Raw genomic sequence first — 285,450 nt, forward strand, 5'->3', positions numbered from 1 at the left:
AAATTTTTAAAATATAATTTTATCAAATAACATTACGTCAATGTATATCTAAAATATATTTTTCATCTATTATCTGGCGTTTCACAATTGTACATTTACTCAAATCCTTTTCCTCACACTTATATTAAAAATGTAAATGTTAACCTTTATCCATATAGGTTATTATAGCGTATGTTTTCTAATTGATTTGGAAGGCTCATAACGATGCATTGTTTATTAGCAAAAAAAGTAATACCTTACTCAATTTTTTTGTAAGATGATGGCTTGTGTTGCTATTGATCCTTTCCAGACTTGAGAGAGAGAGAGAGAGAGAGAGAGAGAGAGAGGGGCTTCATCATCTACTTGTGGACTGACAGTTGCTGAAAACTCTCAATGGTTGCCTTTAACAGGATTAAAATATTTCATTGCTTCAGAATATTGTAGCAGCATAGTGCAACAGCTTGATCCCAATTTAGTATTTTCATCTGGAGGACTAATTTAAGTCACCTGTCACATCACTCTCTGTTGATGGTCACTCACAGAGCCTAATACAAGTGTCTTGCTTGTTTTGATGGCTATTTAGAGATCCAACAAGGAAGGTGCATTAGAGAGTCATGATTTGCCACACGTACCCTGAAATCTTATATATGCTCTCTCGTGTTACATATGGTGAAAGAGAGAGGTTATGAACACAGACAAAAGTAGCAAGCTTGAGAAATCCATACCACAGCTCACTTTCTCATTGTAGGACTCATGCTAATGCCTTGATTTGGAAGAACACCACTCCCATGGTCTCCAATCCCAATCCTCGGCGCAATTTCTCATCAGCTTTGACCGGATTACTTTGTACTATCTTCTGGTGGTGGGAAGCCGAATGATGGCGCAGGGACTACTTCCTCCGTAAGAAAGCTTAGTGTCATAACTACATCAGCCATCAACGGGCGAACTGAAGCCTCTTCTTGGAGACACATCGCAGCGACTGCAACTGCTTGGCTCAAGCCCTTCGCCGGATAGTCACCTTGTAGAAGTGGATCAACCAGCTCATGGAACCTCTTCTGGTCTCTAAACATGGGCAATGCCTGAGAAACAAGTGGGAGTTACACCAACATGAAGCTGAACTAATCAATGTTAGAAGAATGATCCTTAAAGGAAGCAGCTACTTTAAAGGATCCACGTTGGTCAGCTATAGTTGTTCCTGCAGGGAAAAGAAAAAGGCTTGATGATTTCGTACCCAAGCAACGAGGTTCTGTTCGTTCGTTGGCTTGCTTGTGTCAATCGCCCTCCTCCCCGTGATCAACTCGAGCATGACCACTCCGAAACTGTAGACATCCGACTTCAAAGAAAGGTGGCCTGTTCTTGCATACTCAGGTGCACAGTAGCCATATGTGCCCATCACCCTGGAAGAAACATGGACTTTATCCCCTATGGGACCGAGCTTGGCAAGCCCGAAATCCGAGAGTTTTGCGTTGAAATCTACATCAAGTAGAATGTTGGATGATTTAAGATCGCGGAAGATCACAGGTGGGTTGGCCTTCTCATGCAAGTACTCCAGACCTTGAGCGGCACCATATGCTATCTTCATCCTAGTGTACCAGCTTAGAGGTTTCTGATTAGCTGACACATCTGGAAACAGGAAAAATAAACAATTAAATTCCAAATATTGCAAAGCAGTTTGCTGGTGAGAAGGTTTGCTTGTCAAGTTATGGTCTAAGATAAACATTGCATAAATTCTAGGAGCCTACCGCACAATTTGCATCAAAGAAATCATGCAATAAGCAAATGCCACGAAGAAGAGTGTGGCAGGATGATGTGCATGGTAGAAAGACATAAACCAAGCTGTTCTTGTGACAGTACCTACAAGGTGGTCTTCCAAGGAGCCCATGGTCATATATTCATAGACCAAAAGCCTTTGATCACCGTCGGCGCAGTATCCAATAAGCTTGACCAGATTTTGATGATGCAGAAGACTGAGCATCAACACTTCAACAACAAATTCTTTGTTGCCTTGGAAGCCATTCCTGTCTAGCTGTTTAACAGCTACAATCTGACCATATCACACAAATTAAGAGGTATCTTAAAAATGTCAAAAGAAGTTAGAGATTGAAAAGTATATTTCACTTGATTTACCTGTCCGGTGTTCTCAAGGGAACCCTTGTAAACTCTACCGAATCCTCCTTCGCCCAAGAGGCATTCAGGTAGAAAATTATTGGTCGCCGAAGCAAGCTCACGGAATGTGAATGTCCGTGCTGCAATATTTCCATTTCCAACATCTTGAGTTTCTTTTTTGGAGGGTTTTTGTGCCTGAAAATCTGCACAAAGGAGAAGTTTGGCAGTAAATCTATAAGAAGGATGAGCAGTAACAGATGGCTTTTTACAAGTATGAAAATGGAGAAATATCTGACCAATGCCAGAATGCACGAATGGAGCCTAAACAAGACGATGCTAGAATAAAATTGCAACATATTTGGGCGCTCAAAGTTATCATGCCAAATAAATCCTGTAATCCTTCTGCTCTTCTCAAAAACATGTAACGGTTAAGAATGGAAGTGTCTTAATGTTGCATATAAAATACAATTATTTATGTAAATACAGAGAACTTTAGCAAGAAATTGAAGCAATTGAAGGCAAAGTTGGAAGAGGAAAAAGACAACTTCTGAATAGTTTCTGCAGTCCTAATTCAACCACATTCTACTCTAGTACTTTTTGATCCACATTGATTGCTATAATTACAGACATGATGTTATTCACCAAAAAGTTTCTTGTGCATACTGAGTTCTAGACTTAATCGTGCTCACTTGATTGATAGTTTAGATCTCTTGTAGGTTAAAACGAATCTATTTCCTTAAAAAAAGTAAACAAAAAGTTTGAAACCAATCTAAATTCCAATACCTTAGTCTCATTGTATGCTAGCTACAACTTCAAATTCGCTATAACAAATTCTGATTATGGAGTTGGAAATTTTAGTCCGTTTGGATGCAAATGATGTAGGTTGTAGTTCCATGATTGCAATATAATTTATTCTGATTTTTGTTGGAAAAAAACTTTACTACAACAAATTATCATACGAATCACATGATTCACTCATAGAAAGAAGAATCAGAAAAAAAATATATTTTTTGACTAGAGAATACCAACATAATTTTTGTCACAAGGCCTATCGAAGTCAAAGATTCAGCCCATGCATCGACTTGTAATTCCAAACCGCAGAGTATATCTTTGACATCCACCAATCATAAAAAATGACATAATTTTCCTAACTGGAGATGCTATTAAGTTGCAAGTTTATCCATGCAAGAGTAATAGATTACAGCCATTGGATGTAAGCAGGACAGTCAGTCATGAAGTAGTTAACACAGCTTTCCAATTTCTTGACCAGCCTTGATAAGCAATTGCTTGCCATCACCTACTCATAATCTAAGTCAATTCTTTGCAACCCTCACAGAGTTTTATCAAGCTATTTGGCCTTAAAAATGAATCTAGATAAACACAAGCACAGCTAATAAGGAGAGAAAAAAAATACCAAGATTGGAGTTGGCATGACATTTATACTGCTATGTAGCAATCCAACATAAAGAACATATTTAATTTTCACTTAAATGTACCAAGAGTTTGGACTTGGGAGCAAATAAGAAATTTGTTCCAAATACGACTTGCTTTCTAAAATGGTTCATGATTCCAGTTAAGTCAGAGATTGAGCTTTTAACTTCATCAGAAAATGTTTAATGAATCTCATTATAAAAGAAAGCCAAATAGACGACAGTTTCATGTTTGCAATTTGCATACTTTGACACACATGATGAAAGCTTGTTGTAGTTCTCACTTTGCCTATCCTTTGATCATTTAAAGCAGAGTATAACACAATTTGACTTGAGAATCATTTTCAACATTTGGAACAAAATAAAGCACCTCGAGAAATGTGCAATTAGCATCTTAAATTTCAGGAAGTTGAATCCTCAGCTGTTAGATAATTAAATTCGCAAAGGTATCTAAATAGATTATTGATGATTTGAGATTGGGTCATCTGTCAGGCAGTAATTTGGTTCTGTTTTCACTGAGAGCATGAAAAAGCGACAGCAAACACAAAATAGAAAAGAAGAAAAAGAACATGCAATCCTTAGTTCGAGACATAATTGCACGAACACAGGTTAACAAGGTTAGGCTATCAAGAACGTGGATGATGAAGAAGAAGAAGCTAGAACTCACCAGGCTTCAGCTCATTATCCTTGACGACACGTGCAACCGGAGAAAGATCCTCCTCAGCGACGTTCTTCTTCGAGAAACAAGGAAAGCAGCTCATTTCGCAGAACGCGACTTGGGTTGCCTCTCAATTCGCGTCGACTGCCCCCCAATCTGCAGGCAAAATCCAAGCTTTGTAAGCTACAAATCGGAAGAAACATTTCTCTGAGAAGGCGTAAAACCACATCCGATTTACCAAAAAGATGAAGGCTTTCCGGCACCGAAGCCCTAAAATCCCCAAAGATTCCAGAAAACTCAACACGGTTAGAAATTTTGGTCAATCCTAGCTCACAAAACACTACATCAACGTCACCCCAGGTTCGTCAAAACAAGATTCATCGCGCAACGCGCATGATATCTAGATTTCATTCAAGACGCCCCTGAAAGGCTTAGGAGCCCATCCGGGGATATCCAAGTCCCTCGCAGTTGGGGGGGGTGCGAGTCGGCCCAAAGCAGGATCTTTAATCAGGGAACAGAGGCGGAACAAGGGAAGAATGGAAGCAACTTTTTTGGGGGGAGGGGAGCAATGGGCAGCGGTGGCTCCTCCGGAAGTGGTGGGTGGGATTTGAGGACATATTTGAACCGCCCTCGGGACCAAACGTGGATCCAAATTCGCGGGACGGGGAGGGAGACGAGGGAGGCATCCCCGTTGGCATAACCGGTTTTAATTATGGGAACCATATCCGAGAACAAGAAACGGACGTGAGGGAACAAGTCTCGAGAAAACCGCCTTGCATCACAACCACCCCAGCCTCAAGATTCGTGCCACGACGTGAATGCTCGTCGTGCCTGCACCATGCTGGCGCGCAACGTGAGACACACGAGCGTGTCTCCGTGTACGATCTGTTCTCTTTTTCTTGGATACGCGTATACGAGCACTCTATTCACGCAGCCACCTAAACGCATTCTACAGCTCTCCGTTGTCACTATTTTTCAATCGTATATTATAATTATTAGATTACGTGATTCTTTATAATTAGATAAAATATATATTAATTAATAAAAAAATTATATATAATTTTTTATGAGATATTTTTGATGGAAGAAACTCTCATAATAATTTATTCTAGATTCTTTGTTTCGTTTATAAATAAAAAATAATTTCTAGAGATTAAAGAACTCATTATATCAAAAGGTACGTATTATAAAATCGATCTAATATTATTTGATTACAATCATAACAGTTTTAACTTACGCATGAAACTATGAATATAAAAATGATACGGTAAGCAACTCTTGTTGTCACATATAATAATCGTTGCTATATTGGACGCTTATGTGCTTCAGTGGGAAATTTTACTTCTTTTTAATATTTATAAAAATAAAATCAATTTTGTTACTGCTCTTGGTGAGACACCAAACATGATTTCGGTGACTGTGGCAGCGTTCCAAATGTAAAACAACGTGGAGCTCCGCGATTGGTCAGCTGGTGATGTTGCTGCTCTTGGTGAAACACCAAACATGATTTTGGTGGAGCTCCGCGATCGATCACCTCGTAATGTTTGTTCGGGCTTTTCGTCTCACCACGAGCCTCACCTTTTGCAGGCGTTATCCACGGATCGGCGTCAACGTGACCCAAACTTGGTCCCGACTGACTTCCTACTCTCATTAGAGACGTGGGTCCCATTGGCAATGCACGGGCCACCGACTTGGTGATTTCGCGGGGTCCATGTAATAAATTCTGGTAACGGAGAACTGACGATGATAAAAGCCACAAAGAACCCGAAGCATGGGAAATCGTGATATTTCTACCCGCTTGTTTTTTATCTCATTTTGTCGCCTCATCTCGGCTTCAGCGTCTCTCCGCCATTTCCATCGTCGCCTCGGCTCTCCTCCTCCGCCTCTTCCTTCACTCAAACCCTTGCTTCCCTGCGTCGGGTCTGATGCCTATTGGAGAAGCATCGTGCTTCTGTTTCGGGTCGCGTGAATCTAATCGGCCGCGCCGGAAACCCTAGTGTCAGTCCCGCCCTAAGTCCTTTTTTCTTTCCCTTTTTGTCTCCCGATGGTCTACGGCCAGGATCCGTCGGAAGCACTACTCCAGGCCGTCAGGGACGCACTCTCCCCGCTGGAGTCGGCGGTCCTGTGCGCCGCCAGGGATCTGGAGTCCCAGTGGCTGAATTCGAGGGGCGAGTGCAAGAATGCGGAGCCCCCGACGAGCTGCCATGGATTGGCGAAACCGAAGTTGAGACAAGCTGTGGCTGTGTCCGTCGTGGCTTCTGAGGATAGGAAAAAGGGCCCCATTAAGTCCTTTCTTGGTGCTTTGTTTCCGAATTGTTCCCGCGGGGATGGCGTCCGTGGTCGGACAGGGAATTCATCCAAGAAAGGAAGAGGAGAAGACGATAAGGATAAATCTCGCGTGAATTGCTCGCCCTTTGCGGCTACTTGGTCACTTGTTCTTAACAGCTTTCTTCAGGCGTGTCCGCGACCACTTAAATCAGTTAGGAAGTGTTTCGGGAATCAATGTCGAGAGGATGACTCCCTCTCTGAGCCTCGTCGTGGTAAAACTGCAAGGAGAGGATCATACAAGGTCGCTTATTGGGATAAAACCGATAAATCAGCTTCAGTTGACGGAGAAACGTTGTCACTTGAGTTAATTTTTTGCTTTGCATTGGACAGTTTAGTTCAGAATCTTCAGATGTTAAATTTGAGTCACCAGAGGAGCAGCGCTAAGAAATATGATCAGCCAGGGGCTTCTGATTCTTCCTGGCCTCCACAGTTTGATCACTTGAAGACAATCGAGGGGTTAATTAATGGAAAGAAAGCAGATTTTGATGGAGTTCTTTCAAATTTGGGTTTTGCAAGGGTTGGAGGGGCTCCAGCTAGCTTTGTGGGAGCCACTTCATCTGTGAATACTGAGGGTGCGAGTCATGCCAATTGTGATGATAAAGAAGAGCCTATGAGTAGATCACCGCAGAAGGTTGCCAGTGGGTTGCTGAACATTCCATTGTCAAATGTCGAACGCTTGAAATCAACACTCTCCACTGTTTCTTTGGCTGAGTTGGTTGAGTTCATGCCTCATTTAGGGAGGTCCTCGTCTGACTATCCTGACAAGAAGAAGTTGTTCTCAGTTCAAGACTTTTTCCGTTACACCGAGGCAGAAGGTAAACACTAAGATGTTTTTGTAGTTCTTTAACCATATAACCATCTTAATGGTCCCAACTGAGCTGTGTGTCTTTATTAATCCATGTCATAGCTTCAATTTTGTTATCTTATTTTTTCCTGTATTAATGGTTGTTTGCACACAAATCAACATGCACAACAATGGTGTTCTTCAAAGTTCTTCAATTCACAATCCATTAGCCTGGAATTGATTTTTTTTAACTAATCTCTAATAGCTAATAATATGATTATTTGGCATAAGGTGTCTTTTTAAAGAACTCATTGTTCAGTTGAGTTTACAGGACAATTCCTACAAACTATTGATGCTCACAGATGTGTACTTCTCTCTGCCTAACAAATGCCAACAATTACCTGGAAGTTTGAGCTTTGAGAGGCTATTTAGATAACTAATTTATGGTCTGAGTTCTGAAGTTAAAACATTGAGCACTGGCTATGAGATTAAACAAACAAGCTAGAAAACAGCAGGGTAAGTCTAACAGACTTGAAACTCACTGTTAATGTCTGTGTTGTGTATTCTCATTCGAGCTTCCATTTGTGCCGAACATGGAATATCAAATGTTGAATGTTTTATCTCAACATAGAACACACAAAATTAGTATGTACAGGTGGTACATTTAAAGGAAAAAAACATTAGGTTTCACATGTGGAAATATCCCTACATTTTCTTATGAATATCTGAAATATAAATATTTCTGAATATTATTTCCTTTTGCTAAATTTCTATGAATATTCGAAACATGTCACATGCCTCTTCACACACGCAATGATCAATTATGCCCTATACAGGTAAGATATCATCAAATTTGCCCATACTGTATCTATAGAGCATTCACACGGTATTTAGAGAGACACCGAGGCCAAGATGGGCCCATCACCATTTTCAAGTTCTGCAAGTTTTGGATCTTTTTATATGGCTTACATTTCATACTTCTTTACTACAGCAATATTTTTGGACGATATTAACTGATATATGTTAGTGCCCAACCTGTAAAAGAGTGTTTTTACTGATCATCTTCACAGGTTATCAATTGATGTATATGGTGCTTAAATGAAGAAGCATTTGAGTTTTATGTCTCTTGTTCTTTGCTACAGGAAGGCGGTTTTTTGAGGAGTTGGATAGAGATGGTGATGGCCAAGTTAACCTCGAAGACTTTGAAATTGCAATGAGAAAGAGAAAATTGCCAAGGAGGTATGCCAAAGATCTTTTGCGGCGTACTAGAAGCAACTTGTTTTCAAAATCAATTGGATGGAAACAATTCTTGTCCTTGATGGAGCAGAAGGAGCCAAAAATTCTTCGAGCTTACACAACCCTTTGTCTTAGCAAGTCTGGAACCCTTCAAAAAAATCAGATTTTGACATCATTGAGGAGTGCAGGACTTCCTGCCAGTGAAGATAATGCCATTGCTATGATGCGTTATCTCAATGTAGACAGTGAGGGATCAATTTCGTACAGTCATTTCCGCAACTTCATGCTTTTGCTTCCATCGGAGAGACTTGAAGATGATCCTCGGTATGTCACGATACATAAATTATCTGGAAACTCAACTTTATGCAAGTTTTTGGACATAATCTGGCTTCTAGATGGTACATCCATGTCATGTTCGTTGAGTCAATATGTTCTCTGATCATTGAATTTATTCTAATATTGTTTATGCAGCTACTTCATAGAGTTTGTATATCATTTCATGTACAATCTAAATAGTACCCAATATCAGTATTGTATTCCAATTAGAAAAGGTTAGTTTATGGGATTATAGTTAATCTTTATGCTTAATTTAATATATACAGGAACATCTGGTTTGAGGCAGCTACAGTGGTATCTGTTCCCCCACCAGTGGAGATATCCACTGGGAGTGTTTTAAAGTCAGCTTTGGCGGGAGGTCTTGCAAGTGCGCTTTCTACTTCTGTGTTGTATCCTGTCGATACAATGAAGGTAACCCTATTAACTTAAAAGCATGAATTTAGTATAATATAAGTCATGCCTTATGAATTCTTTCATAGTTTTAAATTAATACTAAGAGGTTATAGGCATTGATTAATTGAAGTTAGTTCACTTTATCATGTAGAATTACTTCAAATACTAGTTTACAAATTTAAATCCCTTTATAGGTTTGTACTTTTAATATATATCAGCTGGTATTTTGTTGACAAAACTGCTCTCTCTCTATATATATATCTATGCATCTGAAGCATACGGAGGAATAATACTTGCTTTGTCAATGTGTCGTTCATTAGGCAAGTTGAATTTTCCTTTTCTTATACAAGGTTGCACAACTTGATATTGATAAATAAATGTTTCTTCCTTTGGTTGAACTTTGGAATTTTCTTTTCTTGGGGACCTTTTGGAATCCGAGAGCATAGCGAGGTGCTCTCGGATATTAAAATTTTAAAATATATATTGTGGTTGATAAAAATAAATTAAAATAAAATTAATCCATCGAAAATATATTCATTTAAAGTATTAAATTACATTGTCCATATCTAATAACATAATTGATAAAAAACAATATTAACATCAAAGATCATTAAAATCTACTTCATTCTTAATCTTGTTATCATTTTCCTCTTCAACTGATTTACATTTCTCTTGTTCATCTTCATCATAATAAGTTTCTTCCTCTTCGACAATTATATATGATGAACTTAAGACTTTTTCATTCATCTTTATTCTTGCCGGTTGTCTTGTCTATGTTCTTATTTCTCCAACACCTGAATCTCTTATTATATCTTTCAATATCAAATTATCATCATTAAAGGCAGGCTCATCTTTAACATTTTCTAAGTTCGCAATCATTTCTCCTACTAACCATTCGTTTGAATCATCTATATTTTCTAACAAAATTGGATCAATGTTATCTCACAAATTATAATGCCTTTAATGCTTGACTATACTTTATGTAGAAAATATCATGTAAGTGTTGATGCTTCAACCAATTTGTCATATCATACGAAATAATGATCCATTTAGTTGTATTGATATCTAAAAAAATAAATTAGTTAAAACAAAATATTTTTATATACTTAAACTGTTGAAGACACTTTAATTTTGATCACAACATACAAACACTACAAGTCAAACTTAGAATTTTTATAGTTAATTGCTACAAGTTCAGTGTAAAATTTTCAAATAAGCCCTATCATCCGGTTGCAACTTTAAATTTAACTATTAACAATAATATAATTTAAAAATTTACATGATGTTAATTATATGAACTTAGAAATACTTGGGACTTAGTAGCCATTGATTAAATAGCCACATGAATTCTAACAAGACCCTCAACATGCTTATATAAATATATTTCATTGATGATCTTGTCTTGAACTTCAACCAATCTTATAATGCATTGATATAACTCAGATACAACTTTTGCATCAAACTCAATGAAAAAGTTTTTAACAAAAAAGTTCTAGGTTTAAATAGTTGCCCTACTGTATGTAATGGATGATGAAGTTTACATTCACATCTTCTATTTGATGGAAAGAATAGAATATAAGAACAATTATTGAAGAAGCTTTATTTTATTGAAGAAGCTTAAATGCATTAACATGCCCCTCTCCTATTTATACAGATTAGGAGGGAGGATTTTTTCCTCAACAGAATAGAGGATTTCCCTCAACAGAATAGAGAGATTTCCTCATATAGTTGAAGAAATCTTATCTGCTATCATGCCCCCGCAAGATGGTGCTCCTGTCAAGGATACCAATCTTGGATCGATGCAAAGTAAATAGTTTACGAGAGAGAGGCTTCGTGAGTAGGGCAAGAGCAGATCGTTGCTGCTGCTGCTGCTGCGGTTGCTGTTGATGTTGCTGCGGCTGCGACGGCGACGACTGCAGCAATGGAGAAAGCTATAACAATGCTGTAGCAGAGGAGGAAGTTGCAGTGATGCTATAGCAGAGGAGGAAGCTACAGCAGAGGTGCAGCAGAGGAGAAAGCTGCAGTAGAGGTGCAGCAGAGGAGGAAGCTGCAGCGATGCTACAATAGAGGAGAAAGCTATAGCAGAGGAGGAAAGGTGGGGCAGTGCTGGTGAGCACAGCACTAGAGACGCCACAGCGGAAGGGAATGGACGTTGGTGCAGAGTGGCAGTAGAGAAGACAGTTGTCATTCACCGAGAAGGAAAGATTTGTCGCACCGATGGCCTGACGACGAAAAAGCAGTGGTGGAATGCCTTTTCTTTTGCCGCCGGAGGTGGAGAAGCAACAGTGATGAGTCGGTAGCGAGAAGAGAGCTTGCTCTAGGCAAGTGGCTCTGATACCATGATGGAAAGAATAGAAGATAAGAACAATTATTGAAGAAGTTTTATTTTATTGAAGAAGCTTAAATGTATTAACATGCCCCTCTCCTATTTATACAGATTGGGAGGGAGGATTTTCCTCAATAGAATAGAGGATTTTCCTCAACAGAATAGAGAGATTTCCTCATATAATTGGGGAAATCTTATCTGCTATCACTATCGATGATTATAAAAATATTTATATATGTTTTTTATTTCAACCAAAAGATTTTTGAATTGTTTCTTTGACTCTATCGATAGTCTCATAAATATTATTTTATAAATATATTCTATGGCTGATTTTTTTTCATTATCTATGAGCCAAAAAACTCGACTGAGAGGGCCCATTACTTTTAATGCACGACCTATATGATTCCAAAATGATGGCATCAAAATAACATTACTTGTCCTTTTGCCTTTTACTTCTTTTGTCCATTTGCTTAACACCTATTTCTCCGAGGTAAACATATTTCTAAGATTGTGCTTTTGCCTGGGAACACTGGAATGTGAATGCCAGGAGTGAAATGACAAATTGTGTGATACCATATCTCATCAATTCTTCTCGATGTTTATAATATTTTCAATATCTTTAACATTAGATCATGACAATATGTTGCTCATGGAGTTTAATACAAGTGTGGCCTTTTGGCTTGTAGTAACTTACCTGACAAAGAGAAAAATAAAATTAATATTGTTTAAAAAATATAAAAATAACATAATCAAAATATTCAAAGGAAAAATCATACCAAATAAAACATAATTGTTTTCATTGTTTGATATCACTGGAACCACATTTTTGCTCTCCAGTTTTGCCAACAAACTTGTCAGGTAATTCAATTTTTTTTCTTCGGATTTTATAAAATATGATGCATAAATTGACTTAATATAGTTCCTAATGAACAATTGACCAAGAAATTAATTAATACTTCTTTGTCTCTTATTAGTCTAAGTATATGACATAACAGTATAGGCAATCATGCACCATTAACATCATGTAAAATTTTAAACTATATTATTTTTAATAGTTAAATTTAAATTTGTAGTTGAGAGGTGAAACTTATTTGAAAATTCTATATTGAACTTGCGGCAATTTGGTATAAAACTTCTGAGTTTAACTTGTAGGGCTGCGAGTTGTGATCAAAATTGGAGTGTTGGAGAATGTAAGTATAGAAGAATATTTTATTTTTAACTAATTTATTTTTTAGATATCGATGTAACTAAATATATCTTTAATTCGTATGATATGATCAATTCATACGAAGAAAAGAAATTGGTTGGAGCATCAACGCTTACATGATATAGTCTATATAAAGTATAATTAAGTACTAAAAGCTCATTATAATTTACGAGATACCATTGATATGATTTCGTTAGACGATATAGATGATTGAAACAAATGACTGATGAAAATAATGAGTGCTAACTTGGAAAATATTGAAGATGAGCTTGTCTTTGATGATAATAATTTGACATAGAGAGATATAGTATCATTTTCAGGTGTTGGAAAAATAAGAATATAAATAAACAAGAACAAGGATGAATAAAAAAGCCTCATGTTCATCACCTGCAATTGTCTAAGAGGGAATTTATTACGATGAATATGAACAAAAGAAATAAATATAAATCAACTAAAGAGGATAATGATGACAGGATTGAGGATGATGAAGTGGATTTTAATGACCTTTGATGCTAATATTGTTTTTTTGTCATTTTTATTATTAGATATGGTCAATGTAATTTTGATGTGTTATTTTTATTTTAATTTATTTTTTATCAATCATGATATATATTTTGTAAATTTTCATATTTGGAAGTGCCTCGCTATGCTCAGGCGAGCGCCTAGTGCCTCGGGTATTTTAGCACCTTTATGCACCTAGCAGCTTTGACTACACTGCCTTTTTAAAACTTGCTTGTTGTTGGTTGATACTTCCAAACTAAATAAAATTTAGATAGGTAGAATCTTTACTTTCAAAATGACCACTTTTATTTATATCCTTTTCCCTTACAACTAGTAAGCTGATTGTTATGGATAGAAAACAACTTTGAATTATATTTTGTCTGCAACTAACCTCATCCGACAAATTATTGAAAGATGAAGTTGAAATACCATATCAAATCAATGTAACATTTGATCCATATATAAGCTCTCTGTCATTTTGTTTCTGAATGCAAAGTTTTGCAAAGTTGTGTAGGTGGTCACCCTTTTTTAATGAATGTGGCCAAATATTAGCTTGTTGGAAGCCTTTTCTCATGAAGGGATCTTATTAGTTGTTTTGTGTAATAGTTTGATTTTTCACCTTCTATTACAGTCATTATTATTTATTTATACTTCATATTATTAGTTTGCTCAATACTGTACAGAAAGTAGAAACATACCACCATGTACAACAAACTTATGAAAAAATAAGAAAAAATAGTCTCTGGGGAGTTACAATTGTAGTAACTTGTGCAGTTTGACTTATGCCTTTTATGCTTATAATAGATACAATAAAATATAGCAAAAGATTTTGTATTGAATGTATATATAAATTAATATGGGATTTTATTTATATAATTAAAAATGTATCCATTTTGTTTGTTCACTTCTAGTAGTCATGTTGGCATGGACAAACCTGGAAAGATATAACTGATATTTTGGTTTCACGTTATGCACCAGAATGCTGATTGCTAAAATAAATCTCTCCTTGCGAATTGGAGAAACAATAGTATTTATTAGATTGATGTATTCCACAATGAATTTAGAAAGCGGTGGTTCTTAAAGTACCTTATAAAGTAATCATACTATAAGTGAAAACATCTTTGCAAGTATTTCCAATTCCACCACGATGCAGTCTCTTCAATACCATGCTTGTTGAATTCTGATTGAGAATCACTTTTTCATCTTGTATGCTCTGAAAGCTGGTTGTAATCATTTTATATTTGTACTTCATCAGACACGTGTACAAGCATCAACCCTTTCATTTCCAGAGCTTGTTGCGAAGCTACCAGAAATTGGGTTTCGTGGATTATACAGGGGTTCTATTCCAGCAATCCTTGGGCAGTTTTCAAGGTAAGAGTTCTTTTCTACAGTGCTAGTTTTGAGTTGAAGCAAGACTGATTTGTATTGCATTTTACAGCCATGGATTGAGAACTGGTATTTTTGAGGCAAGCAAGCTTGTGCTGATTAATGTTGCACCAACACTCCAAGAGCTTCAGGTAATATAGTTGTCTATGAATTTTTTCTTCTTTATGAAAATTGGTTTGGCTCAACAATTTATTTTCATATTTTGTTGAGGCTACTTGCAATGGATCTTTGTTTGTTCAGTCACAAACCTATGTATATTGTATAGTTAAATATTATCACAAATTGCATTAGAATCTCGTTCTTGTTCTTTGATTGAAACAACAAGACTTGTTTCTTTTAGAGAAACATCAAGGATAAAGTTGCTAAAGTGAAAAAGTTCATGTATCATTCAGATTTAAACAAAAAATATATTCCTCTATAGGTGCAATCTATGGCATCCTTTTGCAGCACGATCTTGGGAACAGCAGTTCGAATCCCTTGTGAGGTTTTGAAGCAGCGACTACAGGCAGGCATCTTTGACAATGTAGGAGAGGCAATTGTAGGTACTCTACATCAAGATGGCTTGAGAGGTTTCTTTCGCGGGACCGGTGCCACACTTTGCCGTGAAGTCCCTTTTTATGTTGCTGGAATGTGTCTATATGCAGAAGCCAAAAAGGTATCATTTGGACTTGTTGATTGCTATTTATTGCTCATCCTCGATTGAAGAGATTCTTTTAATATGAACATAATTGAGGTTGATTCAAGCTTTGTGATAAACTGTAATCTATAAGTTTCTATATTCCACTAATATCTTGTGAATTGGCTTCTTAATGTTTCATGTGTGCATTAATTTTACATCTAATTATCTTAGTTCTGTTCTAGAATATTTTTGGGCATTCTTTTGTGCATTATTAATTTTCAGAAACAGTAGTGAAAGAGAGCAACCTAAACCTATTGGATACTGTTTCCTCAGCTTGTTTGGAGTATCATCCATTAGTGCATGTGAATGCAAAGGTTTGTCATGTGTATCAACCTTCTCATGTGCAAAGAGGTCTGTCATTGCTCGATTTGTAGAAGATATAGCATTTTTCCTCTTCCAGCAAAGCTAAGGGTAAACACTGACCGACCTTCTCTGAGATAGACCCAGCATACATCATTCAGTAGTCTTTCTGTTTGAATGAGAATAATTTGAATTTTCATTTTATTAATGATTATCAATATCATCTGTCAACTAAATTATGACTCGACTACTGTATCTGGAAAAGCATTATTTGTTGTTTTGTAGGAAATTTCTTGTTGTTGGATTCATTAAATTCTTTTTTTTTTTTTGGTAAAATCCTCATGTTTGCTTTTTAAATGCACTATGATAGGCTGCACAGAACATTCTCGATCGAGATCTGACACCTTGGGAGACTGTTGCGGTGGGGGCTCTTTCAGGTGGGCTTGCTGCGGTTGTCACTACTCCGTTTGATGTGATGAAGACGAGAATGATGACTGCACCCCAGGGCTTGCCGGTATCGATGTCAACGGTGGCTTTCTCGATTCTTGGACAAGAGGGCCCTTTGGGGCTTTTCAAGGGAGCTGTTCCCAGGTTCTTCTGGATAGCACCACTGGGTGCCATGAATTTTGCTGGATACGAGCTAGCGAAGAAGGCAATGGTCAAGACAGAACCCATCTCCGGGTAAGGTACACCCACCCACCCGTTTAGGTTTTCTTGTTTTCGGTACACGTGAACCACCAGGCTGGGCAACTAACTAACTCCCTTTTTAAGCGGCCTTAAAATTCATGTACTACCCTCTCCTCTGCACGTTACTCGTCCACCTTCCTCTTTGCCTGTCTTCTTTTTTGCATTGATTTAAGTGAGGGTAAAGTTTTCGTTCTCTCTTTTCTTGGTAAAATCCATCATCGGCTTAGAAGAAGGATTAGCAAGACACTTTACAGCATCCAACATTTGTCATCTGTGTATAATTGCTGCCTCAAAGGGAATCTTTTTGATGTGCTCTGAATCAGTACACACTTGAGATTGTATGCTAACCACAGAAAATTTGGTAGATGATCCACAAGCAAAATTGGATGAATGAACCTTGTTTCTTGAGGTTCCATCTTTTATATACCTAACCGACCCTTCGTTGTCATGTCACTACTGTATGCTGGTTTCCGTTGACATCATTTTTTTGGCTATAGTTGATCAATAAATGTTAGTACTTTTGGTTCCCCTTTGATTCGATTATCGGTCACATTTGTTGTCACAGGGTTCTGATTCGCTCTTCGAACAAAATAGAATTATTTTTTCTTCAGCTTTTGAGATATTTATTCCAATTTCATTTATATTTTTTGTGCCTTGGCTTTACCATTTGTTTACAAACTGAACATGGGTAACAATTTTTAGAATAGAATGGCGAATCTTCCTCTAGTCTCTGGCAACTCTTTTTCTATTTCTCCCCACCGATCCACATCTCCCTTCCCTTCTCCAATAGAATGGCGAATGCCTACCTACGTCAACTCTTCGTCGGTCATTGATTTCACCCTTCGTTGTCATTTTGGAAAACCCCTTTCCACCAAGCCTCAAACCCCCTCCTCTTTTCCCAAGGAGCGCAAGGGTCCAGAATGTGTGGAAGCTAGATGCTATTTTAGAAGCTAAACTGTAGAAGATTCAAAGCTAATTCCTCCTTATTGGGTTTGAAATTTGACGCAACAGAGGCGAGTTGGGCTTGCAAGAATCGGAAAAGAGCCACTCGGTAAGTTTCTTAATAGGATTCCTCCTCAATTTTCTTCTCCCCAAGGTTAGAAATCTTCCCATGGATGTCGACTTTAGCTATAGGTTTCTTCTGCTTTCAATTCTCCTCTGAATATGGATATAATTGTTGTCTTAATGGATGGACCTTAACTTGTTAGAGGCCTTCTTTATCCTAATCACCTAAAATTCAATTTTCAACCTCTCCTCGAAAGGATTGATAAAACCTCAATTTGAGTCTAATTTCTTGGTGTTCCTCTTGAACTCCTTAACCTAATCTTCCAGTCAAATTGCCTCCATTAGTATCTAAAGATTGACATAGGGAAATAAGAAAGAAGGCATATCCCATCGAGTAGTGTCTTCCCCCTTCACTTTTGTTTGATATAGGGAAATAAGAAAAAAGGAATATAGTTTGACTTTTGTTTGACATCTTCCACTTAATGTTTCCGACCATTTTCCTCGTCATTAAACTTGGTCACATTCTCAAAAGGAAAAAACCCTAACCTCAACATCAAGATTGAGTGGTATTGGTTTGAGCTTGACTGACTTTGTGAACTTGATAAAAAATTATTACTCTACCTTACCCTCTCGATGGGGACTAGCCCCTTGTTTTTTAAACTGAATAAAATCATTTTTCTTTAGGCCAAATCTAACAAGAATACCAACTTGGATCTTAATATCAAATCAACTAATGATGCTATTGTTGCTCTTGAGGAAAAAGATGCGGCTAACCCACTCTCTGACTTTGAATTCACTTTTTTTTTTTCTAGAATTACAACAAAATTGCTATCTTCAATAGACAACTTAAATCTTATTTGATGGGTTGAGCTAAAATTCAATGAAATATAAAAAGGAGACAAAAACTCTAGTTTTTGGATATCATTATGAATATGATCCAATTTTGATTACTTTCATGACACTGCTACTCTTTCTCCTAGTTGGGGCAAGACTTGGCTGGTGTTCATTCTCAAAAAATTCAACGCCACACTTATCAAGGACTTTGACCCAATTGCCTCTTGCAATATTCTTTATAAGGGTGCATTTGGTAATATATTTAAAATATGCATTGAGAATCTAATATATATTTTAAATATGATTTGGTCTTTGATATATTTTTTAAAATCGTATACTTTGCAAATGCTTAAATGCTGATGCTATCTTATGATAGCATTAGCATTTCATCATTTGTGGGATGCTAATATAAGTTTTAAAATTTTAATATACACTGACATTATATAAAATCATAAAATAACCAACATGATATGGTAAGAAACCAACATGATCTATGTCTTCTATAATGTGAAATTTTATTTATTTATTTATTTATTTTAAAGATTATTTTATATTTATTTATATGATTGTATTATTTATTTATTATATATAGGTAATAAGACTTTTTCATAAGATTACATCCGCTCATTTATTTATTTATTAATTAAATTAACATAAAAAAAATATGTATTCACTTTTAAATAAAATATTTAAATTATTAAAAGCATAAATTTATCGTATAACATTCAATAGACATTTCCTATACAATGTTACTAAATAATACTCACTAAACATATTTAAAATATAATTTTTATCTATTGTTTACAAACACTTAAGACATTCTATAATTACACATTCACTCAAGCCCCCTTCTTTAAATGCACATTTAAAAGACAAATACGTTTTGAAATGTAGCTTAACATTCTTGCTAATCAAGAATAGTTCACCTTTATTAAAGGTAAAGGCAAGACCATTTACGATAGCATATGCATAGCCAACGAAGTGGTTCATTCCATGAGTAACTCTAGGAAAATATCTCTCATAATCCTCAAACTCGAAATGGAAAAGATCTTTGATTTGATATCTCGGTCTACCATTATGCACATATTACACAAAAAGAACTTTTCTCCCCAATTTCTTGACTGGATCATAGCCTCTCCCCTAACCTTCTCGTCCTTAATCAATAATGCACAATCTACTTGGTTCAAAAGTGAGAGGAATTACGTGTTCATCATTGTTCAACAAATTATATCCACTCTAGTATCTAATGTTGTGCATAGAGGCAAAGATCATCCCTTTCAACCTCAAAGGCATCAAAATTTTTCATCTTATATATTTACGGACCATCTACTTTTTGCCTTTAGAGCAAATCCCAAATTTTGCTCCCATGTCATGAATGTTTTTTGTATTTTGAAAACCTTACCAATCTCAAAGTCATCCTGAGTAAATCCAATATCTATTTCTCGAACACTACTATCCTCCTTCGTCCAAATATAGCATCTGCTCTACCTTTGGTATTAGTGAGGGAAATTACTCTATCAAGTACCTCGAAACCTTTCTTTCCCTTGATAGACTAGGAGTCCAATTTCAACACTCTAATGGATAAAATTATGATAAGAATTCAAGGTTAGTATAGAGATCTCTTGTCCTAAGTTGGCAAAACAATATTTATAAATTTTACCATCAAGTCTTTATCTAACCACAGGTCTTCGAAAGAATTCCAAATAGAATCTCTTCCTTCACCAAGGAATTTCTACAGAATGATAATCTTAATCACTATAATATGCATCTTATACATTGGAAAAATCTGACTAAACGTAAAGATTATAGAAAATTGAGCACCAAAGATCTTTTCCTAGCCAAAAATCCATCTGTGCCTAAAAATTAATACTCATTCTCAACAATGATGACTATCTATGAGTATAAATCTTCTCTAAATATGATCTATTCATTCTCAACAATGATGACTATGAGTAAAAATCTTCTCTAAATATGGTCCCATGTATTCTTGGGGAATGAGACTCCGAAAAACATAACCAAGACTTTTTATGCAATCTTCAATTGATTCCACTCTCAAAGGTGGTTAGAAACTTATTGACTTTGGTTTATCCATTAGATCGTTGGTATAACCTATGGCTCAAGAACACTCTTTTCTTTAGATGGCCCACCTACATTAATGTTAGTATCATGGACTATTTCCCTCGAGTGTCTAATCTAAATTACTCCAATTTTTTGTCACCTTACCTTGTTGCATGGCTAACTGATGGACAAATCCTACAGTATCCATCTCTCTCAAATGCCCAATGATGAGATATGAGTACTCTCAACTCATCTAGAAGCACCTAGGTGAGAAATGCCCATATCCGCTTAAGTAGAGGACCGGAAGAGAATTGGTCGTGGCTTGGCAACCTAAAAGTAGCACATAACGTTCAAATTTTATTATGGAAGTTTCATTGGTATTGTCTCTCCACTTCTTCATGATTGTCCAACATCTTACATTGCCAAATCAATCATTGTTTTCTTTGCAAATGGATTCTAATTCCCTTCTCCACATCTTCTCTTGTCACATTGTCTGATCTTTCTAGGACCTGCTCCAGTCTCTAGGATCTGATTCCCTTAACTATATCTTGAAGCTCTCTAATCGCATCAAGGGATTTGATGCTTGGCGCTAGGGAGCCTACTTGGAGGAAAGTATTGATCTCGACAAACCCTCCTTTGCTGCATCATTACCCTACTTTTTTGTTCTTATGGAATGGTAAGAACAATGCCCAGCATTAGCTTTACTATCTTGAGAGCCCTCTTAAGAGAGATAATAAGATAACCACCCATCCACCCGAGGTTTCACTTCAACTCTAGTTTTTGTAAGATGTCGCGGTGTCCTTTGTATGACCTCTCTTGCTGTTTCACAACCTCACCCATGTTGGCTAATGTTGTGCTCAAAAGACTTGATAGTGGCAAAGATAAAAGACTCCCAATTATTTGCATTAAAATTGACGCCCTTCAGTTATTTTTTTCTTCTTGTTTTTTTTTTTCATTTTAATGTAACAAATTTTGTTCAATGCAATTCTACTATTCTACTAAAACCTACTAAATCTTAACCATCAGAACCAATTTATCATTTTTTTCCGACCTCAAGTCTTTCACCGAAATTGTTTGCATTACATGTCACAATTTTATATCATCAAAACTATATTCAAGATATGAACCTTTGGGAGTATTCCCCCGTAGCACCTTTCTAGTTTTTATAATAGAAAAGCCTCTTTTTTTAGTCCATAACGAGCATTTCAGCTCTGGGTACGTATCTGTCCACTCCCCGAAAGCAAGAGATCAAAACCGCAAAACATAAACCGAAAGGTTGCTACAAGAAAATCTCGAGAAATTGCTGAAATGAACACCACCAGTGCACCTTCACAGAAGTTGATACTTGTTCGTGAAGGGATTTCAAGCACTCAGTAGCAAATGGTTGCTTTAGCTTATGATTTTGTTAAGCGCTGACGTACTCAGATCGAATCAGCGCTGGACCGTCAATAAGCATATAAGATCAATTGAGTTGCCATCGCAACTATTTGATCCATTAGAACCAGAGGAAAGCGATTTCCTACCACAGATCCCACATGATAACGTGGAAACCATAATCGTCAGAAGGAAATCATCACAAAAATTTACTCGTGTAGATCCCCAGTTTTAAGGACGAAATTAAAATCCTAACCTAAAGATTCAGAACGAAAACCAAGTAAATACACCGATTGGAAGAATCGTTTTAATCTTACTTGCAAACACCGAAAACAAAGAAAGTCATCCGAAATCGTAAAAAAAACAAAAGGGTAAAGAAAGCAAGAGGAAGGCATCGATCTACGAGCGTCGAAGCCTGCTTACCCTAATGTGGATCGAAGAGGCAGGTTGTCTCCACGGAAGGAGAGTCCAGCCGACTGGAGATGAAGTGGTGCGCAGAATAACGAGAGGAGGGGGGATTTAAAAGGGGGTGGGGGGATTAGGGCAACGCATCGAATGCGTGAGATGAAGCCAGCATCCGTGGGTCATCAGATGGATCCAACGGCCACGATCTCAGACGCTGTATAACGTTTTATGAACCCGTTACATAAAAACCAATTAAAAAAAGATACCGTATATAACGAATAATTTCGGCGCACGCTCTCACGAGCCACGAGCATATTTTCGAAATCGAAGGCACATATACATTCGTTTTATCGATATCGTCAATGGTTTAAAAGCTCTTGGTAAAACTTTTTCGAATTTTGATCTTGTTAGTAAAGTTTTACGTTCACTTTCTAAAACTTAGGATTCGAAAGTAACAGCTTTACAAGAATCAAAAGATTTGAACCATTTCCTTCTAGAAGAACTCATTGGATCATTGATGACCTATGAAATAACGTGCAATGCACGTAAAGAACTTGAGAACCACCTTCTAAAGAACATAAATGATTTCGAATGTAACAAAGCAAAGGATCATGTTGGTTACTTTTTTTATTTTATTTTTGAAGCACAAAAAAAAAATTTATTACTTGATAATTCAGAATGAGCAGATCTCAGATCTGCCCCAAAAAGAAAAATCAAAACATCTCGGAGCTGCTACTTAGTTGGTATTCCTATTGACATACTCAAAATCAAAATCACATTTAAGGATTTATAAAATCCTATTTAGAAGTTGATAATGTGTTCCATGCAAATTTCTAAAGAAAAAATTTTAATTTTTGAGGCCATCCTCAAATATCAGGTCAGCTTTTCTCATCACTAATTATTAGTTAGTCAAAGCCCGATAAATAATCTTGACCATCAGTTCTCCTACTGTATTATTTGTTTAGCATCATTTATTATCAATGGAGGGAGCCAAAAAGTGAATACCCAAGATCTTATCCACCACCAAAAAGAGTTAATACTCAAATATTAATGTTAACTCTATTCACTTTCCACTTACATTAAGAAATAAGATAATATACTTTACGAATATGCATCAATTCATTAACATTTACAAAATTGGGTTATAAGCTAAAATGGATATTCGGTAGCTAAGGATTATTCCAAATAAAAATGGTACACCCATTGCTAATATTAAATTGAAATCATTCCCAAACATCCAAAAATAATTTATGAACGTTATAGCCAATAGATACTTAACTCACAAATACTCTTTATTGAGAAGAGCAAAACTCTCATTATATAAATAGATCATTTAATAATTGAGAATTATCTTAAGCCTCCCTCCTTTTTATACCTATAAATAATATCCTAACTAATCAAATATATTTTTTTATTTTAAAATTTATTCAAAAATAAATTTCGATAGTCATTAACTTTTTGGTGAATGACCTTCTTCGAGATTTAACTATTCAAAAGAATATGAGTTGGGAGGGCATTAAGGATCCACCTTTTGAGTCACTGAATGGACCTCCCAATGAACCTAAATTAGTCTTAATTAAAGCTTAATTAACCTCTAATTGAGTTAACATGATTACATCATAACTCAATTAGTCCTCTAAACTATTTTGATCGTAAACAAATGATTACAAAGCATGAATCATTTATCCGGCATGTCATTGGTTCATCGACATCTCGTTTGATTCTTCCACGCAACATCCTCTCTTACGGCCTATTGCCCAATCGGTCAGTTGACATCTGCAACTCCGATTTCCTTGGCGTAATTTCTGCTCTTCTTGACCCGATGCCCGAACTCATAGCCCGAAGTCGTCTACCGATACGTCGACTGATCCTCCAGCTTGACATCCAATCTTCTAACATGTTCCACTCCGGTCCAACATGATTCTTTCTGCTTTAATCAATTTACCTCTTCTTGATCGAAGCTAGTCATGCATCACTCAAAACGTAGATTAGATCATAAACTCATCAATTGATTTCATTATCAAAATCTGAGATTCAACAATCTCCCCCTTTTTGATGATAATAACTAATTGATGACGAAGTTAACCTTAACTCCCCCTATTAATATGTCATATTGATAGAACCTTGAATTCAAATTGAATTCAAGTCAAAACAAATTTAATCATAAATATTTGCAACGCATTATATGCATATCATTGCATTGCATGCATCATTATCATAAGTTTTGCATACAGCATCATAAATATTTCAAATTATCATTGTATCAAATTATCAAAATATATTACATCCTACTACGTATGATTCTCGTATCATATCTTCTTCCCCTTTGTCATCAATAAAAAGAAGAAGTATAACTTTCAATATTTAGAGATTTAGCAAGCAAGATAAATCTTTCCATGATGACAACTTTCCAGATTTGTCATCATACATCATTCCATGTAAGCTTAGCTTAGCGATTTAGTAAAATTTTTATCATTTTAGAATATGCAAGCTAGTGAGTTCATTCTTCTCTTTTGAGAAGTATAAGCTAATTTTTGCTTCCTTTGCAATGTTCAAACTAGCAAATTTAATAATTTTTATATCATTTTCGAACATGTAAGCTAGTGAATTTTTCATCATTTTAGAATATACAAGCTAGCAATTTTATTTTTTTTTATGATAGAACATACAAGCTAGTAATTTTTTTAGATGTGAAGTTTAGCAAAGTTTTTGCTTCTCTCGAGATAACAACTTTTTGCTTCTCTTTATAATGTGCAAGTTAGTACTTTTTGATAATTTTTGTGATACACAAGCTAGCAAGACTATCTCCCTTGAGATGTGCAAGCTTGTGAGTTTTGCATTTCTTTGCAAGCTAACAATATGTTTTTCTTGATATGTGCACACTAGCAATTCTTTCTCCCCCTTTGTGATAGCCAAAAAGAGAGAAATAATAATATAATAGTATAATTCATTTTTATTTTTATCAATTTTTAAATCATCACATAAAGAATAACAAGAAAAATTAATTTGGTGATGAAATATACTTCATGAAAACAATAGAGTATCGAAACATGAAAGAAAAAATCAATTTATGTATATAATGTTCCAAACATAAAAGCACATTATCTCAAGTTGTGAGTATCACAAAAAAAAAAAAATCAAAGAAATATTATGATTCATTTGGATAATTATTCTCTTTAATAAAATGAGGGAATCATATGAGAATAAAGAGTAAGAGATCTTGATTCATATAAAGAAAAACTCATCAAATTGGATCAATTTGTGAATACCAAAAGACATGCAAATCTCATTTTTAGTAAATAACAAAAAGAATTCTTAGGAGAATAAAATGATAGAATATTTTGATTCATTTATAAGAAATCTCATGATTTATATAGAAAAGCTCCTCTTAAATATATAGCAAGTAGAATCATAGGAGAATAATGAAAAGTCTTGATTCATATAAAGAAAATCTCAATTTATCAAGATTTGATAAATATTCTCTTAAAAGAGCATCAAGAAAGATGTTTCATATTGAATATATCACAAGTCATAAATACGATAAATGATTATGTTAGATATATCATCTCATTAGTAAAATGAGTCATGTGAAAATAGATCCAAAATCATCATCAAAATCACTTTTCAAAAAATTCAATGAAAGTAACATAGATAGATTCCTATAAAAAATAGTTCAAGTTCTTTTAGTTACAACTTTTGTTATTGATTTCATGCAAGCATGTCTTTGCCTTTTTATGCTAAATCAAAAATATATATCATCATTTAAAACCAAAAAAGTAATTTTCATTACGACAAAGATCAATAAGCTATAAATCACAAAAATCACCATGCATGATTTCGAAATATAAACTAATTATGCATGATTTCAAATCATCATTACTTCAAATTATCATGCATAATTAAATCATTAAATCATCAAACATGATTTCATTAAACATAAAGCATTTTTAATAAAAAATATTTTGAAAATTATTTTTGACATAAAGTAAAATGATTTATAAATTCAAATCATCATAACTTAAATTTACAAATTGATCATTTTAAATTAAGTGAATCTAACTTGTCATGCAATTGTCATGTTTTATTTTTTTTCAAAATCACTAGAAAGAAGAGCATGATCTCTTTTTTTTATAATTTATTTTATTTTTTACTAACTAATTTAAAAAGAACTCATGAAAAGTATCAAGTAATTTCAAAATAAAGTAAAGAAGTTTCATTTGAGTTGTTTACCTCGTTGTCGAGAGTCACCAAAGTGAAGTTTGCCATTTTGTTTTTATTGGTTTGCTCCTTGTCTTCGAATGCATTCGTTTCGTCCCAAGTCATATTGAGTGCTTTCTTGTTCTTTGATTTTTTTTTTTTAAGTTCATTTTTATTCTTAGTTTCATATTTTATAAATTTTATAAATTTACTTGTGAGAAGTTCTATGTCATCATCACTTGAGCTTTCGCTCGAGTGGTCTTCTATTATTCGAAATGTCACATCTTTCCTGTTCTTTGGAAGGTAGTTCTCATATTCATCAAGTTCATCATGTGCCTTGCATATCATTTCATAGGTCATTAAAGACCCAATAAGTTCTTCAATCAAAAATTAGTTCAAGTTCTTTGATTATTGTATTATCGTTACTTTCGAATCTCAATTTTTAGAAAGAGATTGTAAAACTTTATTAACAAGTTCAAGATTCGAAAAACTTATACCAAGTGCTTTTAAACCATTGATGACATCCGTAAAACGGGTATATATATCTTTAATGGTTTCACTTGGTTTTATACGAAATAATTTAAAATCACGTATCAAAATATTTATCTTAGAATATTTTACTCTACTAGTGCCTTCGTGTGTGATTTCAAGTGTGTGTCAAATATCGAAAGTGGTTTCACAAATAGATACTCGATTGAACTCATTTTTATCTAAAACGCAAAATAAGACATTCATAACCTTGACATTTAAAGAGAAAGTCTTCTTCTCCAACTCATTTGACTCATTCATTGGAAGAGAAAACCTTTCAAATATGTTTTTAACAATATTCCATAAGTCAAGGTTCAAGGAAAGCAAGAAAACTCTCATCCGAGTTTTCAATAATAGAAAAACCCTCTTAAAAGCTGAAAAGAGTCATTTCTCTTGGGTGTAAACCAAACGAGAAAAAAACGTGGCTCTGATACCAACTATTAGGATCAAGAATGGCATTAAAAGGGGGGGGGTGGGGTTTGAATTAGTGCAGCGGAAAAATTACATCGGTTTGAAAATCTTCGTACGATAAAAATCGATTTCGACGAAAACCGTTTATTTGCCTCATTTTAGTTTGCAAGTGAATAGAGAAGAGGGGATTGGATAGTTTGCAATGAAGTAAAGTAGAATGCAGTAAAGAGAATAAGCAGTAAGGAAATAACACACTGGAATTTATAGTGGTTCAGTCGTAGTAACCTACATCCACTTTCGATTCCTCATTCGTTGAGGTCATCGACATCTACTAAAGGTCTTCCTTTAATAGGCGAAGATCAACCATCTCTTTACGGTACTTTCTTCTTTTCACGGGTTTAGGAGATAACCCTTACAAGTCACCCTTTTACAAGTATTCCCTCACACACCTTCCTTAGGACTAACTCTAAGCACTAGGAGAAGGGAACTCAAAGTTGTGGCAGAGTTTACTTAGTTTTTCCTCAAAAATTCTTGCTCCTTTCTTGCTGCCCAAATGAGGTATTTATAGGCCCCAAATAGTTTCAAAAATGGAGCCAAAAATTTAAATTTATGAGTCTTCCGGGTACGGGCGGTACCACTACCTGCAGCTTGACACTGGGTGATACCACTGCCCAATCTGGTGGTACCACCACATGACACACTGACACTATATGGTACAATCGCCTGACAGCCTCGGAGACCAAGTTTTTCAAGTTTTCCAACTCACAAGCGGTTCCACCGCTTGTTCTGGCGGTGCCATCGCCTGACCCACCTTTTGGGTCACTGAATGGGCCTCCCAATGAGCCCAATTCAGTCCTAATTAAGGCACAATTGACCCCTAATTGAGTTAGCATGATTACACTAAAAGCTAACTCAATTAGTCCCCTAAACTACTTCGATCATAGACAAATGATTATAAAGCATGAATCCTTTGTCTGACATGTCATTGGTTCATCGACGCCTTGTCCGATTCTTCGACGCAACATTCTCTCTTGTGATCTATTGCCCAATCGGCCAGTTGACCTCCACAACTCTAATTTCCTTGGCATAATTTCCACTCTCCTTGGCCCGATACCTGAACCCATGGCCTGAAGTCTTCTGTTGATACGTCGATCGATCCTTCGACTCGACATCCAATCTTCTGACACGTTCCACTCCGACCCAATATGATTCTTTCTACTTTAATTAATTTACCTCTCCTTGATCGAAGCTAATCCCGTGTCACTCAAAATACAAATTAGATCACAAATTCATCAATTGATTTCATCATCAAACTTCGAGATTCACGAGCTACTACAATCATATGACGAATTTATTGCCACCAAAAGTGTTTTTTCTTTTCGAATCCTTGGGCTCGAAGTCGAGCAATTTCGATGCAGTTTCAATCTATCTTAGCTAACTTGTTTTGAAAATACCTCTCTCATGGCAAAACCATCATTGCAGCGAAGGCATAGTGGGCCTTATTCAACACCGCTATCAAGTGCTGCCCCCTATAGTCAAGAAGACAATTAAAGGAATCTCTCAAACCTAAACACCTAGTGTACAAGCGATTAGGAATTTACCATCACCATGTGTTTACTATGATCATTGAGAAGGGTCTATGTCTCCCCCCAATACAAACCCTTCACAAGGGAAGGATGCATCACTCCTCATTTCCACTACATCCTAATGAACACAAATGTTAGACTTATGTTAGATAACATAGTTGAAAAAATAAATGACAATAAATATAAAAGTTTAACTAGAGGGCTAATTTATTATACACATTTAAGGTTGGATATAATATTTATAATTAATTTATTAATCAAGTTCATGCATAGTCTTAGCAAGCATCACTTTACAGTAACTAAGAGAGTTCTTGAATACATCAAGAGAACTCTCAATTATGACATCCATTATGACCTGTTGAAATATTTTAAATTATATTCTTATACTGATAGTGATTGCATTGGTAGTATAGATGATTGAAAAAAATATTTTAAGATTTGTACTCAACTATGGCTTGGGGGTGATTTCATGGACAACTAAAAAGCAACAATGTGCTACTTTCTCATGTTTTGAGATAGAGTATGCAGCAACTATAAGCATGACATGTCAAATAATTTAGCTTTAAAGAATTCTAACATATCTTAAAAGAAAAAAGATGAATAAATCAAAATATACTACAACAACAAGTCTTTGGTAGATTAAAGTAGATTAAAGATGACATCTGTTTCAAAACTTTGGTTAAAAAATATAAATAATATAAAAATTATAATTATTTTGAATTAAGATGTGTGATAAAAATGATTATGCAAGATGGAAGAGTCAATGAGTGGAGCATATATGAATGGAAGAGAAGATGAGTTTATCGAGCAACGTTGTTTTAACATGAGTGAAACTACCTTCCTTTGCTTATATAAATAGATGCTAATGGAACGTAGATTAAAGTATTCCTCCTCAAAATATTTTGTCTACTATCTTCTCCTCGTCCTTCTTGAAGTCAACAAAACCAAAACCATTCCAGCAATCCCTTGCTGAATCCATTTCTCCATCCTGCCATCGAAGACCCATCAGCACTTTGTTGTCCCCTCCTCCGTCCATAGCTTTGCATGAAGCTTGGGTAGCTGTTGGACTTGCTGTGGCATCACTCAATACTCTCTCGAAGGACCACCCATCGGCTCCAAAACCATAGTACGGGAGGTAGTCAAGGCCGGTTGGGCTTGTGGTGTCGACGAAGTCATTTCTTACGATGTCAAGAAAACCATTCGTTAGGGCTATGGCAGATGTCACTGGATCAGTCTCGTCCAGGCCAACCTGCATGATGGATGGCTGCATTTGAAGGGTAGAAGAAGCCAGGAAGCAGTCACTTGGATCATGTGAAGGGGGTGGAGGACTGTTCAGAGTGGGTAGGAGTGGGGTGGTGATGAGGTCTTGATCTTTTGCCTTCTTGGAAGAAGAGGATGAAGAGGCGGAGGATCTCTTGTTTTTCCTGCATCCACCTCCCACTGGAACGTTCCTAAGTGAGCCTCCCTGAGTCCAGTAGCGCCTGCACTCCTTGCAGAAGTATCTCGGCTGGGAGGGGCTGTAGTTGTTGTAGTAGCAGAACTTGGTATTGGAGGAGGCACACCTGGGGCATTTCAGGGCCTGTCCTGGACCAGGCTTTGCCTTCTTATCCTGTTGCTTCTGGCTCCTGGGACATGCCACAGCTTCCTCTAATCCATGGCTACCCCGTGACTGTGGCACATGGGAAAGAACTTAGAGCAGCAGTTATGAGTTCTGAATTCCAAGAAGCAGAGGGGATGAGATATGTGGTGTATTCTCCCAATTTCCAGATCTTATCATGCAGATAAAAGGTTCGGGTTGGCTACTTCCTATCACCTACAAGATCTAACAGATTATGAAGCTGCCTTGAGATCCTATCAAGAACAAATTTTAGGACTTGTGGAGTAAATACTTTCTGTGTTTCTTCTCGGTACTTGTATTTACCGCATCATGCATGCACTCGGAAAACTGTATCAGGATTGATTCTTTCCTTCGAACTAAACCTACATGATGTACTTGCAACTTCCAGGGGTGTAGGATAATGAAAGAAGAAGATAGTCATGATCAAGATCATGTAGAGAAGATGCATAAACTTGACAACAATTTTGAGATCAAAATTGGTGATAAAGAATGAAACCCAAAATCGATCTTTCTAATTCCATATGTTCTTGCAAAACCGAAGGCAAAGTAAAATTGAGCAGATAAAAGATCGAAAATCTAATTCATCAGAGGTAGGAGTTTCCAGTACTGCATGTATGTACTCTTCCAAGACACTACATGTTTGCTCAAACGCAAGAAGCAAGGGCGCTAAGAGAACTCATTCCTGAGAAGAGCTTGAGACTATGTTACCTGGTGGCCAGCATTAGAAATCTCCATGCATGCGGAAGAACAACCTCAAAGAAATCGAGAGAGAGAGAGAGAGAGGAGAGGCCAGTCGAGGCAATGTAGAGTGGAAATAAAGACTTGCACTCCACCCGCTAATAAATAAGAAAGAGAAATTAAAGGGAGTAATGCCATTGGAAGGACCACCTATCTCGAAGCAAGCGTGTTGCATGGGATTGGGCGAAGCGCATGCACTGTACGATCCTCTTTAGTGGATTCCTCGTGTTTGAATACGTCCCCATAAGCTTTTTCTTTTCTCTCTCTCTCTGTTTCTCTTTTCTGCTTTATCTCTCTCTTCCACCTGAGCGTGACGAGAGGAGGATTGATGGCGGTGGTGAGGTTGATTCGCGATCAAGGAAGGAATAACGGGAACAAGGACGAACCGGCCAACTGGGTGGGGTTGGTCGGCGACGTGGGACCCGGCTTCAGGAAGAACCGATGCCGGCGAGAGCGGACTACCAACTACGTGATTGCCACCCGATGTTGTTTCCGAGTCACTACGAAAGAGAAGGGCACGATCTCTCGATCGCTTCGCCCATCCAGACGGAGAAGGAGGTGGCGCTACTCATTTCGCTCCCGTCGCCATAACCTCAAACGCCACCTATATATATACATATATATATATATATAGATAGGAACGGATGACCACATTGAAAGACTCTCGTAAGAAGGCAAGCTTAATTGTCAAAGCTCATGATCCCACCATAATGCTGCAACCCCGCGTGGAGAGACGCATCCAGAATCCTGTTGAATGACCAGCCAACCTCGCACAGAAAAGAAGTGGCAACTGCCTGAACCTTAATTATTAGACCTGAGTCAATTTCGTTGACATTATTTGTTCGTTGTCTAACATTTTACGTCGGCCAGCAGGTGAACAATGTCAGATTACAGTATACATCTTAGTCGGTTGTACTATGAGAAGAAGTGAGAGTCTTGAAGTATTTGGTGGCTCTGCAACCTTCAGATTCGTAATGCTGGCAGACTTTATGATGCCCTGTTGATCGTGTGCCATTAACACACTGATTTATGAGGTCTAAGTTGCCCACCTTGGAGAATCTACAGAGTTTGCATTTGACCTGCAACCTTAGAGAGTGGCTGAAAACAGTAAAATTGGGATTGCAGCCGATGAGAACTCAGATTCAGCCAAAGGAAAGGAGTTAAAAGGCTTTCACATACATATAAAGACCCAACAAAGGGAGCAGTAAACTCTTGGAGAAGTCCATTACATCTAAGAATAGCGTACACACAAGCTTCATAGTTTTGTCCAACAAGGACAATACATAAAACAACTTAATTGTCATAGGAAAGCACTTTTAGCTATCCAATACTCCAATCACGTATCAGTAACAATACCCATATCCTTCTAGTGTGGATGAAAGTACCTATCCTTGCTCAAATGAAGAGCCAATTGATTCCAGCACTATACACGCTGCTTGGCTTGACTGCTAAAAGATCAGCCAAGACCATTTCATGTGAGCAGCCATGATGAGATGTCCGTATAGACAACATGGAACCATAAATTAGCAACTGCATCAATTGTATGTCCGTCTACTAAAACATCGGACACTGTCGAGGTCTAGTCAGGGTTAGGTTTGAGGAAATGGTACAAAGCAGTTGCAATCTCACTGACCACCCTGCTTATCATCTGATTGCCCTGCTTGTGGGTCAGAAACCAAGTTCCTCTTGGTGTTGTCTTCAGCGCATTGGTTGCATTTCTTGATTATTGCATCTTCTTCTTCTTTAGTTTGTTCTCCAGTTCTCTCCTGAAAAGATGGAATATCATTCCTGCAACTTACGTATCACAAGCAGAGAAGAGGTAGCAAACGGTGGCGAAGTTCAATACCTGCAGAGAGCCATTCTGAGCAATAAGTCCATCATATTCTTTCTTGATTCGGTCTACTTCTGCTCTGAGGGCACTATTCTCCTCTTTTAGAACCTCAACACGCTGTGCCAATTCTTCGTACTCTGCCTGGAAGTAACAACCCATTAGCCATGACAATCATCCACCAAATGTTCTTCAAACAGCTCAGTTTCCACTAAACACACTATACCTGCTTGCGCAACCTTGATCGACGTGCAGATTCCCTGTTTGACTGCTTTCTTCTTTGCCTTTTCAGTTCTCTTTCATCCTAAATTCACCAATGATCATACATTTAAACAACAAAAAAGTTGAAAGTCAAGGTGTTGTGTGTTGCAGAATAGACTAAAAGGTTACAAGAAAAGAAAACCAGAAACAAATTTATAGCATCACAGGCCTCTGAGAAGACAAAAGGCATATGATGAACAAAGGACATCAAACATAACGATGAGGTCAAAGAGGGAATATCCAAGGATTCTCATGTCATTTATGTCTTAATGTTAGTTACATTAATTCAGGTTTCATGCTACATGAATAACTCTAGGATTACCAGAGCAACAAATAAACAACAAAAAACAATAACTTGTTCAGCATACAGCAGAATGGAATATGGTATCAAATCCCTGTTATGAAAATAAAACACTTGTGAAATGTCATAGTGCCTATTATCAGATCAAATGTTGGAACATTTACCTACAGATCTGTTTGAAATATCTCATTCCATTGAAGGGAAAACCATTAAGGTTAATCTTCACTCATGGACATGCCAGTTAGAGCAGTTCATTATATATGTTGTCTAACGACGAATGGAAAATATAGCCAATCTACAGTCAGACGCCATTTTCAAACAACAGAGAGAAAAAACCCTGCCAGAAAGCAGTTGATTAGCTAAAGAGCAGTTTAACAGCAGCATGAATCTTTTCTAGGGATACAGGATACAAATATGACATGACAAAGATGGAAGTTTCAAAAAAAGTAGGACATGATAGGGCAAGAATTTAATAATAAAATAGTACATACCAATCATAATATCTTTTATTTTATTAAACTGATTGAAAAATAACTGTAGTTAAAATCTTGTAAGTAAAGCTAGATTAATTAACAAGAATAGATTATTCTACACAACAATATGGCCCTAAGCATATTATTAAATGTAACAAAAAGCTCATATAATCTTGGGAATAAGATAGTAGCACCGAATGGACCATAAGAGTTGGCCATGAGAAAGCTCAGATAGTCCAACAGTTCACAAGTCAATATTCAAATATCCACCAAGTAGCAAGATTTTCATATGATCTTCCAATAAATGCCAAGAATCCAACACACGTTGAAGAAGTATAAACCACTTAGCAGTATCTTCATATGATATGGCATACATTCCAAGGCACATGTGAGAATCTTTCCACATGAAATGGGCATGAAAGCTTTGAAAACTCGTGGCACATACTATTTGAACATCAGCAAGTAAAATGTTCATTTAAACTCAGAACAGTAAAATAGATTATGATCTTACAGTGAGTTAAAACATCTTATGCAATGAATTGGTGGCTAATACATAAAATTAAATAACCAGGATGAAGGATGAGAAAAGACCTGTAGCCAAATCTCTGATGGAACCCTTTCGCTGGCTTCAACAAGTGAACCAGGAACCATAGCTCCTGTGGTTGCTGTTGCAGAAACCTTACCATGCAATGGAGAAATGGCAGATGGCATTGGGGCAGTCCAGTAGTCCATCCCTATATTCAAGTTTGTAGTGGGACCAGAAACCACTCCAGGTACTCCAGCTGCTAGCATAGGCATTATTTGCATTGTCTGATGTAATGTTGCGTGTGACTGTGCAGTCATTATGCCACTTGTTCCATTCTGGGATGTCTCTGCAATTATACATGGATAAAATGTCATGGACATTATATTCATCAGATTAACTAGGTGGTACAACAATTTATAATGCCTACCATCCGGAGGCCTTTGTCCAACACCAGTCTTTGGTTCTGAGTCCTACACAATTTGTACACCATTAATACTTGACCTACTCAAGAATCATTTAACAAACTTTTGACAGGCTATTAGAAAGAGAATGCTTTCAAACATATATCAACGACTGGTATTTCTACACAACATGCATGCTTGAGAAGATAATTGATGAGTGAGAAATTGAAAAGCAAAAGGAAGATGGATAGCCAGAAAATATAAATTCTGGGTCAAAATTTGTCAGATCCAATAAAAACAATGTCAAATATCCTAAGAATAGGGTTATTACCTTGATGGGTCCAACATTTCTGTCCATTGATAAGATGCTAGAACCTCTTTAAAACCAAGTATGTTATTCCTAGGGAGATCACAACACATGGGAGAGATTTTTTTATGTATGACCTCATTTATCATGCTTATAAACAAATCAGAGATATATTAGACAACTTCTTTATGACCTGACATGGGCCTCATTGCAAAAGACCTGACCAAGCTCAGATTCAAAGTTTAGGAGTTTTTACATATATATACCATCCAAAATCTCTAAAAAAATACTACATTTACCATCTCATCTTTAAAAATACATATATACCATTATAAAATTAAAACTTGGTGATATTCAGTTGAATTTTATGTATATCATTAACTTAATTATGCTTGAAACATAAATTGTGTATATTTAATATACTTAATCCTTCATTAACTTTCTTTCATATTTTTCTAACTTCATGTTTATCATCTCCATGGAAAATATAGTTATTAGTATTAGTTTTATCGTTGAAACACTTGATCTAAATATGTTTCAACTTTAGGCTGTAGAACTTGTTTTCTTTTCCACGAACTTCAAGAAAGCATTACATAAGGGATGACTCACAGTCAGAGAGTAAGCATCACTTCTTTCACTTGAATCTTCATTTCCACTGTCACTGCTAAAAACAATAGATTCACATCAATAATATAAATACTTGAATCAAAAGGCTCAAAAGAGCTAGTACATGGAGCATCATGACGATGATTGAAAATAATCAGGACGTTACATCTTTACCTTGGTGATAACACTCCATTAGCTGCTTCTGATGTTTTATCGAGCTCATTGTCCTTCTTTCCTGTTATCATATTCAAACTTCCAAGACTTCCCTTTGATCTTTGAATGGGAATCCTTTCTTTACCCTCAGATGATTTTGCATCTCCTGTGCTTGCAGGCACACTCCCCTGTTAGATGAAAAAGCAGGTGTTCGCAGGATTCATTACCATTGCACCAACTTTTGGACAATAAGAGATTCGACAGTGTGGGTTAGCAGGCAACTCACACAAGCTTCAGCATTACCATTTGAAGAAGTCGTTGCATAAGGACTAAATGGGTGCAAACCCTGCTCAGAGATTGGTGGAAAAGTCAATTAGTGGAATCTTGCAAAAGCAAGTCTTGCTTTTCAAAGGAATGAGTCATGGTTCAGTCATGTTCTAACAAGATGTACTGGTGGAACAGATGGATGTGGATATACTCCATGAGGATACATAACATATGGAGGCGGTGGGGTCCCATAGGTTGGCATAAATTGCTGCAAAACGAAAATAATCCTTATAAATACATTCCACTAATGTACATAATTGAGATGCAACAACATGAATAAAAATCACTTGACAGTCATTTGAAGGTATCAATATTATCCTCCTTTGACATTAGGTATTCAAAATTTAAACTAGGACTACAGCAGGCTAACAGTTTAACATGACAAAACTTTATTAGCCAATGCAGAAACAAACTAGATGAGAAGGCAAGAATGTCACTGTAGACATACATAATGATGATATCATCCCATGGCATAACTCAGAACCATTCATAATCTTTTGGAACACAGACTAAAAGCCGTTGATGGGATCAGCACAAAGCAAAATACACTTTTAAATCAGGTATTGACTGTTACTTCTCTGAATCAACACACTACCTCCACGCTAGATAGTTTACATCTCTACTCATGCATCAATATTGTTTTATGAGACTTTTTTGGCATGCCATAATCAACTCTTCTCTTCTGGTGACAGAAATGGCCTCATATGGAATGAACAAAAGTTGGACTGCCAAACAATTTTTGCCACGTTCTGAGTTTCCAAATTCAAGATATCACCCTTTATATCTGAACTCCTCAGACATAGGCAAACACAATCGATCCAGCTACTAAAAAGAGTCTTAGACAATTGCATCTAATAATTGAGAGCAAAAAAAAGGAAAATAGATATTAAAGAAAAACCACCTGTGCTCCCCACATGTAAGGATGAGCCTGAGGACTCGACACCATGGGGGAATGGAAGAAGCCATGTGGAAGCATCGGTGAGTATGCCTATTCAACTCAGATGAAAAATTATAAAGTCATGATGACATCTGAAGACAAATCTATTCTGTGAATTCACAACATTTATCAATGAGATGAGGAAATTCCAGTTATCACCTGAAATCCAGACCATTCCGGATAGACTGAAACGCTGGGTCTGGCGCTTGTGGCCGGTGGCTGCTCCTGAACAAGGTAAAACCAGAATATATAGAAATTAGGGGAAAAAAATCGAAGATTTTTTACTCTAGATTAGGAGCAAAGAGACCCAGTTCGCAATTGTAAAAGTAGAACGCATTACCTGCGCAGCTGATGTCTTCGGCCCCTTGGTATCTGTCTCGCGGCCTCCCATTGTCCAGTATATCCGTCTACCACAACGTATTGCGGTCTATTCCGCTGGTTCTACCCTTCCCTTCTCAAGCCATCTTATTTTCTCTCTCAAGCCATTTCAGCGAGCGAAGATCCTCCACACCGCCGGCCGAATTGCGAACAACCACTTCCTAAGCCACTAAATTCCGGCACAGATCTCGCTACAAAACCCTAACTAGTTCGAAACTTTGAGAAAGCAGCATAAAAATCCAATCTTGAGCAGAAAAACATAATGAAGAAACTCGAAGCTGGGAATCCAAGAGGGTCTCGCCCAAAATGAACGCGTCGGAGCCGTTCAATGGTGAAAGACGCTGTTACTTACATGAAAAATAACACTCTTGCAGGACAAATCGGAGCTCAAAGCGAGACCACGGACCAAACTACAGCGCAAGTTCTCGGTCCGGCGATCCCGCACGTCGATCTCCGAGGGGGGAGGAGAGCGAGGAAGGGGAGGAGGAAGATCGTGGAGCAGAGGAGAAGGGCAAAGTCGGAATCCACTGGTTTTTTGGTGGACAAAACTGGAGTAGCCTTCAGTCTACGTGGTGGTCTCGTACGTACTAAGATGGGTCCACATGTAGGTGTAGCCGGTATCGAGAGTTCAACGGTTGGGCTCAGTTGACCCGGGCTTAATCCAAACCCAACAGTGTGTCCGACATGGAACTTCCCCTATTTGGAGTGCTACAATATGTCTGCTACATGTGTTTTAATTGGATCTGCTTGTGATCTTTGTCTCTATTGGAATCGTTTCAGCTATCAAGCCTCAAGTCTGTCTTTAACATATCTTGCACACTGAGGCAAGAAGTAGATGAATGTACAAAGAAACTGGATGGTATATTTTACTTATCTACATCATGATTTAATCTGACATATGAACTGCAACTTCTGAACACAATGAAACAGAGATCTTCACAAAGGAGGATATCAAGACCTGTACCATCTCGTTCTTCCAAAGCCACAGCTGCTGCCTCATCGGGTACAAAGGATATGTGATGATCCAGGAAGTGACAGAACAACCATCATCGATAGACAAGGTCAGACGGCACGCGAGTGCAGTGAATGAGTCAAGGGAACGTGTATGATCCGCCGATCTGCGAGTTCGCCGACGGAGGACTGATGACCACCCGCAGCAGTGAGATAGTGATGACGATGAACCCCGACCACAGGTAAACGATCGTCGGTGTTCCGCCCCGTTAGTCCCTTTGCAAACGGATAGAGATGAGCAAGCACCCAGAAGCTGAAGAACAACCCTCCCAACAGCTTGCTCCACTGAGGGATCACGTTGTATATTGTCCGGCTCACCCCGACCGCGATGGCGATCGGGTTCACCATTATTATGGTGAGCGGAGGTATCATCAGCGACGTCCACTTCACCACGTAGAGGTCAGCGAATTCGTCGTCTCCATCGTCGGCAGCTGACTTTGAGGTGAGCGTGAATGAGATCTCTATGCCGGCGATCACCTTCAGCAACCCTTGAATCACGGCTGCAAGGTGAGCGCTGGTACCGCCATTGAGCCAGAACTGCTCGTTGCGCCACCAATCCTCGAGCGAGATTCCAGACCACCGGATGTCGAGCATGGCCAGCAGACACAGTATCAGGGTGATGACGAGCAGGTGGATGAGGTAGGGCACGCTGAGAGTCTGCACGATGAACTGCCCGGGTAACAGCGAGAGTGCCGGTAGGAAGCAGTATCCGATGAGGAAGATGGAGGTGAATGGATATCCAAGCCAGTCATTTAAATTGACTCAGGCGGCGCAATACGTGATATCCACGCCATCTCCACTCGCTGCGTAACCAGTCATTTTATTCATTCGCTCATCTCACGAGTCAAATCTCTCGCCGAGTAAAAGTCGAACTCGAAGCAACTTCCAAGTCGAAACCAAGAAAATAAACGGCCCGATTCCCTCACGGCGACCCCTCACTAGCCGAGCTTACAATACCTGCCACCTGTCCATCTTCTATCTCCTACTTTCACGCGATCCACGCTCTGCCCACCAACAAAATATCGTACCTTAATCGACGGCCTGTATTCGATGTCATGTTATTCTTAGCTTTTGAGATTTGGCGGTAGCCGTTGGATGGCGGATCGCATTGTTCGATTTTCCTTTGTTCGCAAGAAAGCGGCGGACGATTCGACCAAACGTCCTCCGCTATTTGTAGCCAATCGGCAATCCGCCACCTCGCTCTCGCTCTTCGTCTTCTTTCTCGATCGCGGTCCTCGGGTCTCGAGGAAGAGCGGGAGCCCTTGTCGCGGAGATGTGCTCTCTTATCGTCAACGGTATCGGTTCTTCTCTCCGATCTTGATGTTTGTCCTTTCGCTTGCTGAAATATTGTTTGCGAGAAGTTCTCTCTGTGTGATCCGCTTCGTTTCCGTCTTATTTGTGCTTTCCTACAAGATTTTTGGGTAGATCTGTTCTTTCGTGCGTTGTTCTTGGTGGATTATGTTGATAAAGGTTTTGATTTGTAGGTGGGGTGGAATTGAGTGGTTGGGCGCTATTAGTTGTTGTTGATCAAGATGATTAATTATAGTCGGAAAAGGGATGATTGGTTTTTGTTATGGTTGTTTAATGAAATAAGCTAGTTTGAGATGTTAATCCACCGATATTCTCCTTGATGCAACGAGAGCTTAAGGACTAATTACAATAATCCACTCACAGAATGGTACTGAGATGTACATCTTACGCAAACTTTACACGTTACAATTTCAGAAAGTGCAACAAAAACCATGGAGGGATCCTTGAAATTTCCTTTCCGAAACGGCCACTAATTCCACACTCCAATCAGCCTCTTTATAGGTGTCTTTCAATATAGTACTCTCAAAATTGACAAAGCCTTTGCCTAGTCATCGATTCATTTCTTCATCTTGAAGGGGTTTCAGAGTATGGATAGTCGTAGATAAGAATAAAAATCTGGGTCTAGTACCTGATTCATTTGGTGGTTCTATTGGTACGGTATCGGTACAATATATTAAAATATTAATCTAGTACTGATACCAATCAATAGGCTTATTGGTACGATATTCATACCTCACTATGTTATCACGGACAAACTTGTAAACAGGATGTTTGATGTAATGACTGTGTCTTTTGGTATGTTCATGCTTTGCACAGCATGTAGAGGGACGGCCGAAGGCTTAATAGTCTCATTTTAGTTGGGTTGGTGGCCGCTTTAGGCTTGTAAATAAAGGTTGTGTCATGTGGACACTTGTAAGAGATTTTCGGTCTGTAGTGGACCATTTTGACCCTTTGTTGTGAAATTGTTCAGAGCTTGCAAAGTCTGTTTGTAATTTGCATTGTCTATGAAGTGTTTCTGGAAATGTTTGCTTGTGGATCCCGAATGAGGCGTTTTCTCTAACCTGTTATCTCTTTTGTGGGTCCTAAGGGACCATGGGAGGTTTCGGGGAGGCTGACCTTTGCGAACGGATACGCAAGGGTGTCGTACGACTTAGGCAAACCAGTTAAGTCCGTGACAGATGGTATAAGAGTGGGACAAGCACTCATAGAAACACTTAGCATGCAAACGTGGGGGACCTTGCGGGGCTGCGTTGAGGGCAGTCAGCACACGGGTGACCGTTTGGGGGAAACGGGCATGGAGATGTAGGGAAAAGGAGTCGTTTAGAGAAGCGAGCATCTGAGATTGGCATTCAGAGGAATGATCAACCCTTCGCGCAAGAGGCACCACGAGAACAGACAAGCTTGGAAGAATGTGGAGCGCACAAAGGGTGGGATGGCTGAGTTTGAGCTACGGCTCAACGTTGACAACTATACTTGATGGTGCTCAAGGCAAGCGAGGCGTTTGGTAAAGGATGAGACCATGCAAAGGTGGAATGAATTGCTCAACGACCGAAAGAGTTGTGCAAAGCTCACACAGGTGAAGGGAATTGCTAACTCGAAGAATTTTGGTTCTCATGCATGGGCTTGTATGCGGACGATGGAATGTTCGCGACCATCCCAAGGCGATCGAAACTTAGCGTCATGGAGCATTCAAACTTTCTCTTCGGCATGTGAAGGATACGTCCGTAGGAGGCTGAAGTGTACAGCAAGTTCAGCATGTTGCTAGGCCTTAAGTAGTGCAGCGGGGGCTGTATTGACGTGGAGTCGCAACCTAGCAAGTGCGTTTACAGGAGGCAGAACAATGCACAGTTTGTTCAGCAAATCGGAGTAGTCCGAGGGGATAGTGGTCTCCGAAACGAAGAGAGATATTGCTCCAACGGGATAGATATCCAGGAGGGATAAGTCCCGGCTCTCCAAGAGGAAGAATCATATGCAACAGACCGCATATGTTGAGGAGGAGTATCTCAACAAACAACAACCCCACGAAGCTCAATGGATCGAGCAAGCGGCAAGGAGTCGTCGCATGATCTCGCGTGAGAGAATGCATTGGTGGATGCATTACGAGATCAAGTGGGGGAGCAATCCAAAGCAACACAAATGAAGGCACACTTGGAGTCGATATGGAGATCGGACTCAAGGGAGGGTTGACCCATGGAATGGTGCTCGCGAGGGCCACCATCAACTCAATGCAAAAACGAGAAGCGGAGCAACTTGGGTGTAACTTGGCGAAGTACCCAAGCCGCATGAAGGGAGCCAATATAGAAGGTGGAACATGGAGCGGAGGCACAGTGCTTTCCTTAGACAGATGTCAAGGACATGAACTCTTGCAAAGGCAAGAGCAGGATCATATTGTTCTATGGGTCCTTCATTCTAACGGAGCGGACTCAACTTGCATGGTACCAAAGAGGAAGAGAGCTTCTGGGCACATGCACCTTACCTCGGAGAAGCATTTTATGGAGGAACTAAGGCGACTCAACTTGCGAATGCGAAGTTGGGTTCAGAAGGCCTTGGCACGAGGCAAGAGGACGCGGAGGCGGGTACTCTTGAAGAATATGCCACAGTGTTGCCATTCAAGTTGCCATGAAGAAAGCGGTGTGCAGCGGAGATTGTGCTGGTAGGAGCAGAGGCCCAAGATCCAGACAATGGTGCACTAATTGCAGCGAAGTCAGGGGACTTCGGGAGCTACTAAGCGACGGACTGTCCTAGAGCGGTGCTTCATCTAGGTGTAACCCAAGAGTGGGTGGATGAAGGTCGATTGCCAAAGGAGCGAACAAAATCGAAGGTGGAAGAGACCATACGATGTATTGGCAGATGCCACACATGGAGGGATCACAATTCGAGTTCATCCCACAAGGATCATAATGCAATAGAGATGTCACCAAGAGGCGACAGGGTGCAGCGGATCGTGGTGGAACAGTTCGTGGCAATGCGATACACACGACATGGTCCCGTGAGGGACTAGATCATACGGAGGTATGATCGGGAGCTACTGGAAGCTCCACTTCGGTGAACAACACGACAGCAAGAAGGGCTATGGATTCAAGGAGTGAAGGTCACGGTACCGCAGAGGCGGGTCTTCCGTGCGTGCATCGAATTTTGCATCGGATGAAAGCCTTGGTCATCAGCATATGGGGGTTGTGTTCCACCAAGGGAAAAGTTCGAATGCAAGTACCAGTGAGTCCCATGGGAGGGACTTGATCATACAAAGGTATGATCGAAGCAGCTGGAGAGTTGGACTGCTTCAAAGCCTATATTCGCTTAAGGGAGCCCGGCAAGTCAGAGGTCAAGGTCGAGTAAGCGAACGTTGCTACCAAGGAAGCTAAGGAGAACAGAATCGGTGCAAACCCTATAATGCGATGGCAGAGGCCATGCATGGGAGTTGCAGTCTGTCTTTCCATCGACCAAAGGGAGCCGCTTAGAGAACACAGAGGTGTTGAAGCAGGGGGTCGAAAGGGGCGAGGAAGCGACGACGAGTCCAGAGGGACTTAGCTACCCAAAATCAAGCATTAGTTAGAATGGAGGTGGACTCGGAGGAGTGCCACAGAGACATATCTACTGATCGTGAAGAAAAGGGATGCAGATGTGAGGCGACGGATAGTAGGGCCATGAGCATGGCAGCGCCATGGTATCGCAGAGGTGGGACTTCCGTGAAAGTTATTGATCCCTTGCTCTCATGGAGGGAGAGCGCTTGGTCGTGAAAGGGGCTGAGGAGGTGGAGCATGCAGAGGCAAACTCCAAGTACCGAGACAAGGCTGAAGGGCAGAGGCCAAGGAACTTCGTAAGACCGGTGTCAACGAGCTTCTCATCAAGATAGCCGAAAGTAAAGGACTTCGGGTCATGCAAGAGTGCACAATCAAAGAACGAAGCAGGCAGTACGCGGTGCTGTACCTTTGCTACTCGGGAGTAGGCGGCAGGGTTGATGGAGAAGATGATACAATCCCAGAGGCGACTAAATCTATTAGAGAATTACTCCAAGTTGGGGTGAAAACTTCTTGCATTCCAGAAGTTCGATGGCATTGAGAAGGTGAATCACAGTAGCTAACTCAACGCAAGGAGTGCAAACACTTCAAGTGCTTCAGAAGTGTGAGCAAAGAGCAGGCGAAGGCCAGTAACCAGCTCGATGCATGGAGTACAACCTCGAGGAGACGGGCGAAGTCAAGTAACCTTTGCCTTCTCAACCCTTAAGAGAATGGGCGAAATCTAGTATCTCAATTATCTTATCTATCTAGCAGAGGAGCACTGCGCAGGTTTAAAGACCCTTCGAAGATAATGGAAGACAATAGTTGTCAAATCCTCACCAACGGTGATCAGTGCTACTGAGAGTAGATTGTCCGCTTCATTTCCCAACGAAATGCCAATCGAAAGCAGAAGTGATGCGAACCTACTTGGAAGTGACAACTAAGTAAAAGAAGAGTTAATGGGCAAATTTTGTGGAGGAAGGACCCAAAACTTCAGAAGTTTGCGAGACGATGCTCGTCAAAGCTCCAATAAGCATCCACCCAGTTCAAGTAGCATAAGACATTTGAGAGACTGGCGCAGTAAGGATGGTCTTTTCTTTCATCTGGAGGATCCGCAGGAACCAACAGGGATCAACACAACTCAGTCAACCCCACACTAGAGTCAGAGTCATTGGCGAGTTGAAGCAGCATGGCGGATCAAAGGTTCGACTACTCAAAAACAACAACGGAGAGTAGTTGGGAGCCAGGAGGCGTATTGCAGCTGGAGCAGAAGATTGAAGACTCAGCAAAGGCACGGAGTTGCAGTGTCGGGAAAGGCTTCGACGAGGACGTCAAAGGAATAAGTGGGGGAGAATGTCATGGACAAACTTCTAAACAGGATGTTTGATGTAATGCTTATGTATGTCTGTGTCTTTTGGTATGTTCATGCTTTGCACAACATGTAGAGGGACGACCGAAGGCTTAATAGTCTCATTTTAGTTGGGTTGGTGGCCGCTTTAGGCTTGTAAATAAAGGTTGTGTCATGTGGACACTTGTGAGAGATTTTCGGTCTGTAATGGATCATTTTGACCCTTTGTTGTGCAACTGTTCAGAGCTTGTAAAGTTTGTTTGTAATTTGCATTGTCTATGAAGTGTTTCCGGAAATGTTTACTTGTGGATCCCGAATGAGGTGTTTTCTCTAACTTGTTCTCTCTTTTGTGGGTCCTAAGGGACCATGGGAGGCTTCGGGGAGGCTGACCTTTACGAACGGACGCGCAAGGGTACCGCACGACTTAGGCAAAACCAGCTAAGTCTGTGACAATGTGGTGGGTGTTGATACAGATTGGGAAAAGCCAATACCGGCAAGTCACTGTAAGCAGAGAGAGAGAGAGAGAGAGAGGAGGAGGAGGAGGAGGAGGAGGAGGTAGAGCAAAGGTGGCGATGTGGCAATACTAATAAGGAGAGGACGATAGGAGGGGAGTGATGGGGATGGAGAGGAGGTGGCGATCCATTGGAAAGCAGCAGTAGCCAAAGAAGAGTATAAAGAAGAGAGAAAAGGGGGTAGGATTAGTGCCTTTCCATTCTATACTGCTCAGCATCGATTATCTTACCATCCAGTACTGATTAGTTCACCGGTCATTTAGCTAACATTTGTAAGCTTGGATTTGGACCGGATTAGGCAAAATTACTTTGCATACCTATCAATCGTCAGACCAATAAAAACCAGTCTGTTCTGGCTGGTACAGTCAGTTATCAAACCTTGATTTAATATAATGCATTCTTCCATTTTTTTCCTATTTCCTTCAATGATTCTGTTAACATGCTTTACAAGAATATGTTGGACATCATGCTATTTCTATTTATTCCAGGATTTTCTTGCTTGGTGTCTACCATGATTTGAATTTTTCTATCTATACTGTGACGGGAAGTTTCTAATTACTAAGTGAGGTGGGCAGCCTTTGTGGAGACCAGTCATTCGAAAAGAATTAGTCAGTGGTTAGTGTACACTTCTTGGAATAAAAATAGAAGAGATGAACCGAAAGGTATTGGATAAAAGTGAAGGTGTTATGCACAATCTGAAGAGGAAGAGAGAATCTGGTGCATGTTTCACTACTTTTGGCCATGGCCTAGTAGCAAATCCACAAATCCCAGATCTAAGGGGTTGCAACATAAAGCGTTGTACAAATGATTTCAGCTGCAGTATTCAGAGTCAAATTCTCAATAAATATTGCAATTTCACAAAAAGTGGTTTGCCATGTCGGGTGCTATCTTTCGAGGATGGTGAATGGAAAGATTTTGCTGAGAATATCATCAGTTTGGTCCAGGAAGATTTCCGGCTAAAGAAGGCAATTACTGAAGCATATTTTAAGAATCAGCACTTTTTGTTAGACTTTGTCCACATGGTATACATTGATCTGAAAACAGGTTTACAGAAACCGATCGCTTGGATTGATGCAGATGGGAAATGTTATTTCCCAGAAGTATGTCCTGAAAATTATGGATTAAATAGATACCATCATTATGGCAAGGGCAAACAAGTTCACATGATTTGTGATCCAAATGGGACACATGAAATTGATGCCCGTTTGGAGATTTCTGTTAGTGCAGCTGAAAGCTCAAGTTCAGGATCTGATGATGAGGTTATGTCCAATGTCAAGAGGATCAAGAGAGAAGAACATACTTTATGTGCTCAAGGCAATGAGACTGTTGGAGAAAATGAGCCATGTCCATTTCTCCCTTCAGATATTTCTGCTTTAGAAAGTTGGCAAGAAAAGAAGGTTAGACCTACTGGTGATCCGCGAGCCAGTGCTGTGCTGGACTTGTTACTTAAGAGTTTGGGCCAAGTAATTGATGCAAAGGACATTCTTAGGATCCTTAAAACTCCAGCAAAAAATGACTTAGGTATGGTTCGATTTAGCCTTTTTCAAGAGCAAGCTATGGTCACCCAAAAAGTCCGTGGCAATGCAAATGTTCGTTATGCCTGGCTTAGTACCTCCAAGGATGTTGTGGAAGAGGTGATGTCGAAGGGAGTTTTGAAGAAACCTATACAGAAGCCTGCTTTTGGCAATGGCATTCATCTGGCACCAGCAAATTGTTCAAACATACGGTGAGGTTTTTTATCAACTTTATGGTGATTGTCTTCTGGCAGTTACCTCAAAACCCTTTATTTTTTGGTTTGGAAGGACAAAAAGCCTATTATTTTGCATTTTGTGGTTCCTGTTGGTCATGCACTCTTCTTTATTTTGCTGATCATCGATGGTGAATAAATATCACTAATGCACATGTACCGTCTTCAGTGCAAGCTGTTCTGATATTGACGAAAATGGTGTTGTCCATATGATGTTGTGCCGTGTAATTATGGGGAACATGGAGCTGATTCCGATGGGATCCATGCAGCATCAGCCCAGCCATGAAAATTTTGACAGTGGCATAGATGATATTCAAAATCCAAAGCGTTATATTACATGGGACTTGAATATGCATACTCATATTTATGCAGAATATATTGTAACTTTAAACTTGCCAACCAATGCTAAAGGTAAGTTTCCTGGGGCATCATCTGTCAGTTTCTATATATATTTGTCTTATATATCAAGGCCCTGTACTTTTTTTGGTGATCGCAGAAGGTTTGGTCAGGGAAGCCAGTATATCTAATGTATCTGCTTTGACAAATTCTTATTCACCTCACAGTTTATTTCAGGTGTGTTTTGAAATTTACAATTTTTTAATCCATCTTTCTTGAGAATGTTTAATTAGAGTCAGGTCTCAGTAATAACTATCTGGTAGACTACAAATTAATCCTTCCATTGATGAATATATACCCATCACCGACCATCTGGTCAAAATATTCACATGGTCATGATGGAAATGACTAATCTATTTGTTTCATTAAATTATATTATTGATGCTGGAACATTTTTTTGCATGATAAATAATCTGAAGATATCAGTGAACACTTTGCGTAGTAGGATGTTCAATCAGCTGCATTAGATTCCACAACAAAGACCTTAGATTACATAATTTGGACTTCTATTTTGGTGAAACCTGAAGCAGTTGTTTTGTTCTTTTACGTGGTAATGAAGTATTTGATTGTCTTGCCCCTTCTGTGACTAGGATAAGTGTCAGCCATCTCCAGTTGTGGGAAATCAATCTACAGGTTTATTGTCAGGCCGAGCTCCAAAAACTCCAACTTCACCATGGATGCCATTCTCAATGTTGTTTGCTGCAATTTCAACTAAAGTACTTCCTGAAGACATGGATTTAGTTAATACTCATTATGAAGATTTTAAGGTTGTATTTTCCTTTAATAAACTACAATTACATCACAAGTATATTGGCGTCACAAATAACTCCGTATGCTTTTCCTTTCATCAGAAGAAGAAGATAAGCAGGATTGACCTGATTAAAAAGTTACGGCAGATAGTTGGTGATAAATTGTTGGTTTCTACAATAATGAGGCTGCAACACACGGTTCGTTTTCACAGTTTTGATTGGTATACATTCATTACCTATGAAATTACTGAAATCTCTGTGACTTATCCAGATATGATCTTTTGCCATATGAGGAAACATAGATTTAGTCATACAACTTAGGGATCTCTTATTTCGAGCTTCAGTTATTTTAATGGTTTATCTTGGTCTTGCTGGCTCCTGTGAATTTTTTGAAGTTCTTATTTTTTTATGGTAGATATCAGATTTTGCTTGCTCTACTACATTGTTAAAATGATTTTATATTTTTCTTGTGGCTAATTTACATTACATCCTTTATCTCTTAGAAAGTTATACTACCTATTCGTGGGTTACAAAGACATTATCTTGATGAACCTCAGTGAGGTTATCTTGAAAGCGTGCCTTGAGTTAAAACACTTGGAACTTAAAATTGTGTTAAGTATTGACCTCTCATTTTCTCATGGAGTTGGCTCTACGTTATAAATAACAGAACTTAATTGTTGAGCTTCTTCCTAGATTACTAGTTCGCCAATGAGGATTTAGTTGCCTCTGGGATCTATAATTTCCATGATTTAAGAGTAAATTTATGAAGCTTATGGGATCTATAATTTCCATTCTCAGAAAGTGGTTCTGAGAAGTTGTCAGAGGCAATTCAGGAGTCTGATTATATTGACCAAACCTGTACTTTGTTCAGCACGATTTGGCGTAGGTTCCCTAGTGGGATGTCCTAATCAAGGGCATCACCAGAGACTTCTCTGGTAGTGTAGACATCATTTTGTTCCCCCATGCTTATGCTAGTGTAGACATCAATTCCTGCATTTCATAACTTGGCATATGCTTTGATCTCTATTCACTATAGGTGCATTCTGCTTCTTGTGTGTCACATCTGATTACACAGGATAAGGATTGCTGGTTTGTTTTAGCAGTCACTTTCTTTATTTTTCTCATGTCATTTTGTTTCTTCCATATTTTAGTTCTCTTTCTAGATAAAAGTGCAATTAGTACTTGCCATTGTGTTCTACAATACACGGTGTAGCCCACTGCAAGGCATTGCATGCCATTGTGCTGGACAACGCAGACACTTTACTGTTCCAACCTAGGCATATTTAGCACAACTCATCGTTTATTCTAAATGCATGGTCTAGTTAGATACATGTCTATTTGTTGGTCATTCGGCACGCGAACATCATTCCTTGAGTTACAATCCGTGTGTCAACTGTGCATTTTAACTCCTGCTATATTCTGCCTAAGATTAATCCACTTGCTAGCCACTAGCTACTTTTTGTGCTATGAACAAGTTTCGTGACCTTTAAGCCCCCTTGCTTGCCTGGAAGATAAGATAAACAGCAGACGTTAAGAAAATCACAATGATTTAAAACTTTATATGTTTGATCAAGGGAAATTAATGTCACATATTTTGATGCTCTTAGATCCTTCCTATTGCTCGTTAACCATAAGCACCTGCTGTGTTTTGCAGTTACCACCAATGGCCAGACATCCACCTCCAAAATCCTGGTCCACGGAGCTGCAAAACAAGCCTGGAAATGGTGGAAGCCCCTCCTTGTTTCCAGGTTGGTGTTAGTTAGTATATGGGTCATATCTTAATGGTGTTAGCGGACTCAAATAGGCTGATGATACAGGGAACTACTAGTTCATGCTCTGTAGGAACACATGACAGTCTTTTATTTCGTTATAAATGTGTGTTGATCCTTGGCATCTGGGGATATGTTGTCGCTGCTGCTTCCGCTATTTATGCTGGTGGACCATTGTGCTGCCCATTGGTAGTTATGGTGTGTCCACGGCTTGCGACATTTGTTGCAAGTTGTGATGCACGAGCGGCAGGTGTGTGTAGAGATCATCGGTTGGCGATTTACCGGGATTTACTTATCTAGGGTTGCTGTCTGCATGCCACGTATACTTGAGGTGTATTCGTGGGTGCTTCTTGGAGCCCCAAATCGGGCTTCCTGTAGCGGCGCAGTAGAGATTAATAACGTATGTCTAAGATTTTCTTTTAAATTTTTTAAAAGATAAGTGATGAAGATAAAATTTAATTTTAGTATCTTATTAGTGATCTATCAAAATCTTTCCAGTTAATAAATTACTCAAAACTTTCATAAAATATTTTCGGATTAATAAATGTGGGAAGGCGAGATCAGAACACATGGTCGACAATGAAACCGCCACTTCCCTTTGTACGAACAAGTTCTTGTAATTGTTTCACGATTCTTTCTGATGCTGCAAATTGCATTGATTAGTTCATACGTTCAGCGATGAGGTATTCGTTAGTTTTTCTTCATCCCTCTGAATCCTCGTTATTCCGATAAAAGAGGACAGACACTGACTAATTCATTTATTTCTTTGATAATATATGTGGTCAACGCACTAATTATGTTTTCAAAAGGTGGCGTGCACAGCACCTTACTGTGTGTGCCTTGAGAGGAAGAGGTAATGACAAATTCATTACCTCTTCCTCTTAAAGCAACACACAGTAAGGTGATAGCTACACGTCATGGGCACATCTATACGCACCTCCTTGCTTTCATTCACAGTCTACGACTGTGGAAAACATTCCTACAGTAAATGTTGACAAAGATTCCAACCCCTTTTTTTTTGTTTTTTGATGCAATCACTCACTGCAGTAGCCATCGCAGTCGCATGGACCAGCAAGCACGCTCCCATGCGCGTCTGCGGCCGCCCCATCGTACTCATCATGACAGCTAAAAACCGCGTCTTGCACGACTCATCCATGGGAGACGCAGCAAGACACATGTAGAGCAGAACAAAAACGATGCATCAAGATCCAGCTCACTATGGTGACAGGTCTGGAGCTGATGCTGTCAAGACCAGCATCCCCATCAATTCTTGCATGTGGTGACAGGTCCCCTGATAGACAACAAATCCTGAGGTAAAAGGAAGCACAATAGAGATGGGAAACAGGGCAATAAATACTCAACATAAATAATCATAATAGTTCCAGCATGTTGCATTGAATCCATCCTTACCAACCAGACTCCAACCGAAGCAAGCAAGTATTACACAGCACGTACAAGCAAACTACTAAGAAAGAAGAAGTCAATTCCCGAACCAACACCCTCATCATCTTCTACCTCGTGAGAGACTTCGCCGGCTGGGGCGAGGGTCACATCTGGTGCGCTCTTGACTTCCCTCCAACAACCTACATTCCCTTTTCCTTGTTCGCTTTCCATTCTACACAATGCTGCTATTTCAACTAATAAACCTCCTACTGCATTGTTCTTAATTACACATGGTGCGACCTCCACTTTCCCTGGACATCACCTTGGATCCCATTGTTGAGCACCGATACGACCAAAATGGCCCCCCCCACCATACACTCAGGTTGAACAAGTGAAAACTTGACAAAGTCCCAAGTACACTGAACTGATGTGGGATGCCCTCAAAGATCGTGGGCATAAGCGTCAATGGTTGGGCTTCGTCAAGTAGTCCCTTGTCGCACCAGAATGATGATGATTCTGGTGTGATGAGAGTGGAGCGAAGCGCAATTTGGTAATATCGAGTAAAATAGTTAGGGTTCAGGTGACTCCAGCCACTTACTTATTAGGGCTATTGTTCCGGCGCCATAGCAGCCGGCTGGGCCGCGGCGCCACCGCCGAGCACGGCGCTGATCTGTTGCACGGTGTTGCGGAGGTGGTTGTTGATGGCGGTGACGCTGGAGAGGTTGAGCTTGGCAGATGGGACTGCGCTAGCCAGAACCTGCATGCCGATTGTGAGCAGGCATCCGATGGTACTGGCCGAACCATCGCTGCTGCTGATGACGCCGTTTGGTGGGGCAGCGGGCGAGATGACGAAGCCAGTTGGGAGGAGGGGAATATAAGACGGGTCCTCGCCGCTCATCGCCACCTGGACGGCGTCGACGTCGATGGTAGCGTACACGACGATGCTGCCGCCGGAGGGGTGAGTGCTGCTTTCTTGAAGCAGGAGCTCCACACTGTGGGAGGAGTTGCTTGCCGCCTGAGTGGATATATCATTGTTGGCATGCGGAAACAGATTCATCAGCAACCAACGACAAAATGAGGCAAACAAATAATATTAGACGTATAAGCAGTTCGTAGTGTAACAAAAGTGCAAACAAATAATCTTTTTTCTTTTCTTGTGGTTAAGCAGAAGGAATGATCTAAAAACTCCTGCAAAAGATGGAAAGTTTGAGGCAACAAGTCGCAGGCAATAGAAGGGCGTACTGACATTAACACGCAGAAGCGAGACGCAGTTCCTTGGGTGCGAACCATTGGCGATATGAGCCACCTCATGTAAGGAGTTACCGCTTGAGAGAACATCCAACTGCAGCAGAAACAGGCATTTCAGTTCAGCTTTGACAAAAACAAAAAAAAAGGTTCTCTGAAAGCAAGAACAAGCTGCTAATCTTATGTTCAGGTACCTGAGACCTCCTTTGCTCGTCCGTCAAAAGCTCGAACACCTGTTGATGAGAGAAAGGAAGCCATGTTGTCGAGACAGCAGTGAGAATAACACCATTTGGCTGGCCAGGTTCAGTATTTTTCCTGGTTGTCACCCTGATTGTGTCATCGGATGATTCAGAAAGAGCTGTCCAAGATTGCATTCCGGAGGCGTGTACGCTGGCGCAGAACGTTCTCATCATTCTCTGTGACAGCTTCATCATATTCTTTCTTGCCTCCGGGGTGGGGATCACTGAAGGGAACAAGTCCATTTAGATGAGAGAATCACAGCTTATAGAGTATATATATATATAAAGACAAAGAAGCCAGAATCTATGCCAAGCATTATTAGACACTGTACCTCCAAGGTCGGCAATATTTCTGGCCAGAAGGCTTGCAAGCCGCTCACATTGCCTTTGCAGGGTTGAAACCCAGCGTGTTGCTCCAAACGCCACGCCGGTGCTGACAAATTGATCAAATATCTGATGCACTGGTTTATCCTCCACCTCTGCATGTTCTACCCACATCACCTGCCCAAACAAGACAGATGAATCTATCCATCCTAAATTTTATTATGACTTGATATCCAAAAACAAATGTCATTAAATGCACAGTTCTAATGCTGCTATTCCCCAAGTCATATGCTTCTGTAATGTTCTATAAAATTCTAGTGCATAATTTGTTTTATATAAATACAAAAAAAGTGCCTTGGAACGTTTGCATCCCGATGCTCGATTAATAACATCAGTTCATACAATATTTCATTCCAGTCGGAACGTATGCAGAGCCTCCAGTTGCCAGTTCTTTCGAGTCATGATCCATGAACATGGCGGGCATGCGGTGGGCATCAGTACAAGCGCCAATCTTATCTTCTATAAGTCAGGCCCTAATGAAAGATGATCACCTTTTTGCTACTAAATTCTGTATTCCCATACATGTCGAAGTTAACATTTTGTGCTTATCGTATAATGGAACAAAGACAATTATAATTGATCGTGTACCGATCAATACGAAACCTGGAACTTAATCGAAACTAGTTTCAGTAATTTCACATCATTAAGTAGGGTAATGAAAGGGATTAGAACTGAGCTTTTAATTGAAAATATCAACTTAGCAGAAAGAAAACGTACCTTGGAATACCCATTGGGCATATCTTGGATGACACAACCAGAGGTCCTCCGTCTATACCAGGGGAGGGACGTTTGAAGGCCATCGACGCAGCCATCGACAGGGAAATCAACAATGATCCAAGTACCTTCTTCTGAATTGTGTTGGAGGTACCGGAAGAAATGAGCCTCACGCGCAGGCACCAGAGGAGACAGAAATTGAAGCTCTGCGTGCAACTGTCAATAGCTCCAACATGAGAACACTTGTATCGAACAGGGCGGAAACAACGGTGCAGCAGATGCTAGATTACCAGATGCAAGCAGCCATTGCCATGACCAGCGACTCCTGGACTCAACACCTGAACTGTTGTAGCCTTGGAGACGACGGAAGGAAACAGCCCCATCCATTTGTCCTGGACAGCACGATTAGAAAGAGAAATGACCAACAAGCAGCTCACAAAATGGACTAATGAACACATACAAATCTTATAACGATTAACTCACGGCATCCAGGAAGGCATCGACCAACGTAATGCTGTTCATAATGACCATGGCGCTGTCCCTGGAAGCCTCGGTCCTAACCTCTCCGTGCTGCTGTTTCAAGTCCATCGGCCAGGAGAAGTTTTTTGCATGCTCTTCCAAATCCAAGACCTCCGTGGTGCGACAATCTCTTCTAATCCATAGTGGCCCGTTCGTGCGGCACATCCTGACTAAGTGATCAGCCGCCGTGATTGCTAGGTCCAGAACCAACGGCTTATCTTGGTCCAGGATGAGCATGCCAGAGAAGGGAGAGGCTTGGTCGGAGATCTGTGGAACGGGGATTATGTCATTGCAACTCACCACTGGCGGCTCCTTGAAGTGCCTCGAGTAGATGCCCATGTCGAGATCCAGCGAGGGGAGCAGTATAGGCGGTGCGGGACCTAATGGCTGCTGTTGCCGGCCACTATAGCGGGATGCGATGCAGGATAGACGTTCGAGCTGTACATAAAAAGGCAGCTGAACTGACTGTGTCCTCCATAAAGAAGCTGATTCAAAAAGGATGAGATACACACAATCTAGCATGTAGCACAAGAAAAACTTTTTTTTGACTTAGAACTCCAGTTTTCTGCGTCGTCGCATGCATGTGATGTTGTTCCGGGAAGAGGTTAATGAGGTTGATTTGCTGGAACTAGGGTTTAGTACCTCGTCCTTGAGTCGGGCGTTTTCGATGCGCAGTTGCTGCTCGTCGAAAGACATCTCGCCGAGGATCGCCGGGCCGCCGCAGTTGGGGCAGACGACGTTCTGAATCGCAGCCTGCAGCCGGAAGTTCTCGTTCTTCAGGCTCTCGTTCTCGGCTCGCAGTACCACGTTGTCCGCCCGGTCTTGTTGCGCCTTCAGTAGTCCCCAGTCCCAAAACCATATGGATCAGTAAACATTGTGCGCTAATAAGAAATGATTTCTAGTTTTTGATCGTGGTTTGCGGGTGCATGAATGTGCATGCACGCGTGAGGATATGTAGTCATCAAACGATGATCAAAAAGTTAGATGCGGTTGACGGAAACATGGTGCAAGGATTGGGAACGCATGAGCGGACCTTCATCTGGGTCCGGCGGTTCTGGAACCAGAACTTGACCTGCCGAGGTTTGAGGCTGAGTTCTTGGCTTAGCTTCATCCTCTGCTTCTCGTCCGGGTGCGGACATTCCTTAAACAACCTATTCAAAAAATCGGCATCGGATCACATCAGTCTTCTATGCCCCATCAAAAAGAATAGTCAAAACGAATGATGTATCGAATGAATGACGAGGTATGTGGGAGAATCTGATCTCACGCTTCCATTTCTTGAATCTGTCGGGTGGTGTGGCGGTGGTAGCGCTTCCTCTTGGCAACCGGCTGTTGCTGCTGCTGCGATGGTGGTTGTTGTTGCAACTCGTTATCATGTTCCTCGCCGCAGCTAAGCACTCCGTCCAAGGGTCCGCTACCAGACCCACTCTCCATCTCCTCTTCTTTGCTCACTCCCCTCCCAATCAACATCAGCCCCTCCTCCTTCTTACACCAAAGCAGATAAATCTTAGCAAATATCTCCTTTGGAAAAGAACAAGAAAAAAAAGAAGCAGATGCACAGAGAAAAAAAAAAGTCGATATGTAGGGGAAGACTGGTGCTTACCGGAATGATAGAGGAGAAAGCGTTGAAAGGGGGCATGTTGGCCAGGAAGCCGAGGTTAGGGTTTTGGATCGGAGAGGCGAAGAGTGAATCGGGTGACGCAACATTACCACTCACCATGGATGACAGCACTTGGCAATCTCCATACATCTTTAGCCCCTCTTTGTTCACCACTGCTTCTTTTCCCTGATGAAATGGTTAGAAACAAGGAAGCACTCGAGTGTTTTTTGTTTTGCCTTTCTCAAAGCCACACTTCCTCCATCTTCGCCATATCATTCAAACCTCTCCTAAACAGAACCGAACACAACAGAATGGAGAGATCCTTTAAGAATGAAAAGAAAAGGAGAGTAGATATACCGAGCAAAGAAGAAGAGAGAGGAGATCTGAAAGAGAGGATGGGATAAAGGGAGGAGCAGTAAATGGTGAGAAATAAATACCACTCACCACTGTCGGTGATATTTGGGAGAAAGGGAGGAAGATCAGGAGGATAAAAAAAGATACAAGTCCTCTTCTATTCCGACTTCTCCTCCTCTTCTTCTTCTCCTGCACTGTTTTGTAGACCTACGCTTTGGCTTTCTGTTTTCTTCTTCCACCTCTCTCTACATGATCTCGATGCTGCTTCACGGACAAACCATAGTAACTCTGCTCTCTCTCTCTCTCTCTCTATCGGGAGGAGAAGGAGGATTCTCTCTCTTAGACCAAAAGTTATCTAATATTTATTACTGGTGGGAGGTCATTACTGGGAGGGAGGTTTCACAGGGAAGGGAGGAGGAGGAGGAGGAGGAGGGATGGATGGTAAATGCGACTTTAACTGCGGGTGGCAGAAACCGATCCCCCGCCAGCAAATCCGTCTTGCCCACCGTAACCGACACGTGTCTTTCGGCAGCCCGAGCAGCGATCGGTCTGTTGCCCTAGGTCAACTCCCCTTCCCTCTCCCCCTCTCTGTCTCTCTTCCTCCCTCCCCGCCCCCCCTTACGCGCTTTCGCTCTGTCTTCTACTGCACCTTTCTCTCTCCGCGGTTCGAAACGTCCCTGGCCGGACCCGCCGTGGCTTCCGAGGTCCACCTACTGGACGGCTCTGATTCGCTTGATGACGTTCGATTTAGTGGCGGAGCGGGAAGTTAAGAAGTCCAACGGGGGGTTTCCGATATAACCAAAAAAAGGTAATGACGCAGGGGCGGTCAAAGGACTTTGACTTAAGAGCGCAGTCGATGTGAAGAAAAGAGTTAAGAGCCCAGCGGATAATTTCGTTGAGGGCCCACCACAACTTTCGATCGCAAGGAAGGTAAACGGTTCGAGTACACCGAGACGAGTAGCAAATGTTGATCGGATCGGTGATGAGTGGCCTTCCAAGTGGCACCAATGTTGTGCCATGTGTAATTTAGCGAGAAGGCAAAGTGAAATGGGATCATTATATGTTGTTACTCTTACAAATCAAACCTAACATATATACATATCAAACTTTGAGCGAGAGTCGATATTTCTCGTAACTGCACTCACACAGTGCCTTAAATATCAGGATCTCTCCTCAAACACATTTCCAATTCAACTCATATGATGATACTCCCACGAATCTATCGTTAATGCACGCGGCTAGTAATCCACTTCTTATTTCAGAAACATATTATTTGTATAAATAAATTGACTGTCCTTATATATTATTATTATTATATATTCCATTAGTATGCAATATGATATTGATCTGCCGGATATTTGGGACTTTACTAGATAGAATGTATTGCACATAACAAGGGAAAAAAAGACAAATCTCATGGATTAGGTGGTAGAGGAACATGGCCGTCCCAGGGAAGAACATGCTTCCGCAATCTGCAGTAAACAAAGCAGCATCGCTGTGTGATCTCTAATTCTCTGACACCAACTACCTAATTAATATCTACACATTAACTGGGGGGCATCGTTTGCATCATATGTGCTCTTAATGCTGCTAGTGTTCATCAATAGTCCCGCCTTTGTGTCACTCATCGAACAGCATTGACACAGTGACGTATTGCACAGTCACCACCCGGGCTGAACTACGTGTTTTGTGATTATATACATAATTATTGTATGCATGTATATACATATGTGTATATATGTTAAGAAAATTCTGTACGTCGTTTTATTAGCATTTGTGATTTAGTTTTCGAATCACAAAGGTCCTGAAGTGGTGGTCTATGACGGTCAACCGAGTAGAGTTGAACAAGTGGATGGATCGAATTCAACGCTTGCATGGAAGAACGCTGGGAAGGTGTAGCGGTCCGAAGAAGATGAGGGGGACTCGCGTGGTTTACAGAAAGGCAAAGGAAAGATAGCCAGAAAGGAGAAAGAATTGGGCGTGTACGGCGCCTGAGACGCTTCGTCACTTTGATGCAAACTAGGCAGAGCTGTAGGAGGGAGATGGAAGGGATACGGAGGGAGCGCCACCATTCAATTCGACTCAATTATGTGACGGCCATGTGGAAGCGAAGGGAAGGGGTTCCACACATGCCAGCACATGGGTGCACATCACGCACGCATTCATGGCACGCTCTTGCCCCTCTTTTTAATGGCTTTCTTGTACGACCATTCCGGACGCACACTGTCATTTGAAATCTTTGAACCTATATGAATTGTCACAGCACCTGATTCGACCATGCGTTGCTATGATATGTGTAATGTTGTGTCTCCCACCGACGTCATCGAGTATAAATGTAGCAGGTCATCGTATCTGACAACGTGGGAGTTTCAGTGAGTGTTATCGCCCGATATGGATGATCACTCTCGACGACGAATGATTAACTTGACCTGCTCTAAACCCGATGGAGTTGAGGTTTTCCGAGGTGCTGAGGGGTCTCATTGTGTGACATTGAGCCCGAATCGTCTTTCTTTCATACATTGTTACGAGGAGCTGCTTATATTGTAATATTTAGATTAGTTTCGTATCGATAATAAATAAGATTAGGAATAATCTATAATAATATGATAAATATATAAATATATAATTTAAATTTAAATATTTTATTTAATAATTAATAAAATAGAATTAATAAATAGTTAATCTATCATATTCGAATAGTGCTATTTGATATTAGATTCGAGTTAGTATTTGAATATAACAAAGAGATTCTGCTATGATAATAGCACGTCTTTGAATATAATGATGTTAAATCTCAAATTTTGATGATGAAATTAATTAATAAATTTATGAAATAATTAATATTTTAAAAAAAATATAGAACTAATTTTAATCATGAAAAAATAAAATAATTATAATAGGAGAATTAGACGTTGGGCCGAAGTAAGAGATCGAGCATCAGGTCGAAAAAAATCGAACATTGCACTAAGATCGAATGTTGCAGAACTCAATATGTAGATGAATCAAGTAATATACCGAAGGAAAACATAATGCGTCGGGAGTTCAGATGAACCAATAACATGTCGGATAATATATAATTCTTATCTTGTAATCGTTTATATCTTAATCGTCATAGTTTAGGTTTTAATTCAGTTAGTTTTGGGTGTAACTATGTTAACTCAATTAGGGGCCCATTGAGCTTGAATCGGGACTGATTTGGGCTGATTAGAAGGCCTATTCAATAACCCACAGTTAGGTCTGGCGGTGAAACTGCCTATGGGCTAGAACACATATAAAATGTATGTTTTCTGGTAGACCCAACAGTGGTATTGCCTAGACTAGCAATAGTACCACCAGTACACGATCTTCTATGTTGTTAGGTGATAATACTATCCAGACTGGCGGTAGTACCAGTAGGACTCCGAAATCCTACGGATGAGACTTTTTGGCTCCATTTTTAAAGTTATTTGAGATCTATAAATATCTCACTCATTCTTGTTTGAGATAGAAAAAAAAAAAGTGAACGAAAAGGCTTGTGATTCGAAGTTGTAGACTCTTGAAAAGTGTTTAGTATTTTCCTTTTCCTCTTTAAAGTTTAGAGCTCATACTAAGGGGTATAAGACTTGTAAATGTTATCTCCTAAACCTGTGAAAAGAAAAAAGAATTATAATAAGGATGGTTGATCTTCGTCCATTGAAATAAGATCGTAAGTGAAAATCGATGGTCTCAACGGAGAAAGAATCGGGAGTGAACGTAGGTTACGTTGATCGAACCACTATAAATTTAATATGTATTTCCTTTGATATACTTAATTCATATTATTTTTTAATTTAATTGCTTATTACACTTACTCATATTATAAGTAGTATAAGTTAAGTACCAGTTTCATCAAACGAATTTTTAAATTTCTCGAAATCACTATTTTAACTATGTTGAGTCTTGACGAGGACGTCAAACACATAAGTGAAAAAAATTATAATATCCTAATTATTTAAGTTTAATAAACTAGTTAGCTCATTGAGTTCGAGTTGACATATTTTCTAAAATAATAATTATAAAAATATTTCATTAATTATCTTCTTATCCTCAATAGTTATGAAAATATGAATATATTCTATACATATTGCGATTGACATGACAAATGGATAAGAAAGAGATATATAAATTTAACGGTTATGAAAATATTTTATAAAATAAAAAATTTGAAGAATATTTTCTATACAGATTGTGGTTGGCATGACTAAAAGAAAGAATAGGGAAGAGATGGATAAAGTTGACCTTGAAGACCATACCCACTCTCACTTTTAGAATAAACAAAAATATGTAGAGAATATATATTTTTAATAGAGATTATGATTGACATAATGTATTTGTCCATTCGGTCCTATCGTTTTAGATGATGTGTCGAACTCCACATAAAGACGAAGAATATGAGAAAATAAAAAAAATTATAATTTTGAGTTTAGGCATATTAATTTATCTGGTTACTTACAAATTAGGCCACAGTTATTCTCAAAGCATCATCTGTTAGGTGAGTGAGATGGGCATAATCCTAAGACCGTCATCAAAGCCAGTACGACCACAGAGCCTATATGTATGGCGGACATGATAACACCACCATAAAAGATTGCCAACAAGTCTTAACAACAATTAATTTCACGGAAAAGGAATACATGGTGCTCGCTTGTTGAAACCCATCTATCATGACATCGGACGTGTTATCAGAAAGCTAGATTGAAGAGAGATGGGAGTCCCTATGGATGTTGCCTCAATATAGAAACTCAACTACTTCCTTCAGGCTTTAGGCATCGGAAAACTAGTGATCAATTTTTAGGGAAGAGGGATTTGCACAATATAAGCTAAATCTTAATGGTTTCACGAGGGTTCTCACTAACCTAGCTTGCTTGTTATAGCACTTCTGTGGCTGATCAGGGAAGAAAATTGAAGGCATGGATGAATGAGCTCTGATACAGACCACAGAAAAGAATGATAAATGAATGCAGATGCTGAGAGGTGTAAAGTAAGTAAGCCTTCTGATATTTGTCCTTCAAGTTGAAAGCAAGGAAGCAATTCAATTAAAAACACAGGCTGCTGGCAATGTAGGAAAACTTGTCACTGCAACAGTTCTGATAGAATGCATTGTGTTACTGATTAGATGTAATCAGCCAGGAGGAAAACTCTCCGAGAAATCCTGAGTCTATCGAAGCTGTTTGCATAACTTCTTGGCATAATAAGCATCTAAAAGCCCACCATGTAGAGACCGAGGCATATGATGTTCTTTTCTGGTAGGTGGACTTGGAACTGCAGGAGTGAGTGATCATGTTGAACTCGTCAGAAGCACTTCCACAGTTGCATCCGTCAAAGATGACTCTCCAGAAGGCCAACAAGTCATGAATCTGCTCCATGAATTAAATGGAACAAAGGCAGCCATTGATTCCTTGCATCGAATGCCATGGACAGTCACATGAAACAATACTGCAGTGACTAATCAAGCAGGCAAAAACTTGTCATCATGTAATAAATTCACGAGAATAAATGGTCGTTGCAGTCAAAATACAGTATGTGACTACATCGAGATATGTTTACGCAGCGGTTCAGGTGGGATGCAGTTGACCAAGTCCATGGAAATGACACCAAGTTGAACAATATGGGACAAGCAAGATAGCATAAACAAAGCTCTGTGCAGATGCGACTTTGTTGACTGAGTAAAGTCTGGTCAACTGTCAGAAATGGAGGGAATTGTAACCTGAAACGGAGAGACGACGCTTTGAATCATATGCCTTCGGAACTCGAACTCGTTTGTGACAAGTATTCGCATACAAATATTTTACGCGTTCTTGAAGTGAAGCATCAGGACATGCATTAAACTCTGTCGGGAAATTGAACTCCGGCAGCACAAAGATTTCGTTAGGTTGAGTAAGTCAATGGATACAATCAAAGTCTAAATCAGCTATATGATACGTACCGAGTTCATATGAAGTAATCTTAATCTGATATTATTTTTTGTATAAAAGTTTTCATTAAGACGAGTGATATCATTAAAAATCAGCATAAAATAAAAAATAAATAATTTCTATTGCTTATAAAGTTAAAATACTAACTATAAAAGTTCAAATAATAAAATAAAAGTATGATAAAATACTTATAGGTGTATAAGAACGTTGGTTGTTCCTAGACAACAAGCAATAAGCTTTGGGGTCTTCTCATAATAGTTGGATGAATTTGTAAGATAGAATTTTAACTATTATAACTCGAGAAAAAAGGGGTTACTATTGGAGGGTAGAACCCAATTTTGAACTCCTCTTCTTTTGGCTCTTAGTGTAAGTTGGATCTAAGGTGGATAGTGAGACTTTTTGGCCAACTTTTACTTTTTATTCTTTTTATTATTGTTAAATATTTCTTTGGAAGCTATTAAGGCAATAGCAACTTAAAAAGAATCTATGTAATAAGGTGGCTATAGGTAGCAAGGAGGGATATTAGACTTGCAAACCTCATCATCTCTTTCTCTTTTATCTTTTTAGCTTAGGATCGACTATCTTCTTAAGAAAAGGTATGACTTGATTACTTTTAAGTGGGCTACATTTATAGGATTGATGGCATCCAAAACATAATTTAATTAAGAATTCTTTTTACTTTTTTGTAATCATAAGTCTTATTAGGGGTTGTCCTAGTCCTAGTCATATGAGGATTAAGATTGAGCTAACTTAACGATGCTTTCTTCTTTTATAGCCAAGAGGTAGAGCCCTAATTAGATTAGGACTTAGAGCTAACTTGAATATAGTCTTTGGATTCTAGCAAGATCAAAATGGGGTTTGATTAAAACTCCAATTGGGCCAAATTAGAGTTTGGCTCCAACTATACTAAATTATCCCTAGTTATGGCTTTTCTAATTAAGCGATTCATGTCCCACTGAATCTTACTTTGAGATTTCTTCTCTCTTTATCCATAGTTTAGAATTTTTGTTATCATCCATCATTATGGTTAGTGTTGCTCTACTTGGCTATGCTATCTACATGCATAGTTTGATGGGATTTTTCTTGTTGCTAATCTCTGTTGACTCAAGGGTTGTCTTTCTCTTTTTAGAGCTTTGAGGTTGCTATTATCTTTTTTGGTTTCTTCTCCTCTTTTCTCATGTTGGAAGTAGACTTTGATTTTTTATGTCGAAGTGAGATTCATAAGTTTTTGGCAAATATTTACCATTCTCTTTACTTAGCCATTAGATGTTAAATCTTCTATGGAATCAATTGGATCTCGTATGATAAGGAATTTCCTTCCATCATTTTATAGTTGGTGCTTTTGGGGAAAAAAAAGTAGACCACATCTCGATCATAAAAGCAGGGGCTCTCAAGGATGACTTATATGCTAAGTGGGACCATCTTGCATGTCACTTCATTAATGAATCCTTTGTGATAGAGAAGCATATATTACATGTTGGTTGATCTTCATCTTCACATTATCATAAAGCTATCTAAGAAGATATGGGTACTGTTTACATTTCAAAGTGTTTATATTCCTTGCATTGAGTTAGCTATTATAATTTGTCTCCTCATTGCCATTAAGTTTCTAGAATACAAGAAGTTTTGCCAAAAAAAATAAAATTTTACCTTGACTTGGAGTAAGTCTCTGATAGTTTTGGTCACCGCTAGAATTGTACAATCTTTTCAATCATTTTTACCGCCTACTTCTCTAGGTAGAAAAGATACAACACTATATGCTACCTACTTAGTTCTTTGGTTAAGCACTTCTACATCGATCCGAAATCTATCACTTTTGGCTATCTTGATGAGAAGCTTATCGACACTAGTCTTATGAAGTTCCCTAACTTGAGCCATTCTATCTTTTCTTAGTACTTAAAGTTTTCCTTTTGTATTCTCTACCTTCTTAGCCCCCTTTCATGACCATACACTCTCCCTTCATGAGAGGAATGGATCAATAACTCAGTAGAAGTCTTGTCTCTATGATACCATAATGTTGTCATACCCATGACCCTACTAATCATTGTCTTGAATTGCATCCCTTTCTTTACGATTGATAGATATACCTCTACAGCATTGTAGCACTCATTCGAGTCCACCTCTATCCTGATTGTCGCTTAGTTTTGGGTAACTAAGTCCCTCTGTACTCATCATTACTTCCTTACCTCTTTTGACCACTTATTTCAATACCTATATATTATTTGAGTAGTTCTCCTTGATTAATAGAAAAATAAACTACAACTACCATGCATGGCCTCGACCATCATGTTGTAGGGCTCACATTGATCCAATTCTTCTTTGTATCCTTGATAGCAACATTCATATACTTTATCTTGTCTTATGATTTGTCAGGATCCCTTAAACGAATATGAGCTATAGAGTAGTTTAATTCTCTGGTCGCTTTGATCACACCTCTGTATGACCAAGTCTTCCCATGGGATTCATTAGTATTTAGATTTAGAATCTCCCTCGATGGTACATAGCCCCCATATGTTGATGATCAAAGATTTCATCCGATGTAAAATTTGGTACATACATAGAAGACCCGCTTCTATGGTACCATGGCATTCACTAGTTGAATATATAGCTCTTCTTGCTATTGTGTTGTTCATTGAGGTGGAGTGCTTAATAGCACCTTATCATACCTTTGTATGATCAAGCTCATCACGAGATTTCTCTCGTATGTGTCATATTACGTTGAACTATTCCATCATGATATGTTGTACTATGTCTCTTCTAGTGATATCTCTATTGCACTATGATATATGGGATGAACTCGGATTATGATATCTTTATATGCAGCCTTTGCTAGCATATCATAGAGCCTCTATCACCTTTGATTGTGTTCGCTCCTTTGACAATCGACTTTTGTCTATTTGCTCTTAGGTCACATATGGACAAAATATAGCTCTAGGATAATTCATCGCTTAGTAGCTCTCGAAGTCCATCGACTTTATTGAAATTAGTGTGCTATTGTCCGGATCTTAAGCCCCTACTCCCAACATAATCTTTGCTACCCACAACTTCCTTTATAATAATTCAAATTATAACATTGTGGTATATTCTTTAGGAGTACCCACCTTCGTAGTCTCTTACCCTATGCTAAGGCTTTGTGATTCCAGCTTTGCCTCCAAAAGTTGTGTCACTTTAGTCCCTCCATCAACCAAGATAAAATGTATATGCCTCAAAGCTTCCTTCGATTTTGACACCATACAAGATGAGTCCGCTCAATTAGAATGATAGACCTATTAAACAACATGATCTTGCTTTTACTTTTGCAAGAGTTCATGTCTTTAACTTTTGTATAAGAAAAGCTTTGCACCTCTGCTCTATGTTCTATCTTCTATATTGACTCCCTTCATGTGACGAGCATTTCACCAAGTTATTCCACTCCTTAGTTTACAATGAGTTGATGGTGGTCCTTGTGCCTACCATTTTATGGGTCAACCCTTCGTTGAGTCCAATCTTCACATTAACTCTAAGTGTGCATTTGTTTGGTATTGTATAGGGTCACTCTCCCACTTGATCTCACAATACGTCCATCAATGTATTATCTCATGTGAGATCATGTGATGACTCTTCACTACTTGCTCTGTCCATTGAGTTTTAGGAGTTATTGTCTTGACATAACCCCCTCAATATATGCAGTTTGTTATATATGATTCTCCCTTTATATAATCGAATCTTAACCCTCTTAGATATCTGTCATAATAGATCAACTTTTCTCTTCGCATCATTTCCTCTAGAAATTAAGAAGGTTACTATCCCCTTAGATTACTTTGTCTTATTGAATAAACTATACATTCTTCGTCACCATGAACATACTTGCTAAATTATGACTCTTCACTAATACAACCTTTGTTGCACCCCTTAAGGCTTAGCAATATATTAAACCTATTGTACACTTTAGTCTCCTATGGGTGTATTCTTTCCATACTGAAGAGAAAGATTCTATGCTTCACAGTATTGAGTTTCAGCCACCTTAAGATAGCCATGAATAATTTATTATCCGTATATAAGTCCTTGCATGAGTACTAATTCTTTTAGTTATAGAGTAACTCATCTCTTCTTGCTGCTGGGAAATCTGGGGGCAACATCACATGCATAGTGGAAGAACATAAAAATAAAATTCTCAATTTCCCAAAGATGTGTTCATCGTCGTGCAAAGATTGATGTGTAAAATCTGTAAAACTTAAAATTACATATATGAAAGATTGTGTTATCCAAGGAGATTGTATATCCCTGAATCCTTGCAGATCTTTAGGAGAGGGTGAAAGAGGTCAAATGTTCTCCTTTATAGCGGTGATTCACACAGCAAGGCTGCGACGATGCTCCTCAAGTCTCCAGGCCTGCTAACCGAGGAGGAGAGAGGGAGGAGAATATGAGAGGCAACCCAAAAATGCTCTAGCTTATGAACCATTGGTTCCCTCCTATTTATAGAGGTCCCATGTCAACTTAACCCTAGTGGATCCTGCTCCATTGGGTGTTGGATCTCTATCCAACTACCTAAGCCTATTAGATTAATGGATCTCTATCCAATAATGTCTCATTGGCTTTTATTGGATCTTATCCACAAGATTTAATAATTCAGGGGCTTATTGGATATCCAATAAGATAGGGGCTCCGATAGATATCTCGTTGCAACGCCTACTACATGTGTGTGACCCTCTAGGCCCAATATCAAGCTGACCGTGAGTCATACATATCAAAACTCCTTCTGGCTTCGTAAATTATTATCTCCATAATAATTCACTCGACTCATCGATTGCGGAGGTACTAGGCCACTACGTCGTAGTCGCCAGACGATATAGGGGAATCCAATCCATTGGACTTGTCTATCCTCAGTTACCATATACCTATAGTCCCTCATCCATCTAATATCATAAAGATCATATACTAGGCATGGCGTTGTCAAACCCATACGGTTTCTACTCGAGTCTCGCTCTAATTGGATTCTCTCAAAGAACTATTTCTCTCTCAATCCGAATGACCATGGGTAAGGATTTGTTTGAGCAAGAGCATATAGGATATTTCTCTCATAATACCGAGAGTGGATGATCCTCTATCGACACTTAATAGTCCTTGTAAGGTTGACTACCACTCCCGATGACCGACTGTACTAGATCTGAAAATTCTAAACTTATAAGTCCGGTATCAAAGAGTGGAGTACTAATACATGACATCCTTGATGTCTCAAGTCTAAGGACCAAATACACAACTAGGACTATAGAATCACTATATGATAATAAGGCATCATCAACCATCCAGCATTTTGTAAGCGGATCAATCAGTGAACTCATTCTCTAGTGAGCACCTATACTATATCCCTAGTGTCCCCACACGAGCAACTATGAGACCAATTGCATCTATCATATGGACGGGTATACAGCACATCAGTCTATCCGATTATCTCGATGTTCCTCTTAAGTACCTTATGACTGGGATTATTTAGGATCTGTGTTTAAAGATGAATCAGTCTCATTATCGTGATTTCATCACAATCTGATTCTCATTGCACAGATCCATGAACATCATAATATATTCAAGCAACAGACAATATAAAGTGATAAAATGTCAAATAATAATAACAAGTAAAAAAACTACGTGTCAAGTCACACATGCCATAACAAGTGATTGGCTTATAGAGCACCTATAACTAGCACTTGCATGGTATCCTCCTTTGCCAAGCGCCCCTACTTGCCTTGAGCACTGTCAAGTTTAGTTGCCATCATTGAGTCGTAGCTCAAACTTAGTCATCCTAACCTTTGTACGATATGTGTTCTTCCCAGCTTGCTTGTCCTCGTGATACCTCTCTTATGGTTAACCATTACTCTAAATACTAATCTCAGATGCCTTCTCCTCTGAGTAACACTTTTCCCTATATCTTTATGCTTATTTCCTCAAATAGTCGCGCATGTTAGCTACCCTCAAGGCAGCCCCATTAGTCCCCCATGTTTACATGTCATATGTTTCTAAATGTACTTGTCTCGCTCTAATATCATATGATACAAACTTAACTAGTTTGGCCTAAGCTATATAGCACCCTTACATGGTCATCCATAAATCATCAGCCTTCTCAAAGTTTCTTATGGTCCCTTAAGGACTTATAAAATAGAAGATAGGTTAAAAAAAATATTTTATTCGAGATCTCATAAGTAGACATTGCTAGTCATAGGTGCCCTACAGGCCAATCATGTGAGTGATGACACATATGATATTATATGCACTCTTTTTGCTCATTATTTATTTGATATTTTCTCGCTTTATATTGTTTGCTGCATATATTGTGACGTCAATGGATCTATGCAATAAGAATCAAATCGTGATGAGATCACAATAAGGAGACTAATTCACCTTTAAACACATATCCTAAATAATCTCGATCCTATGTTACTCGAGAGGGACATCGAGATAACTAGATAGACTGGTGTGCTGTATACCTGTGTATATGATGAAAGCGACTGATCTCATAGCTGCTCGTGTGGGGACACTAGGGATATAATACATGTGCTCATTGGAGAATAAGGTCATTGATCAATCAACTTATGAAATGCTGGATAGTTGATGATACCTCATTATCAGATAGTAATTTTATCACCTTAGTGGTGTATCTAGTCCTTAGACTTGAGACACCAAGGATATCCTATATGAGTATTCTATTCATATAGGATATCGAGAGTGGCAGCCAACCTTACGAGGGCTATTGAGTGTTGATAGAGGATCATCCACTCTTAGTGTCATGAGAGGAATATCTTATGTGTTCTTGCTCAGGAAAATCCCTAGCTAGGATCATTTGAATTAAGAGAGAAAGAGTTCTCCGGGAAAATCTGATTAGAACGAGACTCGAGTAGAAATCGCATGAGCTTGACAGCACCATGCCCGGTATATGGTCTTTGGGATATTAGATGGATAAGAAACTATAGATATATGATAACTAAGGATAAATAGGTCAAATGGATTAAATTCTCCTATATCGTCTGAAGACTACGGTGTAGTGGCCTAGTATGTCCGTAGTCAATGAGTCGAGTGAATTATTATAGAGATAATAATTCACTAAGCCAAAAGGAGTTCTGATAGGTATGACTCTTAGTCAACTCAATATTGAGCCTAAAGGGTCACACACATATAGTAGGTGTTGCGATGAGTAGAGGTTTAGATATCCGTTGGAGCCCCTATCTTATTGGATATCCAATAAGCCCTTGAATTATTAAATCTTGTGGATAAGATCCAATAAGAGTCAATGAGAGATTATTAGATAGAAATCCACTAATCTAAGAGGCTTGAGCAGTTTGATGGAGATCCAATATCCAACAAAACAAGATCCATTATGGTTAAATTGATAGGGAACCTCTATAAATAGGAGGGAACCAAAGGGCTATAGGCTAGACCATTTTTAGTTGCCACCTCCTATTCTCCTCTCCCCCTCTCATCCTCAACCAGTAGCCCCTATTTGGGGTGTGTCGACAACAAGAAGAGCCGACCCCCTTCTTGATCCTATGGTGCACGTGGGAAGGAGGATTGTGCAGCGATTTGAAAAATGTCTTTGTAGCTCCTACCATGTGGATCATTACTAGAGAGGATGACAATTGACCTTTTTCATCCTCTCTCACATATTTGTAGGATTTCAAGGATATACGATCTCTCTAAGTAACACACATCCCTTAATATATACGGTTTTTTGGGTTTTGTAGGTTTTTGCACATCAATCTTTGCATGACAATAAGAAACTAATTTTTGTAAAATTTATTATTTTTGTTTTCTATTCTTCTGCTGCACATGTGATGTCACCCTAGGTTTGCCAATCAATTACATAACAAAAGGGTCTAAGATAGTCCGCTATAGTTAAAAGTTCTCACAAGTATCCATATGATACTACTATAGAATAAGACAGTAAACTAGCCCTAGATAATACACTAAAGACTCATTCAACCATGTGCCACCAAGGTAGCTTCAGAGTATTATATTGGCTGACACTCTGTACCACTCTATGGAGTTAGAAAAACTCCAAAATGGTTACTTAGATAACTTATTTTTGGATAGTTTTACCTTTGCATGATGATTACACATAACCTATGTTTATAAGACTAAGTTAACCATGAAAGCTAATTAAAATAAGGCTACTAAATCTACTATAAACCCTTTATATGCTATGTAAAGTATGAACAAAATCGAAAGATACAAACATATACGAATATTACATCGAACACCCTTTGTATAGATTTATCCATAACAAACTGGTTGATCCAAAGAAGAAGAAAGTTGACATTTGGATAAGCTTTGTTGAGGCCAGTGTAATCAACAATCAGTCGTCATTTTTCGTTACTTACAGTAAGAACTACACTAGCAAGCCACTTGAGATAGTAGACCTCATGAATAAAGTTAATTTACCTCTTCTTCCTTCGTAGCTGATCGGTTTGGGATGAATCTTCGGGGCTTCTGTTAGACCTAACAATGTGCGAGATTGATGTTGAGTTGAGTTGAGCTGTGCTTTGATCAATGCCGAGAATGTTGCTTGGGGACCAACTGAACACTTCTTAGTTCAGGTGTAAGAAATTGACTAGTTCCTTCTTCTCATCAAATAGCATAGACCCTATTTTGATGGCACGATCTGGCCGCTTAGGATCCAAGAGGATTTCATCTAAGGGCTTTCTTGCTTAGGATGAGCATTCGCTAGCATAAGGTCTTGTAGGTCCATTTGTTACATAGACAACATTGCCTTCTTGGGCAAGATGATCAATATCGGGTAGCATTGCTTTGACCCCCTTGGATCACTTCTTAGTTCATCAATCACTAAAATGCCTGATCCACCCTGCAATATCATCAAAATGATTCAATAGACCTACAAAGAGCATTCAAATGTTTAAACATACACCAAAGAAACACTTTTACAAGAAGAACTTACAGGGCTTTTATAGACATCGATTTCTTAGAAAAGCAAGGGACTCTAAAAGAGCATCAGTTAGCTTCTAAGACCGAAGTGGTTCTCTATGGCTTGTCGATACCCTTGTCAGATGAACTAACGGGTGTATATAGAGATACAACAAAGTCAGGAGATTTCTAACGTTGTTATAGTTTCTATGTTTCATGTAACAAAATTGATATCCGGCTATTGAGGTGGCCTCATTCTTTTATTCTAGTGATAATGCATTCTTTATCTTGCAAGTATCTTTTTAGCGTTGCACTCTGATGCATATGAAATATCTTTTTATTATTGCAAGTATGACCATTTTAAGCTTGCAAGGGAGATGAGAAACTTATTTCTCCGACTAATTGTCTTTCAAGAAAATACAATAGACTTTTGCCCTTTTTGCGTCTACTCCATTTCTCAGTGTTCCATTATGAATTAACTGATTTTTAACTCCAAAAGTTCATGCTACGATCATTGTTTCATACTCCGGATTGATCTAATGACCTTGAGAATATTATTTCTGCCCATAACAGTGACGGTAGGTATTATTGGAGGAGTTGTTTATACTATTTATTATAAGAAGAATGGTTCATGCAACTCTTGCTAATATTCCATGATGATTTTTGTTGGAACCATCTCCTAGATGCAATCTTGAACTTATTGTGATGATTTTTTTCATTTTAAATACTTTTATAAACTCTCGCGTGAGACGATTAATGCAATATTCTTATTTTATAAACAAAAAAATTATTTTTTTTGGTCTTCTTATTTGGATTCCTAAGTTTTCTTGATTTCTCATAGTTAGTGCACCATGTCTGACATATACATCTTTCTACTTTCTTCACCCTCCACATTTCTGTTAGTGTAGAAAAACTTAAGAAATAAAAATTACTTTTTCATATAAGTGTAATGTATCTAACAATTTATGAGAAGTCAATATGGTTTCTTATCAGTTTTATTAGTCCTTTGCTTAAAAAATAAACTATTTTGTTATCTTTTTCTAGTAATACAGTCTACAAGTTTGTACCATCTTCTTTTTACTAATCTATTTTTATATATTTTATTATAATATGCCACTATATAGATTATTCTAAATGTGTTTATTACATTTACTATGGCTTCGATTTCACCATCTGTTGAAGTTAGTATTATATTTCCCACTGCTATATCTACATATTTCTTTCTTGAATTCTATCTTTCATAGTAACACCGATCCCCATGCATTGTCAAAGGTTTCTCTTTTTATAATTATTGTAGAATCTATCTTGGAATTCTCAATTGTGGTAGGTCTTTTATTCTTTCTACTAGTTTTTTTATCTCCTAGATTAAAGTGTTTTTTTGTCTTGACTTTTTTAATATGTTGTATAGATGTTCTTATATATTTAGTGCCTAAAATTTTTTATAATTTTTTTGTTTCTTGTGAGTTATTTGACATAGGTGTCAGAACCTGTTCTCTAGACATAATATATTAAGCTAATAGAACATGTATAAGCAACATATGACATCAATATAGAATCGCATCTATATTGATTATAACATAACAGATTACATGTTAGCAACATATAATAATAAGCTATTATTAGGTGTCATTAATAGAGTGTTTGTATTATATAATATAAAAACCTTCAATATCTAACTATTGCTTCAAAACTCAAGCTTACAATTAGTTTTAGTAAAATAATATCATCTATAAATAAAATATATTTCGGGGAGTTTGATCAATGTCAAAATGTTAGGACTTGAAGAGGACCCTTGTTATTGTGTTATGCTAATAGAAATAAATATTTATTTTAGTAAATAAATAACTTCTATTATCGATCATTTAGATATAAAACCAAATTGATTTGTAAAGACATTTGGTTTATATCTTATTTGACTTTTCAATATTCTTTCTTAAAGTTTCAAAATGTGATTCATAATTATAAAGTTTTGGATATCCTCATTATTCTTTTAAATTGGTTCTATAAAACTCTTTCTCTATCTCTTTGAGATCTTTCTAATTCTCAAAATCTTATTGAATAAACTAGTCAACCAAGCAAGGTTATTAAACTTAAGGTCTAAGTCATAGGATCATATGATCTTATAGAATTAGCTTAGGCTTTCTAGATCTTGTAACATAAAAGGTGTGGAATCTACTTAGTAAGATGGATCGACTCAAGCATATCAAATCAACTTAGTTGTCTTTATATAAGAAAAATTAGTTGAACTCACCTTTAAAGACAAAACGTTGTGAAAGTAAGGAGACAAATGCAAGTCCTAAAACTTGTTATTGCATGCAATGAGAAAATGTTGTGAACCTCATCAACTAATTATTTAACTCCAATGATCATTACTTCTCTCCGATATCCCATAAGAGAGATGAGGAGACAAGCCTTATTGCTTATAATGAATTGCTGGCAACGTTGTGGACCATGATGGATCATCACAAGTATAATGTCTTCTCTCTAAATAGTCTATGTTCCTGTCTTTTCCTCCTATTTTCTCTTATATCCTCTCTTCTCCTCTCCTATCCTTCTTTCTTTCTCTCTCTCCTTCCTTTATCCTCCCATCTTCTCTTATTCTTCTTTCTCCTACCTCTCTTCTCATTTGTTCTCCTCCCATCTCCCATCTCCCATCTCATCTCTTCTCTTCTCCTCTTCTACTCTCTCTTCTCATCCATCGCAATCTTTGTTTTTGTTTGGCCATAATCTCATATCTAATGTTCCTATTTGCAATATGAGATGTTGCCACTGTTAGGATGACCAAACTTATGCAACCAATCTTTTGCAGAAATGCGAGACTATAAGTTTACACAATACAAAACAAAATAGCATTCGCATAAATTAAGTAGCCAACCGTTCCACGTGCAAAGTAACCAGTGCTTTGACATCGTTGTATTTTAACTTAGAGCAAATTTAGTGGCTCAAGTGAAGATCTCTCTTTTTGTCATCTTTATGAACAATTAACTACAGTTTGCAATGCATTATCTTTTTATTTTTTACATGAGATAACCATTGTAGATTTTTTACTATATTGCTTTTTCATATGCTTATTTTCTCTTTGTCAAAACATATGTTCTAAGATGAAAAATACTCTTAAAAATTAATCGGATAGGAGTTTGGTATATAATTTGAAAACAACCAAGGAAAATCAAATATAAACTCTATGAAAATATTATCTTAACTGGGATATATCGTATTAAGGATCATTTAGTATGTACTCCAGATGTTGAGACATGTAAAAGTGTTTTGATGATATAAGAAAATAAATGATAGTCTTTAATGGAAAAGACTGATAATTCTTATTTGAGCAACATTCAAAAAACCATTAACCAATTATTTAAAAGATGAGGCTTGTCAACAGATGGCCTTTTTTTTTTATCTACGCCAATATCATCATATTTAATTATGTCAAAAACCATGAATTATGAAAGTCTTTGAATTAATTAGAAAGTTTGGATGTGGATCTGAAACTCCTTTTTTCATGAGATTATGTATACGAAAGTCTTTGAATTAGTTTACAATCTCTTTACGATCTTAGATTGGAAAGCGAGTTATTCTTTGGTTTATATACTCTTTAAATTCTTAACGGGATATTATGATAAGTATAGGGATATTATCTATCTTTTATAATAAGTATGTATGAATAGAGGTGTAACTTTAAGAGAGAGTTGGTGGTGGTGTAAGAAAGTTTAAAAATCAATTAATAAAAAAAGATCATTTTTAAATATAAGCTAAATTATAAAAATGAGGAGAAATTTAAAAGACATATAACATTTAAAAGAGGAAAAAGAGTTATGATAATTTTTATAAGGCTTATGATATATAAGGCTTATGATAATTTAAAAGATAATTTATAAGGTTTATGATAATTTTTATAATAAGTTAGACAATAAGAACGACAAAAGAATATATATTGAATTGTTAAAGCTATCAAAGGGAAGAGAACAAATTTAAATAATATTAGATGCATTAAGAATGAAGATAAAAGGTTCTTATTAGTAATAATAAAATAGAGAAAGATGAAAAAACTATCTTTATATTTTTTTAATAAAAATTTCATGGATAATGGAGCCATAAATAAAGATAATAGTGGTAGGTTTAATAATCATATATTTGTTTATAAAATTAGATAAATAAGCTTAAAAGAAAGATTTTTAAAAGATGAAAATAAGTAAAAGTGTGGAACTTGATGGTATCCTATTGAAGTTTCAAAAAGTTAAAAGAGATATAGGAATACTTTGGTTGACTAGTTACTAGAAAAATCTTGAGATCTAGAAAATTGCTTAATAAATGGAAAAAGATTTTTAGTCCCAATTTATTAGAATAAGAGTGATATCCAAAAAAAAGTTTTAATTATAGAGGAATTAAGTTTATGATAGTGATTGAAAGTCAAATAAGATGTGAAATAAATATCTCTATGTTGGGAAATCATTGGGGGCGACATCATATGCGCAGCGGAAGAACAAGAAAACAAAAATCCCCGATTCCCAAAAAGATGTTCGTCGTCGTGCGAAGATTGGTGCGCAAAAATCCGCAAAACACAAAACTGCGTATAGAGTAGATTGTGTTACCTAGGGAGATCGTATATCCCTGTTTCCTTGCAGATCCTTAGGAGAGGGTGAAGGAGGTCAAGCATCCTCCTCTCTAGCGGTGATCCACACAGCAGGGTTGCGACGACGCTCCTTAAAACTCCAGGCCTACTCTGAGGTGGAGAGGGAGAGGAGAATAGGAAAGGCAAGTAAAGACTCTAGCCTATGAGGCTGTGAATCCCTCCTATTTATAGAGATCTCGTGTCAAACCCTAATGGGTCCTTCCCTAGTGGGTATTGGATCTGCATCCAATAAGACAAGGGCTCCGTCGGATATCTCATATCCGAACCTCTACTCATCGCAATGCCTACCATATGTGTGTGACCCTCTAGGCCCAATATCGAGCTGGCCGTGAGTCATACCTGTCAGAACAACTTCTAACTCAGTGAATTATTATCTCTGTAATAATTCACTCGACTCATCGACTACGGACGTACTAGGCCACTACGCCGTAGTCCCTAGACGATATAGGGGAATCCAATCCATTGGACCTGTCTGTCCTCAGTTACCATGTACCTATAGTCCCTCATCCATCTAATATCCCAGAGACCGTATATCGAGCATGGTGCTGTCAGACCCATACAGTTTCTACTCGAGTCTCGCTCTAATCGGATTCTCCCGGAGAACTCTTTCTCTCTCAACCCGAATGACCCTGGCCAGGGATTTGTCTGAGCAAGAACACATAGGATATTCCTCTCATGACGCCGAGAGTGGATGATCCTCTATTGACAATCAATAGCCCTCATAAGGTCGACTACCACTCCCAATGACCAGTTGTACTAGATCTGGGGACAGCCAAACCTATAAGTCTGGTATCAAAGAGTGGAGCACTCATACAGGACATCCTTGGTGTCTCAAGTCTAAGGACCAGATACACCACTATGACTACGGAATCGCTGTCTGACAATAAGGCATCATCAACCATCCAGCATTCCGTAAGCGGATCAATCAGTGAACTCATTCTCCAATGAGCACCTGTACTGTATCCCTAGTGTCCCTACACGAGCAGCTATGAGACCAGCTGCATCTATCATATGGACGGGTATACAGCACACCAGTCTATCCGGTTATCATGATGTCCCTCTCGAGTAACCTATGACCGGGATTATTTAGGATATGTGTTTAAAGGTGAATCGATCTCATTATCGTGATCTCATCACGATCCGATTCCCATTGCACAAATCCAAGGACATCACAATATATATATGCATTTATGCAATAGTTATAAAGTGATATACGCCAAAATATAATAAGCAAAAAGATTCTGTATCAAGTCACACGTGCCATCACTCACGTGATTGGCTTGCTGGGCACCTATGACTAGCAATCTCCCACTTGACCTAAAGCCAATCACCTATGTGTCTGATCCCCATCAGACTCCTGTGACGCTCAAAGACAATCTGAGACAACGACTTTGTTAGTGGATCTGCAATGTTATCTTCGGATGGAACTCTTTCCACTACTACATCTCCTCGGGTTACGATCTCTCTTATAAGCTGGAACCTCCTCAGAACACTTCTGATGAGACCCGGGTTCCCTTATTTGAGTAATCACCCCATAGTTGTCGCAATATAAGAAAGTCGACTTGTCGCTATCTGTATCGACTCCCAAATCTGTGATGAACTTCTTCACCCAAACTCTCTCCTTTGCTGCATCTAATGCAGCAATGTACTCCGCCTCTGTGGTCGAGTCAGCAGTGGTATCTTGCTTGGAACTCTTCCAGCACACTGCTCCTCTATTCAAGGTGTACACATACCCTAAATTCGACTTGCTATCATCGACATCAGACTGAAAACTTGAGTCAGTGAAGCCTTCAACCTTAAGGCTATTACCTCCATATACTAGTAAAAGATCCTTAGTCCTTCTCAAGTACTTAAGGATACACTTTACTGCTTTCCAGTGCTCCAAGCCTGGATCCGCTTGATACCTGCTCGTGACACTCAGAGCATGCGCTATATCAGGCCTAGTACATAGCATGGCATACATGATAGACCCTATTACTGAGGCATAAGGTATCATATTCATGTTTGCCCTTTGAAATTTTCCATGCCAAACCTTTTGACAATGGTTTCTATGTACCTGGACTAGGATAAGCCAAGCATCCTCTTGGATCTATCTCTATAGATTCTAATCCCCAAGATATAGGATGCTTCCCCTAAGTCCTTTATGGAAAAGTGTCTAGATAACCAAGTCTTTACTGTGGATAGCATTCCTACGTCATTCCCAATGATGAGGATGTCATCCACATATAACACCAAAAAGATGATAGCGCTCCCACTTACCTTCCTGTACACACAAGGCTCATCTTCGTTCTTAACGAAGTCATAAGATCTGATTGACTTATCAAATCTTATGTTCCAACTTCGGGAAGCTTGCTTTAGTCCATAAATGAATCTAAGCAACCTACACACCTTATCTGGGCAGTTCTTGGACACGAATCCCTCAGGTTGCATCATATTCACTTCCTCCTCGAGGTTCCCATTGAGGAATGCGGTTTTCACATCCATCGGCCAGATCTCATAATCATAGTGTGCTGCAATAGCCAATAGAATTCTGATGGATTTTAGTATTGCTACGGGTGAGAAGGTTTCGTCGTAGTCAACACCTTGCCTTTGACGATTCCCTTTAGCCACTAGCCTTGCTTTATAGGTCTCTACCTTTCCATCTACTCCGATCTTTTTCTTAAAGATCCATTTGCAACTGATGGGTATAATACCTTCGGGCGCATCAACTAGGTTCCAAACCTTATTGAAGTACATAGAATCCATCTCAGAATTCATAGCTTCTTGCCACTTCCCAGAGTCTATACTCATAATAGCCTCCTCGTAGGTCTGAGGATCAATATCCTCAGCATCCTCTCCTCTAATATGTCCCACATATCTCTCAGGAGGATGAGATACTCTATCAGACCTGCGTAAAGTTGAAACTTGTGTATTAGGTACCTGAACAGACTCGGGCTGTAGAGTGGTGCTTGAGCTTGGTTCTCTAACTTCGCTCAACTCTATCATTCTCCCACTATCTCCGCCAAGAATGTGTTCCTTCTCAAGGAACACTGCTCTCTTAGCTACAAAGACCTTTTTGTCCTTGAGATAATAGAAATAATACCCACAAGTTTCCTTGGGGTATCCCACAAATATGCATCGCTCTGTCCTTGATTCTAACTTATCGGGGTTGTGTCTTTTAACGTGGGCTGGACAGCCCCAAATCTTAACAACCTTAAGATCATGTTTCTTCCCTTTCCATATCTCATATGGTGTAGACACTACCGACTTAGTTGGAACTCTGTTCAGAAGGTAAGCTGTGGTTTCTAAGGTATATCCCCAGAATGAGATGGGTAGGTCAGCGAAACTCATCATGGACCGTACCATATCTAATAACGTACGATTTCTCCTTTCAGAGACACCATTGAGCTGAGGTGTGTAAGGAGGTGTCCATTGGGATAATATCTCATGGTCCTTGAGGAACTGAGTAAACTCTGTACTTAAGTACTCACCTCCTCGATCTGATCGAAGAGTTTTGATACTCTTTCCAGTCTGGTTCTCCACCTCATTCTTATACTCTCCGAATTTCTCAAAGGCCTCGGACTTGTACTTCATTAAGTACATATATCCATACCTTGAGAAATCATCAGTAAATGTAATGAAGTAGGAGTAACCTCCAATGGCATGAGTTGACATGGGTCCACATACATCACTATGTATGAGTTCCAACAACTCAGTGGCTCTCTCTCCAGTTCCACTAAATGGAGAGTTGGTCAATTTTCCACGAATGCAAGGCTCATAAGTTGCATAAGACATATAGTCGAATGGATCTAGATATCCATCATTTAGCAACTTTTGAATCCTTCTTTCATGGATGTGACCTAGCCTACAATGCCATAGGTATACACTGTTCAACTCATCTCGTTTCCTTTTGGACACATTTACATTCATGATATGTGGAGTGGTGTCTAACATAAATAAACCATTATGCAATGTTCCTTTCGTGATGATCTTATCATCTAATAATATCGAACAACCATTGTTCTCAAAAACAAATTTATATCCACTAACTGTTAAACATGAAATGGAGATAATGTTTTTGATAATAGAAGGAACAAAATAATATGCATCTAATGCAATAAAAGCTCCACTAGGCAGATGTAGGGCGACCTCGCCAACAGCTAATACAGCAACTTTTGCTCCATTACCCATCTTGAGGTCCATCTCGCCTCTCTCTAGTCTCCTAAGCCTTGCTAGAACCTGCAACGAATTGCATATATGATAAGCACTACCGGTATCCAATACCCATGTGTTATCATAAGAGTCTGACAAATGGAGACTGATCATGAATGTACCTGAAGCTTCATCAAGCTTTTATTTCGCCCTTTCTGCAAGGTACTCTTTGCAGTTTCTCTTCCAGTGCCCATCTTTACCACAGTGGAAGCACTGGCCTTTGTCCTTTGTTGGGTCTTTCTTAGCAACCTTTGCTTTACCTTGTTTGCCCTTGCCCTTTCCCTTCTTAAGTGACCTTTCTGCTTTCCTTTTCTTTCTGGTCTCACCAGTGTAGAGAACTGGCTTCTCTTTCTTAATAGTACTCTCTGCCTCCCTCAACATATTGAGGAGCTCTGGGAGAGTCACCTCAAGCTTGTTCATATTAAAATTCATTATGAACTGTGAAAAGGAATCTGGTAGGGATTGAAGCATAATGTCCACACACAAGTTATCCTCTAGGACCATTCCTAGACCTGTGAGTTTCTCTATCCACTCAATCATCTTTAGGATATGGTTCTGAACCGGTGTCCCCTCAGTCATCCTAGCGCGGAAAAGGCTCTTGGATATCTCATATCGTTGAGTCCTTCCCTGTTCCTCAAACAATTTGTGGACATGTAGGAGAATGGATCTGGCATCCATCTTTTCATGTTGTCTCTGTAACTCTGGAGTCATAGAGCCCAACATATAGCACTGAGCAAGAGTGGAGTCATCAATGTACTTCACGTAGCGAGCGATCTCATCCTCGCTTGCCCCTTCTTCGGGCGTAGGCATCACTGTATCAAGGACGTACACGATTTTCTCCGCTGTGAGAACAATTCTCAAGTTACGGAGCCAATCCGTATAATTTGGACCAGTGAGGTGGTTGACATCAAGTATGCCACGTAAGGGATTTGAAAGCGACATTTTCTGAAAATAAAGATGTAGCAGAAATGAATAACATGCAGATTTTACAAGAAATAAACTATCAAGATATGGACTTCTATCTTAATATGCTCCCACTATTTTACTAACGAGTCACGCGACACCCTCAGCACATGAAACGGAAGTCTCCGGCAGACTTCTAGTGGGGATCAAGATCCAATCAGCGTCTTAGTGTAACCTCGAGGGACTCGACCAATCACACTAAGCCTAAAAGGTAGGCAACTCTTGCCGATCACAACTCCTTGTGATTCCCGTCGTGTTCGGCCTCCGAATCACCATGGCCTTGAGGGACTCGACCAACCATGATGCTCGATTAAGTCAACACCTTCGTTACAAGATGAGTCTGATTTGATGATATACCCTCGAGGGACTCGACCAAGCATACCATGCCCTCAGGTCACCGGTGACATCTCTATGTCATAAGCAAGATAGCGAATCGTGATATAGGTGAGTCTCGAGGGACTCGACCAACTCAACCTACACCGAGAATCGGTTCCTACTCATAACGATGGAAGGCCACATGGGTCAATCTAATTGCCTCACGTTTACCGACTTAATATTATCGAGAGATGTTTCTAAGATTTGGTCTCCTAATATGACATGTCACACATATACATATTTAATATATATCTACATCGCATGCAAATATATATACTTATTTAGTATGTGTATAATCAATTACATCAGATGATCATGGACCACAACCTAATGTGATTAGGCCCGAGCCAGTAGGCCTAATCACTCACATCAAGATCTATGTGTGCAACGGTGCATCTCCATGCCCTGTGATCGTTCATCTCGTCCTCGTCGGTTCCGTCGACATCTTGATGCATCTTCATGCATCGCGATCGTCCGTCTCGTGGTCCCGCTATCGCATCCACGCTCCCGCTGCGCCTCCTCATTTGATTACAACTTAATCATAGGCACGTAGGCCCGACAATAAACGAGAAATATAATGGAGGCTCGCAGACCTCAATAATAATAATCACAAGTACACACATCACACGGTCCATGATCATCCGTCTACACATCATACATCACATGTATAAATAATCATCATCATGTAGGACTACTAGATAATAATAAAAATAATAATCAACTAAACCTTTTAATTAATTAATATTTTCTGAAATCAGGGACATGTAGGGAATTTTTGAATGTATAGGGATATTTTTGTAATTTGGATAAAAGACAGAAACTGGAATTTCTCAAATTCCGAGGGGTAAAACTATCTTTTGCCCAGAAAACCCTAATTTCCTACTGCCCTTTGCTGCTGCCGTTGCCGCCGCCACCCTGCTGGCGGCGGCCTGTGCGGCGAGGCGAGGGCACTGCCCTCGCCTGCAGGCGGCACGCCCACTGGCGGCGATGCCGCTGCGGGTGGGCGCCCCCTTCGGGCGCCGCTGCCTCCGCAGGCGGTGCTGTACCGCCGGGCGGCCGCCCCTGTGGGGGGGGTTTCGCTAGCGGGAGCAGCGGCGGCAGGCGTCGCGCGTCGCTGCCCTGCGGCGGCAGGCGCCGCTGCCCTGCGGCGCCTCTGCCCGTGGGTTGCCAGCCCCGCCGGCAGTAAGCCTGCTGCAAGCAGGCCGCCGGCCGGCTGCTACAGACGCAGCCCCTGCGTTGCCCGCCTTCGGCTGCGCTGCACGCACGCAGATCGAGGGCAGCAACTGTTGCTGCCCTTTCTCGCTTTTGCGTCAACGATTTTGACGTCAATATTCTTCCTAAACACAACACACGCAGTTCAAAACCAATCATTCGCACGAACAACCTGGCTCTGATACCACTGTTGGGAAATCATTGGGGGTGACATCATATGCGCAGCGGAAGAACAAGAAAACAAAAATCCCCGATTCCCAAAAAGATGTTCGTCGTCGTGCGAAGATTGGTGCGCAAAAATCCGCAAAACACAAAACTGCGTATAGAGTAGATTGTGTTACCTAGGGAGATCGTATATCCCTGTTTCCTTGCAGATCCTTAGGAGAGGGTGAAGGAGGTCAAGCGTCCTCCTCTCTAGCGGTGATCCACACAGTAGGGTTACGACGACGCTCCTCAATACTCCAGGCCTACTCTGAGGTGGAGAGGGAGAGGAGAATAGGAAAGGCAAAGGCAAGCAAAGACTCTAGCCTATGAGGCTGTGAATCCCTCCTATTTATAGAGATCCCGTGTCAAACCCTAATGGGTTCTTCCCTAGTGGGTATTGGATCTGCATCCAATAAGACAAGGGCTCCGTCGGATATCTCATATCCGAACCTCTACTCATCGCAATGCCTACCATATGTGTGTGACCCTCTAGGCCCAATATCGAGTTGACCGTGAGTCATACCTGTCAGAACTCCTTCTAACTCAGTGAATTATTATCTCTGTAATAATTCACTCGACTCATCGACTACGGACGTACTAGGCCACTACGCCGTAGTCCCCAGACGATACAGGGGAATCCAATCCATTGGACATGTCTGTCCTCAGTTACCATGTACCTATAGTCCCTCATCCATCTAATATCCTAGAGACCGTATATCGAGCATGGTGCTGTCAGACCCATACGGTTTCTACTCGAGTCTCGCTCTAATCGGATTCTCCCGGAGAACTCTTTCTCTCTCAACCCGAATGACCCTGGCTAAGGATTTGTCTGAGCAAGAACACATAGGATATTCCTCTCATGACGCCGAGAGTGGATGATCCTCTATTGACACTCAATAGCCCTCGTAAGGTCGACTACCACTCCCAGTGACCAGTTGTACTAGATCTGGGGACAGCCAAACCTATAAGTCTGGTATCAAAGAGTGGAGCACTCATACAGGACATCCTTGGTGTCTCAAGTCTAAGGATCAGATACACCACTAGGACTACGGAATCGCTGTCTGACAATAAGGCATCATCAACCAATGAACTCATTCTCCAATGAGTACCTGTACTGTATCCCTAGTGTCCCTACACGAGCAACTATGAGACCAGCTGCATCCATCATATGGACGGGTATACAGCACACCAGTCTATCCGATTATCACGATGTCCCTCTCGAGTAACCTATGACCGGGATTATTTAGGATATGTGTTTAAAGGTGAATCGATCTCATTATCGTGATCTCATCACGATCCGATTCCCATTGCACAAATCCAAGGACATCACAATATATATATGCATTTATGCAATAGTTATAAAGTGATATACGCCAAAATATAATAAGCAAAAAGATTCTGTATCAAGTCACACGTGCCATCACTCACGTGATTGGCTTGCTGGGCACCTATGACTAGCACTCTAGAGATTAATTTCGTTTTATTTTTGGAAGAAAATGCCAGAAGCTATTTATTTATTGAGATCATTATTAAAAAATGATAGAGAGAAAAAATATTTATATTTATTAATTTAGAGAAAACTTATAATAAAGTTCTTAGAGATTTATTATGGTAGATTTTATAAAAGATATATATTTACTAATTATATTGTTATTATAAAAGATATATATGATAGTATAGTGGTCGCTATTAGAACTACATAAAGTAAGTTTAATGAGTTTTTTTATTAGTATTAGACTAAGCCAAGAATCCATATTAAGTCATTATCTTTTCACGTTAGCAATAGACAAACTTATAACTTATATTGAGAATAAACCTACTTGATGTATTTTTTATTATTAATATTATTTTAGTTAATAAGAGTTTAAATAAAATTAATTTTGAATTTAAGTTGTAGAGATAAACTTGAAAAGTAAATATTCTTAATTAAGTAAGACTAAGATTAAATATATGAGATGTTACTTTAATAATATTATAATTATATTTGAGTATATAGTTAAATTGTGTGGATAAAAAGTTTCATTAAATAAAGTTTTATATATCTTTGATCAATTATTTAGTAAGATAGAAAGAAAGGTGAAGATATTATCTATAAAGTAAAGTGCAAACTAGAATGTTAAAATAAAGAGGGGCATTAGGAGTTTTATATGATTATGGATACCTCTTAAATTAAAAATAATAAGAGCATTATTGTTTATGGATTTGAGTATTAGATGATTAATAAATAATATATATAAGAAATTTGTATCATTAAGATGAGAAAACTAAGGTGGATGTGTCAAGTTACTAAAAATGATAGAAAATAAATTTTATTTGTGAAAAATTAAGCATAGTTTTGATAGAGGATAAAATGATGAAGAGCTATTTAAGATGATACAAATATGTGCTAAGAAGACATGTAAATGTTATAATTACAAGATGTAAAACTATTTCTAGTAATGATATGCAGAGAGGTAAAGTAAGACATAGAAAGACTTTATTAGATATTATAAATAAAGAAGTAAATACTCATAATTTAAATAAAAATATAAATTTTTCATAGAGCTTAATGGTGGGATAATAATGATGTTGCGTGTGGATTTTAAGGCTTTGTTGTTATTATTGCCTATTAAATTTTATTTTTTATTTTAGGAATAAGTGTATAAGTTTGGATCATACAAGACATAACATGCCAAGTGCAATAGTAAATTTCATTGAGAAATGTAAAACAACTCAATCTTTATCATGAATCTTTAGGACACTTTAAAACACTCAATAATAGAGGGTATCAAAGTTCTTTTATCATTCATGTTTAATGAGACTATTAATTCTATTTTAGCTTTAATTTTTTAGCAAGTTTTTAGTTAGTGACACTATAGATTGACTATATATCTGCAATGGAATCTGACTATATGATTCTTTATGAGAGCAATAAATTTTATAAACATGTGTTTCCCTTCATACCATAAAGGATATATCTGGAAGATCAATTGAGACTCTTAATATATTTCTATATTTTTTTAATATCACCTATCAAATACATCACTAATATCTAAGGTTTTCTTTCTCATTTTCAATGTTCTAAGTAGTTACCTTATAAGCTATGTACTTGTTGCTTAAGTTTTGGTTCTCACTATATTTGATTCATAGATCATTTCTTCACCTTTCTGCTAGTGAGAATAATTATTTTAGTGGTCTTAATACCTACATTTGGGTATAAAGACCTTCCTTATTTTTTTACACCCAAATGTATCAATCATTCAAAAATTTATAATTTCAAATTTATTTTTTTTAATATTAATTCTAGAATACTTACTAAAATACTTGTTGATGGTATAAAACCTATCTTTAGTTGTCCTATTTCTTTAGAGTAATTTTTTTTTCTCCCAAGCTATAGTATTTATGATAATATTCTTATTACTAAGAAAATTGCTCATGACTCTAAAGATGTTAACTTATTTGTTATTCCTAACTAGATCTTTAGAAAGTTCATGATAAACTATGATAGAATGCTATCATCAAGGCTTATAGAATTTTAAATGTTTACCAAAAAATTTGTTAATTGGATCAAAAATTGTATCCCTTCCCCGTATATTTGCATGTCTTGTAGATGGGAATATTTCAAACTACTTTTAAGAGCCAAAGAGATAAGGCGATCCTTTTTCACCTTACCATGGTGGCCTAACTTCTTTCCATGATGCTTAACCAAGCTATAAATTAAGGTAACTTAATCCCTTTTAACTTTAAGCACAAAATCAAAGTATCACATTTGATGTAGGTTGATGAGATATTAATTCTTTTTGGGGCTAATAAGAAATCTTGTGAAATCATTAAGAAAATCTTTTCTGAGGATATTACTAATAAAAGGATCAATTTAAATTAATTTTTTCCCCCTAGAAATACTCCTAGGGAAAAGATAAGAGAATTTTCTCTTTCTTCAATGTTAGGGAGGGTAAATTTTTTTTTATATATCTTGATTCATTGATCTCTCTTTGAAAAGGCCCCTAATTCTATATTGGATGGTATGTCTTTGAATATCCAAAAGAAACATGGTTATTGGAATAGCTCTAACCTTTCCTAAGTTAGCAAATTACTCTTGAGTGTTTTATGCATCACCAATTCATGCTCTCAAAATTACTTGATTTCTTAAAAAGAATCCACATAGAATAAAAAGTATTATTAAAAATTTTCTATAGCAAAACAGAATCATTCTAAAGGAATGGATTAGGATCTTTGTGTCAAAAACAAAATCAACAACCATTAACCAAATCAACACATAGCTTCATAAGGGCCTTGAACATCTACAATAATAATGCAGATAACTATTGGAATTATATATGAAAATTTTCAATCATTCCAAGAGTTCAGGTGTTTTGCTTGAAACTATTTCATAAAACATTACCTACCATTGATAGATTAGCTAAGCTGAACATTTACCCTAATCATGCATGTTATTTATGTTATAAAGATTTTGATAAAAAAGATCATTTATTTTTTTATTGTCTATTTGCAAAGAGGGTATGGTAGGACTTTGAAAATAAACTTAATGTGTCCTTTGATTTTTTGAATGATTGGAAAAATGGTGCCACAATGATATGCTCTTTAGGATATCAAGAAATTTGACTCTCATATTATTTATAAAGCTTTTGCTTATATATTGAGTTCTACATTTTTTTGACAAGTTTGAAAGCAGAAGAAACCACAAGAGGGTTGATGCAAATTAAACTCTTATGGTTCTTTTTATCGATAGGAGGACTTTAGAGGGGTGAGCTTTGTCATCAAATCTGGCAATAGAAAATGCATCATCATCCATCATGCAAGGGAGCTCTTGGAAGGTTAGGTTACAAGAAATTAAAATTACAATTGGGCTCTCAAAAACTTGAAGTCAAATCAGATGCTAAACTACTAATCAAAGTCTTAATCAAAAGAGAAACCCTCTCTTGGTTTCTTATCTGAACTTTTTGATGATATTTTAGATATTACTAAATTATTTATCGAGTGTAAATTCTCTTTTATATATCAAGAAAGAAATCGATGTGCAAACTAACTTCACACTTTGCTAGTAGAATTAGGACATCTTCCTATTCCCATTAAAATTATAATTGAGCCCTAGAATTTGTCGATATTCTATACTTTAAGAAGCATGGTATGATTTGTCATATATTAATCAAGTAATAAAATAATTATTTACTTTGGAAAAAAATTAATATGCTTCTAAATAGGATATAAACCAGGCTAAAATTTTAAAGATAAGATGGCTGATCTCAAAAACCTAGTTAAATTAGTGATGTGGAAGGTTTTTTCAACGAAGGTTTTAAACAAATTTGAGGAAAGTGTTGCTTTGAGTTTTTGTGCATACTGAGGTTTTAGATCACATAGAGAAATACCAAATTTTTTTTTTGGTAAAATTTGGTATTTCTCTTTTTATTTTTTTTTTTGAGGGAAATCGTTAACTCTTTTTATTTTATCATTCCTAAAGGACCAATGAGATTGGTCTTCAAAATGGAAGGACGAAAAGGGCAACTTTCCATCATTCCTACGTCGGTACATACTGAAAGGACTACAAAAAAAAAAAGATTGGTCTTCAAGCTGGACCGTAACAGCATGCTATCAACCAAGATTAGCAGTAGAATGTGATGTTAAGGTTTCGACCAAAATTTAGAACAATGAGAAGGACGCCCCTTGGTTCTTTTTTAACTGTGTTTGTGTTTGGAATACTCGTGAGCTTAAAATCTTAATCCAACTATGACTCTGTTTCATGAACACATTTACTATTGATTAAAACTAATTAAAATTATATACGGGCTAAAATTAGTTCACCGAAGGTTTCACTTATGCTGGAGCCAATTCTTTTGTCCACTTAGACCCTTTGAGCGATTTAAGGTATTAAGTTGGACCTACGGAAGCAGTTGGTCTTTTATCTTGGAAAATATTCGATGCAAGGCCTTTTTAATTAGGTAATGATAATTTTAAGTAATCAAAGTTGAGCTGTGTAAAATCATCAAAGATTTACATCATAATAACTCTATAAGAAGCGATATGATTACCTTTCAGGTTGATATGATTGTTTCCAGACTGTGTTTCGTGTTGTCTTTTTCGATGCACGTCCCATCAATCTTTTTTGTCTTTTTTTTAGCTTTAATAATAATTATCAATCGAGAAACTCGATGTCTTTCACGCTATCTTCTATACATCGAATGAAATGGACACTTGATGCTTAGCTCTTTGGTCTTCGTTTCGTTGAGTATTCATTCCCTCCGTGTTTTGGTAATCGCTTATGTTGGTGAATGATGCCAATACTTTAATTGCAACGGTAGGTGAAATGAACATGATGAAGACGAACATTATATCACATGAAAGTATCTATAGCATAGAGGGGACATGAAAGTATCTTATAGCTAAAGCATGACACACCATCTTGTCTGTCGAGTATTACAGTCTGCTTAGATCGTATACCCATGCAGTAATCATTTCTACGGGCGTTGTGATCGTAGCTCAGCCTGAGACACAAAGAGCCCGTGAAATCCGTAAGGAACACGGTGCGGCAGCAGGACCTCCGCAACGATGTCCAAGTCCGGCGATTGAGCGTCCATCACCACGAATCTCGATTCGCCACTCCCCTCGTCGTGCACGTAAGAAACCACGTACCCTTCGTCCTCCCCCTCTCTCTCCCCATCGGCCACGAAGAACGGCTCTCCTCCGAAGCCGGTTGAACCGAAGTCCCGCCGAGCCACCACGCAGTCGCTCTTGCCGGCCAATGTCAAGTCGAGCTTGACGACCCCAGATATCTTGGGCATCGGATCACCCACCCCAAGGTAGGCATAGCGGTTTTTCCGGCCCAGATAACGAGGATTTATGACACCAAAGTCGATGTTGGCCGCCGACATCGGTGTCCGCGACACGGCTCCGCTCCCAAGGTCAATCCGCACCATCTCCAAGCAGCTGTGGACGAGCTCCATCCTGTCCAAGGCGTGCTCGACGGAGAGGACGTTGGGGGCCACCAGCACTAGCTCGTCCCCATCTTCCCACGCGTTGAGCGCGTGGACGGGGTTGAAGCCGGGCACCTCGAACCAGCGCATCTCTGCTTCGGAGGTGGCGTAGCGAGGGAGCACTCCGATGCGAGGCACCTTCCCGTTGTCCGACCCTACCGGCGCACCCCCGCCCAAAACCATATCCATCGGTTTCATCACAATCTGGAGGTCTGGGAAGATAGCGTATCGTTCTGTGATTGCGAAGTCATGCAGGAACGATGGCTGCCGCATCGAGAAGATGGGCACGTCGTCTCCCGACTTGTTCCCGTCGGAGTCGAACCAGAAATAAGTGAGGAAGGGAGGGACGGGACCATAACGGAAGGCAAACAGTTCCCCCGTGACAGGATCCTTCTTGGGGTGGGCGGTCATCCCCATGAAGAGCCGCCCGTCGAAGTCACAGCGGCCCAGCGTGGCAACGTCGCCGTCCTCTGAAGACACGTGCACGGCATAGGGCAGGTCCGACTCGCCCAGAGCGTAGAGTCGGCCACCAAAAAAGGCCAGGCTAGTGTTCGCGAGGCCCACCCCCTCGGCCGGGTTCATCTGCCCCGTCAGTACCCTGACGGCAGAAACAGCGCCGCGCGCCATACCAGCGGCTCCGTGGAAGGCGGAGAATATGCTGGGGAGGATAGGGGCGCCCGCATCGCGCTCGAGGAGGTACCTGTAAGTGCGAACGTAGCGGGAGCAGAGGATGGCGGGGGCCATTACGTCGCTCCCTGCCGGGGGGAGAAGGAGCGAGTGGAGCATGCCGTCCCCGTCGAAGAGATGATGAGGCCCTCTGGGTAGGTGCTGAGGGTTGGGTCCGTTGCGGATGTAGGCGCCTCCGGCGAGGCAGCGTGGTATGGCGCCGCGGACCACGGGACAGGATGTCGGAGGAAGCTCGTCCACTGGAGCGAAGTTGTTGGACAGGACGTGGCGTGGATCGACGGAGGGACGGAGAACGGGTGGATCAATGAAGTTATTGATGAGCTCGTCGAGTGCGTTGCAAAAGGTCGCCTGCGGGGAGGGTGCTGCTCGTACTCGTGACACTGGTGCTGGCTGGAGACGGGGAGGAATTGGCCTGTGGTTGGTCCGCTGGCTGATTCCTGAGTCCTGTTTGTTATCCTGATACGGGGTGGTGGTGGTGGTGGATGTGGGAGCAGTTTTGGTTTTGGGCTCCGCGGCACGAGGTTTCTCCTCTATTCTAACGGCCGATATGCGGAGGAAAGAACGAGGAGGAAAGGAGGAGGATGTTGGTGGTGGAAGCCTGGATGGACCAAGCATTCGGAGCCGGCGGGAGGTGGCCGACACTGAGGAAGACGACGATATCAGGAGTACATCCATTTTACTGGATGAACAAAGGCAGAAAATGTGGTCCACTGGCGTTAGCGCCTCCTCTCCTCGCCTCTCGGTTTCCTCCCTTGGAGGATGAGTGGTGCGAGTGGCGAGCGTGGGGACCGACCTTCATTTATGGTTGCTCCGCTCCTCTCCTCTCCTCTCCTGTCCGACCAACCTGTGGATATAACTTAACCTGAGTCCCACCTGAAATAATTGATACCTTCGACAGCAACCTTAATTTCTCTTTCTGATATTTGAATTTTATTTTCATATTCACAATCATAATAAACCGTATTCACGTATTTACGGATGTTGATCAGCTCTGCAGATCACAAGATCCATCGATTTTTTTTCCTTGGGATGCCTATTGGATGGATGCTTGCTTTCGTCGATTGATGACAAATGCGGCAAAAAATCTTCTCTCCTCCTTTCTGTGTCGGACAATAACTATAATAACCAATCACTTCTATCGTCTTTGTTTATGGCAACAATGTCCGTTCTATCTTTTCGACAATAATGGAGATATTTTGTTCCCCCATTTATTTGATTCACGGTGTACCATTACTCACCTCTCGTAAAACATGAGGCATATGACTGTCTCCGATATATCCATTAGTTTACCAATTATCATTTAAATAAAATGTGTATGAAAGTCCTCAAGTCTAAATACATCCGGCAGCCGATGACCAATCAAGGCGTAAATTATGTTTGATTAATATTGAAAGTCCTAATTGATAGAAGATAAGATTTTCTTAGGAAATCTCTTTATTCTGTTGAGGAAAATCTCTATTCTGTTGAGGGAAAATCTTCCTCCTAATTTGTATAAATAGGAGAGGGATGTTAATGTATTTAAGCTAAAGTTACTTCAATAAAGCTTCTTCAATAATTATTCTTATCTTCTATTATTTTCATCACTAATGATCTTCATTTATTACATGGCCTATTGTTTTATGAATCAATTGAGATGGAGAATAATTGTAGTCATGAATAAGAACAAGTTGGAAAAACATATATGAAAGTAGAAGAAATGATATCCGATCTTCAAATTAATTTGGAAAAATTCTAATGTAAGGTTCAAGTATTTTGTAAATAAAGTTCCATGAAATAGACAATTTTATTTTTATTGAATGTATGAAAGTAACTTTTTTTTCATCTATTGACGTAAGAGTTTGAAATATTTATTTTTTGTGGTTGAAGATATAGAATATGTTCCAATATTGACATGGAAAATATAATTATCAAAGATTTGAGGACCATAAATCTTGATAATTATCTGGTGAAAATATAATTATCAAATATTTGTGTGAGATGTGGTTGCTGTCCTTTCGTTTGAGCTAAAAAAAAAAAAGACTTCTTCTCTCCTCTAATCCCTTCTCTCAACATTTCTCCTTCTCAGTCTCCTCCTCAGTTTGGTTGAGATTAATTTACGGAAATTCAATAATAAATAAGTTAAATTTTTTTAAAATTTATAATTTAGGCCTTTTAAAGATCCTCCTCAATATCTTAATGTGGGAAGTTTTTAGATGAAAAAAATAGGGTTACATCATTTTCCAATAGAACTCAGAAAATAATATAATCTCTTTCAAAATCAGTGTAACTTCAAAGTGTTGACTTAAATTTTCAGAAAACCTTAAAATTGCAGAAGGATAGGTTTAAATGACCCTCATTTGAGGCTCATTTCACATATAACATTACTTCAAAAAAACATAAATTCTTAATGGGCCATTAATTTTTCCAAGGATGAAATTAGCCACAAAAAGACTTCATTTTTCCATTAAAATCAGCCTCACAACTCAAGGTAATTTTTTTGAGTAATAGAACCCTAATTGGCCATTTGTGTCATCTTGTTTACATTTAAATGATATATTTACAGTTAGTAGACCCTTATAAGGCTCAAAATTAACTAACTGAAAATGTCATATTTTTTTTCCTATTATTGGACCCCTCAAAGAAGTAATTTCACACAATCTTTCTCAAAAAGCAATGCAATAGATTATTTCACAAAATCTTTTGCAAAATATGTAATCTCTCCTTTGTTGGAAATTTTATTAAAATACAAAGAAATTTATATTAAATATCTATTTAATAGAAAATTTAATTATTATAGGTGTTTGAACCCAGAAACCTTTCACAATAAATTTGGATTAGATTAATCAATCACTACAACTTTAAATGGAGCTTTGGTTTGAGAATCAAATCATGTTAGCACATAATAGTGTAAGTTATACATTGGAAAATCAACTAGTGTAAGTTACACGTCAAAAAATAGACTAAAGTGTTACAAATCACAAGACTAGATCTAATGGAAAAAATAAATATGAGAGCGTTGGATGGAAAAAAAATGATCTTTAAGAATTTTGACGAAAAATAGTCTATTTAAAAATACAAGTTTGATTGAGAAACTTCAGTTATTAAATATTTTAACATGATTAAGGATTTTATTAGAGTGTCATGATTGATTATGAATTGATAAATATTTCTAGATTGAAGTATTAGCAGCGGAGGAGTAAATAAGCAAAGACAATGACACGAAGCAAATCGTATGAGATTAACCGAGGATCAACAAACAAAGAGGAGGAGATCGAGGAGGTACCAAAAAAGGGCAGCAGAGATAAGGACATGTTTTAGTCCCATTTCCGAAGAATTGCAGACGAAAGAACTTAAATGGCATGATAATTTATTTATGTTCCGTCGTGTTTCAGCGGCGAGATGCATAACGTGTTTGTGGTGGTTTGTAAGATGCTCGACGGGCGGGCCATGCGTTTGCTCTCGACATGACAAGTTGGACAAGGGAACGATGACTACATTTTATACAGGCGGGCCATTTGTTTTCTCTTCCACGTCAAGGAAGGTACGAGAACGATGGGTGCATTGGTGGAGGACAACGATGAATTAGCACAAGGAACATCCACTCATCACCTAACTTGCACCTTTTGCCTACGAAAATCGTGTAAGCATTAACAAATTATAATATATTTATTATTTATAAAAATATTAATATTAAAATTTAAAATTAAATAATAATATATCTTTAAATTTATAATATATATCTTTTAATATTACTTAAAAAATTATTATTTGATTTGCAAGTATATCATCGTTGGATTTGAGATTTATAATGATATCTGTAAAATCTATGAATTTAGGGATAAAGAAAATATGAGAGTAGATCTATAATCTCTAATTGATTGGTTCATATACGAAGATGATAGAATATTTGTGATGAGGATAGTAATTATGATAAGACTCGGTTGACGTCAGATGACGCCTCACGCAACAGCACCTGGTCAATGCAGACCAGAACGCCGACCGAGACGCATTAACATCCTGCCAAAGCTCAATTCTTCACGCCATGCCAACACAAAGTCAGACGCTACCAGCCTGCCCCATGCAAGCGGGCAGCTCAGGAAGCAGTAAGCTTCCCTATAAATACCCTCTCGTTCATCAGAAAGGGGGGAGGAGAGACAGACACACAAAAACACTTCTTCATCTGAAACCCCCTCCACATCTGCTAACTTGATCGTCGGAGGGGTCAGGCCGAGCACCTCGGCCCGACCTTTGTGCAGGTGCGAAGCCGAAGGTCCCCTCCGAACGCGCAAGCGAGGAGTTCCTGCCCGGAGGAGACGGCTACACCGTCCCGATCGGACACCGCACCCGACCGCCTCAGCGGGCTCGAGGAATGCCCTAGGGAGATCCTCGTCGTCCAGACCCGAACCGAACCGCGTCGGCCCCGAGGCCACGGCTCAAAGTTGTTTCCCACAACAATTTGTAATGTGTTACATTATATGTTTAGTCCCTAAAAGATTCTATCTTTTTATAGTTGAGAGTAGAGGTTTTAGTATAAGTAATTAAGAGAGTTTCTCCCATTAATATCATATTCTAATGAATCCTATACTTCTTTTCTATATTAGTTGATAACCATAATCAAAATATAATTATATCCATGATACATCTTACCTAATTAGATAGGACCACAAAATCTATCATTTTTTCACTTGGCTTATTAATTGATAAGATATAAAAGGGTTTAAAATCAAGAATAAATAAAATAAAATTTATTTAAAAATAATTTTACTTAACTAGATTTTAAAATTTGAAAATATTTTATAGACACACAAATAAAAAAATGGCCTATAAGTCTAATAAATATAATAATACTATATTAAGTTTGACTAATCATACTAGTCATAGCAGTTGTATATTATCAATGTTATATTTATTTTATATATTACAACACTATTAGCTCTTCTTAATATAGTAAAAAATAACCTATGTAATTTCTCTTATCAAGATAATCCTATCATCATATTTAATAATAATATGTATATATATAAAAGTGTGAACAAGATAGTAAAAATAAATAACTTTAAGTACATAAACAAGAATATCCATTATAATGTTTACTCAAATATGCATTATCATATATTTTATGGGTCGCTCACAAATCTAATTATAAGAATATATTCTTTTAAATACTTTAAACAGTAAGTCTTAAGTCAATAGATCAATAATCAGTATAGTAGAACTTAAGTTATTAATTGATATTAGTTATGTCTGGACTCTTTTTCTCTAACCATTAAGTATTTTATACAAGAATACATAGAGCTACAATAGTACTTATCATTCTTAGAAAAGAAAACTACTGTGATATATCATAAAATATCTTTAATGACTTGATAATTATGTCTGATCATATCAAGACTTGAGATAAAATTTTACGACTAATTAGTGACCTCAAAGTATACCACAAAATCATCTTCCATTGTTAATAATATAATAATATATTACTTTATTATTTTTTTTTCTATAAATCGTCTCTCGAATGGATATAGATACAAATCATACAGTGGACTTTTTGTTATTAAGACAACTAACAAAATTAGCACTTGAAAATACCATCATATCAATTTCATGTATGTGAGCATATCATATTTTCTCTTTTTTAGATATCTTATTTTTTTTTGTAATATTTTAGTATTTTTATTCCTAGGTAACTCTAATATCTATCCAGTATTTTAACTACAAAATTGATATCTAATTTGGCAAAAACTTGAGCATATAATAGATTTCTAACTACATATATATAAATAATATTTTTATTTATCTAATTCTTTTCTAAATCATTTTAAAAATACTTGCTTTAACTAAAATTTTTATTTTTATCATTTTTTGAACAAAGTTATATACTAAATCTCTCTAAGACCCGATCAATATATCATTTTGAAGATAGTCCTAACAATCATTGAGATTTATCCCTAAATATCTTAATGCTAATATCATAAGATATCTCATTCATATCAATCATCTTAAAATTCTTTATGAAAATTTTCTTAGTTCAGTATAATAAACCAAGATAACTATTGATAAGTAAAATATTACTCATATATAAAACCAATATAATAAACTTCCTCCCATTGATCTTCATATATAAATACTGAACAATAGTATTTTTCTTAAATATGAAGTAAGTGATGATATAAAAAAACTTTATATATTATTATTTAGAAGCTTGTTTAATGTTATAAATAGATTTCTTAAATTTACATACCAAATTTTATATTTTTAATTTTTTTATGAATCATTTAAGTTAACCTAGATTAATCTAGATCCCCAATCAAAAAATTTGTTTTCATATCCATATAATATTACTTAAAATCATAATGAGTTACTAATGTTAAGATAATTTTTAGTGAGTTCATTTAAAAACTAAATAGCTAAGCTTTCATATCTCTAAAACTTGATAGTTGCACATTTCCTTTTTGTTGATGACAAATGGGGAGAAATAATGAATAGTTGGTATCAAAGCCATGTTTTTTTCTCGTTTGATTTAACATCTAAGAGAAATGGCTCTTTTCGGCTTTCAATAGGGTCACTCTATCATTCGTCTTTCTATATTCAATGAGATGGACTACACTAATCGTAAAACTCGGATGAGAGTTTTCTTGCTTTCATTGAACCTCGATTTATGGAATATCGTTGAAAACGGATTTCAAAAGTCTTTTCTTCTAATGAACGAATATAATGATTTGGAGAAGAAGACTTTAAGAAGACTTTCTCTTTGAATACCAAAGCTATGAATGCTTTGTTTTATGCTTTGGATAAAAAATGAATTCAATCGAGTTTATATTTGCGAAATGACTTATGAGATTTGGCACACTCTTGAAATCGCATACGAAGGCACTAGTAGAGTTAAAGATTCAAAAATTAATCTTTTGATGCATGATTTCAATTTGTTTCGTATAAAGCCAAATGAAACTATTGTTGACATGTACACCTGTTTTACGAATGTCGTCAATAGTTTAAATGCACTTGGTAAAAGTTTTTCGAATATTGAACTTGTGAATAAAGTTTTACGTTCTCTTCCTAAAAACTGGGATTAAAAAATAACTGTCATACAAGAGACACAGAACGTAAATAATTTTCTACTAGAAGAACTTATTGGTTCATTGATAACATATGAAATAACGTGCAAGGCACATGGTGAACATGATGAACTTGAGAACAACCTTTCAAAGAACATGAAGGACTTGACACTTAGAACAAAAGAAGACCACTCGAGTGAAAGCTCAAGTGATGATAACATAGAACAAAAGAAGACCACTCAAGCAAAAGCTCAAGTGATGATGACATATAACTTCTTACTAATCATAGGTGCCCTGCAAGCCAATCATGTGAGTGATGACATGTGTGACTTGACACATAATCCTTTTACTTATTATTATTATTTGATATTTTATCACTTTCTATTGCTTATTGCTTGAATATATTATGATGTCCATGGATCTATGCAATGAGAATCAAATCGTGATAAGATCATGATAATGAAACCGATTCGCCTTTAAACACAGATCCTAAATAATCCTGGTCATAAGTTACTTGAGAGGGACATCGAGATAACCGGACATACTAGTGTGCTGTATACCCGTCCATATAATGGATGCAGTTGGTCTCATAGCTGCTCATGTGGGGACACTAAAGATACAGTATAAGTGCTCATTAGAGAATGAGTTCACTGATTGATCCACTTATGGAATGCTGGATAGTTGATGATGTCTTATTATTAGACAATGAATTTGTAGTCCTAATGGTGTATCTGGTCCTTAGATTTGAGATATCAAGGATGTCCTGCATGAGTACTCCATTCTTTTATACCAGACTTATAGGTCAGAAGATTACAGATCGAGCACAGTTGGTCATCAGGAGTGGTAGCCAACCTTACGAGGATTATCAAGTGTCGATAGAGGATCATCTACTCTCGGTGTCATGAGAGGAATATCTCAGGTGTTCTTGCTTAGATAAATCCCTAGCTAGGGTTATTCGGATTGAGAGAGAAAGAATTCTCCGGGAGAATCCGATTTGAGCGAGACTCGAGTAGAAACCATATGGATCTAACAACACCATGCCTAGTATACGGTCTCTAGGATATTAGATGAATAAATGACTATAGGTATATGATAACTGAGGACAAATAGGTCCAATGGATTAGATTCTCCCATATCGTCTGGGGACTGCGGCATAGTATATCCGTAGTCGATGAGTCAAATGAATTATTATGAAGATAATAATTCACTGGGCAAGAAGGAGTTTTGATAGGTATGACTTACGGCTAGCTCGATATTAAGCCTAGAGTGTCATACATATATGGTAGACGTTGCGATGAATAAATGTTCGAATATGAGATATCCGCCGGAGCCCCTATCTTATTGGATATCTAATAAGCCCATGAATTATTGGATTTATGGATGAGATTCAATAAGAGCCAATGAGAGATTATTGGGTAGAGATCCACTAATCTAAAATCTCCCATTCTTCTCTCCTTCTCCTCATCAAATAGCAGGTCTAGATATTAAATGAGCATCGTCGTAGCCCTACTATGTGGATTACCACTAGAAAGGAAGATACTTGACCTCCTTCACCCTCTCCTAGAAATCTGTAAGGATTTAGGGATATACAATCTCCCTAGGTAACATAATCTTTAATATACATGTGGTTTTAAGTTTCATGGATTTTGCGCACAAATCTTTGCACGACGACAAACATATCGATGAGAAATTTGAGGATTTTGTTTTTATGTTCTTCCGTTGCACATGTGATGCCCCCTAAGATTTCCCTATACTTCTCATAAGTAAATTTATAAAATTTATAAAATAAGAATCAAAGAATAAAAATGAACTTGAGTTGTTTGATGATTTTGAATTAGTAATAAAAAATATATACTAAAAAATTTATGCTTCTCTTTCTAGTGATTTTGAAAAATAAAAAAATGAGCGTGACAATTGCATATTAACTCCTTACACTAAATGTAATAAGTTAGATTCACTAAAGAAGGAAAGCTTATTACTATAGCAAACAAAATGATTTTGATTGAAAATAATTTATGTTTAAACCATGCTTGATGATTTAATAATTTAATTATGCATGACAATTTGAAGTAATAATGATTTTTATGATTTATAATTTATTGATCTTGATGATTTCTATAATTAAATTTACTCTTTCGGTTTTAAATGATGATGCATGTGTTGATTACGACATATAAAACTAAGGCATGTTTGTATGAAATAAATCACACAAATTGAAACAACTAAAAAGTGAATGCATTTTAAAAATTTCTCTCTCTCTATCTTATCGATTTTTAAAAAATAAATTGATAAATCTATTTATGTCATTTTGAATCTCTTAAAAATAATTTTGATGATTTTGATTATTTGAATTTGAATGAGTTTTTACCTATATTATGATTTTGATTCCTCGGAATTATAACTTGAAATCTTTTATGAATCAAGATCTCATATTATGTATTCTTGTATTATTTAAGAGGAGATTTTTTATGATTAATGATTTTTTGAATTATAACTTTAGATTTTTTATGTATAAATCGAGATATTTTATTTGTTTCTCCTATGATTCTTTTTGCTTTTAAAAAAAAGAAGTTTTATCCAAATCATAATCTTGATTCTTTCATAATTATAACTTGAGATTCTTATGAATCAAGATTGTTTAATATGATTCTTCTTTTTGCCATTTGATTTATCCAAAAGAATCAAAATTTATCTTTTGATATTCATAATTTAAAATTTATTTTCATGAATTGTATATCTCATCACCAAGTTAATTTTTCTTAATATATTTCATTTGTTGATTTAAAAAATAATGTGATGGGAAAAGTTTTACACTATTGTAAACTTCCATTCCTTTTGACAATAACAAAGGGGGAGAGAAAATTACTATCTTGCTAATCTAAAAAAAAATACATTGCTAGCTTGCAAAGAAAGGCAAAACTTGCAAGCTTGCACATCTCAAGGGAGAAAGTCAAGCTTGCACGTAATAAAAATTAGCAAAAAAGGTATTAACTTGCATATTGTAAAGAGAAGCAAAAAGTTACTATCTCAAGAGAAGCAAAAACTTTACTAAACTTCATATTCTCAAAAATTGCTAGCTTGTGCATTGCAAAGGAAGCAAAAATTGCTAGCTAGAACATTGCAAAGGGTGCAAAAAATTACTAACTTGCACTTCTCAAAAGAGAAGAAAGAACTCATTAGCTTGCATGTTCTAAAGTGATGAAAAATTTGCTAAATAGCTAAGCTTTCATATCTCTAAAACCTGATAGTTGTACTTCTTCTTTTTGTTGATGACAAAGGGGGAGAAGATATGATGATATGATGATCATACATGGTAGGATATAATATACTTTGATATTTTGATACCATGATGATTTAAAATATTTATAATGATGCATGCAATGCAATGATATACATATAATGTGTAGCATATGATCATGATTATAATTGCTTTGACTTGAATTCAAGGTTCTATCAATATGACATATTGATAGGGGGACTTTTATTTAAACTCCGTCATCAGTTAGTTGTTATCATAAAAAAATGGAAAGATTATTGAATCTTAGATTTTGATAATGAAACCAATTGATAATGTTATAATCTAATCTATGTTTTGAGTGACATAAGACTAGCTTCGATAAAAGAGAGGCAAATTGATTAAAGTAAAAGGAATCAGATGTTGAGCCGAAGGTGAACATGTCAGAAGATTAGATGTCAAACCGGAGGAATGGTCGACGTCTCGGCAGAAGGCTTCATGTCGTGAGTTCGGGCATCCAGCTAAAGGATCGGATATTACACCAAGGAGATCGAAAGTTACGGGAGTCAATATGTCGATTGGACAATACACCGAAGGAGACGACGATGCACTAAAGAATCGGACGAAGCACCGGAAGAATCAATGATATGTCAAACAATAGATGATTCATACTTTGTAATAATTTATCTAGATTGAGATAGTTTAGGTCGTAATTGAGTAGGTTTTGGGTATAACCAGGCCAACTCAATTAGAGGCCAATTGGACTTATGTTGGGTTTATTTTGGGCCAAGAGAAAGACTCATTTAGTGACCCAAAAGTTGGGTTAGGCAGTGATACAATCGGTCCAGGTGGTGGAACTGCTAGAGTCTCAGTCTCTAAGACACAGTCTTTGAGACTGTGTTAGGTGATAGTACCACTAGACTGGGTGGTGGTATCGCCCAGTGTCAAGCGGTGGTACCGCTAGTCTGGGTGGTGGTACCACTAGTCTTAGCGGTGGTACCGCTTAAACATAGTCTCTCAAACTGTGTCAGGCAGTGGTATTACCAGTCTGGGCGATGGTACAATCCAATATCAGTGCAACAAGCAAAGGTACCACCCAACATAGGCGATGGTACTGTCAAGGACCCGAGAAATCCAGGATAAGACCCTTTTTAGTGCTAATTTTAAAGTCATTTGAGGTCTATAAATACCCCAGTTATTCCTACATGGAAAAGCACAAATTAGAGCAGAAAGGGATTGTTATTCTGGGTTATAAAATTGCTAAGTGTCTTGCTCTTTGCTTTTTAGTTTTTGAAATCATTCAAGAGAGGTGGGTGGCTTGTAAGGGTTATCTCTTAAACTCGTGAAAAGGAGAAAAAGTGTAAAAGAGTAGTTGGTCTTTGCTCATTGAAGGAAGACCGATAGTGGAAGTCAGTTGCCTTGAGTGAAGAGGAATTGAAAGTGGATGTAGGTCACGACGACCGAACTACTATAAATCCGGTGTGTTCTTTTCTTACTGCTTACTTCCATTACTTAGCTGCTCATTTCACCTTATATTTACTCCAAGTCATTTCATTCATTACTTTCTGATATGAGCTTTGTCGAAATGATTTTATCGAACGTAAGATTTTTAAACCGATGTAATTTTACGTAAGCACTAATTCACCCCTCTCTCAGTGCTGACTTGGTCCTAACAATATCGATTTGTAATGAGAACTAGACTCATCTTATCCTCTCTTTCTATTCTTTATAAGACTGAATTTAAAAACAAAGAGAATATAAGAGAAAATCTATAATATCTCATTGATTGGTTTACGTGACTAAGGAAAAATAAGAGAAGATATGTAATTTCTGTATTCACAAATCCACATATCCGCATATTTGTTTGCCTAGTGTTAAATTATGTGTTTAATTGATAGGAGATTCTATCTTTTTATAAATCATAATAGAGTTTGTAGGATAAATAATTAGAAAAGTTCTAAACTTAGGTAGATAACTGTAATCAAAATTTAACTATAACCATGATATACCTTATCATCGTATAATCTATCAAAACAAACTTGTATTTTCTTATGGTTCACACTTAGGACAGCTGGTTCTTATGTTGCTTCCTTCCATACTGATAAGTCCATAAAATGACATCCAACTTTTTTTTTTTTCCGATGATTTAGAAGTGAAGTAGTTAAGAACATTTTAAAACAAAATTGGCATCAATTGATGATCTAATAAAGATCTCAACCTGCAAAAGAAAACAAAAACAAAAATCTTTGGGACCAGGGAGTTAATGAATTGGCTGATGATATTTTAAGAAACAAAAATCTACTAGCAGAATTCTCATTTAATAAGTGGTCATAAAAAATTTTATGTACATTCTATCTTCGTTATATAATTTTTTAAAAAATAATCTTTTTCTTTTAATAAAAAAATTGAGAACCAGGGAAAAAAAAAAGAAAAAAGAGATGAAATACTGGTGGAGCCTACTAATAGTCCCCGAAGAAAATTGTGTAAATTATCATCTTTTCCACGGCTGATGTAAAATTTGTACGCGGTCCCCATCGCTGTGTTCGCATCACGTCCTGAGCTATATACCTGACCATATTGATGGAACCCATTTGATGTGCACATCCATCCTCAAAGTCTTTTTATTTCAGTGGCCTCTAACCATTGGAGCGGGACTCGCATTTTCCAAGAATCAAGCGACTGACTACCTTTGGCATGACTATTACTTGGGGAAAAGCCAAGCCCAATGTTTAGTGAACCCTACTTGCAATATAGCATGCCATGTATCAAATCAGCTTGAGTGGAAGATGTGGATAGCAGATGGACGGGTAATCGTAAAAATAATATGGCTGATTTCTCTATTCATTCATCACAGGCATGATCATAAGAAAGATTAGGTTAACCAATCTGGAGGATCCAACTTTGGAAGGGTGAACCTCCGGCCTTCTATCGGTTAGAGCATGCATTTTACATCCATGTCAAAGTTTACTTTACAAACCAAATTGACTCCTACTTAGTTCGGGATCAGCTAGACTAGTCTAACTTGTATTTCTTTATATGAATCAGCCAAACACAACTAGAGTAATTAGACACGTGAAAGAGGAGAAATTGAAGGACATAAAAAGTTGATAGGCACCAAAGGGCAATCAACCTCTAGATGACTTGGAAGGTGCTGCATCGCATTCATTGATAAAGATTTTGTCAAGTCACCACGAGATGCTCGACCAAATGCTATCGTCTACAAATCACTAAAATATTGATTGATATATTCTTCCACAATGCATAAGCTGAAATAGATCATCTAAAGAAGATGATGTAATGACTAACATAGTTGAAGATGAATTTTCTTTGTGGAACCTTAGGATTTTCAAGAACAATTTTATCAACAGTTAATCACATCTTGTACATGTCTACGGTGACAGTCGTAGCCCTCTTAAATCTCCCCGAGTGACTTTACCCTCGCTCATAGTTATCTGTAGCTCAAAATCATCAATAGATTCCACGTATCTCCCTAGCTTGGACAAGATACTGAAGCTAAAGATGGATGCGAGTATGCCATCTAGTAAGACATTACATCCAATATAACCAAACTAATTGTCGTCCTCATCAATGTTTCAACCTCCTGATGGCTCCTTTGACCCATCGACTTCTGTTGCAAGGACATGTTTCTTATTGATAGATACGACGGACAACAGTGCAAGCGGCAGAGCGTCACTGGTACAACCTTTCAATGTCCTTCACGTGGAGTGTCGAGCTCTTTTCGGACGGTCTCAAAGTTGCATATCTGGAACGTCTCTCCCGAGTCAAAATTTTATCATCGACTCCGAAACCATATGTTTTTTAATTCCAAAAGCATGGGCAAATGTTCTTGAATTCCAAAAGCATCCCTTGGCAGCAACGATTCCCTCTACGTCCCATGGCATTTTCCACCTTGCCAAAGCTGTCAATATGACAATGGTCTCCTATCAGCAAAATTAATAAAATTTATTATCTTTGGGTATGCATGAACTTGCTAATTGTGGTAGACAGAAATAATAAAATTAATAATGGTTTGGAAAAGACATGGATGTCGCAGTCGTACCTTTTTTAAGGCAAACTTGCATAGCTAGATGAAATTTTTAGAACAATTTATCAAATAACGCTCCACTATTTATTTTTACCCGATGACATCTCTTTTTTCATAAATATCAATTTTGTTCTTACTTTTTAAATTTTTTGAACTGATTTAAGTTAATAAATCAGTTTGGACATACTAGGATGTTAAACAACACTAAGAGGAGTGAGCACAGTTGAATTAGTACTATAGTAAATTTTAAAGCTTGATAAAAAAATATGTATCGAAAACATGATTAATTAAATATTAAGTGTGAATGAGGGTTAAAAATAAAGTGAATGATAATAAGTAAGTAATTACAAACAAAAATTATAATTAAGAAAAAGAATGTAAATCGGTTTATAGTGGTTCAATCTTTCCGATCTATGTCCACTCCTGATTCTTTTTCCCTCAAGGTCATTGGCTTTTACTACTACTTTTTTTTCAATGGACAAAGATTAACTACTTTTGATATAACTTTTTTTTATTTTTACAGGCTTAGGAGAGAACATCTATGGTCACTTTTATAAAAGATCTCTCATCTCTTATAATTTAATATCATAACTAAACTCAAGAGGGAGGAAGAGACCCAAATAATAAAAGAAAGCTACAATACTTCATAAACTTAAGAATTAATGCTCTATTAACCAAGTTTAAGTATGGTATTTATAGATCCCAAAAGGCTTCATGAATAGAACCAAAAAAATTTAAATCCCTAAAATTTCGGGGCACAGGTGATACTATCGCAAGCACAAGGCGGCACCACAACTAAAACTTTTGATACCACAATTATAGACTCTAATACTACTACCATTATAAAATTTAAATTTTGAGTGGTACTACCATCACCCTAGGCAATACCATTGATATTAGGGTAATACGGAATGAATTTTGAAAGAAAGTCGATAGTACAATTGTAATTACTGGAATAAGTTCTTTGAATTAAAAAGGAACAAACTCATAATAAAACTTTAATAAAATCGATAAATAACTTACTACTGTGTTTAAAATCATAAAGAGATATAGAAAGTTCACCATCCCAAGGATAATAAATAATGACACAAAACTAAAAACAATAGACTAACCACTTAAGGAAGCATCCAAGAGAATTTCTGCTAATACCATTAGTTTTCTAAACTTCTTTCTAACCCTAAAATATTAAAATAAGAACTAGTACATAAAACAACTCTTCATGCATAGGGAACTACGAAATTAAATTCTTTACAACTAGTAACTAACCTTTCTAATGTATTCCTTGGTCACGAGGAAAAGTACCTTGAAACCGTTTTAACTTTGTCTAAGGAATATGCTCATGAGCTATTATATTTGAGTGGGCTGGGTTAAAGGCTATAAGACAATATTGTGAGCTGTAAAGAATACCATATGATAAGCAAGATCTACACAAGTTGATTGTAGCAAATTAGGCACTCCTATGTCAATCTCCTTTGGTTGAAAAAGACTTGTCATCAATTCTTTATTTGTTCCATCAACATGATTATGATAAAGACTTAAATTAGCCACATTGAATGTTGGAGACACTCCATAATCTTTAGGTAGCTCGATCTCATAGACATTCTTACCAATTCTCTTAAGTACCTTGAATGGACCATCAACCTTTAGTTTCAATTTTTTAAATTTGTCTAATGTAAACCTCTCCTCTTTAGATAAATACAGACCAAATCACCTGCGGCTTTCATATACCTCTCATTTTGCTTCTCAATGATTGCTTTAATACTCTTTTATAACTTCTTTATCTACTTAGCTTTCTCATCAACATGTCCACTAAATTACTTAGTTGTAGAATGAGGAATTAAGTCTAAAGGATTAGTAGGATTCACATTATAAACAACTTCAAAAGGACTCTTACCAATGCTATAAGCATAGAACGGTTGTAGACAAACTCAATTTGTGGAAAAATAAGATCTCATTGCTTGAGGTTCTTCCTAACATAACTTCTAAGCAAGTTTCTCGAGCTTTTATTTGTTACCTTTGTTTGCCCATCAGTTTATGGATGATGATATCTACTGAAATTCAAATACATGCCTAGCTTTCTCAATAGAGTTTTTCAAAAATAACTAAGAAATTTTGAATCTTGATCAAATATTATAGTTCTTGGAATGCCATGCAATCTCACAATCTCCTTGAAGTACAAATCAGTAATATGGGATGCATCATTTGATTTATTATAGGGAACAAAGTAAGACATCTTTGAGAATCTGTCAATAATAACTATGATAGAATCCTTCTTTCTTTGAGTTCTTGGCAGTCCCAAACATGGAGCATTAGGCACTGATAATAGAGTATACAAATCAAATTTTTGACTTCTTATTTTTGTCAAATGACACAATCAACATTGCTTCACAAGTGTCTCCATATTTCTGAATATCTTAGGCCAATAAAACTTTGATTGAACAAGAGCTAGAGTCTTATCTCTATTAAAATATTCTCCCGAAACACCTCCATAAGCTTTTGTTAGAATTACTTGTTTCAAAAAACACTGTTAGAATTACTTGTTAGAATTAAGAATAGCCTTTACCATTTAAATTAGCATAAACCATTTGATTCATCATGATTCTATCTTTTGAAATAATATACCCTAGAAATGTAACACTATGAGTAAAGAAATTATATTTTTCTTTATATTAGCACGAAACTTTTGTTACTTTAAAATAAAAAATATCTCTTTAAGATGATTCATGTGCTCCTCCTTACTTTTGTTATACACCAATATGTCAACAAAGTAAACCACAATAAAAAAAACCAATACATGGCTTAAGTATATGATTGATAAACTTCATGAAAGTGCTAGGAGCATTAGATAGCCCAAATGGCATAACTAATCATTCATACAAGTCATCCATAGTTTTAAATATTATTTTTCACTCATCTCCAAGTCTCATTCTAATTTGATGATAGCTACTCCTCAAATCAATTTTAAAGAAAATAGTGTTAGGATCAAGAGTCAGCACTAAGAGGGGGAGTGAATTAGCGCAGCGAAAAGATTACATCTTGATTAAAAACTTCGTTCGATAAAAACTGTTTCCGACGTAAAACCGTTTCATAAAGGTAATACTTTGAAAGCGTACGTAAAAGCTTGCATTTATAGTTTGACTTAATGTGATATTATAATATTTATTAGATCTATTAATATATTTTCTAAAATCATGCTTGTATAAATTATTTTTCAAAGCTTAGAATCCAATCAAGCAAAATTATTTTTAAAAAATAATTTTTTATTTTATTATTGTAATTTTGAATATTTATTTTACATCTTTTTTTTATTCATGAGCCAAGCGAGAGAATATTAACCATATATGTGGCTCATAAGCTAATTGTTGAGATATTTTAAAGATAATGATTGGATTTTAATTAAAGAATTAAATATTAATATTTATGTATATTCAAATCTTGAATATTAATCTTGATGAAAGAAAATATCTTATATGTCTTCGTAGACCCTCTCTCTCCTCACATATAAATAAGTATGGTCTTTTGTATTTTGTGACGGGTTAAGAAACACAACTGCATTAATCACAATGGTCTTACGATAAATAGGAGAGAGGGGCAAAGAGGACTAGTTCTTTGTTGGGATCAAAGACGATAGCAGTATCGAGATATTTCGATTCAACATAAACATAACAAACAAATAAAGATACACACATTTTTTTTTCAAATCCATTATATATTATATTTCAATTCTTGACATAAATGTTTTTTACATTATAATTATTTTCTAACACTAGTAGCGCCAATGGCAAAATATGAATTCTCTTGTCTCAGCCGAAGGTGGTGAACTTTTCTGATCCTTCCAGATCTGTCTCCTGCATCAGTAAATCCTTGAATGCCTATACGAAATACTTCCAACTGTATGCTTCTGAAGGAAGAATTGTAATCGGTGATTGTGGTATGTGATTCTCAGTTATTGAAGGATTTTAGTAGACCAGACATGAAAGAAGACTGTATCCTGGAAGAAACTTTGGTCATCCTGCATCTGAATTACTAATGATATTTGGCATGGGAAGCTATTGGAAACTATACAAGTCCACACTTGTGCACTTAACCAATTTGACTAGTGAGAAGCTTTATGATGGGTGATGCAGAAACAGTGCCAGTCAAAATTCATGTTTGGAATTATGATACATCTTTACTCACCAAATTTTGGTTGCCTTAGTAATAAGCAACAAACATTGAGGTCATCCATTACATGTCTTCACCTCGGCCATTGAATGCGAGAAAAGAGTTCAGATTCAGAGGAAGATGACTACCGTTGATTGGCAGAAGGGAAGGCTGCCATTGAAATCGAGTGACGCTATTCTTTAGGGATGGCTAAGCCAGCGATATGATGACGGCCTCTGAGGATCCTCTTTGACCAAGCGCGTGATAAAAAATGATAGATTGTTGTCAACGCAAACTCCAAGTTCTCCAACATGGTCGTCACACTAACCACTCGGTAAATTGATTAGGAGAATATCGTTGAATCGACTCGATTTCTTGAAGCAACTCAGCAATATTAATTTGATCCTCCAGGTAGAAATGGTCCCTGCAAAAGGTAGTGTTCGGTGAGGGCGCTAAACCAATCGGCACAGGAAAAAGGACGTGCGAAATAAAAACTTGTGGAAGAGCAAGCAACACTTGCAAGAATCTTATGAGGATGATGGCATCGATGATGTAGAAAAAATCTTGTAGAAATCAACTGCGAGCCCCAACCTGTCAGGGCGATGTCTAAAATTGCTAGACTCTTTGATTTGTTCTCGCACTTGTATAACCCACGTCAAAGCAAATGTGAAAGACGGTGGACTTTGCTTCTGAGAGAAATATCGATAAATCATCCCATCAGAATCTAATGATGTGAAGGTAAATAAGCTTGCGTGACATGACATGACATGCCATGCCAGGCAAAAGTAAGCAGGTTACCCAAGTAAAGATATTTGATTACAAAGAAACATTTATGCCCTGTGCCTTCTCTAATTGGATAAGCAAAATTTTTTGAAGGTGGGGGGGTGGAGGAGGTGGGGAAGATGATTGATCTCGAGGTATGTAATACTAGTATGTCTATATGTAATGGAACATTCCTTGAACTTTCTTGGAAGTCTACTTTGGGAAGTAACATAAAGCAATAGATTATGGAGCAAAGGGGAAGGTGGACCCATAAGCTCAAACCACATTAGTTGTTGAAGTAAGATACCGATCGACACAAGAACCCTTGCCTTTCTAGATCTCGATATCTCACGGACTTCCCTTTCTAGATCTTGATTTCTCACACAGACTTACCCCTCACATATCCAAGGCTGGTTTGATACCTTATATATCCACATCTGTTGCGCCTCCGATCCAGCCTCTTCCTAAAACAATGGGCAGGTCTCCTTGCTGCGACGAGAGTCACGTAAAGAAGGGGCCTTGGACTCCCGAGGAGGATAAGAAGCTCGTCGACTACATTCAGCTGCATGGCCACCGGAGCTGGCGGGAGCTCCCCAAGAACGCGGGGCTGAATCGGTGCGGAAAGAGCTGCCGCCTCCGTTGGACCAACTACCTTCGGCCTGATATCAAGAGAGGCAACTTCTCAGAAGAAGAAGAACGACTAATTGTTCAGCTCCATTCGGCCCTCGGAAACAAGTAATCTTCCTCGCCCAACTAGCTAGCTCTACTGATTAGGTTTGGAGACAGTGCGCGGGGTAAAACCCATCCGATCTCTTTCGATTCCATACGTTCGCTGCAACATCTATACTGGTCTAGGTGAAGCCAAAGTATTCTTTCTGTTTGTTCTCAAAGCTCGGTGCAATCACCTTGGCTTTTTCATGCAGGTGGTCCAAAATATCTACGCATCTACCCGGACGGACCGATAACGAGATCAAGAACTACTGGAACACTCATCTCAGGAAGAAGCTTCTCCGCGTGGGCATCGACCCCGTCACGCACCAGCGGGCAACTGATCTCGATCTGCTATCAAGCCTTCCTAGCCTTCTCGCTGCCACAGCAAAGCTTGGCAACCTTTCCAACCCCTTGGATAATGCTCTCAGGTTGCATGCAGATGTTGTAGCCAGATACCAGATGCTCAAAGGCTTAATTACGCTGATGATTCCTTCTGTTCTACCTCCTAACACGGATGCAATGAATCCGCTGGGCTTAGCCTCCCCTGGAAGATATCAAGTGAATGATCTCCTTCAACAGAATCATCAGCTTGAAGGACTCGTGAATGGCTCTCTCGCATTTGGTCAGGATCAGATGCTACCGGCTCCCGGTCCTTTGGGTTTGGTCAATCCAAATACCCCTAGCAGTTCTCAAGCAAGCCCGGAGTCAAGGATTCCTCAAGAATTGATGATGATGACGATGAAATCCAATTATGATGGTTCCTCCACTTTGATAGATAGCAACAGTGGAATAACTACTCCAGGTTTTAGTTGTTTGGACATGCCAACTGCCCATTCAACTCCTTCTTCGGTCTCGATCTCTCCAGAGAACGAAGCTGCAGACTCCATGCAGGGCGCATGTGGCACAAATGCTTCAACCCCTTCTCAAGGTTGGCAAGGTCTAAATCTAGGTGAACCAGATGATGATTTTTCCTGGAAAGATATCCTAGAGTAAGTAAACAACAGTTCTTCCTTAAAACACCAGTATCCATCTCTCTATCTCTCTCCCTTTGTTCCTGTTGTTGGGACATTTGCGTTACTACTGCTTTTTGCTTCCTTCTTTTCTCTAAATTTATGTCTTCTTGTTTATTTTGCAGCCAAATATGCTGGGCGGACGAGTCGTAGAGCGTGAACGCACAAGTCCGTACCACTTTGATTATATGTTGCTCCCTCCCTTTCCAATTAATCGGAGCGAGAGAAAGACAAAGAAAGAGACCATATTTTGTGACAAATATTTCTAGCAGACTTTTCATGACTTGTTGTTTTATTCCTTCTTCTGTACGATTTCGTTACAGAAAGTCTTATGTTATTGCTCCTGGTTACAGTAAGTTTCCGATGAGGATACTTTGTACAGAGACGGAATCCTGGCCATTATTAGTATGAGCAGCTCAATGAATGAAATCCTTCGTCTCTTTGCATATGCATGCGTTTGCTAAACAACAATTCGTAACAAATTCTTACTACAAATAATAAAATCCTATCATAAAATCCATCGGCCAAGCTTTTGAGAACAGTAATCGATTAGCATTCCATCATGGTCTTCAAGTGGAAATTTCTTATGAAGGTACACACACTACTATAGCCTCAATCCAACAAGACATCCAACGGATTGATGACCATAGTAACTGTAACTAAACTCTAGAGCTATCTTATTTGGTTTGTCACCACTGGATGGGGGATTTAGAAGCAAATGACTCTCGCTCGGTTTCCGCTGTCAAAAACTCTTTAATTGAATACTTGTAACTAAACAATTTGTATCTTAATTATTCAAGATAATTCATGTTTCATTTTCATTTTTTTTTGTTTTTTGTGTTTTGGTTTGGTTGAGGAGGGCTTAAACAAATTGTCATTTTACGGTAGTGATAGATTTCTGGGCAAGCTTAGAATTCCCCATAAACTTCTCTTTCTCAAAGCTTTCCGCCAGATCAGAAAATGTATTCTCAGACAAGCTAACCTTCCCATGCAAGTCATAGCATAATGTGCAGTAGGTGTGAGCCCTGGACCTACAGGAAGCAACTAATTAAGTTACCTGCACTTAATGATGCTTCATTCAACTGCTCCACTGGGTGCAATGAAGTCTAAGCTGATTATTCTGCAACAATAGTCAAGACTAGTTCCCTTTCCTCTTGTTCATTTCCTTACGAACAAGTTGTTATATTGCTCATGAGGGTTTTCAAAGTTCATCCTTGGATGCTCCTTCAAGCTGATGTCTGGTGATATGCTTTTCTCGCTTTCGATCTTGGAGTCAAGGCTAGGTTCGCTTAAGAACTCCAGAAATGGTGGAGATCTTTTCCAGAAAGGGGTGCAGGCCCCGATGCTACCTCTGTTCAACAAAGCATTTTGCACTAGAATGAGCTTTTTTGTCTGCTTCTTGTTAGCCGTAAACAATCAACCTATCTGAAGCTGACATCATGTAGATTATGCAGGTTTGAGAATCCCTACAGTTTTTGTCTGAAGATTACTACACGCCTTGTCAAAGGTGCTTACCTTCCTGCCGTGTGGAAGACAAATGTTACTGGTACAACATGTGATGTCATAAGCAGGAATTTACCCTGGCCAATCTCTGCTGATGCTCATTGTGAATCGGCGACTCACATTCTTGTCAGTCAAAAGAAGATTAACCACGTCCTTATAGCCATCTGCCTATGCTTTGTCGCGAGATCGTCTCCAACAGAAATGCTTCTGGTGACATCAAACGATCAGATGAAGATGCAATATTTGTCTTCCCTCAGTATCATTCGGCCACATTAAAACATCAGAGAGAGTAAGCAACATGCAGCAAGAGACGCGAATCAAGTGGGCCGGGCCACAAAAGAATCATCTCTTTAGACATGAATTGATTCGGAGGAACAAACAAAAACTTGGTTGCCAAAAAGATGTGTACTCTGCAGGAGTTTATCTTCTTATTCTCTGGATCACAGAGTGAAATGGCGCAGCTTTCTTCTCGCTGTTTACGAGTACCCTTCGGCTGTTGCGTGTCAGAATCGCAATCCATCCATCATTTTGTGGATGATGAATGTCTGCTGGTCTGTCCAGCATATCTCTATCTGACAGTGCCACTGATCCAACACGCCACCCTCCACTCTCGCGTGCCGGAAAACAAGTTGTGCTGTCACAGTTATCATGTGCTTTAGCAGACTCGTATCTGTCTGACTTATTGAAGTCAGACTACAATATTGGATAATCAAATTTGAAACAAATATAAGAACAAAAGGATCCACGATGATCTTATTTGTATCATTTCTGGATTGACTATGAATCAAGTCTTGTTTTCCTACACACGTATCATCAGATTTAGAATCATGAATACAAAGCCCGATCGGATCGGGATGGATTTGGACATCTAACCAGTCGAATTTGATATTAATAGGATGAGATTTGTGGTTAACTATGACGGCTGCCATCATTGTTATGTTGACTTTGAATTCGATTATAGCAAGCACAATTGATCTGAGTGAGCAAGTCACATCACTGAGGAAAAATACTTACTAATGCCAACTCAATAATTCGAACGTTAGGTTTCTCTCTCTGTCTTCTTTTTGGTTAGCGGCTCATAGTTTTATCGTCTACTAATACAAGGAAAACAAAAAAAAATAAAAAGAGCAATCAAATGGCAACAACAAAGTTGATAGTGTGTGTTTTTTCTCGACGAGGATTTGATATATATAAATCGAACCCGATGAAGCATCAAAGATTATATAATCATTAATGTAGGAATAAATCCACGTGTGTGGAGTGGAAGCCACGGCAGACTCGGGACCACCCGTTCTCAAAAAGGCGGTGGAACACGTTGGAAACGACACGGTGATCTCCGCGGTGGAAATCTTATCCTGGTATGCACTTAATCCCGACCGACGGATGAGATTCGAGCGTATGAGATCTTTCGGCAGGGGTGAGGTTTCGGATTCCGTTTAAATCATCAACCGCATGATATTTCGGCCGTACACGTGGCGACCATGGATCGGCTGGAAGCGAATATTCGCACAGCTTGCGGCTGCAACAGGTGTTCCTGCGGAGCAACAGACTCTTCACCGGCCACAATGATACCTACCGCTCGTCATTACGAGTCCGATAAGAGAGGAGAGAAGCAGAGGGGAGAAAATTTAGGGCTTCTTCGTTGTGATCCGATTCTCCTCCCCTCTGCCTCTCTTCTCCCCAGTCAGATCCTCTCTCTCGCCCCGCTGATTCGTTCGTTCGTAAGAGAGGACGATGGGGAGAGATTCCAAGTACTCGTTGTCGAGATGGGAGGCGGCGGCGGCGGCCGGTGTGGTGGCGAGCTTCGGATTGGTCTTGGTCGCCGTGTATCTTTCGATGCCGTCCTCCGACTATAGTTTCCTCAAATTGCCCCGCTCGGTCGAGGACATCCAGGATCTGAGGTGATCTTTCCCCTCTTTCCGCAGTTGCAGGTGTCAAACTTTAGTTCTATTCAATGAAGATCTGCGTGTGCATTAAAGTGTATGAAAGTAACGAAATTTGGGATCCTTCGATTTTGTTATTCTATGTTTTAGCTTGGGTTCTTGTTAGGGGTTGCTTCTGGATAGAACTTGTTGTACATCGTGAATATGTTTCGAGATTTCCTCTGTTAGAATCAGTCATGGTGAATGAAAACAAATAAAATAGGTTTTTTTTTCTTCATATGGAAATAATTTTTGATTTCTGCTTTATCTTGAATTATCTTCCAGTATTTTCCGTAATTAACGTATGTTACTTAACACCTTTGCACATAATTGTGCCTCGATGAAAACCACTGTCAACAGTTGTGTTCTGTGCGAGTCTTTCTGATCCTGTTATTGGAACCTGTGAGTGCAGGGATAATCTTGAGAGTTACACAAGTGACTACACCATACAGGTTTTGGTGGGCTACTGCACAGTCTACATTTTTATGCAGACTTTTATGATTCCAGGGACCATTTTTATGTCCCTTCTGGCCGGAGCCCTTTTCGGAGTTCTGCGAGGCGTAGCTTTAGTCGTCTTTGCTGCCACAGCTGGTGCATCTTCATGTTATTTCTTGTCATATCTGATAGGAAGACCCCTGGTGTTCTCGTTGTGGCCAGACAAGCTCAGTTTTTTCCAAGAACAGGTGAAAACTTGGCCTTTTCTTAACACTGGTCCAAAGGAACATATTATGAAGATGTAGGGCTTAAGTTGTAGATGAATCAAGAGCCTGTTTTGGCTGATAGATGTGTTTCTAGTAGTTTCCATACTTTCTTCACGTTATGTATATCTAATTGTAGTCGTTTTTAGTGACTGAAATGTAGTAATTTCAATTGACGCAGCCATTTCGGTCTATTGACCAGTTTGTACATTTTGCATCCAATGAATTTTCTGTGTCCATGTCTCGTTAATATAGCAGTTAATATAGCAGTTGCGTATCTCGTTTCAGGTGGCTAAAAGAAGAGAGAAGCTGTTGAATTACATGCTTTTCCTCAGAGTCACCCCTACACTGCCAAATACTTTTATCAATGTTGCTTCACCAATAGTAGATGTGCCATACCACATATTCTTCCTGGCAACGATCATTGGGCTCATCCCAGCTGCTTATGTCACAGTCAGGGTACCATTCCTCTGCCTCTAACTAGTTTGCTCAAGTAGCTGACTTTTTTTTTCTTTTTTGTTTTGTTGAGAGGTTTTAACTTATTTCTTTAATGGCTATAAAATCCTCTTGTGTGATGTTTCATTACAATTTTGACTGTGTAGCTTTTCGCATATGTGTTTCATGTGATGTTGATTGGCCTTTCGTTGTATGTCAGGCTGGAATTGCCCTTGGAGAATTAAGATCTGTGGCCGACCTATATGATTTCCAAGCAATAGCAACACTATTCTTTATAGGGATTGTTTCGGTGACACCCACGTTGATAAACAAAAGTCAAACTGGAAATGATGCATAGGAAAGAAAATGAAGCTGGCATTGTTTGTGTGATCATCACAACTGTTCCCTCCAAGTCTTGCAGCAGATTTCCGGACTGGAATTTCCAAAATGGAGGTCGTCAGTCATGATTATTTGCTGCTGATTCTGGGGAGGGAGGATACAATATATGTAAATATGCGTAGACCTGATTTGTGTTTTTGGATTTCCAGTTCATTGTAAATGCTTCGTTTATATTTTTATTTTGGTGGGTTTATTTTTCATAGATAAGCATAATTTAGTTTTCATTTTAAATGGATCCTTTGTTTTTCTTAGCATATCCCTAAGCGGGTCACAGGTGTCCTATTTGCTACGCTATATGTATGGGTTGAGCAGATGGGCATTGCATCAGTGTCTGACATATCTCGATAAATATTGGTTTTGGTGGAAATAGTGGGATTTGGAGCTTTGCCATTTAATTCTGCCAGGAACATTTGATACCTCTCCTCGACCACCACCTTGTTGGGGTCTTTAATGGGGGCGGCGAGGGTACGATGCGTTATGTCTTACGAAAATATCATGTGAGCTTGAAACACAGAACCGAGAACATTGTTAGGTTGGAATCCATGTTTCAGTGTAAAATTACAGACAAAATTACTGAAAATTAATGTAATAAAAATTTCTAATTACTTTTTTTTTAAATCAAATTCTGCGAGAACAAATAGAATTCCGGTTGGCGATAGAACTGAAAACACACCTTCAGCATGCAAGATGAGTTTATGGAGGCGTGCCAGTTACCACAAAAAAGTTTGTTAGAGTCGTGCACAGCCAACATTACAAGAACTAGGAAGAGACTTTCTTCATCTTCGTGCACTTTGTCAGGTCAGCAACCAACAAACAATCTAGTGCACAATTAAATATTACAACGAGTCGATCAAATTGCGGACTTCAATCTTTTCTTGCTTTCTTGTTGACGTGGGTATTCAGTGGTGTACCAGCCTCCAGTTTGCGTTTCTTCAGAAGTTGCTTTGCTTTCCTGGCAGCAACCGCAGGCCGTTTAGCTTTAGGAGCCATCTGATCTGAACCTCCACCCCTCTTGTTGTTCCCTTGGTTACTGACTTGTGGCCGCAAGTTTGACTTCTTCATCACACCAGATTTGCTTGATCTCACTCCTTGGTATGACAGAGAAGCAGCCTTCACCTTGGATTTGTCATTTTCACCTGCTGATGATGTCCCACCATTCGCCACACCATGCGTCTTCCCTGGGAATTGCCTCTTTGGTCCGACACTCGAACTCTTTGATGGTGTAGCATCCGCAGACTTTGCATGGCAAACTCTAAGCATACGATCTCTAACCTTTAAGTCCCTTCTCTTAGCAACGGAATTGGCAGCATCCTGCGGGCAAAATGTGCAAGACTCCTGTAAGAAACATGTTAATACAACTGACATCACCTACCACTTTGGACACAAACATGTATGTGTCCAGTTGTTTTCTTCTTTTTATTATTTTCCGTGCTCTTCCGTCGCTGGCTCACAACACAATTAAAATGATAATGTGGTGTCTCTATATAGGCCTCAAACCTTTTTTTTCTTAATCTTGAAGCGACGATTATAGAAAGCATACCATCTCTGCCATCTCTGGTTTTGTGCTTAAAATGTTCAAACATATGGCGGATAATTATATCTTTGGTTCTAACTCTAAGAAGCAGCTACACAAGTATGCTCCAGGAGACTATAGCCAATTAAATATGTGCAATAAATGTTTCTACATATAATTTACCATACATAATATTCATATTCCAATACATAAATACAAAGCTTATGACAGTTATAATGGTAATAATGATGCAGAAAAAGATATTTCTCATATTGCCGAAACCAGAGAAAGAAAGAACAACAGCCTATGTAACAATTAAGCATTCAGAGGGTGAAGGTAAAAAGATACTTGTTAAAGATTAGAAGATTAACAAAAAAATGAAGAAATTATTTAATGAAGTATTCATAAGGATAAAAGTTTTTCTATTATTCAACAATGTGAAGAAATTAATGAAAATAATGTTTGTAGAATAAACACTAAATGCTTAAAGTCGAGGAACATTGATGATTAAGTGAGATCATTTGGTGCCATTTCACTTGTAACAACAGAGAAAATAAACATGGTCGAGGATACAACTAGTGGTATTGCTGTACAAGGGAAGCAATTAAATACATGATTGTAGTTCTCGAAAGACCCACAACAAGTAGATTCAGAAAAACCATCTTGTATCCATCAGTTGCTTAAAGCTGATCAACAAAAAGGGTATACTCAACAGAATATGTCAAATAATTAGTGTTATGCTAGTTTTCAAAGAAGATGATGATGGGACATGAAATCTTAACACCCTTACATCTTCTAACTAGATTGTGCCTTGATTTATGTGTTCATATAACAAGCACACCCTTCAGAAGCTGACTTTGTTCAAGCAGACCCGTGTATGATAGATTTGGAGAACGAAGACAATTAGAAATAAAGATAGTTAGAGTTGATATCTACTAAATAGACTAATGAAAGATGTCACAGTGCATTCAACTCAGGTTAAGGGGCAGAACTTGAGGTGATACCAAATTAGTACCTTGGTTGACTGAATCGTTAGGACAACTGGCATATAGCTTTATCAAATGATTCTTATCCTGACATCTGTGCCAAATATAATGTAATCCAAGATTTTGAAGAATGAAGAGTTCCATCTGGATTGTTTAAAGCTGAAATCAGAAATTTAGAAAATGCAGAATTTCACCTGAATTGCTCAAAGGCTGATATATGCTAACCTAACAGGTTGATCAAACAAATATCACAGTCTAACAGGTTAGGTGCATGTTAGAGTGTCCCCATCCGTGACAGAGAGGATCAACAATAATACCCTAAATGCCTTGTGACTATTATACGTGGCTCACTGGACTCTAATCAGGATAAGAGAGGAATTGTCAGAGGATTTACTTAAAAAGAGTCAAATGAAGCCTAATTTGTTATTTTTGAGCAAGTCAATTTGAAGCCACACATAAAATGTTGGTGCACATGACAGTGTGTTAAACCTCTGTTTCCCCTGACCTAGCAATATCTAAATGGAGTCAACAGAGATTGCCAAGAACAGTACTCAGTTACAAACACATGTACATAGGCCATATAGCAAATTAGGGATTTCAAAAAAGTGAGCCACAAATCAAATTAATTTCATGTAGAGCCATGGAACCAATCAAACGATTAAATGAAGTGTTTTCTAAAGCTAGCTTCATATTTAAATTTAGATACTATGAACATGGTCATACTTTAACATGCATTAGGAGATATAGGCCTCGGTCAGAACTGACAGATAGAGAAATAATAAGAGAGACTACAGTCACCATACCTAAGACATGATTGGAGACCTAGAATCTAAAAGATGAGGAACTAAAAGCACAATCACTAGGTTTCCCTTGTAGTGCTTATAGCAGTGTGAAGTGAATGTCAAATACAAGTATTAGAAACTAATAGCTAGGAGGCAAAAAATGAAAACATAAACAATAGGCAATATATAGATATGTGATTAATTACTGGCAAGAAGAATAGTCAATCATAAAAGAATCGTAGTCAATCTTACCCGTGTTTTAAACAGAACATATGCAATACCCTTGCCCAAGCTCGTCTGAGGATCTCTAACAACTCGTATAGCTTCCACATTAGATTCTATTTCGCTCACCCCACAAAACAACTGATAGAGTTCTTCATCCTGAAAGCAAAAGTGAACATTACCCCAAAAAGTATAATAAAGCTTTTTTTTACAACCCTCACTACCAAACCATGAACTCTCTAAACTTCAATACAGAGAAAAACAATAGATATTACCTTCACATCAAAAGGTAGGTTGCCCACAAAAACAGTCCTCTTTTTGTCGTAAAGTGGACCATCTCCTCTCAATTTCTTACGAGGTGGACATGCCATGTCTACACGAATGTGATTTCCTCCAAACTACATGAGCAAGTATAGTTATCTTAGACAAAAATCACTACTGACCAACAAAGTGAAGTACACAGCTCTTAAAGAACAATAAAAAATAGAATCTAGCCCACCTGTGCCATATTATGGGATAGTGCAGCCTTTGCTGTTTGCTCATCTTTAAAAACAATGTATGCATGTACACTGCAATGTAAGAACGAGGTGAAGTAAGAAAAAATGCATAAACATAGGCTAAAACTATCAAATATTAGCAGAGAAACAGGACTAAAAAACATCAAAAAGATCCACTAATAAGTAATAAAAGAAGAAATCATCAATTACTAAACATACAGTCAATCCACTTGCCTATCAAAATGCAATATTAATTGACGCTGATAATAAGAGGCTCAGAGAACTTATAAAATTTAGGGTTGGTTTTGCCACGTTCACTTCGATTGCTGTTGCTGTAACAAAGTATTGTTCTGAATTTAGGCATGAATAATCAACTGGCTGTAGGCTGAAAATGACATGCATAGCATGCACACGAGGCAAGAATTAAAAAGAAAAAAAATCAGCAGGCTGTGAATCCCAGTCCTTCAAAATCAGCAGGCTACAAATCCCAGTATATCATCCTGATTTAAGAGGGAAAAAAAAACACATCACACCCGTATTGCAAGTGCCTATAAAATGGACAACGGTGAGATGCAAAGGGTTGATATATGCCAGAGGTAGATAGAACATTAGTTACCAACTAACGGCGCCTATTTCCCAATAAAAGGATCTATACGGCAAACCTCAAATAAATGTGACTAGATATTAGTTGAAGGTTATGATTATGTTTTCATATAAGAGTTTGATGACATTGTTGAATTCGTTCCCCCTCAAAAACAGGTGAATTTCAGGCACATTCGGGCTTCCAAAATTGAAGTTACATAATGAAAAAAATTAACGAGAAGAACTTATTTGCAGAAGTTTCATCATAAATCATAAAATAACAAAAAAATTACTAACCTATCAACAGCATCATTGATTTTGCCCTGCACTATCGCCCTGGGTGTCTTGCTCTGATCAAGAAAAACCAATACAAAAATCAGGAAAACATAAAAGTAAAGAGGTCATCTTAGGAGCAGAGTTTGACGCACTCACGTAGACAATAGGCACGGATCTTATCCGGACGGACTCCACCTCACCAAATTTCAGGAACTCCTTCTGCAGAGATTTTCGCTTGGTCTTTAGTGGTAAATTTCCAACGAACACCGTCCTCATAAGCTTGCTTTCGTCATCGAAGGCCTCCTTTGAGACCTCCATGTCTGATGAGACCACATCAGCCGCTTTCCTCTTCTCCCCGACTGCAACAATCCTTCCTTCAACCCCATCACCCTCGAGAACATTCTCCACCGCATCATATATCCGCTTCTCGTACTCCTCCTCTATCTCGCGCCTCTTCCTCTTCTTTCTGTTCTCTTTGGGACTCCCGCTGTCTTCTCCATTCTCGTACTTGTTCCTTTTATTGGGAATGGAGACGGGCGTCAAGCTAGGATTAGGAATTCCAGACCCCTTACTCCGTTTTCTCTTCCTCGCCTCTTGTGCATCGTCGACGCCGCCACCTACGAGGTTGGACGGTTTCCCAGCCAACCCTAACCCTAGCTCGGGCGTCGGGAGAGGCGACTCCGGCTGGGGCTTGCGGCGGAAGGGATTATCGTCGGAGAAGAGTGATTGGACGACGGCCGAGGATTCTTGATCCGAATCCTTCGATTTCCTCCCCATCGCTGGGTTCGATTTTTGGAGAGGAGACGAGAGGAGGCGCGGATTCTCGCTGGACATTCCCCGGAATATATATATATATATATATATTGATGGGCCGGGTCGGGCGTGGTAAAAGTAGTCGCCCAATTCGAAGAGGACACGTAATTTATTGGAGCGAAATTAGAAAAATAACAAAAACAAAAAAAGAATTCGTGTCTTGTTCTTTTAAAACTTAATAATTATTTTAAATATGAAAAAAGGAGAGGTAATTTATCTTTCCTTAGAATCTCATTATTTTAAATATGAAAAAAAGGAGAGATAATTGATCTTTCCTTAGAATCTCATTATTTTAAATATGAAAAAAAGGAGAGGTAATTGATCTTTCCTTAGAATCTCACAAGCTCCTATCTATACCACTGTTGTCAAATGCATATTAGTCTGTTCAGCATTAAATGTTTGGCATAGCTATACTCATCTTAACAACATCCATTAATTAATTGGTGGGAGACATGACTTGATCTTGTTATTGTTCGTGTGATTACTACGTGTGAACGTTTATGCCTAACACAATATCAAGGCATTTTCATCTTTTCTTTCTCATCTGAAATATTTATGGATCGGTTTAGGATGAATTAGTTCGATCGCGTATGTATTAAATATACATAGTCATATATAAATTTTTTTTAATAGATTTATAATGCTTTTGGCACCTCCACAAATCAATCTATTCAAAAGCATGTTTTAACTAAGACAAATTGACTCAAAACTAAATAAAGATCAATTCATATATATATATATATATATAAGTAAAGCTTCAAATATGTAAATAGAGAGGCTTCCATGTTTTCTTTATTTTTGCCAAAAACATCAAACCATAGATTAATGATGAGGTCTTAAAAGAGTACAACCCAAAAGACCTGAGCTTAACATGGAAAAAAATTCCTTCAATTGAGAAGGTTTCTATTTGATTTGATAAAACTTATCGACCAATTAGCTACGAATAACATGATTGAATGAGTATGCTACAAAAGATTAGAGTAACCAAAAAATTGATGCCAATAATGTTATAGATTGTTGGTTAGTATCCAATTAAGTATTTTTGAATTTGATTCTATGTTGATATGCTGATAAATTACTTATAGTGTTTTCGAATAGACTTACAGTATTTTGAAAAAAAAAAAAACTACAAGCTTATTCAAAAACATTATAACTTAGAAATTGGAAAGGAGACTATTGTTGTATCATGTCAAGAGTAATTAAAAATATTATTAAAATGTGGGAACACCCCATAGGAAATATGAAAAATGGACCCAAAAATAAATTTTTTTTTTCTCAAAAATTTGCCCTTAAAGAAATACAAGAGAAAAAAAAAAAACAACCTTTTGTCCTCACTTTTTATAAGTTTAGAATTAGCTTTTGGCATACCAATTCTAGACAAGAAAACTATGTGCAAGAAATGAATATTTGTTTTGTTGTATAGATGCAGAAGAAGTCAATGTAAAGACACCATCTCTAGTTCAAATTTAATATTTCGTCTCCTATAGACCCTAAAACCACTTGTATGAGAATTGATGTCTCACACAAGAATTACTACTTTGAGAAAACATGAAAGTATAAGATTATGAGATCATTAGTAGTAAAGTAAGTCAATACAAACATGAAGCAAGAGAAGTCAAAAGTAGACTATATTTCACCTGCCTCATTTCCTGGTACACCTTCACCCTCCCAGAAGCTCAGGTTGACTATATATGCAGAGTCATTCGCTCAACCAATGGCTATCCACATCTCCTTCGACACTTGGGTTAGATCTTTGGTCAGATTCATAGATTACTTCTGATGCAGAAGAAATGTTCCTCCTCGCTATGTGTTTCAAGGAAAGATGGTGATGTCATGAACACCGCTCGCTCCTTGCAGCTACAACATGTCCCTCCATCTGGGGCTCAGAATGGGCAAGAATCCCGAGGGGGATTGCGGGAACAAGAACCCGAGGGGAGACGGTGGTGGCTGCGGCCCGGCTCCTGGTCCCGCCCCCAGTATCCCCGATTGGGCCAACGGAGAGAAGGCGAAGTTGGGAGTGGGAGGGTACAGAAACCCTGGCGAAAGCAGTGGATAAGGTGATAGGTTCAGGAATGCGCTTGGAGAAGGCAGCGGCAAGGGTGATGCTGATGGAGTAGGAGGGAGGGGCAGCGAGCTGGAATTCGTGATCCCTCTCGGGGATGGCAGGACGAGCGGGCGCGGGGAGGGCAGCAACCCTGGGGACGGAAAGGGGGGCATCGGCGGCTGCGGCTGAGGGTGGCGGGACGTGTCGGAACCGAGGAGGGAGCTCTCGAGATAGCGCATGTAGGCGGAGACGGGCGATTCAGCCCAGGCAGCGCCGGCGGAGGGCGAGGGACGGGGGAAGGAGGAAGAAGGGTTCGAATTGGGGTGAGGAATCGGCACCGGGAGCAAATTAGAGTTAGGGTTTCGGTAAGGCACAGGGGGCGGATACCGGGGAGGAGGCTGGGCGGCGGCAGCGACGGGGCGGAGAGGAGGGTGAGGCGGCCGGGCGATGGGGGCGAGCGGCGGGGGGCGGATCTTCTGGAGGCGGGTGCTGGGGGACCTCGGCTGCGGCGGGCGATGCTGAGGCCGGGAATTGGCGGCGGCGGCGGCGGGGCTGCTGTCGCGGGAGGGGGTGCCGGTGAGCTGCTGCACGATGCTGCGGAAGTCGTTCTTGCTGATGTTGTACACCTGCGGCGGCGGTGGCGGTGGTGGTTGTTGCTGCTGCAGCTGCGGTGGGTTTTGGTTGGAGTAGTAGTTTGGCTGGTGGAGAGGGCTCTTGCGGATGTTCTTGCTCAGCCTGTTGACTCCCAGATTTTGTTGCTGTTGATGATGATGGTAGTGATTATTTCTCGACTGATCCATACTTGTGCCTCCTCTTCGCAAGACCTTCTTTCCTATGACCTTCTTTCCTATTGGATCTTCCTATGATACCAGGAAGGGAGGGAGAGATGATGAATGATGAGAGCGAGAGAAAGTGGAGAAGAGAAGTAATTGAGACGGAACCATAGAGCGGTGGAATTGGTGGTGGGGGATGCTTGCTTACGTGCCCGAGCGGCCCTCCCCCTTGCTGGATTTTCCCCAGCCTTCACTTGTGCTTTCCTTTGAGCTGAGGTTGCGAAGACGCATCCGACTGGTGGTTGAGTTGCCTCCCCTCTCGTTTGACCGGTGCAGCAATAGAAATCCACGGTCAAAAGGGGCCGGCGAGAGGGCCACTGGTAATGGTGTGAGCTGGAGCGAGAAAAGGATGTGGCGTGCATGTCTCCAGGAGTCCGACTCATAACGGATGGCACGAGACCGACTCACAATCGTTCGAGGCGCGGAAAGTGACGACATGGTTGGATAGGATGATGGCAGGACGTATTTCCATTACACTCTTTTCTCGTTGTCAAAAATGTCAGGCCATCTTCATCTTCCTGTGAGCATTCTGGACGTTTGTGGCTGCGCCAGCCCTGGATACGATGTTGAATTGACGCGAGTTACACGTGTAGTAGAAAAGCACGTGGACTAAGCCATGCTGGCTGAACATAATCCACGTAGGTGACAAGACTGGACACATCATAAACAGTTGCAGATCAAACATTATAATCCAGATCGAGGTCGTAAACATTGCGTGTCCCTATGGAGCTAAAGTAAAGCGATGTTTTAATTACAAAAAGGTTTCTGCAGGCTGGGGAATCCAAAGGAACAGTGACTTCGACTCCTGCCACACAAGTGCCCTATGTCTAACAAGAAGATGGTGTAGTAGGATCCTTCGGCACTCTCTTTATATCGGAACCCCAAATATGAGCCATCGATGAAAGAGGGATGACCTCTGATGCTCGCGTTACAGCTGCTCTAAGAATGTGCATTCGAACCAACCTTACTCATGTTGCTGCCACGAGACTCTCGGGTTAGGTGGCTGTTCTCTTGATCTGGACATCCTTCCCAGTCTGTCGTACCATTAAGGATATCTGCAAGATTCACAGATATGAATGTAAAGATAAGCACTGAAGAAAGCGATGTTTCGAAATCCTGAAACCAAGCAGATTGGTATAAGATGAAAACGAGCTGCTTGATGATGAGTGCGATCCTTCAGATGAAGGAACCTCACCCAGCGGTTCAATATCAAACATGTTGTCCAGATGCGGGTCAGAAATGGACCATCGATTGCATTGGTTATGGCAAGCCGATAAGCGTGACAGCTTTCTCAGCTTCGACTGCAGGATGTGCAAGAAGATGGTCCAGACAGATCCTCATCACAACTATTCTTATGGTTCCTCAGTTTGAATGTTCCCAAGGGAGTTTCTATCTGACGTCCTTCTCCTTCACGGATGAACGCATCATTGTTGACTGGGCCGGGAGGAGAAGAATCGTTGCATGGATCAGCGTCCTCATGTCTTTCGGAGGTGACACTAGAACTACTGCAACCATCCTCGTAAACTAAAGATGAGCGATCATGTCTTTGTGCATGACCCAGCACAGATGATGGGGAACTATCAGTTGCCATTAGTGTCTTAATTTCGTCCATTAAGTTCGAAAACCAGCACGACGATCGTTGCTTTACATAAAAGAGCAAATAGGCATCCTGGGCTAATACATCAGTTTCAGAGACTCTAAACACCTGCAGATAAACATCAAAAAGTAAGCACCATAATTATGCCTCCCTCCCATGGAAGTTCAGTAAAAGAAAGAAAGAAATTTTGTCAGAATTTGCCTTCGAATCATTAATGCAATGCCATGTACTCGGAGAGGAACGAATGCAGCAGAAATAATGTCCAAATTCTAATGAACCAATGTGCAGCAAAACTGCATAAAGATCATATTTTGAGTGGACCTGCACAAGTTGAGTATAGATCATGAGAAGTTGATTTTGTTCTGAAGTGCAATCAGCAAGAAATTTGAAGGAACACAAACCTCATCTACTGGGCAGCTAAGGCATGGAGTCAGGTCCAGTTCCAATGGATACTCCACGGGATTGCGAAGCTTGTAGGCAAAAACCCCATTGTTCTTGAACCTCTTGAGATGGAGCGTGAGAACTTGTGGTGTATGGTCCAGCTTAAGCTGCTTCTCCAGCGACACTTGGGCCTTACAGCCTTCACAAGTGAAGTTGATGTCAGGATCATCAATTTTCTCCGACCTGGTGAAAGACGCAAGAGCATCTACGATGTTGTCCACATCATCAATCTCCAAGCTGAGATCGAGCAGCGGTTCAAATGTGTCTGAACAGTGACCACAATTGCGACATCGCAGCTGAAACAATGAAAATATACCATATAAACGAAGAAGAGAACAAAGAAATGCGCAACCATCTTAACAAGGACTTTCAGAATTACCTGGCTTCTAAGACGGCCTCCAAATACATGCTTGACGAGGCTGTCTTCATCTAATGAAGATGGCTGATCTGTAGTGCAATGACCAAGACAGCAAGTGTGTAGATTATCCAGCAAGGAGTGGAGAAATTCGTGTGCATCTTCTTGCTGTCCTAACTGAAAATGTGGTGATATTTCTGCCAATCCAATGGTTAAGTGTTCCAAATTTCAGTACATTTGAGATAGAAAAAGATACTATCTAATACTTTGCTCTGTTTAAACAAGCATACTAATGACCAACGTACACAATTTCAATCTTATGTGACAGTCAAAATCACTTAATCAACCTGAAGTTTGAAAACTTTTATTTGATAGGAAATATATTAATTCTCAATCATCATCCGACACATAATCGTTACTCGGAAGAAAAAGATTCATGTCATCCTCCACCTATCTATTGACATGGATAAAAGTCTAAGGTAGATGATTCGGGGTTGTGTTCCCCTTGTCACCCACATGAACAAAATACCAAAAAGAGGACTTCAGGACGATTATAGGTAGTCCTCTCTAAGACCAAGTATAAAATCTAATCTCAACACTACGCTAGAAGGTTTTCTTTTCAAAAAAATCCACACCCATTAAGAGACCTCGGTCACTTACTTGAGTATCAAAGGGATCAAATCAAAAAATTTCTTCCGACTATCTTAGTAGATGATTCGGGGTTGTGTTACCCTTGTCGCCCACATGAACAAAATACCAAAAAGAGGACGTCAAGACGATTATAGGTAGTCCCCTCTAAGATCAAGTATAAAATCTAATCCCGACGCTACGCTAGAAGGTTTTCTTTTCAAAAATATCCACACCCATTAAGAGACCTCGGTCACTCACTTGAGTATCAAAGGGATCAAATCAAAAAATTTCTTCCGACGATCTTAGTACAGGTGATACCTCGGGAGCTCAACACTTCCACCTTGGAGCCATCTCGAAATTATCTTAAAAATCTTATACTCTTAGATTTGGACCATATCGAGTTAACTTACACGTCGTTGATAATTTTTTATAACATTTATTGGACTGACAACGAGCGAGACATGCACAAACTCGCATTACGAAATCCTCTATAAACATCACCATTGGATTATCTTATACTCATGAGAAAAAGGATATATGGGCTTCCAATATCAATAAGCATTTGGAAAACACAGTCGATCGTAAAACGATCACAGGACAATCCAGGATATCATTTAAAATGAAAACTATATTTGGTATACGATATATAAGAATAATAGGAACAACAAAACTCCAGATTTCATATAGAAACATCAGCATGTATCAAGCACATTAACAAAACAATAAATAGATGGCATAATAGGAGAATGAGAAGCATACTGTTCAAATTTTTAGCAAAATCTGTTGGGGAGATCACATATCCTGAAAGAAACAAAGAACGATTGATGTGTCCTTTCAAGGCACAGAAAGAGCAGAAACCTCCAATATCACCTGGAGTTCCAGAATCAATCATTACTTTGTCTTAGAGTAAGCAAATAGTACAAATCCCAAATAAACGCAAATCTGAGAAGAGAGGATTTAAAGGATGAACCATAACATCTCATACCACAACAGGAACAAGGATGATCCATCCTGCGGATCTTCTGTACGAGGGGCACGGTATGCGTGAGGCACTGCAGAACCGCATTGAGGAAGCACGTATTCCCCAAGTTGAAGAGAGCAGCTCCCTGCGATGGTACCAACCGCGGCAAACGGATTCGCGTCAAAATCACATCCAAGATGGAACCTTTTCTCAAGAGCCGATCACAACGTAGACGATACGAGGAAGGTAAAGGAATCCTTACCACGACGCCGGGCTCGTAACTCATAGACAGAGGCGAAAGGAGAAACAGTTTCGCGTCGGCGAAATCACGACCGAACTAAATGGAATAGACGTCGAGAAATCAAACACACACAAAAAGAACGACAATTAAACCCTAGAATACAATGAAAATTTGCAGTACCATGATGTTGATGCGAAGGAAGGAAGAGGCCGACTTATTGAAGAGAGATTAGGGTTCTAAAGAATTGGCAATTTGGTGGTACAAGAAGGGTTCGGGAAGGGGGAGGGAGGGAAACCACCACGACGCTTTAAAAAAGGGAAGAGGCGGCACGGACACAAGTTCGGCAGACTTAGACTTCTTCACCGATACGCTGTTGGCAAATAGTTTGAAGACAAGTGTTCTTTTTCCCAAATACGACACTGGAAAAATCCATTTTTGTTAGGATAAACTTCATAAAATAAATTCCTACTTTAAATAAACTCTCCTTTTTTTTTCACTTAGTAGTTCTATTTTTTTATTCGTTTTTTCCAAAAAAAAATCTCTAATTTTTTTAATTGGATAAAAATAGCCTCAACAAATAATTTGTCTTTCTCTTTTTCATTTTTTCCCTTCCTTTTAAGCTAAATCCAAATGTCTCTTGAAATTGCCAAATGAAAGACACTAGACTGATCATAAACTAATAATGTTCAATAAAGCATGAAATTATAGTATCTCGGTGTCTTATAGTTTCAATAAAAAACAATGCAACTCACATTCCACTTTTTTCAAAATATCTTGGATTTATATAAAACCATGGAAATGACTTAAGAAAACATAGATGTTATTTTTATATTTTTTTATTTTTCTCAGCCATTAAAGCATGAAATTATATTATTTTCTTAAATTTATCCATTTTAAGGTGAATTTACAACTCCCTTGGGATAAAATCTATTTAAATATTATTATAGAATGTTTTCTTAAATTTTGAGGATACAAAATTTTTTTAGAGATCTGAGTTGCACTATTTTTTTAATGGGGTTACAGTATTTTTGGGTCTTATTTAAAAATAGTTTAATCTCAATAAAAAATAATATAACTCAAAAATTCACTCTTTCTAAGAATTCTTAAATTTTCAGATTTTTTTTAATTTGTAAAAGACATGAAAATTCCTAAATGACTTTTTTTCTTCTTTTTTTAGAGCATTTAAAATAGATATTTTAGCCCTTAAAAGCATGAAAAAAATTTTATTTTTATAAATCTACCCTAAGGTGAATTTACTACCACTTTGAGATAAAAACAATCACTTGAATATTATTAGAGAATATTTTATGAAGTTTTGATGTAATAAAAAAATTTAAATACTTGAGTTACACTGTTTTTGAATACGGTAGCACTACGTTCAAAATAATGTAACCTCATTAAAAAACTCTATTACTCATATTCCATTATTTTTAAAACTTTCAATTTTTTTTAAAATCTTATAAATAATCCGCAAAGGCCTAAATAATTATTTTATTTATTCTGTAGCCTTTAAAATAGGTATTCTTATTTTTCAGGTTTTAACAGCTTGAAATTGTTATTTTTTTTATTTCACTCAATTTAAGATAATTGTTCAACCAGTTTATTATTAAAGAAGGTTTTTTAAAGTTTGAAGGAAAAAAATTTTAGAGACATAAGTTACATTGTCTTTAGATTCTATTCAAAAACAGTATAACTCGCTTTCATAATTTATAAAAAATGTTCATCTCGAAGATAACTTTAAAATGAATTACGAAATCTTACATGACTAGTTTTTATGATTTTTAAAATTTTAAAATACGTAATATTTTATTTATTTCGGTCCTTAAAAACTTCGACTTAAGCCATTATTTTGGGTAAATTTCTTAAGAAAACCTCAAATTTGTATTTTTTTTTCATACGACGCTCCTTTTTTATTTTTCATGTGGAGTGTCTCTTAATTTTAGAAAGTAAAATGAGCTCACCTTTGGCCTTTATATCATTCGTCACCACTATTGGAGAATAAATGTGTCGATGTCGGGAGTTCTCTATCGGCTAAGTTGGATGCCAAGGTGGGTCGGACCCTCGCGGCGGGGTGTTGATCAGCGTTTCTCAATCCGGGTATTGTTTGCGTCGAGCGACGTCTCTCCGTTCTCGGGCTGGTTGGCAGCTCGCCTTCGTTCACAGGATGACGATTCCCAGGTCGAGGCCCTTGGGGCTCGTGGGTGGTCGTTTGCCTACAAAAATGGCCTTCGTCAGGTGATTTCCGACTTTGGCCCCTCCGACGAGCAAGTCAATTATGGGTTGAAGTTATTTTTTTTGTCTCCTCTTAGCCGGATGCCGACCAGGGGCTTTTATACTATTGTACGAGGGTAGGTTGCTCGCAGGTTTGGCATGACCCCTGATCTTCGAGAGTTGAGACAACACTTCTAACCGGTTGTTGTCTCGGGACACACGGAGTGGTGTCAGACGGCGCCGCCCCAGGTTCTTGGGACAGGACATGTGGAACAGCATCTCAATACGGATTCCGACTTGGCGTGTGGGAGTATTCCCCTTGCTGATCCTTGAGTTAGCATGGTGGTACGCGGGTCGAACAACGCCTTAGTACAGATTCTGACCTGGCATATGATATCGACTGTAACGTGTCTTAGACCTAAAATAGACCGTATCAACCACCTTTACCTCAGTGTCATTTCCCCACCCTTTTTCCCCTGTGTGTATTTTTTTCTCCTTCCTTAGATCTCAATATAATCAGCTCCCCTTCGTATGTGTTCCCCTCTATTATGTCTTAGTAACACCAATTTGCCATCAAGTTGGTAGTCACACCAACAGAGAGAAGAGAAGGGGTTTGGTGACGACTAACGAGATGGAGGTCATAAACTTAGAGGCTCTTTATGATACTAAACCAAAAAAGATGGTATATAATAATAAAAAAAAAGGAGACACTCCATGGTAATAAACCAAAAATAAAATAAAAACTTCAAACTTTTTCAAACAATTTATCCTTTTAATCTAATTTTTATTATTTTTATAGTATTTATATTTATAAGTTTAAGATTAATTTTATATTTTATTTTTATTAATATAAAATATATTATTTAATTTATTAACTATGAGTTATTTTGGAGTGATTTAAGTTTTGAGTCGGTTAAATCAATTCATTTGAATTATTTTTTTAATTAAATGAGTTGTTTAGTGAATTTTTTGGTTCAATATGAGTTTGAAAAGAGAGATACAGTGAAAGGGACAAAGGAGGAGTTGTTGAGGGTATAATTGTTATTTTAAAAATTAGAAAAACTCCAAATAGGGTCACTCTAAACAAAAAAAAAAACTAAAGGGTTGTTTTTTTAAGGATTTTGCCTTTTTTATTATCATGTTATAATATTTGTGCTTATTAAATGTATATTAAATTTAATAATAATATTATTATTATTATTATTTGGATTAAATATCTTTTTTAACGAATATATGAATATGCATCTCACTCGACTTACGTGATGGAGATAAGGAGTCCAAATCAATTAAGATAGAATCAATAGAGATGATAGTTAATGAAACTTGGATTGTACTTCTAACTCGCACCCTAAATTGTAACTCATATCTTTAATTAATCTAAAGCATAAGGCTATTAATTTCTATCATGTTTTTATCTCCTTCTAATAGTGAATAAATAACTATTAATGATTACAGGTCTCACGCGCTTAGCTTATAATTGTAGAACCAAAGTGGGATTATGATGCCAACTCAAAATTATTTTAAATAATTTAAATGTAAAACTTGTGGGTTATTTTTTTTTTATTAAAGTCACTTTTTATTTTGCTGTATATGTTTATTAATTTATGATAAATAATAAATATATCTATTTTTTTGATTAAAAGTATTTTTCTCTTCATCTAACTTACGCATCCAACTTACCATTGGAGATGTAGATAACAGTACGAGTGATCGAACGATAATCGATAAATTAATAGTTACGTCTATCTTTGGATAAATTAATTTTTATTAATTTTTGTGGGAGAGGGGGGGTGCGTGATCACTGTTGATCATGAGAAGTAGATATTTCTTACCATAAAGGCTCGATTTTGTCATACTACATATGCAAAAGGGGAGAAAGAGTTTGTGTCACTAGTTTCGTTAATGATATTTATATATTATTATTTAGCATGAGATTTTATCGTATGATCATTTAGTTTCATGTTGATCGGGGAGTAAATTTTGATGCTAAAGGAACCGTCCACATCTCGATCGACCGAACTCATAATCAAGATTAAGTCCATCAACAGTAATGATCGATCAACCAAATGATCCCTTATCCCAACACAAAACGAATAAGGACTCGATCAACCAAACATTATGCAAATAGGAATTTAGGTTTTAAAAGTACCCTCATACGATCAATCCACACATTGCTCAGAGCTTGCAATACCAAACTTGAAGCCCATACACAACACCAACAACAATATAATTATTCTTTTTTTTTTTATAGCGTAAATAACTTATAATAGATGATAGATTCCAAGGGCTTCTTTAGGTCTCTCTCAAGGAGCGTGTCCACCACCGTAGCCAGCTCCGGCACCCGAACCACCACCAGCGCCGCCTCCATAACCACCAGGTCCACCTCCGACACCTGAGCCTCCACCAGCCCCAGCTCCATATCCACCAGCTCCGCCATATCCACCTCCGGCACCTGATCCACCGCCAACGCCACCTCCATAACCTCCTGCACCACCATACCCTGCACCGCCACCAGCTCCTCCTCCACCACCAAACCCACCTCCATGCTCCCCGCCGGCACCGTACCCTGCGCCACCTCCGGATCCTTCACCTCCACCAACACCGTGCTCTCCTCCAGCTCCATATCCGTCACCGATGCCACTACCACCACCACCACCATATCCACCGCCATGTGCTCCTCCAGCACCATACCCACCACCAGCGCCACTGCCACCACCGCTTCCATAACCTACACCATGTTCTCCACCTTCTCCGAAGCCACTACCCCCACCGCCACCCTTACCGCCACCACCTCCATATGCACCACCATACTCTCCGCCTGTGCCAGCGCCACCATAGCCCGCGCCACTGCCACCACCGCTTCCATATCCTACACCATGTTCTCCACCTTCTCCGAAGCCACTACCCCCACCGCCACCCTTACCGCCACCACCTCCATATGCACCACCATACTCTCCGCCTGTGCCAGCGCCACCATAGCCCGCGCCACCGCCATTGCCGCCACCATAACCACCTCCATGCTCGCCGCCAGCACCATAACCGACACCACCGCCTGTACCACCTCCACCTCCACCTCCATTACCGCCAGCACCATAGCCACCGCCGTTACCACCTCCACTCCCATAGCCAACCCCATGTTCAGATCCAGCACCATAACCAGCTCCTCCACCGCTACCTCCCCCACCACCGTAGCCAATCCCATGTTCGCCTCCGGCTCCATATCCAACACCACCGCCGCTCCCTCCACCACTACCGTATCCACCTCCATAAGCTCCTCCTAAACCACCACCAGACTCTCCCCCACCTCCATAACCACCGCCGGAACCTCCCCCACCTCCACCACCATAGCCGGCACCACCACCGCCACCACTGCCGTAGCCGCTACCATAGCCAACGCCATGTTCCCCTACGGTACCATAACCAGGGATGAACTGCCCCCCAACTCCATAGCCACCGCCAGAGCCACCACCACCTCCACCGCCAGAACCTCCAGCAGCGTAGCCGGAGCCCCCACCAATGCCGTGGCCTGCACCATATGGCGCTGTCTCTACGAAGCGTACCCTAGAGGCAATACATATGGTTGCACCCAGCAACACTAGGAGTGGAACAGCAACGCTAGCGGGAGAAGTGCCCATGTCACCAAGTTCGCGTTGAGGATGGGATGGAACACAGCAAGAGGTTGGGCATTTATGGAGATGGTGAGTGGAGATGGTTGAAGTGTAATGTGTGGAGCTGGTCAGTTGGGAGTGGCTGGGCACATACATGCACGGCGAGCAGTGCACACCATGTGTGCCCCCACACGAAACTTCTCAAGCTTCTGCGTTCCTGCTGTAGTGCAAACTCCATCTTCCCATGCCCACTACACCAATCGAAGAAATTTTAAGCAAAATATTCCTTACGTTTTCTCTTCACCCAACTCGTCCGGTCATTTTACTATGATCACTGCATGCATCAACAGATTACTCTATCACTTGGATGCGTTCTTAGCCTTTTCTCCACTCCTCAGCAGCGCTGCTTTCCTGCATCCTAAGCTGGAACTATTGGAATAGCGCACGATTGGTTGTGCTATTGCACTCCAAGCAGGACCTACCTGCTCACGAGCAAGGTCTCCATAACCAGAACAGAGACCCACTTGGAAGCATACTTTGGAGTTCTGGATACGGTGGTACACATTGTGGGGTTGAAAGATAACTTTTGCCTCAGAACAAATAGAATGTCGAATTCACATTGAGTTTCGCAGTGCTCTGCTAAATTCTGTACGATTTCTGCTAAATTGTGTTCGAAGAATGAGCTAAATTGCAGCGTTGACCATGCAAAGGCCACACAACTAGAGTTCTACGGCGAGCCTCAAATACAGATACAACGCAATCATTCTGATGAGGCTAATGGATCTTGCATATGGAGTTAACCGTAATCGTCAAGGCTAGCGGTGACGAGGAAGGGCGTGCCAAACCTACAAACATATATCTTCAGAACTTCCTTTAAGATGAGATTACTTGAACGAATTAAGACAGAAGCTTATTTATTCACACACACACACACACACACACACACACACAGAGAGAGAGAGAGAGAGAGAGAGAGAGAGAGAGATGTAACTTCAAAATTCAACCTGATTCATGATGAGAAAGAAAAATTTTACTGAAGACCACATCATTGATTTTGTACATGTGATTGGCTCGACGAGTTTTACACGCAAAGACTCGAAGCCACCCTGTTGAAGCACTTCCATAAGGATCCTAGACATTGTTCTATCAAATCATAGGAAAATATGGTTAAAAAAACTTTAGTTCTCCTCTTTAACTTGATCTATATGACGTCATTAAAGCGTCAAAAAGAACCTGGATTTGCAGTGGCGTGCGACCATCCTGTATTCACTGCTACTGTTGACCAGAAGAGCTGTCGCTCAAGCAAGCTACCATGGAACAGAGAACATGGTCATCATAACTTGTGAAAGCCATGCTGCATGAGGCCAAGAGATGGTGCTCATATGGTACAGCCTTTTGCCCAGTCTGGATGTGAAAGAGATTAGGGTTTGGCCATTCACGGCCGAGATGAAGATAAAGGAGGCCATAAGAGAAAAGAAACCATATCCGCTCCGTGGATGGTGCATGACAGAAGGAAACGCAACAGCAGCATGCACAACAACAGCGAAGGTCCATTGGTGGGGCTGAGCCACGCCGTGTGCTTTTTGCCCACTCACGCCCATATGCTTGAGGTCGATCGATCCACACGCGCTCGGGTCCCCCGCTCAAGTGGAAAGAAGAGCGCTGCTGTCGTCCTACACATTGGACCTATACAGTGGAAGTTTTGTCCCCATATTCTTTCTTCTCTTTTTTTTTTATTCTTCTTTTTATCAACCTAAGATGGATTATATATTTAAAGGAGAACATGACTCGGATACTTTAATGTGTTGTGTCGTAACCTCTTACATCTATAAGACTAAGGTCATCGAAAACACTAATTTAATTATGGTTATCTTAGTTGATAGGGGCTATACTAATCATTATGGTATTAAGATTTATCGTATTAAGGTTGAGATTGAGTTACTATTGGATACTTTAGATGGGTCTTTCTTTTTTTTTTTCTTTTATAAGGGATGGAATCCTAGCTAGATTCCGACTTGGAGAGTTTTAATGTAGTTATGGCTTGAAGAGCCCTTGTACCCTTTAGAACTTAGAGTTGACTTGAATCTGATTTTTGAACTTCAAATTAGCCTTGGTCTTAGTATAGTTTAATCAAGATCAAATTGGAGTCGAACTCTAGTTTGGCTAAATTAGAGTTTGGTTCAAATTTTGCTTGATCATCCTTAATTATGGATCCTATAATTAAGTGATCTATGTCTTGTTGAATCTTACTTTGAGACTTCTTCTCTCTGCACTTGTAGGTCAGATGTTTTGCTTTAGTTGATCGATATGGTCAGCATCGTTGTGCTCGATTATGTCATCTATGCATGTCATTTTGACGAGGTTCTCGTTGTTGCTGATCATCATCGACTCGAGGGCATTTTTTATCTTCTCGAGGTTTCGAGATTGTTGTCCTTTTTGGTTTCTCCTTCTCTTTCATCATGTTAAAAGAAGGTTTTGGTTCTTTGTATATTGAATAAGATCCATGAGCTTCGGCAAGCATTCACCATCTTTTTTGCGTAGCCGATGAATGTTTAGTGTTTCATCAAATCTATTATATCTTGGGTGATGAAGAACTTCCATCTATTCTTTTGGAGTAGATACTTCTAGACTTAACAAACGTATATGACATCTTGATCTTATAAGTAGAGGCTCCCAATGATAACTTGGTATATATCAAGTGAAACCACCTCATATGTCACCTCTTGATGAATTCATTTATAATAGTAAAGAATATCTTGCATTATTGGTTGATCTTCATCTCCACATCATTATGAAGCCATCCAAGATAATATGGGTATAGATGTAATGTCATCTCTAGATTGACGCCAAGCTTTTTAACCAAGCTAATCAAGATGAAGTTCTTTTGGCACTTGGTATCCAAAATCACACCAATAATTTCTTTCTTTATTTGGATCTTTGTGATGAAGAGCTCTTCTTAAATCTTTTGACCAAGACTTAAATTTGAGCTTATAACTTTTAGTTTAGCCATTATCTATAGACTCAGATCTAAGTATGAGATTGGTGAAAGTTCAATGAAGCTATCATCCACAATCGTGGCCATGATTCACCAACTTTGATTATTTTCTAATAACTTCATTGGGAAGAGTTCTAGATGAATCTTCTATTTTTTTTTCTAGAGTGAATGATAATTTTATAATGATCATAAAATAAATATTTTTTAAGAAAAGAAGATGAAGTATTACCATCACTGAAATTCTTTTAGGCCTTTGAGTGGCCCCTCTTAGTCGTTTTCGAGGGTTTCTCGTTACAAGTATAATTCTTTCTCTCAATTATCACTTCTATATTACTAGTGATCGAAATATTATATACTTTGAAGAGACTCAATCATGTATAAATTTATGTATTTCATCATCATCGCCGAGTGATTTTCGGGAGAAATTCTGAACACCATTATTTATTATCGAAACTTAGTGGTGTACTCTTGCATGGGTTGATCCTTTCCTTAGTGTAAGTAGTGTCGCTTCTTTTATACATGTTCAAGATATTCTATATGGTAGAATTCTTCCTATATGATATTTTAGAATCATGTTCATGATGTCTTCATTCCTATTAGTACTAGTCATATGTGTCATACAAGTCAATCACTTAGTGATGACACATGTGACTTAACACATAGTCTTTTTGCTTATTATATTTTAATATTTATCACTATATATATATATATATATATATATATATATATATATATATATATATATATATATATATATATATATATATATATATATATATATATATATATATATATATATATATATATATATGTCATTGGATCTATGCAATGGGAATCGGATCGTGATGAAATCACGATAATGAGATCGATTTACCTTTAAATATAGATCCTAAATAATCCAGATCATAGATTACTCGAGAGAGATATCGAGATAATCGGACAGACTGATGTGTTGTATACCCATCCATATGATGGATGTAGCTAGTCTCATAGTTGCTCGTATGGGAACACTAGGGATACATTACAAGTGCTCATTAGAGAATGAGTTCATTGATTGATCCGCTGAATGCTGAATAGTTGATAATACTTTATTTTCAAATAATGATTCTGTAGTCCCAGTGGTGTATCTAGTCCTTAGACTTAAGACACTAAGGATATCCTGTATGAGTGCTCCACTCTTCGATACCAGACTTATAGGTTTGGATATCCTAGATCTAGCATAGCCGACTATCGAGCATGGTAGCCAACCATACGAGGATTATTAAGCATCGATAAACGATCATCCACTCTTAGTGTCATGAGAGGAATGTCTCATATTTTCTTACTCAAACAAATCCCTAGCCAGGGTCATTCGGATTGAGAGAGAAAGAGTTCTCCGGGAGAATCCGATTAAAGCAAGACTCGAGTAGAAACTGTATGAGTCTGATAGCACCATACCCAATATAAAGTCTTTGGGATATTAAATAGATGAGTGAATATAGGTACACGATAACTGAGGATAAACATGTCCAATTGGTTGGATTCCCCTATATCGTCTAGGGACTACGGCATAGTGGCATAGTACGTCCACAATCGATGAGTCAAGTGAATTATTATGGAGATAATAATTCACTAAGCCAGAAGGAGTTCTGATAGGTATGACTCACAATCAGCTTGATAATGAACCTAGAGAGTCACACACATATGGTAGGTATTACGATGAGTAGAGGTTCTAATACGAGATATCCGTTAGAGCCCCTATCTTATTAAATATCTAATAAGCCTCTGAATTATTGGATCATATGGATGAGATCTAATAAGAGCCCATGTAAGATTCTTAGATAGAGATCCACTAATCTAAGAGGCTTAAATAGTTGGATGAAGATCTAATACCCAATAGGACAAGATCTATTAGGGTTAAGTTAACAGGGAACTTCTATAAATAGGAGAAAATTAGTGGTTCATCGACTAGAGTCTTTTGTTTGCCTCTCCTATTCTCCTCCCCCTCTCCACCTCAGAGCAGGCCTAAAGTTTTGAGGAGCATCATCGTAACCCTACTGTGTGAATCACCACTAGAGAGGAGGGTGCTTGACCTCTTTCACCCTCTCATAGAGATCTACAGGGAGTTAGGGATATACGATCTCCCTAGGTAACACAATCTATCTCATACATGGTTTCTTGTTTTGTGGATTTTTGCATAACAATCTTCACACGACGACGAACATATCTTTGTGAATTGAGGATTTTATTTTATGTTCTTTTGCTATGCGCATGTGATGTCATCCCCAAGATTTTCCAACAGTTAGTCCAAAGATAGACTTTCCACCATACATATATATGGCCATTCAACTTGAATCGTATAAGCATCACTATATCCTTACAATTGTAATCATACATATCAAAATAATTTTTAAATTGATTTATCAATGAGTCTAATGCTTTAGTGTTGATCAAGCTATTTATGTCAATGCGAGCCTAAACTTAAAAAGGTCAAGTTCTTGCTATGATATTATGCTTGATAACATCTTCTTCGCGGTTACATCTATCGAATAAAGATGACTCTCCCTCCTTATCTATGATATTCTTTACTTGATTGTCGCTTGTTGGTGGGTTGGCTTGGCCTTGCCTCCAACCTATCACAATCTTCATCTATTTGATTAACCATCTCATCGGTAATTTTTTCATATACCACTCTAACCCTTAGAAACTCTTCTCTATTGCTTAGTGGTAACCATCAATAGGCAAGAGATTGTTACTTTGATACCATATACCACTTGATCCATATAAGATTTGGGTTCAATGATTCATCAATTTAATACCACTTCTTGAATAAAAGTTTTGATAAAACAATTTCACTTTTGTTGGAATAAATATAATTTAGAAAAGAGATTTAATTTACTCTTACTTATAATAAATTAAAATGTCTAAATTAAAAAATTAAATCAAAGAGTTTTTGAACAACGATTGCTCGAAAGTTCTCGCATGATAAGCACAGATCAATCGTGATAAAACATTTGTTGTTTGTATTCCCTTTTTTTCCTTTCTTACCAATCCAATAACACTCTAATAGGAGCTAGGGATTGATTAATTTCTATTAGTTACAAGTGTGTTTTGAGAAGAAATTCAAAACTGATGAAATAACGGATAAATATAAAACAAAACTAGTAGTTAAAGATTTTACTTAAAAAAAGGAGAGTAGATTATTTTAAAATGTTTTCTCTAATAACTAAATTTAAATCTATCAAAATAATGTGTGCTATTGCATCTATATACAATCTTCAAGTATATCAAATGGTTGTAAAAATTGTATTTTTATATGGTGATAGAGAAATTTACATAAATCAACCTAAAGGTCATGAGCATAAAGTATGTGAATTGAACATATCATCATAACATGAGCTTAAATAAGTACCTAGACAATAGTATAAGAAAATTAAAATTTTTGGTCTTAAAAATAGTAAAATAGAAAGTTGTGTGTTTGCTAAAGTCACTATAGAAATAAAATTCTAGATCTATTAGTGGTTCCTTATTCATTTTTAGTTGGTCATCCAAGAAATAAAACTATATTATTTATATTTTATGAAATTAAATTATATTACAATATAAAATGTTCATAAAAAGTATTCCTTTTATAAATCCATCTGATAAATCTATAACACTATATTGTAACAATCAAGTTGTAATTTATAATAAAAATAAAATAAAAGAATAAAGATAACAGTAAATTTATTTCTACCATTACAACAAAAGTGACTTTACCTTTATAAATGTCTAATCCCACCATACAGATTATTAAGTTATAATTTTAAATTACTGTAAATCAAAGACTATAATTTTTGAAGAACTGCAGCAAAAAGTAAGTATACGATCTGAACCTATTATCTTAAATTTAGAGGGAGATACGATCTGAATCGTAGACCCTCCGACCGAGATTAAAAGGAACACAATGCTGCAGGATAAATAATTTAGAAACTGATAGGGGAGGAGAAGGAACTCAGAGGACCAGCTTCAACGAATCGATCACCTACAGCAGCTTCTTGGTGTGGTACATCACCTTAAAGGTGATACCGTAAACAGCAAACTTGGCCAAGTGGGAGTCAAAGTCTTCTTTAGGCTTATATATGGGGAGTGGTGTGAGGGCTCGAGAGACGTAGGGAGAAAGTGAGCAGAGCATAGCGCTGCTCTGCTGCCGACAGACAGGTGCAAAGAGAAGAGAGAGGGACATGAGATGTTGTTATGCACAGACGACACCTAAAGATTGATTTTTTCCTCTCCTAACTCATCCTTGTCTTGATTTCTGTGAATTAAACCAAACCAGATGAGATTGCGAGGTGTCGACATGAGATGGGAATGGGGGAAACAGCTCAAAAATCACCATTGTATAATTTATACTCTGTCGCCAAACTGAATAACTAAAATTACCATTGTATAAAGTATGGAGCGACGACGAAACATGAAGACGAACATGACGGAGTGTTAAACAAAGACGGGTTTTAACCTTTCTTTTTACCTTTTTTGACTATGAGCTGAATCCATCCATATACACGAAAACATAACTCCCGGTGGAGAGCATGAGGTTAATGCTGGTTGTTGAAACCCAATACCCAACAACAAGTAGCTTTCTCGAGTCCCTCAGATGCCTTTTCCTTTATTATGAGTCTGGTTTCAAACCTCACCTTTTTCATGGCAGACGACACCGATCGGTAGGTCATAAGTCGCTTCTAATGGCGATGGGTTCATTCTGGTTGATTGCTATGATGCCAATTATCAGTATCAAGTTCATCACTCGAACGTTTGCTTTCACTACAGCTTTGGCCGGAGAGAGAGAGAGAGAGAGAAAAAGTCGTCCATGCACAGTGATGTGCTGAATTCAATTACAAAAGATGCTTTGTATCGACGCCAGAAGAAAGAGGTCGACCACCCAATCCGATTACATAATCAGCACAGCAGGAAGAACATGAGATTCAAAAGGAGGAAACGACATCAGCACGTGCACGGACGCCTGCCCCTGCACGTGCCACCTCTCGAAAAGTCTCCTTCTCCGTTCTCTGCTTTCTCCCACCCTGCGGTCCGCATCCAATCGCATCATTGAAGACTTTACGACGGACTTCGGTTCATCACAGCTCGAAAATTGGAGATATAAACGAGAAATCTCACAAGCCATATCGATCTTAATCACCTCCACTTGCGAGGTTGGTTTCCAAGGCATATAATCTATTGCAGCAGCGTCGACGAGTGTAACAATAACAATACCAATGCTAATGCTAATACATCCACGCTAATGCAAGCGCACGATCTCCTCCTCCGGACATCTTTCTTTTTTGTCGCGTGCGCAGATTCTCACCCGCGCCACAGCGGCGACCGCTCCTGCACCACCTTCGTCGCCGACGTCCAGTGCCGGAGAACCTTCATCGGGCTCGGAAAGTACCATCGCCGCCCTCCCTTCCCCTTTCCCTCCTCCTCGTCGCCGCAGCCTGCGGCCTGGGCTCGGCCCGCTGCCACCGACCTCGACCTGTACAGCTCCGACCCCGCCGAATCCTTCTTCCTCGCCGCCTTCGAGAATAGCAAGAACGGCGCCCACCCTTTGCCGCTACCCCGCGATCTCGGCGCCGCCGCTACGTCGTCCACGAGGGGTGCCGACACCGACGTCGACCGGAGTAGCGGAAACCCCACCGACTGGGACCTCCGGAACGATGGCTCGCTGTCGATGAGCCGCGACATGGGCCCCACCGCCCCCACACCCGTGCCGCGGCCCACCCCGCCGGGTCCGGCCAGCTCGGCGGAGGAGGGAGAGGAGGATGAGGCCGAGGAGGAGGGGGAGGGGAAGCAGCCGCAGGGTCGGACGCTGGCGCAATCGGGGCAGAGACGGAGGAGGCGATCGCGGAGGCAAGCGGGGCAGACGCCGTAGTGGGGCTGCAGCGGGTGTTTCCAGCACTTCCATCCGGCTTCCTCCTCTACCACCTTCTCCACCTCCTCGTTCCTCCACCACGGAACCGCTGACTCAGTCGTAGATCTCTGATCGGCTCCCATCCTCCGCTCTTCCTTCGCTTCTCTCTCGTTTCGCAGTTTTTGGAGACGGCGAAGCTTTCGGTGGCTTGTCAATTTTTATTAATAGGGGAGGCAGCGCCGCGTAGTCATGCCATCGCCTTTCGATTATTTACGACGACGCCACACGCCTTTATCATGGGCCGTTCGTTTCGCTGGGGCGCCATGAGCAGTCGATCTCTGGCGCCACGTAGCACACAGCCAGTGGCCACGCGGTGGACTCGCACATTCAAGCCGTGGGTTTAGACTCCACCACGCGACCCCAACTCGGTCTCTGCTGCATCAGCTTACGTCGACGACGGCCTTGATGAACAGAGAGCATCGTCATGCTCGTAGCTTACATGACAAGCACTTTTAAGACTGGATCGAGCACACCTACGGTCGGTGGTATTCATGTCATACTCGGGTGTATAGAATCAAATCGATACGAATTACCAAGGGCGATTCATACGCGATCTGCACGGTAAGCTAACCAGTGCAATTTTATTTATATCCAGATCAATATCTGCAACTTTGTCTTGGAGGAGAAGGGTGTTCGGGCCACCTGCATTTATTGACTCTGCTTTTCCTCGGAATTAAATGGGGCGGGCGGCTTCACCAACCCCTTCGTTTGTGGTGTATTGATGCATCGCGAAAGTGACATCGCCCTCATCCCAGTCTCGTTTCTTCTACGCATATGGGAGGCTCAACATCGACAACAGCTACATACAAACGGCATCTTTCTCAAAGCTATTTAGAGCTTAAACTAATCTTTAAGCTTTTCTACGGTCGCCCTTGCCCGGTGGGAATTAGAAGACTTTGTCCACTCCCACGTTAATACGATTTAGTATGATCCAACCAAGTCCGAGGACAGCGTCTTCAGTTTCAACTTATGCCCAAAGCTTGACAGAACTCGAGTCAACCACACGTATGAACAAGCCCCAACGTCGCTTTGTCTTAAAGACACTGCAACTTGTTTGAATAAGTAAAAGTCATCATTTAATCTTCCTTCTTTTACCTAGTCAAAGATCTGCTTACGAAAACATTTCGAAACATAAAAAAGTTTTGGTCAAACATAAACAATGTTTATTTTTTCTTATGAAATGATTAGTTTCGAACATCAAAGAATGCTATCGATTGGCTGTCGTCGTGGTTTCCTGTTCTTAATCAAACCGATCCAATCTGCTGCCGCGATCCTTGACTGCTACTACTACATCAAAATGGAGCCCAGATGACCATATGACAAGAACATGCATGATTATATCTAATCTTTGCAGGATATAAGCTGTGCTGCTTTATGCTTTTAGTTTTGGGCAGGTGAGGTGAAAGGAGGCGACCAAGGTTTGGTAGTGCACATGGATAGCATATGATGCAATGGTCCAGCGATCTTTAGGACTAACCAACAACAGGGATGTAGCAGCATATGATCATGATCATTTCCATATCCAAACTTTTAATAGGAACGGCTGCTGATAACATGATCTCGCTTTGACCAGACGAAGATTTACTCACAGTTTGATTCGTTATCGTGATCTTCTTCGAGTATTTTTCCTTTTTCCTCCAAGATTTTGGCATGTCGTCTGTAAGGCAATCGAGAGCGATCCCCTACTTCCGTGCTTCTGTGACCTGTATCCCTGCTCGATCAGTACCGTGTTCGATCATGGCCATGGAGTTCCATCTTAGTTTCTGGGTACAGCGATGGCCACTCAGAAGAAACCGCGGTTCGACGTGTCGTGAGCTCTGCTTTTGGTGTGTGTGTGTGTGTGCTTCTTCCGATCCAATGCAGCGGCGAAAGGATGAAAGGGAAGATTTTGATGTGATAGGCGTCGAACATGACACGATATAGATGATCAGGCTCTCAGATTTAATCGTCAGATCGAGGAGCCTTTGTTTGTTCGTACAGCAGTGGAGAGGCTTGGCTACTTTAGTGCTTCGGAAGAAGGAGAGGAGGATCCGTGCGAGCTGTGACGTGAGGTGATAGCTGCAGGAGTGAAGCAGCTCGTTACCCATCACCGGGCGAGAGATCATGTCGACAACAAGAGAGGTGTGAGGTGATGGCTACGCGACTACTGATGAGTTCTGACATGCGTGCGTGTGTAGTGAAACTATCGCACGATCACTATTCGATGCAGTGGTAGGTACGCAGGCAGGTAGATGGATGAGACATACACATTTAGCGAAAGACGTAATCCATCAAAAGCTGGGTCATTCATCCTTCACTAGCTGGAGCTGTAGGAGCCAACGTAGGCGAGGAGGCAGAGCCCATTCATGGTGCCATATCTACCCGTTGGGTCGTGACTTGGCATCTCCCGAGTCCAAGAGTAATCGACTGAGCCCATAATAATATTGTTGGCCCATCAGTCTGCATCACATTTTCCAAGGCAAAGCAGGAGATATTATTATTATCATTATCATTATCATTGCAGCTGCTGGAATATTATTGTTTGCAATCAATGCTACAGGAAGCAACAACAGCGGCAGCAGCAACAAAGTCCCAAATATCCCGCACATTTCGGCCTTACACGGGAAACAAGGGATGCCATTCAGTAGCTTTGCAGCCACAGCAATGCACGCGTGTCGTCTCCATGTGGTTTCTTCGATCTCAAACATTTGACTCCGCAGCAGGCTTTGAAGGTTTTACACGACAGCGGCAGCAAGCCAAACTAAGAGAGCATTGATTGTACTCTCGGTTGATCCATTTTTTATACTCTAATAATCTATAGAGTTCTTCTTGTAAGTATATAATTTAGTTAATATATTCTTTTACAAAATAATTGAAGTTATTCTTTCATATCAGACCGGTAGTAATCGCTTTCAGAGAAGCTATCTAGATTCAATTAAAGAACACAATCATAGCTCAATCAATCAAGTGTCCGCAGGTCCCACATTGCGGGGTGTAGGACCCAGTGTTAAATGGAATTTTTAATGGCAGATGGGAGAAACACTCCATTAACGAAAGATTCCAATTCCTCAGTGCTGAACTGGCCCCCATCATGGACTTTGAACCTCAAAAATAAGAGAGCGTGCGGAACGAGTCGCAGCTAATTGGCCTGTGAAATGAACTCGAGCCCGATGGCATTGTCGTGATTGGGTCGAAGAGGAACGGGCACAGAAGCAGCAAACATGAAGCCATGAAAGCACGGGAAATAACGTAGAGAAATAGAAGGGAGACAGAGACATGCATCAGGAATAAACAAGTGGGTGTGGGATGATGATGGGGGGAGATGAAAAGCTAAAAAAAGTTACTTGCAATTAACGCTTCTTACAAGTCTTGTGAGAGGATAAGAGCGACTCCACTCTCTGCTCCTTCCCACACCCCCATTCTCTCTCCAAGTCAACAGTGGCTCCTTCTGGCGAATGCTTCTGCTTTCTTCCTCTCTCTTTCTCTCTCCTTTGAAATCTTTCCTCTCCTCTTTCTGTCAGCTGTCTGATTCCGGCAACTTCAAGTAAGCAGAGAAGAAAGGAGGGTTTTTGTCTAATGATCGAGAATCTCCATTCAGAGAGCTAAACATCAAGAACAGGCGAACCATGGTGATGTTTCTTTTCTCCTTCCTTGTTTGCGAAAAATGGTTATTGCTGCGTTCGAAAGCTGGCAGCGATTTGCTTTGGCGTGGGATTCTGATGATAGTGATACGGAATGGAACAGGGTGGAGGAGGGACGGTGGAGGAGGAGGGAGGCCGGTGGCCACCGTGGCTGCGGCCGCTTCTGTCGACGAACTTCTTCGTCCAATGCAAGTACCACGCTGATTCCCACAGGAACGAATGCAACATGTACTGTCTCGATTGCATGAGCGGCGCCCTCTGTTCCTTCTGTCTCGACCGCCACTGCGGCCACCACCCGATTCAGGTCCATTTCATCTTCTGCTTGTCTGCTTTCGGTGAGCCTTTCTTCCGATTGTACTAGAAGCCGACCTCCTTGTCCTACCGTGGAAATGGTTCCTTCGACGATCTCCTTGTTTCTTATCACCATAAACTTCTTATACAGAACTGCATCATCAGTGTCTTCCCTCGATTCTAGTCGCTCAACTCCCAACTTTTCCCGCCCTTTTTCTCTCCGTCTCGCAGAAACCAAGCGATCGATCGAATTCCTTGCGATGACGAGCTTGTTCTCTCCTGCTGTTGGTTGCAGATACGGAGGTCTTCCTACCACGACGTGATCAGAGTTTCCGAGATCCAGAAGGTGCTGGACCTCACCGGCGTGCAGACGTACATCATCAACAGCGCCCGCGTCGTCTTCCTCAACGAACGCCCCCAGCCGAGGCCGCGCAAGGGCGTCACCAACAACTGCGAGGTCTGCGGCCGGAGCCTGCTCGACTCCTTCCGCTTCTGCTCCCTCGGCTGCAAGGTCCCCACCTCCATGCCATTTGATTCAATCTCTGCGGCATCATCAATCATTCAACTGCCATCTCCTTCCCTAACCAATTGTTTGGCGAAATGTCCGTTTCAGATGGCCGGCACCGCACCAGACCGCAAGAGGAAGAACAAAATCCTACACGAGGCCATCAAGATAAAGTCAACGACGGAGTCAGACACAGATGAGTCTTACACGAGCACCAGCCGTGGCAGCGAGAAGAGCAATGTGACACACAGCTTCACTCCGTCGACGCCGCCGCCGACCGCCGCCAGCCTCAGCAGCGCCAAGAGAAGGAAGGGCATCCCCCATAGGGCTCCCTTCGGAAGCCTGATACTGGAGTTCTAGTCGCTCACCTACTCCACCACGAGTTCCAATGGAGTAGTAGCACAATCACATAGTTACCGCGGCAGGAAAAAAGAGCAGAACAGGTGAAGGCATCTTTAAAGCAAGTGTTCGAGGCATTGTCGTTGTGGTGATAAATAACTGGTAGTTATTTCAGAGAGTTGTACAGTAAAAAGTATGTTGTTTGAAGGCTCTGGTAACTGTAAATATCGAAGGGAAGGGTTACGTGCGTGTCTAAAAACCACGGGCACTCCATATAGTAATAAAGAAGGTTTCTTTATTTACATATGTATTTTGTATATTTATTTATCTTTATCAACTGTTGAGGTGGCGCGAAGTGTCGCACACGGGTGTGGTCCGCCGGTGTGGACGTGGCATCGTACTGTTGGTGGATATGACGTGATCCGTTGTCGTTTGGGGCAAGGCGGGGTGCATCCTACCCGTCTCGGGCTTTCTGCGTCGATGCCAAGGCCCACATGTCGGTAAGTGGGACCGATGGCCTTCGATGCCGTTTAATCCTCGATGGACGGTGTGGATCGAGGTAAGAAAAGGATCAGGGTCGTTCTTTTTTTTCTTTTATTGTCAGCGCCAGCCTTTCTTCGAAGGCGTAAAGCTTTTCGAGGAGAACTAATTGGCCGAGAAGAATCGATACTTCTCGGGACTCGATTCGTGGATGCCATTACGCACATCCAGCATCTGTTTTCCTGTTTCGACACGCGTCCACGCTCGTATCGCCAGACGTTAGTTTTTTTGTTTCCCGGTCCCACGGCAAATTTATACCGCCCTGGCCTGATACCACGTGGCGGTTTGGTCGACATCGAGGTAAAACACCCTGTCGCCGCCAGATGAGGCGGATTCTCGGTCCAAGAAAAGCTTTCGTGGGTCCCGAAGGGGCCCAGGCTGTCGACCCCAAGTCCCGAGGCCGGTGGATGAGGTGGGAAGAGATGAACGAGTAGGAACAACGTCACTCTCCTCAATAATGCCTGAGGAGGTTAACGTGCGCTATTTACTATGGGAACGAAATCGCTCGTCTTCGTTCTCGGGAAACGGAAACGAAGAGCAAACGGCACGTTGCTCGGTATCTTTCACGGCACTCGTCGTCGCTGGCGGTGACAATGGAGAAAGACACGATACATCACACTACACTCCACCCAGTCGGGAAGACGCTCATGAGTGGAGAGATGTGTAGCACTCAGCAGTCACTTCCCGTGCCTTCTCCTTCCAAAGTCACAGTCCTCTCGTACCGAACCATGCCACTTCGCATACTTCCATTACTCTCGTTTTAATCCCTTGTGCTGTGCATGCAGCTCAAAAAGCAGCAGCCACTAACACCACCGAGGGAGAAAAGGTTGAATGGCCGGTTCCCCAGGACGCCTTACTTAACAGGGCATTTTCATGTCTCATTTCCTTGCTAGCCCTCATCAATGTCACGAGAACAAGGCATCGTCGTCGTCATCGTCGTCGTCACGGTGATCAGTCTCTTTTGTGGAGTTGTTGTCACAGCCCGCCATCTTAAACCGCTTCGGTCTAAATTCGCTCGAGGATTCGGTCGGGGATTAAGATGATAATAATTCTTTGGTTGGGACGTCATACCTAAGTCGACGTGTTTAGTGTGAAAGGAGCAAGAGCTCATTGTACTTGTCCATTAATCTTTATGGCCATGGCGTGGTCGGACAAAGGCAATGAGATCCCTTTCACGTAGGATGGCGGTCGACTCCGTTTGACATCATCCGAGCTAATAATCGAAGCAACTATATGTACACATATATGACTCGTCTACGTTGAACTTTATGCGTATACTTTATATTCATACGTTTCTATTAGCCTGTTTGGAATTATTAGGACTGCTGTGTAAGTCAGAGACTTGCTGAACAAATAACATGTTGAATGTATAAGGAGAGTGATAGAACTGTGACGAAAGTGACAAAGCAAAGCATCTTTGTTCGACTTAAAATATCATCATTACAATTCAGACTGTATTACTCTATACAATAGATGGGGTTTATATCTTCCCGTGGATACATCAAATATGTCACGTTTAACATGAATCTTTTTTTCCTTGAGATTTTTTTAATCTTTTTTAATCCGATATTTGATTATCTTTTATTAATCCAACATTTAATATATCATATTTATTTTTTTAATATCTAAAATTTAATTTTTTTCTTGAATCTCGTTTAGCGCCTTCAATATGTTTCGCTTCTTAATACAATAAAATTTTCATGGTGCATTTGAAAAAAAGATATTTTTAATTTTAACACTAACTCCCTTTAAACTTATTTTCATCTAACATACTAACCTTCTTATTAAAATAGTTTAAATTTATGAGATTTTATGACTATATCTAACATACTAAACATGTAGTAGCTTTATTTTTTTTATTCTTAATATATTTTTTTATAAAATAAAATTTTGTATCAATATGCTTGGATCTTTCTATTGAGGTAAAAGCAGGGTATTTAAATTTTGATTAAGAAAAAAAAAATCAGATGGTGCATATTCACTATGTAAAATCTCATCCCTATGTATAGAATTAATTAAGATTTTTATTCTAAGATTTAATCGATATTATCCATCTTCTAAGCATGATCATAGAGTGTTTTGATCCGCCTCTTTCAGCAAACTAAGTAATAATATAGAATAAAAAATATATTAAAAGAATTAAAAAATAAAAAACTTGTATTGATCTGAATTAGATTAATTAAGATTGTTTTAGGATTCTATATGGAGCTTAAAAATGAACCAAATATTCACATGAAAGTATTTTATCCAAAGGACATACACTTTCATATGTAATCACTACAAAAAATATTAAAAATTAAATCCAACAATTCTTTAAAATCTTAAAATTTTAAAGATTACAATTAAAACAATTAATGAACAAAAAATTAACAAAATGGCTATGCCATACAGTGAAGTTCTTTATAAAGTTTTATTTTTAAAAAAAAATAAAGTTTTATTGCATTAAATGACATATGTGGCACTCACATATCTTATTAGGAATGTATGTAGGGTTACAACATGTGAGAAATATTGTTTTGAGTCTCTTTTATAATTAAACTCTTTATATACATTTACAGAAGAGTAATAAACATTCACCATAGGGATAGGAGTTAGAAGTTAAACTTTGTTCATACACTATCATACATTTTATTTTTTTAATTTTTAATATATCCTATAATCAATCAATTAGTTTATTATTACTATATGTTAGGCTCCCAATATTGAAAGGCTCATTATAGGCTAATTTATTCCCTCGATGATATTAGAATAATAGTTCTTTTATTTTTATATTTTTATGAAGACTATCATGATATATTATATAGTCATATTAATTTTTTTTTAATTTTATAATTTATGAGAAGAATAAGCATTGATGATGCAGTTATGTAATTGACACATATACTCAAATGTATGCTAATAAAAGTATCAACAAATTCATATACATAAATATGATATGTGAACCCTCATATTTCAAATTCATATATAGAAATATGATATGTGAGGCCTCATATTTCTAAAGAAAATTAGCATGAAAGAATTAATAATTTACTCATGATGTTGCATATGCAATTTGACATCATCATAATTATCCTTGCAATTTCAACTGCATAATGTTTTTTATTATTTCACATGCCCATAATAATTTTTTCATGAATATTATAAAATATACTAAATAACATAAATATTACCATTAACAAAAATATCGAAGCCCCACAATTCAAAGGGTTATTGAGAAAACAGAAATCTTCAACTCTCTCTCTCTCTCTCTCTCTCTCTCTCTCTCTCTCTCTCTCTCTATATATATATATATATATATATATATATATATATATATATATATATATATATATATATATATTGATCCTAAGGTTGTGTTTCTATCCACACTAGTTTGTTGCTGTGTTTCTTTCTAATACATACAATTATATAATCAACAAATAATAATACTTCAGTGCATGCATGTAACACACACTTTGCAAGAGATTGAGCAGTAGAAATTAAATTTAATTGTAACAGAAAATCAAGATCGGTACAATAGATATAAATAACACAATCACAAGCGATGAGGAGCAATTTGAGGTTTGAGAGTTTGCAATGTTAGAAATCTGACAACGATGAGTTTGAGCCAATTATTTAAGAAATATATATTGAGTTAGACATCAATTCAACTTAAATATTTAAACGATTAGATTGTGGGTCAAACCTAATATATATAATTCGATTCTTTTAATCATTAATCATATAAGACTATCCTATTTGATAATTTAGAAAAGAAAACGACAACAACGTAGCTTTTTTTTTTTTGGCACGTCAAAAGGGACTTGGGATGCAACATGGGAGGAAACGTTGTATGCTTCAAATCTAAGGACAAGTGGGATAAATAAATAAAAGAGTAATTTGGGTTTTTAACACATAAATCTAACGAAACATAGTATAAAGTTTTCTTATTTGAATAAAAGAAAAAAAAATATGCAGTGACCCCTTTCTCTCTTTCTCTCTCTAATACAAATCTAGAATTGAAACATATTAAGTCCATTCATAATTTATTATGACTATACTAACAACTTATGTTTAGACAAACTATCCATCATAAATTGGAGGGTTTCAATAGTTTACATGCTTAGAGCTTTTACTTTATCTCCTATTCTCCTCCCCTCTTTTCATCTCAAATCACGTTTGGAGTTTTGAGGAGCATCATCGTAGCCCTGCTATGTGGATCACCGCTAGATGGGCGGGCACTTGACCTCCTTTACCTTCTCCTAGAGATCTGTAGGGATTCAGGGATATACGATCTCCCGAAGTAACACAATCTATCTCATACGTGGTTTTCTGTTTCACGGATTTTTTGTGTACCAATCTTCGTACGACGATGAACATATCTTTAGGAATTAGAAATTTTGTTTGCTGTTCTTCCAGTGCGTATGTGATGTCGCCCTCAGGATTTTCCAATATTAGTTACCAAGGGAAAAGCAAGATAACAATTCAATTTTAATCAGAATGAATCACATTTAATTTCCTAATCAAAATCCATTAAGATTTCTCCTTAAATTATTAGGGTAAAAAATATTTAAATTTAAATTAAGAAATTAATAAAATATTAGAATATTAGAATAAAAAATAAAATTTAGAAAGAATCCAAAATTCAGCTAGTATTATCTTTCTTACAATCATGATCGTGAAGTGACTTAGCTAGCCTCTTTTAACAAACTAAGCAATAATATAAACTTAAAAAGTATATTGAAAGAATGATATTAAAGAGAATGAATTGTATTGAAATGATGAATTGGATTAATTAGGGTTGTTTTAGGACTTTATTTATGGAGCCTAATGGTTCCCTAAAGGTTACCATAAAAGAGTATTGTCCAAATGACATGCCATTTCATATGTAGCTACTAAAAAAATATTTTTTTAAAAAAAATTAAGTTTTAAAATTAAATCCAATACTTTTATTATAGATTACATTCTTGAATAAAGCAATAGTTAACTTATTATTAATATAAATCTTAGCTGAACTTTTTATGTACATGAAGCAATTGAAGTGATCTTAGCCAAATTCATAACAAACATTAAAGACTACAACATATTAAACTTTACAAGTTGACAGAGCAACAATAGACCATTTCTTTGAAGACTATGTGAGTGTAGCTTCACTAAGATAAAATGTAAACTTCTGGTATTTTTTTAATTATCTTATCTTTCAACCCAATCACTAAATCCAATAAAATATAACATTTTAGATGTAAAAGAAAACATGTCATACTCAATTGTCCATTTAATATGTTGTAATATCATTTTAACAATCTTCAAATGAGATGGTTTAAGGGTTTATATAAATCTAACTAAAAATAGCATATTAGATCAAGTGCATGTCAAGTATTGTAGATGACCCATTAAACTTTTATAATAAGTTGGCTTAATCAATTTTTTTTTTCTTTGTCAACTTGGTGTGTATATCAATAAGGTGACAATCCAGACAATTTCTTTGTATATTTTTATAATCATTTTTTTATAAAATAATTTTTTTCACTATTTTTTAAATTTTAATATCTAATAAATAAGTCATTAGATTCAAATCTATTATCTCAAGTTATTTTTTCATTAAGTATTTAAATTCTTTAATCATATAAGGACTATTATTGGTAAAATTAAATCATGTGCATCTAAGCATGCAAACATGATATCTACATCAAAGTTAGTTTTTATATAGATAGCATATTCATGTGGGCATTTTAAAAAACTACTTCAAATAAAATATGCGCTAATAAGGAAATTTCAAGCTCATGGGATTTGCTTAAGACTATAAAAAGCTCTCTTTAACTTATATAAATTGCCTTCATATCTATGAATATTAAAACATGAGGGTTCGTGTATATATATCTCTTTGAAAAAAAATTTCATTAAATAATATTGATTTAATATCTATTTATAAAATTTTAATTTCACATAAACTATATTTATTTTCATTTTGAAGATCTACTAAAAATCGATTGCCTTATGGTCTTAAGAAAGTATAGTGAGTTCTTTATGTTTTTTTTTTAAATAGCATGTATCTACTACTTTGTAACTTATCATCAAACTTTTTTTTTATTTCTATAAGTTTCTTCAAAGATTAATAGATCATAACCTGTAAAAATAAAAAAATAAAATGAGTTTGTTATTATTAGTATTAATCCTACAAGTTATATTATACAACCCTTGAATTATTTTTATTCTTCTTATAAATTAGACTTTTTGAATCATATGACTCAGTTGATTTAAGTGATGATTTAGATAAAAGCTCTTCGAATATTATATCATCTTCTTTTAAAATTATAATTTGATTATGTTATTTATTATTTTTTTAATTTCAAATCTATTATTCATCAAACATATTATCTCTTAGCATCACAATCTTATGTGTGAAAGGATTGTAAAGTTTTTAACTATGAAAATTCTCAACATAACCTAAAAGGATGCAATTTTTCACTCTTGTCCTCTAGTTTTATCACCTTTTCTTCCTATGTTTTAGCAAATGCAACATGAAAGATTCTCAAATATTCAACTTTTAACTTCTAGAAACTCCATAGTTCTTAGGGTATAGCATTGTCAATTTTCATTCTTGAAAAATTGTTAAGCAAATACACTTCACAAGCGATGACATATATCCAAAATTCTTTAGGAATTCCTTTTTCCCTTTAACATGTATAAATCATGTCAAGAATAATCCTATTCTTTTTTTCTAGAACTCCATTTTGTGTCTATGACATGGTGAATTATTGTAAAATTCTATTATATTTACAAAAACCCATTTTAATGTATGATCATTTGATATTTTGACATATATTATCTTTAAAAAACCTCTATTATCTTTACAAAATTCTATTTCAAATTCATTTGATGTATATTCATTACCCCTATTTATCCTTAAATATCTTAACATACAATCACTTTGCTTTTCAACTAAATCTTTGAAAGAAATTAAAATTTCTTGAATTTGCTCAAATCTTTTTTCTTTCGTTTCTTTCAAGATATAAACCCAAGTTTTAACACTATAATCATAAATAAAGTTAAGAAAATACATGTTTCTTTGAAGTGATATTGGACTAATAGAGCTACAAAAATCTAAGTACACCAAATTAAATTGTTAGCATGCTATTTTTATTCTTTTTAGTTTGAAAGATTTTCTTTCTTTTATATAGATGGCACACATTTCAGATAACTTTGTTGGATGAGTAATTCTTGATAATCTTTTCATCATATTAAACTTCTATGCCTCAAAATTCAAGTGTTGATATCTAATATGTCATCATATAGAATTATCCTCCATAACAACCTTAAAATAGTTTGATGCATCAATGCACAAATGTATATAAAAAAAATTATTTTAAATTATGTTCACATGTTAAATTAGTGTTTTATTCTTGTTACAAATTGAGAGTCATATTTTTCAATTTTAGGTCTTAATTTTTTCAAGTAATCAACCTAAGCTTTGAATGTTTTTTAATTATGAATATAGTAAATATCTGAAATACATTATTCCTTGCCACTGTTGAGTCCAAGGGTGATTTTACCTTTATCTTCTATTGGTTTTTGGGATAAATTATTATATATAATTTTGCTAAAGCAATTTGAAGTTTGTATGTATGTATAAATTATTATATATTACATATGTGATTTGAAGTTTGTATGTTTAGATACCTATTGACTTTCATATTATCATAAATTGTTAGCAAAATAGAGTTTTCATTCTTTTCTTCTTTCTCAATAAAATTTATATTCTCACCTTGATTTAGGACTGTAATAACATTCAAAATTTCATTTTCCACAAAATTTACATTCTCTTACAAACATAACACTATATTTTTAATCTTTTAGAATTTCTGTCACATCCACTTTCTTGATCTTGGCCTCAATCTGTTTGTCTAGAATATTTTCTATCAAATTTATCTTTTTGAGATTCATGATTGATCTAATTTCCATCGCCTTTTCTTATTTGTTGTCGATCTCTTTCTCTTTGAGATTTTTGTTCACAGTAGTACTTACTCCATATATTTGTCTTCTTATTTTTATAAAATTTTATTCATGAATGTGAAGAGAACCCATTATTAGTTCTAAAGATATATAATCTAAATATTTATATTTTTCAACGGCTACAAGAATAAAATTAAATTTTAGGTCTAAAATTTTTTCTATTAATTTTGGATCACTTATTTCTTCATCATTCTTTCTCATTTGGTGAGTAATAAAAATAATATTTAAAAATTAATCATAAATAAACTCAAAAATACCTTATTTTAATATTTCAAATTAAGATCATAAAACTTGTACATGAAGTTTTTTACCTTGTCGACGCCACAAAACACTTTTTAAAATATTTCTCAAGCCTCTTTTGATTTCTTTGTTGGAAAAATGACTTCTAATATTATATCATCATGCTCATCTTCTTTTGTTTTTGATCTTTAAGTTAATTTTTTTTACTTTGGATATATTCTTCCTTCCTCTTTTAGATATTTGTTCAACAAATATATTTTAAACAATGTTGGGATGATATATTCTTCCTTCTTCTTCTGGATATTGTTCAACAAATATATTTACAATAATGTCCTTACAACTATGGATATTGTCGAACAATATCCTATGCATCTAGCGAGGAAGAATATTTATTTGGATGCATCATATAACTCTATTCTCTTTTAGAAAGTGTTCTTAGTACATGCCCAGTACTAAGAACATGAACAACAGTGCTGCATTGTGACAAAGACAACAATACGACGTTACCTTCTTCGACTAGTTGAAATCGACTGAGTAAAACCATGGATGTCGTTCCTTTACCTCCCTTGGCAGATATATGATAAAACGAAATGCCTAATTCTTGTTCTTCTCATAAGCATTCTTGATGCGTGGTAGTAGCACTGTTTGTAAAGCCACTTCCACGTTTAATCATGGCCAAACTTCCCTGCTTGCCGGTGTTACGAAAGCTACTCTGCCTGCCGATGTTACGAAAGCTACTCTGCCATTGTCATCCACTTCCGCGTTTAATCGTGGGCAACCTTCCCTGCCTGCCGATGTTGGGGGAAAAGAACCCAAATGAATTCGTCTTGCAGACTTAGTTAAACTGATCCATCCATTCTGTACCAGTCATTCACTCTTCCAGCTGCTGCTGAATGCCGATTGGTTGGGTGGTCATTGCTGATCCAATAATAAACTCATGAGTTGCTATCAGTTTCTTCATGGAAGATAAGCTGCCGGATGCAGGAACCGAAACATGGCCTCATGACAAGCGCAAAGAACTGTTGAATCTTGACGAACTGTCTTGGAATTTTCTGCAGCTTGTTCGCCGCCGGCCGCATCATCTCTTAGTTCGTATCCGTCTCATCATGTCAAGCTTTGTTTAAACAAGCCACCCACTCCACACACTGACATACAAGTCTCCTAACAATTTTGGAGAAGATTACTATTTTCTTTTTGAGAGAAGACATAAGTTTATGAATTAGAAAAACGTTATTGTGTTAAGAATATTATTTTCTAGGGTTTCAATAATAAATCTTTATTTTTTTTTAGAATATTAATTTTTTAGTATCTTAGCGAGTTCTATAATAATTAATAAGGTTTCTGTTTCCGTAAGATAGTTACTAATGGCCACAACATCAACACTGTTCGTCCAAATACAAAGTCACATCGATCATAGCCCCTCGGTTGGATCAAGTGGTCTTCCAATGATTTCTTCTGTTACTTGGGCCGAATTCATGGTAAGGCATTTAGTTCTTGGATTAGGTGAAGGAAATTGCTGCCGACGACGGATGGAAACTTCAAAGAAGTTTCTCCCCTGCCCTCCATCGAGAGAACTGCAGGCATCTCGTCCCGGTGCCGTGCTGTCACTGCTGCTCATGCACCTACTCTGAGTTTGCCTGCATCTTCAGCATGTGTGTGATGTCTTCAAGTTTATGATGCCATTTGTAGCAAAATCACAGAGGAATCTCTGAGTGGGATTCATGGCTGATCGAAGATTTGCAGCTATCAAACTGGGAGGAAGAGAACGGTTGACAAAGATGAAAACAATCAATCGCCGACTCCTATCGACTTAACCTGAATGCTCTGTTCATTTAGGGACGGACAAAATGGGGATATTAGCAAAGGCGAGAATCTCAGATCATGAAGTCCAAGAACACGAGTGTTTCAAAGCTGATGCTGGATGACATTTGATCTGAGTGGAAGTTGCATGAATTAAGCCAAGCAATAGAGAAGAAAGCCTGACATTTGATCTCCTTTCGTTTTCCCTTATTAATAACTCCTCTTGGAAGCTGGTCAACGACGAAAGCAGCAGTCCCACGCCATCTTCTTCCGCATTCGATTCGATCTTATCCGGTGATACATCTCCTCGCCGTTTGGTTAGCCTGCGTCCTTCTCCGCGATAGCAATGATTCCGAGGAAGGTCTCCTTGAGATGAACCTCCTTCTGACTGCATTTCCTATGTGGACGTAATGATGATAGCGGTCATCTCCGTCAGTGAACTACCGGATGTACACGCTGTCTCAGTATGGACCTCAGAAGCAGAAAGCGCTCGTTTTATTCATGCCAGACGAGAGACGCAAATAAGTAACAAAAAGGTTTGATCATTAAATGAATTCCAAAGGGTCGGCATCGCTGCCATTACTACTCGTCTTCTTCCATCTTTCGTTCATCAGTTCTCGAGCAGATTCACCGCGCATGTTCTACATGTCATGCGCAGATCGTGCCTTCCTTTCAGTTCTCATCCTCGCCAAAAACTTCAAGGCTCTTCTTCCAGACAAACATCTCCTGATCCTGACGTGAATTGAGCAGGATCAATAATTTTGTGCCTTCTAAAGGTGTATCCGAACCGGAGAAATTATCGAGTTTTATGGCCTTGCTGTAGTTTCTGCTCTGGGAAAGCAAAGCGTTCGTCCTCTGTTCGAAGATAAATCGTGTCTTGATGATGCAGAGAGTTTGGAGTGAGTTGCAAAAAGTAACTATTAGATGAAAGAAACAACAATGATAAACTATTAGAAAGTATAAATTGGTGAAGAAAGTAAGAGGAGATCTACAGTGTGCCAAAGCCTTGAAATGATCTGCTGATAGAGAAGGTAGCTTTCAAATGCATCTACACCCAACCCTCGGGAAAGCTACTTCCTTGACTGCCAATAAAGTTGGTTGTTCCGGTCAAACCTTGGGAGAAACAGAGCACGGTGGTATAAGGAAGCATCGGCTCTCTCTCCTTCTCACCAAATTTTGACCGACGGCTATCATACTGTTCTTGTTGGGGTTAGAGAAAACTTCGGCGACAGTATCTTTGGCCATTTTGCTTTTCCTTCAAGTAAATTCCACACTGGTCGTTGGTTGGAGAGAGAAAGAAGCTTCACCAGCCCAGGGGGCAGGGGTGATTTTATCTGGTCGATTTTGATCTTGTAGAAAAGGGCATGAGATTGGTGTAATGGATGTTTCCAACACCACCCAGCGACTCTCACAAGTTCATCATGCATTTATGAACAAAGCATTCATAGCACCTCTCCTTGGTCAACCATCCTTTCCATTTCCATCTATCTTTTTCTCCTCCCAATCTCCATCACAAAACAAAGCAAATGAGAGAGAGAGAGAGAGAGAGACTTGCAGCTCTCGTCAAAGGAGTACCAATTCAGCAAGTAAGAGAAACTTTTACCATCAATTGTCTGGCCTTGAAACCCATAAAGATCCTCCACTGCCACTTCTACTTTGAGAGGAGCTTCTGAGACTCTCTGCTCCTTGTTGGCCATGGCCACCAATGACAACCATCCAACATGGGTTGCCTATGAGCCAACCAAGGACTGCTCTTTGGGCTTCTGTAGCTTCTACTGCCCCCAGTGGTGCTCTGTTATCTTCTCACCCCCTCCTCCCGTCCAATTCGCCGACGAGGGCTCCGGTCGGACCTTCTCGCCCCTCGTGATCGCCGTCATCGGAATCCTCACGAGCGCCTTCCTCATCGTCAGCTACTACGCCATCGTCTCCAAGTACTGCGGCACCTTCAGCTCGCGACGGTGGTGGTGGCCCAGGCCTGGGCACGGCACAGGCACCGACGACGATGAGCTCGACAGCAACCTGGGACAAGATGGAACATGGCATTTCTCCCCAACGAATGGGCTCGACGAGGCCCTGATCAGTAAGATCACGGTCTGCAAATACAAGAGAGACGACGGCCTGATCGAGGTTACCGACTGCGCGGTGTGCCTGGGCGAGTTCCGGAAAGACGACACCCTCCGGTTGCTCCCCAAGTGCAGCCATGCCTTCCACGTTCCGTGCATCGATACTTGGTTGAGGTCACACTCCAACTGTCCTCTCTGTCGAGCCAATATCGTGCCTGTGACTTCGGCGGCGCCGCTGCAGTTGCCAGCTCCTCCTCCACAACAGACGGAGAACAATATTCCGATCAGGGAGGGCGAGCACGAGGATGAGGTGGTTTTAGTCATCCCCGACGGAGACGAAGAGACAGAATTGCCTAAGAATCCCTCGCGAATTCACTGCAGCTCCGGAGAGATGGAGGACGGCAGTACGGTGGTCGGGACTAGAGACGGTGATCTGCAGCCGATAAGGCGATCGCTGTCGATGGACTGTTCGTATCGCGACGGGGTTTCGATCGTCGAATTGTTGCAGATGACCTATGCGAGTTCGTCAAGACGGTGGGGAGGAGAGCACAGAAAGAACAGTAGCAGCACGAGCGGGCCGCACGGTGTGATGAGCCCCGCCCCGATGAAACGATCCTTCTCTAGTGGCAGAGTGTGGTTGACAAGGCAGGCGAAGGGAAGCAATTCAATGCTCCCAGTGTGAGATTCCATGAAGGACTCGATGTACACTTCCCTTCCATAAAGTGTATAGAGCAGACACAAAAAAGAACATCACAGTGACTTCCTGCTTTCTCCAGCAACATGTTTTGGCTTACATGAGTTCAAATCCTATCTTCCGTCTTGTGGGCTTGTGATTGTTTTGTCAGAAGCTTCAAGTTTGAAGACATGCATGGGGACAGAATCAGATGAGTAGTAATCTCTTCTACTGTATCCAATACGTCCCATTAACACAAGTCTAAAGAAAGCACAGTGGTCGGAACACGGAGAAGAGGATTGCCCGTAGCACACGAAACCGGAGAAGAGGATGTATTAAACCATGGCCGAGCGTCTCCTAATTACATTAGAATACAAGAGTTATGTTGATTGTGGAGAGATGTTTCCTATCGTTAAGGACTTGAAAACCTTGGTGTACTTCGGTTAATGATCTTTCTAATGAACGTTCGGCTTGTTTTAGGACAGTGGAAGTCTCCATCTTCCCTACTGTGGCTCAGTAAGCCGGTTGATATGTCAAAGCTGACTGACATGGGACTGATGAATCATTCATTTTCTTAGCCGCGGCATAAAATAAAAGTACTATTGATATTGATGAAAATAAGTTTTATTGTAGAAATGAAAATGCTTTAATACATTAACATGTTTCAGTAGATCGCTGCTATTGTTGCGATTGCTATTCTGCGAGGGCACTCTGATACCATGATGAAAATAATAGAAGAAATAATAGAAGATAAGAATAATTATTAAAGAAGCTTTATTGAAGAAATGAAAATGCTTCAATACATTAACATGTTTCTCTCCTATTTAAGAAAGGATTTCCCTCAACAGAATAGAGGATTTTTCTCAACAGAATAAAGAGATTTCCTCGTATAGTTGAAGAAATATTATCTTCTATCAGATATGTCGATTCTTATTAGCGATCAGTCTCGTCATATAATATACAAACAGCAACATTATATGTAAACTTGAGATGCGAGGATCCTTAACGCCCATCAATGGCGATATGTGGCTACAACTACTCCTATAATGATGTCGTCCAAGAAATTTTGGGACGTCTTTCTGCAAGTTTCCTTTGGATGCTGCTCCGTGAACATATGCTCCCTGGATGGACTGAGTCACTCTCCGGTCTTCAATTCGTCTCCGGACACTATCAGAACTCGGGTCCATTCTTTCCTTTGCAAATGAACTATCAAAGTTTAACCCCTCGAAATTATTAGATAAGTGTATGTCTAAGTTCCTCACACATATAATATACATAGAATATAATAAGATATATATATTATCATCACTTAAATAATATATTTTGTGGCATTTATATTTTAGAAACATGATATATGACATGTTCTTATTATCGATTTTTTGAATTAAAATACACATGAAATTTGAAGTATATACAAATATTAATCTTTATTTTAAATATATTTTATAACGAAAAGGTATGATTCTCTAATATAATAGGTGTAAGTGTCCTAACGAACTTGAGTATGATATTAAATTATGACAATAAATATGTGCACAATGATTAAAAAGATTTTTGTATGACAGTAGTTCTTAAGTCATTACCAAGATTTGAATGAACTCAATCATATTTAAAGTAAATGAGCTTGAGGTTTAAACATCATATAAGTGCAGGATATCAAATTGATTTACTTATGGATGGAAGGAATTATGAATAATTAAGTAGATATTAAAATCAAATAGGAGTGCTACACTAAAATTTTAAGATGCATAGATAAGATTGGAGGATGAATTTAGAACAAAAACTCATCCTTCTTATCAATCCAAATTAGGGTCAAGTTAAATTATAGCAATCATAAAATTATGTTAATAAAGAAAAAAAAAACTTGAGATGAGGCCTAATATGATTAAACCTAAGACCTCATTGCAACCTTCTAAGCACATCCTTTTCTAGTTTGGCTTTATCCTTCTTGTCAACCTGACAAGTCATAATCATTTTCTCTCCTTTTTCATTCATTCTCTCATTTCTTCACCTTGTTTACATGGATGCCAAGAACCATAGTTCCAAGGAAGAATAAGGTAAGAAATTATAATCATTCCCTAGATATAACATAGGGTTTTAGTTTAACAGATTGTAAATAAATTTTTAGCTATTTTTGTGTAACCTAGATTTATGATTTAATCCTCGATCTTTAGCTATATTTTGTCTGAATGCATTATCATTATAAAATCCTTGATATTATCTTAATCTGAAATTTATAATTAGAGTTATAAGTGTTCCAAGATGAAGTGCTCAGAATTTATTCCATCAATCCTTTTTTTTTTTCTATGTGCATGTCACAATTTAATTTTAAATAGGTAAGCACTCATTATTATATTTGATCTAAAATTACTTTTAGTTAATAAACTAATTTTAATGATACTCACTTGTTGTCTACAACAAGTCTCAAAAATACCAACTCATCTATCTATCACATGCACGACACGTGCTAAGATGAACATGTAGGAATTTAAATATTATATTAAATTAAAATTGTAGTGTTAGATTAGAAGCACCAATACCGTAATGATTGCCAAGTAAAAATAGTAAAGTAATAATACCAATATAAAAATAATCAAATATAATATCTACCTAAAAAATTGAAGACGGTGTGTTAGGTATTCACCTTTAAGCAAAGAATAATATTGTTGATATCAATTATACTTGCTATCTAACAACGATGTTTGGTGTGATTCTTTGAATTATAATCAACGCCTATCGACATTGATGTCATCGGCCTTTTTTTTTGAATTTTAATCAATACCTTTTTTAATACTATTTAATTTTAAAAAGAAACACTCCCATTATTATGTTTGATCTAAAATTACTTTTAGTTGATAAACTAATTATAACGATACTCACTTATTATTTGCAACCGAAAACACATACCCATCTATCTATAATGACCAATACAATTGGGTAGATAAATAAATAGAAATTTAAATAAAATTTAAATATAATATTAAATAAAAATAAGAAATTGAAGACACTTGCTATCTATCGAATGATTATATATTTGCATTCTTTGAATTATAGTTAATGCCTTTCGACATTTATGATAGCAGTTTTTATTTTATTTTATTTCTAGGTGTGTTTCAGAATTTAATTTTAAATAGGAAAGCTCTCATTAATCTAAAATTACTTTTATTAATGATACTCACTTGTTGTTGTTGTCTATGACTAGTCTCAAAAATATATCTCTTACATTACACATGCAGATGAATAGGTCAAAATTTAAATATAATATTAAATAGAAATAATAGAGCTAAATTAGAAGTATCAATGTGACATAGATTGTCAAATAAAAGTACTAAAGTAAGAGTATCAATATGAAAACAATAAAATATAACATCTACCTTTGAGGCAATAGTTATCTTGTTGGTATCGGTTGTGCTTGCTGTCTAATGATGATACGTTCTCTATGATTCTTTGAATTATAAATTAATGTCTATCGATATTGATGCCATTAGTTTTTTTTTTTTTTTTTTAATTTCTAGGTTTATTATTATGTTTGATCTAAATTTACTTTAAGTTGATAGACTAATTTTAATGATACCCACTTATTGTCTACAACCAAAAATACATACCCATTTATCTATCACGTGCTGCTTAGATGAATAGGTAGGAATTTAAATACAATATTAAATAAAAACAATAGTGTTAGATTAGAAGTACCGGTGCAATAAGAGATTGACAAGTAAAAGTAGTAAAGTAAAAAAGACTAATATAAAAAATAATCAAATATAACATCTACCTAAGAAATGGAAGATGATATGTTGTTAGGTATTGCCCTTTAAGAAATATAATATCTGTTGTGCTTTCTATCGAATGATGATGATTTGCTCACTGTGATTCTTTAAATTATAGTCAAAGTTAGATGATTTGCTCACTGCGATTCTTTAAATTATAGTCAAAGTAAGATGATTTGCTCACTGTAGATTTTAATTATAATATCTACCGATGCAATCGTTAAGGTACTAAATTAAGAAGATCATGATAAGATCATTTAGTTCAACATTAATTGAAGAATATGAGAACCAAGGACACATAAGTTCGTCAGATCTTTTTTATTCTTAAATTTTTTTTTTTAAAGTTCATGCTCCAAAAAGATATAATTTTATGGATATGTCCATCACGCAAAGCGGATAATTAATCTCTCTTGAAGACAAATTTTGGAGTTGCTCCAAAAACATTAATTGTCTGATTGGTACTGTGGCTGCTATCGGAATGATGGTATACTCAGTGATTATTTAAATTATGGTTAATGTCTCTCGTTATTGATGCCATCAGTCATATGAATAGGTGGGTATTTAAATATAATATATGAATAGGTGGGTATTTAAATAGAATGCATTACACGTGGGTATATGAATAGGTAGGAATTTAAATATAATATTAAATAGAAACTATAGTGTTATATTAGACATATCATGCCATAAGGATTGCAAGTAAAAGTACTAAAAAAATTAATATGAAAATAATCAAATATAACATCTACCTAAAAAAAATGAAAGATGGTGTGTTAGGTATTTTCATTTAAGTTAATAATTATTTTGTTGGCATCGGTTGTGTTTACTATGTGCTCTTTCTCGTCCTCTTTTTATCCTCTTCCGCGCTTCTCTCTCTCGAATCATGATTCGCTCTCGACGGCCTCGACATCTCTTCGCATCCTGTGCGTTTAGTTTCGATATTATTGTTAACGCCCTCTGAAGCGTGGCCTTTTTCTCAACCCAACATTAACCCCTCTTCTTAGCCCGACGGCGACGGTGCCCCCCTTCCTCTCTCGATCCGATTCCCGCGTAGATCCCCTCTCCCCGCCGCCGATCGCTCTCTCGCGCTAGATTCCCCGTGTTTCGATCCACAACATGGTGTCTGCCAATCGGGAAATGGCGGTCTATTGCTTCGACACTCTCGTCGCCCACTATAACAGCGAGCAGGCGCCGCCCCCGGGTTTCGAGGAAGGCCAGCAGTAAGGACCCTGGACCCCGTCTTGCCCCTTCTTTTTCTTGTCGATTGGGTTTCGACCAATGCTCCTCTCGTCGACGGATTTTGTTGGATGATCGGAGGGATTTCATGTGTTTTCTTTTGCCGATTCATTATTTTGGGTATTTTCGGTCGTTTGGTTCCGTGAGAAGTTGTTCCTAGATTCTTGGAGTTGATGAAGCTAATTGATGCAGCAACGGGGTGATATATCGAGTTTACTTGTTTGGGTTTCGCTGGATCGATTGATTATTAGGACACAGGTCTTCTTTCTTGTGTCGTATCAATTGATCTTTGCTGTGGAGAATACTTGCTTTGTATGTTTGATTATTCAGTGCGTTTAGGTAGCTTCTTGTACTATCTGTGGTTGATAAGAAAACCGTTAATCCTTGCCCCTTCACCCTCCTCCTCTTGTGAATTGCTGACCCTTGTTGCAGTTGGGAGTCATGACTACCATTGGCTTTCACTACGAGCTCCTAGAATAGTCCTCTGCATTCGCTCCTATGTAATTAAGAACTATTTAGACTCTCTGTGTTGTTTCTAATTTTCCTATGTCTTTCTCTACCTCTTCTTGCAACCGATTTTAAATATATCACCTCATCTAATCAGTGAATCTATTAATTTTCTCTGGACATGTGCATACCATGTTAAATTATTTTTTGATTACATATATAAATATCTTTTATTTTATCATTTTGTCACATCCATATCAGCATTCATTTATTATTTTTATGCTTCATAATCTATTTGAGCAAGTTGTAGTATTAATTTTTCTGTTAACTTCTGTTCATCTTTGACTGTATCTTTTCATTATTCACTTGATCTTTTTCCTTCTTAGAAGGTTATATGACGTATCAGGAATAACATAAGCTATTAGTACAAGTTATATTACAACTATCATTATAATATGTACCAAGCATGTGCAGGAACCATACTTGGATGATAAGCACCTAGTCCGATGCTATGTCTGGCTGTTTATGTACCGCTGTTTTTGTACCCTGGCATGGTATATGTTCAATACTTGATGTGTGTTATATCAGAACTTGGCTTGCATGGTTGTCTTATTGCCATGAGGTTCAAAATTATAATCCTATGTAAAAATTTGATACACAATTAATCCGTGGGAACAAAAGACTTCTGCCGATGCAGTGTTTAGGGAGGATCAATTTATATATCCTCATCTTTGCCAGTGGAGAGGCCACGTCTGTGATTCGAGTCTTGTCACACAAGTCACTAGGGAGTAACCTTACCCAACACTAAGTCTCACCCTATCCATAAAAGCAAAATAAATATAAAGTTAAATGATATTTTCATATTTCTGATGCTATTTTTTGGCTGGAATTTCTTTCCTTTTGTTTTTCCAATGCATATCTGGATGTTTCTAAGCTGTTACTTTATAATATGCTTTTTCATATTATATTTTGTTCATTATTTAATTCTTGTAATTTGTATTTCTGCTTTTACATTTTCACCCTCATCCTAAAGTCTGTTCATTATTTAATTTACAAGAATAAGGATGACAGACAAAACTATTCTAATTATAGAAGAGTTAAAATATAAGTGTACAATGAAATTTTGGGAAAGAGTTATCAAAGTTAGGATAAAACTTGAAACAGAAATGTCTAAGAGTTATTAAAATATTTGGACTGCGATTGCATATTTTTTAAACTCTTTTGAAGCATCCATAAACAGCTATTTAGTTCATTTCATGAACTTGAACATCATGATGCAGAACTCCATCTTGCTTAGACTGCATTCTTCAGGGTATTCATAATATGTATATAGGTATCAGCTAGTGGATGCTAGACATATATGACTGCATAATCTAGTTTTTTTTTTTTTTCCATTTCAGCCCATTGTTTGTTACATGGAAGAAAGCAATCAACGGAGCAGAGCCTCGTCTCCGTGGATGTATTGGAACTCTAGAAGCCCGCTGCATAATCAATGGTTTCAGGGATTATGCATTAACAAGGTATTTTTCTACTGTTGGTTCCATCAAGAGTTAATGTTAGCATATGATCTCTCTTGGAAGAACAGTAATCATTATGATTCTAATTAAAATTAGAAGCTGACTAGAATATGCAATCAAATCAGTTGAGAAAGGATTGCAATTTATCAGTGGCTTGGAACGTAGATAAGGGCAAAATATGTTGATTACATTGTCTAAATTTGTATGCCTTCTGTTCTCTGATATGCAATACTTTTAATTTTTCTTCATCTGTAAGTTCATATGATGGAAACTATATTATTAATTTAGCAAATTTGCTTCCTCCTTGTTTGCAAGCTGTATATGCAGGGAACTGTTGATGCGTTTCCATTTTTGTATGAATCATGGTGGTTAATGTGTAACTAATTGATGTGGATAAAACTTTCTCTTTAGCATTATTATAGTTTTAATCTCCACTGGCACTTTCATATATTTACAGCACTAACATGGTTGATTGAATAAAATAACCTGGTCTCACATTAGTTAAAAGCTGAAACAAATAGAAGCCTCTTATGATTGTGTGCCAAGTAATTAAAAATGAAAATAAGTTGTAGCGTTGGGTATAGTAAGCCAGTTTAAAAGGAACATAACAGATGTTGAAGCTCCCATTGTGCGTTCAAATTCATTCAACAGAGTAACACAATATATATCTGAAAAATTAAATATTTGCTTATTGTCTTGAACCTATGAAATGATTGGTAATTAGTGATGTAAGAAAGCTTTGATCACATCAATTACATATTTGTTGATTGATCATGAAATCACATGTTCATGTGTTGCAGTTCATGTGAGGTGTTGATCAGAGGGATGGATGATAAAAGGTAGTATCACCTTATTGGAGAAAAACTGAACATCGATGATGGGAAATCTGAGAATGTCCTTAACATCATTGGTGTTGAATAAGGATTATAAATTATATTAGTATATTGAAAGAATAGGCAAAGAAGTTACCAATTAAAGATAAAGATAGTCCAAATTTATTAGGTCTAGATGGTGGAATTTTAAAGATGATAAAGTTTGGATTTTTAAGAATAGGATGGAAAAAGAGGTTGCCTGGAATATAATAATATTAATATTATTTGGATTACGATGGTCAATATGATTAAGAGTTTAATAAAGAAAATTCTTGCTAAACTAAAGATAGAGATATAGTTTTAAGAGAGAGTTGGTGGTGGTATGAGGAAATTCAAAAAATAATTATTACTAAAAGATTGTGTTTTAAAAATAGATAAACTTATAAAAATAAGAAGAAATTTAAAAGATATATAAAATCTAAAAAAGAGGTTAAGAGAGCTGTTAGTATGATAAGATATAAATCTTCAGATAATTTATACAATAAATTACATATCAAAAATAAAAAGAAGATATATATCAAATTGCTAATCCTAAGGAAAAAAATGTAAGGATTTAGATAATATCATATGCACAAATGCTTTAAAAAAATATGATAAATTATTGATAATGAAATTAAGGAAATATGAAGGTTTTTTTATAAATTATTGAATGAACATAGATTTAATGATAGATAGATTTGATAATAATAGATTTATTTATAAAATCAGAGGTAGTACCTTACAAAATATGAAAATAACTAAGAGTGTAGGACTTCTTGATATTATGTTTGAAAAAATTTAGGTGATCAAGAAATAACTTGGCTAACTAGATTTAGAAAGATGCTTGATGAATGGATAAAGTGTCAATCTACAAGAATAATTGTGACATATAAAATTGTTCTAATTATTGAAGAATTAAAATATAAGTATACTATGAAACTTTAGGCAAGAGCTATTAAAAGTAAGATAAGACTTAAAACAAATATCTCTAAAAATTAATCTGATTTTATGCTTGGAAGATCAACAATAAAAACTATTTATTTATTAAATAATTAATGAAAAATGTAGAGAGAAAAACAAAGTTTTGTTTATTGTTTTTATTAATTTAGAGAAGCCTAGAGTTCATAGAGATTTATCATGGTGAGTTTTAGAAAAGAAAGATATATTCACTAATTATATTGATGTTATTAAAGATATATGTGATAATATATTTACTAGTCCTAAAACCATATGGGGTGTGTATAGTGAGTTTTTTATTAGTATAAAACTATATTACTGGTGCATATTAAGTCCTCATTTTTTCACATTAATAATGGATGAATCTACTAGTCATTTATAGGAGAGACATGAAACTTACTTGATGAGAGGCTAAATAGAATTAATTCTAAACGTGGAGGCAATTCTTAGCTACTAAGGGTTTTAAATTAAGTGGACTAAAACTAAGTATATAAGATGCAATTTTAATAATATTCAAACATACATGAGGTTATAGTCAAGTTGAATGATAAGAAGTTCCATTAAGTAAAAATTTTAGGTATCTTGGATCAATTATTCAATGAGATGAATAGATTGATGGAGATATTATTCATAAAATAAAAACATGATAGTTAAAATGACAAGGGCATCAAGAGTCATGTGATCATTGGATACAAATTAAAAAATATATATAAGATAATTATTAGACTAGTAATACTTTATAGATTTGAGTGTTGGGTGATTAAAAAATAACATATACCAAACTTTTGTGTTGTTGAGAACTTGAGATGAAAATGTTGAGGTGAGATGTGAATGCGTTGAGTTATTAAGAAAGATAAGAAAAAAAATATTTTTATTCATGAATAATTAGGTATATCTTCAATAGAGGACGAAATAAAGGAGAATCATTTAAGATGATATAAACGTGCACTCAGGAGACCTATAAATTGGTAATTAGAAGAGGTCAAATGAAAGATAGAGGAAGACTAAAAAATACTTTAATAGAAACAATAAATAAAGATTTAAATATTTTTAATTTAACTAATCATATGATTTTTTACATATCTCAATAGTGACAAAAGCTCCATGTGACTAACCCCAAATAGTTGAAATTGTTTTTTGGCTTTGTTGTTGTTGTAATTGTTGTGATGGAAATGGTAAAATTGTTTCGAATTGACAAAGATGTGTGGCAACTTTTTCATCCATATTGTGCTTGCAATTAGGGGCAATTTGATAGGTTTGTTCCTTTATTAGCTTAGTTTATCACTGCATACTTTTTGATCTGGGCACATGCATGGTTAACCAATTTGAACAAAGAAAACTTTCTGCAGTGATGAAGCATTGATAATGTAGCATAGCAGTCGCTCTTATCTTTGTTATTTGGCTATATTGCAACTAGTATTTCATTTTCACGCTGGCAAGCATCTTTTGCTGTGTCATGGTGGATCATGAGGTTTAGAGGTTACCTCTACTTATAATGTCTTGATCTGATAACTTTCTGTGAATTTGTTACATGATGCACGCGCTTCTTGGTTTCAGATAATATAACAATTGGCACTGTTGTATCAGAGTATTGGTATGAAACTTCTGTTGACACAGGAATTTTCTGTTGTTTCCGTTGACATGTTATGTGGTTTAGTAGCTAATGATTCTTCGTCATTTCACAGTGCTTTGAGGGACCGCCGCTTTCCTCCAATACAGGCTAAAGAACTGCCATTTTTGGAATGTACAGTATCTATATTAACTGATTATGAACCTGCTCTTGACTACCTTGATTGGGAGGTTTGCCATTTGACATTCTCGAAAATATCTTTTTTATCAACATTTAGTTCTATTATTTGTTTGTTTGTAGCTAGCAAAATTTTCATTCTTTTAGCTGACAACTCCCACCTTCATGTCAATGCTCATTTTTATAATTAATTCTAGTTTTGGAACATGCTTTTATTGAAATAAGTGCTCACTGTTGCAGGTTGGGAAACATGGTTTGATCATTGAATTTACTGACCCTGATTACAACACTAGGCGTAGTGCAACATACTTGCCTGAGGTTGCTGCCCATGAAGGTCAGTTTGTACCTTACCAGCTGCTACTCAGTTTGCCTCTGTCCAATCCTTTGTAAAGCTTTTAAAGGACGGCCGAAGCTCTCTCTCATCAATACAATTTGTCCGGATGTTTCTCAAGAAATAGTGATACCATTGAGGTTCCAGTTTTATTCACTTTTCACTCTTTTTGTTTTTTTGTTGAATGGAGCAGGTTGGACTAAGCTAGAAACCATCGATTCACTGATGAGGAAAGCAGGATATAATGGTGCCATAAGCGAGTCGCTTCGAAATCGACTTCACATTACCCGCTACCAGTCCACCCTCTACACCATGCACTACAGAGACTATGCTTCTTACGTCAAGATGACTAGAGGTGATTCCCTTCTAATTAATGGGGCTAAACCCATCCATTGATTCACCAGATACCTCATTGTCGGATCTCTGAACTGTGGAGTACATTTAAACTTGATTTAAGGCAGTTGGGTCGAACTTCCCTCCTGCTTGTTTGTAAGGCATTCGAAGCCTACCCCATTTACTTCACATTACAAACACTATCCATGGTTTACGTTGTTTCTCCTCCTGACTTTATACTATTCACTTATTACCATGCACCTATTCACTTCTGTTACACTCAAATTATATTTAACGTAGCGGCGAAAGCAGGTAGAAGGGGAATAATGCCTGAGCAGAAAAAAAAGAGCGCTGAAAGTCTAGGTCGGTTGAATATTGATTTTACACTGAATTTTTTTATTATTTCCTTCAAAAAAATATATATTTTAGGTATTTTTCAATCCATGAATTTTATTTTATTTTTTCTCAAATAGAATAATCTAAATAAAAAATTAAATTATTTTTAAAAATAGTTTTAGTTTGTGATAGTGTTTTGGTTTGTTACAGTATTGTTATAGTATTTTTGACCTATTATAGTATTATGATCATCACAATTTTGATCATCATAACAAAAACAATGTAAAATGTACTTGAAAATAATATAAATGACGTAAAATAGATTTATAGTATTATGATATTAATTATAAGTTTAAAATTTGATATTATAATAATTTGTAAGTAATAATAATCAAAAGAAGCATGATATGATATCATTTATAATATTTTTTTTAATAATATTTATAATATTTTTTACTATATCAATAAAATACTATAAATATTATTAAAATTTTACAAATGAATCAAATAAAAATATTATAATAGTTAAAAATTGATAAAAACAAAAAATTGATGAAAAAAATGTTTGAAGGGTATTTTGGATTTTTTAAAATTAAAGATATTATTTATTTTAAAAAAATTAAAATATAGAGTTTTTTTAGGAGAATCATCTTTCTTTCCTCCTAAAACATTTTGACTATAAATACTTGTGAGGGATGCTATTTCTCATTTTAGTTGCAATAATTTTCAAATGATTATATATTGACTAATACATTCTTAAAAGTAGATTGCACTTTGCAAAAAGAAGTATAAATAAATAAATAAATTATATATAATGTATATATATACACTCACACCTAATGATAGACATGATTGTTCGGTACAACTTTAACAATAATGTGACATGTTCTCGGTCGCTAAGTGTGTATAAGATGTTAATTTTTCTCTTATTTAAAACTTTGGCACAAAAAAAAAAGGATTAATGGGTGATTTGATAAAGCTATATATTTTTTATATTACAATATTTTACGTGGCAGCCGAGGAAATTCCTAGGTGGGTCCCGCCATGGGGCGAGTAGGAAATGGGTGCACTTGATTCATTTTATTATTACGTGATTTTATTTTATTTGTTACCATGGGCTGATGTCCAGGGAGAAGTTGGGCTTTTGCCCTCAATTCCACGATCTCATTTGGCAAGTTTGGAGCCGAAATAGAAATACTTGGGACCGAACAAGCAAGAGAAAGTGATGCAACAAATCGAAAGTTCACGCACATGACCACCCACCTGCCCCTTCTCGTTCTCCCGAATTCGGTCGATCCCTTCATTTCTTGTTCGCCGTCATCGTCCCCCAAATCACCACACTGCGGAGATCGCTAGGGTTTCTTCCTCTCGGCGTTGTTGCTTCGTGGATTTACCCATCTTAAGCCGCCGCTTCCTAGGATTTGGCCTCTCTCTCTCTCTCTCCGACTTTTCCGCTTCGCTCCGAAATCTTGAAACCTCTCGTTGGAATTCCGCGTGTTATTTCAATGGATTATGGCGGTGGAGCTGCGTACCCTGGTAGCAATGCCATCGCAATCATCCCGGACGCCTCCGGCCCTCCCGATTCCTGGCCCCCGGGAGGAAACGACCAGCCAATGTGGGCGACCGACGAGGATTACCGTTCTTGGAGCGGAGACCCATCCGCCGACGCCGCCTCCAACTCCGCTTACGACGGCCGCCTGTCCCGGTCTCGGGCCGGTAGTGAGCAGCCCCCGGGCAAGAAAGGTCGGAACTCCCAAGCGGATGCCCAGGGTGGTAACAGGACTACCACTTCCAAGGCCATCGGGAAGATGTTCTTTAAGACGAAGCTTTGCTGCAAGTTCCGCGCCGGGACTTGCCCTTACATCACGAACTGCAATTTTGCTCATGGGATCGAGGAGCTCCGCAGGCCGCCGCCAAACTGGCAAGAAATTGTGGCGGCTCAAGAGGAGGGCTCCTCCGAGCCCAGAGAAGAACGTCGGATACCGACGATGAACTCATCGGTCGTGGCTGGGGAGTCCGAGAGATCTTATAAAGGACGGCGGTGTAAGAAGTTCTACACCGAAGAGGGCTGCCCGTATGGGGATAGTTGCACCTTCATCCATGATGAGCAATCCAAGGCTCGGGAGAGCGTGACGATCAGTCTGTCGCCCATGGTTGGAGGCAGCGGACTAGGGGGAGGTGCGAATACGCCGACTCAGAAACCTTCAAATTGGAAGACGAGGACTTGTCACAAGTGGGAGATGACTGGGTATTGCCCCTTTGGCAACAAGTGCCACTTTGCTCATGGTGCAGCAGGTATGACAAGAATCTTGCTCCTAGTTTCCATCTTTAGTTGGAATAGCCCTGAGGTGTTTTATGCCTGCTCAAGATCTTGCTAACCCATAACAAAAATAACGATAACATCTTTATAGGATTAGTTTTCTTCTTGAATTATACAAATTCCTTCATTTAATTCTGGCTCTAGTCCTTGTGGCCATATTTCGTGATGATCCATTGCAAAACAAAGGATCTTGCAGATGGTCCTCAGTAATCCGGTCTCAGAGTGTGTGCATTTGTTGTATGATCATTTATCTTGAATGAATCTTATGTCTGCTGTGCTTGTGTTGGTTTCTATCGCCCACAATAATTTACATCTGTTCGATTGTGATGTCTAATCTATATCTTATTTTTATTTGGTGATTATTAGTTCAGATGATTTGACTAGTGTTAAACATCTTGAATTGGAAATCTCTCAGATCTAAACCAGACAATTGTGCACAACAAAATCCTGTTCGAAAGCATTTTAAGTTTGACTATAGTCCATCTAGGGTGTTGACTGCGGCTTGAACTTAAAGAATTCATGAACATGGATACCATAAAGATGCTTTACTAGTATCTCCATTTTCTCCATTATGAATTGATGAGATTATGCCAATACTATTGTTTCTGTTTGCCAATCCAAAGATACATTGAATTATCGCTTCCCTGACACTTATTTTTCTTTTTCTAGTACATGTGGGAATACTTTTGCGGTATTTATAACTTTCGAGATTTAGTCTGCATTATATTCTGCTTGTACATGAATAACTTTCAGCTACAGAACTACACAGGTATGGTGGGGGTCCTGTGGAAACAGAAGGTAGAGATGCCTCCTTGGTTGTTTCAGACTCTAAGCATGGTGGGGTGCACACAAAGTTCCCCCCATCGGATGCTTCCGTTGCTTCAAACAGTTCAGTTCCTCATGCTGATATGTATCATATCGGCGTCCCTTCTCAGAGGTCCGCTGGTGTCGTACAGAGGCAGGGGCAGAGGTCAGTTGGAAAATGGAAGGGGCCTGACAAAATTAGTAAGATATATGGTGACTGGATTGATGACATAGAGTAGAACCTTGTGCAATGCACCTGCAGACATAATAGTCACTTGTTTTCATTTTAGCTATTGGTTCACGATGAAGGTAATGTTTGTGTTTTGTGGAGTACCAAAGGCAAGAGAGGTTACTGATGCGAAGTAGGGTATCTTTTGGCATGATTATCTAAAACATGGGAAATCTGAAGATCATAGTAGAAGAAGCAAGTGAAATCACTTGATGCTTCTTGTGCTAGATTTTATGGACACAATTGCTTCGACATAGCTTCTTGTTTTGCACCATTTACTGTTGCAAAAAATTCTGCTAACATGGCATGACATTTTTTTTAGTACAGAAAGAAGGATCATTTGATTTCATGACGGGGGCAAGGTGCTTATACTCTTTCATTGGTTCTCTGTTTGCTGTGGTTGATCCAGAATAACTCAGTAAAGGATTTGATCTTGCCAGACATCAAAGGTATATGGTCGGCTGCAGGAATGCTTCTACACTGACATATATTGCCTCTTTTGTTTTTGCTGCAACTGAACTGTTTCAGTAATGTTTGTGTCAGTTTGTTTGTGAACTAAATTGAACTGTATTCCAGGGATTTTTTGTTTTGTTCCATTAGGATTTTGTTAATGTCATAGCTATGCAGAAAAAAAAATTGGTTCTTTCCGTATCACAATTGACGCATTACGTGAGCAGCTACTAAGCGGCATTATCAACATTTTGCAGGTTAGAATTCTGTGACAAGAATGTTATTTGGCTTGTACCAAATATTACCTCATCATCATCTTTCAATAATTTTGCTTCTGACTTGAGCCTCTAACCACAGTATACCTTCATCCTTGTAATCTGGCACCCTGCACGGTGACACCGTTATGAACCACCTCGTAGTTGCAGGCATGAGGAGTAATGAGTTGATATAGCCATGAATCTTAATTGAAAGGAAAAAGTTAGTAGAATATAGTAAAAATTCTAAAAGTCCTATGTTAATCGATACTTGTAAGTGAGACAACTCTTTCCTAAGAATGTCTTGAAATACTGATTCCAGCAATCAAAGATTTAGGTACACAGTCTACGTCTGAGAATATATTTATATATTTTTATATAACATCGCATTGATCCCCTACTTTTGACGTGGGATGATTTTAATAGACCTTTAATCAGTTTGGGCCAAAGAATTGAAGTCCATCTTCTTTCCATCGGATGTTACTTAATGTTGGGCCTAAGCGATCCTATGTGGCCCATTAATCTACAATATTGTCTTGTTGTTAGGCCCATTTTTAAGGTAGATCATTCGCGGAACAGATTGCGATTGATTCACACCTTTGGAAGAATGCAGATGGAGAAGGGGGGAGCAACCTTGGAGGAGGGATTGGGCGGCGGAGGTGTGGTGACGCAAAGGGGAAAGCTGTGCCGCCGATGCAAGGAGACCTTCAACTCTTCCTCCAACACGCCCTCCTCCTGTCGGTTCCACCCTTCCTTCTTCGTCTGCCGCAGGCACGACGACCAAAAGAGGTATGTGGCGGTTCCCCTATCCGAACCCTCCTCCTCCTCCTCCTTAGACGGCAAGTATCTCCTTCTCTTCTGTAGCCTGGTTCTTGAAACAGCAGCCGTCTTCCATCACCTCGTTCCTGTTCTTGATGTTTGATATGGAGGCTTTATTAGGACACTAAAAATCTCTTGATGAGCATGCTTGTTTTCTGTAATCATAGATGCTGACGCCGCTCGGCCGGATAAATACTTTGATCTCTCGTCTTTTCGCTTGAGTTGAGGTCTTTGATTTGTAATCTATGCCTTGTGCAAAAATGATTACTTTGACCACAATTTGTAATCGTGCCTAAGGCTATGAGGTAATAACTCAAGAGATAAAATCTGGCCGCCTGGGGCGCAGCTTTCCTCCAGGTGAGTTAGATTCCTCTTCCAGTTAATGACCCTTGTGCGTCTCGGTATCTCTTACCATGAATTACCCATCGGGAACTGCCACCAATAAGTATAAACCTTAATTCACATAAATAGTTAATGTGCAATTTCTTAGAGTATCTTGGAATTTAACTACATAGATTATTATGGGCCGTCATAAGTGAACCAGTCGAATGATGATGCTGCGGTTTTTGTTTCTGAACATAACGTGCAGTGCCCAATTTTATTTTCATAGATGTGGCGAATGAGTAACATATAGTGTATTTTTGACCTATGAATTTTTATTTTCATGATGATTTTGTAGCTTGACATTTCAACAATCTCGTTATTGTATAATCACATAGTGCTCTGTGTTTTGTCTCTATTTGTTCCATGTGTTAATTAATGATACATCAGAATATTTTGGAATGAATTTTGACTAGAAGTTGTCTTTGAAATAATAAAAAGGAGAGAGAAACAATCACCATGTTTCTTGGACTATGATTCCTATTTTAATTCATAGTTTCAAGCAGGAAGATTCATAAGATGATTGCTTCGGATGAATTGTATGTTCTGGACATTGGATAGCCCTTTACTTTCCACCATTTCCTGTTCTCTTGTTATAGTTGCATTAGGAGGTGTGTCCATTCTCAGCTAAGCTCAAAAAACAGCCATGGATGATGATCTAGGATTGAAGTTTGTCATGAGACCCGATTTTGTCATTCTAAAGATTTAGAGTTTTTCTACCGACTTAACTTAGTCGCTGGTTTCCATTGTAATTAGATCAGTTCTTTATGTTTGCCAATTGTTGAAATCTTTCTTAGTTGCAAGCATAAGAATTTACTTTTCTAAGACAACCATGGTCTTTCTTATTATGGTAGAGTAAGAAGCGAGTTCTAGTTTCTCTTTCTTTTCATTTGATATGCTTAAAGATTTCTTCATAGTAGTTGATATCGTTTATTTATATAGTGCAACAATAACAAAGTCATAAAGTTTTAATTATATGGGATCGATCTTTTGCCATAATTGAAATTTATAAAAAGTCATGTGTTTCGTTAAATTAAAAGCTTTAAATCTTTATTTATAGGTTCTATAAAATCCTTTTAAGTCTTCCTTTATCTCTCTTCATATCGTTGATAGTAATCATTTTAGCTCTCTTAATCACCACATCTAATTGATAATTACACGAGACTCCTACATCTTATTATTTTATTCATCTCATTTTTATTCTATGAATAATATCTTCATTGATCTCTCCATCTTGTTGAATAATGATCCAATATAACTAAAGATTGTGATTATATAATATCGAATAAAATAGGACACTAGGGGAATGAAGCCATAAACTCTTGCTTCTTTGGCTGTTCAAGTATCTAATTTCCTTTTTGAACTTTAGCCTCTTGATAATATGCTTTATGCATCTGAGGCATGGGAGCTTTTTCTGCCCACTATATACTAGAAATTGCCTAAATAAGCACGATGTTACTTTGTGCTTGGCCCTTTGTTGCTCTTTATAAGTTGCAAAATGCTCATAACTATGCAGACAAATTTCCTTTCTTTTCCTACAAATTTCGGTTTGGACTTGCAATATTCGAAGTGTTTGGTTTAGCCAGCATGATGCTAACTTCGAGGCCTCAAAAAAATACCCATGATGTTTGCTGTTGCCGACTGGATAATGGTTATTCTGCTTCCTATATAAGAATTAGATAATTGGATCAGTTCTTGTTCTTGATGTGCTTCCACATTTTGTCAAAACTGCATATTGAAAGGTGTTCTCATATTTTATTGATCTGCTTTTCTGTTTACATATGCTTGAAGTTTTTTTTTTATATTTAAAGTCAGCAAACACTTGATCCAAAATGAGCATCGCCATTGATCCATTGGTTTTATGGTTTTGAAGTATTTTTTTTTGTGCCTTTCGTTCTTGTTGAAGGTACTACGAACTCGGTCCAGATGATCCACCATATGCTGCCAAATTCTATGACTGCTGCGGAGCAGAGGACCCAGAGGCATTGGGGTGCACCACCGATTTCCATGTTTCCTATGACGACTGATCTCTCTGCGAGCAATCTACCCTATGGCAAGTTTGATGGTATGCTATATCCTCGTCTATTAAAGGAAATGCAGTCACAATGTACAACCCTCCTCCTTGTGTTTCCTGTTTTGAACGTAATGGATCTTTTGAGAATTTAATTTTGCTGATGGTTGTGTGTAGAGTGTCATTCTATTCAGCTCGCATAAATCTACAAATTTGTATTCCTCATGTTGCAGTTTGCCGAGCTTCCTTCTATAAGATTTGGTGAACTCAGGTGCGCCAATGATTTCTGAGTCCACGTTATGGTGGTTTCCTGAGCAAAGATAGAAAGAAAGCTTCCTTTTAGCTACTTAACAATTTATAGAACTTGGGGATTTGGCGATGAAATTTGCTAATGTCGAACGCCTTTATTTGCTATCATTTGAATTTATTGGGATCCAAATCCACTCACGACGTTGTACGTATATTTCATGGCAGTCTGAGATGGGAAAGCGTTCTACACATCCACAAGAAGATTATCCAGAAATATCAACCATGTTGCAGCATGAGATGCACAACAGCGGCTCGGCGAACTGTGTCGCGCCTGCGCCCTTTATTCTAAAAGCTTCATCCGTCCCATGTATTCCGACCTCGGCGGTTGCATTTCTTTCGTATCGATTCCTGCACGAGGAGCTTGAGCAGAGGCTTCTGACCGCGGGCCTTCCTTGGTGTAGACACTGCAGTGTCCATTAGCTCCGTTCCACCGCGAGCAGGGAGCAGCTACTTCGCAGACATAACAGAAACACTGCACCCAGAAGACAGACTGGGAATGGTGGCCTTCAATTGAGATGGGGAAGCGTTGTAGTGTGGGTTCTAAGTGTACCTTGCTACAGTAGCTCTCATGAGCGGTGCAGTTGAAGGGGAAGTTTGCACAGAGATGCCTCGGATGCGGGAAATCCCTGAGTGCCACCTGTGGGGGCATCACCACAGCTTCAGAATCATCAAATCTCTGCATCTGTGATCTTCTTGTCTCGATCGATGATTCACAGAGAGAGAGAGAGAGAGAGAGAGAGCGAGCTTACTTACAGGTCCCTTCTCGGCAACAAGGATGACGTCGTCAGAAGGATCGCCGAGAGTAAGCTTGCCGAAGCAATCAGCGACGGGGTCGATCACATAGCAGTCATCGTCTTCGTCGTCAGCTCTGCTTTCCTCTTTCTCCACCGCCTTCGCCAAGTCAACCTTATCTTCTTCCATAGTCCTCGTTTATTTTGTTCTTTCGACCTCGTCTTTAAATTCCCCAACCCATGTGTCTATAAATTTCCTATTAATTTAATTTTAGCATATGCATAAACATCTTTCCAAAACTAAAGAAAAACCCACATATATATATGTTATCACAATAAACTCCTTTGTTTATAATAACTACAAGGAAATTATTAGTTATAATTCTAATTTAGAACTCTTGAGCTATAAAAAGTATTTTATATTATATAAAAATAAATATTAATCATGATTAAAAGTGGTTGGCTTCAAACTTTCGAGATGGCTACTAAGAACTTGACATGCATGGAACCGAACCAATATTGTTCAACTCGAAATCTCGATCGTATGATCTTAGATCATGCTTGGCGAGTTGGGTCAGATCCAATATTAATGTAAAAAGAGCAGAATCGACCCGACTCGCATGTCACTTTATCGAATTAATTCGGTTTACGAACACTCACATAGAAGACGAATCAACGTGACTCAGAGCGACGAGGAGACAATCTCGAGGCCTAACCTCGCGAAGAGAGGAGGGTGCTATGAATGTCACCGGTTCTCTGTCGCACCCCACAAAAGCGACATCGCTTGACTTTTGTAGTTGTCAGAGCAACGAGGAGCGCTGCAAACATCATCTATGATTGACCTCCCATCTATCTCTCCTACATCTCTTTCCGTCACCTCTCCTTCTCTCTCCTATCCTCTATTTTTACTTCTTCCCTCTTTTCCTTCTCACCTAGAGTCCTAAGTCCTCGTTGAATCCCTCTTCTCCTCCTTTACTGTATCTTTCCATCTCTTCTTCTCTATCTTTCCTATCATGGTGATGATCATCAAGAGAAAGAATAATATTCGTAGCGAGAAGCATGCGAAGAAGGCCAAATGGAGCCACTAATCAAAGGCTGTAAACCATAGCTATGCCTATGGATAACAACTCTATCGAATTTTCATTAGTTCCTTATACGAATCTAAGTCTATCACTAATGGCTAGATCGAAGGTCATAAACTTGAGTCCAACGCTTGGTCTAAAGCTTCGAGAAGAGCTCTTCAATATAAAGATTCAAATGAAACAAGATGTCATTGGCATGATCTTCGACACCGTGTCACGGACTTAGCTGGTTTTGCTTAAGTCGTGCGACACCCTTGCGTGTCCGTCCGCAATGGTTAGCCTCCCCGAAGCCTCTCATGGTCCCTTAGGACCTACGAAAGAGAAAACGGGTTAGAGAGAACGCCTCACTCAGGATTCACAAACAAACATTCCAGGAAACACTTCATAGACAATGCAAATTATAAACAGACTTTATAAGCTCTGAACAGTTGCACAACAAAGGGTCAAAATGGTCAACTACAGACCGAAAATCTCTCACAAGTGTCCACATGACATAACCTTTATTTACAAACCTAAAGCGGCCACCAAACCCGACTAAAATGAGACTATTAAGCCCTCGATCGTCCCTCTACATGCTGTGCAAAGCATTAACATACCAAAAGACACGGACATACATAAGCATTACATCAAACATCCTATTTAGAAGTTTGTCCATGACATTCTCCCCCACTTATTCCTTCGATGTCCTCGTCGAAGTCTTTTCCGACACTACAACTCTTCGTCTTTGCTGAGTATTCAATCTTCTACTCCAGCTGCTACTGTGATTCACCTTCTCAATGCCATCAAACTTTTGGAATGCAAGAAGTTTTCACCCCAACTTGGAGTAATTCTCTAATAGATTGGTCGCCTCTGGGATTGCCTGCTTGCTTCGTTCCTTGGTCGTGCACTCTCGCATGACCCGAAGTCCTTCACTTTCGGCTATCTTGATGAGAAGCTTGTTGACATCGGTCTTACGAAGTTCCTTGGCCTCTGCCCTTTAGCCTTATATCGGTACTTGGAGTTTGCCTCTACATGCTCCACCTCTTCGGCCCCTTTTACGACCAAGCGCTCTCCCTCCATGAGAGCAAGGGATCAATGACTTTCACGGAAGTCCCGCCTCTACGGTACCATGACGCTGCCATGCCCAAGGCCCTACTATCCGATGTCTAGCATCTGCATCCCTTTTCTTCACGATCAGTAGATATGTCTCTATGGCACTCCTCCGAGTCCACATCCATTCTAACTGATGCTTGATTTTGGGTAGCTAATTCCCTCTGGACTCGTCGTCGCTTCCTCGCCCCTTTCGACCCCTTGCTTCAACACCTCTGTGTTCTCCAAGCAGCTCCCTTTGGTCGATGGAAATACAAACTGTAACTCCCAGCATGGCCTCTACCATCACATTATAGGGTTTGCACTGATTTTGTTCTCCTTAGCGTCCTTGGTAGCAACGTTCGCTTACTCGACCTTGTCCTCTGACTTGTCGGGCTCCCTTAAGCGAATATGGGCTCTAGAGCAGTCCAACTCTCTAGTTGCTTCGATCATACCTCTGCATGATCAAGTCCCTCCCATGGGACTCACTCGTACTTGCATTTGAACTTTTCCCTTGGTGGAACACAACCCCCATATGCTGATGACCAAGGCTTTCATCCGATGTAAAATTCGATGCACGCACGGAAAACTCGCCTCTGCGGTACCATGGCCTTCACTCCTTGAATCCATAGCCCTTCTTGTCATCGTGTTGTTCACCGAAGTGGAGCTTCCAGTAGCTCTCGATCATACCTCCGTATGATCTAGTCCCTCACGGAACTATGTCGTGTGTATCGCATTGCCACAAAATGTTCCACCACGATCCGCTGCACCATGTCGCCTCCTGGTGACATCTCTATTGCATTCTAATTCTTGTGGGATGAACTCGAATTATGATCCCTCCATGTGTGGCCTCTGCCAATACATCGTAGGGTCACTTCCACCTTCGATTTTGTTTACTCCTTTGGCAATTGACCTTCATCCACCCACTCTTGGGTCACACTTAGATGAAGCACCGCTCTAGGACAGTCCATCGCCTAGTAGCTCCCGAAGTCCACCGACTTCGCTGAAAATGGTACACCATTGTCTGGATCCTAGGCCTTTGCCCCTACCAGCACAATCTCCGCTGTGCACCACTTCCTACCTAGCAACTTGACTAGCAACACTGTGGCATATTCTTCAAGAGTACCCGCCTCCGTGTCCTCTTGCCTGGTGCCAAGGCCTTCTGAACCCAACTTCACCTCCGCAAGTTGAGTCGCCTTAGTTCCTCCATCAAATGCTTCTCCGAGGTAAGGTGCATATGCTCAAAAGTTTCCTTCATCTTTGGCACTATGCAAGATGAGTCCACTCCATCAGAATGAAGGACCCATGGAACAATAGATCCTGCTCTTGCCTCTGCAAGAGTTCATGTCCTTGACCTTTGTCTAAGGAAAGCACTGATAATCTTAGAAAATATTAAGGGAAAATTGGTGTGCAGTATTTTGTGTTACCTCCACAATATTGGTGATGGTGGAAGCAGGATGGCTAGAAGGCATACGAAACAAGATTATTGTTTCTGTTTTAGACAAATGAAATATGTTTTTAGATGATCTCTTTTTTCAAAAGTCCATTAAATTTCAAGATCAACAGTCCTTTCAATCACTACTATCTTTCTCATCCTATTCCTGTTAATATGGGATTTAATATAAGTCCCATCTGAATGATAAAGATCAGCTGATATGGGAAACATTGTAACTTTAGGTATCCTGAATTTACTAGTTTCATCAGTTATAGTTATAGAACCATGGACCAAAATTTCACCTACTTTTGACCTCTGGTATCTGAATCTATGGATCCTTTCTTTTTTTTTTTTCCCTTGTTAACCTAGATAATTCAGACAAAATTTGAGATGTGGGTTAGCACCCTAACAAAGGAAAAGAAGGGAGATACCAAACAAAAGTGCAAGTTCTTGTCATGCAGCTACAACCAAGTATCTCTCAATTTGTATCTGTTATGCATTGGAAAGAAGCAGACACACTGAATGTAGCAAAACCATGTGCCAATGATCTTTGTTTACCATCTACCATTAGTGTCTGTCTATTAGTTCTATTAAATATTTATAAGAAAATTTTCCGCATAATTTGTATTAATTATTATTTCAAATATTATTGTTAAACTCGCTTTAGACTTATGCATTGTGGACGCATCACCATTTTAGGCCTTATTTTGTTATTTATGATTTCGTCCATAAATGTTATTATAATTATATGGTTGTTTCCTGATAGACTAGGCAACTTCGCTGATTGTTTGCAGTGTTATTGCTATGTATGCGATGAACCTGCTCCCTGTAGGGTTTGGGATAAGCATTGCCATGCATATGACAAGAGTTGTTATTGGAAGACTACAAGGGAAGAAAAGCGATCAACTCAGGATTCCTGAGTTTATGGAAGTTTGTAGGTACTGCTTACTACACCGAACGGACAAACTTCTAAATAGGATATTTGATGTAATGCTTATGTATGTCCATTTCTTTTGGTATGTTCATACTTTACCTAGCATGTAGAGGGACAACCGAAAGCTTAATAGTTCTATTTTAGTTGGGTTTGATGACCGCTTTAGGCTTGTAAATAAAAGTTGTGTCATGTGGACACTTGTGAGAGATTCTTGATCTGTAGTGGATCATTTTGAACCTTTGTTATGCAACTATTTAGAGCTTGTAAAGTTTGTTTGTAATTTGCATTGCCTATGAAGTATTTCCTGGAATGTTTGTTTGTGGATCCCGAGTGAGGCATTTTCTTTAACCCGTTTTTTCTTTTGTGGGTCCTAAGGGACCATGGGAGGCTTCGGGGAGGTTGACCTTTACGGACGGACACGCAAGGATGCAGCATGACTTAGGTAATACCAGCTAAGTCCGTGACAAATGGTATCAGAGCGAGACAAGCACTCATAGAAACACTTAGCATACAAACGTGAGGGATCTAGCGGGGCTACGTTGAGGGCAGTCAGCACACGCGCGACCGTTTGAGGGAAAACATGCATAAAAATGTAGGGAAAAGTAGTCGTTCGGTTTAGCGGGCATCTGAGATTGGCATTCAGAGGAATGGCCAACCCTTCGCGCAAGAGGCACCACGAGAACAAGCAATCTTGGAAGAATGCGGAGCGCACAAAGGTTGGGATGGCTGAGTTTGAGCTACGGCTCAACGTTGACAATTATACTTGATGGTGCTCAAGGCAAGCGAGGCGCTTGGTAAAGGATGAGACCATGCAAGATGGAATGAGTTGCTCGGCAACCGAAAGAGTTGTGCAAAGCTCATAGAGGTGAGAGGAATTGCTAACTCGAAGAATTCGGTACTCATGCATGGGCTTGTATGCGGACGATGGAATGTTCGCGGCCATCCCAAGGCGACCGAAACTCGGCGCCATGGAGCACTAAAACTTTCTCTTCGGCATGTGAAGGATACGTCCGTAGGAGGCTGAAGTGTGCAGTGAGTTCAGCATGTTGCTAGGCCTTGAGTGGTGCAGCGGGGGCTGTATTGACGTGGAGTCGCAATCTAGCAAGTGCGTTTGCAGGAGGCAGAACAATGCACAATTTGTTCAGCAAATCGGAGTAGTCCAAGGGGATGGTGGTCTCCGAAACGAAGAGAGATGTTGCTCAAATGGGATAGATATCCAGGAGGGATAAGTCCCGGCTCTCTAGAGTGAGAATCATGTGTAACAGACCGAACATGTTGAGGAGTATCTCAATAAACAACAACTCCACGAAGCTCAATAGACCGAGCAAGCGGCGAGGAGTCGTCGCATGATCTTGCTTGAGAGAATGCATTGGTGGATGCATTGCGAGATCAAGTAGGGGAGCGACCCAAAGCAACACAAATGAAGGCACACTTAGAGTCGATATGAAGATCGGACTAAAGGGAGGGCTGACCCGTGGAATGGTGGGCGCGAGGGCCACCATCAACTCAATGCAAAAACTAGGAGCGAAGCAACTTGGGTGTAACTTGGCGAAGTACCCAAGCCGCATGAAGGGAACCAGCATAAAAGATGGAACATGGAGCGGAGGCATAGTGTTTTCCTTGGACAGAGGTTAAGGACATAAACTCTTGCAGAGGCAAGAGCAGGATCATGTTGTTCCACGGGTCCTTCATTCTGACGGAGCGGACTCATCTTGCATGGTGCCAAAGACGAAGGGAGCTTCTGGGCACATGCACCTTATCTCGGAGAAGCATTTGATGGAGGAACTAAGGCGACTCAACTTGCGGAGGCGAAGTTGGGTTCAGAAGGCCTTGGCACGGGGCAAGAGGACGCAAAGGCGAGTATTCTTGAAGAATATACCACGGTGTTGCCATTCAAGTTGCCATGAAGGAAGCGATGCACAGCGAAAATTATGCTGGTAGGGGCAAAGGCCTAGGATCCAGACAATGGTGCACTAATTGCAGTGAAGTCGGGCAACTTCGGGAGTTACTAGGCGACGGACTGTCCTAGAGCAATGCTTCATCTAGGTGTGACCCAAGAGTGGGTGGATGAAGGTCGATTGCCAAAGGAGAGAACAAAATCGAAGGTGGAAGAGACCTTGCGATGTATTGACAGAGGGCACACATAGAGGGATCACAATTCGAGTTCATCTCACAAGGATCAAAATGCAATGGAGATGTCACCAGGAGGCGACATGGTGCAGCGGATCGTGGTGGAACAGTTCGTGGCAATGCGATACACATGAATGAGTCCCGTGAGGGACTAGATCATACAGAGGTATGATCGGGAGCTACTGGAAGCTCCATTTCGGTGAACAACATGATGGCAAGAAGGGCTATGGATTCAAGGAGTGAAGCCCATGGTACCGTAGAGGCGGGTCTTCCGTGCGTGCATCGAATTTTGCATCGGATGAAAGCCTTGGTCATCAGCATATAGGGGCTGTGTTCCACCAAGGGAAAAGTTCAAATGCAAGTACCAGTGAGTCCCATGGGAGAGAATTAATCATGCAGAGGTATGATCGAAGCAACTGGAGAGTTGGACTGCTCCAGAGCCCATATTCGCTTAAGGGAGCCCGGCAAGTCAGAGAACAAGGTCGAGTAAGCGAACATTGCTACCAAGGAAACTAAGGAGAATAGAATCGATGCAAACCCTACAACGTGATGGTAGAGGCCATGCATGGGAGTTGCAGTCTGTATTTCCATCGACCAAAGGGTGTTGCTTGGAGAACACAGAGGTGTTGAAGTAGGGGGTCGAAAGGGGTGAGGAAGAGACGACGAGTCCAGATGGACTTAGCTACCCAAAATCAAGCATTAGTTAGAATGGAGGTGGACTCGGAGGAGTGCCACAGAGACATATCTACTGATCGTGAAGAAAAGGGATGCAGATACGAGGCGACGGATAGTAGGGCCATAGGCATGGCAGCACCATGGTACCACAGAGGCGGGACTTCCGTGAAAGTCATTGATCCCTTGCTCTCATGGAGGGAGAGCGCTTGGTCGTGAAAGGGGTCGAGGAGGTGGAGCATGCAGAGGCAAACTCCAAGTACCGAGGCAAGGCTGAAGGGCAGAGGCCAAGGAACTTTGTAAGACCGGTGTCAACGAGCTTCTTATCAAGATAGCCGAAAGTGAAGGACTTTGGGTCATGCAAGAGTGCACGACCAAGGAATGAAGCAGGCAGTATGCTGTCATGACCTTAGCTGGAATTGCCTAAGGCGTGAGGCACCCTTGCGGCCAAAGACGCGAACTTAGCTTGCGTTGCCTAAGTCGCGAGTTACCCTTGTGGCAAAGACGCGAACTTAGCTTGCATTGCCTAAGTCGCGCTTCGCCCTTGTGATATTGCTCCGCAAGGATCAGCCCACTTTGTAACCTCTCGCAGGTCTCGAAGGACTTGTAAAAGAGAAAGATGGTTAGTTCAAAAGAACGAGCAACGGACAAGTCCCGAAGTCTCGCGAAAAGGGGAAGCTTTACAAGCAATTCGACGAACACCCTGTATGCACAAGAGAAAAGAGGGAGAGGGAGAAAAACAAGGCTTTCAAGGATGAACGAACAGCTGCAAGCCCACAAACAGCCGCTCACCTGGTCCCGGGCGCGAAGACAAGTTCCCGTAAAGGTCACGTGCGAACTTGCGAAAGAGAGTTCAACGCCCGGAATATAACCGAAGCCCCATCCAGCCCTGTGCCACCCGGGGGGTTCCTGGGGTTTGAGATGGCTGACGTTTTGGTGAGCGGAGGCAGTTCTCTGCAACCCTCCCGCGACACGCGAAAACTGAGCTGTTTTGGGGTTGTTTTGCTCGGTTCGGTGAGCGGTCACTTTGTAACGCTGCAGCTTGTTCGAACTTACATATTTACAAGCAAAATGACCCAAAACCAAGAGAAAACATGCTGTCAAGCAGCTGTACATGCAGGTGTGAGCGACGAACGGTTTGTTGAACGGAGTTGTTGCGGGTGCGCGACGACCGTTCGTGACATTCTCCCCCACTTGAACTGTCGACGCCCTCGTCGACGCTTGTTGGTAGTTGTTGATGACTTCTTCTTCATGTCGCAGGGCGTCTTCAGGCTCCCAACTGGCTTCAATTCGGGGAAGCTTTCACCACTTCACCAAGTACTCTGTCTGCTCAGCTCCGTTGGGTAGCTTTATCTTGCGGTCCGCCAGAATGGTTTCCACTCGCTTCTCGTAGGAGCCTGTGATGGGAGGTAGCCGAGTTGGAACACTTCGGGAAGCATCTTGCGGATCCGAGTGGTAGGCTTTTAGGTTGCTGGGGTGAAGAACGTTGTGAATTTTGAACCACACCGGCAGCTGCAACTTGTAAGAGACGTTGCCTACCCTGCTGATAATCGGGAAGGGCCCTTCATACTTGCGCACCAATCCTTTGTGGACTCTATTCCTAAAGAATTGGAGTGATGCTGGTTGGAGCTTTACCAACACCAAATCGCCAACTTTGAACTCTTGCGGTCACCTTCCCAAGTCGGCCCACTTCTTCATCCTCTTTGCCACCTTCTCCAAGTAGGCCCGCGCAATATCTGCATTTCGATGCCACTCCTTTGCGAAATGATAGGCTGATGGACTACTCCCAGTATACCCAATTGCCATGGTGTGCGGAGTCGACGGTTGTTGTCCTGTGATAATTTCGAAGGGGCTCTTGTTGGATGCAGAGCTCCGCTGCAAGTTGTAGGAGAATTGGGCAATGTCCAACAGCTTCACCCAATCTCGTTGATTGGCACTCACGTAGTGCCGGAGATATTGCTCCAAGAGCGAGTTTATTCTTTCAGTCTGGCCATCCTCCTGGGGGTGGAGGCTTGTAGAGAAGTATAACTTTGACCCCAACAATTTGAATAGCTCGGTCCAGAATCGTCCCAGGAACCGAGCGTCTCGATCACTAATGATATTGTACGGGACTCCCCAATACTTCACTACATTCTTCATCATCAGTCTGGCCGCCTCTTCTGTTGAACAGTGTAGGGGAGCAGCAATGAAAGTTGCATACTTTGAAAACCGATCGACAACCACGAGTATCGATCCGAGTCCCCCTACAGGTGGCAAGCTTGATATGAAGTCTAAAGAAATGCTCTCCCACGGCCTTTCTGGTATGGGCAACGGCTCCAAAAGTCCCCACCGGCTTCCGCTGCTCCACCTTGTCTTGTTGGCAAGTAAGGCATGTTCGAACATATTCCTCCACATCAATCCCCATCTTCGGCCAGTAGAAGGCTCTCTCCACGAGAGCCAACGTTCTGTGAATGCTTGGGTGTCCAGCCCAAAGGGAATCGTGACACTCTTTTAAGAGTTCACGCCTTAAATTGTCTACTCGGGGAACATAAACCCTATTCCCTTTTGTGTAAACAAGTCCCTCCTGGACCCAAAATCGTCGTGCCTTGCCTTCTTTGATGAGCTGCATCAAGATAACTGCCTGGGGATCACTATACAGTCTATCCCTGATTCGGGAAAGGAAGTTGGAGCGCAACTGACTTGCTTGGCCTCTGCCCTCCAATTGTACAGCATTCACGCATTCCACTTTCTGACTCAGCGCATCGGCCACGACATTCGCCTTCCCGGGCTTGTACTCCATTGCCATATCAAATTCAGCCAGGAAGTCCTGCCACCGTGCCTGCTTTGGGGAGAGCTTCTTCTGAGTTTGGAAATAGCTCAGGGCGATGTTGTCTGTCCTCAGCACAAATCGCGACCCGAGGAGGTAGTGTTGCCAAACTCGTAGGCAGTGGATCACTGCTGTCATCTCCTTCTCATGCACTGGATACCGCCTCTCGGTCTCGTTGAGTTTGCGGCTCTCGTAGGCCACCGGATGACCTTCCTGCATGAGTACTCCCCCAATAGCGAAGTCCGAAGCATCTGTATGGACTTCAAAGAGCTCTCCATAGTTTGGCAATTTGAGCACTGGTTCTTCTAGAACAGCAGCCTTCAGATCTTGGAATGCTATCTCACATTTGTTAGACCACTTCCAAGGCTGCTCCTTCTTCAGCAACTCCATCAGTGGGGTTGCCCGCTTCGAATATCCCGCAATGAAGCGTCGATAGTAGTTGACGAAACCAAGGAAGGATCTCAACTCTAGCACCTTCTTTGGAGTTCGCCATTCCGCAACTGCTTGCACCTTCGACTTATCCATCCGAATGGAGCCATCACCGATTCGATGCCCCAAGAATAGGATCTCAGTTTGAGCAAAATAGCATTTCTCCCTTTTTACGAATAAAGTGTTCTCCCTGAGAACCTTGAAAATCGTCCGAAGGTGCTTGACGTGCTCCTCGAGCGTTTGGCTGTAGACGACGATATCATCCAAGTAGACAACCACGAACTTATCCAAATACTCCTTGAATAGCTTGTTCATTAGAGTGCAGAACATGGCCGGAGCATTGGTTAAGCCAAAAGGCATCACCAAGAACTCAAACGCTCCATACCTGGTCACACAGGTAGTCTTTGCTTCGTCGCCTTCAGCAATGCGCACCTGCCAATACCCCGACCGAAGGTCGAGTTTTGAGAAATACTTTGCTTTGCCCAATTGGTCGAACAAGTCCGCAATGAGCGGGATGGGATACTTGTTCTTCACTGTTACTTTGTTTAGGGCTCGGTAGTCGACGCATAATCGGAGACTCCCATCTTGTTTCTTCTAGAAGAGAACTGGAGCTCCAAAAGGTGCTTTAGAGCTGCGGATGAGACCACCGCTTAGCAGTTCACCTAACTGCTTCCTGAGTTCTGCCAACTCTGGCGGGGGCATGCAGTAGGGTGGTCTCGCTGGAGGCTTCACTCTTGGCTCCAGCTCGATACTGTGATCCACGCCTCTGCGTGGAGGGAGAGTCTTCGACAACTCGGGTGGCATAACGTCTTTGAACTCTTTTAGGACGTTCGCCACCACAGCAGGTTCTTGAATGGCCTCCTCGTTGAGTGGCTCTAGCTTCATAGCAGCCACAAATGTCAACTCGCCTTTTCGCACCCCTTTCTTTAATTGTAATGCCGAAATGTGTTGGGGCTCCTTAGTTCCTCTCCGAGAGACGGGAACCACACAGGGGTCATCGCCTCCCATCATACATAGGGAGTTCAAGAACGACATCGGCACCAACTTGGCCGCGTGCATAAACTCCATTCCGAGAATCACTTGGAAGTCGTCCAGTGGCACGGCCATCATGTTGGTGTTTCCGCTCCAAGTCCCGATTTTGATAGGAACACCCTTCGCCAACCCGGAGATTCGCTTAGCCTCTGAGTTCACCGCCTTCATTCGGCTCGGGCTCTTCTCCAAGGTCAACCCATGTCGCTGTGCTTCGCGATCGGCTATGAAGTTGTGGGTAGCGCCCGTATCCACCATTGCACGGGTCGTTTGGCCATTTAGCTTGATGTCCACATACATCAGCTCACTACTTCCTGCTTTTTGTGCCTTCGTCTTCATGTTCTCCCCCACTTGACCCCGCATAGCGTTCAACAAACGTATTGCTCCCATTCGGGGTCCTTGCGACTCCTCGTCATCGCTGCTGGATTCTGAACTGCTCGAACTAAGAGCAACAACTTTGCCCTTGTCCGATCGGGGAGGGTGGATGGAAGCCGTCAAAGCATTGAGTGCCTGTTTCTGTGGGCACTCTCTTACCATGTGCGGTCCTCCGCACAAGAAGCATCCTCCAGGTTTTGAGGCCTTGCCTTTTGGGTTCGGCCCTTTGTGGGAGCTCTTCTTCTTTTGTTCGCCCCCGAGCTCCTTCCCTCGAGAATGTTTTGGAGAGCGATTGCCTGAAGATTGTTTCCTTCTCGCTGGGTCTTTAGAGGAAATAAAGTCGGTGAGCCTTTCTGCAGCAGCAATTGCCCCGACCACATTGGTAACATTCCTTCGATTTAGCTCCTGTTGAGCCCATGGTTTCAAACCATCGAGAAAGCTGAACAACTTGTCCTTCTCGGACATGTCCTGTATGTCCAGCATTAGTACAGAAAACCGTTTCACATAGTCTCGGATGGTGGTGCTTTGGCGGAGTTGTCTCAACTTCTTTCTTGCGACGAACTCTGTGTTCTCCGGTAGGAACTGAGTTCTCAACTCCCGCTTCAAGTCCTCCCATGTGTCGACTCGACACCGACCTTATTGGATCTCTTCCCAACGAGTTCGCCACCAAAGTTTCGCATCTCCGTTCAGATACATTGTTGCTATAGAAACTTTGGTATCTTCAGAATCGGGCCTTGTAGCTCGGAAGTATTGCTCCATGTCGAACAGAAAGTTCTCGAGCTCCTTGGCATCTCTGGCCCCTCCATATCCATGAGGCTCAAGTGCCCTCAAATTTTGTGGTGGTGCAACGCGGGTGTTGCCTCCTCCCGCATTTAGTGTTCTTGTGAGCATGACCACCTTTGCAGTGAGTTCCGCCACAACATCCTGTAAGTGTTGCACGGAGTCTTTGGTGTCATCAGACAGTCGGTCGACTAGGGCCTCGACCTTGTCGATCCTGGACTCTACTTCCTCTTGCGAGCTCTCTACCCCAACAAGTCTTTGTTGGCCATGGTAGAGTTCCTCCATGCTCGCTTCCAGAACATCCAGGCGGGTTTCCGCCGTCGTGAGTCTCTCCTTATGACTCTTTTTCCCAGTTAGCGCACTAGATTGCACTTCCTCCGCTCGCGGAGAGTAGCCAACTTCTCGCTCATCCTGTTCGCTGCCGCGCTCCTCTTGAGCGGCTCCAACAACATGAGAGCGAGTGTGCACATGCAGCCCACCTGCGGCTGCTTGGGGCAAGGGTCCGGCTTGCCCCGTCTTGCTTGATTCACCACGATGCTTTGCCATGGCGAAGTTGCGAAGTTCGTTCGCTGTTCGCTCGAAGTGCTTGCCCGCTCTGATACCACAATGTCATGACCTTAGCCGGAATTGCCTAAGGCGTGAGGCACCCTTGCGGCCAAAGACGCGAACTTAGTTTGCGTTGCCTAAGTCGCGCTTCGCCCTTGCGATATTGCTCCGCAAGGATCAGCCCACTTTGTAACCTCTCGCAGGTCCCGAAGGACCTGTAAAAGAGAAAGATGGTTAGTTTGAAAGAACGAGCAACGGACAAGTCCCGAAGTCTCACGAAAAGGGTAAGCTTTACAAGCAATTCGACGAACACCCTGTGTGCATAAGAGAAAAGAGGGAGAGGGAGAAAAACAAGGCTTTCAAGGATGAACGAACAGCTGCAAGCCCACAAACAGCCGCTCACCTGGTCCCGGGCGCGAAGACAAGTTCTCGTAAAGGTCACGTGCGAACTTGCGAAAGAGAGTTCAACGCCCGGTATATAACTGAAGCCCCATCCAGCCCTATGCCACCCGGGGGGTTCCTGGGGTCTGAGATGGCTGACGTTTTGGTGAGCGGAGGCAGTTCTCCGCAACCCTCCTGCGGCACGCGAAAACGAAGCTGTTTTGGGGCTATTTTGCTCGGTTCGGTGAGCGATCGCTTTGTAACGCTGCAGCTTGTTCGAACTTACATATTTACAAGCAAAATGACCCAGAACCAAGAGAAAACATGCGGTCAAGTAGCTGTACATGCAGGTGTGAGCGATGAACGGTTCGTTGAATGGAGTTATTGTGGGTGCGCGACGATCGTTCGTGACAACGCGGTGCTGTACCTTTGCTACTCATTGGAGTAGGCGACAGGGTTGATGGAGAAGACTGTACAATCCCAGAGGCGACCAAATCTATTAGAGAATTACTCCAAGTTGGGGTGAAAACTTCTTGCATTCCAGAAGTTCGATTGCATTGAGAAGGTGAATCAAAGTAGCTAACTCAACGCAAGGAGTGCAAACACTTCAAGTGCTTCAGAAGTGTGAGTAAAGAGCAGGCGAAGGCCAGTAACCAGCTCGATGCATGAAGTACAACCTCGAGGAGGCGGGCGAAGTTGAGTAACCTTTGTCTTCTCAACTCTTAAGAGAATGGGCGAAACCGAGTACCCCAATTCTCTTATCTACCCAACAGAGGAGCTCTGCATAGGTTCAAAGACCCTTCGAAGATATGAAAGACAATAGTTGTCAAATCCTCACCAACGGTGATCAGTGCTACTGAGAGTAGATTATTCGCTTCATTTCCCAATGAAATGCCAATCGAAAGCGGAAGTGATGCGAACATACTTTGAAGTGACAACTAAGTGAAAGAAGAGTCAATGGGCAAATTTTGTGGAGGAAGGACCTAATACTTCAGAAGTTTGCGAGACGATGCTCGTTAAAGCTCCAACAAGCATCCACCCAGTTCAAGCAGCATGCGGCATTTGAGAGACTGGCGCATAGTAAGGATGGTCTTTTCCTTCATCTGGAGGATCCGTAGGAACCAACAGGGATCAACACAACTCAGCCAACCCCACAAGAGTCAGAGTCATTGGCGAGTTGAAGCAGCATGGCGAATCAAAGGTTCGATTACTCAAAAACAGCAGCGGAGAGCAGTTGGGAGCCAGGAGGTGCATTGCAGCTGGAGTAGAAGATTGAAGATTCAGCAAAGGCGAGGAGTTGCAGTGTCAGCAAAGGCTTCCACAAGGACATCGAAGGAATAAGTGGGGGAGAATGTCACGAAAAAGCTTCTAAACAGGATGTTTAATGTAATATTATGTATGTCTGTGTCTTTTGGTATGTTCATCCTTTGCCTAGCATGTAGAGGGATAGCCGAATGCTTAATTGTCCCATTTTAGTTGGGTTTGGTGGCCGCTTTAGGCTTGTAAATAAAGGTTGTGTCATGTGGACACGTGTGAGAGTTTCTTGGTCTGTAGTGGACTATTTTGAACATTTGTTGTGTAACTATTCAGAGTTTGTAAAGTCTGTTTGTAATTTGCATTGTCTATGAAGTGTTTCCTGGAATGTTTGCTCGTGGATCCCGAGTGAGGCATTTTCTCTAACCCGTTTTCTCTTTTGTGGGTCCTAAGAGACCATGGGAGGCTGACCTTTGCGGATGGATACGCAAGGGTGCCGCACGACTTAGGCAAAACCAGCTAAGTCCGTGACAAAATTACACTGCATCTGTATTAGATTGACGCTGGAACCACCCAAGATGGAAGTGCTCGTGTTTGAGGCATTGCTTTGGCTTTTTAACCTTGCTTAGCACATGATTGTGTCTCTTGGCATATATTTATCTTGGGTTTCTTTTAATGTGGATGAAGAAATCTTTGACGGAAGTATGTGACATGAGCTTCTTCTTTTTGTAAAAGAAAAAAAGGAAAAGAAAGGTGCACTTGATCTCATTGCCTTTCTTTTATACATATATATATATATATATATATATATATATATATATATATATATATATATATATATATATATATAAAGATTGTCACACCCCAAGTACATTTCTCAAAAAAATATTTAGAATGTGATAACAAACAAGCATCATGATACAACGTATATAGAATAAGCTATTTTAGTTATACACATACAAAAAGAAACTTAATAGAAGTTTTTTATAACTTATAAATGTGCAGCAAGCCTTCTTTTCATCTTGATATTATATAGGAGCTTAAGGCTCTAAAGATTGAAAGACAATATTGTTGATGAACTAATGCGTCGTTGCTAATGACTCAGCATGACCTAGTCCACGGGTCAATGTCGGGAGTCTGCGATCGGTTTCGTTAGTTACCGAAGTCGATCATGCCCTCAGGATGGGGTGCTGGCAGTCAAGTGTTAGGTGGCGTCTCTCAGTCGGGATAATGATTGTGGCTCTATGGTGGTCGCTTTCCTGTACATAAGGTCCTTGTCGGTTGGTTACCGACTTTGGCCCCTCCGACGATCAAGTCAGTGTTCGGTGGGGGTTTTTGTTTTTTATCTCTCCTTGGCTAGATGTCGGTCAGGGGTTTTTATACTACCGTACGAGGGTCAGTCGTATATGGGTTTACGTGTCGATCGCTCCTCGAGGGGCGAGATGGTACTTTTGTGCAGTCGTCGTTCTGGGACGCGCGGAGCGATGCCATGCGGCGCTATCCCGAGTTTTTCAAGGTGGGACGTACCAAGGGGTGCTTTTGTATGGATTCTGGCTTGGCGCGTGGGAGTACTTGTGCTGACTTGGTGAGGGAAGGGTATGCGTCGATAGTGACGTGGCTGATGATGTGGTGATGACGAGATTGGGACCCAAAATATACCTTATTAAATGTTACTCAACAACATTGCTCAATATGCATAAAATAAAATGATAAAAATATAATGATGTATTAAATAAACAGTAAATTGAAAGGATAAATCAATTGATCAAGATTAAATTCAAACAAGCTCGGGGTTGTCCTATAGAGTCAATTTAATATCTTCTACTCATGCAGGTGTTCTCTTTTAGAGTCAATTTAATATATTCTACTCATGTAGGGGTTCTCTTCGAGAGTGAATTTAATATCTTCTTAATCCGTTTGTCGACTTTAATTGCCATTTTATACTGCAATAATAATATAGCAACAATATTCTTCTTACAGCACTGTTAGGAGAATAATATAGCAAAAATATTCTCCTTACAGCACTGTTAGGGGAATAATATAGCAATGATAACAATAAGCAACAATCATAGATATCATAACATGTATTAAGTCCCAATATATAACTGATTGAACTCTCAAAATGGATAACTCCCTAATAACAATGAAATTAGTTCACATATCATACTCCCATTAGACATATCTTTTCCCTCCCGAGTCTAAGAAACATTAGTCAGCATGTATGATGGTTTGCTAAATCTCCAATTCTCAATAAATATCAATAGTTGTTAAGTCAAATTTTGGTTGTTTACGATGGAAATCAATTTGGATCCAACATAGATCTTTTCTCGAGCCAATATCCGATGAGCAATTGTTTGTGGGCTTACAATTGTTCGTTCAATCTTCTAAAGTTCTTGTTTTCTCTTTCCTCTCTTTTTTCTCTTACACTCAAAGTACTCACTGAATTGCTTGTAAAACTTCCCTCTTCGCGAGACGTCGAGACTTGTTCGTCACTCGTTTTCAAACTAATCAACTTGCTGTTTTACAAGTCCTTCGGGACTTGCATGAGGTTGCGACTACGCTGACCCTTTGCGGATGCATATATCGTAAGGACGCCTCGTGACTTGGCAATTCCAGTTAAGTCTGAGAAGTTGGTGCAAAGATGCTTCATGACTTAGGCAACTCTAACTAAGTTCATGACAATTGCCGCAAGGGTGCCTCACGACTTAAGTAATTCCAACTAAGTCCATAATAATATATCAAGTGGAATCATCTTGCATATTATCTTGTGATGAATTCCTTTGTGATGACAAAATGTATCTTGTATTACTAGTCGATCTTTATCTCTATATTATCACGAAGCAATCTAAGAGAATATGAGCATGGATGTCGTGTCATATCTAAGCTGAGCCTTTTGACCAAGTTCATTGAGATGAGATTCTTTTGACACCCGGTGTTCAAGATCATGCTAATGATATCTTGTTTCATTTGAATCTTTATATTGAAGAGCTCTTCTCAAAGCTTTAGACCAAGCGTTGGACTCAAGTTTAACCTTCGATCTAGCCATTAATGATAGACTTAGATCCGTATAAGAAACTAATGAAAATTCGATAGAGTTGTTATCCATAGTCATAGCTTATGTATGTCACGGATAAATTTTTAAACATGATGTTTGATATAATACTTATGTATGTCCGTGTCTTTTGGTATGTCCATGCTTTGCACAACATGTAGAGGGACGACCGAAGGCTTAATAGTCTTATTTTAGTCGGGTTTGGTGACTGCTTTAGGCTTGTAAATAAAGGTTGTGTCATGTGGACACTTGTGAGAGATTTTCGGTCTATAGTGGACCATTTTGACCCTTTGTTGTGCAACTGTTCAGAGCTTGTAAAGTCTGTTTGTAATTTGCATTGTCTATGAAGTGTTTCCTAGAATGTTTGCTTGTGGATCCCGAGTGAGGCGTTCTCTCTAACCCGTTTTCTTGTTCGTAGGTCCTAAGGGACCATGGGAGGCTTCGGGGAGGCTGACCTTTGCGGACGAACACGCAAGGGTGTGGCACGACTTATGCAAAACCAGCTAAATCCGTGACAGATGGTATCAGAGCGGGACAAGCACTCATAGAAACACTTGGCATGCAAACGTGGGGGACCTAGCGGGACTGCGTTGAGGGCAGTCAGCACATGCGCGATCGTTTGTGGGAAAAACGAGCATGAAGATATAGGGAAAATGAGTCGCTCAGAGGAGTGGGCATCTTAGATTGGCATTCAGAGGAATGACAAATCCTTCGGGTGAGAGACATCACGAGAACAAGCAAGCTTGGAAGAATACGGAGCGCACAAAGGTTGGGATGGCTGAGTTTAAGCTACGGCTCAATGTTGACAACCATACTTGATGGTGCTCAAGGCAAGCGAAGCGCTTGGTAAAGGATGAGACCATGCAATGTGGAAGTAGTTGCTCAGTGATTGAAAGAGTCGTGCAAAGCTCACAGAGGTGAGGGGAATTGCTAACTCGAAGAATTCGGTACTCATGCATGGGCTTGTATGCGGACGATGGAATGTTCACGGCTATCCCAAGGCGATCGAAACTCGATGCCATGGAGCATCGAAACATTCTCTTTGGCATATGAAGGATACATCCGTAGGAGGCTGAAGTGTGCAGGTGTTCAGCATGTTGCTAGGCCTGAGTGGTGTAGCGGGGGCTGTATTGACGTGGAGTCGCAATCTAGCAAGTGCATTTGCAAGAGGCAGAACAATGCACAGTTTGTTCAGCAAATCGGAGTAGTCCAAGGGGATGGTGGTCTCCGAAACGAAGAGAGATATTGCTCCAATGAGACAGTTATCCAAGAGGGATAAGTCCCAGCTCTCCAAAGGGAGAATCATATGGGACGGACCGCACATGTTGAGGAGGAGTACCTCAACAAATAGCAACTCCACGAAGCTCAATGGACCGAGTAAGCGACGAGGAGTCATCGCATGATCCCGCTTGAGAGAATGCATTGGTGGATGCATTGCGAGATCAAGTGGGGGAGCGACCCAAAGCAACACAAATGAAGGTACACTTGGAGTCGATATGGAGATCAAACTCAAGGGAGGGCTGACCCGTGGAATGGTGGGCGCAAGGGCCACCATCAACTCAATGCAAAAAAAAAAAGGACTGGAGCAACTTGGGTGTAACTTGGTGAAGTACCCAAGCCGCATGAAGAGAGCCAGCATAGAAGATGGAACTTGGTGAAATCCCATCTTCAAGTTTGCATGAAGAAAACCTTACAAAGAAAATGATTCATGATTGCCACAGAGTTATGAATTTAGAAAATATAAACTAGAATCATTTGGAGCAAACTTTTTCCATCTTTGACCCACATTAGGAAAAAAATCTTTACACTGATTTATGTGTCATCATCAATGATTTTCTTTTCAATGAAATAATTCATATATGAACCAAACTTAAATTGAGAAGGCTCCATAGAACCGATTCTTTTAGGTTTACTAATAGCTAGCTTTACTCTCTGCTCTCTTGCTCTTTCCTCCACTTCTGATTCTCCTCACAATTGAATTTCAGGCAAGACTGCTGCTTGCCACTTAATCTAGAAGGTCAATTAATAAATAGGTGGACCTATTCTACAGCATACATTAAACAGCACAGATCAACTAGATGGGACTGACAAACTTCTTGCAATTTTAAAGTGTTATTCCCACCAAATACTGCAGCAGAATAATTTTAAAGAGTCAGTCAAGATTACAGAATTGTTGTAAATTTTGGCATATTCCAGTAAGAAATTAATAGTTCGATCAATTTCTATTTAGTTTTATATTGAAATTGTTATAACAAGACCATGTAAAATCTAAGTGAGCAAAATTACTCAGTTTCGGGAGTGTGCTATGAGAAGATATAGACGAGAAATATAAATTAGCAAAAATTACTCTGTTTCAGGAGTGTGCTATGAGAAGATACAAACCTCGTCTAATGAGAATGGTTGTCAACAAGCTTATCAACTATACACATGCAAGGGGTAACCTAGTAGTCTAGTGGGACAAGGCTTCTACTAATCCAATGTCCAGAAATGATCAAATATAGGCAACCCTTGCTCCACATGCAGACAGGTTTCTCACATCTCGAGACCTTGGCTACCCATGTTGTAGCATAGCAGTGCCACCTAGCTACATGCTCCTTCTAGAAAATGCAACTTATTACTGTATGTATTTAGTATACCAGATCCACGAAACTCTGTACGTAGCATAAACTTATATCAAATCATTGTTATTCACTTTGGAAGGTGATTATCAAATTCCACAAGGATAAAATTAGATTGCTTGCTGCTTACAGTAGCAAGGCATTCAAAATTTAGCTGCTAAAGAAATTTTTATTATTATTCTAACATATATGAAGATCAATTATAAGTATGTGGATTATTATGGATAAGCAATACAAGAAGAATCCTGTGGTGTGTATTGCCCCTTTTTGCTTCTCACCTTTTTATAAAATTAAGTTTATGAATGATCAACAAAAATGAAATTCTTAGGCTACCAATGAGAAAAAAGGGAAGAAAAAAAAACTTAGCCTCTGGGTAACCATATCATCAATGGGGCTTCTTGAATTTACTGACATGAACAGTCTCTGTGAAACCAAGCTAATTATTTGTTAAATTCAAACTTGGCCTAACTAAATTTGGACTGGACATAAACCTAACTTGATTAATAACTTTAACATATCTGGCATTTCAAGATTTATTCCATATATTTTAAGGCAAAAACAACTAGAAAAAGATTGTACAATTTATTCTGTGGATTCATAGAATAAATTCGTAAATCTTATTGTTGCAATTTGTGAAATTATTTTTTAAACAACTCCGTGAGGCTTGAAGGAATGAACTAATTTGTGAGCAAGATGCAATTATAACAACAACAGTTCTTTCTTCTGAGGATAAAGAATGCAAATAATACTTTCACATAGTAAGTAATACAAACCAACTAATATTATAAGGATTGAGGAAAAGAGAAAATGACCTTCTGGCAGTGGATGGGATGAGGTGTCTTGCTAAAGGGGTATTTTGCACACAAGTATCTTGAGTGGGGATAATCTCTACAAGCAACCTGCATTGTCAACTTCAAATTTATAATTTGAAATTTTATTTATTCTTATCTCATTGAAAAAGCAAGTCTTCTTATGCCAGCAAAAAGATTTTCATGCACATGCAATAGAATAAGACAATTAGATGCATTTCTGCAGTTTGATGTAAAGAAGGAAAACAGATGACACTCGATATCGTTAATACTGATTGTACATAATGCAACAGAGAGCATGAAAACTTTCTTTCAAGGGCATAAAATTATCCTCTTGATGGGTCCATGATTCGCAACTTGCTCGACTTCATCCTACCGACGGAATTAATTATTAATTCGTCACAAAGTTTACCCCAATATCCAGATTTGGCGGACCAAATTGACCATCCGAGTGAGAGCTCGGCAAGGTATCTGCCCCTATAAAAGTCTTCTCCAGCGCTTTCCTTCGCGAAAATCAAATTTGCTGCAACAAACACCAATATTTCGAGATTTTTCTAGGGCTTCTATGTTGATTCGGTTCCTTGGACCAAAAACAAAGGGAAAAGAAGGAGCAGAGAGAGAGGCAATAGAATAGCACTTGGCCTCGTTCTGCGACCACGGTGACGTCGTCGGACAGTGGGGGATCATCGAGGTAGAGCCTACGTTTGAGGTCCAGTTGGTCGTCCAAGAAAGGGTTGTAGGGAAGGATGAAGCAGTCGTCGTCATCCTCGTCCTCGTCATCCACCGGTGCCTCCACTTTCCCCACCTTCACATATTCCCTCCTTTTCCTCCTGCCCACCGTCGTGGCCATCTTCTTTGCCTGCATCTCTGCCTTCTTGCACTCTTCTTCGTCTTCATCGGTAGAGGAGATCTCGATCACCACTATCGCCATTGCAATCGAAGGGACAGAAGAAAGAAGTTAGTCGCGCAATTGCGCGTATTAATTCTTAGAGGCTTTTCAGATACCCAAATCCTATTTATCTCATTATTTTATTATAGTAAATAATTAAATATGTCCCTTCAAATATTTAGAGGTACCATCTTTCAAATTAAACTGTAGTTTTCATTAGCTACTTCGACTTATAAAAAATATAAAGTTCCTCAAAATGATTGAATATATATATATATAATATTTAAAAAGATAAATATAGAAAATCATAGTCTAACTACGTAGGACTTGTAAGGATGTTGCGTTGACCTAACTACAAATAGTTTTCGGAGTTGACTTATATCCCTTGATCTCCTACTTAGTAAACGTACTATGGATTGATAGAAGAAACGGGGCAAAATAGAATTATTCACAATCGAATCATGGCATCGTCCATCTTGAGATCTCATTCATCGGTTCTAATAAAGACTAGTTGATTCAGTTAAGATCAGCTCTCAAACTCCTTTGCTTTAAATCCGTAGTCAATTCACGTAACAATACACGATACCAAATGGCAATTCCAATTGCGATCTTCGTATCGGAATTAATGGCATCATTCACTAATTTCCGAAATCATAGCTACTCTTGAGAAATGATTTGTCAAAGAATTCATGAAAGACATCTACATCGAATTTGGATGAACAATATGCATTAGTATGCAAGTAGTGGCATAAGGTTGATACATACAATTTTTTTGAATCCACCAATTGATCTGCACCAGTGTAACGTATCAGGGTTTGGGTTTGAATCATAAGTGATCCGACCCCATAACACGCACCTTCTCCTGATCACAACATTTAATGAGAATAAAGTAATAAATAATATAATAAAAGCCACCCACTACTCTCCTCATTATTTCCCATGTACTTTATCATTATATATTTATACTCATTTGTGACAATTCCATGTATTATTATATATTATATATATGTATACATAATAATAATAATAATAATACATGGATTTATATATATGAGTTATATCTGCCACCACTTGACCTGGAGAGGAAGGGTCGAGCAACCACCCATGGAGGAGGACAGCAAGAAGAGCCCATCCTCATCCCGATCTCCGATGGCGATAGAGGAGGAGCAGGGGTTTCCCGCGGGTCTGAAGGCGGAGGAGTACGCGGATCTGCGACACAGGGTGGAGTCGCACCACCGGTACCAGGTTGGGCCGGGACAGTGCTCCTCCCTCCTCGCACAGCGGATCCGAGCCCCTGCCGCCACCGTCTGGTCGGTGGTCCGGCGGTTCGACCGCCCCCAGGTCTACAAGCACTTCATCAGGAGCTGCGCCGTGAATGGCGGCGGGGAGATCCGGCCGGGGTGCCTCCGCGAGGTGAGTATCATCTCCGGCCTCCCGGCGAGCACCAGCACCGAACGGCTGGACGTCCTCGACGAGGCCCTGCGGATGACCGGCTTCACCATCGTCGGTGGCGAGCACCGGCTCCGGAACTACCGGTCCGTCACCACCGTCGACGAGCTCCGAGGGAGCGGCGGGACGTGGGCGGTGGTGCTGGAATCTTATGTGGTGGACGTGCCGGAGGGCAACACGGAGGACGACACCAGGCTCTTCGCCGACACCGTCGTCCGCCTCAACCTCCAGAAGCTCGCGTCCGTGGCAGAGGCGCAGCCCTTGCCGGCGGCGGCAGCGGTGTAGGGGGAGCTCAGAGAACTGACCCCGCCGCTCACGACCCGAGGAGAGAGGTGGAGAGTTTGCCTTCGGGGATGGCGATGTGACGTAATAATGACGTGTTTCAAATGGTTACATTACCAAAAACACGCTTCTATTCTTCCAATATCGCAGTAGACCCTCCGCGGTCGGTCTCAGTCACCCATCTTTTGCGGCCACAGGCGATGTTCCAGTCATTCTCTTCTTCTTTCGGTCTCTTTCCCTTTGCTTGTTTGTGGTGGTGACATAGATTGGATCTCAGAAAAGCTTCCAAGGAAACGCTTGTTCTACAATAAACCACCACAGCTGTGTGTGTGTGCGCGCGCCTGAGAAAAGACTAAAGATATGGTGCTGATGCATCTCATGTGGCCTATCATCTTATTATTATATGATGGCATCTCTTTGGCTGTTGATATGTACTCCAAGAAGTAGTAAGAGTATAGCATGATAGAGAGGATGATACAGTACGACAATACTTGCTTGCAGATATACTTTGTTCCCACAACACACACCACTACTGATATAAAGAAGCAATAATTTCTTTGTTGTAGAAAGAGACATAGATTTGTGATCTCACGTAGATTTTAATTAGATAGATGCTTTATTTTATTTTTTTTTTCTATTCAAGATTGTTTAGATTATAAGGAGTTCTCTGTAGTTCCTGTGTTGATCAATTCATTTGCCATCAACAAAATAGAAAGAGATCAATTTAACTTGTAAGTGGGTTACTAAACTAAGAATAAAAGCAAGAGCATGAGAGAGAATATTTCATTGCAGTGGTATTTTGATATATGGATCTGAAAGAATCAAGAGAGGGAAAAAGAATTTGAAATGTGGCTTGATAATATAAAAATCCCAATCTAAGAGACAAAAACCTAAAGTAATAACTTGTGCACATATCTATCCTACTATCCAAACAGCAAGCTTGTAGGGTTTTATGAGCAAAGCATGATACACAAACCTGTTTAAGTGGTAGGTAATCCCTTGGAATAGCTAATGCGTAACGTTGTGGCTTTGCCTGAGACTCTTCTAAGAAATCAAGGCTGAAAAGGACCAAAACTCATAAAGATTTAAATATGTATAGGTAGAAGACTTCCTAGGCCATGCAGTGTCATGATTAGGATTCTAAAGCCCAAGGAATACCGATCCAATCTAGAAGGATGAAGCTATCTAGTTATCTGAACCAAGGATAACCATGCATAAAACCTATCGAATGGCAAGAAAGTGCTGGAAATGTAGAATTCTGAATCATCAGGCCTATGTATGGAGCCTTTCTTTTTCTCTACATGCTGATTAAGAGAGGGGCATATCTTCCATATTATAATGATCGAGATGGAGAATTGCATGGGATATGACGGTGCCTTCTCAAAGACCGTAGTTTTTATGTCAGTGGCTTGCACTATAGACAAATGAAGATAATCTTTGCAGCAAACAAAAGTAGCAGCAGAAAAGCTTAGAATATCATATCACCCACTGTATCAGGAGGAATAACTCATCTTCACAGAATGTTGTAGAAGAGGAAACCAATGAATTTGAAGAGGGAGAGCATAAAAATAACTACATGGATGTCACAGTGATGGCATTAATTTTGTATTCTTTCATGATGACCTAATCCTGGTTTCAGTATCTTTCAGCTGTCCTAGATTATCCACTGATACTGGACGATGATTTGGAGTTCCGAGTCCTTGAATTATCCCCACTAATATATGTCATCTCTTCAGGGAAGATAGTGGCCCTGGGTGATCACATTTTTAAAGGCAAAGGCAGCTGCATTCCTTGATGGCATTGTCTTGTGAGAAGGACTTGAATCAAGTTGGCAACTTGGCCATAAAGAAAAGAGGGGAGTGATGAAAGCAAAAGGAATTCCCATTTAGAACACAAGTGCTCATCTCGAGTGCATCTACCCAGAAGGACAAAACGAAGCAAGCACAAAAGACTTGTCATGTGCTACTGGAAGAACATGGTACACAATACACCCATTCTTGAATGGTGTCGTCGGCATGCCAAAAGATGTGGATGCTTGAGGGGATGGGCAAAAGAAAGAAATAGGTGTTGCATCCACCACAGGATGACTAATTCGTAGTTCATGAGAAGAGTAAGGTGTTGAGGAAATGAGTCAATTTTGATGGCTATTTTGGCGTCTATTATTCACTAAAGAAATAAAAAGGAAAAAAACGTTTTTCCTAGCGGCTTAATGTTTAGACAAACTTTGCTGAAGAAAATAGAAACAAAAAAATGTAGAAAGGTATTATCTTATATTATAAAAAAAAACATAAACAGAAGAGTGAAGAAAATAAATACCAAATAAAAAACAATGGGGAGCAGAATAATATATAGATAAATTTTGCTGAAGAAAAAAGAAACAAAAAAAAAGTAGGAAGGTATTATCTTACATTATAAAAGAAAACATTAACAGAAGAGTGAAAGAAAAGAGTAAAGGAAAAAATACCAAATGAAAAATACTGGGGTGAGAGAGGCTCGAACTCTCGACCTCAGGATTTCTCAGAAGCTATGAGACCTACGCGCTAACCAACTGCGCCACCACCCCACGATGTTAAATGAGCACATAAACAGATAAATAAAAGAAATAAATAAAGGAAAATACCAAATGAGAAAAATGGGGTGAGAGAGGCTCGAACTCTCGACCTCAGGATTTCTCAGAAGCTATGAGACCTACGCGCTAGCCAACTGCGCCACCACCCCTCAATGCAAAAAAGGAACAAAATATTTATTTCTAGCATATAATTTAACATGACCGAATACGCAAATATAGTTGGCAGAAACCACATTTCAGAAGATAATTCAGCTGCCAATAATAGCACAAGAATCGAAACTAGTAAAAATAAAGCATTAGTTTAAAGAATGGAAAATTATTCTACTAATTTTTTTCTGAGAATTGACAACGTCAGCCAAGGCTAGATCTTATGCCAAGAAAGAGTCTGCATTAACTGGGACACTGCGAGCCATTGCTGGTCCAAAACCTCTGTAAAAGTCCTTGATTCCCTCTGAAGTCAGAATCTGAAGTACTTTGGATTCTTATAACCATCAATCTGAATCATGCTCTTTACAACGTTGGGTAGATAGATAGAAGGATGCTCCAGCTAGGCCTCCAGCAATGATCAGAGGAATCCTGAAGTGTCTCAACTGCCTGCAAAATACCGCTTGAGGGCTTCATATACTCCGAACAAGGCAGCAATATTACCAGGAACTTCGCGTTCCAAGATCCGAACCAAGCCTTTATATAGCCCTCTTAGACTAGCTTCTCGCATGACATGCTTTGCAACATCGACAGGGTCCTCTGTACTTTGCCGCAGCAAATGAAGCAGCTGAGTCCACCAAGGCACTTTGGGCTTGCAGACTGTATTAAAGTGTCCTAAAAAGACATTAAATCAAACACATATCACATACAGATTTAACTCAAAGAATATGTCACGTATTGCTTTAACTCAAAGAATCAAGAATTTTTCCCTTTGTGGATGTACTCTTTCAAGTAATTAATTACATATATAACCTCCTAATTCTTTTCAATCAATGCCTCAATGGTGAACATTTAAGCCTGACTGTACCAGAAACATTAGTTTCCCTAATGGACTTTACAGATACAAAGCATATATCACCTATAATTAAGTCATTTGCAACTAGAACTTTAATGGTACAATCAATTTTCTGTTTACTATACGTGTCTTGAGATATAGTGTCTTTAATGGTACATTAGTTTCCTTTTTACTGCACATGTCAAATTTTCCTTTTTACTGCACATGTCAAATGTAATTTTTGCAAGATCATTGAAATTTTTAACATCGAGCAAATATTGTAAATTATGGTTTAGGTGTTAAAGCCTACAATTGGAGGACAGGACCAATTTATGCTATACCACAGGTGAGTGTCAATAGTACCCAGAAGATTGGATATGGATGTTCAATGCATGCATATTATTAATTTTATTCATCTCATCATCTTTTTCCTCACTTCGATAAATTCCAAGTTAACTTTAATGGGTATATCTAACTGAGAAGGGTCTTAAACAAAACCAATTTGCAGTTTTACTAAATTAATCTCTATACAACTTACATAAAACTGACATATGATGATACTAAATTAAATAAATAAAATATTACTTTTATATATATATGAACTTATAAAACACAAGTTTTAAAATAACTTATCGATTTACAAGTTCAGAACAAGGTGTGACTAAATGAACAGGTCGGAAGCATGTAAGCTATTTCAAGATTGGAAAAAAGCAAAAGGAAAAAAGGAAATAGTTTAAGATTTCACTAATACTTATCAACAAAATTGAACAAGTACAAAAAGAAAAGGGCGAAAGGAAAAAAATCCGAATAAAAAGAGTCAGAAGGCAAAGACAGTGACTCGATAAATAATCAGCACAGACAACAGCAGTGGTTTCCTCTTATTTAACTGAAACATACCAAGTGATATTACCTATCTTAAGCTGAAATGTTAAGCATAAGTAAACAAATGCCATCTGTTGCATGCAAAAAGACCAGACCAAAACTTAGCAGCACTAGAGATTGACTTGGGTTCTTTTTAAGACCCACCTCTTTGAAATTTTATTCTCAAACTTTGATAACAATGTATACTAACTCAGGTTAAGAAACAACATGCTAGTGAAAACTTTAGTTACACAACTTACTAAAGCCAAAGTCCTTTAAAATGATGGAAAAGTTCAAAATTTTATCCATTTTCAGTTTCCTGAAGACAAATCAATGTTTAACTTGACAACCTGTACCATATAGTGGCCTGTGTGTAAATAATTCTAGCAATTGAAAGAAAAAAGAACATAACTTTGTCCATCCATTTTCAATGAGCAATTATATTCTGCTATATAAAGATACTGTGAGAATCAGCAACTACCATATCTCCTAGTCAGTGACATCATGGTTTTTTCCTACTTAACCAGCAGATCATGACATTGGCAGTGTACCAACCAAAAACCACCCATAAAAAAGGAAAAGAAAACAGAATAACAAGAGGCCGCTGCAAGAATAAACAACACATGGAAATTTATGTAGCTCTGCCTCTCCAATGATGTGAATTCACTATACCTGTTAATGCAGTTGTGAAATAGTAAAATAATAAAGAAGAATAGAAAAAGGGTACTTCTACTGAATGGGCATATGGAAGATGGATTACACAAATTGTGAAGGGCGATTTTCCTAGAAAATACACATATTTTGGGTATTTTCAATTGGTAGCCTCATTTTGTTTTTTTCTCAAATAGTATCCCTAAATTGAAAAAAAAAACGTCCAACACTTCTCTCAAAAAATTTTCCATAAATTACAATGTTTTGGTTTGTTAGAATGTTTTTGACCACCATAACAAAAATGCTGTAAATCTTACTTAAAAACACTATAAATGATCTAAATAAACTCCTAACCTTAATCAAACTAACTTGTGCTAAAATATGTTATTATAATGATCTATGAGCAATGAAAACCAAAGAGGCACGATATGATGTCTCGTATAGTATTTTTCAATAACATTTATAGTGTTTTCAGTACATTAATAAAATACTATAAACGTTATTGAAAAACACTATAAACGGGCCAAATAAAAATACTATAACAATTGAAAAAGGATTAAACAAATGAACGAAAAAATTGACAGGAAAACCTTTGAGGGGTATTTTGGGTTTTATAAATTAGGAGTATTGTCTAGGAAAAAAACCAAACGAGGGATACCTTTTAGAAAATATCCAAAATATGAGTCTTTTCTAGAGAAACACCCAACTGTGAACTAGGGCTTGTAAAAGTAATTTATGAAACAAAATGCTAAAAATATCTCAAATAGTGATACGAGAACCAAATACATCCGAAAATAAAATAAAGGGGTTCGGGTCCAGACCAAGTTGGAACAATTCAACAAACACCTCAGATGCACAATTTCTTGAAGTCGAAATCCTCCTACATTCTTTTCCCTTTACCAAAACTACTTTTATCTTGCCCGCAAAATCTTGTTTTCAGACAAGAAAAAGTAAAAAGAAAAGCGTTCCTACCTGTCGCTTGGTGCTTCACCGAAACAAGGGATTTGTTAGAAGTTGCACGCATCTATAGAACCATCCCCCCCCATCGTGACGCAGCACTTTTGTCTCATCCCTCATGCGAAAAGCCTTTCAGAAATCATCATCAGGAGAACACAAGAAGCGTTAAATAACACTACCCAACCTAGGCAAAGCTCACGCCTTCCGTTGAAGATGCAAAGATGTAAGCAAGCAAAACGAGAAGGAGACCTTTACTCGATCTGTTTAACAATCTCCCACTCCCCAAAATTTGTCACATTCTCGCGAAACGAAATCCAACTTACGGATCCCAAGTCGGCAAGGATGAGAAACACACTGTTCGATGATCCAACAAAAGTCCAGTTTCGAACCGCAGCGGGACAGTGGAAGAAGCGCAGTCGGAAAAGTACCATCGAGACCCTTCATCACAAAATGTAATGGAGGACGAAAAAGATGATAGATTGCAATCCGGTCGATAAGATAAGAAGATAGAGAAGAAAATAGGAACCTTTATTGAACACAAAGAGGAGGTGCGCCAACTCTCTCTCTCTCTCTCTTTCTATGTGAGCGTAAGATCATGATCCATGATGAGAAAATAGTCTCTGTCTTTGTCTTCTTTCCTTTTTCTTCTCTAGTTTTTTCTATCGCAAGTAGTTAATACCTTGTTACTGTAATTTTTCTCCTCCTTACTCCAGTCCGCACTCTCCCGTAATTAGATCTAGGGTTTTACTTGAAAAAAAAATAAACTGTAGGTCGTAAATTGTTAAATCCCACTATGGACTGTCAGTCCAACAGAGACGAAACCATCACCGGTCTCATACTCCTAATTAAACATAAACTTCTAAATCAATTAAATTTCTAAATTTTAATTTAATTCTAATCAAATTTAACTTTTATCTCTAACGTTCCTCTTAAATTTCATACCTTGTAAAGATATCTATAACATTTTTTTTTTCAAAATTTATAGTATGATAATTTCATTCCTCTCTTGATGACTACATTTTAAGATGATTTTAAAGTTAGAAACTTGTCATAAAAAAAATTGATCTAAATTCTTCTAGTATATTTCTAAACTAAATATCTTAGGATGAATATGATTGCTCATAATCCTAAAAAGAAATTATAACCATATATACTTTTTCACTATTAGGATTCTTGCTTGGAGATAAAATTCTATTTGATTCTCCACGTATATGCTGATCAAGTTGGCTCAATATATGGTTACAATCAAGTACATAATACTCTAAAAATCTATTTGTAAAATATATTGTCAACCTTCTAACCACTGCCATCGCTTCTCGCTAACTTTGAACTTTTTGAGAATCTCTATAGTATATTTTTTTGAGAAATAATTTTTTTTTATAATTTGTTGATCAATTGTAGTGCCAAGATAATATTTCATAAAACCTAAGTCAAACGTCTCAAAGTTCTTCTTATTGGAACTCTTGAATCTTGAATCATGTCAATATTACAACATTATCTTTTGTTGTCAAATTTTATTTTGAAATAAATGATTCATTAAAAGAAGTTTCTGATTATATAATATCAATATATAATCAGATTAAACTTTACATTCTATTCCTAATCACATGATTACTAGCTCTAGTATCCAAGTACTAGCTCTAGTTTGATTCAAGACAACTAAGGCCCTTCTTCACAAAGAATCCCAAGTATTTAAGTTGTGTTAATCTTGTAAAACTGTGTTAGGACTTTCCAACAATGCTCCTTCAATACTTAAGTTAGTAAATAATTTAGACGATTCAATTAGCTTTTTAGGATAAAAAGTTGTGTTGGGAATATTATGAACATACCTACGCCCTTTTATAATAGGCTTTAGGTGCTATTACATCCATAATATACGCGCTGGTCATAAAGGTTGTGATGCACTTCCCTCAAACTTAACTATCCAAGGTGTCATAAAATCTAATCCATTCCATATGTTATTGATCACACAGTGGTGAGGTGTCAGCCACTTGATATTGAGGTGTCGATCACTTGATGTAGAGGTGTCAACCACCTAATATTACAGAGGTACCGATCACCTAATATTGAAGTGTTCATTATGCCTCTATCACTCCTCCCTACTTGTTAGCATGTCGTGTGTATGAGATCGAGTCAAGAAATATCCTTCAATGAGTTGATGACACTTAGGTCCTCTTGAAATCTGTATGTGTTTGGTTGCCTTGATTATTCACCCTCTTATTATGCTTATGAGTCAATTTGACCTCACATGTCATGAAATACATTATGTGCTGATTTGGCCTCGCATATTAGTGAAATGTATAATTCCTATAACATTATATTTGAGACTTATTTGTGTTGTGATTTGGCCTATCACAACACACTGATTTGGCCTCACATTTTAGTATAATTTGCATGTTCTTGCATAGGATAATTCCTATAACATTCATAACTGTAATTATTATAATTATAACATTATATTTGAGACTTATTTGTGTTGTGATGACTGCATGGTCCTCTTTATTGTTCAGGACCTTTATATTAATTATAACATCACTACTGTCTCTCCCTCTATCTTGCTGGGCACCTTTGGCTCTTGCATTCATCTCTTTATTAGGGAGGGTCATCATAATCTAATGTTTTTTATTGCTGAGCTTAAATTCTTTGTTCATGGAACGGCAAATTCTTATTATGAAACTAAGAATCTTTTCTATAATTTTAACATTACTAATCTCTTTATCATTTATTTTTATTTTGTTTATGATCAGAGAAAAACAATCTGAAAATAGATTTAAGTTTCTATTTATACCTTATTAAATGTTATGAAGAATTGGTTTCACTGTTTTATAATAAGATTAAGAGTCTTTTGATCTTTACATTTGTGATCTTTCAACTCGCTATCTAATTTAGGGTTAAAGAGTTTTCTTCTTTACTTGGTTTCATTAAACTCTTATCAACAATATCTCAGTTATATATTTTTAGATCATAGTTTGGATTGGTAAGGCACATGACGTTGAAATATGCTATTGAATGATGTCATGTCAACGATATAGATCTCCCCCACGTCGAAGTCCTAACAACCATCTCAAAATCTTCTCTCTACATATTCTCACTCTAAGATTTATTTTCTCCTTAATTTTTCTCTATAATTTCTCTCTCTCTCTCTCTCTCTCTTCAGATTTCGTTTACTATATTCCTCTCCTTTCATATTTTTTCCTTCATATTTTCTCTCTTATAGCCTTTGTTTCTCTAACATAATATATAAGAGAATCTATTGCCCTCTGCTGATACCATGTTAGATCTCAAACCCAGAAAATAAAAAAAGAAAGAGGAAGATAAAAAAAATCTCAAGCCCACTAAATAAAAGAAGAGAGATGAAAATGAAAGAAGCAAATAAAAAAAAGGAAACATGAACATTTTTACTAAAAACACCAAGTAAGCTAACTCGAAAAGCAGCAGACACGAAATCACCAGAGTACGGGCTACTCAAGATGATATCAGAACAACAAAGTATGAAGCTGATGCACAAGCTGATATCAGAACAACAAAGTATGACTATGAACAGTAACATGTACAAAATACCGCATGACTTTTGTTCTCTTATATACAAACATCCGTCACTTGTCACTCTCAAACCAAAAACTAAAAAAAAAGGAAAAAGAAGTCAAGAAAAGATCTTGTATTTTACAAACAGATGTGCAAGGGTTTTGATGCTACCCTAGGCTTGATCCCCAAAATAGTTAGGCAAATAATGTACAAATTCTATTAGATGCAGCCGTGGATTCATGTATCATGAAAGCCACCAAATAGATTCAGAGTGGTGTTGATGTGATGTTGATCTTCTTCTCGAATAGGATTTTGTATCCTTCTTCTCTTTGTTGCTGGAGAGGCAATAGAGAGAGAGAGCATTGTTGATACATCATGGTCGTCATCTTCAGAACCAGATGGTTTATCTAGTTCGCCTTTGTCAACCGAAGGAAAAAACAATGGGAACATTCCCTCCTCTGATGGGAGCTTCTTACCACCCAAAGCTAGTTCAAGATCAGGGGTACGGGATCCTGACAAGTCCTCATCGACTCGAGGAAGGAAATACCTTGAGTTCTCCACCATCTTGGTCCCAGCAGGGAAGGAATCCTGTGGAAAGAAGCACCTTTCAGTACATATTGAGCTCTCAGGCACCTCGTTGTTGTAGTTGATACCATCTCTTTGCTGTTCATCTAGGTAGGTGGCTGAAAATGGTTGCGTCGTAGGTAGCAACCTACATTCCGTACTTTGTTCTCTTAAACTGATAACATGACCTTCACTGTCACATTTCATTCTTTTGTGTTCCCGACCACCTTCTAGAGAGACAAAGGTTGCCTCCTGCAACATATTAGGTATGGTGCTCTTTGATGATTCACCACAATATACCGTTGGGAAAGAGTGCACACATTTAGTGCTAGGCTTTGAACCCCAGATGGAGAAATTTTCCTCCGACTCATCCTCTATTTTCACCAACCTCTTTTTTCCCTTACTCCCCTCCGTCCCTTCCTTACCTGCTTTTTGAAGAAGTTAAAACTTATAACAACAGTACAACGGATAAAACAATAAACATGTGGAATAACCAGTTAAGAAAGAATCACCTTCTCTGAAACCAGAAGCAGCCAAGTACTCCGGCAATGATTCATCAAGTTTTTGTTGTACACTATTTGCAAAAACATGAGGACTTTTTCCAACTTCAACATCATTATCCTGCAAAAAATATTGGAAAGCTCTAAATTGCAATGCGATATTGAGCCAAATAAAAAAGTGAAACACAAAGAGATGGGCATTTCAAGTGCAAAAAGATTTTGACACTACAAAATACAGTAATAATATTCTAAATCCAGAATACCAAGACAATTTTGGTAAAAGACAATGAAAACACGATTGCAGATTGATCATAGATGAAAAGTCAATCACAGTGAGCTGCATCTAGCATGCAAAGCATGATGAGGAAACATAAGTGCCATTTGCAGAATTAGTACATGTGGTTTGCAGGATGTATTTTTCTTGTCAACTACAATTGGTGATTGACAAGATGAGGAAACACAATTACCATTGGTAGAGAGGAGAATATCAATCAGCGGATGTTGACAATTTCTTTTAAATGCACTCTGCACCATTACATCTTTTGTCCTGCTTGCAAATTCACCCTTGGAATATGTGGATACTTGTTTACAAACTCTGTATAAAGTAAATTTAATTTCATATTGCTGACAATTGCAGCATGGATTTCCAACTCCCATGTCGGTAGAATCAACTATCACAATACTCACAAAATAGCACGCTATACACAATCTTAGTTTGATCTGGATGACCTCCCAGAAATTGTGAAGAGTAAATAATAATTCTTTATTAATGATATCTATAAAAGTGGGTCAATTGTAAGTAGCAACATTCCAGGTATTAAAATCTGGGTCCAGCACCAGTGGTGGTCCCAAGTCCTCAGACAGATCAGTACAGTAGATATGCACCTATAATGTGTCAAAATGGGTCAGTTCAGATTAGAGTGCTCAACCATACCAGTGTCCAGCCCAACCAGTTCCAACTCAATTTTTTATCAACTAAAACTTTTTTGCCAATTTTTGAGTCAATAATAAATAAAAATATGATTATACCATCTACTGCATACTGTGCCAAAACTACGCTGGTGAATGATCACATGATACGTGTTATTATAACAGATGAAATGCCAAACCTCATGAATGGATAAATGTGACTCAACAAAAGGTGGTCAACAGCTTGGTAAGATCAAAGTATCTAACAGTCTGATAAGTATCAAAAATGAACTCACCATATTACCACATGAATCCAGGCAACACACCTCAAATGTAAGGTTACATGTATATATCCCATTACATCAATATGGGTTATAGTTATGTAATTTATGTTACTTCTCATGAACGATGCATGGTGTTTCTTCCACCTTTATAAGCATGATACGATCTGCCATACAAGATAAAACTCAGACACAATTAAACATATAAAATAATATCTAATAGCTATACATCATAACCAGTCCAATGCTGTTTCTAATTCTACCCTTCCTCTAGAAAAGAAATTAGGACATGACTGTGCAGGCAGTACAGAACTTGATACAACTGACATAAAAAGCAATTTAGTATCTAGAATTGAACTAGGTGCGTACATGTCAATGTTATTACAAAGTCAATATTTGAGCATTATTGAATATAAAGACATCTAACACAGCAATAAACCAAAAAAAAGCAAAAATCACTGTTTAGACCTTGCTCTTGTAAAGGAAAAAGAAATAGTACCGATTTAGTTCCATTGCTTTTCGATGCTGGACATATCTTTTGATAATCAAATGAGTAGAGATAATGTGAAGCATGATCTGATACTCCATTACTCTCTGTTTCAACAGTCACCATATCCAAAGAACTTTTAACCGAAGGGAAGTTCTCTGCATTGTGGGTATCATTGTCGGGAACAGTAGATGAAACAAACTGACAATTATCAATGGAATTGAATTTCAGTGTCCTGGCACCAGGTGTTTCATCATAAATAGAAAATTCTTTTGGTGGATACTGTTGGAGATCATGCTTCTGAAAAGTAGATAGTTCACAGGCATGATAAGAAGATAATTCTTGAACTTGTGACTCTAAATTTATCTTTGATCCAGAGGACTCCTGCTGCAAATTGGTGTAAGGTTTTGAAGAGTCCTGTTTCCTTACTTTGAAGATGCCCCAAAGAAAAAATAACATGTTCCAACCTAAAAAGCAGCATGCATAATGTTCCAACAGAGAGAATAATTCAGATGTGCTTAGAACCCTTAGAAAAACATAAATTTGCAAAATCATGTGTACGAAAAGAAAACCAGAGCCTTTCACATGTGCATTATGTTTAAGCATGAAAAGCATAATTAATACTTACGTTGTGAACTCTCAGGTAGCACATTCGATGGAAATATAAGAAGCTCCACCTCATTGATGCTCCCTTTGAAGGCTAAATCATTTTTTTGGGCAGCATCCAATAACTTCTGGTAAGATTTCTCATAACTGTAAAAAGAACAAGAACGAGATAGCTTATAAAGCATTATTCATTTAAAAGTAAATTGAAAATTTCTGCAATCCAGACCTCTCAGCATCTTTAGCAAAGAAATATAGACCAATATTATCTTCTTTAGGACCAGTCTCTTGAAACTGCAATGGCCACAAGCTAACCCGAGGAACTTCCTCCAATTGGATATTGCAAGGAAATCGGCATGCTACTTCATGCACTTTAGGCGATGCAAAATTTGATAAGTGAGCTTGAATTCCTTCGACAACTTCGGGAAATCTTCCAATTCTTAATATCTCAAAAGCACCCCTGCAAATAAAAAAAATGTGAGAGAAAAGATATATTTTACATTTCAAATGCTAAAAATATATGCTCTAGAATACACAAATATAATCTGAGAAGTTGAGGGAGTCAGACTGTCATACTGCCATATGAATTTATGCTCTGGAACTACAAGAAATCTGAAGTCAGTTGTCAGTGGAGAAGGGTGATCGGGCAAAATTTGAGCTGAGGACTTCTCATTCAACGCATCTGGATTTATTGGATTGACATTTAAATCCCCCACTCCAGGAACATATGAAGATTCAGTCAAGTGTTTGGTTTGCTCTGCATCAGATGCACTATCTGTTCTGCCATTGTCAGTGTCAGAAACTCTCAAGATCACTTTCCCATAAGGTGCTCCTTCTAATGGCAAGTCTTTCAGGCAACTTGAACTTGTCAAAGAGCTTCTGGAAGAATCTTCACAAATAATATTGTTTTTCAACAATTTACACTCAGACTGATCTACTGTTCTACTCATCTTGTTCTTTGAGATTGCTGATTTGAGAGCATCTTTCCACTTATTTCTCTTATTTGTCCCATCTACCAAACCCACATCAACAGAAGGCTTTGCAGCAGACATATTAGGCCTGTCAATTTGACCGCACTTTGCTTCTGTTAATTTAACATGACCAACTACATGATTAACCCCTGTAACAGCTGACCTTGAAGTTCCAGAAAAATCCTTGGTTGTATCATCTAAGTTACCCTGGTGGGAGGAGTCTATAGAAGGAGAAACACTGCTTCTAACTTCACCATCATCACTGCATGATACATAAGTGGCAGCAGAATTCACAAGAACAGCTTCCTTGTTGACAAATTCGCCAGGCTTTTTATTCTCAGAATCACAAATCTCATTGCTTTTCCATTTAAATGATGACTGCTTTTTCACTTCCTTGAACCCTAACAAGTCAATAAAATGAAAAAAAATAGTATTATTAATGTTTAAAAACAAAATCATTAGCTGATCATAAGGAGATGCCAACTAAAAAGGTGCTCTAATTGAAGAGGACTGTTTACCTAAATTATTTTCTCTATCAAATCCTTTGCTACTGCAAAGGATGCTAAGCTCAGACTTGTTACTTGCATTGCTGTTAGGTGGTGCAATCTTCACATCCAGCTTTGGAAGAGGTTTTCTACCAACTGGTGGTGGACTGATAAGTTGACGATCAAGATCAAAGGAGCTCTTTCTTTCCATAACACCTCTTTCTTTATTTGGATTGAAGCTTTTAGGGTCAGCTCGAGGTGTTTTAAGCGACTGAGCTTTGATTAATGATTTGACATTGTGATGACCTGAGCTCACACTCTTACATGATGCAGATCTGTTGACGGTTCTGATCAGCATCTGCTTTGTGTTACTTGACGTAGATTCTTTAGGTAGCTTTTGTGAGACACCTTCAACCAATTGCTTAACTTTTGGTTCCGCACTCTTCTTAAAAGAAACTTGCTTCGAGAGAAACCCTGCACACACGAAACAACAAAAATATGTTAAAATGCTAGTGTTTCACAAAAAATTCTGCAAAATCAAATATATCATATACAGATTCAATGAAGCAAAAAGAAAAAACTTACCCCTAGGTGAATAAAGCTCCCTTCGAACATTTGAAGACTTAGAATCCAAAGTAAGAGAATGAGAGGTCTGGGAACTTTTTGTAGATTGATCTCCAGTCAATGAAGCTATAATGGTTCCCTTTGTACCAGCCATATGCAAGTTTTTAAATGAATTTTCACGATCCAATGTAAGCAATCGAGAGGTCTGGGAACTGTTTGTAGAATGATCTCCAAGCGTTGAAGCTATGTTGGTTTGTTTAACTTGAGCCATATGCAAGTTTTTAAATGAACTTTCACGAGAAAATTTTGTAGCTATCCTAGGACTGGCTGTCCTTAAAGGTTCATCCCTTGTTTCAGAAGCTTTCTTTTTAGTAACTGGACCTACGTCCACTCGGTCCATCTGCTTTTTGCTGGTTGTCCTTGGACTTTGAATTTGTTTACTGGACCCACATGCTTCTGGATTGGTTGACCTGGTGTCCAACTTTGGTGAACTCTCAGGATTCACAAAGCTTCCAAAATTCTGGATCTTCTTATTCAAATAACATATATTTGATGTTCCAGAAACAGACTCAGCTTTCTTCATCTTTTTTATTTCAACATCCTCCTTTTTCTGGCATTCTTCACATAGCCAATCTCGTTCAGGAACTTTATCCAACATAATTTGCATGCAGTAACTAATTAACAGTAAACAATTGCTTAGTGCAAGAGAGATCCAAATTGCAGAATAGACTTTTAAGAGAGAGAATTACAAACAAAAGATCTTACGTGTGCTCTGCACCATCGATGCATCTACTACAAGAAGCAAGAAGATCCTCACGACCAGCATCTCCACATATATCACATACGTTTACCTTCATCACAATAAAACAAATATGTAGCCAGCATAATTAAGAAAACTACAAACAGTAAAAAGAGAACTAGAATCAAAGATAAACAGCACCCAAAAATAAAATAAGTACAACATTGAGAATCAGCATGAGGAAAGTTGTCACTAAAATAAGACACAAATGACATTTGACTGCCACAGCATCAGGGGGCTAGAGGCTGAGTGTAGCTTTGTTAAAACCACAATAGTGAAAACTAAACTTTGGCATCAGCTTTGAAGGTCTAGTATCATGTTGACATTTGGTTGTAAAATTCCACCTTGAAGTACTCCTGATTGCAAATAGTACCAAGTGATCAACCATATATTTCTACATTGACGATTTATTTACACAAGAACTCAACATTAACGAGACATTTCTACAATGACGGGTGGCTCAAGAAATCAACATTAACTAGACATTTATTTCACATACATCACTCATCTACACCACAAAATGCCATAGCATCGATACCGGTGCAAAAATCATATAGAAGATGGCAATCAAATAAGTACAATCTTAAAGGTCACCACACTATGTAAAGATTACAGATCAACTTCGTTAGCACTCTGCAAAAAAATAGAATTGAGGCTCATAATTTTTACAGGCACAAAAAACACTTAAAAATGAAGAATTATAAAGATGTTTTGCATATAGAACCTTGTGATTATGTTTACTAACCATTGAAGTTAACAAATTACCTTAAATAAAAGAATATATTTATAACAACTTCCCCGTTGCTTCTTTTGTGGCATGCAGAATCTTGGTTTTATTGCTTGACTAGATTAAAAAAAAAAAGATGTGCCTACTAAGCCATGATTCAAGTTTGAAATTTGATCATTAAGCTGATTTGCTGGAAAGCTCTACCTGATATAAGTGTTTAACAGCGAACAATTTAACAGTATTTTGAATGTGTAAAATCTCGAAGCCCCTGGCTTCTTTGAAATTGTCCTACAGCATCGATTGGTTAAGAGGGAATCTGGATCAATGCATGATATCTGTTCCGTAAGGATCAGATTTACTTATTATTTGTTTTAAAGGCAATCTTGATAATCTTATGTAACTTTGTGTTATGCTGCATCAGTTCCTTCCTCTATGCTTTCCTATGTTTTGGCTAAGAAATGATAATCTATCAAATATCAATTCTGTCCTTTATGCTTTCCAAAGTTTCAGCTAAGAGATTATCATCTCTCAAATCCTAGAAATATTTTGACCATGGTTCGTCTTACCGGGCCATACCAATGTACTGACCAGTTGTTGGTACAATATGATACGTACCAACTCACTGACACATGGTACAATGAGACATACCGACAAACTGATACGTACTGCCCATACCGGTTGGTACGCCGTGGTATAGAGAACCTTGATTAACATAACAAAAGATTTAGAGTCTTGCATTACTTTTTCACAAGTAGAAAGAGAGAGAATTTATGACTTCCTTGTATTCTAGAATTCATATAATTTCCAGGTCGATGCACATGCATTCTTACGGAACCTGATGAAGAAATAATAAAGTACTTACATCATACAACATGCTCTCCGGTTCAGAAGCTTGACCTGTCCCGGACTTGTAAAGATTGGATTTGGATCTGTCAAAGTCACTAGCAGATTCAAAGAATTGATCTCCATTCTTGAATTCCCCAGAAGACGTGTTACTTCCGATTTGAATTGATTTAGTAGCTTCACTGTCAGAGAACACGACAGACTTCTGTCCATGATTGCCACCAGCAGAAAGCAGTACCTGGTATGAGGATTCAACATCAGCCACCAAGCAATCATGAGATTCTCCATGGACTTGGGATGGTTGATTTGCCTCTATACCATTGGAGTCAGCATTATGACAGGAAATAAGATCACTTCGACAAGGGGAATTTGAATCTAACTTTGGAGATATGTTCTTCATCAATGAAGTGTTTGTAAGGACAGAATTACTAGGAAGGCCTACATTAAGAGGACCAGGGCTCTTCTTGCAAGAAGATTCTTGAGGGAATGTGATCAGCTTCCTTGATTTAACCTGGTTTGCTTCCATATTACAACCACAAGATTCATGAGTGGTTTCAACTTGAATCACCATTTCAGTTTCTCTGACACCGAATTTACATGTTGACAACAAACTGCCTGATCTCTTCTCCAGTTCCAAATTATGATCTAAGCCTAGCATATTGGTATCTCCAGCCCCAGTGATGCACGAATCGTTATTCGTGTAGCATCTGGACACATTGTGCTCTCCATCCAGTTCACCATGGTGTACATCAGCTCTTGAATAGTGGCATGACATTCCATCACCTGTAACAGGAATACCTCTTCCAAGAAACTTATATCCCTCAACTGCTTCAACAGTTGAAATCTCGGGGGGTATGTCAACATCTTCAGAAGTATCATATGTAAAAGAACTCCTCAATGTTGCTTTACTCTCTGCATTTTCAGTATATGAATCATTACTTGAACTTCCACTTAGCAAGTTGCTTGTTTCACTAACTGCAGTCTGCAGATCATCACATAACCTACTCTTGACACGAGTGAAGGAACAATTATCTGCTTCTTTCAATTGAAATGTATTATCAGAGGATCCACAATCAACATTTGACTCCATTGCTACTGCAATACGATGCATACAAGAGGAGCAAGGAGCAGAGCAAACATTACATGTCCCAGATTCCACCCTCATATCACCTACAAATATAAGTCGGCTTTGATCTGCAAATTTGCCCTATTGACCACGAATTGATTCAGAGTCATCATTAAATGAATGAGTACAGAAGAAAGGTGTAGCAATATATGAAATGAAAAGACAAATGAAATTATAAAATTCACATAAAAGGCAGCTGAATTTCAAAAGGTCCCTTCCACCAAAGGAAGCGATATCAAACTTTAAAAGAATCAGCACTAGAAAAACTCCATGCACAATAAAAGAACACAGGCATGAAGTATGCAGTGTAATCAGGCGTATACATCATTAAAATTTAGAAACCATAAAACAGAGCCCTGGTTATTTCTATGAGTCATCACCTACCTAAGGACTTCCAAACTTGTTTCTTTGATGCAGCCAACTCAATTTGACATATCACACACATTTACAATCTCAACATAAATCAAATGCAGAGAGTATTCACATCCAGTAAACAACTCTTTATGCCTTGGATCAGTCTAATTTTACAAGTTCTAAGGTCCTATTACCCACTTAGTATTAGCTTGCTCACATGTGTTCTAATTTGACAACACATGTAGTAAGAAGAAGAATCTGGCACATAAGTAAACAATCTAAGTGTCTACAAAAACATGGCACAAGGTTGCCTGGCATAATCAGGAAGACAGCATGACTATTAATGAAGAGATTTAACCATCTATTACTGGATACCTAGTGGTCCACTGTTTGAGAATCCCTAGTAGAACTTTAATTTTTTGTTTTTAAGTTTAATCCTCATCACTTTGTACCTTCTCCAATGATAAAAATGAGCAAATATGTCCACTAAGAATCAAGCACGATTGGTTCAACTAACCGCACATATGAGGGTTAGACACTGCAACACCAATTAATATTGTGATGTCGAGAACAATCTGACAAAAGAACTCAATAACAAGGGGGAAAAAACAAACTACTATCTTAAAGTCAAATAAGAAAAGAGGAATTCTTTTAGTATAAAAAATACAGAAAAACATATTATCAAGGCAGGTCTCTTTACCGAATTCATCCTCTGACGTCCACGATCTGCCTCCTCCAAAGGTCCTTCGATGTCAGAATTTGTCTTGATGATTGATGCCATCTAGAAGGAAATCAGAATGCACATCACATACCGCATCAAGAAACCAATAGCAAGAGGAGAAAGGACAGTGTGAACAAAGCAAATCTCGCATAAATGCGAAGATGCACATGCGTCGAAACGAAAGAACAGTGCAACTGTTACCATATTAACCATATTAAAAAGCAACGAGACATGCATCTAAAATCAAGAACCAAACACCGGTCAGGTGAATATGAAACAGAACACACGGGAAAGAGATAGAATCTTTCTCATCGGAAAACAAAATGAATCTTGAAATCCCCCAACTTCTTCAAGAAATCCAGTCGTCGCCAAAAACCTAAGTAAACATCACGATCCCCCAGCAAATAATGAAAAAAAAGAATTCCAACAGCAACAACCCACCACAAAGAATCATCTGAATCCACAGACAACAACGAAATGTCCTAATCTCCGAAGAAAAACGATCCCTTACATCCCCAACGCAGAATCCCGATCTTGTTCAATAAAGAAGAAATCATTACATGCCTCCGGCTCAGCAACAGTGTTCTTCAGATCGTCCAGCGGCTTGAGGCTCCGCTCCGGCCGTTTCCTCATCCTACCACCTCCAGCAGGAATACTATCGAGGACGTCGCATCTCCACAGCCGGCCTTACGGAGATCGGAGAGAACGAGAAGGGAAGCAAGCAGGCTAAATCGTACGCCGTCGGCGATATCGAGGGCCCCGTCAGCGACCGCAGAACTCCGCCGGATCTAAACCGAGGGTTTCGACTCGTGGAATCCACGGCGGAGACAAGACAACAAAGGGGAAGAGGAGTAGACGAGAGAACGGAAGACGGGAGTGTGTGCGAAAGGCGAAAGGGGGCGTGGGAGTGAGGGCCCTCCCTCGGCTGCTATCTAAAGTTTAGGAAACAGAAAACAAAGAAACAGAAATCAAATATAAGAAACAAAAACAAAAAGTGTTTCCTGCATGCAAACTCCTTGGCCTTGATATTTTCGTACGTGGGAGCGGCGTGGCGGTGGAGATGTTGACGCGTGGTGGGCGATGATTCAAGGAGACTGCCGTGGGGCGGTGAAGGGGATGAGGAATCCGATGAAGGCGTGGCTCATCTTTGAGATCCGTGCTCCCGGCTGGTCTTGGCCGTACCCGTGTTGGCGACTCCCGACACGGACGGCGACGGATCGTTCGGATGTATGGCCTCTCCCCAAAACTTGTGTCGCCATCGTTGACGGCGTCCGCACGCCTACCTTTGTCCCCGAAATCATGGGTCCCGCATAATTGTCCAATAAAACAAAAGGTACAGCGAGGGGAACGACACCGATGGTTTGTAAAAAAAGCCATGATCTTTACGGGGATGAGGCGAGTAGCGCGTGGCTATGGGCTCTTCTTGCAGCACGGCAAAGAGCATGTCCGCGAGACGTGTCGGAATCTCCACCGTCCGATCATGTGGCTGGATTGTGATGACGATACGAGTATGATACGTGAGGTTCCCATACGAGTTCATGTCAGTCTCACACGAGAACCACTGGGGAGCCAAAAGTTACTGAGAGCGACTCGATCGTGGTACGTGTAATTGGACTCACTAAGAGAGAGAGAGAGAGAGAGAGAGAGCATACACGCCACAGAATTGACTTATCATAAAGACTCGTGATATGAATGTGATTAAGATGATAACTTTGCGTTTGCTATCATCTGTCTTGTAAGGAAGGCCCCATGTCGATTCATATGGGGGCGTTATGGTTCGCAGTGCTTTGCATGTGTACATAAAGGAAAAGAAGGATCCGTGGTTTCTCGGGGGAATTGGCAATATGCATGCACTTGTGTTCTTTTCCTTCTCGTGCTTTTGATGATTTGATGCATGGCCGAAATCCTCCGGGGAAAAGAATAATAGGGTTCACCTCAAATAGAAGAAAGCTCCATAATAATAATACATATAAATATTAATTTTGTTGTTCTTCTAACGGCGTCTAAAGCAAAATCATTAGTGATGTATGTGCATAAATAATTCATCTGATTATATTTACGCAATAGTTGTTTAAGTTAATTCGTCGTATCGATGTGTCGAAAGAGAGAAAGAAGACTTCCAAATCAAAATAGATTAATAAATAAATGGCATATCAGATGGTTATTGTAACATTAATGTAGTTGACACTCTTTGCTTACGTCAATAAAAAAATTAAATATAAAAATCAATCTCTCTTTAGAGCACCCAATATGTATTCCTTTATATTTTTACTTCTCATCGAAATTATTATACATAGTATATTTATAGAAATAAATCATAATTTATTGAGAACTCGTAATCTAATATTTAGTCCAAGTTCAATTAGGATTTCTAATTTAATTAGGTCTCCTAAAATACTTACCAATTATGTTTTTCTTGGATGAATGTGACACGGCTCGAGCATTTCGTGTGGGAATGTGCAATCTTATTGAGATTCGAACATAAATGCCAAGGATGAGGCAATGAAGTGTCTTAAATGCTAAAGCTTACGGACGTTGTGTGTCATGTAATGCCATTGGGTGCAACCCAATTGTTTCTTCTTCTTCTTCGTCGTTGAGGCACAACAATAACAGGTTCCATAAATTTCATGGTTTTATAGGCTTGTTGTGTTAATCACAAACGCGTGATTGCACACTCAACATTTTCGACCCAAGATATTCTCTAATTGCTAGCCAAAAAGATTATTGTCATTATCAACATGTAAAGGTCATTTCTTTGGCTTTAGTATCTTTTCTTCCTTTGTTTAGTCAAGTTTCAAGATTACTATTTTGGCTCCTCCCTCTTTTCTTGGTTAATGGATTTGGACACACCACAGCCAATCTAGACTCGATCAACTCCTCTATGCCCTATACATACCTACCCCGATGAAGTTTGGAAACAATTCATTTGCTTTTGCAAATTCTAATAGCATATATTTAATTTCCCATATTATTTATATATATATACATATATAATGCCATAACACTTACGCAGCTTCACCATCTAGTGAGCGTAATTAATCTCACATTAGGTGATGAGTGAGAGAATCATACAACTCCAAAAATAAGATTAACTAATACAATATCAATCGTAATAAAATCTAAAGATTATTTACATTAATCTTTCCTAAGAGCATAGAAAAGCTTTCCTTTTCACGTCACAGTAAATTGTATTTCACGTTGTTGGGAAGTCCTCCGGTAGGACCCATGATGTATGTGGTGAAGATGAGTGAGAGCACAGTGACAGCAACAGCTCCCCCCCCCCGGGGTTTCATTTCTGCATTGACCGAAGGACACAACTCTCAACCATGCATCCACGTTTCCCCCGATCTCCTCCTCTTCTTCTTGTCACCCAACCACCCCTGCAGCAATCGAACACCACAAAGTAATGACTCGTCGTTATCTCTAAAATAGTTTAGGCTTTTAAGAATCAATTTATAATATAGTTTTTTAACTTACAGTCAGTAAATCAATTAATCAGTAATTATATTAGTAATGAAAGGACGAATAATTCTCTAGACCTAAATATATATATAATTATTTATTAATATAATCCTATTTAATGTTGTAAAGTTCGTAGGTCTTCTATTGAATGGTCGGTAATGACCTCGGTAATATTCAATTAAGCTGATTAACTCGTATTTAATAGCCTCATGAAGCCTAATAATAGTTCACTCATCTCAGTTTTAATCTTATTAGGATTATGATTAGAGAACTATTGAGAGTACCAGGTGTTGTCGGAAGATGACGACATATGATTGACACGGGAGTGTCTAATTTATTACAATCTAATCATATGAACCTTGATCATGATATAATATTTTTTTTCAACCAATAATGATGCCTCATAATCTTTAACTCAGCCTACTCAAATATGACAACTCATCAATATATTCCCTGCATAAAGTTAAAGTTGTTTTAAGGTACTTTTCTTCATAACCAAGGAATACATTAAAAGAGTTGGTTAGTGAATATTTCTTCATGACCAAGGAATGCATTAAAGGAGTTGGTTAGCAGCTGTGAATACTTAATTTCAAAATTCCCTATGTATGAAGGGTTGTTTCATGCACTAGTACTTATGTTGATGTTTAGGACTTAGAAAGAACTTTAGAAACTGATGATATTTTGGCATAAGCTCTCTTGGAATGCTCCTATAAACTCTATATCTCTTGAATGCGTTCTTGAGTGGTGAGTCTTTTATTTTCTAGTTTTGTATCCTTGTTTAATTTTCGTTGAGTAGTGAACTTTCTATATCTCATTGTGATTTTAAACTTGGTATTGAGCTACTTTTTATTTTTATCAAAGTTGTTTTGTTAGTTCGCTCCTTTTCTATTCGACAAACTGTACTATCGGTTTTCTTTCGAATTCTATTCTACTACACCCCCCACACACCCCCCCCATTCTGCATCACACCGGTATCAGTTTGGTATTAGAGCTAAAGGCTAGAGATTATGGCAAGGCGAAATGGGAAAAGATATAGTTGGTGAAGATAGCAACCATGAAGATGATGCTGAGTCATTGAGGCTGCAACTATGAAGATTGCTGCATAGTCTATAAGAAAAGAATAAATAATCGAAGAACTTCAAAGTAGACAAAACCAGCATGAAAATGATATCCATGAATATACTTCTAATGAAGATACACCTCCTCTCCCAAAGGAGTCGAAAAGATGTCGGATAAGAAATATAGTCCAAGACGAGTGGTAGAATAAATATAACCCAAGATTGGAGATACCAAAGTTTGAAGGTAAAATCAATATTGATGACTTTATCGATTGACTTAATATAATAGAAAGAATTTTTTATTTTCATGAACCACCAGAACAAAAGAAAGTCAAACTTGTGGCACTAAAACTTAGATGGAATGCATCTTTTTGGTGGAAAAATCTGAAGAAACAAAGAGAACGTGAGGGGAAGAGTAAAATCGTGACATGGGAAAAAATGAAAAGGAAGCTGAGGAGAAAATATTTACTTCATAATTATAAGCAAGAGATCTTTCTCAAAATCCATGATTTCAAGCAAAAATATCTTAGTGCGAAGGAGTATGCTGCAGAATTCGATAATCTGATATTAAAAGGAGAGTTTGTGGAACCGGAAAAGTAAACTATTACAAAATACTTAGGAGGTTTGAAATATGAGATTGCTAAAGTGGTTCAACTGTAGCCATATTGGTCTTTAAATGATGTGAGCAAGTTGGCTTTAAAAGTTGAAAATCAATAAAAGTTTAAAAGAAGTTCTCGATACGGTTCAAAAGAAAGCTATATAAAATGAGGAAGTTCCAAGCCTACTGTCCAAAGCAAGATGATATCAAAAGTGCAAGAAAAGGATGAAGAATTTGTTGGCAGTAAAAAAATACCAAATTCTTCTATCCCAAGTGATCGAAAATGCTTCAAATGTCATGGTTTTGGGCATATTATTTCATATTATCCAAATAGGAGAATTGTAACTTTAGTTGAAGATCATAGTGATGGAGGAGAAGATGAAGCCGACGACGAACTAAAATATGATGAAGATAAGGAAGAGGTTACTTATGTAGATCATGGTTTATCTATTGTATTGAAACGTAGCTTGCAAGTGTCTTATGTGGCCGATGATGAAAGTTGGATGCGAAAAAATATGTTTCACACTAAATGCACTTATCTTAGCAATGTGTGCTTGGTGATCATCGACAACGGCAGTTTTGAGAATGTGGTTTCTTTGAAGATAGTGCAAAATCTAAAGTTGGACACAATCTCTCATCCACATCCATATCAATTATGTTGGTTGCAAAAATGAAATGACATCAAGGTAACTAAAAGATATTTAGTTTCATTTTCAATTGGCAAGTATTATAAAGATGAAGTGTCGTGTGATGTTGCTTGTATGGATGCTTATCATTTGCTATTAGGAAGACCTTGGCATTATGATCAAAGGATGTTGTATGATGGTTATAAGCATACTTATTATTTTAAGGTGAATGAAAAGAAGATTATCTTAGCTCCATTACAATCTTCCGAAATTAGTACATCAAAGAAGGAAGTTAGTGCTTTTATGTCTTATAGTAAATGCAAATGTAAATTTGATAAGGGTGGTCATGTTTTGGCCCTGATGGTAGTAGAGGAGAACAAACAACATAAGGAGACACTGAAAATCATAAAACCAATCCTAGAGGAATTTCAAGATCTTATACTAGAAGAGATTCCATATGACCTTCCACCTTTGAGATACATCCAGCATCATATAGATCTTATTCCGGGGGTTGTTCTACCTAATAAGGCAGCATATAGAATGAGTCCCAAGGAGCATATAGAATTTCAAAGGCAAGTTGATGAATTGATGGAAAAGGGGTTTATTCGGGAGAGCATGAGTCCTTGTGCGGTTGCTGTCTTGTTGGTGCCTAAGAAGGATGGTTCTTGGAGAATGTGTGTGGACAGCCGCACTATCAATAAAATCACAATGGATTATCATTTTCCTATTCCAAGATTAGATGATCTACTTGATTAATTATGTGGTGCTTCTATTTTCTCTAAAATTAATTTGAGTAGCTATCACCAAATAAGAATGAGACCTGGATATGAGTGGAAACCAACATTTAAAACTAGAGAAGACTTATATGAATGGTTGGTTATACCATTTGGGCTATCTAATGCTACTACCACTTTCATGAGATTTATGAATCACATACTTAAGCCATGCATTGGAATATTTATTATAGTTTACTTTGATGATATATTAGTATACAACAAGACTGAAGAAGAGCATATGACTCATCTTAAATAGATCTTTTTTATTTTGAGATAACAAAAGCTTTATGCTAATACGAAGAAGTTTGGGGTATGTTATTTCGAAAAATGGAATCATGATGGATCAAAGTAAGGTAGAAGCTATTCTCAAGTGGCCAACACTTGCTTCAGTACATGATGTGAGGAGTTTCTATAGCTCAACTTCCTTTTATAGAAGATTTATCAAGGGTTTTAGCTTTATTGTTGCTCCAATCACCGAATGTCTGAAATATGATAAATTCAAATGGACTAACGAGGCTAATGATGCTTTTGAGCTTTTAAAAAGAAAGGTGACTGAAGCTCTTTTCTTAGTTCTATCAAATTTTAATAATGTGTTTGAGGTTGAATGTGATATCTCTAATGTGGGAATTGGTGCTGTTTTGAGTCAAGACGGAAAGCCTATTGCCTTTTTTAGTGAGAAACTAAATGCTATGAGAAGGAAATATTCTACCTATGACAAGAAGTTTTATATCATTTATCGAGCTTTATCTCATTGGAGTCAGTATCTTCTTGCAAAGTCATTTGTCCTATATTCTGATCATAAGGCTTTAAAGTTCATTAATCAACAGCATAAGCTAAACAAAAGGCATACAGCTTGGGTGGAGTTCTTACAATATTATAACTTTACAATTAAGCACAAATCTGGTGTTCAAAATATAGTTGCTGATGCATTGAGCATAAAACATTCTTTATTATCAGCAATGGAAGTCAAAGTGGTTGGATTTAAGACGTTCAAAGATCTATATGAGAATGATGTAGATTTCGGCTCGATATGACAGAATTGTAAATCACATTCCTTTCAACAATTTTCTATCTTTGATGGTTTTCTTTTTCGAGCTAATGCCTTATGTGTTCCATCTTGTTCTTTGAGATAATTAATTCTAACTGAAGTACATGGTAGTGTTTTGGGAGGACATTTCGGTAGGGACAAGACTCTAGCTCTTGTTCAATCAAATTTCTATTGGCCTAAGATATTCAAAGATGTGGAGAGATATGTGAAGTAATGCCAAGTGTGTCATTTGGCAAAAACAAGAAGTTAAAATTCTAGTTTGTACACTCCATTGCCAGTGCCAAATACTCCATAGGAGGATGTGAGTCTTGATTTCGTTTTGAGATTGTCAAGAACTCAAAGGAACAAGGATTCTATCATGGTTGTTATTGACAGATTTTCAAAAATGTCTTACTTTGTTCCTTGCAATAAATCGAATGATACATCGTATATTGCTGATTTATATTTTAAGGAGATTGTTAAATTGCATGGTATTCCAAGAACTATGGTGTCTGATCGAGATTCAAAATTTGTTAGTCATTTTTGGAGAACTCTTTGGAGGAAGCTGGGTACTTCTTTGAATTTCAACAGCTCGCATCATCCACAAACCGATGGGCAAACTGAGGTAACGAACAGAAGCTTAGGAAATTTACTTAGAAGCTATGTTAGTAAGAAAATTAAGCAGTGGGATATCATTCTTTCACAACTTGAGTTTGCCTATAATCATTCTATGTATCATAGTATTGGTAAGAGTCCTTTTGAGGTAGTTTATGGTGTTAATCCTGCTGGTCCTTTTGACTTAATCCCTTATTCTATAACAAAGTAATTTAGTGGAGATGCTGATGAAAGAGCTAAGCAGATAAAGAAGCTGCATGAGGGTGTGAAAGCAACCATTGAGAATCAAAATGAGAGGTATATGCATGCTACCAATAAACATAGAACGATTTGGTCTGGATTCATCTAAGGAATGAGAGGTTTCTACCGGGTAAATTTGAAAAACTGAAACCAAAGGCTGATAGTCCATTCAAGGTGCTTAAGAGAATTGACAAAAATGCTTATGAGATTGAGCTACCTGAAGATTACAGAGTATCCCCAACATTTAATGTGGCTGATTTAAGTCCTTTTTATAAACATGTTGATGAATCACACAAGGACTTGAGGACAAGTCTTTTTCAACTGGGGGAGATTGACACGGGAGTATCTAATTTACTACAATCTGATCATATGAACCTTGATTATGATATGATATTTTTTCAGCCAACAATGATATCTCATAATCTTCAACTCAGCCCACTCAAATATGACAGCTCATCAGCATATTCCCTACTTTTCTTCATGACCAAAGAATACATTAAAGGAGTTGGTTAGCAGCTTAGAACATTTCTTCATGACCAAGGAATGTACTAAAGGAGTTGGTTAGAAGTTGTAAACGCTTAATTTTGAAATTCCCTATGTATGAAGGGTTGTTTCATGCATTAATACTTATGTTAGTGTTTAGGACTTAAAAATGACTTTAAAATTGATGATATTTTGGCAGATGCTCTCTTGGAGTGCTCCCATAAACTTTGTATCTCTTGGATGAGTCCATGAGTGGTGAGTCTTTTATTTTCTAGTTCTGTATCCTTGTTTAATTTTCGTTGGGTGATGAACTTTCTATATCCCATTATGATTTTAAATTTGGTGGTGAGCTACTTTTCGTTTTTATCAAAGTTGTTTCGTTAATTCGATCCTTTTCTATTCGACAAACTGTACTATCGATTTTCTTTCGAATTTTATTCTACTACACCCCCCATTTTGCATCACATCGGTATCATATTACATATAAATAAGTCAACTATCATACTTTTATTTTTAGTCTTATAATTAACAGGTTAACTTTACAAGCATTATATATTGTTTTCTTTTAATTTTATGCTTATTTGATGATGATAGTTATCTCTGATAAGTAGATGAGATTTCCCTAACTGTTGAGGAAATCTCTCTACTCTGTTGAGGGAAATCCTCTAACCCGTTGAGGAAACTTCTCCTTCTAACCTGTATATAAAGACGGAGGATATGTCAATAACATTCAACTTCTTCTTCAACAACTCATTTATCTCTTTATTTTAACATGGTATCAGAGCAGCTCCTCTTGGCGACAGCAGCATCGCCATGTGTTAGCCAAGCGGCCACAGTAGCACGCTGCCTCAAGCGGAGTCATTGAAGAAGCACCAAGACACGGATTCAAAGCCAGTGCTAACCGGTCTTGCTTTTCTTCGCCGGCCTTGCTCCCTCTCCTATTTGCTGCCTACAGCAGACACTCTCCGTCGCCGTCACGCAAGGAGGAAAACATTCTCTCCTCAATAGCAGTGAACGGCGAACAACGGTGTCTTCCTCGCTTCCCGGCCAGTAGCAGTCGCAACTGCTGCACCTTCCTCTTCCTTCTTCTTCGCCGGAAGGACAACGTGGTCCTTCAGCCCCACGTTGGGCAGCACCAGAGAAGACATCAGCCGCCTCCTGCACTTCTCCGGCCAATAGCAGTCGCAACTGCTGCATCTTCCTCTATCGCAGCAGCCGCCTCCTGCACTTCTCCGGCCAGTAGCTGTCGCAACTGCTGCATCTTCCTCTACCGCAGTAGCTTTCGCTGTCGTTTCCCTCTACACAACGGCGCCTCCTCAACGGCAGTGTCTTCCTCCTCAATAGCGACGAACGGCGAACGACGGTGTCTTTCTCACGTCTTCCTCCTTCGCTGTCGCAGCCACTTCCCGGCCAGCAGCAGCCGCAACCGCTGCATCTTCCTTCCTCTATCGCAGCAGCTTTCATTGCCGCTTTTCTCTATACACCTAATTGCTACAGATTTCTCTCACTGCAGTTTCCTTGAGTACTGCTGCAGATTTTTACGGTCATTTTCCGGCGAACCGCAGTCTTGGGTACCGCTGTAGTTTTCGCAGCCATCTTCCGGCAAACTGCAGCCTCTACAATCTGCTGCAGCAAGCAGCAATCCACAGCAGCGAACTGCAGTCTTGAGTACCGCTACAGTTTTTGCAGCCATCTCCCGGCGAACTGCAGTCTTGAGTACCGCTGCAGTTTTTGCAGCCATCTCCCGGCGAACTGCAGTCCCTACAATCTGCAGCAGCAAGCAGCAATCCACAGCAGCTGCCGGCAGCTTTTGGCACTGTTGTAGATTGCTCAATCTGCTACAGCAAGCAAAAGCAAGCAATCTATAGCAGCAGCCCCCTCCCTCATTCTCCACCTTGTGTGACCTGAGTATCACACAAGGTTCGCTGCCTTCCACAAAAAAAAAAAAAAAAAAAAAAAAAGAAGAAGAAAAATGTCTTCGTTCACTTCTTCTGATGTTTCAGTTCCTGTAGGGACTCCCACTTCTTGTTCTTCTACAGGGCTTATCTCCATCAATGCTGCCACGCTGATCCCCTTTAAGTTATCAAAGGGTGGCAACTATGCGTCCTGGCGAGCTCAATTCTCTAATCTTTTATTTGGATATGATTTGTTAGGTTACGTTGATGGTTCTTTCAGTTGTCCTCCGGCCATGCTCAACATCCCCGGTGATCCTAATCCAGTACCCAATCCAGCTCACAAACTGTGGCTACGTCAAGATCGTCTCATTCTCCAAGCCATTCAAGCTTCAGTTGCTGGATCCGTTGCTCCCTTGATATCTTCATGTGTGACAGCTGCCGATGCATGGTCTAAACTGCAAACCACCCTGGCAAATCATTCGCGTACTCGCAAGCTCAGTCTTCTATCCAAGCTTATGGAGACAAAACAAGAGGGAAGTACTATCTCTGATTATTTACAACTTATCAAGGTTATCATCGATGACTTGGCCTTGATAGGTCATTCCCTATGTGACGAAGAGGTTGTCATTCATACCCTCAATGGTCTCGACACCGACTACAAAGAATTGGCTGCTGCAATTCGGGCACGCGACTCGCCAATCTCTTTTGAAGATCTCTATGATAAGCTGACTGACTACGAGATGTCTTTGAAGCGTGCGGACAAACTGCCTGGATCAACTGTCACAGCTCAAGTCAGTCACAAGTCTAAACGGAAGAACACTCGGTACTCACCGAACATCACCCAAGGCTTGGCTACTACGCCTCTTGATTCTGTGAGTTCCATGCAACATCCCTCCTATCCTCCTAGTCATCCCTTCTCGCAAAGTGGCGACTCCAGCCATCATCCGTCTTGGCGTCCTGCCCTACCGAGCCATCAGAGACGGGTCGTTTGCCAACTGTGTGACAAAGTCGGCCATTCCGCTAAAGTTTGCCGGTCTCGTCCCCGCCTCCCTACTCCGTCACACTGGCCACAGGCAAATCTCCTAACTACTCCGACACCTAGCCAGTCCAACTGGATTGTCGACTCTGGTGCCTCTCATCACATCACCGCTGATCTTCAGAATTTGTCTCTTCACAATCCCTATGGCGGCAATGAAGATATCATCATCGGTGATGGTAAAGGACTTTCTATAACTCATACTGGTTCCACAACGCTTAATTCTGACTCTAATACATTTACTCTCGATGATGTTTTATGCGCCCCTCATATTAAACGCAACCTCATTTCTGTTTCTCAATTTTGCAAACATAACAATACTTCCATTGAATTCTTTCCTGATTCATTTCTTGTTAAGGATTTGAGTACGGGGGCATCATTGGTCCAAGGCCCGAATAAAGACAACATTTATGAATGGCCGTCAGCCTCTCGAATGACCCAGCCCACTGTTCATTCTTTTGTTGCGGCTCCAGTTGATGTGTGGCATCGTCGGCTTGGCCATCCTTCACCCTTTATTCAGCAGAAATTATTATCTCGTCACTCTCTTCCTCTTTTTAAGTCCCCTAATTCTATGATGCATTGTGATGCTTGTCTTAGTAATAAGAGTCATCGGCAGCCTTTTGGTTCATCTTCAATTTCCTCCTCTAAACCTTTTGAAATTATATATACTGATGTTTGGGGTCCTGCTCCAATCTTATCTTTTGATAAGTTTCGATTTTATGTTATTTTTGTAGATCACTTCTCCAAGTACACATGGATATATCCTCTTTCTCATAAATCTGACGTTTCTCGCGTTTTTTCCTCTTTCCAGAAGTTGGTCGAAAACTATTTTCAGTCTACCATTAAAACAGTCTACTCTGATGGTGGCGGTGAATATCAAGCCCTGGCGTCTCATCTCTCAGCTTGTGGCATTCAACACCTCAAGTCTCCTCCACATACTCCTCAACTAGTTGGTTCTGCCGAACGCAAACATCGGCATATCGTAGAAACTGGACTCACACTTTTACATCAGGCTTCCATGCCTTCAACTTTCTGGACAGCAGCCTTTCAAACTGCTGTCTACCTAATTAATCGGATGCCTACACCAGTTCTACAACACCAGTCCCCCTTTGACACACTGTTCCACAAACCCCCTAATCTTCGTAAACTCCGCGTGTTCGGTTGTTTATGTTATCCTTGGTTACGTCCCTATGCCTCTCATAAGTTAACATCCCGATCTTCTCCTTGCGTCTTTATTGGTTACTCACTTGACCATAATGCTTTTCGCTGCTATAATCTCCACACTCACAAAATCTTTGTATCACGTCACGTTATCTTTGTTGAGTCTAACTTTCCTTTCCAAACCCTTCCATATCCTGCCATACGGACCACTTCACTATCTCACTGGAGTAAACCTTCGGATCAATCGGACGAGCCTCCCATGTCTTCGTCTACTTCCTCCCCTCCTGATCCGCACTATATCACTCCAGTTCAACACTTGCCCGTTTCCTCTGTTCCTACTCCACTCCACTCTTCTCCAATTGATGGGGCAATATGTTCCGAAACACAACCATCCTCTTTACCTCCTTCTCGCCCAAGTGCTCCTGACGTGTCTCCACTTGACCCGGCTTGTGCCACTGATCCTCACCCAACATTACCTCCTAATCCTGTCATCTCCAATCATCCTATGACTACTCGCTCTAAGCATGGTATTTTTAAACCTCGTCAAGTACTTAACCTACAAGCTGTCATGAATTCCTCATCCCCCAACATTGAACCCACCACCTTCACTCAAGCCCAAAAATCTCCGCATTGGCGTATTGCCATGAGCGAGGAATATAATGCCCTCCTCCATAATTCAACATGGGATCTAATTCCTTTTCATCCTTCACAAAACATCATCGGGTGTAAGTGGGTCTTTAGAATTAAGCGGAACCCAGATGGCTCAGTTGCTCGATATAAGGCACGCTTGGTCGCCAAAGGGTTCCATCAACGACCTGGAGTTGATTTCACTGAGACGTTTAGTCCTGTTGTTAAACCCACTACAATCCGGCTTATCTTGAGTCTGGCTACCACTAAAGGCTGGCAATTACGACAATTGGATGTTAATAATGCCTTTCTACAGGGATCTCTATCCGAAGATGTTTTTATGCAACAACCCCCCGGTTTTACTCATCCTCAGTATCCACAGCATGTTTGCAAACTTCGGAAAGCCATTTATGGACTTCGTCAGGCTCCGAGAGCTTGGTACACTCAACTTAGCTCATTTTTGACTTCTGTCGGCTTTCTTAACTCCAAATCTGACACTTCGTTGTTTCTGCGACATCATCATGGAAACACAATGTATATTCTGGTATATGTGGATGATATTATTGTCACAGGCAACAATCCCGCCAGCATCCAAGCGTTCGTCAAACAACTGGCAGCTCGATTCTCGCTTAAGGATCTCGGACCCTTGAGCTACTTTTTGGGCGTCGAAGCTACCTTCACATCTTCCGGTCTCCTTTTATCACAACGCAAGTACATTCAAGATTTGTTATTAAAGACAAATATGCAGGATGCAAATGCAGTTACAACCCCCATCTCTACTAGCGGTTCTCTCAAATTATCAGATGGAAGTCCTGCTACGGAACCCACTCAATACCGCCAAGTTGTTGGCTCTTTACAATACTTAGCTCTCACGCGTCCAGACATCTCATTTGCTGTGAACAAATTATCACAGTTTATGCAGCAACCATCTACTCTACACTGGTCTGCGGTCAAGAGACTTCTACGATATCTTAAAGGGACTCTAAATCATGGACTCCTTTTTCGTAAACACTCTCCACTTCGTCTTCATGCATTTGCCGATGCTGATTGGGCGGGCAACCTTGATGATAGAACATCCACATCGGGGTATATTATCTTCCTTGGTGCTCATCCAATCAGTTGGAGTTCTAAGAAGCAAAAGACAGTCGCCCGGTCTACAACTGAAGCTGAATACCGTGCCATTGCCGCTACCACTGCAGAACTCAATTGGATCACGAATCTTCTCCAGGAACTCAACATCGATTCCACTCCTACAATATATTGTGATAATATTGGAGCTACCTATCTGTGCGCTAATCCGGTATTCCACTCCCGCATGAAACATATTGCTATTGACTTCCACTTTGTACGTGATCAAGTTGTCCGCCGTCAACTCCGTGTTTCTCATGTTCATACGGCTGATCAATTGGCCGATTCACTTACGAAGCCTCTAGCTCGTAAGCTGTTTGCATTACATCAGTCCAAGATTGGCCTCCTTGATAGGAGCACCATCTTGCGGGGGCATGATAAGTAGATGAGATTTCTCTAACTGTTGAGGAAATCTCTCTACTCTGTTGAGGGAAATCCTCTAACCCGTTGAGGAAACTTCTCCTTCTAACCTGTATATAAAGACGGAGGATATGTCAATAACATTCAACTTCTTCTTCAACAACTCATTTATCTCTTTATTTTAACAATCTCCTCCTTCGAAACTCTATCATTAAAAAGATGATGATATTGAGTCAACAAATTATCCAACCCATACTCGTATCATTAAAAAGATATCACTATCATAATACTTTTTAGGCTCACAATAAATTTACTCAATTAACTCATATCTAGCCATATGACTGACATCAAATACTTATCTTAGAAGTCCAACTATGTCATATCCACAAGCAACTTCAGTTTTTATTTGTCCAGTATTTATTGATCTTTATGGTTGATCTTCACAACTTACTGAACGCCAATAACTAGTCAAATATTCGGTAGAGTAAAGTAAACCATATTTCTTCCAAAGAATTTTGTTAGGAGGAACACAAAGATCAAAACCAGTGAGTCAAATAATTTTTTTGCTAAATTTATCTCAAACTATAAAGTATATGAATCACAGAGCAAACATTGATGCTGGTATAAGATTATAAGAAGGTTCCTTTGTGATCGACGTGATCAAGGTTTGAGTTGTGATAAGTCTGAAGCTAATGATGATTTGCTTCAATTCTGAGATCTTTAGTACCTTTCGGAAGATACTTTTGGCTGCTGAAAGAACCTTTATATTAACTTCTGCCTTCCCTTCCTGGTGATGAATGACACAGCTCACCGGACTAGGAACTGCAGCACTGAGAAAGCAAGCCAAGGCAGTGGTTTAAGTGTTGCTGTAAGCAGTGTCGTCCTGGTGATGAATGGCACGCCTCTGTATTCAACATCTCCGGACAAAGGACCGCAGGAGGAAATAAAGCCAATGGAGCAGTCGGTGATGCCGCAAGCACCGTCTTTAACTATTGGAGAAGGATTGGACATGCAGTAAGTACTCTGTCCACGCTCTCATTCGTCGTCTATAGCAAAGTCAGGCTGTCATCTACATCGACATCAATTGCAAGATGTGACAGATACCCTCTTAAAGTCGTCAAACTTATCGCTTTAGAAGCCGTGTTTGTCCCAGTCATTTAGACTTAAAAGACTTTGAGAGATCCTTTTCTTCTCTCTATAGGAAAATATTTAAGAAGACTAATTTGAAACCACAAGCAACGTGAGGCTCATGTGAAGCAGCATTTTCAATTAATCTCGAAGAACTCCGTGAATCACGAAGTAGCTGGAAAGAAGTGACAGCAAATTACACATTATCAGTCAAATCCTTGGTTAATTTGCTTCGGTTTCTAGCACTCATTGGGACAAGGAGTACTATATATCAGACATATCTGCTGCTATCTTGTCGGACAATCTCCAGCGGACAGATTTGAAGAAACTAAGAGTTCGAACTGTGTCTCGAACACAGTGATCCTGCAGCAGCAAAGAATATCAAAGTCCGAGAGTTGACACGAGTGTTCCTCAGATGCACGCATCTACGTAATAATAATGATGCAGTCTGTAATGCATTCAGAATATTACTCGTATTTAGTCTTTGCCACGTTCTTTCATTTATCTAAAGAGAGACAGTAAACATATATCCATGCTTCATCACCCAACTAGTGTCGATCGAGCATCCACAGATGCAAGGTACCTCGCAGTCCTTGCAAAAATTTGCCACCGTCTTGTCCCAGTTCGAGATCAGTAGCTTTCCATTGTCGCTTTCCGGCTCGAACCCAAGTAAGCCATGCTTTTCCTGTGAGCTGTGAGGTTCACCGCTTCCGTTCTCGTCTTCCATCTCGGATGTCTTAGCATGAGGAAGATGACTTATTAAGCAACCCATTCTCTGTTAATGCGGGCACCAGCTCGGTCAATGCATAGAACCAACGGGCATCGGCAAAACCGTCTCCTTTCACGTCACCGCCAGGACTCGTACAGGATCCCTTAAATGTTGATCATTTGACTGACTCACAATCATCCGACTTAACGCAACAAAAGTTCATGAAATCGAGGTTTCCGACTCTTGAAATTGACAGGAGAATCAAAATCCCTCGAACGAAGCTTCAGTTTTAGTTCTGATGATATTTCATTTTCAGCGACAAAAGTAATCCTGTTTTTATGTGTTAAAATGAGGACCGATTTGAACTGCTCTTTCTACGTAAAAATTAATGATAGCTTTGCTGATCATAGTAGTTGATACGATATGTTTTGGAAGTCCAGACACGTCATCATTGACATCACACGTCAAGTTAGAATCGTACCGAGAAGTTACCCTACTTGTCCCCTACTTGTCCCGTCCTGAGAGCTTAAACAATGTCGTCTGACGTTGCTCCTCACGTCTCGTCTTTTTAGGATCAACGATCACGCACTATTGACCCCCGTATAATAATATAAAACCTTTGATCGACCTTCGACCAAGGAGGAGACAAAAAAAAAATAATCCACCACACTGATTTACACGTTGGTGGGATCACAATCGAAGATCACCCGACAGATATTAGTTTTACAGACAAACGACCATCCACAAACGACGAACGTCTCAACTCAAAAATCGTCATCCAACACACGAAGGAGGATAATCAATCGACCCAAATCCCGACCAACGCCAACCATCACACCTTCTCGAGAAGACATGATCATCTCACGAGAACACCTTTTTCAGGACGTGACCACCTCACAAGGACGAACTGTCAACCACCCCAAAGACGAAAAAACGTAACTCAACATACACGACGCTCGAATCTGACACAACAAGGAACACGGATCAACATCCCATCGCGAGGGCTCGATTGACCTCGACGTCCACTCAATCCAACAGAAGACTCATCAGCCACAATATATTTGTTTGATAACAGTAGTCTCATGGAAACCATGCATATAGATATGTTTTACCATCGTAAAGATAAGAGCCTTCTGCTGCCCAACAAAAGTGACAAAAACACAAACACCTACGTAACATGCCATCAGTAAAAAAAAAAAAAAAAAACTACCATACTGTCACGTACTACAGGTGGGACCGACCACAACAATTCTACAGATACTTTTCTCCAGCGGGGTGGCCAGTACCTGTACCGGGATAAGTCGGGTCGGCGCCGACGGGACGGTGGTGGTGCTGACTGGTAAGGGGAACACGACCGGTGCCGCCGCGGTGGGCAGCAGACTCCTCTTGGTGCTCGGCCTTCTCCTCGTGGTACTCCGCCTTGGCCGCCTTCTCCCTCGCCTTGGCTCTTTCGTCCGCCGCTTCCCTCTCCTCCGGTGTCCGAGCAGTTGCCGCCTCTGCCTTTCCCTCGGCCTTGCCGGAGTACTCCTTCACCTTCTCCTTGGTCGCGCTAGCCATGTCCTTCACCTTCTCCTTCGCAGCATGCATCGTGCCTCGACCAACTTTACCCTGCGCAGTGGAAGCCGGAGACAACAAGAGACCGTGAGATCTGGTTTCACGTCAACATTGGACCTCATATGGAAACCTGGAGAGTCTGCTACTTCATGAACAAGGTGACACCTACAATTCCACGTGTAGCACATGCAGATACACTTTACGTCTACAATTTGCACGTTTGCATGGTGCAGTACATTACGTTTATCCCATCATCTGCACACGTCTCCCTGGACAATTGCTCGACCTTTTCTGACGATGTCAAGATGGACAAATCCTTCAGCTTTCGTGACAGACAAGTTTCGAATGCATTTCGATTACCTCGTGACTTAGTTGGATCATAACTTATGTGTCCCATAGAGTGGCCCTCTGTAATAGTCATGTTATATGGCCCATAATAATAACAGCCCATATAACCACTCATTGTGCAACGAAGCCACCCTTTTCTCTCTCATGAAAAAAAATAAATCCAATCAATGTCGCAAAGCAGAACACATCGGACGGTCATTCGCAAAGCACGAACCCATCGGACGGTCCCAAACACGCATCAGATGTTATTTTCACTGACAGAGCGTCCCATCAAATAAATAAGACGGCGTTCGTTATACAAAGATGGTTGCGGGAGGAGGAGGACATGCTGCACTGCTGCGGCAGCAAAAGGTTCGCCAAGGAGATGGCCTCCGCTTGTCGCTTCGCCGACGTCCAGCACGCCCACCGAGTCGCCCGCGACATCTGGTTCAACAAGGTCGCCGCTTGCCTCCTCCGTAGTTCCTCTTCCCATCGTTCTCTCGATTCCGTTGATGACCTCATCTCGCCTTCCTTTCCCTTAAATCTCGTAGGTCGACGTCGCAGGATGGCTTGAGGCCGTCTCGGCTCACCTGGCGATCGGAGCCACCTCCCCGTCTTCTCCCAGTTCGTACAATGTTTCCTATTATTTCAACAATTTCTTATTCTGGCTGAAGCCGCCGTCGCTGATTCGATTGTTGATTGTACTAGGTGGAGCAAGGAAGAGCAATCCGCTGCGATGGCTACTGCCACCGATTCCATCTTGCAGGTGATCCTTCGATGCGTTACTGGTCGTTTCGCCAAAATTTTCTCTTGATTTACTTAAGAACGTCAAACAATTGTTGATTTCTTATTTGATTTAGCAAATTGTTGATGGAGTGGAATGCTCGGTACAGGGAGAAATTTGGGTTTGTGTTTCCTATATGCACGTCTGGGAGGGGCACGCAACAGATTCTTTCTGAATTAAAGGTTTCATTTCTTCTTGAGGGAAAAAAAAACCAGTTTGGTTTATGGTTTCCGTTATGACTCGGGTAAAATTGGATTAGTTTCCAGTTGCTCTTGACAAAAATAGTATTGATGATGTTAATGTCAAGTGCTTCTTAAACTATCTTTTCATTGGAATCTTGTTAGAGCTTACCATGGGATAGGACTAGCCAATGATGTATGTCTGTCTACTATCTCAGCCTAGAAGCTCTTTCCTCCTGTGCTGTGTGTTCCTGTGGTTGTATGTGTATGCAAGGATGGATTCTTGATCTCAAATTCGAGTGCACGTGAATAATATTGAAAAAAAATAAAGTTTCTTTAAATTTTGGAAATATTTCAAATAAACTTTCTCTATGGTCCCCAAAAAAAGATACCTTAAGCCTTGAACTGGGAGACGTACAAGAAGGAAGAGGGATCAATGAGAATTCAGTACCTCAATGCAGACAATGATAACCAGACAGATGCCAACTTAGCTGTTCACGAGTGTTATTTGACATAAGAGCACTTGAAGATCCTCACACTAGATAAAGATGATTCAGGGAGCTTGAGAAAGGAGACAGATTGATGATTACAAACCATTGTCCGAAGAAATTTTCATAGAAGATTCAAGGAGAACATCATTTTGAGGTTCAAGCTTTCAGTTTTTCTTCCTATGGCAATATTGACAAACCTTTGTGAATTACAAGTTGAAAAAGTGAAATTAGGAAATTATTTGGGAACTTATGCTAGGGAAAGCTATGGCCATTCTTCTTTGGCCAGTTTATGAATTTTTCATCAGAATGATCTATTTCCTATACTATTGACTTGTGGTCTATATCTGGTTACAACATGTAGTACTTTTCTAAAGTAAACTACTTTCTTTTGCATATGATGTGATATTTCCATATTTATTCTTTAACTAACCCGTGGACAGGTTCCAAGGATCTTTAGTGGTTACAGGTAGTAATACATATTTCGTTTCTTACTATAACTAGGATGATTGTTAGTATGTTCATAGAGCTAACAACTATGCTTGAAAGAAATCTGATCATATTTATCAGTAGGCATTGAAATTAGCTAAGCTTCACTTTTTCTGAGTTCTTTTTTCCAAGTCTTTTTAAGTGAATGTGTTCCTTTTGCACATGCTTTGAGTGAAGGTGTTCCACATTCACTTGCTTTGCAGTTAAGAAAAGGAGTCTTAGTCTGGTGGAATCTTTTAGATTATCTATATGTAAGTGTGTAATCTGTTTGATGTTTGGTTTGTTGGTTTTTGTTCAGTCCATTTGAGATGATTATATATTAGTTATTACTCCTAGTCTACCATCTTAGCATCTACTGTTGTTCATACAACCCGTTCTCCTAGTTCTTCAAAAGCCCTAATTACATAGGCTACTTATGTTGTGATGTTAGTGTTTGAACATTTGTCCCCACTGTAGAAACTAATCACTATTGATGTACCTAGCCTTACTCCAACATGAGCAGATTGACACATATTACATTTGATTTATGAGCTTATTGTCTATTGCATTTATTGATTTTCTATTTTCAGCTGTTCTTACATTCTTCTTTGGCAATTTCTAGATTGTACTTGTTAGCCTATTGTATCTACCTTGGTATAGAAAGGTGACCTAAAAAGGCCTATTGTCTAACTTGAAATAGCTGCTCAAGAGGGAATGAAAATAATTGAATTACGACTTGGTAGGCTTTCCAAATCTGATGCTGTATCAAACACTTCAGTCACAACTCATTGTCATGTTAGTTCTTCAACCAAACCAGAAGGTAGTGACTGCTTTTTCTCTTTTACGTGTCAAGCAAGGAAAAGCACTTTTCATTTCTCTCTGTCACAAAGCTAATCATTTTCCAATCACTGTTACATGTATAACAATGTCTGTAGAAGGTATTTGATAATAAAGAAATCACAGTTGGAAAGTGATAAATTAAAATGAGAAACAAGCCTGTCAATTGAGAGATTGTATCAGTGGCGATTTCTGTACATATTGTTACAAAAACAATAATGGTTAAGATGAGACAAGGAAATCTATTTTTTAGAGGGGAATACATAACATTGTTAAACTGCAAATTTCTGTGGTTAATCTTGTTCGTTAGTAGCATGGTTTGCAGTACCGGTCCATACCGCCCGGTACGGGCGGTACGTACCGGTCCGACAGGCTTCCGGTACGCGGACCGCCGATTACCGGTCCGGTACTATAGCAGTATTGTAGCACTGTAGCACTGCTACAGTGCTCGGCACGCTTGAATATACCGCTCGGTACACCTGGGTGTACCGAGCAGTATACCGTACCGTACCGGTACCGAGCCCAGATCGAAACTCCGGTACGGTACGGTATTGCGAACCTTGGTTAGTAGAGTCATAGAACCTGCCTAAGAAAACAAAATGTAAGATACTCATGTAGAAAATTAAGTTTGAACCCGGATTATTACAATATCTTCTCAAGTTGCCTATAACCAATAGGAGTAATCTAGATGAGAAGATAGGATGAATATTTTGGTCAGTGTGGTCGAGCATCTTTTTTATTGTGGCTTATGGGGAAACAGTATTTGACATATTTAATCACATCCACATGCAGGTTAAGTGGTCTGTTCTCCCTTTTGTGATGTTAATTGTTCTTCCTAATATTTGATGGGTTTTAACCTTCTTTTTGATTTATGTATGAACTATTCTCTTTATGGTATGCAGTTTGTCCGACCTCTTGATTCACATAAAACTTGGTCTACAAGTGGTAGTCCCTTCTGCTTGTGATCCAAAATTTATTCAGACTTGAAAGAACATCCTCTTAAGTTTGTTCTTAATACTCTGCATTTTATTGTTTCCTATTAAATGAGGTGGTTCAAAAGCTTTGTTTCATCAATAAGGGTTATTGTGGCACTTCTGTAATGTTGATATGGTTATTTCTCTGTTAATGTCATAAATGATTTTGTTGATAGAGTCATTTTCAATGTCAATTTCGGATGCTAGTCATACCCATTGATATGAGTAATTTATTTCACAAGATTGATATCCTTCTAGACTCGTAACTACTTCATGCAACCTCATGCTGCCTTCGATGTTTCCTGTAACTAATGTGGATTGCCCTGGTTCAATGTTCTGAGTCTGATTGATTCCAAATTTATTCTACCTCGAGCTATTCTATTCTAGTTAATCTATGAATATCATTATTTCCTTGGTTGCTTCAGTGTACTGATTTGGTCAATGAAGCAACTTCTTTTGCAATGAAAGGTACTTGATTCATTTTTATTATTATTTTTGTTGATGATGTTTAAGTGTAAACTGGGCCAGTGCAGCGTAAGTCACATGTTTTCCATGAATTTTTGCGAGTCAATTAATCTATCTAGCATATATTCAAAGATTTTTGCTCTTTCATCATGACATCTCACTTTCTGAATCTTTAAAGATCGTTTGAGAATCATTGGAGCACATCTCATGGCTATTCCCAAGGTATCTTCCACTCAAACCCCTGAAATTTCAGGTAGCAGCCCTCGCACCCATCCTCCCTCCTGGATGTTGCCCGTGCCTCTCCAGCCTCTGGCATGGAGGTTCACCTTTGAGATGTGGAAGGGAGCTCAGCGTCACCCGTTGTTTACAAACAGAGAATTCACTGACTGGGTGTTGGTAAGCTCTTCAGTACACGCACCATCGATGGCTGCAGTGGCCCTCTGATGTGCATAGTTTACTACATCACTCCTAGCTTTTACGGAATAAATTTCAACACCGGTAAATATGCACCCTTTGGCTTCTTTCCCTATGTTAGCATCGTGTTTGAGGTAGACAGAACCAGATAGCAGTATATCAGTTACTAGAATAATAGAAGCATGTACACCAAGGTTTTATACTATTTCAATAGGGTCCTAAGATGTGGTCGTGCTGTCCTTGACATGTATTATTGATCATACTTATCTGTGTCTTCTCCTCCTCCAGCTTTATTTCCATTATCATCTTTGCTTTCACAAGATGTCTTAATATCATCAGTCAGATTGTTGCCTGTATGATCTACAATGGTATGGGTCCGGGTTTTATGATCCGTCAATTTAATATCACCTCTAAGATAATAGTTTTGATCGAGGGGCTATGTTTTTATTGTAATAAATACAACTTAAAAAGAAAAAAATATAACAAAAAAATTAATCTACATTTGATCTGAATTTAAAGTACCTAGAATAGAAAACTAAAGCAAGGAGTTCTTGAATGATAATTATTCGAAAGTTCTTGTGTGATAAGCGAGGATAGATTGAACACTTGCTACTTGTTCTTTTTTTTTTTTTTCTCACTTATTCGACAGTACCTTTGTTAGGGGTTGCGAAAGGCGTTGATTCTGTCCTAGTTGCTGCTATGTCTTTGGATGTTGGAGAAGGACTTCTTGTTTGCTGATCTCCACTATTGTTGGAGAAGGGCTATCGAGGCTTTCTTCCTCTTCTCTTTTCTCTTTTGCTGCTTTTGGCTAGGAAAATGTCCTAGGTTGGTTGGAAGGCTAGATAGACGAAAGAAGCTGTTGTCTTGTGATGATGAATGTTCTGTTTGCATATTCTTTTTCTCTTCTCTTTCTCTTATTCTCTCCTCTCTTCTCAACCTAGGATCGATTGGAGACTCAAGAGGGCACAAATTGGGATTATTTTAAGAGGGCTATAACCTGCTAGATTTTTAAGATCAAGAGAGTCCAAAATCCTAATCTGATTATGACTTCTCCTTACTTGCAACTGCACGAGTCTTTTATTAGGGGCTGCCCTAATCATAGTCCTACTAGGATTGGGATTAAGCTGACTTAGGGATGTTTTAGATGGGATTTTCCTCCATCTTTTATAGTTGAGGTAGGGGTGGAGTCCTAGCTACGTTAGGACTTGGAGAGTTCTAATACATTTAGGACTTAGAAGTTGACTTGAATCTAGTCTTTGAGCTTGCATTCTAGCTTGACCTTGATTTGGTATGATCAAGATCAAATTGGAGTCCGATTGAAATTCCAATTGGGTCGAATTGGAGTTTGTCGAATTATGCTAGATTGTCCTTGATTGCAGCTCCCCCAATTAGGGGGTCAACATCTTGTTGAATTTTGCTTTGAGGTTTCTTCTCTCTCCATTTGTATGCTAGAGGCTTTGCTTTGGTTCATCGATGTGGTTAGTGTCGCCATGCTCAACTATGCCATCTGCATGCACCTTTTTGATTGAGTTCTCCTTATTGCTAATCACCGTTGACTCTAGGGCTTTCTTTCTCTTCTCAGGGCTTCAAGTTTGTTGTTACCCCTTCTGGTTGCTCCTCCTCTTTCATCATGTTGGAGGAAGGTTTTGGTTCTTTGCATGCTGAAATGAGAGTCATTAGCTTTCAGCAAGCATTCATCATCCTCTTTGCTTGGCTAATAGATGTCAAGTCTTTCGTTGAACCAATCAGATCTAGGGTGATGAGGAACTTTCTTTCATCATTTGGGAGTTGATATTTTTGGGGTCGACAAAAGTAAATAACATCTCGATCCCATAAGTAGAGGCCCCTAATGATGACTTGGCATATGTCAAGCAGAACTACCTCACACATCACATCGTCGATGTATTCTTTTGTGATGGCAAAGCGTATCTTGCATTATTAGTCGATCTTCATCTTCACATAATCATGAAGTCATCCAAGAGGATATCGACATGGATGTAGTGTAGTCTCTAAGCCAAGCTTCTTGACCAAGCTCGTCGAGATGAAATTCTTTTGGCACCCGACATCGAAAATTACGCGAACGACTTCTTGCTTCACTTGGATGTTTATGGTGAAAAGCTTTTCTCAAACCTTTGGACTAGAGGTTGAATTCAAGTCTATAACCTTCAATCTAGTCGTCAACGTTAAGATGGATCTGTGTAAGGAACTGGTGAAAGTTTGGTGGAGTCATTGTTCGTGGTCATGGCCGTAGTTCACCGACTTTGATTGTTCTTCAATGGCTTTTTGAGAAGAGTTCCAAGTGAACCTTCCAACACTTTTCTCTAGAGTGACTTAATTTTACAATGTTCACAAAAAAGATTACTTCGTTTTGAGAAAGAAGTTTTATCATCCCCGAATTTCTCTTGGGCTTTTGTGTGATTCCCTTTGGCCTTTTACGTGGGCTTCTCACTGTAAGTATGATTCATTCTCTCAATCATTATCGTTATATTGCTAGTAGTCAAAATATCATACGTTTTAAAGAGGCTTAACTTTGTATGAATCTATTCATGGAGGTCGGTGGTATATTTTATCATCGTTGAGTGATCATTAAGGGAGATTGCGAGCATTACTGCTTGTCATCGGAATTTAATATTGTATTCTTGCGTGAATTAGTCCTGTTTTTGGCATAAGTAATGTCACTTCCTCCATATTCGAGATACCCTATATGGGAGAATTTTTCTCGTATGAGACTTTTGGATCATGTCCATGACACGTCTTCATCACTGTTGATTCGAATATACTTTCCACCATACAAGTGAATGATTAGTCAATTTGAGTTATGTAAGAATCACCTTATCTTTGTTGTTGTAATCATATAAATCAAAGTAAGTTTCAAGTTAATATATTCATGAGTCTAATACCTCAACGTTGATCGAGCCATCATAGGAGGGTATGTTGATGCAAGCCTCGACTTAAAAGGGTCGAGTTCTTGTTGCGGTGTTTTGCTCAGCAACATCTTCTTTGTAGCTACACATCTCGGATGGAGATGACTCTCTTTCTTTTGTTGTGATGTTTTTTGTTCAATTGTCCTTTGCTATTGGGTTGACTTGAGCTTGCATCCAACCTATCTTGATTTCCATCCATTAGGCTAATATGACACGAATTCCAACTCTTGTAACTCTTCTCTAGAGGCTTTGTATCCTTATCTTGTGGTTATCATTCACAGGCGAGGGTTCATTGCTTTGGTACCACCTGATCTATTTAAAAGTTTGGATTCAATGATTTGTCGATCTGATACCACCACTTGGATGGAAGTTTTAATGTAGTAGTTATGCTTTTACTGTAATAAACACAACTTAAAAAGAAAAAATAATATACTATTGCCATGAATTTAAAATGCCTAAATAGGAAACTAAAGCAAAGAGTTCTCAAGTGATGATTGCTCGGAAGTTCTTGCAAGATAAGCATGAACAAATTATGATGGAACTCTTGTTCCCTGTTCTCTTTTTCTTTCCTCCTCTCACCAATCTGATATCACCTCTATTAGGGGCTATGGAAGGGGTTGATTCTATCGTAGTTATTGCTACATCTTTGGATGTTGAAAACGAAAACGAAGACAAAGCTGCTGGTTCTACTATGGTTCTTTGCTGCAAAAATACTATTGCAAGTTGTAAGAAGAAGACTTTCTGCTTGCTGATCTCCGCTGCTGAGGCATTCTTCCTCTTCTCCTCTTCTTTATTTGCTATTGGTTTCAGCTAGGAAACTGTCCTAGTATGGTTGGAAGATTAGATAGATGGAAGAAGGGCGTTATCATTGTCATGTGACGGTGGAAGTTTTGTTTGCAAGTTTTCTCTTTTATTTCTCTTCTTCTCAGCTTAGGGCCAGTTGGGCACTCGAGAGGGTAGGACTTGAGATGCTTATAATGGGGTTGCAACCCCTTAGATTTATAGGATTGAGGGAGCTCAAAGCTCTAATCAAATTAGGACTTCTCCTTCATTCTTTGCAATTGCAAGAGTTTTTTATTAGGGCTACCCTAGTTGGCTAGGTGTTATCTTAATTCTAGTCCTACTAAGATTAGGGTTGAGCTGACTTAAGGATGCTTAAGATGGGGCTCTCCTCTCTCTTTTAGAGTTAAGATTAGGATGAAGTCCTAGCTAAGTTAGGACATAAAGAGTCATAGTGCAATTAAGATTTGGAGAGTTCTAATACATCTAAAATTTAGAATTGACTTGAATATAATCTTTTAGCTTAGATTTCAGTTTAACCTTGATTTGATTTGAACAAAATCAAATTAAAATCTGATTAAAACTCCAATTGAGTCATATTAGAGATTGACTTAAACATAATCCCTCATCACTCTACATAATTTTCTTTTTATTTTGTTTCACTTAAATACCCTGTGATCAGTTTAGCTACTAGTATGATTGGTTTCCCTTCACTTGATTCTTTGATCTACAAGATGTTGCAGGTGGATCATGAGAATATTGTAGAAGCTTCGAGCTTTTCACCAGTGCAAAAATTGGATGGTTGTGTAATGATACTCTCAGTTGCCAAGGCTAGCGTAAGGTAACATTCCACCCTAAAGATTGTCATACATATCACTGTGCAACAGGTCCACAGACCGAGCAATGTGTTGACTTGGGGAACTATCCCCACATTACTGGTGAAAAGCCTGGTTGATTTCTATTCTTCAATTTGATGTGAGGTGAACAAATAGACACCCTAAAGATGTAATGGTCAATTGTAATTGTCACTTACGGTTTATAAGTTGCGTGGTTTACCAAAATCAATGGATGTGAACATGTTGATGCCAGTTTGGAGAAAAAATTAGGACTGTTCTTAAACATATTGTGGCCTTATCAGCTATTATTCTCTTGTTATAATAGGTTTTCTTCTATCATGTACCATGACAAAATGGATATGAATTGGGTCTTCTTGACGGTAATTCAAGGATGAACAGTAATTTACTTCATGGTTTTAGTAACTGCGGTAATCTTGGCTCTTCTTAGTAGGAAAAAAAGAAAAAGTATTTTTCAAAGCCAAGAAAGGAATATTTAATATTTTCGCTGTTTTGTTTTCTTTTGCGTGATCCCTCTCTCTCTCTCTCTCTCTCTCTCTCTCTCTCTCTCTCTCTCTCATGTTGTAAAGCAAAATTTGGCCTCCATCACGGCTTGAAACACTTGTGATTTGTAATTGGAACGAATGTGATTCTTGATGGAGGTCTTTGCAAGAAAAGAAATGTTATCTTGTGATTGTGTTGATCACTACGAATACAGCCCTTTTGTATTTGATGTAACGCTGACATCCAGACAAAGGAGTCCCTTGATTTATTTTCTTTTTCCATTTGGGATGTAAAAAAGTATTTCTTTTAATATTTTTAATATGATCCATAGTCAAAATAAAGATAAGATGGAGAGGTCACATTATTAGGTGCCCTAAATATAATATATTAACCAAACAAAGTAATCATTTGTTGTCCTACTCCTTTTATTCCCCTTGCAATTTAATAATGATGCTAAAGAAGAAGTCCATATCTTCTCGAGTAACACAAACTCATTCGAACAAGAAGATATGTTCTATAGGCTTGTACAACTATTTTCTTGAGTTCTAAAAAGACAGACACAAAAGTTTGGTCGATGACAGAGATCCGACACCACTCACAGAATCTTTATTTTCAGTTAAAATAAAAAATTCCTCTGCTGAAAAACAAAGAAAACACACACAGCCATGGCTGAGCTGCTCATTACAAAACATCACTGTCTGCACCAAATGAGTGAAAGATGCCAAAGCTTCTCTGCAGACTCAATGGACCACTAAGCTCCCAAGCAATGTAACAACGTGGTGTCATGTAGAAGCTACCAGCGAGCTGAAGAGAATTCCGGAGGCTTGGAATGCACACACCTCACAGGTAGCATTTGCATCTGTACAAAAGACAATGATAGGAGAAACACCATCAAAGGCTGATGCCAAATGTATGTGAAGAACATTGTAGTTGTTCTTTCTAAATGAATGACCATGCAAAGGACCAAAAACATGACATCGCAGTTCGATCTTACAGACAAGTGAGTGTCTTCGAACCCAGAAAAAAGAAGATCAAGCTTACAGTAGAACAAAACCAATGTACAAGGACCAGAAGGAATCATGGGGGGTTCCTGTTTTTTAATGGATGCCATGCCTGCCTTTTCATTCTTCCTCCGAGGTCGTACATAATGAGCACAGCCAAAACCAGAATCCTCTTGGCCTTCTTGCCTGTTCAACATTCGCCGTCCTCCCTGAAACCAAATCGGCCATGTACTGAACCACAGCCTGCCATGCGAATCGGATTTGTCATCAGCATCAAATGATTATTCAAACGATGGATAGAAACTAACATCCAAATTTTAGGTATACCTGAGCTCCCAGCTTAACCACATGCCTTGGTGGTACTTCCAGTGGAGTCTCATCCGCATTGAACACTCTAAGCTTTGACAGTAGTCTGAAAGAATCAGGCAGTGTCCTTATCTGGTTGCTGCTTATGTCCAGCTCTTCTAGCATCTCTAGATTTCCAATTGATCGGGGTAATGCCGTCAAATCTGCAAAGTTCCTTCCGACATCTAACTTCACTAGACTAGTGGCAAAACAAAGGCTCTCGGGTATCGACTCAAGCTCGTTGAAGCTGACATCGAGTTCTTTCAGTTTAGAAAGTGAAGCCATAGTGGTCGGTAAGGATTTGACTCTATTATAATGCAATATAAGGATTTCCAAGCATTCAAGCTTTCCAACTGCTTCAGGCAGTGCTTTTAAATGATTAAAGTCCAGTCTGAGCTCAACGAGCGCAGTACATGACCCGATAGTGTAAGGAAGCTCTTCCAGTTCATTTGTCTCAACATTCAAGCTTCTCAAGTTTGTTAGGTTTCCTATTGTCTCTGGGAGCACAGACAGCTGGTTCGAACTCAGATCAAGATTGGCTAGACTCGTAAGATTCCCAAATGTCGAAGGCAGTGATTTTAGTCGATTTGCATGCAAATCGAGATCAACCAAATTGGATAGTTCTCCAAATGAGTCAGGTAAGTTTATCAGCTGGTTTGAGTGGATATCAAGCTTTTTTAAGGACCTCAGGCTTCCAATAGATGTTGGAAGTGCCATGATTCGATTCTCCGATAAATTCAGTTCAACAACATCTTGCAGTTTTCCGAGTGAGTTTGGAAGCCACTCAATTTGGTCCATCAACTTGCCCTGGAGATCAAGAATTCCAATTCCTTTCTTTGCTGAAGTCTCGATTAAGCTTGCCACTTGGATGAGACTTAACTTTTTTGTGTCACCATTAGCTACAGGCAGAGTAGGGAAGGATGAGCATAGGACCATGGGGATATCATCGGCTTTAAATATAACAACATAAGCAATATTATTTTCTCAGCCTTTATCTACTTTTAAGTATGGCAAGGCAAACCAAGAATTATGAATATGCCGCGTGAAGAAAAAAAAATATTTTGCATCACATCAAACATCATTGAGAGTCGAGGCTTGAAAAAGAAAATATTCTCGAGAGATACACATCATTCTAAAGACAAATTCTTGAAGCTTTTATCAACCTTTATTTTCTTGCAGTGCATCATGAATAAGAATGTTATGTTTGCTCTGACAAAATGAGGAGAACCGAAAATAGCAACTCAGTAAGATAACCTTTATGTTCTCATCAACAAGGAAACTATCATACTACTAATGTTAGAGGTCAAACCCAGTGATAATTATATGGTTGATATTGTAGGAGAAGGATTGGGCCAATGAAACTAAACCAATATGAATAATTGATTGCAAAAAATATGATAACCAAAAAGGAAAAGAAACCTGAACCTTTGTATTGTTACCATATTTTGACCCTCTGTGCCTAATTCTCCTAAAAAATCAAGTAACCCAGTGGAGCAACAAGTAGAAAAGGAAGAATGATCTGACCTGAAGGGACTTGAGACTTTGAGGAGGAATGAACAAGCACATGGGAAACATCTTGTTCCCCCTTCTCATCAGTCTCCTCCTTGACCAAACTCAAACTCCTACCAATTCTAGGCACCTCCACGTTAAAATCAGCCTTGAATTCCTTCTCCTCACAGACTCCTCCACCTTCCTCTGATGAGACCAGCTCGGAAGCCCTCTGTATGAGCTCGTCATACACCTGGAACCTCTTATCCAGCTCCACCACAGTCATGGCCTCCCTCCTCTGCTCCTGGCCCTGCAACAGGATCAAGTTGTTCCTCACCTCCTGCAGCACAAGGAAGAGCTCCTCTGGAACATCCGGGGGCTTCTGGATCTTGCCAATTTCCGCAATCCTCGCCTCCTCTTCACTGTCTGCAGTTCTGATCACAGCCATGGCTGCCTCCACTTCCTCTATGGAAGGTCTTGGTGGCAGGGACCTGTAGATCCTCATGATCTCCTCCACAGCCTCAACCACACCAGGAGGCCTTGGCTTTGATGGCGTCCCCATTGCTTCTGAATTCATCTGCTCTATCTCTCTCTCTCAGAACTCAGAAAGACAAAGAGAGAAAGAGAGACTCGTGTGGCCCAATGGTGAGTCGATGGGTTTTTAAATGTGGGTTGAATGAGAAGGAGATGGTTTTGTTATCATCTTCGTTCGAGGTGGTGTGTTCTTGCTTGGCTGCAAGAAGGATCCAACCCATGGGCCATTTGGCCTTGTGGATTGCATGAATCTTTGTTTATTTTAATGTGTTGGGTGAGTCTTCAAAAAAATAAAAATAAAAATAAAATCCATGAATCGAATTTCTACAACAGAATTAACGAAATTAATAGGTTGGTTATCCTCTAAATGTATATATGTATGTATATATATATATATATGTATATATATATGTATATATGTATGTATATATATATATATGTATATATATATGTATATATGTATATATATATGTATATATGTATATATGTATATATATATATATATACGATGAATATTTCAGATAAATATTTGAGTTATGTGTAAGTGCATGGATTCAGGATTTCAGTTTTTTTTACATCTCATCACCGGCTGTTTTTCCTTGATTTCCTAAAATAAGAATCCCATATTAGGATTGTGCCTTATTAGATTTATTCATTTCCTTAAATGAGCAACCTGATTAAGGAAAACTCAATAATGATTGATTTTTATTTCATTGATTATAAAAAATATATATTAGGAATGAAATTAATTGATTAATTACGTAATTAATTCAAAAATTATTGATAAATTATTTCTCTTACCGCGGCATCTCTTACGTCTTCTTCTGTTTGATTTTATCTTGTCAATGATCCGTTTTTCTCTTATAATTTCAGTCCTATTTACATTTCATTTGTATTCTGTACGAGCTTTATTGATCATAATAATTAAATGTGAAATGATACCTTTTATTGACCTCATACTCCTTATCGATTATGATTTGTGACCGTACGTTTTCCCTTGAATTTTCCTTCTTGCTTGATTCTTATAAAAGAAAAACTATATAGATATTTATTTACTATGTTTCTTTAGTTCGGATTTATGATGGCTGCTTTGATTTGTAAGAAATCTGCTCTTATTTCATCTTTTCGCTTCGCTTACCGGTAGAAGCATCCACAGCCAATCTAACCAAGTCAAGCGATCGTGTCAGTTGATGGATCAGATAGACGACATATGTCATTTAATGAGAATAATATCCCTTTTGAATTTACAACATATGTCATTTTAATTAATAAAATTAAAATTTTAAAAATTTGAATGAGATGATCAAAGAAAAAATTAAAGATATCTCAAGAAGAAATATAACCTGTCACATTCCCATTAAAATCAAACATTTTATGATAAGGCAAAGAAGCCAAATGTTAAACAATCAACTAAAAGAGCATAGCATGAAATGATCTAATAAGTTTTATGTTGTTAAAAAATATCTATAAGGCTTATTTCTTCTTTAGCTAGTAGGTTATTATTGAATTTTAGATTTTGATGAATAAATATATTGTTAAAATAAGTAATGTATGAAGTACTTAAACTATGAAATTAAATTATCTAATAGTGAGCCAAAGAGTCTGAAAGTTATATCAAAAATTTATTATATCAAAAATTAGACATTAGACGAAAGGATTGATTGACGTATCAAAGATGAAATTTTTTGAGTTAGTGGTTCGAGCTTCATGTCAGAAGGATCGGATATCATATTAAAATATCAAATATTATTATAAATCAATATGTTGAAGGATCAGATGATATCTCAAAAAATAAGATGATTTGTTAGACGTTTGAACAAAATATTAGAAAATTGAAAATATAGAATTGGTGACATATACACCTGTCAGTAGATTAAATGTATTTGATAAAAGTTATATTAGAAAAAAAGTAGTTTATAAAGAGAAGTTCAAAATAATATAAGATAAATCAAATGAGATGGAGGTGGAAGAGCAAATCAATAAAATAATAAATAATATTATTTCTTAATAACTTTAAACAATAAGGTATTTGGGTCTTGTGGAATATCTTTATCTCATCAATAATTACTTGAAGCATTGCATGAATTATATAATAACCTAAAAAATTAATAAACATATAGTTCATAAAAAAGGATCATGTATTATTTACTAACGAGTTTGATACATTGAAAAATATGCATGATAAATATATGTCAATATTTTATACTTTTTACACTAAATGTGAAAATTTAGAATTATTTTATCTTAAACTTAAAAATGAGCTATTTCAAAAATCTCTACAGTTGTATGATTTAGAAAATATAAAAAAACTTAGAAACTCTTAAAAATAATATTGGTTAAAGGAATCAATTGATAGAATGATATAATTGAAATTCCTAAAAGGAAAATTATATTTTTTTTACAAACATTAGAAAAATTAAAAGTTAAAAATAAGTCATTTGATATGATTCTTGATAAATAAGATAGTATATTTGGAAAAGAGGGTATTTGATTCACTAATAGTAGCATTCGTTATAAGCCAATCAAATTTTTAAAAGGATCTTCATCTCATATTTCCCTTAAGAAGAGTGGTCATCTTAAATTAGTCTAGATTCCTAATGAAATAATAAATTATTCAAAAGATAAAAAAGAAATAGATCTAACCGGATCCAAAGTTAAATGAATGCTTAAATTAACCCTCTCTTTTATATATATATATCTTCAAACAAGACCTAAGAGCAAAATATAATATCTTAATAATAAATGCTCAATACATATTATCGAAGATTATACAAGCTTCTTAAAGCTTACTAACTAAGATAAATGATATGTTATATTCAAATATAGTAATAAAAAATCATTGACATAAAAAATATTAGTAATGAATCTAAGTCTTTTGATTGAAAATGTACTTTTGATAATTAGTTTGAAACATAATTTAATAAATATTAGTCAACTTGATGACAAAGGATATAATGTTAAATTTAAACCTCATGCTTATATTATAGAAATACCAAATAAGAATAAATTCTTAACTGTTTTAAGAAGTGATAATATTTGTACTATTTATCTTGATGACTTTCATAATGTAACTTATTTTTCAGCTTTGAATGATTATGTATAACTTTTGTATAAGAGATTAGGACACATTAGGATGAAATTGATTTCTTAATACCTAAAATAAAACTTGTTAGAGATAAGATTTGTAATGCATATCAATTAGGAAAATATATAAAGAACAGTTTTAAACCTAAAAACTAAGTATCTCTAGACCACTACTATTTTATATGAACTAATTTAGACCCATTGATATCATAAGTTTAGGAGGTAGTAAATATATATTTTTTATTATTGATGACTATAGTAGGTATATTTGGACATACTTCTTGTTATATAAAAATAATTATTTTTATTTTTTAAATCAAATTTTATAAATAATTTAAAATAAAAATACTTTGTGATTTTACTTATTCAAAGTGATCATGATGATGAATTTAAAAAATTATACTTTTTAGAGTTTTATGATTCAAATGGGTATGATCATAACTTTTTCACTAAACTTACATCAAACTATAGTTGTTGAGAGAAAGAATAGAAGTTTACAAGAGATAGGTAAGACCATCCTCAATGAATATAACTTAAACCAAATATTTTTGGTCAAAATTCTTAACATAACTTGCTATATCATGAATATGATCCTTATGATGTCTCATTTATCTAAAATTTCTTATGAGATGTGGAAGACTCAAAATTTCATATTTTAATGTTTATGGTTGTAAATATTTTATTTTGAATGACTAAGTTATCTTAAAATAATTTGATACTAAATCTGATGAATATATTTTCTTGGATACTCTTCTATTTCTAAAGCTTATATTATTTTTTTATAAATATTTTTAAACTAAAAAAATGATTTTAATGATGATTATTTTGAACTTAGAAATTTGAATTTAAGTGATAATTCTATTTCTCAAAATAACTTGGATATTTCTATTTTGGAAAAAACCTTATCCAATGAAATTACATAGATGCATGTCGTAAGAAGCTAATTATTATATATACATCAAATGGTATTCAAACTTATTTGCCTTTACAAAAACTATATAAATATAATTTTTTTCTCTCAACTTGAGTCTAGATGCATTGATGATGGTTTTAAAATAACTCACGGGTCTCAATAATGTATAAAGAGCTAAATCAACTTAAGAGAAGTAAAGTTTGGATGCTTATTTCTAGATATTGTGATCATCTTGTAATTGATACTAAATAAATTTTTAGGAATAAATAAGATAAGTAAAATTTCATGGTTTAAAACATGACTAGATTAGTGCTTAAAAGTTTTAACTAAAAAGGAGATATAGATCATGAAAAAACCTTCGCTCGTATGACTAAATTTGAAATCATAAGAATTCTTTTTATCTATGCTTATTTTAAAAATTTTAAACTATTTTAAATGGATGTTAAAAGTATTTTTCTTAATAGTTTTATTTCAGAAAAAATTTATATCAAGCAACTACTCATATTTAAAAATAATTTTTATTTGAATCATATTTACAAGTTGTCCAATGCTTTTTAGGAGCTAAAATAAGCTCCTAGAGTTTAGTATAGGATACTTAGTTTTTTTTTAAGTCAAAATAATTTTTTTTAAAAAAAAGATCAGTACTATATTATTTTTTAAATATTTTAATGGTAATATTCTTATTCTTCAAATTTATATTAGTGATATTATTTTTATTTCTAAGAATGAGAACTTATGTGAGTTATTTGCTAAGAGTATTAGTCAAGAACTTAAAATGAACATAACGAGTGAATTGATATTTTGATTTGGATTATAAATTAAATAATTTAATGATAAAATTTTTATTAGCCAAAGTAAGTATACCTAGAATCTACTTAAAGAGATTTAACATGAAAGACTTGAAGACTATCAATATACCAATAAATATATCTATAAAATTGGACATTGATAATGACGATAAACTTTTTGATCAAAAAAACATAAAGATATGATTATTGAAAGTTTATTGTATCTCACTACTAATAGACCTGATATTATATTCAGGTATTTATGTTAAGTTCCAATCAAATTTCAAACAATCATACTTTAAGGCTATAAAAAGAATATTCAGATAATTAAAGGGAATCGCCTCTTTGGGACTATGACATCTTAAATTTGATAATTTTGATTTAATTATATATATATTGATGCTGACTTTCCATGATATAAAATAGATAGAATAAGTACTTTTGAAACTTATTAATTCTTAGGCAAATGCACTTAGCATAGCTAATTTAGATAAAATATACCTTAGAAGACTATAAATTTTACTTAAAAAATATTCCTATAAAGTATGATAATATTGGTACAATTTGTTTGAAAAAAAATCTTATTCAACGAATCAAGTATATTGACATTAGATATTTTTCATTAGGGATTATGTTAGCAATCATAATATATCTTTCGACTTTATTTATATGAAATATCAATTAGTAAATATCTTTATTAAACTCTCAAGTGAGAAATAATTTAATTTTATTAGAAGATAATTAGACTTATTAAACCTATTTAAATAATGTTACAATGGTTTCAATTAGGTGACTAGGCCAAAAAAAAAAAAAAACATATGGTGGTAGCAAGCACCGCTAGATCTAGCAATACCACTGCCCAAATGATATCCAAAGATGATAACACTATCCAGGGTTGGCAATACTATCGCTAGAGATATGCACCAGACACAATAAACTTAGGGTTCAATAGCACCACTATAAAACCTAAAATGGTTTCTTCTCACCCTAAACCTTCCTCAACCATAAATCTTTTTCACAACCCCCTTACACCACCTTCTTCTTAATCCTTCCTCTAGTTCTCTTCCTTCTCGTCACTCTTCGAAAGCTAACAACTATTCTCTCCTCAACAATAAAGCTCTTACCATTTCTAAATAAGTTCAAGGATTTTGCCTAAAAGAGTAATCTATCAATCCTACTCTTATTTTTAAATTTATAGTTTCTTTTTATTTTTATTTCTATAATATATTATAGTTCTTTTGGCACTTAGAAAATCTTGAATGGATAAAAGAAAGAGGAAAACAGATGAAACTTATGGTATTACCCTATTTGATACATTTGAATATGCTAAAAAATTCTACAAATTTAAGTATAGGATAATTCATAAAAGTAAATATATCGACCTAGAAGATTTAGGAGATTTAGAGACCATCTACTAATGCATTATCTTAAATATATTTTTTATTTTCTAAATTTATGAATCAATTTACCAAGCATGTTTTACAATAATGTGCACATAGATAAAAATGATAGGTTCTCAACCTATGTTCTAGGATATCTATTTCTATCACAAATGGTATGATTTATGATATTTTAGACATCAACAAAAAAAGTCGAGAATGCTTCCCTCGAGGATAGTGAGACATTGAGTCTATTAGAGTTACGTATCATAAAGCTATTAGTATTATTTTTTAAAATCTTAACTAATCTAACCTTTTTAAAAATTATAAGCACCATATACCATTTAATCATTTCAAACTAATCTTGTTTTAATCATTTCAAACTCAAATATCAATATACAGTCAAATTTTGAATTTCAAAGTATAATATTCAATGGTATATATATTTTGATACGGAGTTACAAAACTATACTTTGAAACTATACGATCAAATCTTAATATACATATACATATACATATACATATACATATATATATATATATGTATATGTATATATATGTATATATATATATATATGTATACATATATATACATATACATATATATATATATATGTATATATATATACGTATGTATATATGTATATGTATATATATGCATGTATATGTATATATATTGATCGTAAAGAAGAGAGATATATTAGATCTTAGATTTTGATGATAAAAATTAATTGATAAATTTAATGAACTAATGTATTATTGAGATAAGAGAGCAAGAAGTAATTTGACTATAGACTTAGACCATCGAATGACCAAATATTGAGTTGAAGAGTTAAAAATTATATTGAAAACTTGTTCTAGTAGAAATTAGATGTCAACCCAAAAGATTGGTTGATATGCTAGCGATCAGATTTCGAACAACTTGTTCGAGTATTGTGCTAAAAGAATAGGATATGATAATGGAAGATCAAATGTCATGACAAAGTTAGCATGTTAAAGGATTATGCGATATACTAAATGATAGAGAGATATACCATAGGTTTGGATAAAGTATCAAAAAATTGAATGACATACTAAAATAGCAAACAATATGCCGAAAGCTTTGAAAAAATATCAGATAAGTAGTTGACGAGTTATGGTTTTTGTCAAGATCATTTTTAGACTAATTTAAGTTGATACTCTACTGAATTAGAATCTAAGTTTATACCAATCATTAGGCTTAAGTTTAGGTTATAATTGGGCCCATTAAAAGGCCAAACACTTAGCTTAAACTACCTAGGAGTGGTTGTATCGCTAGACTCAAGTAGTGGTACTACTTAGTCAATAGATAAGTACTAATTATGCTTTATCAATGATTATGACAATGGTATCATCTACGATAGTGGTAGTATTGCCTAGGGTGATGGTGGTACCACCTATGGCAATGTTAAGATTATCAAAGTATAGTTTTGTGACTGTATCAAAAGTTACAATAGTAATATCTTATAAAGCAAATGGTAGTGTCTCCTATACTCAAAATTTTAAAAATTTAAAATTTTATCTTTATTTTTAAGACCTTTCAATATCTCACTCTGGCTTGATTGATTAAATATAAAATTTTGAGTTTATAAAATATTATAAATCTCTCTTTGAGTATTGTTTGAGTCTTTTTTTTTCTCTTGAGTTTAGTTGTAATTATAAGTAGTAGAAGGTGAGAGTTTCTTTATAAAAGATTAAGTGTGAAGGTTTTCTTTTAAGTTTGTAAAAAAGAAAAAGATTATAAAGGATTATTGATCGTCACCTGTTGGAAGTAAAATTGATAGTGAATGTCGATAGCCTCAAGAGAAAAAAAAAATGCACAAACATAGATTAGGAAGGCCCAATCATGATACTACTATATCAGAAAATGTTTATGTCATGATGCTATAAGATGTTTAAATTTATAATATCAGTGATCATATTAATATCTTCCTAATTTACCTTATTATTATTATTTAATTATAGTGGCACTTATTTTTTTAATCTATAAATTTTGTTAAGAAGTATAATCTGATTCATGTATCCTTAGATGTTCAATTATCCATTGATACTCGAATGAAAATTATAAAATTTCAAATTCCAAGCAAGGTTAAATTTAGTTTTCATGACTACTTTACCAACATTTAAGGTAAGCACTTAATTGAGGAAGGGATGCAATATTATTTAGTCATAATACGAAACCTTAAGCAAGATAATATAAACTTGGTTAAAGGAATTGGAGCAATTATAAGAATTACTCGATAAAAGTTTTATTCGACCCAATGTCTCATTTGTTTTGTTTGTGAAAAAACAAGATGAAAGTTTCAGACTTTGTATTTATTATTATGACTTAAATAAAGTATAGATATTCATTATTTATTATCATGACTTAAATAAAATTTCAAACATTGTATTTAATATCATGACTTAAATAATGAATAGATATTCATTACTAAAAATTAATGATTTAAAAGCAAAAGATGCACCTAAATCTACCTTTTAAATCAGATATGGATGCTATAATTTTTTTCTTTTACCTTTTGGATTAACTATTGCACTTACAATATTTATGAATCTAATAAATCGAATTTTCAAGCCATTTTTAGATTTTTCATTGATGATATTTTTGTGTATTCTATAAGTAGACTAGAAAACATATTTGAAAATTATTTTATAATTTCGAAGAGATCACAATTTATATGTAAAGTTTAAGAAATACGCATTGTAGTTAGTAGAAGATCACTTTCTAAGGTCATCTGATTTCTAGAAAAAAGGAATTTCAATCCAAATGAGAGATGTTGTTAAATATAATCAACCTACTAATGTATCTGAGATCTATAGTTTATTAGGATTGCTTGGCTATTATATAAAGTTTGTAGAAGGATTTTCTTACATTGTCATACCTTTAACTTATTTGACACAGAAAAGAACTAGGTTTGAATCGTAAAGAGAGTTTTTAAGAATTAAGAAAATTGGTATATGCTCTTATTTTTGCTATGCCTTCTGGCAAAGGCTTCACTATATAGGGTGATGCTTCAAGAGCACGATTAATGTGTTCAGATGCAATATGAAAAGGTATAAAACTTATATTTTAGGACAACTAAAATTATATAAATAGAACTATGTTATGCATGATCTTGAATTGAAAATAGTATTCTTGGCTTTAAAAATATAAAGAAACTATCCATATAACTATAAGATATTTATCGACTATAAGAGTTTGGAGTATATTTTTGTTCAGAAAAAACTAAACTTAAGATAAAGAAGATGGACTGAATTAAAAGATTATAACTTAATTATAAATTATCATCTTGATAAAGCAAATGTTGTTGTTGATGTACTTTACAGAAAGAGTATAACTAATCTTGTAGTTATGATCACCAATCAAATGCATGTTAAAGTTGGGAATTAGTGTATATTGGCATTCAGGTTGCTAATTGTACCATTAAACCTACTTTAATAGAAAGAATTAAAAAAACTTAGGTGAATAATGCTGGACTAAAATTCAAGATGATGTTAAGGCTAGATCTCAATTAATCGTGAAAAGTGAAATAATAAGAGAAGCTTATAACACAGGCTATATAGGGCAGCCAAGTGAAACTAAGATGTATGGAGATGTAAAATTTTTTTTTTGATGGAATATCATGAGAAGAGTGAAAATTTTGTTTCATAATATTTTTCTTATCAACAAGTAAAATTTGAGCATAAGAAGCTATCTAGGTCAGTAGAGTTTTACTTCTATCCCAGTAGGAGAAGCAAGATATATCTATAGATTGTATGATATAATTACCAAAAGACTCATAATGAAAATGATGCTATTAGGTAATTATTGATCAGAGTTACCAAATCAACTAATTTCACTGCTATTAGGAATTATACTTCGTTAGAAAGTATAAAAAAATATTTCAAAAAAATGCAAGGTACTAGTGACTATTGTATTAGACAAAAGACTTAAGATCTAATTCACACTTGAAAAAGAATTCATAAATCTCTAGCGACTAATCTAAATTTTAATATTATTTTTATCCATAAATAGATTTAATCTAAATCTTGAAGTTTGTGCTATTGATTTGGGTGGATTTTAGGATGAAATATAATAGTAGCTATTAAGCAAGTATAAGAGCCCCATTTGAACCCTTATATGGAAGAAAATATATATTACTTATATGTTGAAATGACATCAGTGATTGAAAGTACTTGATGTCTAACCTAATTGAATTAGACTATTGTAAGAGCAAATTGATTAGAGAATACCTTCTTGTAGCACAAAGCAATTAAAAGCATCATGCAAATAATAGAAGATGTAATTTGAAATTCAACTTTGTAGATTATGTTGTCTGAAACCTTTTCCCTGGTGTTATGAGATTTAGATTATGTACTAAATCGACTTCTAAATTTATAGGACTATCTGATATTTTGGAAAGGATCGGATAAGTAACTTATAAACCTGTTTTACCATATGACTTGGCTGGAGTTCATTATGTATTTCATTTGTTAATATTAAGAAAATATATTTAAAATATAGATTGTGTAATCAAATTTGCACCCGTCCAATTGGAAAAAGATTTGTTATATCAAGAGAAACATATTTGCATTGTTGATAGAAGATGAACAATACAAAGTGCTGTGGAGTAGTCAAAGTGAAATAGAAACTACGTGGGAACTTGTATAGGTTATGAAGATTACCCTCAATTATTTTCTAATTCAGGTATGTCAAGTTTAGAAGACCAAACATTTTTCTTGGGAAAGAATTTAATACCCATGAGATTTATTTTGGGACTTAGGCATAATTAATAGTACCAAAGAGAACACACGCAAAAAAGTAAGGTATTCGGAGGTTTTAGTACGTGACAGTCTATTGTTTCCCACAAAAGCCTCTTTCTTTTGGTTGCCGAAAGAAACTCTCTCATAGGGAATCTTTAGATTGGAAAGAAAATTTTGTTTATCAGATCGACACTCGAATAAGAGACCAAGATCATATTGAGGACTATGTAACAATTATGATTATTTTTATTTTATGATTTCTTCTCCAAATTTTTGGATTATACAAATTATGAATCTTAATCTATGATTATTATTGTATATAGTTTAATCTACTCTGAATTTTGATATCTATTTATTATATAGTTCGATCTTATAATGATTAATGCATAGGAAAATAGAAGAAAGAGGGAGTGCTATCTTGTACTTATCAATTGTTAGGTTTGGTTGCTTGAAAAGAGAAAAGAGGATCATTAAAGAAAAAGGGAAATCATTACTATTGTAGCTTGTTATAATACATTGCTATAGCTTTCCGACTTAGTTGCTCGAATATAGGAGAGAAGGGAATAAGACAAAAAAGACACATGACATGCTGTAACAAGTTGAATATTGATACGCGATGAGGGGAAAGATAATGAAATTAAGAACAAAAAGAAAAAAATAATTTGTAACCTTCTTATTGATAATTTGTTGATAAAAATCTTAATAGTTTATTACAATGACAATCTCGCCCTCATCATTATTCTTTTGCCAAAAAAGAAGAAAAATCTATTTGTACAATTTTGAAGGCTACATTTCATTATGATGAAGCGCACTTCATCTGCTCTAGAATTATGCTTATTTGTATGATTAATTCATATGCTAAAAAATAATGCTTATTTCAATGTTGATGCACTTAGTTAAAAGTTGTGATTTGATTTTTATTTTTTTTACAAAGGGGAAAAGATAAATATAAGATTTGAACTTAGGGCCTTAAGTTATATTGTTAATATATTTACTATCTAAGATCTTTTATATCAAGAGAGTCCGTTTAAATTCCAAAAAAAAATATTTATACACGTTTTTGATTTCTTATTATTTCTGACTAATTAAAAAAGTATCTAGGATTAATTTTAATCATTCAAACATATGACATGCTCTAAGAAGCTCAATATTGATATGCAATAAGGGAAAAGATAATGAGATTGAGAAAAAAAAAGAAAAAATTAATAAGTATGATAATTTGTTGATAAAAATCTTAATAGTTTATTACAAGGACCTTAGGCTTGAATCTCGCCCTCATCATTATTCTTTTGTCAAAAAAAAAAATCTCTTTGTACAATTTTGAAGGCTACACTTCATTATGGTGAAGTGCACTTCATCTACTATAGAATTATGCTTATTTGTATGATTAATTCATCTATAAAAAATAATGTTTATTTCAATGTTGATGCACTTCATTAAAGGCTGTGATTTGATTTGATTTTATTTACAAAGGATAAATGACAAATATAGGATTTGAACTCAGGACCTTACATTATATTGTTAATATCTTTACTACCTAAGATCTTTTATATCAAGAGAGTCCATTTAAATTCAAAAAATATATTTATACACGTTTTTTACTTCTTATTATTTCCTACTAATTAGAAAAGTATGTAGGACTAATTTTAATTATTCAAACATCGTTTAAACACATGACATGCTCTAACAAGCCCAATATTGATACGCGATGAGGGAAAACATAATGAAATTAAGAAAAAAAGAAAAAAGATAATATGTATGATAATTTGTTAATAAAAATCTTAATAGTTTATTATAAGGACTTAGGCTTGAATCTCACTCTCATCATTACTCTTTTGACAAAAAAGAAAAAAAATCTCTTTGTACAATTTTGAAGACTACACTTCATTACGGTGAAGTGCACTTCATCTGTTATAGAATTATGCTTATTTGTATGATTAATTCATCTACTAAAAAATAATGCTTATTTCAATGTTGATGCACTTCATTAAAGGCTGTGTTTTGATTTGATTTTTTTTACAAAGGATAAATGATAAATATAGGATTTGAACTCAGGACCTTACATTATATTGTTAATATCTTTACTACCTAAGATCTTTTATATCAAGAGAGTCCATTTAAATTCAAAAAAAAATATTTATACACATTTTTGACTTCTTATTTTTTCCTGCTAATTAAAAAAGTAAGTAGGATTAATTTTAATCATTTAAACATTATATGAGCTTAGAGAAAGAGGAAATAAGAAATAAGAATAAATGATTGCTATTGAGGAATAGAAGAAGGAAAGGATGAAAAAAGGGTTTATATATTAAAGATTAATATGATTTTAGAATTTATTCTTTATTATATTAATTTACATTATTTTAATGATTTTGAAAAAGAGAAAGGACCTGGATCATTGTGTCAAATAGTTTATAATCAAAGTAAAGTATCTGATGACTCTATCTAACTTATTTTCAATAATAACAGTCTATGATCAAGGTAAATATATGGTTCTAACCAATAATGTTATATGATTTATAATAGTTGAATAAATTACTAATTTTCAAAATATCTATTTGATATTATATTTATTTAACATAATTGATTTTTTTTTTGTTCTTATAGTTTTAATTGTTATATTATTTGTTACATTTGAAATGATATGTAAAGACTTATTTATTGAAATATATATTGATGCATTATTTTTACTAATTTTTATTTACTTTGTATGGTTCCAATATAGACCTACTAATAGGATTTATACAATGGTTATAGTACATTAGTTTTTTCTGATCCTAACATATGGATAAATGTGTTGCATATATCACAAGAGTTATTCATGGTCACGACCCTTTTCATGAGGATAGAACGCATCTAACTAATAATATTTTAACTTTTGTTTTGTTATGTACTCTTGGCTATAATTATGATCATCTATGAATTTAGATACGAACATCTAATTATATTTATACTTATCTATAATTAGTTAATGATAATGTTCTAAGCTAATTTTTATTATTATATACATTTTAGCCGCACATATTTTTGTTATGAAAATGTTTTTAAACGATTGTGTCTCCAATCTTATCCTATGCACTTTTGATGTTAAAAAGTTTATGATTTATTCTTTATATAAGCATTAAGGAAGATTTAACATTTATGTATTTTTTAATATAAGTAATGCATAAAGAATGCATAAGTTTAGCAAAACATTCCTTATGATCAATTTTGCTAGCATATGTGTTGGAGTGTTTATCGAGTTGTGTTTGCTCATATCACCTATTGTTAGATTTTTTAGATCATAAAGAGTAAATTATCTATGATTATACTTACAATAATCGAATTCTTACTTCATCGTAGAATATTATAACGAATAGAATAATTGAGGTCTTTTCTCTTCTCCTAAATCATTCAAACAACATAAATTAATATAACAAATAATAATATCTAAAAACCTATTAATCCTTAATATATAAACTTTTTTTCATCCCTTTCTTTCTTTCCTTTCTCGATCGTAATACTAAAACCAAAGCTGCAGTGGCACTTGATTTCCCTTTTTCTTTTCTCCCCCCTTTAGGGTCCCATTCTATTCTCTCAAGCAATTCATAACCTTTTCCTTAAATCATTATAAGATTATCTTGTTAAACTGGTAGTTTAGAAATCTTCATATTATCAAACTTTTTACGATTCATGAAGATAAGGGAATGACATCATTCTACCATATGAACAGTGAATAGACTGTTTAATCTGATTAAATTAGAGTATATTGTGGTGAGGCTAATACTTATCCTTAGGATACTTTGTCCTTAATTCAGTCATATTAAACTCACAACATGAGAAGACTACTGGGAGGTTCTACTGTGGATGTCTTCCTAGCTATGGAGAAGAAACTGCGTTACAAGGAATCTGGGCATAGCCTTGAATGGTTATGAGGAATGATAAGATGTTCCTGAATGGTTATAAGGCTTGAACTTTTCTAATCATGAACAGCAGGGTATTCAGTCTTTGACCTGCAAATTCCTGGAAAGTTGCAGAATATGGCACCATTGACATTATCTGAACTTTTGATAGCAACAAAATTTTCTTATTTATCAGCTCAGATGCACCTGAAAATTCACAGAATGATGTCAAACCTTCTCATTCTTTTCTTTTCTCTACAAAAGTGGATGAGAAATGGGTGAGCGAAGATCAATGATTCAATCTCAAGAAGTCTTTCAATTCGCTGGGAAAACAATGGTACTGCCTCCATACAGCCCCATGCAGCTTCATCATCTTGATTGCCTTCTCATTCGTAGACGATGATCGCCCATCGATGTGCAACAAAGCCAGGAGCTTCCTCACCGTTCCAAACACCATCATCTCCTCCAGCAGCTTCTCTCTGGGGTGGAAGCTGCTCATGAGCCACATGATCTGGACGCCCAGTTTGGTGGCCATCTCCGACACGCGCATTATCTTCTTCGACACCGCCGCGACACCCAGCCCATGGTCAGCGAACGCTGATCGGCCTTCGGCGCACTCGCAGAGCCTCTTGAGCAATAACAATACCTTCTCGCAGTTGTGTCGGCTGGCGTCGGGTAGGAGCTCGAGCAAGATGCAGACGGCACCAGCTTCGATCGCCTTGAGCCGATTCTTGTTTGACGTTGCGACGATCTCGAGCAATACATCCAACGAGGAGGAGCTGAGCTTGGTGGAGATCTCATCGGACAAGAGGTCCAACAAGGATTTGACAATGTCCACGTCTTGATCGGTTACCATTTTGGTGATCCACTCGTTACTGATCTTCGAAATCTTCATCAAGATGGACATGGCGTGGACTCGAGCCTCGGCGCTTCCCCTCTGGATGATTACCATCATCGGTTTCAAGGAATCAGGCTTCAGTATCAGCTCCACCGTAGCATCATCTGATAAGGGAAGGAGGGAGAGGACACCGAGTGCCTCCTCGCAATCTCGGAACGCGGTGAAGTCGGAGTTCTCCACGACGACATGAGACATAACGCAGCCCAGCACTTCGATGCCTCCCGATCTAATCAAATCCTTCTGCAACTCATCGTTCTTCTCGACGAGAACCTTGAGCTTCCTCAGGCCACTGGCCTTGAAGGGGCCCGTTTGGATGCTCTTCAGCAGGGACACCAATTTGTCGTGATCCACCGCATCATACGAGCATGGAGGCGACGTGACGGGTTCCTCATCAGCTGCATGCTCCAGGAAAGACGAGATGAGACGCTTGACGGTGTGATTGGGGGTGAGATCAAAGCTCTCCAGTTGTTGCATGGTGGCGGGGCACGTCAACTTCTTGCATGTGAACAGCCATTTCTCGATGTTCTTCCTCTCGTACGTGACGCCGGTAGCGATTGTCACCGGGTCCTCCATTAGCTCCAGCGAAATGGGGCACTGGAACAAGAATGGTGCTTCCATGGTTGGTTGAGCTCTCAGCCCGAGTCTTCGAAAGAGTTGGTATAGAGGAGACTTAAGACATATATATATATATAGCGAGCAAGGTGGCATAAGAAAAGTCAAAGTCAATGGCCAAAGATGCTTGCGATCGAGCTATATATGTTTACAGCATGAAGAGAATTGCAAGCAAGTTCCAAGGCGGTAGCAGTTGAATTCCTCGTTATGTAACATATCTAACCAAACTATGGGCTTATACTTATTTCAAATGGGATGAGATCAGACAATAAAATGCTTCAAATCATTAGGTTGGTCAAGCATTCAGATGGTTTAGATAGGTTGGGCAAGAATGGGGTGGCTCTTCTTGTAGGAACCACTTCATGTGTTCATATCACCAGTCAATGACTTTGAAGGTTTCATCTGTGATTTGGTGGCAGAAACGTGGTCTTAAGAATTTGTTTCACGGAATTGAAGTTGTGGTGGTTGAGCTGACTTTGATCCTTCTATGGATTGTTCTCCACTTATTCTTGTGGAAATTCTTCTCTTTCTATCCTCCAAAAACAAGTGCACTTCACTTGCATTCAATGGAGTCTTCAATAGCTTGCTTGATGTGGTACATGATTGGTTGAAGGAAGTTATGACTTGAGAAACATTGCACATGTAGGAAGATCAAAGGTTGATCAATGAAATTGGAAAATAGTTCTTAGACCATCAAGGAGCCAACTTGCTTCACAAATTGAATGGTAGTAATTAGCGCATAGAAAGTCTACATTTTTTTTTTCCTTTTAAAAATGACTTGAGTACATCTTGCTAATATTCACTCAGGAGTTCTTTGGTCAATATATTTGTTTTTAATGATCCATTATGATGGTCAGTGCTTTAATTATAGGAATTATTCAAATGAGAAAGAGAGGCCTGATGATGAACTGTTTAGGCACTATAATTCTGCCTTAATCAATGCATGGGGTGCTTATGATGCCTTGTGATCAACACCATAAAACTATCTGATTTAGGTGGAAGATTAAGCATCCATTGACTTTTGATTCACTGAAAAAACACAATAATGGTTCAACTGGATCAAAACCATCTTTTTTGCTGCTAGAGTTCACAACACAAGTTTGACCAGCATATTCTACTTGGATCAGAATTTTTTTTTGGATCTTGAACCATACTGAATTAATCTGTACTTTTCTATTTTTTTGTTATCAGTGCTTTACTAACTCCCAAGAGAGGAGCAGGGGAGATTACATCTCACTTGTAATCTTTCTATACACCTCTATGGTTTAGATCTGATTGTGAGCCCCCAGATGGCTCCAAATTGCAATAGATTAACACCTAGACTTGTGTTGATAAACTCTACAATACAGCTTGTTCAGAAAAGGAAAAGTCTAAGCATTTTTGACATCAGATAGGCATCATATCAGAAATGAGTGGTATTAATAAATTTAGGTCTTCTGCAAGAACTGGTAGAAAATTTCTTGTTTATTTCTTGCATAAGAAAAAGGGGGCCTTGCTTTGCAAAATAGTATCTGATGGAGATCGAATGACATGAAATTGAGATCACATGGATTCAGATAAGTGGCAATGTGTAGAATAGTTAAAGGGAAGGCAGGTGGTTGACCAGAATAGTTTAGTGGAGTTAAGAATATGATATATAAAAGGTCGTCTACTTGGTCTGAAGATTTCACTGTCTCCTCCTCATGCCAATAACCCCTTTAGTCACTCTTGCAAGGAAGTTAGATAACCAAGAGATAGAACACATGGATTGGAGTTGACTTCAGCCACAGGATGATGGCAGTCAGAGGTGTAGGATCTGAAACCACTGAAGAGACATGCTGTGTCATCTTAAGATAATTCATATAGCCTTTAGCTTTAAGATATGAGGTCCACATAGATGCTGATTTAGCAGGTTTTTCTGGTTAAAAGAAGTTTAGGTGGACAGTGTTGGGGAAAGGGAATGTTTCAAAGAAAAATCTATGATATTAATAAATAAAAAATATATTAAAAAATCATCAAAACAATTTGATAGAGGATTTAGTTGTTTGATGCTCTTTGTCTCTGTCTATGAAAAATATTAAAATTTTCATCAAATGAGAATAATTATAAGCATGCTTGAGCTAACTCTAACTTAAGCATAAATTCAATGAAGAATTTCTCTAAGCTTTTCTCTCACTCTCTTCAAAATAAATAAAGAGAATCTCAAAGCCATCAAAGTATTTTTTACATCTTGTTCTCCACTAAGACAGAGATTTTTTTGACTTGAATTCCTAATCAAAATCTATATCCTAATTTACCAAGTAATTTGAATCCTAATAATATCCTGCTTGATAAATATTTTGTGCTTCTAATCTTCATCACTCATCTTTGTTGAATTTTCTATCACATGATCTAAGATGTTTTAAGCTATGGTGCCATTTTGTTAAAGGAGAAAAGACTTTGAAATCATAAGAGAAATTACAGACTTTGAAACAAATAAAGAACACTATGTGAACTGCGTAGTATATCAATTAGTTTTCTTTGGGAAAAACCTGCCTATTCTCAGTTTTTATAAATCAGGTGATCTACATCTTTTATCCAGTCCCCCAGCTATATTTTTTTGAATTCAATAAAAGTTTTTTTTGTCAAAATAAATAAATAAATAAATAATATATTACAAAAATAATAAAACATTTATATGGTTTGACACTCGTTGCTTTCGACGTCAACCGAGAAAACTAAAATTTTCACTATGTGATATCAATTACAAGTATCATTCTTGAGTTAACCCTAACTCAAGTACAAATAATCTTGTATATCCTCTATTTATCTTATTTTTTTATCGAACCTTCTCTTGATCCATTAGAGAAAAATGCTCTATTTATCTTATTTTTTTATCGAACCTTCTCTTGATCCATTAGAGAAAAATGCTCAAAGTGTTTTCTTACATCTTATTCCCCTGCCAAAATCTAGATATACATAATCTAGATCCTAATTTACCAAATAGTTTAGATCTTTTAGGATTTCAAAAATATTTGTCAATCCAACAAAAATGCATATATTGGCATATCCTCAACTTAATATTTCCCTTGTGAAGTGGCAAACACTGAGAGGTTGAAGAGCAATATTTCCAATTGATGACACTATTTGGCTTCTTTATCTTTCATTCTTTTGTGACAGATCTAAATATTTAAAGTATGAAAAAGTAACCAGGTCAATCTCAGAAGCTTACTGGGAACTTATGCTGCGAAAGTGCATGCTAAGATTGTAGTTTCATTGCATTTGTTTACATTGCTCAATCATGTGAGATCTGAAGTTTGTTGCCACCTTTTTTCTTTTATTGTGACAGTTCAGCAGATTAGAAAGACAATCATTCCCTGTAACTTTCAAGCTCTCCCAGTGTCCCTCTCTGCTGAGCTGAGAACAGCTGGTCATTGAGCTAATCTCACACCACCAATCCTGAATTTGAGATGAAAGTTTAGACACATAATTACGTATAATAAATGTCTGCAATTTATGTCTTCATTAGGTAAGAAAGCCTTGTGACTGCAGAATGTCCTGAATCTCTAATATAATGTATATGCAAGTCAGCCATGGAAATATGCACTGATGACGAAGAATGCTGTTGAATGTTTCCTTGAATATTTCTTTTGGTGAAATCAGTAGATAAATATTATTTATCAACTTATATTAAAAGAACTGAAGAGATATAATGTTTACTGATGAGAACAAGCTGAGGATAGGATTGACAGTGGCTTAATCCAACTAAAGATTGCTGAGCCACACAAATCTGGCATTCAAGAAAATTTCAAACCTTTATAATCAATATCTGTCTCCTCATTCAATCTTCTTTTTTCTAATGATAGCCAAGACTTTTTTTTCCATAACATATATTTTTATTTTTTTTCCTCTTAGAGATCAGAGGAGGTGATCCCCCACCTAAAGAAAAACTTAACTGGGTCAAATACTTGGGCACCACATTTGAGTCAAATAAGAAAAGACTCAAACTTCTCTATTAGCTTATCTATGAAGAACTGCCGGCAGCTTTTTTTTTTTTATAAAGCATAATTAATCAGCAAGATATGGAATTATGGAAGAGAAAAATGACCACAAAATGCTTACAATTGCCCATATGTTTGGTCCCTCCTGTAGGTAAGCCTGAACTCTGGTTAAATCCCCTTGTCTTGATATTGAAAGCTAAAAATTACACATCCATCTAATAGTAATTCCACAAAGGTTGGCTAAGGTATTTGAAATTTACTTACTATAATGCAAAACAAATCAAGAATGATAGCTACTCCTCCAATCCTACTACTAATCAGAATGCATAGCGTTGACACTGGCTGATCTGCTAACAACATGAATGCCAATCACCATCATTTTTGCTGCGTAAATACTCCCCACAAATCATTTGCCGCTACGATGTCAAACATGGCAAAGAGTCTCTCCCAAAAACCATATCAAAAATGTAAATTGACCAAAACATGCTATATACAAGCATTTTCACGACTTGCTGAATGCTGACAGAATAATGGCACCAGTTGTAGAACTGAAAGGAAATTTAGGAGCTTCAGTTGTTGATTTCCATGTAGTCGTTGAATGCAACGGTCTGCTCTGACAAAAAAAACATGAGCATTGAACTTGATCTTTCTACATTTTCTCCATAAAGAATTGCAATCTTTGTGTTCAATGTCATGATCAAGTTACTTAACAAGTTTGATATCATAGAAGGTTACCTTCGGCTAGTGCCTATGAGAGACGGTGCACTTTGGTTGAATCCCCTTCCCCTTCCCTCACACTGTGATGCTTGGTTGCCTCATGCAACAAATGGTTTCTTTCTTAGATTCTTTGAATGGTGGTATGGGTTTCTCGTAAACCAACTTGACATTTGAGCACATATGCTTCATCATGTTTCCTCTGCTTTCTCTCTTTTTTCCAGGCTTCTGAAATGGCACTTCCTGTATGTTCTACTTCTTTTGTTGATCAACTATGCACTCCTTCACAATAATAACATAGCAAAACTACAAATTGAAATGTGGCTTTTATTCTCACGATTATTGGCGAGAGATTACATGCATGGTTTCATGGTACATCATTTTCGTATTTGAGAATAGTTCACCATATACATATTATATAAATACTTTGGTCCCTCCAGACACAGACATTAAAAGGGGCTGTGCTGCATATCTTTATCTGCAGTTCCATCTTGTAAAATATCTCACATCACAGTCACTATATTGTCTTCCTGTAACCATAAGTTGGCTTCTTCCCCTTCACTCCCCTGCCTACAAATTGGAGGAGGTATGGTTGCACTGAAAGCTTCAGCTCCTGCAATCAAAGAAACGGTAAGATGAAAGATAAGATGGCTTAGCATTCAATGATAAATAGAACCACCGTATGATGATGCATCCAATTCGAGGCTCTGAAACGTAATGTCTTCCCAGTTTCTGCACATCTCCATGCAATGTACAGGACTTGAGAAAGATGGCAAGCATTTCGTCCCACGATCATTGATCGCAAAAGCTTCCTCCGTGTAGTACATTTCAGAAGAAGCCTGCAGACGAAAGAAAGAAGATGAGTAGCAAGCTGCTCATTTAGAATGAAAGGAGTACTCGTCTTCGGTATCTAGTTGACCATGGTATAACATTCCGGGGCTGTTTGGGATCAATTATCATGGCACCCACAAAGGAAGAAGTGCTGTTGATACCTTTGATGCATCTGGCACGCTGGGGACTGTAATTATTGGATCTGGCTCAACCCATCTTGCAATTTCTGGAGAGTTGATGACAGATGAACCACTGCTTCTGTCAAACAGATCAAGAGATGAACTTTCTTCTGTGCCATTGAAGATCTCATCAATGTTTCTTTTGCGGTTGAAGTCAAACATGTTGGAAGGATACTTTTCAGCTTTGGGTTCTTCTTGTCGATTACTACTTCTTTTCAGCCAATTTCCACTCCTCTTGATTACTCTGCATAAACAAAAAGCTCCCTAGGAAGGTTGCATTATGAGAATTATGAAAATTCAAGAATTTTCTTGAAAGAATAGCATTAAGATGTTGTGTGTGTCTTTCTTACCAAAAAGTTAGAAGATCCATGGAAAAGATCTTCACAAAGGCGGTACTCATGCATGATCCAAACTGTTCTTTGTCCCCCAGGAGCCCGTCCAAGATAGAACACAAGAGTCTTCCTCAGTCCAAATGCAGAGGGCTCACAGGCAATCTTTCGATCTTTTCCGGTGGCTTTCCAGTATCCCGAAGCTGTAGCTCTATTTGTGCGCGAACCATTTGGGTACTTGCGATCCCATGAGCAGAAGAAGAACCACTCCAAGTCTCTTTTCGGAAGAAATGATTTTTCTGGAATCAAACAATTGAACAGATTGGAGACAAATCCTTCCAATCTTTTTACTTGTTATTCCTTTAATATATTAGTGGTTTTTGCATGATCCAATATCTAGACGACCTGTTAGACGCTTACAACATTTTCATGCAGAATTTGATTCGGAAACACAGCAAGATTTTCCACCAACAGATCAAACATAAAATCCTTTTGCTAGGAATATATGCTAAAAATAACCATTCTTTTCTTTCTTTCCAATATTTAAAGTCACTATCACTTGAAGAATTGGCACGCTGTCACCATCTTTGTTCATTGCATGCTTATAAATAAATCAGTGACATACTACAAAAGAAAAGATGAACAGAAGCAAATCGCAATGGCACTTCAACCAACAAGGAGAAGACATTACCTGGTAGCTCCCATGGATCGAACTTGTACAAACTGATCACCGGAATGACCTCGAGCTCGATCTTAAGCCCTTCCACTTTCCTCTTCAGGTAGTATCCCACCAGCTCCTCATCAGTGGGATGGAAACGGAAACCCGGTGGCAACAACATAGCATTCATTTTCTTGCACTACTTATCCACACACTATGTCAGAAGAGGAGCATACGAGAAACAAAGATGCGAACAAGGAACTGCACTAAATCAATGAAAGCTGCGTCTCTGTTCTCGCGGTGTACCGATTACAAGTATGGAATGTCCAAAAATAATAGCTTTTCTCTAAACAGATCTTCCAAAGCATACAAGCCTTGTGAGTCAAGATCATTCTTCTCATACAACCCAGATTTTTTTGGAACGATTAAAACTTCAAGCCACTAATTCTTGAAAAGTTGAAACGACCAAGGAAGTTCCAAATTTGGATGGATTTCGGAACTCGAAAGAAGGAAGAGGAGAAGAGCTATGGTGGAATTATGTGTTAAGAGCAAAATTTATAGAGGAAGAAAGGAAGCGCTCTGAAGTAAGCAAAGGTCGACTTTGTCTGCATGAAGTTATTCTCAACGTTCCAAAAGCCACGACTTTGCAAGCAGCCACCCTTCACACTTGAAGCAGGTCTCCTCCTCGCCAATATTTAACTACTACACAACCAGATTCTTGGATTACAGTCGATGTGCCAGCGAAAGCTCCATCTTTAGTGTCAGCCAAAAGTTAAGTTCAGGCTTTTACCCTCCATCACTTTTTGACATTTATGTTCTTCCCCTTTGCATTTCATGTGGACTTATAAAAGTTACAGCACTCGGATTAATCAATTCCTTCTTTGTTGACCATTAGCAGGATGGATTCTTCAACCTCCAAAAGGAGACTGGAACTAATGTACGCATGTTATAATGCTATCCTTCACTGGATCACCATTTCTCATCATTTCTAGGCCACTGATAATAGTGTCTCTGTGTGACAATCTGACTCGGAAGCACCCAACTTTCTTATGAACAAGAACAGGGAAAGATCATGCACAAGTAACGTAAAACACAGATCTATTTATCTCGTGGACTAGAAAATAGCTTCTTTGCTTGGCCTACTGGATTCAGGAAGGTCTTGATGTCATGAAGTCGCTTCAGATCAAAGATACAAAAATTCTAGCTCATAATAAGGGAAAGTAAATTAAATCATTGATTCCAGAAACTGATTCACAAATAAATGATCGAAGCAGGTGCTTTTCATCTCCATTACTTCAAAAGATAGTCTTATGAAATAAAGGGATGATCAACATAGCCAAAATAATTCACATGAAGAACCAAATGCTGAGAAACTCAAAGCTTGTTAACAAGCTCGTAAATCAAGTTGGGTGAAAGCCGAAAGGCATGGGAGAAAAACATAAACATATGTGCTACTTTCTAATGAACAAAGGTATCATTGAAATATACCTCAACAGGAACACAAGGCAAAAGACAAAAAAAATCAAAGAAAATGGAGACAAGAACAGGCAACGGAGGAGGCACTGTCACTTTTGCTCACACTTTCGGCTACATTTGTCGCTTGTGCGATTGATCACCAACGATGCACAAAGTTCCGCAGGGGCCAACGGAGCGGACTTCATCGTATAATAATTGCAGGCTTTGCTTTATGGCTTCTTCTTCTACCTTTTCTTCCGTGCCTGGATCTTGGTTTCTCTCTCTTGTAACACGATCTATTAGCGCAGTGATCCGAGAAGTCGCGAAAAGGTCATGTCCAGTATTCGCCAAGAGCGATGCTGGAAATGGCCCCTTTCTCTGTTGCTTATGCGTTCTTTTTATTCTCCTTTGACATGTAGATAGGTTTGGTGGGTAACAGCGACTGCCATGTCTTTCTGCAACTTAAAGTCAATTGATTGGCATCAAAATAGCAGCCATCCACATCCATTGCGATGGACAATCGACCACAATCCCGCTCACCTAAATGCCATGCAACATATTGGAGGAGTCGTTCTCTCTGATGGCAATATTTTACTCCAAAGAAATATAGAGTTACCGTGTGTCAACAATTGATCTTACCTTATTCAATCGGAGAAAGTCTAAAACAATTGATTAAAATATATAAGTACAGGTGGGAGTCTTAGCACTGCAGATAAATCATGATTTGCCATGTGTTAAGAATTGATTAAAACATATAGATATAGGTGGTAGACTTAAATTGAGATGTTATAATCTCACACATATTTTGACTTTTTCTTAATCAAATCTCTCGTAATGCTCTACTATACAAGTTATCTTGATCGGATCTAAAATTTGTTGAACCTAATTATTAGTTCAAAATACTTAAACTCGATTTAAACATTAATCTTTCATAAATCAATCTTTGACTCGTTTATGATATAGAACCGGTTATATTAGGATATTGTTGATGGGATATATAAAGAAATAATTTTTGTATATGAATAAATACTAGTAGGTCATAATACACAGCGGAATTAAATGAAATCACAATCAAATATAACACCAAGATATACGTGAAAAATCCCTTTAATGTGAAGGGTAAAAATCATGGGACAAACTAGAGATAATCTACTATAATAATAATGAATATACAAATCTCAATCTCTTGCCCAAAACCTTAGTAACAATCACAAGAGAATAACTGGGATACAAGGATCACGTCATTGTGCACAATATATAAATCCCCCCTAAATAATTATATTAAGAATCTACTATAGATCTGATCTAACCTGGGATGAAAGATTGAGAATAGTCTCTCTGTGTTGTCCTTGTCTTCTTCCTTTTTTTCTTTTCTTTTCTGCCTTGTTCTTCTTATTTTCTTTAGAATTCCGTGATTGTCAAAAACTGATTTGTTGCTGCCTCTTTCTGTCTCTTTTTATAGCCACCACACCCCCCAAATATAAATTAGGGTTAGGTTAAGAGCGGGTGAGCTGTCGGCTGATAAAGCCAATCTTAGGCTGAATATGGACTGTCAGCCCAACAATTATAATAATAATAGACAAATCTGAGTGTGTTTTGGGATCCTTTGTCTTTGATATCTAATAACTTGTTGATTGATTCATTTTGATTTCCAGATGTACTACTACACACTGCATAGGTTGTACAACCTCTTGCCACAGAAGTTGACACAAATCTGCCGAAAGAATTGCTATGCCAGCGATTTCAAGAGATTTCATTACCAACCCATCCGCTGAATAGGGAGAGCAAACTTGCAAGTGCCTGCACTCACGGGTATCCTCCATCTTTTCTCAGCTCAGCCGAATCCCGTCAAACAGTTGATGTCCAACACTGACGAGCAACGAAACAGGACACTGTTTGCTGGACTCCGCTGTGCTAGCTATCTATCTATCTATCTACACTGTGCTTAGTGATTGATGGGCCGTACATGGACCATGATTTTGGGCTTTCCTGGGTTTAGCTACTCAGTTTAAATGGGCTCTTCGAGCCTTTTAATGACCTGTATCAGATTTCAATGATGATGAGCATTAGACGAATACCAAGTGTAGGCAATGAGCGAAAAGAATCGCCACGAGAAGAGCACATCAAACTGCAATGTCCTCAGATTACATGACGAAGCTCCATTTACCGAAAGGCAAATCCCGAAAAATCTCCTCAGATCGTAGCGATCTAGAATAATCTTGCTAAAGGAGACAGATCGTAAAAGAAGAAAATGATCTAGAATAATCTCAACAAAGGAGAAAGCGACATAGAATAATCTTACCCATAGTGAAGATTTCTAACCGATCATAAAAGAAGAAAACGACCTACAATAATCTCAGTAAATATATCTCATATTGAAGATTTCTAAGAAAAGGAGAAGCGACCTAACTTAGAATGCCACTGGCCATTCATATGGGTTATATGGTACAAGCACTACCGAAGCAGCCAATCTAAACCACAGACAACGTCAAGGTTCCTTGGAAAGGGAGACGAGACAAAACCCTCGAATCCACCACTAGAAAGCAGTGATGTTGTTGTTGCTTGTAATCCGAAGATTTATCCTTCAATTTTTCAACACTCGATTATCGTCCAGAAAAAATATGCACGAGTCATCAAGTCGTCCATCGCCTAATAGCCTTAATGCCTGCCAGTTGATCGAAGACACTGCTGGTGGTGGGTGAGCATACTGGCAAAAGAAAAGCTGTCCGACGATGGAGACCTTCACTTTTGATGGGATACAAACCAGATGAACACCACGAACTCCGAGTTAGGTCTGTCTATAATTAGCATAAAGCACTTCGAATCCCGTGCTTAATGCGTTCCAAGATGATGACGCTTTGCGTACAAAACGAACACTAATTCCGGAGGAGCAACTCCACGTCGGAGGCATGGGTGCGCACTGGAATCGACGCCCTAGTTTGCACTAACGTAGAGGGCCACGACATCGACCGAACGCACGCACGCAGATCGCTGCTGCGGCATACAGTGGAGAGTCCCATCTCTGTCAGCCGTTCGACCATTATGGTTTACTGAAAACATCTTCGGACTTCTCTAAACTTTTAGATAAGTCGTGTTGAAAGAAGTGATCATCTAGTCATAAAGGAGTAGCTCGAGCAGGCTCCACAGTGGTGCAGCATTGTGGCACACTGTGCCGGAGTTCCTGCAGCAGGAAGCACGTGGACGTGACGTGACATGATCATTAGCTCATTGAAACTACACGCCACACGCGCGGGGGGCTATAAGGATTAACTTGGTAGCCCATATCCATGATAACAGCACTCTGATAGACAGCAGCAACACCACTCGCTAAAAGCCGGAAAGAGCCTCCTTTGGTAATGCACATCCCCAGATGATGAGAGCCAGAACTGTTGCTCTAGACTATCATTCCGAACACATACCAGAAAGAACCACATCGATCGATCCTGGTGGTAAGATGTGGATTTCTCGAGAACAGTAGTCCAACATCCGCCTGTCGCGCGGGGAATTAGCGGCGTGGCCTGTTCTATGCACAAGGGCGCTGACTGTAGTTGGTGTCAGGATCGTAAACATGATTCCGTGGCATCCCATGGATTGACGACGGTTGTTCGTGCAGCAAGTGGACGTTGAATGGAGCGAGGGACATCGGTTAAGCAGCGATAAGCCGACCACAGAGGTACAGTTCCTTGATCTTGTTCTCCACTTATATAAACTGTTGACCGATCCAACGATACGCGTGTAAAGATTCTGAAGTTAACTGCAGTCGATGGCGATGCGTGTGCCAATACGAGCACTTGCTTCTCGCAGCCATGCATGGTTGCGGCCATGGCCCGTCGACAGATACGGCACTGCTCGCACCATTACATGTTCCACGAGAAAGGAAAAGGAAAATGATATTTGGCACCATTGGAAGAAGTTAGGTCCGAAGGATCTTCCCAGTAGTGATGTGAACAGGAATCCTGTTGAT

General features: G+C 38.3%; 26 protein-coding genes, 2 long non-coding RNA genes, 2 other non-coding genes and 1 pseudogene across 43 annotated transcripts; 11 read left to right on the top strand and 20 right to left on the bottom strand.

Annotated features, from left to right (window-relative positions):
- Window positions 1-471: 471 nt before the first annotated feature.
- LOC103982070 (probable serine/threonine-protein kinase PBL26) lies at window positions 472-4,785 on the bottom strand. The gene is made up of 6 exons (XM_009398873.3): window positions 4,412-4,785; window positions 4,183-4,329; window positions 2,107-2,288; window positions 1,834-2,023; window positions 1,211-1,602; window positions 472-1,058 (listed from the first exon to the last, which is right to left on the bottom strand). Exons 2-6 carry the CDS (start codon window positions 4,274-4,276, stop codon window positions 819-821), a joined length of 1,098 nt encoding a protein of 365 aa, XP_009397148.1. The 5' UTR covers window positions 4,277-4,329; window positions 4,412-4,785; the 3' UTR covers window positions 472-818.
- A 1,187-nt stretch (window positions 4,786-5,972) lies between these two features.
- On the top strand, window positions 5,973-16,644 carry LOC135610230 (uncharacterized). The gene is made up of 7 exons (XM_065104476.1): window positions 5,973-7,316; window positions 8,428-8,845; window positions 9,124-9,268; window positions 14,540-14,655; window positions 14,723-14,801; window positions 15,092-15,325; window positions 16,020-16,644. Exons 1-7 carry the CDS (start codon window positions 6,218-6,220, stop codon window positions 16,332-16,334), a joined length of 2,406 nt encoding a protein of 801 aa, XP_064960548.1. The 5' UTR covers window positions 5,973-6,217; the 3' UTR covers window positions 16,335-16,644.
- Window positions 16,645-29,513: 12,869 nt separating this feature from the next.
- LOC135609089 (dof zinc finger protein DOF3.1-like) lies at window positions 29,514-31,207 on the bottom strand. The gene is made up of 2 exons (XM_065102179.1): window positions 31,061-31,207; window positions 29,514-30,403 (listed from the first exon to the last, which is right to left on the bottom strand). The coding sequence occupies exons 1-2, from the start codon at window positions 31,085-31,087 to the stop codon at window positions 29,627-29,629; spliced, it is 804 nt and encodes a 267-aa protein (XP_064958251.1). The 5' UTR covers window positions 31,088-31,207; the 3' UTR covers window positions 29,514-29,626.
- Window positions 31,208-32,287: 1,080 nt separating this feature from the next.
- On the bottom strand, window positions 32,288-38,149 carry LOC135610231 (bZIP transcription factor 1-B-like). Of its 7 annotated transcripts, none has more exons than XM_065104483.1 (13): window positions 37,941-38,149; window positions 37,551-37,749; window positions 37,370-37,435; window positions 37,175-37,261; window positions 36,389-36,481; window positions 36,233-36,292; window positions 35,968-36,134; window positions 35,797-35,851; window positions 34,907-34,949; window positions 34,545-34,825; window positions 33,145-33,222; window positions 32,937-33,062; window positions 32,288-32,856 (listed from the first exon to the last, which is right to left on the bottom strand). In XM_065104483.1, the coding sequence occupies exons 2-13, from the start codon at window positions 37,599-37,601 to the stop codon at window positions 32,716-32,718; spliced, it is 1,248 nt and encodes a 415-aa protein (XP_064960555.1). In that variant the 5' UTR covers window positions 37,602-37,749; window positions 37,941-38,149; the 3' UTR covers window positions 32,288-32,715. The 7 variants fall into 7 exon arrangements, with proteins under 7 accessions (XP_064960555.1, XP_064960554.1, XP_064960553.1 ...); XM_065104482.1 differs by having other exon boundaries at window positions 37,551-37,757; XM_065104481.1 differs by having other exon boundaries at window positions 37,551-37,779.
- A 236-nt stretch (window positions 38,150-38,385) lies between these two features.
- On the bottom strand, window positions 38,386-40,293 carry LOC103982071 (cellulose synthase-like protein D3; annotated as a pseudogene).
- Window positions 39,737-50,054, top strand: LOC103982043 (inactive poly [ADP-ribose] polymerase RCD1). 2 transcript variants are annotated; one of them, XM_009398839.3, is made up of 7 exons: window positions 39,737-39,894; window positions 45,756-46,993; window positions 47,184-47,425; window positions 47,511-47,587; window positions 48,001-48,177; window positions 48,262-48,380; window positions 49,814-50,054. In XM_009398839.3, the coding sequence occupies exons 2-7, from the start codon at window positions 45,918-45,920 to the stop codon at window positions 49,920-49,922; spliced, it is 1,800 nt and encodes a 599-aa protein (XP_009397114.2). In that variant the 5' UTR covers window positions 39,737-39,894; window positions 45,756-45,917; the 3' UTR covers window positions 49,923-50,054. The 2 variants fall into 2 exon arrangements, with proteins under 2 accessions (XP_009397114.2, XP_009397115.2); XM_009398840.3 differs by having other exon boundaries at window positions 48,262-48,357.
- A 1,209-nt stretch (window positions 50,055-51,263) lies between these two features.
- On the bottom strand, window positions 51,264-56,647 carry LOC135610232 (homeobox-leucine zipper protein ROC3-like). Of its 2 annotated transcripts, none has more exons than XM_065104486.1 (12): window positions 56,457-56,647; window positions 56,016-56,299; window positions 55,680-55,894; window positions 55,446-55,563; window positions 55,055-55,243; window positions 54,377-54,850; window positions 54,184-54,285; window positions 53,897-54,109; window positions 53,128-53,296; window positions 52,751-53,019; window positions 52,558-52,653; window positions 51,264-52,326 (listed from the first exon to the last, which is right to left on the bottom strand). In XM_065104486.1, the coding sequence occupies exons 2-12, from the start codon at window positions 56,160-56,162 to the stop codon at window positions 51,919-51,921; spliced, it is 2,400 nt and encodes a 799-aa protein (XP_064960558.1). In that variant the 5' UTR covers window positions 56,163-56,299; window positions 56,457-56,647; the 3' UTR covers window positions 51,264-51,918. The 2 variants fall into 2 exon arrangements, with proteins under 2 accessions (XP_064960558.1, XP_064960557.1); XM_065104485.1 differs by having other exon boundaries at window positions 55,680-55,897.
- A 32,469-nt stretch (window positions 56,648-89,116) lies between these two features.
- On the bottom strand, window positions 89,117-91,205 carry LOC135610233 (9-cis-epoxycarotenoid dioxygenase NCED1, chloroplastic-like). The gene has a single exon (XM_065104488.1). The coding sequence runs from the start codon at window positions 91,094-91,096 to the stop codon at window positions 89,219-89,221; it is 1,878 nt and encodes a 625-aa protein (XP_064960560.1). The 5' UTR covers window positions 91,097-91,205; the 3' UTR covers window positions 89,117-89,218.
- Window positions 91,206-109,965: 18,760 nt separating this feature from the next.
- LOC135609090 (transcription factor MYB41-like) lies at window positions 109,966-111,641 on the top strand. Its single transcript, XM_065102180.1, has 3 exons — window positions 109,966-110,372; window positions 110,561-111,337; window positions 111,484-111,641. The coding sequence occupies exons 1-3, from the start codon at window positions 110,110-110,112 to the stop codon at window positions 111,509-111,511; spliced, it is 1,068 nt and encodes a 355-aa protein (XP_064958252.1). The 5' UTR covers window positions 109,966-110,109; the 3' UTR covers window positions 111,512-111,641.
- A 2,782-nt stretch (window positions 111,642-114,423) lies between these two features.
- Window positions 114,424-116,515, top strand: LOC135610236 (uncharacterized membrane protein At4g09580-like). The gene is made up of 4 exons (XM_065104491.1): window positions 114,424-114,762; window positions 115,196-115,466; window positions 115,770-115,940; window positions 116,137-116,515. The coding sequence occupies exons 1-4, from the start codon at window positions 114,596-114,598 to the stop codon at window positions 116,272-116,274; spliced, it is 747 nt and encodes a 248-aa protein (XP_064960563.1). The 5' UTR covers window positions 114,424-114,595; the 3' UTR covers window positions 116,275-116,515.
- Window positions 116,516-116,964: 449 nt separating this feature from the next.
- LOC135610234 (nucleolar protein 12-like) lies at window positions 116,965-122,097 on the bottom strand. The gene is made up of 6 exons (XM_065104489.1): window positions 121,330-122,097; window positions 121,195-121,247; window positions 120,318-120,387; window positions 120,094-120,216; window positions 119,849-119,977; window positions 116,965-117,626 (listed from the first exon to the last, which is right to left on the bottom strand). Exons 1-6 carry the CDS (start codon window positions 122,005-122,007, stop codon window positions 117,180-117,182), a joined length of 1,500 nt encoding a protein of 499 aa, XP_064960561.1. The 5' UTR covers window positions 122,008-122,097; the 3' UTR covers window positions 116,965-117,179.
- Window positions 122,098-123,597: 1,500 nt separating this feature from the next.
- LOC135610235 (protein HAIKU1-like) lies at window positions 123,598-125,094 on the bottom strand. The gene is made up of 2 exons (XM_065104490.1): window positions 125,012-125,094; window positions 123,598-124,890 (listed from the first exon to the last, which is right to left on the bottom strand). Exon 2 carries the CDS (start codon window positions 124,828-124,830, stop codon window positions 123,844-123,846), a length of 987 nt encoding a protein of 328 aa, XP_064960562.1. The 5' UTR covers window positions 124,831-124,890; window positions 125,012-125,094; the 3' UTR covers window positions 123,598-123,843.
- Window positions 125,095-126,038: 944 nt separating this feature from the next.
- On the bottom strand, window positions 126,039-129,127 carry LOC135609091 (ubiquitin carboxyl-terminal hydrolase 20-like). The gene is made up of 6 exons (XM_065102181.1): window positions 128,872-129,127; window positions 128,646-128,756; window positions 127,281-127,453; window positions 126,862-127,197; window positions 126,662-126,781; window positions 126,039-126,568 (listed from the first exon to the last, which is right to left on the bottom strand). The coding sequence occupies exons 1-6, from the start codon at window positions 128,894-128,896 to the stop codon at window positions 126,155-126,157; spliced, it is 1,179 nt and encodes a 392-aa protein (XP_064958253.1). The 5' UTR covers window positions 128,897-129,127; the 3' UTR covers window positions 126,039-126,154.
- A 4,393-nt stretch (window positions 129,128-133,520) lies between these two features.
- On the bottom strand, window positions 133,521-135,027 carry LOC135610237 (glycine-rich cell wall structural protein 1.8-like). Its single transcript, XM_065104492.1, has one exon. The coding sequence runs from the start codon at window positions 134,932-134,934 to the stop codon at window positions 133,603-133,605; it is 1,332 nt and encodes a 443-aa protein (XP_064960564.1). The 5' UTR covers window positions 134,935-135,027; the 3' UTR covers window positions 133,521-133,602.
- Window positions 135,028-143,046: 8,019 nt separating this feature from the next.
- On the bottom strand, window positions 143,047-143,977 carry LOC103982050 (uncharacterized). Its single transcript, XM_009398848.3, has one exon. It carries the CDS (start codon window positions 143,909-143,911, stop codon window positions 143,222-143,224), a length of 690 nt encoding a protein of 229 aa, XP_009397123.2. The 5' UTR covers window positions 143,912-143,977; the 3' UTR covers window positions 143,047-143,221.
- A 3,214-nt stretch (window positions 143,978-147,191) lies between these two features.
- On the top strand, window positions 147,192-148,887 carry LOC103982051 (protein RGF1 INDUCIBLE TRANSCRIPTION FACTOR 1). The gene is made up of 4 exons (XM_009398850.3): window positions 147,192-147,436; window positions 147,552-147,752; window positions 148,035-148,250; window positions 148,353-148,887. The coding sequence occupies exons 1-4, from the start codon at window positions 147,434-147,436 to the stop codon at window positions 148,602-148,604; spliced, it is 672 nt and encodes a 223-aa protein (XP_009397125.2). The 5' UTR covers window positions 147,192-147,433; the 3' UTR covers window positions 148,605-148,887.
- Window positions 148,888-160,683: 11,796 nt separating this feature from the next.
- Window positions 160,684-162,038, top strand: LOC135587073 (E3 ubiquitin-protein ligase Os04g0590900-like). Its single transcript, XM_065104493.1, has one exon. The coding sequence runs from the start codon at window positions 160,851-160,853 to the stop codon at window positions 161,898-161,900; it is 1,050 nt and encodes a 349-aa protein (XP_064960565.1). The 5' UTR covers window positions 160,684-160,850; the 3' UTR covers window positions 161,901-162,038.
- Window positions 162,039-166,504: 4,466 nt separating this feature from the next.
- On the top strand, window positions 166,505-173,337 carry LOC135610239 (uncharacterized protein At2g38710-like). Its single transcript, XM_065104496.1, has 5 exons — window positions 166,505-166,878; window positions 168,742-168,861; window positions 172,352-172,466; window positions 172,654-172,747; window positions 172,938-173,337. Exons 1-5 carry the CDS (start codon window positions 166,775-166,777, stop codon window positions 173,138-173,140), a joined length of 636 nt encoding a protein of 211 aa, XP_064960568.1. The 5' UTR covers window positions 166,505-166,774; the 3' UTR covers window positions 173,141-173,337.
- Window positions 173,338-174,621: 1,284 nt separating this feature from the next.
- Window positions 174,622-177,362, top strand: LOC135610238 (zinc finger CCCH domain-containing protein 56-like). Of its 2 annotated transcripts, none has more exons than XM_065104495.1 (2): window positions 174,622-175,708; window positions 176,503-177,362. In XM_065104495.1, exons 1-2 carry the CDS (start codon window positions 174,919-174,921, stop codon window positions 176,769-176,771), a joined length of 1,059 nt encoding a protein of 352 aa, XP_064960567.1. In that variant the 5' UTR covers window positions 174,622-174,918; the 3' UTR covers window positions 176,772-177,362. The 2 variants fall into 2 exon arrangements, with proteins under 2 accessions (XP_064960567.1, XP_064960566.1); XM_065104494.1 differs by having other exon boundaries at window positions 174,623-175,708; window positions 176,493-177,362.
- Window positions 177,363-180,692: 3,330 nt separating this feature from the next.
- On the top strand, window positions 180,693-181,593 carry LOC135610240 (uncharacterized). The gene is made up of 3 exons (XR_010486080.1): window positions 180,693-180,735; window positions 180,859-180,952; window positions 181,156-181,593. It is a non-coding gene; the product is annotated as an uncharacterized LOC135610240 (long non-coding RNA).
- On the bottom strand, window positions 181,099-181,928 carry LOC103982055 (RPM1 interacting protein 13). The gene is made up of 3 exons (XM_009398855.3): window positions 181,744-181,928; window positions 181,541-181,627; window positions 181,099-181,462 (listed from the first exon to the last, which is right to left on the bottom strand). The coding sequence occupies exons 1-3, from the start codon at window positions 181,909-181,911 to the stop codon at window positions 181,271-181,273; spliced, it is 447 nt and encodes a 148-aa protein (XP_009397130.2). The 5' UTR covers window positions 181,912-181,928; the 3' UTR covers window positions 181,099-181,270.
- Window positions 181,929-205,098: 23,170 nt separating this feature from the next.
- Window positions 205,099-206,169, top strand: LOC103982058 (abscisic acid receptor PYL10-like). The gene has a single exon (XM_009398859.3). It carries the CDS (start codon window positions 205,115-205,117, stop codon window positions 205,742-205,744), a length of 630 nt encoding a protein of 209 aa, XP_009397134.2. The 5' UTR covers window positions 205,099-205,114; the 3' UTR covers window positions 205,745-206,169.
- Window positions 206,170-208,219: 2,050 nt separating this feature from the next.
- On the bottom strand, window positions 208,220-208,304 carry TRNAM-CAU (transfer RNA methionine (anticodon CAU)). Its single transcript is given in 2 exon segments — window positions 208,220-208,255; window positions 208,267-208,304. It is a non-coding gene; the product is annotated as a tRNA-Met (tRNA).
- A 70-nt stretch (window positions 208,305-208,374) lies between these two features.
- On the bottom strand, window positions 208,375-208,459 carry TRNAM-CAU (transfer RNA methionine (anticodon CAU)). Its single transcript is given in 2 exon segments — window positions 208,375-208,410; window positions 208,422-208,459. It is a non-coding gene; the product is annotated as a tRNA-Met (tRNA).
- Window positions 208,460-208,652: 193 nt separating this feature from the next.
- On the bottom strand, window positions 208,653-212,375 carry LOC108952617 (uncharacterized). The gene is made up of 3 exons (XR_001977665.2): window positions 212,285-212,375; window positions 211,774-212,196; window positions 208,653-209,129 (listed from the first exon to the last, which is right to left on the bottom strand). It is a non-coding gene; the product is annotated as an uncharacterized LOC108952617 (long non-coding RNA).
- A 2,896-nt stretch (window positions 212,376-215,271) lies between these two features.
- Window positions 215,272-226,094, bottom strand: LOC103982059 (protein PARALOG OF AIPP2). Of its 4 annotated transcripts, none has more exons than XM_009398860.3 (12): window positions 225,782-226,094; window positions 225,197-225,277; window positions 223,036-224,223; window positions 221,413-221,498; window positions 220,669-221,321; window positions 220,117-220,557; window positions 219,204-219,999; window positions 218,857-219,087; window positions 218,653-218,777; window positions 218,037-218,491; window positions 216,360-216,468; window positions 215,272-216,272 (listed from the first exon to the last, which is right to left on the bottom strand). In XM_009398860.3, the coding sequence occupies exons 1-12, from the start codon at window positions 225,848-225,850 to the stop codon at window positions 215,521-215,523; spliced, it is 4,986 nt and encodes a 1,661-aa protein (XP_009397135.2). In that variant the 5' UTR covers window positions 225,851-226,094; the 3' UTR covers window positions 215,272-215,520. The 4 variants fall into 4 exon arrangements, with proteins under 4 accessions (XP_009397135.2, XP_009397137.2, XP_009397138.2 ...); XM_009398862.3 differs by having other exon boundaries at window positions 225,778-226,094; XM_009398863.3 differs by having other exon boundaries at window positions 225,729-225,868.
- Window positions 226,095-243,189: 17,095 nt separating this feature from the next.
- Window positions 243,190-243,820, bottom strand: LOC103982060 (late embryogenesis abundant protein 18-like). The gene has a single exon (XM_009398864.3). It carries the CDS (start codon window positions 243,731-243,733, stop codon window positions 243,398-243,400), a length of 336 nt encoding a protein of 111 aa, XP_009397139.1. The 5' UTR covers window positions 243,734-243,820; the 3' UTR covers window positions 243,190-243,397.
- Window positions 243,821-243,822: 2 nt separating this feature from the next.
- Window positions 243,823-253,463, top strand: LOC135608736 (uncharacterized). Its single transcript, XM_065101772.1, has 6 exons — window positions 243,823-244,063; window positions 244,352-244,484; window positions 244,579-244,651; window positions 244,736-244,793; window positions 248,476-248,618; window positions 253,084-253,463. The coding sequence occupies exons 1-6, from the start codon at window positions 243,823-243,825 to the stop codon at window positions 253,183-253,185; spliced, it is 750 nt and encodes a 249-aa protein (XP_064957844.1). The 3' UTR covers window positions 253,186-253,463.
- A 724-nt stretch (window positions 253,464-254,187) lies between these two features.
- On the bottom strand, window positions 254,188-257,166 carry LOC103982062 (plant intracellular Ras-group-related LRR protein 5). 2 transcript variants are annotated; one of them, XR_010486081.1, is made up of 4 exons: window positions 256,548-257,166; window positions 255,006-255,922; window positions 254,719-254,921; window positions 254,188-254,536 (listed from the first exon to the last, which is right to left on the bottom strand). XR_010486081.1 is itself a non-coding variant. In XM_065104497.1 (3 exons), exons 1-3 carry the CDS (start codon window positions 257,086-257,088, stop codon window positions 254,799-254,801), a joined length of 1,581 nt encoding a protein of 526 aa, XP_064960569.1. In that variant the 5' UTR covers window positions 257,089-257,165; the 3' UTR covers window positions 254,552-254,798. The 2 variants fall into 2 exon arrangements, 1 of the variants encoding a protein (XP_064960569.1); XM_065104497.1 differs by lacking the exon at window positions 254,188-254,536 and having other exon boundaries at window positions 254,552-254,921; window positions 256,548-257,165.
- A 14,752-nt stretch (window positions 257,167-271,918) lies between these two features.
- On the bottom strand, window positions 271,919-273,385 carry LOC135609092 (E3 ubiquitin-protein ligase PUB22-like). Its single transcript, XM_065102183.1, has one exon. The coding sequence runs from the start codon at window positions 273,365-273,367 to the stop codon at window positions 272,141-272,143; it is 1,227 nt and encodes a 408-aa protein (XP_064958255.1). The 5' UTR covers window positions 273,368-273,385; the 3' UTR covers window positions 271,919-272,140.
- Window positions 273,386-278,332: 4,947 nt separating this feature from the next.
- On the bottom strand, window positions 278,333-280,448 carry LOC135610241 (NAC domain-containing protein 71-like). The gene is made up of 5 exons (XM_065104498.1): window positions 280,065-280,448; window positions 279,395-279,672; window positions 279,027-279,308; window positions 278,714-278,873; window positions 278,333-278,647 (listed from the first exon to the last, which is right to left on the bottom strand). Exons 1-5 carry the CDS (start codon window positions 280,219-280,221, stop codon window positions 278,538-278,540), a joined length of 987 nt encoding a protein of 328 aa, XP_064960570.1. The 5' UTR covers window positions 280,222-280,448; the 3' UTR covers window positions 278,333-278,537.
- Window positions 280,449-285,450: the final 5,002 nt, after the last annotated feature.

This window comes from Musa acuminata, chromosome BXJ2-4 (genome assembly GCF_036884655.1).
Source record: "Musa acuminata AAA Group cultivar baxijiao chromosome BXJ2-4, Cavendish_Baxijiao_AAA, whole genome shotgun sequence".
Lineage (NCBI taxonomy): Eukaryota > Viridiplantae > Streptophyta > Magnoliopsida > Zingiberales > Musaceae > Musa > Musa acuminata.

Excerpts from the sequence above, each read along its gene's own strand:
- LOC135610233 (XM_065104488.1), bottom strand. The coding sequence starts at position 91,096 with ATGGATGTACTCCTGATATCGTCGTCTTCCTCAGTGTCGGCCACCTCC.
- LOC135610235 (XM_065104490.1), bottom strand. The coding sequence starts at position 124,830 with ATGGATCAGTCGAGAAATAATCACTACCATCATCATCAACAGCAACAA.
- LOC103982051 (XM_009398850.3), top strand. Across the intron at positions 147,753-148,034 it reads GCGGCCACCACCCGATTCAG|ATACGGAGGTCTTCCTACCA; the intron begins GTCCATTTCATC and ends TGTTGGTTGCAG. Across the intron at positions 148,251-148,352 it reads TCTGCTCCCTCGGCTGCAAG|ATGGCCGGCACCGCACCAGA; the intron begins GTCCCCACCTCC and ends TGTCCGTTTCAG.
- LOC135610237 (XM_065104492.1), bottom strand. The coding sequence starts at position 134,934 with ATGGGCACTTCTCCCGCTAGCGTTGCTGTTCCACTCCTAGTGTTGCTG.
- LOC103982059 (XM_009398860.3), bottom strand. The coding sequence starts at position 225,850 with ATGAGGAAACGGCCGGAGCGGAGCCTCAAGCCGCTGGACGATCTGAAG. Across the intron at positions 225,278-225,781 it reads ACACTGTTGCTGAGCCGGAG|ATGGCATCAATCATCAAGAC; the intron begins GCATGTAATGAT and ends ATTTCCTTCTAG. Across the intron at positions 221,322-221,412 it reads ATCGATGGTGCAGAGCACAC|TTACTGCATGCAAATTATGT; the intron begins GTAAGATCTTTT and ends ACTGTTAATTAG.
- LOC103982058 (XM_009398859.3), top strand. The coding sequence starts at position 205,115 with ATGGAGGAGGACAGCAAGAAGAGCCCATCCTCATCCCGATCTCCGATG.
- LOC135609092 (XM_065102183.1), bottom strand. The coding sequence starts at position 273,367 with ATGGAAGCACCATTCTTGTTCCAGTGCCCCATTTCGCTGGAGCTAATG.
- LOC135587073 (XM_065104493.1), top strand. The coding sequence starts at position 160,851 with ATGGCCACCAATGACAACCATCCAACATGGGTTGCCTATGAGCCAACC.
- LOC135610230 (XM_065104476.1), top strand. The coding sequence starts at position 6,218 with ATGGTCTACGGCCAGGATCCGTCGGAAGCACTACTCCAGGCCGTCAGG. Across the intron at positions 9,269-14,539 it reads ATCCTGTCGATACAATGAAG|ACACGTGTACAAGCATCAAC; the intron begins GTAACCCTATTA and ends GTACTTCATCAG. Across the intron at positions 14,656-14,722 it reads ATCCTTGGGCAGTTTTCAAG|CCATGGATTGAGAACTGGTA; the intron begins GTAAGAGTTCTT and ends TGCATTTTACAG.
- LOC103982043 (XM_009398839.3), top strand. The coding sequence starts at position 45,918 with ATGAACCGAAAGGTATTGGATAAAAGTGAAGGTGTTATGCACAATCTG. Across the intron at positions 48,178-48,261 it reads CTCATTATGAAGATTTTAAG|AAGAAGAAGATAAGCAGGAT; the intron begins GTTGTATTTTCC and ends TCCTTTCATCAG. Across the intron at positions 48,381-49,813 it reads CGTTTTCACAGTTTTGATTG|TTACCACCAATGGCCAGACA; the intron begins GTATACATTCAT and ends TGTGTTTTGCAG.
- LOC135609091 (XM_065102181.1), bottom strand. The coding sequence starts at position 128,896 with ATGGATCATCCTTGTTCCTGTTGTG. Across the intron at positions 127,454-128,645 it reads TTTTGCTAAAAATTTGAACA|AAATATCACCACATTTTCAG; the intron begins GTATGCTTCTCA and ends TTGGATTGGCAG. Across the intron at positions 126,569-126,661 it reads ATTGCATTAATGATTCGAAG|GTGTTTAGAGTCTCTGAAAC; the intron begins GCAAATTCTGAC and ends GTTTATCTGCAG.
- LOC135610231 (XM_065104483.1), bottom strand. The coding sequence starts at position 37,601 with ATGGGAGGCCGCGAGACAGATACCAAGGGGCCGAAGACATCAGCTGCG. Across the intron at positions 35,852-35,967 it reads AATGGAGTGTTATCACCAAG|CAGTGACAGTGGAAATGAAG; the intron begins GTAAAGATGTAA and ends TATTGTTTTTAG. Across the intron at positions 32,857-32,936 it reads CTCAGAATGGCTCTCTGCAG|GAGAGAACTGGAGAACAAAC; the intron begins GTATTGAACTTC and ends CCATCTTTTCAG.
- LOC103982070 (XM_009398873.3), bottom strand. The coding sequence starts at position 4,276 with ATGAGCTGCTTTCCTTGTTTCTCGAAGAAGAACGTCGCTGAGGAGGAT. Across the intron at positions 1,603-1,833 it reads CTTGGAAGACCACCTTGTAG|ATGTGTCAGCTAATCAGAAA; the intron begins GTACTGTCACAA and ends TCCTGTTTCCAG. Across the intron at positions 1,059-1,210 it reads AACAGAACCTCGTTGCTTGG|GCATTGCCCATGTTTAGAGA; the intron begins GTACGAAATCAT and ends CTTGTTTCTCAG.
- LOC135610234 (XM_065104489.1), bottom strand. The coding sequence starts at position 122,007 with ATGTCCAGCGAGAATCCGCGCCTCCTCTCGTCTCCTCTCCAAAAATCG. Across the intron at positions 120,388-121,194 it reads ATCAATGATGCTGTTGATAG|TGTACATGCATACATTGTTT; the intron begins GTTAGTAATTTT and ends CTTACATTGCAG. Across the intron at positions 119,978-120,093 it reads ACCTACCTTTTGATGTGAAG|GATGAAGAACTCTATCAGTT; the intron begins GTAATATCTATT and ends TTTTGCTTTCAG.
- LOC135610241 (XM_065104498.1), bottom strand. The coding sequence starts at position 280,221 with ATGAATGCTATGTTGTTGCCACCGGGTTTCCGTTTCCATCCCACTGAT. Across the intron at positions 278,874-279,026 it reads GCGTGCCAGATGCATCAAAG|GCTTCTTCTGAAATGTACTA; the intron begins GTATCAACAGCA and ends TTTCGTCTGCAG. Across the intron at positions 278,648-278,713 it reads ATTGGATGCATCATCATACG|GAGCTGAAGCTTTCAGTGCA; the intron begins GTGGTTCTATTT and ends CTTTGATTGCAG.
- LOC103982050 (XM_009398848.3), bottom strand. The coding sequence starts at position 143,911 with ATGGGAGCCGATCAGAGATCTACGACTGAGTCAGCGGTTCCGTGGTGG.
- LOC103982062 (XM_065104497.1), bottom strand. The coding sequence starts at position 257,088 with ATGAATTCAGAAGCAATGGGGACGCCATCAAAGCCAAGGCCTCCTGGT. Across the intron at positions 255,923-256,547 it reads AAAGTCTCAAGTCCCTTCAG|CTAATGGTGACACAAAAAAG; the intron begins GTCAGATCATTC and ends CTCTGCCTGTAG. Across the intron at positions 254,922-255,005 it reads TGGTTAAGCTGGGAGCTCAG|GCTGTGGTTCAGTACATGGC; the intron begins GTATACCTAAAA and ends TTCGCATGGCAG.
- LOC135610238 (XM_065104494.1), top strand. The coding sequence starts at position 174,919 with ATGGATTATGGCGGTGGAGCTGCGTACCCTGGTAGCAATGCCATCGCA. Across the intron at positions 175,709-176,492 it reads CTTTGCTCATGGTGCAGCAG|AACTACACAGGTATGGTGGG; the intron begins GTATGACAAGAA and ends TTTCAGCTACAG.
- LOC135610236 (XM_065104491.1), top strand. The coding sequence starts at position 114,596 with ATGGGGAGAGATTCCAAGTACTCGTTGTCGAGATGGGAGGCGGCGGCG. Across the intron at positions 114,763-115,195 it reads GAGGACATCCAGGATCTGAG|GGATAATCTTGAGAGTTACA; the intron begins GTGATCTTTCCC and ends CTGTGAGTGCAG. Across the intron at positions 115,467-115,769 it reads TCAGTTTTTTCCAAGAACAG|GTGGCTAAAAGAAGAGAGAA; the intron begins GTGAAAACTTGG and ends ATCTCGTTTCAG.
- LOC103982055 (XM_009398855.3), bottom strand. The coding sequence starts at position 181,911 with ATGGAAGAAGATAAGGTTGACTTGGCGAAGGCGGTGGAGAAAGAGGAA. Across the intron at positions 181,628-181,743 it reads TTGTTGCCGAGAAGGGACCT|GTGGCACTCAGGGATTTCCC; the intron begins GTAAGTAAGCTC and ends ATGCCCCCACAG. Across the intron at positions 181,463-181,540 it reads ATGAGAGCTACTGTAGCAAG|TGTTTCTGTTATGTCTGCGA; the intron begins GTACACTTAGAA and ends TTCTGGGTGCAG.
- LOC135608736 (XM_065101772.1), top strand. The coding sequence starts at position 243,823 with ATGGAAACCTGGAGAGTCTGCTACTTCATGAACAAGGTGACACCTACA. Across the intron at positions 244,064-244,351 it reads GAATGCATTTCGATTACCTC|ATGGTTGCGGGAGGAGGAGG; the intron begins GTGACTTAGTTG and ends CGTTATACAAAG. Across the intron at positions 244,652-244,735 it reads CACCTCCCCGTCTTCTCCCA|GTGGAGCAAGGAAGAGCAAT; the intron begins GTTCGTACAATG and ends TGATTGTACTAG.
- LOC135610239 (XM_065104496.1), top strand. The coding sequence starts at position 166,775 with ATGGTGTCTGCCAATCGGGAAATGGCGGTCTATTGCTTCGACACTCTC. Across the intron at positions 172,467-172,653 it reads TTGACTACCTTGATTGGGAG|GTTGGGAAACATGGTTTGAT; the intron begins GTTTGCCATTTG and ends TCACTGTTGCAG. Across the intron at positions 172,748-172,937 it reads TGAGGTTGCTGCCCATGAAG|GTTGGACTAAGCTAGAAACC; the intron begins GTCAGTTTGTAC and ends TGAATGGAGCAG.
- LOC135609090 (XM_065102180.1), top strand. The coding sequence starts at position 110,110 with ATGGGCAGGTCTCCTTGCTGCGACGAGAGTCACGTAAAGAAGGGGCCT. Across the intron at positions 110,373-110,560 it reads CATTCGGCCCTCGGAAACAA|GTGGTCCAAAATATCTACGC; the intron begins GTAATCTTCCTC and ends TTTTTCATGCAG. Across the intron at positions 111,338-111,483 it reads TCCTGGAAAGATATCCTAGA|CCAAATATGCTGGGCGGACG; the intron begins GTAAGTAAACAA and ends TTTATTTTGCAG.
- LOC103982060 (XM_009398864.3), bottom strand. The coding sequence starts at position 243,733 with ATGCATGCTGCGAAGGAGAAGGTGAAGGACATGGCTAGCGCGACCAAG.
- LOC135609089 (XM_065102179.1), bottom strand. The coding sequence starts at position 31,087 with ATGGAGATTTCTAATGCTGGCCACCAG. Across the intron at positions 30,404-31,060 it reads TTTCTAATGCTGGCCACCAG|TCACGGGGTAGCCATGGATT; the intron begins GTAACATAGTCT and ends CATGTGCCACAG.
- LOC135610232 (XM_065104485.1), bottom strand. The coding sequence starts at position 56,162 with ATGTATGGAGATTGCCAAGTGCTGTCATCCATGGTGAGTGGTAATGTT. Across the intron at positions 54,286-54,376 it reads TCGATGCCTTCCTGGATGCC|GACAAATGGATGGGGCTGTT; the intron begins GTGAGTTAATCG and ends CGTGCTGTCCAG. Across the intron at positions 52,327-52,557 it reads TCTCGCTTCTGCGTGTTAAT|GCGGCAAGCAACTCCTCCCA; the intron begins GTCAGTACGCCC and ends ATATCCACTCAG.